At 38.4% G+C, this 288,358-nt stretch overlaps 4 protein-coding genes and 12 gene segments (V, D, J or C); 1 reads left to right on the forward strand and 15 right to left on the reverse strand.

The window, feature by feature from the left end:
- The first annotated feature begins 230 nt into the window (after positions 1 to 230).
- cacna1aa (calcium channel, voltage-dependent, P/Q type, alpha 1A subunit, a) lies at positions 231 to 56,288 on the forward strand. Of its 13 annotated transcripts, none has more exons than XM_072369420.1 (48): positions 231 to 405; positions 556 to 695; positions 7,208 to 7,299; positions 8,003 to 8,155; positions 8,548 to 8,735; positions 10,558 to 10,661; positions 10,970 to 11,085; positions 11,913 to 11,957; positions 12,094 to 12,177; positions 13,060 to 13,266; positions 13,745 to 13,857; positions 14,075 to 14,187; positions 14,283 to 14,414; positions 14,654 to 14,726; positions 14,972 to 15,089; positions 15,454 to 15,521; positions 15,701 to 15,807; positions 17,979 to 18,029; positions 18,852 to 19,020; positions 19,204 to 19,829; positions 19,992 to 20,341; positions 20,439 to 20,571; positions 20,992 to 21,121; positions 21,534 to 21,593; positions 21,716 to 21,822; positions 26,622 to 26,721; positions 26,903 to 27,063; positions 27,213 to 27,353; positions 27,447 to 27,648; positions 27,757 to 27,921; positions 28,273 to 28,383; positions 30,220 to 30,303; positions 33,449 to 33,565; positions 33,717 to 33,782; positions 34,032 to 34,129; positions 34,303 to 34,453; positions 34,689 to 34,816; positions 36,202 to 36,298; positions 41,588 to 41,702; positions 42,111 to 42,218; positions 43,439 to 43,542; positions 45,347 to 45,459; positions 45,562 to 45,694; positions 47,221 to 47,334; positions 48,601 to 48,639; positions 50,334 to 50,550; positions 50,728 to 51,137; positions 52,140 to 52,227. In XM_072369420.1, exons 1-48 carry the CDS (start codon positions 313 to 315, stop codon positions 52,140 to 52,142), a joined length of 6,549 nt encoding a protein of 2,182 aa, XP_072225521.1. In that variant the 5' UTR covers positions 231 to 312; the 3' UTR covers positions 52,143 to 52,227. The 13 variants fall into 13 exon arrangements, with proteins under 13 accessions (XP_072225521.1, XP_072225513.1, XP_072225510.1 ...); XM_072369412.1 differs by having other exon boundaries at positions 235 to 405; positions 43,439 to 43,557; positions 45,371 to 45,459; positions 52,135 to 56,288; XM_072369409.1 differs by lacking the exon at positions 36,202 to 36,298 and adding an exon at positions 38,230 to 38,326 and having other exon boundaries at positions 235 to 405; positions 52,135 to 56,288.
- A 3,436-nt stretch (positions 56,289 to 59,724) lies between these two features.
- Positions 59,725 to 60,793, reverse strand: ier2a (immediate early response 2a). The gene has a single exon (XM_072369245.1). It carries the CDS (start codon positions 60,705 to 60,707, stop codon positions 60,153 to 60,155), a length of 555 nt encoding a protein of 184 aa, XP_072225346.1. The 5' UTR covers positions 60,708 to 60,793; the 3' UTR covers positions 59,725 to 60,152.
- A 10,649-nt stretch (positions 60,794 to 71,442) lies between these two features.
- On the reverse strand, positions 71,443 to 86,175 carry nacc1a (nucleus accumbens associated 1, BEN and BTB (POZ) domain containing a). 3 transcript variants are annotated; one of them, XM_072369669.1, is made up of 8 exons: positions 85,988 to 86,175; positions 82,375 to 82,532; positions 79,661 to 79,933; positions 78,825 to 79,449; positions 78,473 to 78,643; positions 77,163 to 77,268; positions 76,893 to 76,990; positions 71,443 to 75,285 (listed from the first exon to the last, which is right to left on the reverse strand). In XM_072369669.1, the coding sequence occupies exons 2-8, from the start codon at positions 82,498 to 82,500 to the stop codon at positions 74,975 to 74,977; spliced, it is 1,710 nt and encodes a 569-aa protein (XP_072225770.1). In that variant the 5' UTR covers positions 82,501 to 82,532; positions 85,988 to 86,175; the 3' UTR covers positions 71,443 to 74,974. The 3 variants fall into 3 exon arrangements, with proteins under 3 accessions (XP_072225770.1, XP_072225769.1, XP_072225768.1); XM_072369668.1 differs by having other exon boundaries at positions 78,765 to 79,449; XM_072369667.1 differs by lacking the exon at positions 85,988 to 86,175 and adding an exon at positions 85,410 to 85,661 and having other exon boundaries at positions 78,765 to 79,449.
- Positions 86,176 to 91,176: 5,001 nt separating this feature from the next.
- On the reverse strand, positions 91,177 to 103,654 carry LOC140273892 (uncharacterized). The gene is made up of 24 exons (XM_072369563.1): positions 102,659 to 103,654; positions 102,226 to 102,519; positions 101,789 to 102,103; positions 101,375 to 101,659; positions 100,909 to 101,238; positions 99,943 to 100,263; positions 99,510 to 99,803; positions 99,073 to 99,387; positions 98,660 to 98,944; positions 98,194 to 98,523; positions 97,228 to 97,548; positions 96,795 to 97,088; positions 96,358 to 96,672; positions 95,945 to 96,229; positions 95,479 to 95,808; positions 94,513 to 94,833; positions 94,080 to 94,373; positions 93,643 to 93,957; positions 93,229 to 93,513; positions 92,764 to 93,093; positions 92,296 to 92,613; positions 91,912 to 92,199; positions 91,622 to 91,770; positions 91,177 to 91,488 (listed from the first exon to the last, which is right to left on the reverse strand). The coding sequence occupies exons 1-24, from the start codon at positions 103,017 to 103,019 to the stop codon at positions 91,480 to 91,482; spliced, it is 6,984 nt and encodes a 2,327-aa protein (XP_072225664.1). The 5' UTR covers positions 103,020 to 103,654; the 3' UTR covers positions 91,177 to 91,479.
- Positions 103,655 to 105,556: 1,902 nt separating this feature from the next.
- Positions 105,557 to 110,173, reverse strand: LOC140273883 (Ig mu chain C region membrane-bound form-like). The segment is given in 5 exon segments: positions 105,557 to 106,537; positions 106,705 to 107,013; positions 107,093 to 107,440; positions 108,362 to 108,658; positions 110,140 to 110,173. Coding segments are annotated over 5 exon segments (1,362 nt in total).
- A 639-nt stretch (positions 110,174 to 110,812) lies between these two features.
- On the reverse strand, positions 110,813 to 230,195 carry LOC140273886 (Ig heavy chain V region 6.96-like). The segment is given in 3 exon segments: positions 110,813 to 110,861; positions 229,690 to 230,006; positions 230,091 to 230,195. Coding segments are annotated over 2 exon segments (366 nt in total).
- On the reverse strand, positions 130,340 to 135,175 carry LOC140273098 (Ig mu chain C region membrane-bound form-like). The segment is given in 7 exon segments: positions 130,340 to 130,667; positions 131,133 to 131,287; positions 131,606 to 131,938; positions 132,126 to 132,407; positions 132,571 to 132,849; positions 132,971 to 133,258; positions 135,011 to 135,175. Coding segments are annotated over 7 exon segments (1,413 nt in total).
- Positions 138,713 to 141,089, reverse strand: LOC140273885 (immunoglobulin heavy constant gamma 2-like). The segment is given in 5 exon segments: positions 138,713 to 139,088; positions 139,579 to 139,733; positions 140,067 to 140,384; positions 140,573 to 140,854; positions 141,018 to 141,089. Coding segments are annotated over 4 exon segments (759 nt in total).
- Positions 230,196 to 247,845: 17,650 nt separating the features above from the next.
- Positions 247,846 to 248,286, reverse strand: LOC140273891 (Ig heavy chain V region XIG14-like). The segment is given in 2 exon segments: positions 247,846 to 248,150; positions 248,240 to 248,286. Coding segments are annotated over 2 exon segments (348 nt in total).
- Positions 248,287 to 249,925: 1,639 nt separating this feature from the next.
- LOC140273914 (immunoglobulin heavy variable 5-51-like) lies at positions 249,926 to 250,374 on the reverse strand. The segment is given in 2 exon segments: positions 249,926 to 250,230; positions 250,332 to 250,374. Coding segments are annotated over 2 exon segments (348 nt in total).
- Positions 250,375 to 251,628: 1,254 nt separating this feature from the next.
- On the reverse strand, positions 251,629 to 252,148 carry LOC140273890 (immunoglobulin heavy variable 3-30-3-like). The segment is given in 2 exon segments: positions 251,629 to 252,011; positions 252,106 to 252,148. Coding segments are annotated over 2 exon segments (351 nt in total).
- Positions 252,149 to 254,398: 2,250 nt separating this feature from the next.
- Positions 254,399 to 254,897, reverse strand: LOC140273915 (Ig heavy chain V region 5A-like). The segment is given in 2 exon segments: positions 254,399 to 254,703; positions 254,798 to 254,897. Coding segments are annotated over 2 exon segments (405 nt in total).
- A 7,976-nt stretch (positions 254,898 to 262,873) lies between these two features.
- Positions 262,874 to 263,367, reverse strand: LOC140273078 (immunoglobulin heavy variable 4-38-2-like). The segment is given in 2 exon segments: positions 262,874 to 263,199; positions 263,293 to 263,367. Coding segments are annotated over 2 exon segments (345 nt in total).
- Positions 263,368 to 282,818: 19,451 nt separating this feature from the next.
- On the reverse strand, positions 282,819 to 283,315 carry LOC140273113 (Ig heavy chain V region MC101-like). The segment is given in 2 exon segments: positions 282,819 to 283,126; positions 283,228 to 283,315. Coding segments are annotated over 2 exon segments (351 nt in total).
- Positions 283,316 to 284,310: 995 nt separating this feature from the next.
- LOC140273888 (Ig heavy chain V region 5A-like) lies at positions 284,311 to 284,859 on the reverse strand. The segment is given in 2 exon segments: positions 284,311 to 284,700; positions 284,796 to 284,859. Coding segments are annotated over 2 exon segments (351 nt in total).
- A 1,677-nt stretch (positions 284,860 to 286,536) lies between these two features.
- Positions 286,537 to 287,030, reverse strand: LOC140273889 (Ig heavy chain V region XIG14-like). The segment is given in 2 exon segments: positions 286,537 to 286,872; positions 286,968 to 287,030. Coding segments are annotated over 2 exon segments (351 nt in total).
- Between the last annotated feature and the right edge of the window lie 1,328 nt (positions 287,031 to 288,358).

Here is a 288,358-nt window from a genome sequence, read left to right on the forward strand (position 1 = left end):
ATTTCAACCACATACCTCCGACCTATGATCATTCAGGCATTAAAAAGGGCACCGAACTCAAGGAATGAACCAATGTTGTGTCTACAAATAACACTTGGCAAAAGTGTCGCATTTACCTGGCAATATAGGAAGAAAAGAGGGGTGGCTCAACACTTTTGATGTTCTTTTACTTATGTCATCCAAATGCAGAGGAAGGTCACTTAGTGAAGTGAGAGACAACCACCATGTTGAAATGTATTTTTAAGACTTTCATTTTGGGTGGAAAATGATCAGTATTTTCCTTAACTGATCCTCCCCACTCCGTTTGAGTGGATGATTCTAGCCACCATCATCGCCAACTGCATCGTCCTGGCACTGGAACAACATTTGCCTGATGGAGACAAGACACCGCTGTCTGAACGTCTGGTAAGTTAAACTGAGAATAAATATTAAATGTTAGCACGACTAAACCTAGATTACTTTTTCATTGATTTTATTGGAGACATGTGAAGAAAGTCTGTCAGAAGAGATTTCCTCTTTTTTTCCTCACTCCTTTTCCCCCTCTGTCTTCCCCAGGATGATACAGAGCCGTACTTCATAGGGATCTTCTGCTTTGAATCTGGAATAAAGATACTTGCCCTTGGCTTCGCCTTTCACAAGAACTCATACCTGAGAAATGGATGGAACGTCATGGACTTTGTGGTGGTCCTCACAGGGTAAGTGACAAGCAAGTAGACATACTACAAACACACACCAGCGCAGGCCACAAGAACACTTTACCTGCATGAATACACGTGCAAGGTCATCATGAAATATGGACTTTTTTCTTCAGCTTCAGTTTTGACTGTTTCGACACGTGTGTGTGTGTGTGTGTGTGTGTGATAGTGAGTGTCCTTTCCCTGCTCCTCTGCCCTAATGAATAGGCCCCATTCTGTGCAAGGCAGCAGTCAGATCACAGAGTAGAACTGCAGGCAGCCAGCAGCCTGGGTGGTGAACAAATGTCACCTCGGTATATACAGAGACACGAGGGGGGAGGGGGGCACAGATGGATCAGACATTGGAGAGGAAGCGAGATCAGGGGTTCTAAGAAAGATATACACGTTGTTAACCAAGTGGAGACAGATGGACAATAGGAATAAAACAGAACGTAAGAGTGAAGCAAAATGAGGGAAAATAAGTGTTGTAGGGAAAAATATACAAAACATCATAACAAAGAGCACTGTGACAGAAGTGGTGTCATTAAGAAATAGAATATATAATTATGTTACCTTTAACTTTGCTGAATATATGATAGATCGTTTAGAATGAACAGAGAAGGAAAATAGTAGATGAGCAGCTGGAGGATTGTGATTATTTCCATGCAGATGTGCTTATATCTGTGTGTGACAGGTTCTATTTTCCCTACATATCCATGTAATGATCCATCCATCAAACTGACTGTCAGATGTCATTCTCGCTCCTATGCTTTACATATTTCTTCAAAAGACACAGTAAGCTTCCTTGATGTGTTCATAACATGCTGGTGCTCTGAAGCAGATTGCAGATTGTTAAACGTGTTAGCAAATCTGTCTCATCACAATTTTCTCAGTAAACTGAAGCATAAATTGACTGGCCACAAAACATATAAAGATTGCCACAATGCTCCAGATCAAAATACAGGTATGCCTGTTAAAATCACTTGGTCTCTAAATCCTACAATTTAACTGTGGGATAGTGTGTCCAATGTAGGGGGCAATTTCACAGTATTTTATGTTGAGATTAGTGGATGTTTTTTTGCTTGCTTGTAGTGATTTGGAAAGCTTCCTACCTTGTCTTTCTTTGCTGACAAAGCATCGGTGGAACTGGTGACACACACACACGCACACACATACACACACACGACACAAATGCACTGAGTGACTACCCGTCTGACAGTGTGTCCTTATGCTTTAATAAGAGCAATCGTGACGCCAAGCTCCTCTCAGCGTGGCACAACAGAGTGACTGTAAGAGAGAAGAGAGGTGAGAAGACAAGTGTCAGAGAGACAGCAGGAAAAAGGGAGGCAGAGATGGAAGGGGAGGATGGAAAGGTACAGCAGTGGGGCAAAAGAATGTCCTTATTTCCAGTAAATGCCTTGTCTAGCACAGTGCACCCCTGTGATTTATTTGAAGGAAGTCAATTTAGAAATATATCATTAAACCTGCTCACCTTCTTTTAATTCCTCCCCACTCCCTACTGAGCCAGCAGATCTGTTGGTAGATTATTACAAAGTGGTTGAGTCTGATGTCCTCGGGGTAAATACTGCTCCACAAGCACTGTTTTCTTAAAGGAAAGCAAATTAAATTCTGTTGGCTGTGCTATGATTAAATGACGGACTGATCTATGATATGAAAAGAAGATTTGTCCAAAAAATGTCTCATGCTGGGAACAGCTTGATGGAACTGAGACATCATAAGGGATTATTTTTCTCGTTCGGGTGAAGAAAGGACAGTAGGTAAGACAGAAGTGAAATTGTATATCTGTTCACAGTATGAACTTTAAAAAGTACTGTAGATAAACTGCCCAGCATTACACAATGAGCATGCTTATATGATACTAGGAAAAAAAAGGAAACTTGCCTTAGTCAGCTAAATTCATACTTTTAAAAGGCATGTAAACATATTAGTCTGACAGAAATCCTACGAAATCAAAGCTCTGAAAGGGGACTAATCACTCCTGCATGCATGTGCTTACTAGACTCAAATCAGCCCAGGTGCGCCACACATGGTCCGAAGTTCCATCTTTTGTGTCTTTTTGTAAAAGCAGTGAAATGTAAGTGCATATTAAACAGCCAAATCCCAAATAAAGCGCTCCCATTCACATGTTCATGTTTGATATTTGTCAGATCGCCAAACGCGTCTGAAATTGTGGCAGCAAATCAGCCCCTTAAGACTACGTGTCAACTCGAGGTCGCTTGAAGCATTTCCAGACTGTTGCTTTGCACGAATGAAACGCTGATTTCATAACCCGCAGTGTTATCTGACAAAAACACCATTCAAGTAACGTACAGACCATGTCTGTGTTGTGAATTTGTACAGTTTGAACATGTGCAATGATCTCCCACAGAGAAAGTTAAAAGTGGCAGAATGTCTTACTTAGGTCAATGGCGTGATTCCCTCCCATGCTTGTATACATGGACTCGGACGGTGTCAAACTCTAACTGTAGCTGTACATCTAACCATGCTGAGTGAATACTCTGTAACACTTACAGTGCCCATACAGTAGTGGACAATCCTAATATACAGTATGGTCAGTACATTTTTTACTCACTCACACACTGTGCACGCATTCTTTGTTGCGCTTTCTGTGAATGGCAGTTGTATTTTTAGCAGTGCAGCTCTTTGAAGATGAAAGGTTACTTGGCCTTTCTACCCACCTTTGGTGGAAACCTTTGATAGCGCACTGACCAGTGTGCATATACACACACACACATTTCCACTTCAAACATTCTTCTCCATTTCCTACTCATCCTTAGTGCACTTTCAGACGTTCTCTTCAGACATAAAAAGACCAACAGACAAATGGCACTTAGTATGTCTGAATAGAACATGTAGATAAGCTATTCAATCTACAACCTTTTCGGATGCCATTTGATTTGGGTGCACCCATGTGTGCGTTGACCTACCCGTTGTAGTAAATTGCCAGAGTGGTTTGGCACTGGCAGTGAGCTAATTTTTTTTTTTATTCCCATATCGATTACTCGTCCAATTACCCTTACTTTATAGCCAGTCTTGCCTTGCATCTTCCCCTCTGTTTTGTCTTCCTGCACTCAAGTTCTTTTGATTAGATCCAACAGACACACTGAACAGGAGTAAAAAAAAAATAAAAAATCAAACTCTGAGGGTCCTTTTAATGACTGCAAAACCACCTAAAGTTGAATTTCAAAATGGCGTAATATGTATTTTACCTGAAATACTACGAAGTTTACAGAATCACAAAACACTGTATGAGGTGTGTAAATCCATCCATTAACTCAAACCTTTAGGGGAGAGAACAGGTTTCATTAGTCTGGACCCAGACAACCATTCACACCCATATTCATAGCTAAAGGAAATCTACAGTCACCAGTTTGCCTAACCCACATTTCTTTGGACTGTGGGAGGAAGCTAAACACCAGGAAAACATTTTCTGTTGTTAGGTGATCGTGTCACCCACTGCACCGGTGTTCCTCCCTTCAGGAGTATGTCTCTCAATTTAAAATGTGTCTTAAGGTTAGTGTGAAAAAGGATTGCAATTCCCTGCAGCTTTAGCATTCTGATAATTAAATACTGCATAGGCCAAGCTAGAGTTATTGCCTTCGTTCTACTACATACGGTTGTTATTGTCTAGATTTCGACTCTGACTTCCGATATGAATCTTTGAGTGATTCTTTTTATTTTTTTTTCAAACCAGTTTACTTTTTGTTTAAAGGGATGTCATTAAAAAGGGTTGACCTCAATAATCTTACTTCTTTTCTTTGCTAGGTGTAAAAATAATGTGAGAGAACTTTTAAAATGATGGCAACGCATGAAATGAAAAATATCAGAATCAAAGTAACGGGACATGGAAAGACATGTAGAGTCTAGAGAAGAAAAGAAGCGATCTAGTTAATTATGTGAAAAGAGATCATTTGCAGTATTTAGCTGAAGTCAGCAGGAGAGCAGACGAGGAGAGCAGGCAGAAATTTTGTTTGTGTAATGTGTTGGATTCCCATGATAAATGGAGAGTGGAGAGAGTGTGTAATAGCAATATTGCTTTGTGTGATTCTCCTATATCGTTTGTGTTCTTCTGGCTAAAGTGCAGGTCTACAGTGTGTGTTTACCTGGATGTATAGTAGACACCATCGCTGTGCCTAACTAGGGAAGAGTTGTTTTCCATTGGTTTCTCCAAATGACCCAATTTTCTGTGTGCATACGAGAAATTATTTTCACTCAATATGTTTCATCTCTGACCTATGCCCATTTGCCCGGCCAGTGAGTGTGTCTGTGTGTGTGTACTTGTCCGTGTGAGTTGCAAAGCATGTACATTAAAGAAAGAAGAGAGGAGGAAAAAAAAGCAATCAATCTGGCTCCTCCCTTGGCCTTGTTACCAAGGTGATACAGAGATTCTATCAATGAGCCAAGGTCCCTGTTGCCATGGAAACACTTATGAATGAGAAAGGGCTCAGTAACCGTGGAGACGGTGTGAATGAGGAACTGCCTCATCGGTCTGACACCATTTGTGATGGCGGAAGCTGTTTGGAAACTGAATTCTGTATTGCCTCATCACCATCATTGCCATCGTCATCAGTGTTGTCCCTATCGCAGCTATTATCACTGTTGGAATTGTCACACTTATCATTTTCATCAGCGTTACCATTTTGTTTACTGTTATGGTGGTCACGATACGTTGGAATTGCAGGATTTTATTTGATTTTATATTTTTCTTGTATTTTATCCCCAATAATTCAGTCCCAAACGTCTTTATTTATTACGTGAATGCATGTGCAGATTTGCAGTAATTTCCCACATCTCAAATAAGAAAATTAGGGCTATCTAATCATCTTCTTGTTTATCTCACAGTCTGTATTAGATTCTGGAGTATTCATTTTTTATTCCTAGTTTTCCTTTTCTTCAGATTACAAGTTTATTTGATTTCTTTCCCCTGTGCAGTGATTACTTTAGCGTCAGCATCCTTTCCTGTATCACGTTCATCTCTACCCTCGCTGCCTTTCTCCACTGCATCCTCTTTATTACCAAGCATCTTTCAAGCTAATGCATCCTTAAGAGAAATACAGATTCCTTACCTGCTTTGTCGGTCATGTTGTGCGGCAGTGCCTGCTCTGTAACCTCCCAGTGAGGCAGATATCGTGTTTCACTGAATTTATTGAAAAACAACAAGCTGCTAAAATAGCATACTTTGAGATCCATGTTTTGGTATTAAAAGAAAGTTAGTGTGCTAAGACTATGGAGAGTTACAATCAAAATATGATTAAAACTAAAAAATGTCAAAATGTCCTCATTGGCCAAGTTTGTTTAAGAGGGCACTGCCACATTGCCATACTGTAATTTCTGTTAATTCTGCCATTTATTGGTCTATCTCTACTTAGCTTCTTCCCTGTAGTGAGTCTTGGTGATTTTTGTGCTTTTTGCAAATGTCCCTTACAGTTTTCTGTGTGTTCGTGGATATTTTGTTAAATGTTTAAGCTATACATACGGCCGAAGTACAGGACATCAATGCCTTGTGACCAAACTAGGTACCTCTCAGTTACAAGTCAGCCCCTGATGAGGCATTTGATATCACACAATGTCATTACAAGGACCCTTGTCTACATCAGAGATGGAGCATCTACCACTGGGGTCCTTCCTGGTAATGCTATTCCATGTTCAAAACCACAACTACTCTAAGTATACATTTGCCTATAGATACTGAGCTGTTGTTCCTTTTCCCAATACCATTAAATTTGTAGAGTTCCAAGCAAGGCAGGAGGAGCTCAAACCTGTGATTAAGGCTCTGCTGTGTCACTGGGCCTTTTTGTGGAACAGAGGAAAGTAGAAATGTGTCAGCAAGATAAAATGAAAGAGAGAGAAGCGGGAAGAGGGATGATTCACAGAGTGCGTCAGACTAGAGGACTGACTGGAAGTCTGGCAGCAAAAGGGAACATCTTAACCTTCGCAAGCTGTTTACAACTTTTTTGGCCAAATGATGAGTACTGATAACGATGTCTTAGCACACACTGCAAGGTGTTTACTGTGTAGCCTGATAATAGGAGGAATATTTTGAATGTACCAAGATAGGAATAGAGAAAGTAAGCAAGTCAGCACCTCTTATTCACACTATCTGCCAGTGGCCCCTCTCTCTGTTTGTCTATCTTTCTGTCTGTTTTTTCTCCTTCTCCCTCCCTCTTCATCCTTTTGTCTCCCTTATCCTCTACATCTCTCCATCTTTCTCCTTTTTCATTTAGTAGTCCCTCTCTCATCCTGATACAGAACACCATCGCTTCAGCACACCTCTCTCTCATCCTGATACACTTCTCTGTCTTACTTCACTTGCCAGCTCTATTGATCAGCTCAGCTCTTACAGGATTTACATACAGTGCTCACCCAGCCCCTTGTAATGGCCTGCCGAGGGGTGTGTGTGTGTATGTGAGAGAATGCAAGAAACGGAGTGGTTGACTGACAGTGACAAGCTTGACTGGCTTAGATATTGATTTGCCATGCACACTTCTGTGCGTTTGTCTTTTTCCCCTCAGGATCCTGTCCACTGTGGGTTCAGATTTTGACTTGCGGACTCTTCGGGCTGTGAGAGTATTGAGGCCTCTCAAACTGGTTTCCGGTATTCCCAGTAAGTCGATATTCATCATTTTGATCTTAAACATAAAGTCCTTCTTAAAGCTTTTACTTGCCTCCTACTTTCTTTATAAACAGCTTCCCGGTCAGTCCTTAACAATTGAGAAATGTTCTTCCTGAAATGCTGTTTTGGGAAGAATTAGAATAGAAAGGGGGAGCATTTCATTTTAATGTTTGAGGCAGATTATTTTTTGTTTTGCATAATGCACACACAAAAAAGCACACTCTGCACATTTTCTAAACGTTATAGTGGCCCCACTGCAGTGTTAATAATAGCCTGTTATCTACTCCAGGCCTGAACTGGCAAGCCAGAGCTTACTCTTCAGAAGACTTCTGTGAACACCAAAATAGTGGCTCATATCACTAAGCGATATGCATTCGAACAGGGTGGGCCATTACCACAAAATATTTGGCTTTGAATCAAAATCTGATACACAATAATACCTATGAGATCCTTTATTTGTTAGACAACATGTTTTAGGCTGAATTTTTGTTTCTTTTTTTTTTTTACCTCTAGTCTTAGATTTGTTGCGGCATACCTTGTGTGTCTTGATTGGCACTGATAGACAAAGTCAGCCATTTTGGAGCCAGAACCGGTCCCAGTGGAATCCAGGGGCTGTTGTTGATAGATAAAAGCAAGGACATACAAAAGTAATTCTGAAATAAGATCCTAATTCCGTATACACTGTGTTCCTCAGGTTTACAGGTGGTGCTTAAATCCATCATGAAGGCCATGATTCCTCTGCTGCAAATTGGCCTGCTGCTTTTCTTTGCCATCCTCATGTTTGCCATCATTGGCTTGGAGTTCTACATGGGAAAATTCCACTCAACCTGCTTTGACAATCAAACAGGTAAAAAATAATGCATGTTCATGTATTTTCTAGTGGGGCTTTTTTCCCCTAAGAAGACGGAGGTATTTTGATTCCCAGCTTCTGTTTTATTGTGCAAGATACTCACCCAAAAGACACGCTCAGTGTATGAATGAGTGAATGTGGATTCTAATGTAAAAAGCTTTGAGTTTTCAGCACGACTACAAAAGAACTGTATAAATGCTGTCAGGTCACTGTGTTTATGTTACAGTAGAGGCATTTTCTGGAGATGCAGCCTCATTCAATGCTAATATCAGTGTCATTTGGGTATTTTTTTTCATATTGCATCTTTAGAGAATAATATATGCATATATTTATATTTGCTCGACCTGCCTCTTGTTCTGATACACCTCCACACTTCCATCCATATTCAGATGAGATCCGGGAAGAGTTTCCATGTGGGCTTGAAGCTCCATCGCGGCTGTGTCCCAATGGCACCACTTGTAAACAGTACTGGTTGGGACCAAACTATGGCATCACTCAATTTGACAACATCCTGTTTGCTATTCTGACCGTCTTCCAGTGTATCACCATGGAGGGCTGGACGGACCTGCTCTACTATGTATGTACTGCTGAACGGCACCTGAAACACATCTACACCGTCAGTGGCAAGCTCATCAGAAACAAGAGTGCAATTGCATCTAGTAAAGCAATTAGAAAGGACTTTTACATTTATATTAGCTATTACATTAGAAGTAGCAAGGACAATAGCGAGCAATTCAAAATGCAAAACATGCCAGTCCTAGTCATGGAGGGGCTGCACCAGAAAACACACACTTTATCCATTTTATTAGACTAACAGAATTTTTACAGTATCACAGTATTTACCATTTGTTTACCCCATGGACCCTGGTGTGAGGGCAGTGCTGAGCATTCTGTACGGATACAATTGCAAAAATATGTCTCAGAATTGTCTCTGGTGTGAACCAAATAAATCAGAAACAAATAAACAGTTCAACTAGATCAGTGTTGGTCAAACATACCTGTGTTTGTGAATAGACCTCACAGATAAAGCATTCCATTTCACATCTCATAAGATTTGACAAGATACTCGGGTTCAGTTTTCAAAACGGAACATTTTCACATTTGCACACTATGCATTCACCTATAAAATGTGAACCAGAACATTTCCAAACACAGTCATCACTCATGAGAAAGGGTGAACGATTCCCTGCTGTCAGTGGCAACAGTTGCTATGGAAACCAGAGGTAGATGAGGGTCTTTGAGTGCTACTGTAGTCTTTTCTTTGGCTGTTTTCTTTCCCTCTAAGAAACTCTTACTCTTTCCATTGCCCTATTTTTTTTTTGTTCTTCGGTTATTTGTTTCTTTCTTGTCTTTCTTTTCCTCATCCCTTTCTTCCTCTCTTCTGTCCCTATCACTCTCTCGCCCCTCATGTCCCCTCTTCCCGGTGCTGCTCTATATTTAAAAGAGCCTGTTCAGCCCAAGTTATTCTTGCAGCTGCTGGGGAGGGGAGCAATAAAAGTTTAATGGTAGAAAAAAAGAGTCTGCGGAACACTGAACACTGGGTACTCAGCAGCAATGCCAGCTTACATGCAGCAGGAAGGAAAAACAGACAAGATGAGGGTGGATAGACAGTGAGACTTTGAGAAAGACGTCAAAGCAGGAGAGAGAAGCATGTGGAAATGGTGAGATTAATAGTCAATGAAGAGGCTGATCGGTGACAGTACAGAGACGAGCATTAGGGCAGGAAGGGAGGATAGAAGGAGCGAAGGCAGGAATGAGGGAAAGAGTAAACTAACATTAAGATTGGTAGAAAAGAAAAAGGGAAATGATTTCCAAAGATGATGCAAAAAAAGACAGAACAACAAGGAGTGGATGAAGAAAATGGAAAGACAGTATAGACAAGAGGCTGGTAGAGAGGATGGAGCAAAACATTTGTTATACATTATTTACTCTGACAGAGCAGCTAAACAGAGTGTCAGAAATGCATTTACATATTGAGATGACTTCAAGCAAATTCATGTCACCCCCGCTGTTGTTTATTTTATATATGTATATATATATATTGATATATATATGAAGCGCTTCTTCGACTAATTTAGATAAATAACTTGTGCGGAGTATATGGATACAGGTAAAAACTGTATGACTTCATTTGTCAAGCAAAGTTAAAACAGATAACATTCTCCTTCATACAGAATTTAATATAGCTTACCTACAACTTCGAACAAACACAAACAGAAACATGACATTAACATTAACACTATTATTTGATTGGATGTAACTATATTAATGATTATCATTATTTTTAGATCGTCTCATTGATAAACTGTCAACTAAGTGAAATGTTAGCTTAGCTGCCATCATGCCAATTCCCTGGGTTCAGAAAAAAAAACTTTGTTACTCGTGATGTGTGTTTCCAGAGCAACGACGCCTCAGGGAGTGCATGGAATTGGATGTACTTCATCCCCCTTATCATCATCGGCTCGTTCTTCATGCTCAACCTGGTGCTCGGTGTGTTGTCAGGGTAAGTTTCTGAAGCACTTTTTTCCAGGTTTGTTTGATGTTAAGGGTGCTCTGATCATCTTGGAGCTGATCACTAATCTCTGGTTGCTGGGAACAGGATTGGGATCAACCGATCAGATGATGTATTTGAACCCTTGAATTTAAAATGTAACAATATTTTACAAATGTACTAAACATCTAATTGCTACTTGTGGTCCTGACATGAGCAGGTGAGAGCATGTGCATGATTGATCGGAGCACCCTTATCTCATGTATGCCACAATGAAAATACAAGATGGAGGCGTAAATTGTTTTTTCGTGTGCTTGTAGGGAGTTTGCCAAAGAGAGAGAGCGTGTGGAGAACAGGAGTGAGTTTCTGAAGCTCAGAAGACAGCAGCAGATTGAGAGGGAACTCAATGGTTATCTTGAGTGGATCTGCAAAGCTGGTGTGTATACTTCACTGCACATGTGTCAGCTTTTCCACGGACCTCCTAACTGTATTGTAATTTATTGCATCATCAGATATGTGGTCACATTCATTTTCACTTTATTAGTAGAAATGAATATATATGCGCATGTCTTATCAAAAACTGTCACAACAGTTTCGATACACTGAACTCAACTTTTGGGGACAGATATCCTTGCCTTAGCCTGATAGTAGTCAGAATTTTCAAATTGTCACACTGTGTTTCCAGTTTTAGTTAAACATCCATCCACTTCAACCAATACCCATCAATTAGATTTCCTGTAATCAGTCAATACAGATCTTGACAATACTTAACAACCGCTCAACAATGGCGTTAGTTCTGATTTGATGATCATTAGTCCCCGCAAGCTCGTAGGACCATCAACTGAGAAACCACTTTTCTTTATGTCAAGACGGCATACAAATCAGGCAGACAACTGTAGTTCGTTCTCGAGTCCTTTTATAAATCTGCTGAGAGCAGGAAAGGTGTGTGGACGATAAGAAGGATGTAAACTTGGACGGTGGATGTTGGAAAGGAGCAGACAAAAGCAAAGACAAAGGGGAAAGCCCTTTGATCTTCTCATAAATGCAATTTACATCGAAACAGGGAATCTAAAAACAAATGAGGGAGGATTAGTGACTCACACAGGTGCAGTCTTTGTCCCCAGTTTTAATTAAAAACTGAAATGACGGTGGATGATTTTTAAAAAAAAAAGAGCTTATTGCATTGTAGATACCTCAGAAGTTATCAGACATAAATGTAATGTGGCTATGTATTGTATTAACATTTTTCTTTGTGTTTTGTAGAAGAGGTCATCTTGGCAGACGATGAAAATGAAAACGATTATGATGGTATGAATTACAATTGTGACATTGTGATAGTTAATGTGTTTTTCCGACTATGCTATTAAGTGGAACACAGAACACAAGTCAGCATCCCTTTTATCGTGTAATAGAATATAGAATCTTTTGGGGTTTTTTGTTACAGGTTCTCGTAGGAGAGCCACAAAGAACCATAAGAGCAAGGCAGAGCTTCTAAACCCAGAGGAAGGGGAGGGCGACCTAGCAGTGGGTAAGATACATTTAGTCTCACACACACTCACTTCCACACACACAAACACAAACCGCAGGTACGTAGAGATCTTATCGTGCATTTCAGCATTACCTGACCCTCGTCTCCTTCGCTCTCCTGCCCTTTCCCCTCCTCTCCCCTCTTCATCCCTGTTGCTGTGCTTTTGTAATGTTACACTTTTCTTTCCTGAAGCCCCTCATCTGTCTTAAACCTGCGCTTGTTATCTCATTCCTGTTGCACTCTTCCATCCCGTCTTTCACCAATCCTCTCATCCTTAGAGGAAGGAAATTGCTATTATCTTTGTAATGATATAATGTGTAACATGTTATTGAAACAGCACAATCTGCCGAGAGGATAAGCTACATCATAGACTACCATGACTGAATTATACGTCAACATTACCTGAATACAAAAACATAAATTTGAATCTTTGTTACATGCACTGGAGAATTTCAACCAGCCAAAACCTTTTATTCTTGACAATATTTCTTTAATATACCTGGTAAGTCACTTACTGCACGTGTCAGCATTCACCAGATGTATCTATGTGTCAGTACATGTGCCTACAACTGCAAATGCTGAAATACAGATGAATACTTACATCACAGATGTGTTTTTTATGATGACATTACATCCCCATAATGGTTACTTCAGGTGGTCTGTGTTGAATATGCTTGTAATCTATGAACACTATTTAGGAAATAGGGAAATTCTGGTGGACATGTGTTTAAATGCAGTCACAAGTATGCCAGCTTGACCATAATTAGCGATGTCCATGACTTTATTATTACAATCCTTATTTCAAGATTGTTATGTGTGCGCAATCATGCCAATGAGCCACATCAAAGCTAATTTAATGCAATTTGTTTGGAAAACCTCCAGGTTCACCTTTTGCCCGTGCCAGCCTGAAAAGCTCTAAACTGGAGGGATCGACATTTAAGCGGCGGGAGCGGCGCTTCCGCTTCCTTATCCGACATATTGTCAAGTCGCAGGCCTTCTACTGGACCGTATTGTGTTTGGTGGGACTCAACACGATGTGTGTCGCTGTGGTGCACTACGACCAGCCTGAGCCACTTTCAGATTTTCTATGTGAGTAGGATGTGTACCCAGGCGCGCTTTGTGCAGATTATCTCCACAAATACACAAACGCTGTTATCACAGATTACTGGAAAGGAGTGGGTTAGCAGATTCTTCAGTAATGCTATTCTGTAATGCAGTAAAAGCTGACCCAAACATTCAAATGCACTGGCAGACGAGTACACACCCTTTGCGAACTTCTTAACTGGGTGCTTTTTTAACTATTTCCTGACCACTTTTTGACCATAAATCTGGAAGAAGACATGAATTGGTTTGTATTTCACTCTTTAGTCATGCTTTATGATTGACAAGACAGCGATTAAAACATTTTCAAGCTGCAAAAAGTTCATTGAGAGGCTGAGCTTGGAGTACTGGCGAAATAATGACTTTGCTCATTCAAAGGGAAAAAACTAAACAAACTAAATACTGCTCATGAACACCCGATTCGTCTCTCTTTTTCATTCCTTTCTTTTCCTCCCTTTTGGTATAGATTTTGCTGAATTCATCTTTTTGGGAATATTCCTGACAGAGATGTGTGTAAAGATGTACGGTCTGGGCAAGCAGGCCTACCTCAACTCCTCCTTCAACTGCTTCGACTGCATTGTGAGCCCCACTGAACATACCTGGACATAAAAGACACATTAAAAAAAATCAAAACAAAACACTCACTCTAACACCTACAGTTTGTGCACAAACTTTAAAAAAAAGGAACTAAATATGTGTATGCGCGCACAAACATGTCATGCAGCATGCCGGCGTGTATATATTGTTTACTTATGTTTGCGAAACTCTTGCTTATATTTGTTTGTATTTGTATCAGGTGATTAGTGGCAGTATATTTGAAGTCCTGTGGTCCATCATCCAGCCGGGTACTTCATTTGGCATCAGCGTGCTGCGAGCTCTCAGGTTATTGAGGATCTTCAAAGTCACCAAGTGAGTCACCGTGGCATTATTGGTTCCTACATATAGATCATGATACACTCAGGTCAAGCACGACTTAACACTCGCTTCCTGTCTCTGCTCGTCAGGTACTGGGCATCTTTGCGCAACCTTGTCGTCTCTCTGCTCAACTCCATGAAGTCCATCATCAGCTTGCTCTTCCTGCTCTTCCTCTTCATAGTTGTCTTTGCCCTGCTGGGCATGCAGCTCTTTGGGGGACAGTCAGTGCTGTTTTCTTGTCTTGCTCCCCTCTCTTCTACTTTACTAGTCCTCATTTAACTTTCTTACTAAGATATGGGTTTCTGTCAGTATCCAGATTCTGAGAGATTTTTTGAGTCAGTATTTAGGATAAACCTTTCTAGTGCTTGTAGATGCATCAGGTTCTCACTTCTTCATATCTTCCCTCTGTGTGTTTTGCCTCATACTTCTCTTTGTCGTCTCTCTTTTCTGTCTCTATTAGGTTTAATTTTGAAAATGGCACCCCTCCGACCAATTTCGATACCTTCCCTGCAGCAATAATGACCGTGTTTCAGGTGAGCAGAGAAGATGAGCTTCTGTAGAGGGGAAAGGGGGCAAGAGAGAAGCTGAATGGAAGACAAAATGTAGAATGCTAATTTCGGATTTTTATTTGCGTTTTAGTGACGAGAATAATTGTGGGAAAACTTGTGCTAAAAGAATCCACATTGCATGCATGCATAGGTCCTCATGAAATCTTGTAGCATTGGTGTAGCTTTGTCTGTTTAGTTATAAAGTGTATATGTGTGTGTGTGTGTGATAGATCCTTACTGGCGAGGACTGGAACATGGTAATGTACGATGGCATCAAGTCTCAGGGTGGAGTCAACAAGGGCATGGCCTTCTCTGTCTTTTTCATTGTTCTCACTCTTTTCGGCAACTGTATCCTTTGGCATGTCATAGCAAAGAAGCACACATAATGTTAGCTAAATACTTAAAGTGAGGACATTTTCAGTTTATTCTTTACAGTTTAATTTATGTTAGGCCTGTTTTTTTAGCACAGCTTAATCACCATTGTGTACACTCTATATGTGTTTTTATAATCTGCCCATGTAAACCAGACCAGTGACTTGGATTATTATTAGAGACGTTACTGTAATATAGCTGGGACCTTGTCGGTTCTTTTGCAGTCCAATATGTGAGCAAGTGTAATATAATGTAAGTGGTTTAGGCAGTTTTTTTAGGAGCATGCTGTATATCTTGTTCTGTCTCCTTGGTACTTGATTGCTTTTAACTCTGTGTTCAGACACTCTGCTAAATGTGTTCTTGGCTATCGCTGTGGACAATTTGGCCAACGCACAGGAACTGACCAAGGTGCAATACAGTGCTATTATGCTTAACATCAGTGCACCCTCAGGGCATTTTCTCTCTTTTAAAACCACCAAAAGAGACTCTGCTAAATGAGCATATTCTGTTTCTCCCATTTGCACTACCACTTATTCCCTCTTCATTCATCTTTTGCTTCTGATTTCCTTCCAAATCTCTCCCTGCAGGACGAACAGGAAGAAGAGCAGGCTGCCAATCAGAAGATCGCCCTGCAGAAAGCCAAGGAGGTGGCTGAAGTCAGCCCGCTGTCTGCAGCAAACCTCTCCATTGCAGCGTGAGTTTCTGCCTCTGTCATTGTGGCATTCTTGTTGTTTTTTTTTACACCAATGCCTTTTTGCCAAGCACTTATGCAAGATTCAGCACCTTGAATCATCCAGTATCATTTCATCCAGTATCAGTCTACATTCATTTAATTTTTAATTTAAGTTCAAATTTAATTAATAGATAACAGGCTAGGTGAAGGAACTGTATATGCAGAAAATCTGCATGTGGACATTTTTTTTCTACAATTTCCTCTTTTTTGTGGTTGGGACCATATTTATCTGGCTGGTTTAGAGACACATTAGAACATGCAAATACTTGCTTTCCCTATCTTTTTTTCTGTCTTTGCCACTTTCTTCTGCACACTGAAACACACTTACACATGCTCCTCTGGGCCAGCTCTCCTCTGGTCAGACGAGTCTTTGATCTCCTCCCTTCTGTATGCACAGGGGTCTTTCCTTCCACTACTGGTAAAGTTCACACACTCTCACTCGTACATGCATGCAGACATGCAGAAGCTCACCCCACAATACAACAGCGTGACCCTACACATTACAGACGCACACGGTCCCGACCTTACCACTTTGATACATCATCTCCTGTTCATTCAGTATTACAGAAACAAGCCATGAAAAAGCAGGTCCAAGACAAACCCTCATGTTCATCACTCCATGAATTACACTGTTTTAATCACTGTTTGTACTGTGTACTGTACCTCACTGTGCTGTGAGCCTTTATGTTTGTTTATCAGTGAACTTTTTTAATTGGAATTGCTATCAAGGGTAAATATTTTGTTTTCAATAACGTGTGCATGTCAGTGTGTGAGAAAGAGAAATGTTGAGTCTGTATCACGTTAGTGAAGAAAACGGCAGTTTTAAACTGTCACTAACTTCCTACGGTTGCTTTCCTACATCCCAGAAACTGGCCACTTGCACCAACTGCGAAAAGGAACTATGACAGATGTGTCTACCTGTTGCACTAACCTTTAGAGAGAAGGGTAGACTTTACAGTTGTGTATTAGTTTCAATTTCAGATACGCTTTTAAGCAATATAAAGCTGCAGCATGCATTTCATTCCACTGTATCAATGTAAATCCCTCATTTTGTGCGGTATAGAAAAAAAGAAAGCTATTGAAATTCCAGTGGAAATAGTTCTTGTTTTTCAAAAGGGGGATTTTAAAGTTGGGGCCATCGGTAGTGCATGAATAATCTCTTAAGAAGATATTCTGGGGGTACACTCAGGAAGAAAACTGCCACAAAAAGCTATGTTCAACTCATATTCTCAAAATTAAAACAGCTCCCTTAAGCTGCCACGCAGTCTCAGTAGAAAGCAGGAATTAATGATCAATGCATCACATTTGTACGGTATTTAGTCTCTTACTGTTTTGACTGTACGAGCACAATGCTGTGTTTAAGTTGTTAATGCATTACGACTTTAACTATTCACTGACGTAATGCTAAACAACCTCTCTAACAACCTCTCTTGCAGAACCCTAAACTGTGAACGTGCTCAATAGCCAAACGTTCTTCGGCTTTTGTGTCCCTTGGTAGGGTTTATCCTCATCAGCCCATGCTAACGTATGAGCCCAAAACAAATTTCAGTGGAACACATTTGCGGTGTGCAAACAAGTCACAGTGACAAATGAATGCTGTTGTGCATAATGAGCACACAGAACCATGACTTCAGAAGTATTTTTGTGAGGAAATAGTTTTCCACTTTAGTTTTTGTTGTGTAGTCCCACAAGAGACGTAATATGGTAAAGAAAGAACAATTCGATTAAACAAGTAAACAATATCAAATCAGCATTAGCATGCGACGTATTTGAAAAGTGAAGTTTGTGGAAAGGAGGACACGCCATAAATGGGACTGTTTTTTTTTATTCAGAGAAGGAGCAACCTGCAGATGCTTTGGTTTGCGTGAATTGCTGTTCGGATGCACATGTTGTACTGTGTCTGTGCGTGTGAAGGACTGCATTCCAAAATGTTGAATCTTTTTGGCCAAAAAGCTATTTCTGACAATTCAGTTATCAATTCAGAAAAAAATATGACTTCATTTTAGTAATTCAGTTTTTACAGCACATTTTATCCAGGACTTTTTTAATGGTTGATGGATTGCCCATTTTGGAATGAAATCCTCCTCCTGTTCTTTCGTGCCATCTCACTCACCAGCTGTTTCCCTCCTCAGCAACAAAGTACACAGTGAGTGTCACAACGCAACCGACCCCTTTCTGGACTGGTATTTATTTATTTGTTTATTCATTTCTGAATCCCTTCTGTTTGACTTTACAACCATTCCTTGCTTTCTTTTTGTGTTTTAGAACAGCCACTTTTCCTTGTACCTTTGTTCTTAACTTTCCTTTATAAGTTACATCCCTGGCATTCTTAAGCTGTTATTTGTGTTGGCTTATTTTTAAGAGTACTCATTTTGTTGCCTGCTCTTCGCAGTACGGCTGTTGCTTTACTGTGGTTGACTGCTGGCCCTGAGAGAAAACGGAGTTAAAGTTGGTAGAAGTTTTGGAGGGTGATAAAAGGAGGTGGTCACTAATAGTTCTTAGGTCTTTCTGTATCAAAGACTGCTCACTTATTTCAAACTGTTCAGTTTATTTCTTTAGCTCAGTGGGCATTTTGGGGTGCCATTTCTATTTATGTTGTGCTGCATAAAGCCTGTTGATTGAATTTTGTAAGTTTGGGTTGTTTGAGTTTGGGTCATTAAATCAAATTTTGACCTTGCCTCAGTTTTATCCTCCACTTTGTGTTCCCATATAGTTTACCAAAGTAAGGCTGTACTGGCTTGTGCTTTGGCAAGCTGTGTAGACACCCAAAGCCATGTCCTGTTGAGATCTGCTCTGTTCTATAGGCCCAGCCACGTGACCCTTAAATGTCTGTGGGCCCCAGTGTGTCTTTATGTCCTGGCTATTTTGTGTATTTATATTTTTGGTGTTGGTTTTCACGTCATCATTCTCATGTCTTTCAGTGTATATTTGCGCTTCACCATTTCATAAAGCCGGTTTTAATGCTGCAAATCATCTTCTTTCTGTCCTCCTTGCATCATCTGCAGTAAAGAGCAGCAGAAAAACCACACTAAAGGCATCAATAAGTCAGTGTGGGAACAACGCACCAAGGAGCTAAGGAAGCAGACTCTGGCATCCAGCCGCGAGGCCCTCTACAACGAGCTGGACCCTGATGAACACTGGAAGGCAAGGACAGGGAGGGAGGAAGAAAACAATGTAAAGGACAAGGCAAACAAGCCCTTAGACTTGTGCTATCAGTGTACACAAGTTGGCTCTCATTCATCAAATGTGACTATATACTGCAGCTGCAATTTGTAATTTTGCAACTTTAAACTAGCTGAAACTTTGAAACGTATTGTAGAATTCGACACTCAACTCCTTTTGACTGTCTTCATGCAGGTCAACTATTCACGTCACATTCGTCCAGACATGAAGACCCATCTGGATCGACCCCTAGTTGTTGACCCCCATGAGAACAGGAACAACAACACCAACAAGACTACTGCCAACAATTCAGACCTCTGTGTTAGTCAGCACCATGCTGCTGATGAGCTCCACAAGCAAACACGGCTCCACGAGCACCCTGGCCAAGTGGGAGGAGTTGGTGGAGGGGGTGCAGGCCCACCCAGGCCTCCCCTGGATCGAGGGGAATCCACAGAGAGCAGGCGGAGCCGCAAAGGCGAACACCACCACAAATCTCATGTCCGATTGGATGCTACGGTGATTCCTGGGCCAGGCTTGGATGAAAGGCCATCCAAACGCCATCGTCACACCCGGAGCGGTAGTCGAGGTGGAGGACAGTCAGAGCACAGGAAGCCAAGGTCCCATCGAAAAAATGCAGAAGATGGTAATGATGGTGGGGAAGGGGCTGGAAAATCAGGGAGACATAAAAGCAAAGGGGTGGAGGGCGGGGGAGAAGGAGAGCATGAAGGAGGTGGCGATGGCAGTGAGAGGAGGCCAAGAAGAAGTCGTCATGGAAATCAAGCAGAGGGTGAGGGGAAGAGGATGTGCCAACACAGAAGGAAGTAAGTTTTTCCTGTTTTTGTGTTATTCTAAAATTCAGGAAGTTTATCCTCTTGATGCTTTTCTCCCTTGTTTGACAATAGTCTAATTCCTCTCTTTGTCAATTAATCTTTCCTGTCTTTTCTGTCCTCAATAAACTTTCTTTTTCTCTTGCATCTTTCCAGGGATTGCAGTGTCCCCAACCTCTCTACCACACGACCCATCCAAAAGAACCTCTCCAGGCAGAATAGCCAGTACAGTGAGGATATGGACAACCTCATGAACACCAAACTGGTTTCTGGCTCTACGCCACCTACTGAGGGTCATCCTAATCCAGTTACCAATCGCACTGTAGCTCCTGGCTTTGGATCTGCCCTCCATCTTGCTCACAGGGGCACTCGTGGAAGTCTGGTCACATTAGATAGTTATGGGAATATCGGACATCACCGTGCCAACAGTGTGATCAGGCTACCCCACCCTGACTACACAGCTGTGGATATGCCAATTTTTCCATCCACCAATGCCATATTGCAAGGTTAGGCTGGAGTAAAGGTTATTTCACTTTTGACTAAATAACAAACATTTGTTTCAACTCACAATGCTCCCCCTTTTTCTCTCGCCCTGTGATCCAGTTAATAAAAATGCCAATACAGAGCCCCTTCCAGCAAAGGAGGATAAGGATGATGATGACGATAAGGGAGGCGAAGGAGGACCCAGGCCCATGCCTCCATATAGCTCCATGTTCATCTTGTCAACCACCAACCCGTAAGTGATACATGAACACATACTGAATGAAACTGTATCGGTGCAGAATAAAGCAAGCGATACATTCCAAAGCACACTAGAGACATTTTTAGCACTGGACTTACATTGTGTTAATCATTGGATTCACAGCTAAATATTTAACAGAATCTGGATGAAAGTGACTCAAGTATTAACTACAGCACATCTCTCAATTGGAGGGGTTTGGGGATTACAGCTTCGTGATAACCTGTCAACAGGGTACACTGGAGCTGAAATAGGAATACAATGCGCCCACTGAAAAATAAAACGAGCCTCTAGTTTTAGTAGATTAACTGGTGCAAAATCTTTATAAACTTGTTTAGGAGATAGTTAAGTTAGATTATACTTACAAAGTTGATTCTCTTATGGAATAGCAAAATAAATGTCCCTGTGTGCTCACAGGTTTCGGCGGGCGTGTCACTACGTCTGCACCCTGCGTTATTTTGAGATGTGCATCCTGCTGGTCATTGCCATGAGCAGTATTGCCTTGGCTGCTGAGGACCCTGTCTGGCCAGAATCTCCTCGAAACAATGTAAGAAAGTCAAAACGAATTAATTCATTGCTTTTGTGACCTAAAATATTGTGTGTGGAAATTTCTTGTGTAGGTTTTTTTATTGTCTTTTTTTTTTTCACAGAAATACACCAAGCCTTCTAAATGTGTGTGTTGGACTATTGATGAATTTACATAAATCATTGTATAAAACATATACATCAGTTAAATAAATCTACAATTATTTAGAGTTTCAGCAAGTAATTTAGTGAAATCTTTATGCTTTTTATGATTTGACCATTTCTCAGACATATTCAGAGTGAGACAGTCCCTAATAGTCCCTCTTTTCTGCATGCTTTTTTGCAGGTCTTATATCTATTTTGCCACACCTTTCCACTAGTCTAATACATATCAGCAGAATACAGCATATCATACTGTCTTTTTCTCTGTGCAGGTTCTCCGCTATTTCGACTATGTTTTCACAGGAGTGTTTACTTTTGAAATGCTGGTAAAGGTGAGTCAATGTGTCAGATCAATAAGTGACCTTTTTTTTTAATCTCATCAACACTCTTTAATGTGCGCCAAAGCCAAACTGTGTAGCTCATAACTGGGCCATGTTTTCTGTCTCTCTTCTAGATGGTAGATTTAGGGTTGGTCTTGCACCAGGGCTCTTATTTCCGGGACTTGTGGAACATCCTTGACTTTATAGTGGTTAGTGGTGCTCTGGTGGCCTTCGCCTTCACGTAAGTCTCCCTCCTACCTCTCCATTTCCTCTCCTGTCTTTGCTTCTCCACCTCTTGTAGCTTTCTGTCCTCACTGGTACCTTGGAGTACCACCTCCCCCATTCCTCTTTACCCACCCATGGCTCATTTTTTTGGCCTCTGTCTTCCTGTTTTTTTTTTCATCCTCTCTTACACATTTCTCTCATCATTCCATCATAATCATAATTATCTTCTCTTCTGTCTGTTGTTACTGTACAAATGGCCAGTCTACAGTGGGCCATTTCACATTGCCTTTTCTCTCACATCCCTCTTTTGGTCCTGCAGTCCTTTCATTTCAAAGCCCTTCCTCCTTCAAAGCCTCACTGCCAAATTGTTTTACACCCCCACATATTAGAAAATAGTGCCCCAGCATCATCTTCCTATCAACCTCTACTTTCCCGTGTGAGAGGTGAGGACCACCCTTTGCACCTGTAACCCTTTAGTGCCCAAGGGCGTTCTAGAGTTAAAGGGCCTAATGCAAGGCCTGGCCAGGTCTGGCTGAACTCTTCCAAAATCTCCAACCCCCTCTCCTCGACAAAGCAGGTACTTTAAACTCTACTTAATCTGCATGGCTGTGAGGATAAAATAGAAAAATCCGTAAGTGAGTTCATTTAGAGTTTAGGTTATGAGTATTATGCTTAATGCAAGTAATGAATTTTGCCTTTGCATGGTTGTGGAGGATATAAAAAAAATTGACTGTAGAAGTCACTAATTTTGTTCGGTGAAGTTAGAACTGTGTGCTTTCTCCCTTTGCCACTCATTTTGTATATCGCTAAGCCTTTTCTTCTGCTGCATAGTAATTAAAGGTGGTGGGGAAGATTGCTCCATTCATCTCAACCTTCAGCAGTAAATGAAAATGTTTTTGCTGTACGTTACCAGTGGGATCGGTTTTTATTATTACCATTTGTATGTATGAGTCCAAATGCATATAAATGAACATTTTTATCTATTTAAGATACTTAAGGACAAAGTACAGTTTTCGATAATCCCATTATATTTAAAAAGGTCAGTGGCAGTGAATTGAAAGCAGGCAAACCTTTACCATTAGGGCTTTTTTTCTCAGCAGGACATCAACTGACACTCTCCCTTCAGAGCTTCAGAGTTTTTCTATTGTTCTGAATTTCTGTAGCTATGATTCACTTATCTTCCAGACTACTTTTTCGACTTTGTAGTTAAACTCGCCATTGTTAGGTATAGCCAAAGCATGATTTTGCAACATACCCAGATTAACGTAGTTTCAGTTCTCTCCCCTTCTTCCCTTGCTTTTTGTCCATTCTTTCATCTTGTTCATCACTCATAGAAAATGCCCAGAATCTCACTAATCTCTTTTCCATCCTTTTGATATCAGCTACAGTCCATACAACTGTAATTTTATCAGAGCATCAGAAGGAAGCAATCCCACCTAGCTAAGAATCTGGGGAAATGCAGCTTTTTATCTTATTTCATCCTTGTTTGTTCCAGAGCTGCTGTGAATCTTAAAAAGACCAGTAGTATCCATCAGCTCAAAATACATTACATAGATTAGATTCCAGAAATGTTTGAGGAATTCTAGTATTATTCCATTGTCATTCTTTTGTATTAATTTTCTATATTGTAATGTATTAATTGCTGCATTAGATGTAGATAGAGTAGAACTACAATCAGGCTGATGCTTTTTTTGGCAGAGTTCTTTCATCATGACTCCATAATGGCAATGGAAAATGTTGCCTCACAAGAGGAGAGACCAAACATTTACAATAATTAAAACCTTTCTGGTATCGAACTTCATGTGGCTTTGCTGGACCGGTTTAAACAGAATTTTACATTGTCTACGTTTCAGAGCCACGCTTTGAATTAAGGAACTGCACTAAAACAAGGCCCTACTATGTTTTAGTACTCTGTCACTTTGTTGCTGATTCTAGGCCAGCTCAAGAAAGAAATCAGTAACAAGGCAGGTACACGGGGCTCCAGTGCTGATGATACATCAATAAGACTTGCTTTTACCCTCATTGTTCTCTCTGAACCATCTTTATATGTGTGCGTTTTACACTAATGTTCCTCCTGCTTGTCTCTTTTTGTTTTTATATGTGTATACCTAGTTACATCTATCTTTAACTGTGTCCTTCAACCTCTTTGTGCTACATCTGTTTGTATGTGTGTTTCATCTCTGTGACTAATTACTTACTATAGAAATGTTAAGTCTGAACTAAGACGCTACAGTCATGTTGTGTTTAAATCAGAGGTAGAAATACTGTAATGTTTCACCTGTAAATAGCACTTAAACTGATAACCCTGATTTAAGTGCAGTAGGGGTTAAGAACACTAATAGCTGATCGGGATATCAGAACCAATCACAACAGACTCATTCACTTCCAAATAGCACCTTAATTCAATTGCTTGAAATCATACAGCACTCGAGAAAGGATCTGTAGTCTCGTTGGAGATGTTTATCACTCCTTTAATCCAATCAGTCAGGTTTGAGGGCCGCAGTGTCTTTGGTCACTTTTGGTCTTTGGTCCTGCTAATTTCAGCACTCAGGCTTGGATTCAAGTCCAGAGAGGATTCTGAGACAGAGGTGATAACTAACTGAATTTGGTTAGCTTGAAGAAATAACTTGATTCTCTTTTCTCTCTGCAGTTTTTGGTAAACTGTATGGGCATGTTGAAGCATGTGTTTAGAATATAATATCCTGGCATGTTGATCATTCAGTTTAAGCATTTAAGTCATACACATGGCCTTTATCCTTATGATTCGTTTGGCATTTAAAGGGAGTGCTAATTTGAAGGCTTGAAAAGTTTACTTATTCAGTTGTAGTAAAATCACCAGTAGGGTGTTCATCTTTAAATGTACCTGTATGTTTCATTTGATAGCAGAAGCCTCTCAGTTGTAGGGCTGATGTAACAAAAAGCAGGCCTTGTGTTCCCTTTTTCTCCTCTCTCTGTCTATCTCACATGGATGTTTTTTGTCCTTTCTCTGTGTCTCATTCTGTGTCTTTCTCCCATCCTTTTGTCTTTTTTGCCTCTTCTCTCCTATTTTCTTGCTGTCTTTCACTCCTTCCTCATCTCTCCGTTTGGATCACCAACAGTGGCGGCGGGTAAAGTTCTCTGTCTTTTTCTTCCTCATTTTCTCCCTCTGCACTCTCAGTATCTGTTCTTGTGACCACACACCTGTTTCCTTTTCATCCATCCCTCATCACAGCTGAAATCTGTACTTGTCCATTGTTCAGTTTATTCAATTGTTCACCATGGAACAACTCCTCTTCCAACACACAACTAAACCTCTTGCCAACTTGCATCTTGTTCTCAGCTGAATAACACAGATGCAAATTGACCTTTTGCGCTAATTGAAGGTTTATTACAAAATATACAGTCAGAAACTAAGTCAAGAAGTGTCTGCAATTAATCTAATGGGATTTTTGTCAACAATGAGATGGGATTGGGAGGAACACTGTTGTGAAGAAATTCAAACAAACACACCACTACACACACCCTTTCAAACATGTGCATCAATGCACACAAAGTCACACCCTTGTACACAGCTACCAGAAGTCTACCATCTGTGTTGACAGCTGTAACCAGGCAGCTGTATGCACAGCTGCTTTCTCTTTTAAGGATCTATTTCAATGACCGTTGATCTTTATCTCTTTTTTTCTCTTTTTTAAAATCACGCATTTAGAACAACTGTAAACTTTTCCATTGTGCTGACAACTTAGTAATTTACATAGGTAAATGAGTCATTACTATTTTTGAGAAGCCATCTTTCAGCTTCAGTAAACACATGGATTGTTTTTCTAGACTAGGTGTAATGCTAAAAGTTAAATATAGCCAGTTAATTCAATGGTCTTGCTTATCTGAAGTTCTTGAATATGTGACTGTTTAGGTTTAGGTATGTTGAGGTTTGACACAGCATTTCATCAAGAAATGCTCATTAAAATATCTTCGTCTTGGCCAAAACCCCCTCAAGACGAGATTCCATGTTGTTTGAACAATGCTGCAAAACTAGCAGATCCCAGTTGTACTTTAGAGCTTCTAGAAATGTTGAGTCACAGAAAGAGAGAGTTTGGCTGTTCGTTCAGGTTTTCACCTCCTTTACAGGAAGTTCTACTACCAAATTGTTTCTGAAATTTAATCATCAATAATTTTTTTTGTTGTTATTGTCCCCCCCCCCCCCCCCCCCCCCCCCTTAGTGGGAATAGGGGTATAGCAAAAGATAACCTTCCTTAACTTCTAACTTTAGTTAGTTATCAGTGGGTTACTCATGTCTCGCTGAGATCACAACTAAACTCTCTCCGTAAATGTCTCTGGAAAGAACAAAGACTGCTGCTGAAAAGAAGAAATATTGCAGCATGAAAAGCAAGGTTTCAATGCAGCATGAAAATATTTCACCAGTAGCTGGGCATGTGCAAGCCAAGGCTTTACCCATCTGTGTAAAGCATTGAAATATGTTGCAACGTGTATAACAAATGCTACCAGATAGCATTCAGACAGGAATGATATCAGCATGTGTTGTAGTTATAAAATACCACGACTCTAGCATGTAGCTACAACACTAACCTCACACTTAGAAATAAGGCTGACGTGTAATATAATAGCAATACTGCATGTGTTGCTATATTAACCCAGACGCAGTTACTCACTTCGAGTTAACTCGGATACAAATACCATCGAGAAATGGCTGCCCGTTGCCATTTTGGAATCAAGAGGACTAAGGCTGTAATGTACTGTTAAACCTGTTAACACTTCATTAATGTGCGTGTGTGTGTCTGTGTCTGTCTGTGTGTGTGTGTATATGCACACATGTAGGGGGAACAGTAAAGGAAAAGACATTAGCACCATCAAGTCTTTGAGGGTCCTGAGAGTGTTACGTCCTCTGAAGACTATCAAACGTCTTCCAAAACTCAAGGTACGTTCACGCCGGAAATGTTTCACCTCAAAGCAGGACTGTCATTGTAACAAAAGTTAAGATTTAGCCATTCTCTTTTGCCACATCTCAAGAGCAAAAAAAATGAATGAACCGATTTCAGTCCACTGTGTTTTTTCAGAATGTAACCAAAATCCCCGTCGTTGTCCTTCTCTGTCCTCAGGCTGTGTTTGACTGTGTGGTGAACTCTCTGAAGAATGTGCTCAATATCCTGATCGTCTACCTACTCTTCATGTTCATCTTCGCTGTGGTGGCTGTGCAGCTCTTCAAGGGCCGTTTCTTTTACTGCACTGATGAATCCAAAGAGTTTGAGCGTGACTGCAGGTCAGGACGTAGAAACTGTATTCATCCTGATTTGTGTAAAATATATTTCAAGGGTCTCTAGTATTTGTACAAAAATTCCCAAAATCAAACATACATGAGCGCAAACTGTCCGCTTTACTGATACTGATTATTTGATTTGTGTATTTTAGAGGCGAGTATCTAGTGTACGAGCGTGATAACGAAGTGAAGGCGCAGAAGCGGGAGTGGAAGAAGTACGATTTCCACTATGACAATGTGGCTTGGGCCCTTCTCACCCTCTTCACTGTTTCCACTGGAGAGGGGTGGCCGCAGTGAGTATAACGTATAACGTACAGTCACCTTTAGTGTGTACATGCTCTCTGACAACTGATAACCACCTACCGTCCTTGTCTGTGCCGCTGCAGAGTGCTGAAACATTCAGTGGATGCGACTTATGAGAATCAGGGCCCGAGCCCCGGATACAGGATGGAAATGTCCATCTTTTACGTGGTGTACTTCGTGGTCTTCCCCTTCTTCTTCGTCAACATCTTCGTAGCTCTCATTATCATCACCTTCCAAGAACAGGGAGACAAGATGATGGAGGACTATAGTTTAGAAAAGAATGAGGTGAGGACGGTTGAAGAAAAGGAAGTGGTATTTAAGTACTGAATAGGGTCATAGAAAGGCAGTACAAAAAACAGAACCATTAAATACATCTTCTGTTTTTCTTGACAGAGAGCCTGTATAGACTTTGCCATCAACGCCAAGCCTCTAACACGCCATATGCCTCAGAACAAGCTGAGCTTTCAGTACCGAATGTGGGAATTTGTGGTGTCCCCACCGTTTGAATATACTATCATGGCTATGATCGCGCTCAACACAGTAGTGCTGATGATGAAGGTAAAGGTCATGTACACATCAACAAACATAACCATCTAACCTCTAAGCTTTGTCTGTTGCTGCTTTGCCTCTCATTTGAAAAAAAATAAAGCCAACGCTCATTCATTCATTTGCACCAGATGTTGATTCAGATGTTGCCGTTGACACTATTTCACATTTGATTGACTCTTAATGATGGTGAGCTGGGTCTCTTTGTGTCTTTATACATACACTCTTCTCTTACAGGCCCTAAACACACCTTTTTTTTGTTTATGGTAATCCTTTCTCTTGTGTCTATTTGCTGGTTTTCTAGCATAAATGTGTGCTCATGTTTTGTTTTTGTTTTTTTGAATTTTTAATTTTTTTATATAGTATGATGGAGCTTCTGACACCTACGAGGCCGTGTTAGCCAAGCTGAACATAGTGTTTACCTCCCTCTTCTCCATGGAGTGTGTACTCAAAATCATTGCCTTTGGAGTATTGGTGAGTGTATGTATGCGTGGGTTAGTGTTTTGTGAGAATGTGCTGCCTAGCTGTATCCTTGTGGAACTGCTGGACTAATAATCCCTCATTGCTATTAATCTGATGTTACTGTCTTTACTGATCAGCTAAGGGTCGCCTGGCCAAGTACAATAGTGACAAATGAAATGCCTCCTTTGACAGAAAAAAATGCAGAGCCAGTTGTTCAAAGACAAACAAATGTGACAAGAAAGCATTCCAGGTACAATTTGACAAAAACTAAATAAGAACATTCCTCAGTGACAAATTATGACTTTGAAATCTACTTCTCTCTGGCTGAAATCAGCCCTTGTCTTAAAGCCCAGGGCAACTGTTCCGGTTTGCTTTAACAGTCTTAAGAAAAGATACTGAAAGTGACACTATGCAATGCTTGATGAGAACAAGAAAACGTAATACTCACGTGTGCCTGATAACAAACTAATGTGCTTAAAAGGGACCACAATATAGAAAAAATAAAAATAAAAACATGCAGCCATTGTCCTATTTCATCTAATGGTAGACTTCACTGCAGCCCTGTCACATTGTCATATTGTTTTGCATTATGTTTTGCATATTTTAGGAGAAACTGGGGGTGGGGGATGGGGGGCAATGTGCTATTTTGGGGTAACTAGCAAAGACGCAAAGAAATAGGAAGCTGACAGAAATTAGCCAAAGAGAGCGCTGTCCATGGAGCCGCAGAGCAGACTGACAAGGAAAAAATGGATAGAAGAGATATTTTGGGGATGGATGCTGGAAGGAGATGAAGGGCAAAGGGGGAACAGTAAGAGAGTAATTAGAGGAATGAGAGTGAATGACATATGGGCGGCGAAAATAGAAGCAAAGATTTTGGAGAAGGTCGTGATTTAGCAGGAAGGGATTTGAATCTTAGAGAGGGTGATGAACAAACACGGCCTGCATATTATAAACACAAGTAATACCGTCCCTCACAGATATGTGTATGAAGGTGGTTCATCTTAATAGATGCCTCCTTTGCTCTCGTCTCATCCCTTCTCATGTCTAATGCATACATTGGCTACAGGCAATATGTCGGAAAGCAGGAGTGCTCATTTATCAGTATTTTGTCCTCACAATCCCTCTTTCTCTCTGAATCACTCAACTTTTAGATCTAATTCACATATTTTTCACCTATACTATTGAATATACTATTTATGCATGGAAAATGTTATGCTGATTGAAGCAATTAGACTGTGTAATGCTTCTTCTGAATGTTTTGAGACTGAAAGAATTTCACTGAATTTCTCTCGGTGTGGTTTGTGTTTTAGAATATGTAGTAGAATATCAGTATTTGATGTCTGAAGACTGCTGTAGTCGGCTGATGCAGCACAGTTTGTCCTGAGCCTGTCTGCGGGCATCCATCCAACATGCCGTCACTGATGGACCATTTGTCTCATCTAATTTCTTCCTGTTCCTGTCCGACTCTGACTTTTTTTTCCCTTTCTTGTTCTCCTTCTGTCTCTGATGCCTACTCACCCCTTTTTATTTTCTTTTTCTAATGTTTTACCTTTAAATCTTTTTTAAAATTTTTTTTAAACTTGTGCTTTTTTTTATTTTGATATCACTATGATCCCACTGTATCATTTTCCTTGTTTTTTCACTGTGTTCCATGTGCACTCCATCCCCTTGCACTGCCCTGTTTCTCTGTGAATATTAATCTGCTCTATTAATTTCCTCTTTCATCCATGTTATGCATTTTTCTGTCACCTGGCTTCATGTCACCTCATCCTTTTCGATTTTTTTTTTCCAATTTCTATTTCTCTATCTTCTGTCTATGTCTTTCTTCTCTCTTTGCCGTGATTACAGAATTATTTCAAAGATGCCTGGAATATTTTTGACTTTGTGACAGTCCTGGGCAGCGTTACTGACATCCTGGTTACGGAGCTTGGGGTAAGTGGAAGGATTTGAGTATTTTTTGCATTTGTGTGTATCTTTGAAAGTTCTGTACTGAGGACTCAAGGGTGTAAAATGACAGAAACTTCGCAAAGTTTTATAGCCAAATTTTAGTATGTCTGTGAACTTTCACATCTGTCAGTGTATCAAAAACTTACACAAGAAAAGACAGGCAGTCTGAGGAGAGCATGAGTTAGATGCCACTGTTGAGTTCAGTATTGCTCAGTCATGCATGCCCCCCCCACCCATCCCCATCTCTTGAAAGTCTTATGTAATTGTCCCAGTTGGTGGGATGGGGCTCCAGCTAGCTCGCTATGAGGCACTGACAGCAAGGCAGGAAGCATGCTGGTGCACTACAGAGAGCAAGTTCACAGTTTGTCCAAGAAGCCCAACAGGCTTTCATGTTATCAGGTTGTATCAGACTTCTATTAGTCACAACAGCTAAAGGCAGAAAGTTCCATTGAAAATTGTACCGTGTGCTTGCCACTGAGACAAATAAAATGGGAAAGAAATACCTGCACAAGAAAAGCTTTGAGTCCCTTTTCAAGCATCATAGCTAGAGGTGAAAGAACAAACTGGATTAGTTCAAATCTAGACAGATAAAAGCAAAATTTTTAGTCTATATCACCAGTAGGGTGTAGTCTATATATATGTATATATATATTTATATATATAAAATGTATATATAAGAAATATTTAAAAAGTATATGTATATATATCTATATATATATTATATATATATATAGATATATATAAACTGTATATACATGTGTACATGTATATAAAAAAATATATAGTATAATATATAGTATATATTTATATATATTTTTTCTTTTCTTTTTAAGTACTTATTTTATTTGAAATTGTGTTAAAGCAGTGTTTTGACTCGTAATATGTGAATGGGCTTGTAAAGATGAATTTGTCCAAGTGTGGGTGAAAATATTGCAACTGGAGCAAAAACAACAATAATAACAAACAAAAAACACTTAAAAAAAAAACTCTGTAAATTCCCAAAGAGGAATGGAAATATTAGAGACATACACTTCTTAGCTAGCTCGAGGCTAGCTTTGAACAAGTGGTACCTCAGCTGTTTGGAGGAAATACACTTGGTGAATGGTGCAGGGCAGATTTGAATCATTTTTCATTTTAATTAAGCTTTAGAGGAATACTTTAAACATATTGTGGAGGTGTGTAGATCTCTTGTATAGCTTTTATTCAAAGGAATTCAAAAGCTCATACCCAAGAATGACAAAGTCAAATTTGCATAGTATTAGCTGGATTAAGATTCAAGAGCTCAATAACTACAAAGAGCCGTGATCTTCCAGTTCTGTCTGAGGGAGGAAGCGATACAAATGATTGAAGGCATTATCTAAAGGCGGAAATGGCAGTTCTTTAACCATTAACATTCTTGAATATATTTCAGGATGTATGAAGTCATGAATACTTGGTTGAAATCCATACATTTTTCCAAAAAAAAAAGCTGCTTGGTATCAGTTCAGGATAGACATACAAAATCTATGCACTGTGCTGAATTATCTCTGCATTGACCGATGATTTCTCTTTTTTGTTTTTTATCTTTTCACATGCTTTCTTTAAATCGTCCACAAACTTAACGACGGCCTACTGTAATCTACTTTGCCCCGTCCCCCTCTCTCCCCCATCACCTTCTACTTGCTGTGAATCTGCCCAATCAAAATGCACTATGAATCCTCTGTGCCCACCCATGACAACTGGCTTGGTCAATCTGTCTGGTTGTTCTTCGAATCAACCAAAAATCCCAAAATATGCTGCTTTAAACCATATACCTGCAACATCCACATGTAGAGGGTTTGTAATTTTTTTTAGATCTTATTTTACTGCATGTGCTTTATCTGCATCCCAACCAGTGTTATGGCTGCGAAAAATAGCATGTTTTGCTGAACTCCAATCACCCACAACACTCACTGCATATCCTTTACTTAGAACTAATGCACAGTTTGTAAAGGATTGGACTCTGTAAACTGGAATAGATTGCTACATCTATCCATTGAAATTAGCCTTTTCATCATACAAGCATACGGTGTACACATACTCACCCACACATATGACAGTGACTGGTAGAGTGTTTCCACGGACAACTGAGCGAGTTCGAAGCTTTGCCCCTGGCAGAGAGGACAAGTGATGCATGATGACCCTTGCATGTCTTTGGCAGGAATCCTTTATTTTCACGACACATGCAGAGAACACTGTAGTATAAGCTGTACGGTAAAGGGAACCTGCATAGGCTGCTGCCAGTTCCTTTTGTGCACTTATTCTCAAACTGCAGCCCTTTTGTTCTTTACTGTGATAAACAGTCGAAGAGTGCATATCGTATACTGAGGAAGAGAAAGTCAACCACGAGTGACAAAATGAAAAATCCCCTTTTGATTACCAAAAAAAAAAAAAAGGATCTTCAGAAAGATCTGAAATGGTGGGAACCTAACAGACTTCACACGAGATATTGTGACTTTTGATTTTTTTTTTTCTTTGACTATGACATCACGACTGTACATCAAGCTACTTCCACAGTCAGTCCTATCGGATGGTGCATGAGCTGCTGTTGAATTTGCTGCTTTGCCTTGTGTTGGTTTGCATCTGCATGCTGTGGGCTTGGTACATTTTAAAAATGACATATTTGCCTTGAGAGAACTGGTGCATTTGGTTGTCTTTCCAAGAAAACGTCCTAACGTCCCTGCACTCAAACTACTCACCTTTCCTAACACGATTAGTAATAATGTGTCGATTTCAATTGGATGAAACTAGCTAGATTTGGATGGTTTCCTTTCCCCTGTGTTGCATTGTTTGGTTTTGTCTGACTTATTGGATATGAAAAGTTTGTTGGAGCCTTGCTGATTTGAGTTTGGTTTGCTTTGACTTGTTTGACCCCTGATTATTTCATTTGTATTGAGTTTGAATCTCCATCAGTTTTCAGTTTGACTGTTCCCCCCTCCCACTTATGTTTTTGGAACACTGTTTACACCCTTTACAGTGCATCTAACTATTCTCATTTTATTCCAACCCCACATCCTCATTCCCTATCTGTCACCTTCCTCTCGTATTTCCGTTCCTACCTTCAACTTCCCCATCTGTCTTTATCGCTGGTCGTGATGTGGCTGTGCTGCAGGATAATTTCATCAACCTAAGTTTCCTAAGGCTGTTCAGGGCAGCTCGTCTCATCAAACTGCTGAGGCAGGGAGAAACCATTCGGATCCTGCTCTGGACCTTTGTTCAATCCTTCAAGGTTTGGATAACATAAACAGGATTATACAGGATAACACATTAAAATCCTGTGCATTCACATGTGCAGACTTGACACATGTTCAAGTACAGTCTTTTAAATCTTAAAACTCTGCATCAATTTCATACAATATGATTCGTGTGTCTCTCCTCAGGCACTACCTTATGTCTGCCTCCTCATTGCCATGCTGTTTTTCATCTACGCCATCATTGGGATGCAGGTGGGTGAGAGCCTCGACCTAAAAATTATTACTGTGCTTGTGGGAAGCATTTGATATATTTTATAGTATAAGTACAAAGAGGACACTGCTGAGAAGGAGAGTGATTCCCCTCTACAGATGTTAATGGTCATAAGGATTTGGTGCATTAAGGTTTTGCAAATGGTGACAGTAGCATGTCTTTTTTAAAGGTTATTTAAGATTTTTTCAATAAATTTACAATAAAAGTGTGGTTTTCAATGTTTTTGACAGCTCTTTGGCAACATTGCAATTGAAGAAGATGGAGAGAGTGCTATCAATCAACACAACAACTTCAGGACTTTTGTGCAGGCTCTGATGCTTCTCTTTCGGTGCTTATTTGTGTTTTATCTCCTGCATGTGCATAATATATTTAATTCAACATCAATCTTTCTCTCTAAACAAATATCTAGTTTCTGATTGATCTTACAAATCAATTTCAGTCAAATTTTCAGTCTTACAGAAATTCTTGAGCGATAAAAGAGCCTTTTTTATGCATCTGTAGGAGTGCAACGGGAGAGGCGTGGCACGAAATCATGCTGGCGTGTCTGGGGGGTAACTACTGTGACCCCCTGTCAGGGAATCCAGAGCCGGAGTGTGGTAGCCAGGTTGCCTACCTCTACTTTGTCTCCTTCATCTTCTTCTGCTCGTTTTTGGTGAGCTCCTGCTTCATAATTTCACATCCTCGCCCACAGTCTGTCGCTATCTTGTTGATCCAAAAACACGCAAAAGGAAGAGCTTAAACATACAAAATATCACTGCATCTCCATATTTTTCTTGAAAAGAAAGCCCTATTTGTTAGCACAAGATTCCAAATGAATGAACTATTCAGCTGATTATTTCATAGCTGATCGTATTTTTGTATTTGCATTCATGTGCACATGTGTGTAGATGCTGAATCTGTTTGTAGCCGTCATCATGGACAACTTTGAGTACCTGACTAGAGATTCATCTATTCTGGGACCTCACCACCTGGATGAGTATGTCAGGATATGGGCCGAGTATGATCCTGCCGCCTGGTGAGTGCTAATACAAGCCACACATATGGATGCAAAGAGACGCACCTGCAAAAAAAAGGAAGAACTAACCATTCGCCTGCAATTTTTATTGATCATGAAATGAATACTTGGACATGTATTTGGAAACATGTCCCATGTTTGCACATGCACTCCACATATGGCTACAAAAACAGTCGCAGAACCTCCCTTTCAGGTTAATTGAATGTTTTATTGTATGTTTTTGAGGTTCTAACAAGCTTTGCTCACACAGGCCAAGGCCAAAGCAATGACAGCGGTCACTTCACTGTAATTCTGTGACAGTTTTCCTGTTTGGTAAACATGAGCTCGAGATTTTTTTCAGTGGCATAGTGAAAAACTGATCTGGTGCTCCAGCAAAACAGCTGCCAGGGGTCTGTAATGGATCTGAGTATAACCTCACTGAGCATCTGTTTATCCCTGTCACACTGTACAACCCCTCCCTACTCCTCTGCGTACCCCCTTTACTGTAAACTGTCCTGAGATATCCTTCACCCGTTCCTAAGCCTTCTCCTTCCTCTGGAATCGGTATACTGCCAAAAACTTAGTGCGGCAACGTCTCCACTCCAAACAAAACTTCCCTGTAATATCAATGTCTCGCATGAAGACATGCTAAGTTTCATGGTATCTGTATTCCAGTTCCTGTGTGTTGCCCTTAAGCTAGACTGCACATAGACTACTGAAAGAGAAAATTGAAGGGTCATCTTCGAATGTGCTGGAAAGATACTTTAGATAAGATTGATTGTTATTCATAATGAGAGGTTATTGAAATAGTTTTTTTTTTTAGATTTAGCTTTTTAGCTTTTTTTTACCCTTTAACGCAACATTTCACTGTTTCCTTTCTTCAACAAACACACACAGGGAACACAAAACAGGAAACGAAGGCACATGGCTAACACTGAGCATATATTTAAGAGGGAGGGAATCTGAACACCACAAGCAGCTATTAAGCAATTACCAAGAGCATGCTTTTGGAGTATGTGTGCTATTACTTAAATTACATTGTGCACACATCCTGTCAGGGGTTGGTTTAGGAAAGCAGACGGAAAGGGTTGTTGAACTACAGAAGAGGCAGAGCAACAGAATAGGTGATAATAAACAGATTTGGAAGCTGGAGTGTTGGCAGTGCTGATGGCCACATTGAATAGAATGTGCCATGCAGTGAAATGTGTGTTCAATATTTGTGTGAATTAAAGTGTAGATGTCTCAAGAGTCATTTTTCCAATATTGTGATGTATTTTCAGATACTGTGTTCTTCTTGTCAATCTTGTGCTCTTCCTCCCAATGTCCTCTTTTCTTTCTTGAATTGTTTGTGTGTTTTGTTTTTCCTGTTTGTGTGCGTGTTTAACTCCCCTGTATTCTTCTTGCAGCGGGCGCATACATTATAAGGACATGTACAGTTTATTACGAGTTATCGACCCGCCTCTCGGCTTAGGCAAGAAATGCCCCCATAGGGTGGCCTGCAAGGTTTGACTTCCATTCAAATGAAACCTCTCAACCACACTTGCTAGCCACAGCATCCAGGAATGGAGTGAATGCTGCTTTGTTCTCTTGTTTCAGTTCGTTTTGTTTGCGTTTTTCATTTCAACCTACAACTTCTTTTCCACCATTATCGACTTGCATTCTGAACTGCTGAGAGAATGTGCGGGACAATGCAGACACCAAGCGAAGCATGTGAAATTGCACAAAATGAAATTGAAAACACATTTTAAAAGTTTTGTCACATTGTCGAATGGATCTTTTTCTTTTTTCTTTTCTTTTTCTTTCTTTTTTTTTTTTTGAAGATCCGTTTTTCTTTTGCTTGCTGTGGAGCCATGGCTATAATGTAGCAAGCTGAGGTTGCCCATTGTAGTGTTGCATTGTTCTTGGTTTTTTGAGGGGTTGGGGGAAAGACAGAAACTGCATTGACACCACTTCCTCTTCCTCCCCTGTCTCATCCAAGCAGGTGCAGCTTGCTGCCTGCTGTCAAGCTTCGCCCTGCTCTTCTCTTCAAACACACACACTCTAAGACGTAGTAAATATAAAGTGGCGTGCAAAAGTCTGGGCACATCTGGTGAAAACTTTTGTGACTCTGGATTTTCAAGTGAACTGATGACTCAAAAAGGCATGGAGATTGTTCGAGATGAATTAAAGTAAACAAGAAATCATTCATTTCTGCATTTCAAGCAAGATTTGACTGTTATCTTTGTATTATCCAGACTTTTCAATTAATCCGTGTCCCTAAATTGGAAACTCTGTGTAACAGGCTGTAAATTCTGTTTGGTATAAGTTAAGAATTATCTTTCATTTGGAAGGTTTTGGAGTGGGCAAAAATGGAAAATGACACAAGTCAAAGAGCTTTAGGGTCTTAGATAGTTTTTGATAAAGCTTTATGTGTGACTCGTCAAACTTGATCCCAACAAACTGTTGCCATGGTTTTCTCTAAACCACAGCCCAGCAATCTCAAAGCTAAAGTAGTCCCTACAAAGGAAGGACAGAAGTTTGTCAATAGATAACTGAAAGTAACGGGATCAATTTGGGAATGAATCAGATCGCTGGGTGATGAAGCTGGAGTTTTGTTTTCTTTTGTTGTTGTTTCAGGGGGGGTTTTAAGATGAAAAGGTTGAAGAATTTCATAAAAAGAACACCTCTTCAACTGTTTAGACAGTGGAATGATAAGCATTTGACTGGAGTCGATTAGATACCTGGAACAAACATCATATGCCTGGAAAGCTGAAAATGAACAGTTCCTACAACAGTATAATGATCTAAACCCTTACAAAATGATTCATGTACTACCTCAAAAGGCTAAAGGTTATCTCATGGTCGCCGAAATGGTTAATAATCCTCACAAACAATAGTTCAAAGACTTTTGCTTTGGCTCTTCTTCCTTTATTTGTAATTTTGAAACTGTAAAAGATGGAAATAAAAAGTCATCTAGATTAACATTTTAAAACAATATGTTATATTTTACTTAATGCTCTTTTGGAAATCAGTACATCTTTTCACTTAACCATTTACAGGAACAGAATTTTTGACCAAGGTACCCAAACTTTTGCATTCTTCTGTACTTCTGCTTGACCATAACTATCTTCAGGTTCCAAAAGAGGATATTTACTTCTCAATTCCCAGCTTCATCTTGTTGCCCTCCCCAGTTTTGTCCCTCTGTTCTCTGTCATGACAAAGTGGAAGAAAATATTGCAATCCAGAGAAAAGCCACGTGGCCACAGTCTGTCCAAATGATCCCAATGACCTCGCCTTTCTGCTTTTTATTTGACTTTGTTTTAGTTATTTTTGCTCTCTTTCTCTCTAAATATTCTATTCATTCCTTTCAACTCTATGCTATAACTGCTACCACTGTCTGCCTTCTCTCTTTTTTGATTTTGTTAACGGGGTGGTGGCACTGGCTGCTGATGCAGTGGCAGGATCAGTTGCAGGGAAATGTATGACATGCTGAGGCACATGAGTCCTCCACTAGGCCTCGGGAAGAGGTGTCCAGCACGGGTGGCCTACAAGGTCAGAAAGGCCCCCATCTTTAACCGAGCCTTCTATGGGTGTTTTGTGGGGATTTGGGCGGGTTTGAAAGGGAGGGCCCAGGGATTTAAGCGCTCAGCGTGGTGTTAACTTTAGTGTCATTGTTTCTTTGGTTCTATTTCTGTTTCTTTTCGTGGAAAGTGGGGGTGGGCTGGTCAGTGTTGTGGCGTTGTGTGGTGCTGTGGAATTGGTGGGTGCAGGTAGCAGGACAGTTAGGTTGAAAAGATGAGGCGGGGTTGTGTGTCCACAGGAGGGAACGAAAAAGAGGGACCTTCTCAGCTCGTTTGCACCGTTGGACACATAAGTCTCACAAACATGTAAATGCTGTGCACATCACGATCAACAGTGTCTTTTTTGCATAGTCTAAAAACAGAGTGATGGTGGTAAGCATACAGATTATTACCATTATTCATACGTCTAATGTATGCATGAAAACATGGACTTGTCCTCACTTTGAGACACTGCTAAACAGACACACTTACATAACTGCATGCGTGTGCAGCAGGGCTTGGAAGGTCCACCAGACTTATGTCCTCTGACTCGTTCCATTCTGTGGATGAAGCCGATACACAAACACTCACAACACATACACAGAAACGCACACGGAATTAGGTCGTATCAACCTACACATAGATATTTTCTGTTATTTCTCATGGTAGAGAGAGCAGAAGGGCTTGTGTCAGTGATGTGTTTTCCTCAGAGAGCCTTTGGTTGCCATACAGAAGCAGTTCTTTTTCTGTCACCCTTCATGTAGCAGCTCCAAGCCCCTAAGCAGCCTTCTCTATCTGCAAGTCCAATCTTCTCTTTGTCCTTTGGTTCTGTCGTCAATGCAGTTCTATTCTGTTTCCAGCCCCCTTCATCTCTGCATATTGCTCCCCTCCCCACGCATAGACACTCCCTCACCTTCCTTCTGCATGGCCGATGAACACCACCACCTCCTCCCTCCTGCACACACCCCTGTCTGTCAAAGACAACACAGACACAAAGATCTTTGATTAACTAGTTTTTGAAAGTAGAAATGTACAGAATGGTGATTACATTTATGCTACCATATGTTCCAGCGTGATCAGCTTGACAGTCTCATGAGAAACGATCAGCCAGACAAACAGCCTGTAGGCAGTGGAGAGCATTTCACTCCCAAGCATCGCTTTATCCAGCCGTTGCTCCTTCTCCAGGAGACTTGGGGCAAACAGTACTGACAATTTGTACTATTTTCAGTCGCAAATTGGGTGGAGCGTAAACATGAGTTCAATTAATAGCATGTCAGTCCAATACCCACTTACCTTCCACAGGCTACATTGCTTTTACACTCTCAAATTATAGTCCTAGTGGGAAATTTTCATCTGCAATTCCCTGATTGCACATTAAAAATAATGATTACAACCTCAGCAACTATTTATCCCATGTTTTTATGCTCTCTTGGTTTCTTTCTTCATCTAGTCATTTTTTTGCTTTATCTTACTGCAACCCACGCCATCGTCCATCCTTACCTCAGACTCTCTTTCTCTCCATATCCCTCTAGTTTTACCCTATTTTGAAACCATAAGCCTCCTTCCTGAAATAGAGAAAATAAGTAAACCTTCAGTTCCCCCTGCTCATCAACCTAACATGCTCTTCATGCATGGTTTAACATGATAATATGTCCCTTGATCATTATTACTGGAACAATTTTCCAAAAGGGTGTTATCTATGTGTATGTTACCAACCCTGCCAAAGAGAGAAATCCAAACCTTTACCTTTACCCTTCCAACCAGTCCACAGAACAATGACCCATCAAGCTCTACTTCTTTTTCTATTCAATTTTCTCTGTCCTGAAGAGAGACAGTAGAGCCTTCAGGCAGGACTGCTTTATACAGACACAACCATCTAAGTTTGGTGACGCTTCTTTAATTTTTTGTTTATTTTTATTTAGTTTTTTTGGCATTGTTTTGTCTTTGTTTCTCCAATTTGGTCCCTTTATATGCTCCACCTGATGAACAACAGATTTTCCTTTCTTTATCATTTTCTCTCCTTATGTTCCTGCAGAATAAGTATTTCTTTTCACTTCAAATTTCCTAAATACATTTGGATTATTTTTTTTTTTGCTTCATTGTTTTCCTCCTCCTGCTCCCACGGAACACTGCTCTCTCTCACCTATTAACCCTCCGAGCCTGTCCCCATTTTTCACACATTTGACCTCAGAAAATTAGTGGTGGACCAAGTTGCTCCATCATTTCAGCATAGCCCTCCATCAAATTCCCTTATTCCTTCCAATAATAGCCACATTAAAACAACTCACAAACTCATTTCAGTGACGCCAACAGAGAATGCTTTCTGTGTACAGCTGCACAGCTGCTTGTCCTGTGAGGCATATTATGTGTGCACTGCATGCTGCATGGGGGCGGGATATGCAAGAAGGATTTGGGGGAAGATGGATTAAAGGAGAAGCATTTAATCGGAATGTGTGGGGTGTGGGGGGCTTTGATACACTGCATGTTAAGGTTGTCGCCGATTCCGCTTGTCGTCTTTTGTCACCAAACGCGCACGAATTATCACCCAGTGAGTTGGTGTGTGTCTTTGTGTTGTCTAAATCTACTACTAGTCGACAAGACCTACAAAGGATCAAACCAATAAATGAAAACCAAAGTGCTCTCCTTCCCTAGAACAGTCCCTCAGTTTGTTTTTGGTTTATTGGTTTGTTATCTGGTCTTTGTTGTTTTCACTGTGAACCTCCAACCCTCAAGGGGGAGCTCTGGATAATAGTAGCTCCTGCTCAGCCTGTTCTCCTGTTTTTCCATTGAAGGCTCAAGAATATAGTTAAACCAACCTGTGAGGTCTTTTAGATGCCAATAATCACATTGTAAAACGAACAGTCATGACACAGATGTGTGTATGAGCCAAATGGCAAATCTTATAAGCTCTTTGTTCATCACTTTGGTACTCACAGGTTCCTTCATATTATAAAACATCCTGAAATTTGAGAAATATTTTGAGTTTGTTCATACTGAAGCATTAAAAACCAAGTATGCCTTACCTGACACTGGACTCTTAACTGAGCCATTACAGGCGAACAGACAGAGTCAGCACCTGCTGTAGATGCTGTTCACAGCTCCTTCAATCTCAGACCCCTCCCCCTCTTCCCTCTCCTTGCTCCCCTTCCTGCCACAAACCTGGCGCTCCTCTTCCCTGTCACCTGGAGGTTCCACATACGCTCCACTTACTTCCCAGTTTTCTCACCGCTCACCCTGATTGGCTTTCTCACAGAGACTGCTCCGTATGGATCTGCCTGTGGCCGATGACAACACAGTCCACTTTAACTCCACTCTGATGGCTTTGATCCGCACAGCATTGGATATCAAGATCGCCAAGGGTACGGAAGGTTTGGAATCCCTATTATATCCTTGGGTTTGATCAGATCATTGTGCAGTCTGCTGTTTCTGTACTAAACTTAGAAATCTTCAGCTCTTTCTGATGATTCTCCCTCTGTAGCACATGTATAGAGGATCGTAAAGTATGTGTAGTGTGTTACTTGTGTGTGAGGCTGAGGAGTTGGATCTTTAGGAGTCAAGGGGCTTAACATACCAGAAATTGACCAGAATTATGATCATGATTTAAGTAAAAACACTTTTTTTCCCTGTTTGTTTCTGTTTGTATGTCCTCTCTTTTACCTCTTTATATCAATCTTAATGTGTATGAATGATGTGTGTGCACTTGGGCACCGATGTCCATGCACCTGTGTATGTGCCTGTATATGTGTGTGTGTCGGTTTTGTCATGAATATACCTAGGTGGTATTGACAAGCACCAGATGGACGCAGAGCTGAGGAAAGAGATGATGGCGATCTGGCCCAACCTGTCCCAGAAGACTCTGGATTTGCTGGTTACGCCACATAAGTGTAAGTCTCAGAGTGTGGGTGTAGGCACCGACTCGTGAATGGTTCAACCAACTTGTGCCACCCCGTGCTCCAACGATGATTCACTTCACACCACCTGAGGTCTGCTTCTCTCAGCCAGTGTCTGTCTCTGTGTATCACTGCTGCACCCTCTGAATCAGCTGGCACATCCCCTTACACATAAATCCATTTTCTATACCCACTGAAGCCAGTTTAGGGTCGCAGGGGGGCTGGAGCCTATCCCAGTTGTCATTGGACGAGAGGCGGGGTACACCCTGGACAGGTCGCCAGTCCATCACAGCGCCACATAGAGACAAACAACCGTGTGCACTCACAGTCATTCCTAGGGACAATTTAGAGTCACCAATTAACCTGACATGTATATTTTGGGGCGGTGGGAGGAAGCCAGAGAACGCGGTAAGAACCCACGTATACACGGGGAGAACATGCAACTCCACACAAAAAGGCCCCATCCGGGATTCGAACCTAGAAACCTCTTGCTGTGAGGCGATGGTCCCCTTACACATACACACCCAAATACCTCAATCCTATAAAACATTAACACAAAGACACAAACCAAGACGACAGGCTGCACGTTAGACACAAGACAAATGCACACACGAGACCGACACCAGTCCCTCTTTTTGTGCCTGAAATCAGAGGGTGCCTTACTATAGATCAATTCTCTATAGACGTCTTTTCACTCCAGGGCAGTCAGCGCTGTATACTGGATGCAGTTTCTTGTTTTTTCTTTTGTACAATATTTACACTGAGAACTTTTGAGCAGGAGCCAACAGCTTGTTGCATGTGATTTACTAATGTTAAATCGCTTGGAAACTGATACTATTGCATTTCATATTTGCAGCAAAGTCCAAGGATGTCACAAGAACCACATTTTGTGGGGTTGTTTGGTATTGCATACCAAGCATGATCTGTATCTAAATTAGATTTCACTTGTGCCTGATATAATGATGCTTTGAGTTAAGCATGATTATAATATAGTTGTTTAATCTGTCAGTGAAAAGACTATTGCTCTGTGTTTGTGTGTATGACAGATCTTTGTGTGTGTGTGTGTCTGTGTTTGTGTGTGTGCGTGTGTATATACGAGTGAGTGAGAGTGCAACTTTCTTTGTGTGCATGCCTCAACCTTCTCTGCCATTCCTCGTGCTCAGGGTCCATACCAAAAGGGTCTAATCTTGCAGGGTAACTTGTCATTCTCTCAGCAGCGACAGACTTGACGGTGGGGAAAATCTACGCTGCGATGATGATTATGGAGTACTACCGGCAGAGCAAGATCAAACGTTCACAGGCTCTTCGTGATGAGCAGGTACTGCAATCTCTGGTAAAGTAAAACCCTGCCTGCACTTGACCCCTAAAAGTAAAAGGCAGACTGACGTGCAGAAATAAAGACCACAGGTCTGTAGCTTCATTTCTACTTGCCCGGGCTGTGACAGCCTCTGTTAAAATCAAGGAAGAGTCCCCATTCAGTCAACTAAATGGGCATAATTAAATGCGGCCTCAATGTGCAGTGCTCCTTGCTGAAAAGCAGATGTAGTGCTGCCATCTAGTGGGGAGGTTTTGTAACAGTGATTTCAGCATTGTGGAGGAAAAACTGTAAGCAAAATTCATTAGGTGAATTACTGAACTATAAAAAAAAGAATAAAATGCAGAAATGAACGGATTGTGCATTTTTTGTAGGCATTGTCACAGCCCCCAATGTGCCCACCCCTGAGCATTATGGGAATCTTCTCGGTGGCTTCTTTGTTATATTGACTGCCTGCAAATATACTGCATCTGCTAACCTTCCATTACTTGTGCTTGTAACCTTGGACTGTTAGCACTGCATACTAGCACCCTTTGTTTCCCTTTACTTAGCATTCTGTCATTTATTAAAGGAGAGGGCCGCCCTCCACATCAACACTGCTGTATTTCATTATTTTTCACATGAAAGTGGCATCTTATTGAAATGAAAGTTTTATGGTCCTCAACACGTTTATGCTACTGGATCATAAATATCTGCCTGCCTCTCAGGACACTTATCGTGTTCATGGCATGTGTTGTAATGTTTGTCACAATGTCCCTAAACCATCAGTGTACCACTACCTTCCTTTCTTATTTTGTCAATGCTCCCTTTTTTTCCTCCCTCGTTTTACAGTCCTTTTTTTCTCCTCTGACCACTCACAATTCTCTGTGTTCACTCTTTTTTTTATTTATGTTCAGTTTCACTCTTCTTCTTTCCTCTTACACATGCTCCTCAGTCCACATGCTGCTTTTCAGGAAAACTCTGTAGCAGAACTGACTATGCTGTAGTAGAACATAGTGAGAATCCTCTGCAGTGTCTCATTATCCAAAAAAAGTGCAAATGACAGCAATCTTGGTTTTACATGTTGCACTTTAAATTGTATTTAGTGATTGAAAACATAATTGGGAGGATTTAACAAAGTTTATAGGGAACAAGACTTTCTAAGCTTTCTAAAACTCTGAAATCTGAGGTTTTAAAAGGGATGGATGACGCTCAACGTTTCCTTTACTTTGTTGAAATTGTAGCAAGTTAACAGCCACTTTGTGATGACCAAGTGCAGGTTTATGCAGCTGAATTATAAGGACACTTATTAAAGTTATCAAAACTTTTCTAGTGGATGACTAATAAATCAATCATCACAAAAGTATAAATTCCTATTTGACTTGTCTCATTATGCGATTTAACCTGTGATGTTCCCTTCTACATGATTGCTGTAGTGTAAATCTACTCCAAAAGTTCTGGAAGCATGTTTTCTTCTCTTTTTGTTTTTTCTTTTGCCTCTTCTGTCCACATTAATTTCATCACCAGATTACCTGATGATTACTGATCATTCTGTTTGATCCAGCTCTGGACTGACTGGGTGAATTCCACTTCCTGTTGCAATGGTCCCCGCATTGGTCCCTGCATCGGTCCTTCTATTTATTCTGCTAGCTGCAGGGTGTCACTTGCTCAGGAGTTCCTCCTCCATTTATTTCTTTTTCATGATGTTGTTTGTCTGGCCTTGCTTTAGGCGACAGCCCCCGTTCTGCTCCTGCTCTGCTCCTTTCCCCCCCTTTCCCTGTCAGTCTGCCTGATAGCTGGCGACGGCCATGTTGTATATCTCAAACAGAATCGAACGCCATTACTGTTTCAGCGCGTGGAGCCACCTACCCCCGCCTCGGATGGGGTTCCGGGACTTAACACTCTGCCACCTCCTGAGACAACAGAGAGCGCCAACAAACTGTGAGTTTCCTGTTATTGGCATGTTTTCCCTTAGACAAGGTGATTTGTTGATAGAAGACCAAAGCAGGAAGATGCTTCTATGTTGCTTTGCATGTGTCACAGGCCAGTGGAGGGCGGCATCCCGGAGAGCCAGTCATGGATCACGGCTCGTGCCCAGGAGGTATCCCGGAAGGCTGGCAGCTGGAGCCCTGAAGGGCACTCTGAGGATGGGCTGGGAAGCATGACCAACTCGCAGGTAGACAGTTCATACAGACACTTACATCCAGGACCACACGTGTAACAGCACATACTGTAAAGAAATAAAATGCATCCTTTTGTGTGTGAGTTTGTGTCAGCAAGTGTTCAACATTTGTTTTTACTTTCATGTCATTGTTACTGAGCAAACACCCAAAGAACAGTGGAGGACAACTAAGTGGTAAAACGCACAATGATCTTTACACTGTTAAAGATTGCTGTTTCATTTCCATGGGCAGCAGTGTCCTGCTTGTTCATAAACATTGTATGTTACACAAATTAGATAAAGTCTAGATACATCAAATTTGTGCCACCCTTTTTTTACAGTAAATGAGGTTGGTGTTGAAAAAAAGCAAGCTACTGTTGGTGATGGCTTTGACTTGCAATTTGTTTCATGTTCGTCGGCTACTTTCCAGCACAGTCAGTTTCTTAGATATCTACTTTATTATGTGAAGCCACCCTAGTAAAAAAAATAAGGACGTTCAGAGCTCATCCCGTACCATCCTTACGGCCTTGTTGACTCATGTAGATCATTCCCATTTTGCCCAGTCTCTTAGCTTAATTCTTCAGCAGTAACATGCTGTTAACCTCATCTCTTAAATCTGACTTCTCTCTTCACACGTTGTATCCTTCTTAATTTTTCCTTCAATTTCTATCTTTCCTCAGCCTTCAGAGTGATATTCCGTCTTCATACCGTTAAATCCTCCTCAAAGTACTGATCAGTCCCAGTAGCAGCCAGCCCCTTAACATGGCCTCCTCTGAATGTCAGGCAATAGACAGGATTGGGTGGGGGGGTTTAAACTGGATGACAACCTGAAATTAAAAACAACTGCTGCACCCATATTTCAAACAAATGTTTGGTTAACAAAAGGGAGTTCAGTCCTATTGTCCTTGCGGTCAACTTTAGGTATACTCCAAACAAAATGGAATCTTGCATGTTTAAAGGGGAGATTTGCATGGTCACAGAAACAACATGCTGGATTTGCATTAACTGCAGTGTGTGCAAGCTAACGAGCCAAAGCAGTTGTCATTTTTACGTAACCTCATGTGCTGCCTGTCAGAATATTGTCAACAGTTGTGTTTCTCACATGTCCTTTGGGCTGCACATGGTTTTCTCCTCAAACCCATTCCTGCTGTGACTGTCAAAGCTCCTCCATCTGACATGAATGTCATTCAACAAAGAAAAATCACCTTCTGCCGATATTTGCTTGCAGCTCAAATAACAGCAGTTACACAAAATTAGATTGTGTTTGGAGTATACTTTCAGTCTTCTCTGCATGCGATCCAACCACCCAAGAAATTCTTAGCTTTTATATGCTATGTGATTTCAAACTAAAACAACATCTAAAGAATTGAGGCAGTCACTCACCATACATATACTTACCAAATTATCCCACATTTGTCTGGCCGAGACCCTCGGTTCTCTGCTTTCTTTGGATAACGAACTTTTCCACCTGTCCCCCTACTCCCTGTTAGCTTTCATGGCAGCCAGTCACACCATCTCCTGCTCTCCTGCTCTGTTTGCAGACGGTAGAGCTGAGAGAGATGGGGCAAGATGGTTACTCGGATACTGATCACTTTCCACCAATGGAAGGCCACGGCAGGGCCGCTTCCATGCCCCGCCTCCCAGGCGACAACCAAGTGAGCAGCATTCTCACCCTCTCCACTGTCTTTGTATTTGCCCCATTATGTCTCGCTTCATTTTGTGATATCACATTTAGCAAGATCTGACTCACTGCTTAAAGATTTGTTGCTGCGGTTACTTGAATCCACACTGGAGAAAGTTAGGAGAAGTTAGAGTAATGGAGGGCATAATAGGCGCATTTCTTGCAATAGTTGGTTTGCATTTTACATTGAAGTACATGTTTACACTCAAAGAACATGACATGGACATTATTTTGCTTAAACATAGCCTCCAAGCTTGGATTCAAAAGAACCGAGCAAGGCAAAGTCAGACCTTCTGTTTTTTTCTCCTGATGTTTTCATCTCCCTTTATCTCCTCACCTGCTTGAAGGTCTTGTTTTTCATTTCACTCATTCATTTTATTTTGTCTCATATCTCCGTGAGTGCTCTGGTTGTCATTAACACACAAGACTTTTATAAACACACACATGCGCACATTCTCTGCCCTCGCATTATTTCTTCTTACTTTGCCAGGACTCAGATTTATTTATGATTTGAAGTTTGTGTGGTTTCACTAAACTGTCTGTTCCTTCCTGCCAAAGGTTTTCTCCTTGCTGAACGCATTTTGAATATTCGGGGCTTTTTGTGTTTTCTTCCAACCAGGACTGGAGCAAACGTGGTGTTGAGTGTTGCAGATGTGTGTGATTAGTGTGTGCGGGTGTTTGTGTGCTGTGGATTTGTCTTTCCTGCGCTCTCACTGTTCTTTGTGACCTCACAGTCACACTGGTACTGTCACTCTGCTCTCTGCTGCGGTGTGACTTTGCAGTTGTGTGCGCGTGTGTTTGTGAGAATGCAAATCCATTTGTGTGTGTATATGCTTATTGTCGTCACTGCTGTTGTAACTGATTTAGCACTTTGGTGTCTGTGTAGTGCGGCTGTGGTGCACACCACTCACAGTGTCTGTGGTGTTTCTCTTTCGCCTTCACTGCTGCTGTGGTGTCTAATCAGACCTTTTTCTGTCCTCTGTCCCTCCTTCTCTTTCTGTCCTTCTTTCTTCTCTTCATTGTTGCACCCCATCTGTGTTTGGGTTCAACATCCAACTTGGTTTTTACTTGCTCTCCTCTGTATTATTTCTCTGTCACACTGTGTATCACCCATCCTCGTCCTCTTCACCCCCCCCCCCTCTCTCTCTCCTCTCCTTCCTCCTCCCTTTGCTCCATGTGTGACCATACCTCTGTTGTATTTGTGGCTCTGTGTCTGTGTGTCCTCTCTGTGCTCATACAGCAGCGGAGGAAAGGGAAGCACCGTGGCAGTAACCTCAGTGTATGTACCCTGTCTTGTGCCTTCTTACGTTTCTTTTCTTTTTTTTTTCAGTCGTTCTCAATCTCAATCCCTCTTGAAAGTTTGTTTTTCCTCATTTGTTATGTCTTCAAATTGTGTTCATTGTTCATAGCGGAAAGATTTCTTAAAAAATGTATTATAACAGCCTTTTTTAGCATGACATCTTACACCAGCCTAGTTTTTCAAACAGATCTTCTGTACTTAATGCCGTTAGGTTGAAATTGGGCTTATCTCCGCTTGTGCCCTGTCTTCAGCAACAGTCATAACACCCTATGTTTCCCTGACTCTCTTTGCTCAGCTGCTGCTGTCATCTCTTGGTGTTGCTTTATGTTCTTATGCTCGTGTGCTTGACTATAAGGATGATCATCAATGGTCCCCAATCTATTTCCGAGTCTCCACTCACAATTCTTCTACTTGCATGCTAAAAATGTGTTGAAGTGTTTTTAAAGTGGGTGTGTTTATGCATGAGTGTGTGTGTGTGTGTGAGAGAAAAGAATAGAAAGAATGTGGGGAGATTCGGCCAAATGGGTGCTTGGATAGATGTGTTGTGTAATTCTCAGTGCTACTCCTGTGAGGCCGGATAATCTAGTATTTTATATGTGTCTGCAAACCCATCAGTTGTCATTTAATTTGCTGAATACGCACTAACTACAAAACTTGGTCAGCACAGTTGCCCAAGGATTTAGCACTGACTTGATAAAGTGACTTGATAAGGTTTTAATGCCCGAGTCTGCCACTTTTGGCCCCATAGGCTCTGTCCTGCTGTCCTCCCTTTGAGCATGAACCCTCTGGTCTGCAAAGGAAACCTCCCATGCTCTTAGAAGACTCTGGACAACCCCTATGCACATGCATGGCTGTAGGGAAGCACGCAGAAATTTAAAAAAAAATCTTTGTGCTGTCCAGAATGTGTCATGTTCAGGACATTTCTGGGTGTGGAAGATGGAAGTGTGGAAGCGTTGCAGGTTGTACTGACCATTAAATCCCTTTTTTTCTTTTACAATGCAAGTAACAGAAGCATGGAAGGCATGGCTGTTTGCCATCATCCCCGTTCTTGTACTTCTTTATTCTTTCTTTTGTCAGAGGTCGGCAGTTATAGTAACATGAGCCCTGCACCAGCTTTTCCCGGCCCTGTAGTAGCCATGTTTTGGTCTATGGAGGTGGAAGGATCAGACATCATCACTGGGATGAATTCATTAAGCTTCCCCTTTACTTGCACTATAGCAAGTGACTGAGGCATGTCTCTCTTGATGATATGCACACATAAAGTTTTGATTTAAAAGAAGAACGGTAACAAAAATGTTATTTTGACATAACATAACCCCCTTTTTTTTATTAAATAAACTGAAAATCATTCTATATTTTCTTGTAATTGTGTTTCAGACTAAACTTGGCCCATAGATTTCTTGCCAAATCTTTTTGCCTTTTATTCAGTGGAATATATATAAATGTAGATTGCTGTGATTGTAACATTCTTAATGTGTAAATGTATGGCTTTACATAAGTTGTTTGAGGAAGGCTGGTGTAGGACTTGCATAGGAACAGACCACATGTGCACACATGCACACACATACATATTGTCCCTTACCCCACACCGCTTTCAGAGAACACCAACTTGACAATCAGTGGAAACACCTCTCCCTCCATCGCGTGGTGGTTTCTGTCTCTTTCCGTCTTAGACCATCAACGACAGCAGTCCCATGAAACGCTCTGCCTCGTCGCTGGGCTACAGTAGGTCTGGGCGAGGCCACAGAGACAAAGGTGGGCCAGATGATTACAACATGGAGCGTGCAATACCTGAGGAGGGGAGAGTTTCCAGACACGGACACCGGCGAAAAGAGCGCAGTCATCGGGTATCTGAGAGGTCCCTCTGTCGCTACAATGAGGCTGACACAGGTGGGAAAATCGCGCTCAACAGTGATGTTTTCTCAGAAATGTTTTGTACATATTGGAAGCACATTTGAACAAAACCTCAGAATAGATATTTGTAAGTATAAATTATTTCGAAGTGTGTTTCAAAGCATGATGTGTTCAAAGCACCACCTTTTACCCAAACAATAACTCTGCCATCAGGCCTCGGCACAGACCTGAGTACAACCACGCAATCAGGCGACCTCACATCAAAAGAAAAGGATCGTGACCGAGATCGGGGCCGGTCCAAAGACCGTAAGCACCATCACCATCGTCACCATCACCACGGCTCCATTGACAAGGAGCGCTATGTAGCAGAGCGAGGGGGCGAGTATGGACACAGGCATTCCCGGGAGAGGGAGCTTGACCGGGAGAGGGAGCACGACCGGGAGAGGGAGCACGATCGGGAGAGGGAGCACGACCGGGAGAGGGAGCACGACCGGGATAGGGAGCACGACCGGGAGAGGGAGCACGACCGGGATAGGGAGCACGACCGGGAGAGGGACAGAGAGAGGGACCGGCGCTGGTCCCGATCGCCCAGCGAGGGCCGAGAGTGCATGACACACAGACAGGTGGGCTTCTGGGTAATTGCGGGCCTGTGGTGTCAAGCTTGAAGCAGCACTGTGATGCTTTCTTTTTAAAAAATAGTGTACATATAGCTGAACACATACTCATGATTTTAGTTACAATTCTAAGGCCTCGACACCAAGTCCTGAAGAGAAGGAATAAGTATATATTCTACTGAGGCCACCACTGTGTTCGAAATGCCAGAAATAATGTATATTCGTATTTGTATTATATTTGACTGAATTCACACAAACATATGCATTAATGTGAATGTTATACTGCTGTTTGTTTAATGAAGTCACTTTTGTCAAATCATCAGCAACCAAATATGCATGGAAATGTATATTTGCGTACTTTACCAGCTGCCCTGTCGAAATGTTTTCCAAACCTTTTTCTTTACAACATTTTAGACCCAAGCTACGTTATCGTTTCTCAAAGAAGTTTGTTTTTCGTACATCAATCATCAAACTTGAAAAGTGAAACTATAAAGAAGGAGTGATTCTTAACACGTAAAATTGGGGTTTTCCTGTTCTCATTTTTAATAATTACATACCACACAGGTTTTTCAAAGGAACTAAAAGCATTTCATATATGTTTTGTCACCATATTTACCCTGGAAATCAACCCTTTAACCTACTTTTCTCCTGTCGTCTTTTGTTTTCTTTCCTCTGCGTGACATGTTGCTTCTCTCTGTATGGTGCTGTTTGGAATCTCATTCTTCCACATTCTCTACTCTGCTCCTGTTTTGATGCCTTTAATTTTTTACATTTCTCTCCTCCACTTACCCTATAACTGGTGCTTTTATTCTTATTGTTGTCACTGTTCTTGTTCTTGTCTTCTCTGGCGTGTCTTTCTGGACTCTATCTGCTTTTTTTCTCTGGTGTTCTTTCTTTCCCTCTCTAATTGTTTCTCACTCCATCTTTACCATCCTCTACTTTACATGTCTTGTCGTTGAATTTGTGGTTCGTTCTTTTTATTTGCTTTATTTCACTTTTTGTGTAGGGCAGTAGTTCGGTCAGCGGAAGTCCTGTCCCCTCAACTTCGGGGACCAGTACACCACGCAGAGGCCGTCGACAGTTGCCTCAGACACCTGCAACACCTCGGCCCCATGTAACATACTCCCCTGTGGTTCGTAAGGCCATGCCCGCACCTCCTGGGGGACCACAGGGAAGATCCCCAGCCCCTCGACACTTTTCTCCAGAACCTCCCCAAGGCCAGGGTCCTCCCCCTGCTGGCCTCCCAATGACCCACCATGGCACATCTCGCCAGGGTCATCATCCCCCACCTCGCTGGGGAGACACAGGTGGAGGAGGTGGTTCCATGGAAGGGGATGGCTGCTTCTACAACCAGGAATACCAGGACTATGAGCCGCACCATGAACCACCTGCGTATGAGCCAAACCCCATGCAGGGCAGCAACCCCCACCCCCACCCCCACCCCCATGCCCTGGCAAACCACCCACTTCCACCTCCCACACAACCGCAGCCTCATAACCCCCATTCCATCCCTCCTCCACAGCCTCACCCTGTAAATAACCCCCACCCGCAGCCCACTCGCACCTCACCGAGAACTGTCCACCATGCGACACCTCCCACCACTGCCCTGACTGGGCCTGTGCAGAGCCAGGTACAGTCTGCTGCCCAGCGCCGTTTACCCAATGGTTACCGATCTTCATCGCCATCCACACATCTCCATGGACCCCCCCATACTGGGCCTCACAAGGTTCCCCCTCCAGCTGGGCATCCAAGGGGTCCACGCAAGGGCCTACATGAACCCTACAGTGAGACGGAGGAAGATGATTGGTGCTAGCCTCTGGGGATGGGGGAGGGACTTAAAGAGGAAAAAAAATAGATAACTGTACTGACAGAAAATAGAAAGCTCTGAGCCAGAGCAGTGACTGCCAAGGGAAACCACAACTTTTCTTTCTTGTGTGTTCATTGATTTTCCTCTCCTCCACTTCTTGGGGTGTCCCAGGGAAGTTGGGCTCGGTGAAAGAATAGGTGTCAGGATGAAGGGATGTAGCAAGACTGCTGAGGCAGATCTGGAGAAACGAGTAGCGTAAAAGAAGGTAACAAAAGCCTCCGTGTTCTACTCACATTGTTGTTGATCATCACTTGATGCCAAAAGAGCCCAAGCTCAAATTGCAGTTTTTATGGATGGCAGGAGGAGTGGTGGACACTACTCTCTGTGTCATAATTTTTGCCTCTGGTAATGAGCTATAGCCACTTACAAGATGTCAAGAGTTGCGACTCGATAAAAGACACTTTAAAGTCAGAGACAAAGGAGCGACCTCTTTTACTTTTCTTTTTTTTTCCCTTTCTTTTTTCTTGCTTCTCAAGGCTAACCTATGCCAAGTTAGCTGCAAAAATAATGAAATCCAACCCTCCCAACCACCAATTGAATATTGATGAGTTTTATCATCTGTGTTTTTAAATAAGAACAAAACTGACAAGGAGCCCTCTGCCTGTATGAGGTGAGATGGCTAAGTGGGTGGGAGAGTTGGGGAGTGTTGCAGGGTGGGTGGGTTGACCAGTCCCTCTGTGGAAATCTAGAGGTCCGGATGAGTGTGTTGTGGATATTTACACTCACTCATCCTGGGGACAAACAATTCAGCCAAACTCAACCTATGACCTGTGAAAGAAGACAAAGAAAAAAGTGGAGCGGGGTTTCAGAAACGACAAACAAACCAGTAACTGTTTTCTGCAGTATTTCTTCTTCTACTCCTGCAGCTGCTTCCTCCTCCTCCTCCTCCTCTTCTACTTCTTCAAAACATCGAAGCTTGAATCTTCTGTTGCACCCCACGCAGCTTCGTTTTTTTAGACTTGCGGAGTTGTACACTCTATGGAATCCTGCATGAATGATACAAATGATTACTAATAATAGAAACAATGAGAATCTACTATCTGTGGAGGGAATTTCTCCACTGCCCTTTCTGTTGTGGTCTGTAGGGTTTCTCTCTTTTATTCAAAATGCTTTCTGTTTCTCTCTGAGTGACATTCCTCTCTCTATTTTCATTTACACTAAAATCAAAAGACAGAGGGCTATGGGAAGATTAGAAAGTTAGTGTATGTTTATGAATGGGGGGTGGGGGGGGATGGACAAATCAATTACTTTTTGCTTGCTTGTCTACTGTCTGTTCTGTGCCAAATGCCTGCCACTGATACAGCTGGAATTGCACATATTTTTAGTGAGAGTAACTTTTTGTAAAACAAGATCATAAGGCGAAAACGATACAATGGGTAGCAGGGTATAAACATGGATTTTTAAAAAAAATAGATATGTGGTGACAGTACTGGTGAAGTCTGACAAATCAGTAATTTCCTAAAGTCTTCCAGGGTTTGGGGGTTCAAATAGAGGGATCAGAGAGGAAGAGACCAATAGAAAGGCACAGAAAGGAGAGAAACTCTTCATCTTTGTTTTCTTTGTCATTGAAGGTAATAATGGATAAAACAGCTAATACAATTACATGTAAGGACCATGATGATCATGAGAACGAGACAGATATTTTGTTCTGTATTTTTGTGTAATTTTAGGCTCAGCTAATTCTTTTTCCAACCCCAGAGTGGACCTCGGCCACATTGTGGGGGGATGAATTAACACGAGCTTGAATGAGAAGTTACATAAGGCGATAGGTGCGTCTCCCCTTTGAAGATTTATCAGTCGTAGCAGGGGTCTACCAGGCTCAGTGTGTAAATAGATATATCCACTGTCTGGCGGGTAAAAAGCAGAGTTATGCCCACTCTTGTGTCCTGCAGGTGGCGCCATAGCACATAGAAGCTGCTTTCTAACTTACTTTGGTTATGTAGTATTAGCAGCAGTCATGAGAATTCAGCTCATTCCCTCACTAATAGACCACCTCATCTGCATCACCATGTGTAAACACAACTGACTGAACTGGATTGTAGCGCAGTTCAAAGGGGTTGGAGGAAGAATGTCTGGGTCTTGGTATGGTCCTGGAAATCACCTGCATTCTGTGTTGTTTCACTCCTGTGTAACTTTTTTTATTTTTTTTTATCTGTGTGTTTTTTCTGTGTGCCTCAAACTAACACCGGTCACTAACGCTCACCACCATCAGCCCCAACATTGTTCTCAAATGTTGTTTTTTTTCCGTTGACCTACATTCAACCTGGAGGCCTATCACATGTTGACCAGAGAATGCATTGAAAAAAAATTTAAATGAAGAAGAAAAAAAAAAAAAAGAACAAACCTGCCTATCAGTGTCTTTCCAGCCTTAGTGGAATGTCACAGACAAGTATTCGCATCGCTACACTTAAAATCAGAAAGCACGCAAAGTATGTAGCTCCTGGTTGTGGTGTGTGTAAGTGGGTTTTTGTGTGTATGTATGTACATGAGTGAATGTTGTTTCTTATGGCTTTTATTTTTGTGCTTGCTGTTTTTTTTCTATACTTTGTCTCCAGAAATTCTTTTGAAATCTCAAGACGTTTCTGTCATATCATCCGAACAATCTGCACCTGTGTGCGCATGAGCACGAGTGTGCGTGTGTGTGTGTGTTTGCGTGAGTGCACAGTGTGTGATGTCAGTCAACCCCTGAATGAAACATTCGAAGGCCCAAACCTTTCCACTTTCCATCTTTGTGTATATGCTGCAGTAAAATCCACTAACACGCTGATTAACCACACAAAGTCTTCTAACAGCAATGTAAAGTCGCTATGGGGAGAAGAAAAAAAAAAGATTTTTTTTTTCTTTTTTTCAAGTACAAAAGATTTTAAAAAGGAAAAAAAATATATATATCTAGTTCCAGAAATGCATGTGCTATGTGCATGCCACACCGTGGGTTTGAAGTAATTTTCAGGACATAGAAGAAAAAGCACATTAATTAATTCAGAGGAATAAAAAAAAAGAAAAAAAGAAGATATATAAATAGATAGATGTTTGGGTTTTTTTGAGGTTTTTTTTAAAAAAAAAAGAAAAAAAAGCAATGTTTCCTTTTTCCTTCTATTTTTGAGAACAAAAAAGTTAAAAACGAAAAAAAAAAAAAAATGCCTAAAGGGTAAAAACACAGAAGAGACTTTGGTGAGGGTCAAAGTCTTGTTTCTTTTCTTCTGTTACATGGGGTTGAGACACCACACATCCATGTTCAGGACACCGCAAAAAAAGAACTGTTTGTAATGAAAAAAGAAAAAGAAAAAGAAAAATGACAGTTCAGACGACGGTGTATTCTCCCCTTGGGCTTTGTGAGAGAGTCAGAGGGTGCAGGAGCCAGCCAAATCTGTTGTGTACTTGTTCTAACTGGCTGTTGGACCTTTGATCTCTCACTCACTCCTTCTTTTTTCTCTCTAACTCTGTCTCTCTCACACTTACCTGTCGCACTCTCAGCCAGTCTCACCGCTATTTCTACCAGTGCATTTTGTAATTCCAAACAGAACTCTTCCTAAAGAATAAAATCCAGAGAGAATGCACTCTGCTCTGCCTCTTTTCTTGTTTACAATTCTACTCTTGTTGTTTTAAGAATTGTGTGTGCGTCTGTCTGCATGGCAAAGATATTTTATAGCTCTAAGATACCCTGGTACATTTCTAAGTGTTTGATGGCATTTGTCATTAAACATGTTGACTTGACACAAGAAAGAAAAAGTTTTAGTCCTTAAAGCCGTCTTCTTAAAGCCAGACTAATACACCCAGATAATGTGGTTAGAGTTTGAATAACTCAAAATAACTGCAAAATCCCACATAAAGCTGCTATGATTTGCGTGTTTTTCTGCTTACCGTGTCACAAATGACTGACTACTAAGACTACATGTCAATTCGTGTGATTGCTTAAAGCATTTCCAGACTCTGCTCTGATAAAATCCTTTTTTTTACACAGTCCTCAGCATTGTGACATCAAATAACTCTGTTCCATTCGTGCTCCTGTATACTGCTTCAAGGACAGTGGTTCAGTTAACAGGCCAAGTTGAGGTGTAAAAATAGCTCCACGAGTGGCAGCTGAGGCCGGGCTGTGTAGCCTGCAAGATGAGCAAAGCCAGGTTTATTCTGCCGCATTCCATGTTAACTTGGAAGTCTGAGCTTTTGAGCTCTCAGTTGGAAAAACAACAATCCATCCATTTTCTCTACCCCCTTAATCTAATTCAGGGTCGCAGGGAGCTTCTGCATTAGTGTTTGTATGCATAAAATACAGTGTAATGCTTTGTTATTGACTGGTATTGCAAACTTTAGCTACCTTGAATCCTCATTTATGAAAGAAGTGGATAGGATCCTACTAAAAGTTGGTGTACGCACAAAAACCGGAGAGAAAATAATGAAACACAGGCTTCTATATCACTCAATTTAAAGGAGCTGATGGAACTGTTATGGTTCACTGACACAAAAAGTACAGCTGGTTTTATTACTTGTAAAAAAGTGGAGCTGTTGCCAAATATAAGCAATTAAGAGGTCGTCACGTTTCATTTTGGGCTTCAGTTTACCACATCACCATTTGCTCTCCTAACTCCCGCTGTCTCCAAAACACTCATGTAACACTCATATATACACGAGTCGCAACCTCTGTACAGAGGTGTGTACATTCTCCTGTCAAGTTTGTTTTTATAGATACTAACTTTTGCATGGGAATGCCACTTTCAGGTCCTACTTTTGAGTGTATGCAACAGCTGAGGTCTCCGTTCAGTCAGCAAACTGCCCAATCCCAGCTCTGACGTGTGACTTCTGGGGAAAAGTGGAATTCACCATACTCACATAAAACTAGTCCACTAAAGCACCACTGAAGGTCAGACTCACCCCCTTTGAAATGGGTTGATGTTTCTTGGAGTCTTGAGGGCAGCAGAACAAGCCATTAATGGAGCATCGACTCTGTTCATACTTGATCTTATCGTGCGCCCTGGATGATCGGAGCAGACAGGGACCGCTCTGGATGCAACCTTCACTGCAAGCTGACACTTGAGCATAGTTCTGAACGGACCCACAATTCAATTTGACAACACAAGATGTCAATATATAAAGCATTAGTAAAGCATAAATGCATAAAACCACACATATGTTGGTTTTTGATAAGGCTAACCGCATTAAACCATGTTAAACCTATGTTGAATAATCAATGCAAAGGTTGCTACGTGTTTTTACAAAAGGTGGGCTTTTGTCGTTACTCCTTCTTGACACTGGTGTGGTGTAGAATGTGTTTCCACATGCATCTCTCCTGAGCACTTGTAAATGGATCTCACTCTTATTCACTCTGTATCTGAATAAATATGTACCCCACACCATGTCTGCTTGCACAGCCAGAATGCGGCCGGTTCGGTTTTGGTAAGGTCGCATGCACTCAAACCCTCTCAGCTCACACATTAACAGAACGGACATTGACAGGTAGATAATTGCAGCTGATATCAGTGACAGTCACTTGTCACGAATAAGTGGACACCTTAGGTAAAAATGCGGAAACTGTGTGTGATTCATTGCTCAAACCGAGAGGAACCTTGTGACTGTGTGACTGACTTCCTTGGGCTGCAGTTATGAGCCGTTATGAGCACTTTTCACACACACACAGCTTGACAATTGCCTATGTAAAACTATTCAGTCGCGCAGCTTTCATGATAATGGTTTGATGATCAATTTCAATCAAACTGTCGCTCAGCGCTCACGTGGATCTCATCCCAACCCAACCCTATGCAGAAGACGTGAACGCGTCAGCTTATGTCTTTCACAATGAGCCTGTGTGAGAAAGAAACAGTAGGAGAGGGAAAGTGTTTCGATTGGAATAGCCGAACACATGCTGTTACAAGACGTACGTGTGTTGTGTGTTTGACGCATGTATTTTCACAGGCATGACCAGACGATTCCGGCCACTCCCCCCAGGCCTGTGTGTACACCGACAGAGTGCTCTGGTTTCAACCGGAAGAATAGGCGCTCAGTTGGGGCCTCACGCAGGCACTTCCCCCCACATTCCTTCTTTTTTTTTTCTTGGATCACCCCCTTCCCCCAAAACAAACAAGCACACACACACACACACATACACACAGTCACTGGTGAATACCTCCATACAAGTTGAAGGGATGTTCACATGCAACTTTCATTCCTTTCATAATAAGACCATTTCTTTAACAAAGCTAATTTGGCTTGACCAGAACATGTAAGCAATTACTTTAAATGAGATGAGGACTGTATTAAAAGGATTCTAATCACTAGTGGTAGAAAAAAAAATCGATATTGATAATTGTGAAAGCTAAATTCAGGTTAGCTCATGTTTAAGTATAATATTACCTCTTAAACAAATTTTTGTGTACACAATAACTGAGATATAGACCTAACTGATTCTAGGGCTTCAGATCACAGCTACATAGCCTACTTGGAGAGCAACAAGACCCCCATTGTTTCCAGTGTTTGGCCAGTCAATGGCTTGTTGGCCTCCCCCCTCATTCTTTGGACCACAACCTCCTGAACTGTTCCCTCTTTTGTTCTGCAAATCGGTGTGTGGGGGGGTAGGGGTGGAAGCTAACTTCTTGACACCCAAGTTTCCTGTCCAAACACACCCACACTCCTCTTTCACACCCAGACCAAAGGCGCGCACACACATGTATGCCATCACTGATGTATGAGGGATTTATGAGTGTCTGTGGAAAAACAACACACCACTAGAGGTTCGCATCAGGTATAAAAATGTTTAATAAATACTGAGGTAGTTGCAGTCATTGAATGTTTTACACTTGAACACACATCCCATCTTCAGTGTCAGCGTGTAGTCATCATCAACATGCTCATGTACAGTAACATCAGCTGCGTGGAGCAACACGAGTTCATTCACTTGTGGAAATGTTCATGAATGGCAGCGAAGGCTCGATCCCGTGATCTCATGTAGTCCCGCCTTTGGCCAGCTGAAGTCATAACGAGGCCTGGGGTCACTGGGACTCACCAACAGCACTTCTTCCGTGGTAGCTGTTAACAAGCCAAGGCAGGTGAGAGTCTTGCCTGGGGCGTTTGGGCCGCACTTTCCCAGCCAAACTCAGGCGGCCCTCGTGGGGCGTTCAAAGGCTCCCATCGGGACGTGTCAAAAAATTAAATCCACACAGGGTTTTTCAACACGCTGCTATGGCAGTCTGTAGGGGGATGGGAGTTGGGGGTGGTCCTAGTTTACTACTACACGTCACAAAGTCCACCAAAACGGAATTAACAAGGAGCTGCTGGGGGGTATTACCATGTTCAAGTTTTGCCTTCTTGCAAGGCAGGAAATCCGGCTCGGCCGCCGCTTTACCCCGTCTTTTCCGTGTGTGCTGCGTCGGCACACCGGGGCACATATTCTCCTTGTTTTCCGCGCTGCTGCGAGTGTCTGCTCCGTCGGGCAGGTGAGGTGAAGTCTGAGGCTGTTCTGGGGGGAGGGAAGCGGGACTCTGGAGCCCTTGAACGCCCCTTGGCTCTGTGGTCATCTCACCCGCGTATTGTTGGTGTTCACCCGCTGCCAAAACACTCTCTGCCGTCGTCTGAGCCGCATGGTAGATGTCCCGGGCGGATTTCATCACCAGAGTCAAGAGGAGACTCCGATGGAGACGAAGACCTCCCCGCTGCGTGCGAGAGCTGTACAGTTTCCCCAATGCCACGACCATGATCCTCTTGGCCTCAGCGCTGACCTCCATGACGCAGCTTGTTTTGAAACCGGTCCAGGAAAAACAATAACAGGTTAACGCGTGAAGTAGTCCTTCTGTCCCCAATGACTTCACGCGCAGACACAATGCAGGCTGCGTGCCGGACTACTCTTTATAACCTCGTTGACGTCACTCACGCAGCGTCATACGAGCCCCGCCCACACCAGCCTCACACACGGATTTGTACTTCAAACAACCGTGAAGCAGCTGGCCAGATAACTGTGGGACTGTGGAAGTTTGCTGTCGATGCAAGCTCAAATCTTAAAATACAGAAGGTAAAATATGTGCTGAGAAAGAAGAATTCATAGAGCAGACACCAGCGAAGCAGATGGAAAACATTAAAACAAGCAAGACATACAGCAGTAGAAATCTGTATCATAAGATTCCTCATTTTTGAGCATAGTTTAGAATAATAGAAGACCGTTTATGATTGATCTTTTTTCCCTTTCACCCTACATCTTGGAACTTGGGACTCCCCACCCTTTCTGACAGACGCACACACTTCTCCGTGCATTGTACAGCCCGTAGCTAACATAACCAGTTAATACCGACTCTGGTTTTATGATGGCATATTTAGCTGCTGCCAGAGCTCAGGTTTCAGCATTGTGACTCCCTTTAAAAGCTTGTCAGAGTCATATTTTGGTCGCAAGGTCACGTGGCACAAATACCGAAGTTATTCAAGACAATTAAGCAGCTAAAACTGCTTAAAAAAGAAAGACAATTAAACCTTTTTGCAACTTGGTGAGGTAAAAGTAAAAGTCCAATCGCTCCGTGCAACTGCAATATAGAATTAATATATTGTTTTACTCTTTAGCACTGTTGTAATACATATTTTATGTAAAATGTGGCTTACATAACAGGCTATTTAACAGAAGTTCATAACCTGTCTTCCGGCATCGTCACTATAACATTCTTTATGCAGCCAAGCAAGTACCAGGTCATTTGATTTGATGTTATTCAAAACGAGATTGCTGTGCTGTTATCACCAAAGATTTAAAGAGTCCCTCTGCTCAGTCTGACGTTTAGTCAAGTTTAAATTCTAAGCATCTGACTTTCAGTTAATCTTAACAGTGAAAACACATCTAACGCGTCACATGTGTATTTATAAAACAGGAGGTGAAGCGGCCTGTTGTGTGGAAGGTATTTTGGTCTATTCTTATCCTTTCTCCCATCAGGAAGGGAAACTATTCCACTCCCCCAGCTATCTGGAATGGTCAATAGACTGTCTATAATCCAGCCTGAGCTCTCCTCACTCTCACCCATCCCCCAGCGCGCTGCTTCCTTCAGCAGGAAACAAGAAAGGCTGGTGGGGGAGGGGAGGGACTGAGGTTAACAGACAGATGCCCATATTAAGCACATCCTGCTCCTGTGGGGCCTTGCTGAGGAAAACCCATGACGTGCGTGGGAGCCCTGGTTTCCTGAGGCCATTTAAAGTAACAGTAGTGAGAATTGCGTCAGGGCTCGCTACTTCCTAGAGACCATATTTGGGCATCGAAAGCTATTCCCTCGCTTTGTATGGCTATCAGAAAATGGTCAGTTCTTCAGACTTTAATGACGGAGGGAAAGGGTTGTCTTGATTATAGTAATTATGAGGACATCTGATTAGATTAGATTGTATTTCACTCAGCTTAATGATCTGCTATCCGTGCAGATTTAAATTCTTAAAGACAGCGAGGAAGAAATTTCTTTTCACCCTCTTTTTGTCGGCCTCAGAAAGGAATTTGTGGTATGCAGGCGATTGTCCCTCCTGTGACTGCAGTTTAACAGAGCTTTGGTGGCAGAGAAAAGCAGGTCACTGTTTTCATCTTCACAACATGCTGCCAGTGCTGCCAGAAAATATGCTTATCTACATAGAAAGAATGTATCAAAATCGGTTGGTACGATATGAAAAGAAAGAGAAAGACACCAGCACTGTTAAAGTTAAATCTGAATAATTATGCCATTACTTTTGTTGATAGTTTTTTAAAGACACTCTTTCGATTTTGCAAGGTTCCGACCGTACTTCTGCTAAAGTCTTATTGCACTTTATTCTCAGTTTGAAATCTCTGCAGTGGATCCCGAAAGGAAGCTGGTTTTTGCTTCACTTTTGAGTGCTGCAAAATGATAGTGTGGGAACATGCTGCCCTCTTGTGGTCATTGTATGGAATTGAACCAGAAGGGTAACTTTGTGCAAAACATAGATAAAAACAGAATACAATTATTTGCGAATGAATGAAAGCAGTACAAGGACACGATATGTTCAAACTGAATATTTTTTTTATTTTTGCAAATATTCACTATTTTTTTTTTCATTTCATGCCTGCAACACGTTCAAAAAAAAAAAAAAAAACTGGGACAGGGGCCACAACAGACTTGGACAATTGAGGTTCCACAAGTGAACAGGTTAATTGGAAACGGTAATTTGTCATGGATGGGTATAAAAGGAACATCAACGAAAGTCTCAGTCGGTCACAAGCAAGGATGGGATGAGGGTCACCACAATAGTCCAACCCTTTAAGGGCAGCGTTTCTCAATATATTTCATTATCATCATCTACAGTTCATAATATCATCAAAAGATACAGAGCGGCAAGGTCGAAAACCAACACTGACATTCTGTAAAGGATATTACCACGTGGGCTCAACACTTCAGAAAAACATTGTCAGTTTACACAGTTCGTTTGCTACATCTACCAGTGCAAGTGAAAACTCTACCATGAAAAGGCAAAGCCATATTTCAATAACACCCAGAAACGCTGCCGGTTACTCTGGGCCTGAGCTCATTTAAGACGGACTGACGCAAAGTGGAAAAGTGTGCTGTGGTCTGACAAGTCCAAATTTCAAACTGTTTTTGGAAATCACGGACGTGATGTCCTCTGTGCTAAAGACGAAAAGGACCATCCAGATTGCTATCAGCGGGCCACGTATTCTCTGAAAAGCAGGTCACTGTTTTCATCTTCACAACATACTGCCAGTGTCAGAAAATATGCTTATCTACATAGAAGGAATGTATCAAAATCGGTTGGTATGATATGAAAAGAAAGAGAAAGACACCAGCACTGTTAAAGTTAAATCTGAATAATTATGTCATTACTTTTGTTGATAGTTTTTTAAAGACACTCTTTCGATTTTGCAAGGCTCCGACCGTACTTCTGCTAAAGTCTTATTGCACTTTATTCTCAGTTTGAAATCTCTGCAGTGGATCCCGAAAGGAAGCTGGTTTTTGCTTCACTTTTGAGTGCTGCAAAATGATAGTGTGGGAACATGCTGCCCTCTTGTGGTCATTGTATGGAATTGAACCAGAAGGGTAACTTTGTGCAAAACATAGATAAAAACAGAATACAATTATTTGCGAACCCTTTTTAACCTTTACTCAAATGAAAGCAGTACAAGGACACGATATGTTCAAACTGAATATTTTTTTATTTTTGCAAATATTCACTATTTTTTTTTATTTCATGCCTGCAACACGTTCAAAAAAAAAAAAAAACTGGGACAGGGGCCACAACAGACTTGGACAATTGAGGTTCCACAAGTGAACAGGTTAATTGGAAACGGTAATTTGTCATGGATGGGTATAAAAGGAGCATCAACGAAAGTCTCAGTTGTTCACAAGCAAGGATGGGATGAGGGTCACCACAATAGTCCAACCCTTTAAGGGCAGCGTTTCTCAATATATTTCATTATCATCATCTACAGTTCATAATATCATCAAAAGATACAGAGCGGCAAGGTCGAAAACCAACACTGACATTCTGTAAAGGATATTACCACGTGGGCTCAACACTTCAGAAAAACATTGTCAGTTTACACAGTTCGTTTGCTACACCTACCAGTGCAAGTGCAAACTCTACCATGAAAAGGCAAAGCCATATATCAATAACACCCAGAAACGCTGCCGGTTACTCTGGGCCTGAACTCATTCAAGACGGACTGACGCAAAGTGGAAAAGTGTGCTGTGGTCTGACAAGTCCAAATTTCAAACTGTTTTTGGAAATCACGGACGTGATGTCCTCTGTGCTAAAGACGAAAAGGACCATCCAGATTGCTATCAGCGGGCCACGTATTCTCTGAAAAGCAGGTCACTGTTTTCATCTTCACAACATACTGCCAGTGTCAGAAAATATGCTTATCTACATAGAAGGAATGTATCAAAATCGGTTGGTATGATATGAAAAGAACGAGAAAGACACCAGCACTGTTAAAGTTAAATCTGAATAATTATGTCATTACTTTTGTTGATAGTTTTTTAAAGACACTCTTTCGATTTTGCAAGGCTCCGACCGTACTTCTGCTAAAGTCTTATTGCACTTTATTCTCAGTTTGAAATCTCTGCAGTGGATCCCGAAAGGAAGCTGGTTTTTGCTTCACTTTTGAGTGCTGCAAAATGATAGTGTGGGAACATGCTGCCCTCTTGTGGTCATTGTATGGAATTGAACCAGAAGGGTAACATTGTGCAAAACATAGATAAAAACAGAATACAATTATTTGCGAACCCTTTTTAACCTTTACTCAAATGAAAGCAGTACAAGGACACGATATGTTCAAACTGAATATTTTTTTATTTTTGCAAATATTCACTATTTTTTTTTATTTCATGCCTGCAACACGTTCAAAAAAAAAAAAAAAACTGGGACAGGGGCCACAACAGACTTGGACAATTGAGGTTCCACAAGTGAACAGGTTAATTGGAAACGGTAATTTGTCATGGATGGGTATAAAAGGAGCATCAACGAAAGTCTCAGTTGTTCACAAGCAAGGATGGGATGAGGGTCACCACAATAGTCCAACCCTTTAAGGGCAGCGTTTCTCAATATATTTCATTATCATCATCTACAGTTCATAATATTATCAAAAGCTACAGGGCGGCAAGGTCGAAAACCAACACTGACATTCTGTAAAGGATATTACCACGTGGGCTCAACACTTCAGAAAAACATTGTCAGTTTACACAGTTCGTTTGCTACATGTACCAGTGCAAGTAAAAATTCTACCATGAAAAGGGAAAGCCATATATCAATAACACCCAGAAACGCTGCCGGTTACTCTGGGCCTGAGCTCATTTAAGACGGACTGAAGTGGAAAAGTGTGCTGTGGTCTGACAAGTCCACATTACAAACTGTTTTTGGAAATCACGGACGTGATGTCCTCTGTGCCAAAGAGGAAAAGGACCATCCAGATTGCTATCAGCGGGCCACGTATTCTCTGAAAAGCAGGTCACTGTTTTCATCTTCACAACATGCTGCCAGTGTCAGAAAATATGCTTATCTACATAGAAGGAATGTATCAAAATCGGTTGGTATGATATGAAAAGAACGAGAAAGACACCAGCACTGTTAAAGTTAAATCTGAATAATTATGTCATTACTTTTGTTGATCGTTTTTTAAAGACACACTTTCAATTTTGCAAGGCTCCGGCCGTACTTCTGTTAAAGTCTTATTGCACTTTATTCTCAGTTTTAAATCTCTGCAGTGGATCCCGAAAGGATGCTTCACTTTTGAGTTCTGCAAAATGATAGTGTGGGAACATGCTGCCCTCTTGTGGTCATTGTATGGAATTGAACCAGAAGGGTACAGCTGGTTTGGAGCCCGTTCAAAAGCTACAGCATGAGCCATCGTAGAGGTCAACTGGTACACATTAATTATCACTGCTCTTCACTCTTAATCCTTTCTCACTAAACTGAGACGACACATTGCCATGTTGACCTTTGATATTCCTTTGATCTTTTTTTTTTGGGGGGGGGGGGGATGTGTGCAATATATTGCCCCTTATATCTTTAAAAAGAAAAAGAAAAAACCCCTGTAGGACTGCTAACATGGTATAAAAAATAAGTCATATTAACTGGTTATTAACACTCCACTAGCAGTGTTAAAATTGATTAAGTTTTAAATATACAGCTTGATCCAAAAGTTTGAGCCTTCTGTTGAAAATGCTTACACTGTTGATTCAAGTTAAATTAAATAAAGAGAGCATTTTTGCCCATGTTGTATGCGTAGAATCTTGTCCATGTTGCTGCTCTCTTATGTAACTGACAGCAGGGCTTAAGCTACACTGACTTTGTGTTCAAGCAAAACCTGATAAGGAATTTTGACCACATGATCTGGATTATATTTCAAAGAGCTTCAAGTGATTGACAGTCAGGGATGCAAGGAGGCTTTCTCGGTTTTACAGGACACCAAAAAGGATGTAGTCTGTCTCTGAAGACTCACAGTGACACTGAGAGTACCCCTTCTTGGCCAGGAATCAGTTGATTTGGCTCCATGGCCACCTCCAGAATACCAAACACCCCCAGACTGGCATTTTCCCGCCACCATGTTTGCACTTTTTGGTCTGATGCATTTCTGCCGGTCACCTCCTCACATACAGACTTTTATTATTTGCAGAAATCTCAAGCTTGGAATCTTGCATTATTACACTTAGTCCACCTCATGGATTTGAATTTTGTATTTATTTATTAATTTTTTACAAAGCTTTTACTGGCTGGAGCCATGTGCTCTTTATTTAACTAGTTCTCTAAATTGTGATAAAGTTCTTTTTTTTCATCTCCCAGTGTGAAAAGCACAATTTATTGATCTTCTCATGTTGTGGTCAGTTTTGGTTTCACATTATTTTGCTTCGAGTTTACAATTGAAAGGAGTTAACAGGGTCATCGTACCAAACGTTTTTCTTCCCATCTTACTGGGATGTTTTGAGGGACTGACAAAATAGACATTGGCTCTGTTTGGGTCTCCCAAACTCACTGGAAAAATGACCAAAAGTGACAAGTCTAAATTTCAATCTGTTTTTGGAAATCACGAACGTGGTGTCCTCTGTGCTAAGGAGGAAAAGGACCATCCAGATTGCTATCAGCGCAACGTTCAAAAGCCAGCATCTGTGATCGTATGGTGTTGGGATAAGTGCCATTAATGCTGAAAGGTACATGCAGGAGCAACATATGCTGCCATCCAAGCAGCGTCATTTTCAGGGATGTCCCTGCTTATTTTAGCGAGACAATGCCAAGCCACATTCTGTAAGTGTTACAACAGAACGGCTTCATGGTAAAAGAGTGCGGATACTAGACTGGCCTGCCTGCAGTCCAGACCTGTCTCCCACTGAAACTGCACTGCATTATGAAGCGTAAAATATGACAACAGAGCGACTGAAGTCGTATATCAAGTAAGAACGGGAAAGAATTACACCTACAAAGCTGTAACAATTAGTGTCCTCAGTTCCTAAACGCTTACTGAGTGTTGTTAAAAGGAAAGGCAATGTAACACAGTGGTAAACATGCCCTCGTCCCAGCTTTTTTTTTTTTTTGAAACATGTCGCAGGCATCTAATTCAAATTGATTTTTTTTTTCTTTGCAAAAAAACAATGACATTTATCAGTCTGAACTTTAAATATTGTGTCCTTGTAGTGTATTCAACTGAATATAGGTTGAAAACACTGTGCAAATAATTGTATTCTGTTTTTATTTCTGTCTTACACAATTTGTCTTAATTGGAATTGGGGTTTGTGCATGGTGAAGGGAAATATTTATTTTCATTGTAGAAAAAAATCTGTGTGCTCCTCGGTTGCCAAATATATGCTCAATCATTCATTAACGTTTGACAAGTATGACCAAAACAAGATAAAAGCTTCTTGAATTATGACACCATTAGTGACCCTTTTAAAATCACATGTAGTCAAGCGAGTCAGTGTTTTTTTCTTCTTAGCTTGCTTTGTTTTTTGTTTCTGCAGCTCATCTATTTGACAAAAAAGCAAAATGTTGGTATTGTAGATTTCATCTTCTTTTTTTGTTGATCTGGGTTCAATTTTGATGCATTTATCGTCCCACCCTGCAGATGGAAAGATCCATAGCTGTGTTGCACTGTGTAGAGTAGAACTGGAAACATGCCATATTGATGCCATGTCGATGTTCGTTGTTTGTCTATCACTGTCAGTCAGGCGTTATCATAATAAGTTAAAAGTTTTCTGTGCACTCTAATGTGTTCGCTTTCCTACAGTCTGCTGTCTCGATCATCTTTCAACAGCAGGTGGTGCAATAACAAAGGAAATCATGCCTCCTTGATTCTGCTTTGCATACACAGTGGTTCGTGTCTGCTTTTGAGATGAAGGTGGGAGGTGGTCATACGTACACACACTGAAATGAAAGATGGTGATATAAGTTTACCTTATATAGGCACTGAAGAGTATATGTTGCATCACTGTATTGGTCAGCACTGTCGCCTCACAGCAAGAGTTCAGGGTGTCCAGGGTGTACTCCGCCTTTCAGCCAGCGGCAGCTGGAATAGGCTTCAGTCCGCACCTCCCACAGCCCTTTTCTATACCCTTAAGCAGGTATAGAAAATGGCAGATCTGATAGAATAATATGTCTTTTGTTTAGCTGAACCACCTTGAGTAAACTGACCAATTAGGTTTTTACTGCAATCTTTAAAAAGTACTCATTGCACATGGCTGTACATTTGTAAAGCAATGCAAAATTATTATTATTTTTAAATCTCTTATCATTTATTTATTCATTTTTGTTTTAGAACAGATGTACTTTCTGGACAGGTACAACCAGTAATGTAAATGTTATGTGTTGCCCTTGTGTGGTGCTGCTGTCTGTGGGGACCCGCTTGCAATAAAGAAAAATGATGCAATGAGTAATGTTCTCACTCTGAGACTTGTTGGCCTTGGCTCGGTTTCTGTGAACAAAGGCGCATTTTCACTGACTGCACACTGTGTGCTCTGTGACACATTCATATTCCATATGTGAGAATGAGATTGGTTTGGCTTGAGCCTCATGAAACTGCGAGAACTGTCGATGAAATCGAGTAAACGACTGGAAAGAAAGAGGTTTGCTGTGTGTCTCCTGTGTCCTCCTCTCACCAAGATCTGCCGTTCACACATTTGTGTGTGAAGATTAAACACAGGAATCTCTACAACTGCATTTGTTAAAAGCCCCAAGCACTCAGCATGTGTGTTGCGGTGGATGTAATAAAAAACTGTTTTTTCTCTTAAAAAATCAGACCCTACTCCCTTCTCAGCTTCTGTGTGAGCAACCCACTCATATGCAGACACTGTGCTGCCTTCCGTTTATCATGTCCAATACTCTGTAAACCCTCAGGGGCCTTGCCTCATTAAGACCGTGGTGTAGTTCCCTTGAACACTACTGGCTGTGACTAATGTCTGAAGCAAATAAATGAATACAAATCATAAACACAAACAGTTTCATCAAACAGTCTCTGTCTCTGTCTTACAGCACAGTGTGACACGAGCACAGTAAAACTTTGCCCTGCATGCATCGTGCCAGGACTGTATTCTCATTTCCACCCAATGTTAAACTTTGATCCTTTACAGTTTTCTCATATCAAAGCAAGTCAGTTTGTTGGTGGTGATGAACACCTTTCATTTTAAAAAGAGTTATGGTGAGTTATGGGCCACTCTTCTGAGCAACGTTGCTTTGCTCCATTGAGCTTTGCATTATTTCATGCACAGCTCTGTTAAGGTCCCACTAAATTTCAATAAGGTTGAGGTCTGGACTTGACTTGCCCACTGCAGCACCTTGATTGCTTTTTCAGTTTCAGCTGTTGTGTTTGGCATCATTGTCCTGTTGCGTTAGCCAGTTTGGGTCAAACATTAGCTATCGGACGGAGGGGCTCCATCACCCGTCCACCACAGGCGCTTGACAGTCAGTATGAAGTGTTGATATGCTGTGTTTGGGTTTTGCTAAACATGGCACTGTTTATTATGACTCAACATCTCCAATTTGGTCTTAGTGCAGCTGTGGAGTTTGTACAGATCCAACTGTGCAAACCGAAGCTGTGCTGCCATGTTCTTTTTAGAGAGAAGGGGGTTTCTCCTGCTTGTTCCTGTCTTTTTCTAATTGTACTGTCATGAGCTTTAACCTTTAACATGTTAACTTGGGCCTGTCGTGTTTGAGATGTAGCCCTTTGGTCTTTTGCACTTTCTCTGAACATTTCACAGTCCGATTTAACATGCAGCTGAGGCTATGGGAAGATTGGCAGCTGCACTAGTTGCTTTTCACTTGTGAATAATCATTCTCACTGTAGGATGAACTCCAAATTATCTAAAAATAATCTAAAACATACATGAATGCTGATTTTTTTTTGTTAAATAAGTAATCCACAGTGTAATAACTCACACATTGTTGTTCAGGTTGCATTTACCTAAATTTAAGATCTGAAATGGACCTTAATTTTACTGTCCTGATAGGATATCCTTAGAATTGAAAGAGGTTGTGCTTTCTTTTTCACGACTGTGATTTTGTTCAAGATTAACACAATTCAACCCACCCTTAAGTTATTTCTCTGTTTTTAATGCAACACGGAAAGAAAATTCTTCTACGCTTTTCGAATATGAAACATGCCAGTCATCTGCAACCTTGTGATGCAGATCTATATTCCAAGCATGCAAAGTGCTGTGCGTCAAGTGTGAAAGCAAAACTATAGTCAAATGAAGACCACAACAGCTGTGTTGAGCATGAAAAATTCATCATACTTGGTAGCCTCCAGGTGAGAGCACTGAAATGTGCGCGAAGAGGCCCGGGAACGAAATTCTTTTAACTCTAGGTTTCTGAAAAGCAATTGATTACATTAAACCGCAAATCAAAATCCACGTTTTAGGCTCTACATATCACACTGACTTCATTTATATTTCTAGAGATATTTTAATGCGATCGCATGCCAAGGGGACAGCAAACGACGGAACACTCAATGAGCAGATGGAAAGAAATCCCGCAGCCAAAGAGGAGTCTGGACAGAAATTGTTACAAATCTTTTATTAAGATATTCGTTATTCAATCCATGTTGACATTTTCTCTACGATTTGCATTTCTTTATTTTACAGTCGTTAATGTGCAATTACCTTTGATAATGTCGGGTCACAGTTACAGGGCTTTCACAAAGTTATTGGCACTTGGAACACAGAGAGAAGGAGAATGAGCAGTACAGGAGGTCCACTGGTGCTACAGGGTTACAGAGGGCAAAGAGCAGGGGCAAAGACATGGGCAGACCAGTTACGGCACAGCTTGTGAAGAAGCTCTGTTTCTGGGTAAATATATACCTCATGCTGCGAGTGCACAACAAACAATCTGATCTCTATGTGTGCATCTATATTTATATATATATATATATATATTTATATATATATATATATATATATATATATAAAATATACAGTTTATCTATACATGTATATAATCATATTTATATATGTACTGATTAGTGACAAAAGATTCCTCATGCCATGCCACACCTTATCCATTCAAGTGTGTAGGTCTACATGTTTCGTGAAGTGTAAACATGTCTGCTGAAAGGTAAAAAAAAAAAATAATAATTACAATTTGCTTTAAATGTGCTGAAATAAAAGAGCATGACAGTAACACAGAACAACACTTACACACTTAATGAAGATGCACTGTGTGAGTAGCTCGTGAGTGAGGGGCTTTCTAGAGCAGACTAAACCCTTTAACATGCACCAAAACTGTATTTATTCCCACCAGACCTATTAAACTGACGGTGACAGCGTTCCTAAACCATTTCATTAGTAGTACAAGCTTGGGATGTGCAAGAGGAGACACTGACATTGTGTGCAGTGTGGAGATTTCTGTATATGGGTTGGGCTGCTGTGTTGTGACTAACATGGTCTCCTTAGAGTCAATGGTGACTCACCGGTGATAATAGGACTCAGAATAGAGTACAAGTCATACGGTTGGGTCACTGTGTTGCAAATGTTACTGTGAAATCACTCTGTAATCTCAATGTTTCTCACTGCAAAAAACATATGTGTTCTTCATGAAACTCTTTTAGACTTAAAAAAAAAAAATACGATGCAACGCAAAAAAAAAAAAAAAAGACCTCATGAAAGTCCATAAACAAATTAAAGACGCTTATCATAATTAAGGCTGAGCAAACTAAACCACTGCTTTGCCTTTCTCTGAAACACATGACTAAACTTGTGGAAATGAAACATGACACCAGCTGCATGAAGGACAGGAAGCACAGAACAGTCTTCAAAGACACTGGTACACGGGGGAGGGGTGCCCATGTGGCATCTGCAGTCAAATGCAAAACTGAGGTTTTCTTTTGTTATTACCCTTACTGAATACTCACAAGATACTGCATTTTTTTGTTCTGTTCGCGCATCTCTGTCGATTTGAAACGGCAACAAAACTGCACTGCATTGAAAAGGAAGCATCGATTCCTTCCTGCGCTCATCTTCAGAGAAGTAGAACCTTTTTATAAATGCCTTTTAGCAGGGAGGACGTCACTCCCTTTGAGGTTGAAAACACATTCCGAGTCAAACCCTGACCGCTTCCGTTTTCATCCACCTGCAACAGGAATGATGAGTCCCCCTGTACAGACCTGCGTCCCACAGGTCAACAAGCATTCAGAATTTTTCAGTCAAACACAGACTTTCACAAGAAAAAAAAAAAAAAAAAGAACAGTTGTTAACATTTTTTTTTCTTTTTCTTTTTTTTTTTTTGAAATCAGACACATCAAGCGACTGAGAGGAAGAACACTTGGGATTTAACTCAACAGTCTTCTTGGTTATTTACAGTAGGAGTTTGTGCCACCTCTAAATAAGAAAACACAGACAGGCATGAGGGGAAGAAAATGACAAATTCCACCTAAATGGGTTTGATTGCTACACAACATTTCTCAAAAAAAGGTGCATGAACCACTGGTTCTTCTCATTAAGGTGCAGAAACCACCACTCTACTGTTCATGGAAGGTGCAAAATAATTTCAAACTCCAAAAGAAAGCCTTCTTGAATTCCACGATTGAAGAGGTGCAAAACACAGATGAATCTACTACGTACTGAAAGACACATCTGCACGGTACAGACTTGCCTTCTCTACCAAAGAACTATGTGGCACGCACACCAATAGTACCTTAAAATCGGTTTTCTTCAAGCAACATCGACTCCCTGTGACATCACTGCATCCTTTAGCTTCAGCTTACTGATCTAAGTTAAAAGGCACATTCTGATATCCAATAATCAGTAATGTCTGTACAAAGACGAAGCCAGCTGAGTTGTGAGATCAACATAACCTTTAAATGTCTACAAGTAGTTTCCAAAATTGTGAGCCGATGTTTTATCAAAGGAGGCAAACGGTTGCAGGTTCACAAACCTAACAAGAGATGGAACATCGTCACAGACACAGTCAAGCCCGCCGAAACGGGCTCCTCGTTTCCTTTTAAGCTAGCGAGCAGAAGATGAAATGCGTCAAATTTTTAGCAGTTCAACTGCTCATTCCATCGCTTTCACTTTAAAATGAAGATAAAAAAAAAATCAATGACAGAAGCTCCTATGATAAGACTGCTTTGTTATACCCCCTGCAAAAATAGCACTTCTCCTTGTTTAACAGGAGCTCTTTCATTAAAAGCTGAATGTCGAGATTTTAAAACAATCCCTCTCAATCTCTCGGCTCACGCCGTTCCAGGCATGGGGCACTTGTATAAATATAGTTTGTCATCTAAAAATATGACCACCTTTAATTACCTGTTGCCCTTCGATCTTTACAATCATCTTGGTAAAAAGCTTTAAATTCTTTCTCTTTTCAGTTCACAGACAAAAACAAAAAAAAAAAAAAAAAAAAAAAAAAGGAGAGAAAAAAAGAAAAAGAAAACTTGCGAAAACTTTAGAAAACGGAGGAAGATGAGAACAGTTGTATAAGACACGGCACAGTGAAACACTCAAGTGAGATTCTCTGGTCTCAGGAGAGGTGAGGTGGGCTGAAGAATACTTGCAGGGCGATGAGAGGAAGATGTAACGGGGAGGAAGAACAAAGTAGTGTTAATTTGTTTTAATAAGGTGTCTATTTTTCCAATTTAGCTCCTTTCCCGTGGCTGGAACACAAGTTGTCAGGCTTGCATAGAGAAAAATGCCAGCGACATGTACATTCGTTATTCCTGTCATCTCTACTCCTGACCTGTCCATCCAGCCATCCCTTCCTCCTCTGGTAGCCCCCCAACCACCTGCACCTCAGGGAATGTATTTATGATGCAACAGTGGATGCGCTTACACACCTTAAAAAGACAAGGGGAGGCAGAGGCCAGTCCCTCTTACACTCTCCCACTCCTCCACTAACTCCTCTTTACAGTCATAAAGCAAAACTTGTAAGATTTCACGTCCCGGTTATATCAGGGTAACAGCTGTTGCCCCTAGCAGTGTAGTACAGACAGTCAAAATGTGAGAGATCAGCGTGGGCCAAAGAGTGAGGAGGCAAGCACAACTGGGGAATACTGGTATGTGCATCACCCAACTCGAACCTTCCCTGGGCTCAGTGTTCAAAATAACTGTCCTCCGTCCCCGCCGACACTGGGCAGAGATTCACCCGAAGAGCCACCCGACTCCATCCCGGCGCCACCGGTGGCCTCCAGCGAGGCGGGGTCGAAGTTTGGATCCGCCCCCAGGGTGTCGTCCTCCGTCTTGACACCGTCTGGAAGGAAAGCAGAGTAGGCGTCGCTCTCGGCCATCAGCAGCTTCAGCTTGGGTATCCAGCTCTTCCGGACCACGCGCCGAGCGTTGGTGCACATGTCCGCTGCGATGGCGTTCATCTCGCTCTCCTTGAAGCTGGTGGCGAAGTTCTGGCAATAAACTGACACGGGGAGCAAAAAAAGAAAAACACAAAACACAGTTGCTCATGCAGGGGAATGACTATGGCTGGAGAAAAGGGTTTTGCTTTCCACTTTATCTGCATGAGGCGGCACTCTTAATATCTCAGGACCTTCCTGTTTCTACCACTGAAGCCTCTTTCAATTACAAGGTTGTACAGATCAGAATATTAGATAAATAATGATCTTTGGTCCTTACCAGGTTTTAGTATCAGTTAAATGGAACCTCAGATGAACAACAGCACATGAAATATTACTTTTATAACAAAAACTAAGCCACAGTACAGAAGCCAAGAACACGCTTACTGCTAATATGGAAACTGAGCAGGTAGGTAGCAGGCATGTGATTAATTAATCGCTTGACCACTTCTATAAAAGGTTTCAAGAGCATTCGGGTACATTTTAACACGACGCCATCGGCCGTGATCTCAGAGAGGCTATTCTTACTGCTTGTCAGTCTGGGAAGGGTTATAAAGGCTTATTTCCAAAATATTTGGACTCCATCATTCAACAGCGAGAAAGATTTTCACGAGTGGAAAACAGGTGCCAATATTCCCGAAAAGCGGCCATTCCAGCAAATTCACCCGAAGGTCAGTCTGTGTAATGTTCAGAGAAACTGCGTAAAAAAAACAAAGAGCTGCGTCTCAAATTCCAGGCAGCATGAGAAATGTTAAAGTTCTCAGAAGACTCCTGGAAAAATGTAATTTGGACAGACGGAGTAGAGACGTTTTTAAATTGTACCATGATTGGTGAAACCAAACGCAGCATATCAGCAAAGAACACCTCATGCCAACTGTGCAGAGAGTCTGTGTCAACTTGTGAAAAAGAATGAAGGCGTTAATCAAATATTTGATAACTAGCACTTTTTTTGTTTTTTTTTTTGTAAATGGAGAAGGCCTACATCTCAAATTGTAGGCCGTGGGTGAATTAATCCATTGCTACATCACGCTGATGCCATATCTTGTGGCACGGACGGGAGGTTTCGTTCGTAGGTTTAAGTTTCGGGGGTTTCGTTTATACTCAGCCGGCTTTCTGGGGTTGTCTACTAAGAAAAAGAACACATTTGTCAGGGAAAATTCTAAGTAAGTAAACTTCTCTCTTCACGGCACGTGTCAGTTTCTGTGTAGAAAGCAGGTATCGGCGGTTTAGAATGCAGTCTGTCTCGTGGCAATGCTGTCGGTACATTTAAGTCTATACTGACGGGCAAAAACCAAAGGAACAAAGTCAATGAGACGGGCGCTACAACCAAGATGTTTTTATTTGCTCCTTTTCCAATGAGACGAGTTAGGGAGTTAAGCGTGCTGCTCCATCTCTTGCTAGAAGCCAATCTAGCTCACTCAACAGTCAACAATCTGTCTCTCCATACCTCCTCTTTTCTCTCTCTAACCTAAAATAAGGTGCAAATAATTTCCCTTTCAAACACTCGTTCAAAAGTGTTTCACTCACAGATGAAACTCCACAGAAACGGCGCTTTACAGTATGGATGCGTGATATGTCGATGCCTCACACTGTAGCCAACATCGCAAGCAAATGCCCAAATTGCATGTTGTGTGTGTGTGTTTTGATAGACAGACAAAAGGTGCATGCTCACATTTGACCGCGTGCAGCACTCTGTTGTCCAGGGGCTTGCGGCTCGGGTCGTTGGTGGACGAGCGGATGCCTGTTCCACAGCTGTTGGCCAGAGTGTTCCTGACGCATCAAAACGGGAGTGAGTCGCACAGAACACAGGAAGGCAAAAATAGTTGTTTTCTCCCTCTCAGGCTACTAGATGAAAGGGACTTTAATTTCTATATTAAATCTCAGCTGCTTCTCACATTACATGAAACACTTGCAGAAATAGACCCAGACAGAGGGAACAAACCTGTCAAAGAAGGCAGCCAGCAGCCTCCTCAGCAGCACCTTGTGTCTGGTCCCCGCGCTCACATGACAGTTCATAAGCTGGGCTCGTGATATATACACAGAAGTACCTGCAAGGAAACGCATGTGCCAAGAACATCAACAATCCACAAACAAAAGGAACCACATATTATCCCAACTGATCAACTGTGAAGACCTATTTATCCTCTCACTTCATGGCATTTTCTCCTTGTTCAAGTTTTGTGTGTCACGGTGATAAGATCAGGAGGAGCTCGGCTGTCACTTACAGGAACGGAGAAATTGTTTATCTGGCAACTGCGATTCATCTCACATTGCTGTAGCTGTGGCTGTGCTCTGGTCGCACGGCACGGTTTTGAGATTTGCTCCCGTTGCTACTTTGAATTTCCTTTTCAATTTTCATCATCTTCTCTTCCCTTGCACATACAAAAGCTGACATGGATGGTGTTTATTCCTTGGCATATTGCTTGGTATGATAGAGCTCTTCATTTCTTTTGATCGTCTTAACGCAGATCAATACGTGCGTTTCATTTCTTTATTTTCCTTCTTCATTCATGTTTCCCCATTTCACCTTCCACACCTACAGTCACAGTACTATAAAGTGAAAGGTGTAACCCGTAGCCAACGCAGATATCAGTGCAGGATGTCCTTGACATAAACACTGAGCCACGTGTACAACACACTCCTGCAATTCAATGCCAAGCCCAGTCACCTGAGGGCAGCTTCCTTTAAACACGTGTATACATATCAGAGCCATTTGCTTAACCCACGGAATCAGGTTATGTCGGCATAGTGCAAATTTTTTTAAATCTATCTTTTTATCCCAAAGGGACCTAGAGTAAAACCTGTCAATACTAGGAAAAGTTAGATAAAGATTTAGACCATTCATCCCATCCATCCACCCTAGAGAGGTCCAGCACAGGGCCAACAGAGACACTCAAGACCTCTTTAGAATTTATAGGAATCACCAACCTCAACCCAACCTCTGGACTCTGGGAAGAACCCAGAGAAAATCCACCAAAGCACAGGAAAAACATGCAAACTACCCACACAAGAGCACCAGCTTGGGTTTGAACAGGGAACCTTTCTGCTGTGAGGCGACAGCGGTGACCACTGCAATATACTTACTATATATATAAGATAAACTAGATAAAACATTGAGCTGGTGGTAAGATGGTATACACTCAGCGCTGAATCTTTCATTTCATACAGTAAAACAAAACCTTTATCTTTATTTTGGAAACAGCCTCGTACCAGAATCCGACACACACACACACACACACACATTATCTATACCTGAGACTAACTCTAGCTTCTCAGCAGGGTCTCCCTCCTCGTACAGTTTGGGATGACAGCGGTTGCCTATCTGAGCGATGAGCTCTGCGGGTAGACACGTTAGATCCCGGCCTCGCATCCGACCCCGCGTCTCTGTGTGGTCTGGCAGAGCCTCGACGCGCTCGCCGGCGGCTGCAGAAACACAGCAAACTCGCGTCACGTTTACATGCCATCTATTTCATGTCTCAAAAATATCATATTGTCACAAATCAGAAATATCACAACAAAACTGAAAAGACACAAGATGTCTCACATTTAGGGAGAGGGGACAGATGGCTGAGTGGTAACCTTGAACCATCACTTAGTCCATTACCTGCAGCTCCCATGTTGAGCATACTGTACATGGTATACATGTTGCAGATTTGCCTATACTGCTCTTCAGCACTTTCATCTGTCCCCTCTTCTTCCTCTTCATCATCATGGTAGCTGATGGGTGAGTCACTAGCGTAGGTACTCAGAGTGCCAGGGCTGGCGCCCTCTGACATGCCGAGCCCCGTTGCTGAGCTCCCGTTGGTGCCTGCACTGCCACCGCCGCTTGCCACCATGCTTGCCAGGCCTGTTGTAGTGGCTCCCATTCCCATGGCCAGTCCAAGAGCTCCAGGACTCTGGATAGCACTGCCCCGCACTGCCTCCTGGGAATAACGGGCTGCCTTTCTGGCCCCTCCTCCTCCCCCCGAGCCTATACTGCCTCCATCTCGGCTACTGCCGCCCTCCCACAACCGCTTGGCTACGGGAGTGCAGACCACGGAATAAGGAGCGGCCGCCTCCGGGTGGCTGACTGGCTGCTCCGTCTTCACCCGTGATACCAGAGGGAGCGGCGTCAGGCTTGAGGCGGGTCGGGCTGCACTGTTGCTGGTCTGCGTTACAGGGCTCTGGGGCTCTGAAGGTGGGGCCTCCTCTGCATGAAGGCCTTGGGAGTCACAACTAGGGGAGGATACCTAGAAACGAAGGAAAACATCAATCTTACGTCAGCACGCATAGCTACTTTAATAAAACGACGAATATACAGTACTTTAACATGAACCTGCCTGACAAACAGCCAAAAGTCTGTCAGAAAGCACAGATCTCAATGGAAATAACAGTGTGATCTCTGGTTTAACTTGTGTACCTCACAGGTTTGATGATCAGTTTCAGTAGAAACGCTTGTACCTTGAGGAAGAATTCAGTGCCTTTTTCCATGATCTGCTGGATCTGCAGGAAGCCAGCAGTGTACATGAGCAGAAACTGGTCTCCCACTGTCATGCTTAGACGACCCGTGTAACAGAAAGTCAAAATTTGCTGGAAGCTCTGGGGCTGCACAGCCGGTGGGAGCTCCACTACGGTCGGGCTCATCTCGTTGCCGCTACCACCAGAGCCATTGCTGCCGCTGCTGAAAAGGTCCCGGAAATACGAGCTACTAGCAGCCAGGACAGCTCGATGGGCCTGAGGCAAAGGAGGACAGGTAAGGAGTTGTAATTAGAATCCTTCTGTCTTAAAACATTCAACGTGTGATTTCAGGTCTAACTAGATTCCTGAAAGAAAATACACTGATTACGTTGTGCCCAAAAACTGAGTCCAGACCATTTTTTTTGCTTGTTGTATGCTCTATTCATGAGATTTTTCTTTCAATTTATCCTTCATTTTACCAGGAAAATGAAACTCCTGGAATATAAATCTCTTGATATCTCAGGCAGCAACTTGAAAAACAACTCATTCAATGTCATGTTTGAGGGAACTTTGCCAAAATTAAAATGTGCTTAGAATCAAAATCATATTATGTTCTATAGACAATAATAAATTAAGCCAGTATTTCAGTATTGAGGCTCAATGCTCTGCTAATGATTTATTTAAGTTTTGATTTAATAGGTTTTGAAAGTAACGTCATTCCTAAAACATAGATTTCAAATTCTCTACGTTTTTCTTGTATTGTTCTCAAAGTGATCGATTGCTGTTGAGTTACACACTTTTTTACAACCGCTATGACTCATTGTTCAACACTTTTAACGCTTTTTCAAAACAGTTACCACAACATCAGCCTGTGTGGGCTACGCAATTAACACAATTCTTCTTCTTTCGACACAAAATACACACATTTTACACGTTTAAAATGAGTTTTAACTCCTTTTACACACAAGCTCAATCAAGACCAAAACAGTAGATGTTAACTGGTGAATTTTCAATTGCTTTCACACGCTTTGTCAAAACAGAAAACCTCAAAACTAATGGATTGAAGATTACATTGATCACAGCTGACAACTGTCAGGGCTGGATAAGGCATGCAAAAAGATACTTCCCAAGATGCCTGACCAGAGAAGACATCAGGTGTGATGTCGATGAAAATATGTGGGCCAATGGTGACGATTAGCTTTTTTTCTTCCTCTTTTACAGCGATTTCTTCTGCTCCTTTTTCTTTTTGTGTATTTGATAATACAGTAATGAATGACAGCTAGATGCTGATTTTTTTTCCCCCCTCTTTACTCTACTGTAAGTCATTTTCATTTGTGATACAGTAAAGTGTTTACTGCAAATCCTGTCATTTACCATCTTCTTCTTTCATAAACATTATGCAAAGCTGCTCTGACATGGTTGCGTTGTATTGATCATACATTACATCAATACAATAAGCTGTTGATTGTAAAAGAAAAAGGAAAAAAAACAGATTTGACACATGCAAAGTGATTCAGTTTGTGTTATTCCGTCAGTTGTCAGGGTTTTTTATGACACTGTGTGTCAATGCTTTGGTAGATTTAGTGAACTGTGTTAGTGTATTATTGTATTTTGGAAGTGTGTGTCTGCGTTTAGTTACACTGCGTGATTTTGAGCATGAAATAAACTGTTTTGGGGAATTGTGTGTTTCAGGTGGGATGTGCGTTAACAATAAACTGTAAAACTTTGGGAGCTGGAAACAAGGACACAGAGCAGAGGTTTAGAGCAAAACATGAAAAGCTGAATTTTGGTTGTTAGCTTTTAATAGCATTTTAGTTCAAATCAATTCTAATAATAGCATCGATTCAACAGGAAAGAAAGACACGTAAATCACAATAGTGTGCAAATCGCATGAATCATTGTCCACTGGATTAGGAAACACGCAAACAAGTGAAGGGAGATTACAAATAGATCTAATTCCTTTAGACTATGAATAAAACATTGTGTGCGTTTGCCAACTACAGAAACTTTCAGGGAGAGTGAAGAATTGCATCCAACAAGGGGCACTGCAAAGTTTTCAAAAACAAAAATAGAGACAATTCTGAATAAATCAAATTTACCCACAGGATACAGGGGAAATTGCATCAACAGAAACACCAAACATCAAAATCCCTAAGGCCCAGTGCTAATATTTCCCCCCTAGGCCCGACCCCTCTGCTCTGTGGGGATAAAGTGCCTCTTTTCTTCAGTGGATCAACAAGTTGTGGTGATCTAGTCATCCAAATAATGCCCTAATCCTTGGCTGAAGGGCTACATGACCAGTAAATCTTGATCCCCTAAAGATGCAAGACACCCTATCCCTACAAAATGGAGATGGAGGGCCTTGGGTGGGAATTGGACTCGGTCTCAGTGATGACAGCGTGGACACTGAATGTGTGTTAAATGATGTGTTGCCTACCACAGAAACAAAAAAAAATAAAAAGTTATAACTGCCCCCACAACTTTAATCTTACACTATTCGTTTCTTTTAATGAACGGGCTGAAATGCAGGATGAATTGCCCTTTAGCAACGTTTTCTGAATCAGAATCTTTTGAAGAACAGAGGCATCAGTCCCTCACATAACATGAAAAAAAAAAAAAATAAAAACTGTTTACACTCCAGTCCAAACCTCTTCGGTTTTAATTTTCTGTCCGATATCCGCTGTGAAAACAAGAGTAACTCGATGTGGTAGCAGTACCTTAAAGGCATGGCCCTTGACCACGACGGAGACATCACAGTACAGGCCCTGCAGTCGCTGCTCGTTCAGACACTCTAAAACGTTGTTGCCGAAGTTTGGGATCGCCATCTGGAGGGTCTGGGCCATGGTGCGCCTACGCACACCACCAAAGGGTTTTGCTGGGGGGGGGGAAGAGGGAAAAGACAGAGATGTAGTGAATAAATTATATCCTGGGCATGCCTGTCGCGAAACTTGAAGAAGTTCAACTGAGAAGAACTTGTTCGTATCACTGGGTCAGGACTTTCATTTGGGACAGGGCTGTCTGCAGACATCAGTGACTCCGTTGGCTATACCATTAGTCACATGATAACTGCAGAGCAGCGCCGCTTTGATTCATGGGTTCCGCTGCTTTATCCACGGCTATGAGCGGGACCCAGGGGGGGCATTCACATCAGTGACAGGGAACTGTTTTTATCCTGTGCCGTTTCTTTGGAGTGAGGAGAGCTTCAGCGGGCAGCGTGTGGAGGAGGAGGTGCAATGTAACAAGGCTGTGTTAAAAGACAAAAGGCTCAAAGAGAGCAGACCTAAAGGAAAACAGGAGGCAAATGGCAGACTCTCACATTAATAGACACGATAAAATGGCAGATAATGTTTCACTGCTGCAAACTAACTCCAAACGTTCACTTAATCTAATGGAGGGCTGTGGTGTCGCTGCTAAGCCAATTGTATTTACAATGAAATGCCTTTGTTTAAGAGAAAAGCAGTCCTGAATAAGAATTCTGTACCTTGGCACTCCTAACTCACACGGGCCGGTAATATTTCTTTCACACAGTCGTCCCGAGGGCATTTGGAGACGGTTCGGCAGTTTTGTTCAAACTTCCACGGATACTCTACATCCAGCTAATCTTAAACATGACTTCAGCCTTGCCGTGGCTGTTATGGCCGGCGGAAGGCTCGGTAAAAGCCTTTTTTCAAAAAACAAAACCATCCTGTCCTCCGTAAGCTATAAAGTTGCAGGTCCTCAGATAACTGGGTCATGTTCTTTTTCTCTATGAGTGAAAGTGTGTCTGTGAGTCCCACACACAAAAAAAAAAACACATTGCATGTTTCAAATCAGCTCAGTCAACAGTTGGAAGCAAATATACCCCCTTGCCCTGTACCCTCTCTCATGGACTGCTGCATTATGCCAGTTAAATTAAAATGAATCAGTGATCCCTCTAAGATAGATGTGCGGCTCTCGGTGCACAGCTGCTAGATAATGTGAGGCTATGGGAGGAAATTGGAAAAAAAATGCACTATTTTCTTGTATGTATGCCTTACTTTGTTTCACGTACAGTAGCAGCATTGACACGTGTGTACTGTAAGCCTTCTGTTGAAGCTAGATATACATCGGATCTACTGATCAGTCAAAGTGTTTCATTCCCCAAAACCGCTTGGATTAAGCAGAGGATCCAGTTAGGAGCATTTTCAGGAACTCGCAGAGGAGAATAACAGGCCTGCGCCATACGAAAGTGTGTATGCCAAGCCAAAGGGACTTTACCATGTGCACACACACACACACACACACAGACTCATATGAGCATAAGATACTCTAATACTGTGAGAACAAACCGACTTAAGCCCACCCCGCGAGAGGCATGCCACCAACTTTGGTGTGACTGACTGATGAGAGCTGGAGTGAGCCACCCCATCATATCCAAAGCCTTTCATTTGGGACCTCGCCAAGCTCCAGGGTAAAGAGAAATGCTCTCTTTGTCTCTGTCTCACTCAAGCTCCCTCTCCCTCATACTAAAACACAGATGCGCACACACAAACTCAAACAAACCCACAAAAGGCACACTGAGTCACACACAGACATTAGACAATACTGCTTGTTTACAGTTTGGCGAGCCGCAGTGAGCACACATGCGTGCGCATAAAGACACACAAACACTGGGCTGAGTGCAGGGTGTGTTTGCACAGTTTGCCCTGACAGTGAGAGAGAATGTGACTCTCTGTGTGTGTGTGTGTGTGTACACATGTGTATTTATGCACTAAGGAGGGGCAGTGGGGCCTGCAGAGATGAGAGGGATCATCTCAGGTCTTTATGATATTAAATATATAGAGTGCAGCAAAGCGAACAAATGAAACTTACCCTGTGGCTTAGATCTCCAACCAACCAGCCCGGAGAGGAAAGTAGGTCAAACACGCTCGCAACGTACTTGAGACTTTAGACTTCTCATTGTAAGCTTTAGGAATATTTTGCCCACATTCAAAGGGCTTATGTCGTGTTGTGATGGGACAGCGTTCAACATATTTGGGGAACTTATACTGTCTGACTGCTTTCCTGATCACCCAGTTCTGTGGCTGAAAGCAGCACAGCTATGTGGATGATTACTGTGGAGTCACTGGTGCAGCTGGCACACAATTCAGTCCCTCTATAGGCATTTCCTGGTTTTTCACGTGCCCTTGGACGCATACCTGTGCTGCTCTCATCAAGTCAAGACATATGCAGCCACAGGACTGATTCGTGATTAGTCATATCAAAGCAGGAGACATTCTCGAAGGTTTATCAACTTCTTTCCTCCGTGCATGCCCGCGCGCAAACGTGTTTAAGGGGGCAGAGGAGGTTAGATACTGTGGGAAGAGAGAGTGAGTCCTTTAACCCACTCAGATGACCGTTTTGTGATCCGGTCTACGAGGAGGAGAAAGGGGAGGGGGCATCACAGATTTATGGGAAACTCAGGATGGCAGCGAAACCTGGGTATACTCGGCTGAGGGGTGGTTCTATGAAGTCATATGGAATTCAGGTGGGCCTACGTCCAGCCGTTTTCAGTAGACTAAGCAGTTGTAATTTGCCCCTCTTTTCCCTCGAGGCTGACAGCGCTCAAATATTTCTTGCCCTCTCCCATCCGCAGCGGGCCTATAGGAGGTGGCTAACGGCTAAGCTAACCCTACTGTTAAGCATTTTTGGGTTCGCCCCGGCGCACCATCCACCTCACGCGCACTCATCACAGCTGCACAATGTCAAGCATTTCCGCGATAGCTCGCGCTCAAAAGATAAACGAGACACTTACTGCCTGAGCGGACGAGGTAGTCGTGCTGCGGCGCCGGTTGTCAAGCCCAAATGTTGCTTATTTAAATATTTGGGTGATGGGGGGAAATCGCTCCCCCTGCCATTCTCCACTCTACCGACATCAACAGGTCATCCCAGGACACGCAGCAGCTGAGGGCGAGCCAGACGGAACCAGTGCGGCACGGAGCGGGGGGTGGGAGCACAACAAGGCACAATTCTTTGCAACCGGCGGTCGGAAGGGCTGCCGTGCCAAAAAAAAAAAACCTGACTGCCCTAGCATTTTTGCATGTTTTGTGAGCCGCATGAAGTAAACTGTGTAAACACACAACACTCTCGGGGGGCGTGGGGGGGGATTTATTTATTAAATGTTTTGATAAAGGCTGGAGGGGCGTAAGAAAGTTTGGGATGTCTCAGCCTGGACCGATCCCAATGGTCGCATGCTTTGACCAAAAGTTTAATTGTCCCGTATCTGCTGGACCGATCATCGTCGGCTTCAAGCCCCCTCATCAGCCGCCGCCGGTGGATCGTCAGACGACCCCGGGACAGGACGCCCCACACAACAGCAAACAAGACACTCACCCCCTCGCTGGGAAGCTGATGCAGTGCGTTGGTTCAAAGGAGGAGACGCAGCGCTCTCTCCCCCCGTTTTTCCTTGCTCCAGGCAGCCATTCAGTGTGAGCGAGACGGCGATAACAGAGCCATCGAGGGCGGTACAGTATCCCAGGGGATTGCGGAACACAGAGCCACTGATCGCACAGAGCAGAGGAGGAGGAAGACAAGCATGACGCGCTCGTCATTCAATCGCATGATCGTTTCGAGCGCTGCCTCAGCTTGGGGAGACCTATCCCACGGCGGAGATTGTTTGCGCATTGGCACAGCAGAAGAGAGACCGTCTCTTTCTCTCCCTTTCACTCTACGCGACGCGTGCGAGCGGCGGAACTGTGGAAAAGTAGGCCGCGCGCGAGAGTCTGTTGTTATTTAACTTGAATGAACTCGGCGCGCGCATATAAAGTAGGGATAAAGCCGCGCCTTTGCTGACTGTAAACATTTGGAGCCCCTATATAGGTGCAAAATGCGTGGTGTCACACCTATCTACCTGCACGCGCATATGTGCTTAGCTGGCATGTTGTGTGCCATGCAGCCACCCCCAGCTGAGGGTCAGATAGGTTCACTGCAGTCTGGAGATTCAGAACCTGGAAGCTCAATATACATTTATTTTGGCCTCGTCTTTTATATGTCACATGGTATCAGTATACAGAGACATAGACATTCCATCTGTGGTGTTATGGTAGTTAAATGTCACCAAAAGATGCCTTAATTTGTTAAATTCATTACCCCTGACTTTAATGGAACAAAAGGAAACAGAAGCCTGTTTATATGTGACGTGGGGAAAAAAAAACATGTATAACAAGGAAAGTTCTGAAAAGCAGCTTGTTTTGAGCCCTGTTTTGGTTCATAGGTAAGGTGGAGAACGCTTGTGTCACTATTTCTGGCAGCAGACCATCACATATAAGGGAAACTCTTTCTGTGGCAAAGTTAGCATCAAGATGCTCAGCTCAGCAAAAGCAAGACGAGGCACATTTAGATAAGGACGATTTAGGGAATCATAGATATAAGTCGCTGCACTGCACATAAACTGTTGGACAGGAACTGATGACAATTATGTCTCCGCACTGTCTCAACGTGAGCTGCTGCTCTATTAAAGTGTCCTGCTTAGAGTCTTGTGCTGTCCTCTCTTTCTTTTGGAAAAAATCATCCATATAAATCCCCAGGAACGTGACAAAACTCCCAATTTTTACCCAAAATGATCCACTGGGCGTTATTTGTATAACTAGCCAGTGCAGCCTAATTAATGGATCCAGACAAATAGCTATAATGTGATGAGAACATATAAATAGAGCTAAGCTGGACCATAAAAGGTCCAGTTTACACGTGTACTGAGGAAATAAATCACTCCAACTCTAATTTCAGTGCTTAAGATGCTGCAGAGATGATCTTGTATCCTTTCTTTTTAATTAATTAATCCAGTGGATTCCTCCAGTCTAGTTCCTTAAGCTTCCTAAGGATCACTGACAGATGTAGGATGCACCGGAACTCCAAGCAAAGGGTTTGAACACTCACGTGAAAGGGATGTAATAAATCAATAAAACACCCTGGAAAACCTGCTTTTCCGTGGCCCTTGAACAGAGCCTTAAGGAGAGCAACGAAAAGGAAAATGAACTTGTCATACTTTGAAGGTGATGAGAGCTGTGGAATACTTAAAAGGATCTGAAAACATTTTGCTTGCACCGAACACCTAGGTCCTGGAGGGCATTCTTGACTTGTTGTGTTGTCTTTAAGGGGACTTTTTTTTTTATCAACATGATTATCTTCTCCTTTGTCAGCATGTTTAACCTCTTTGCTAATTATAAAAACAGTCAACTCAACTCCCACCTCCGCCTTTAAGTATTGATTCGCAAGCAACTCAAAGTGTGAGCTCTTGTCTGAATGAGCAATAAAATCAAGTCACTCTGTATCTAATTATTATAATTTTTCAGTGGAGCTGGATTGGATTTTTGACTACAAAGGCTGTGTGTGACAACATTCAAATAAGTCATATAAGCCTATAAGGTGAATTATATATATAAAAAAAAAACATTGAAACACTTAAGAGTAAATAGACAGAAGCAGGCTACCTGACTTTGTTGGATGTAATTTACTAATGATTGTTTCTGCTTAAGGAGCCAAACTAACCACACAAGGCACAAGCATAGTGGGAGGCCACTAGCTCAGTGTGGCATAAAACAGATCAATACAAAAATTCCAAGTTCAAAATGTTGCGTTTTTGCGATAACTCTCCTGAGACTCGTAAACTTATTTTATAAGGTGTCAGAAAACCTGTTTAGACAAGTTCAGATTGTCAAACCAAGAAATCACGTTCATAGCTCCTAAGTCCGCGACAGCCACCATAAGCCAAAGGCAACTAAAGTGTGCGACTCTATCGTTCCGAGTTGGCCGTATTGTTATGCTTGTCAAGAACTACCAGAAACAACTCAGCTCACAGACACGGTGAAGTAAAACCAGTAAGTATGCACGCAAAGGGCAACCGATACAGTGGAAACCATTCATAAGGTGGAACAATAGAACAGGTTGGATGACATTTGAACATGTAGAGAGAGACAGTAAGTTTGTGAGACGTGTTATTTTTGAATGTGTCCAAACACAGCTTACATTCATGGATCTGGAGGTGTGTAGAAAGCCAGGGAAAGAGTTCCACCTAAGCTTTGCTTATTAAGCAACAGACCACCTATTTGGTTTTCATGCCATACTCTTTAATATTGATATTCATCTGTGATATAAAGATATATGTATCAGGGTTTTCAATGAATGAAAGGAGCTGGATCAGGCCGCTAAAATGACTCCTTCTGATGGTAAAAAAAGTCACGGGTCAGTCACTACAGCAATGTGTGTGTGTTTGGCTTCCTGTCAGTGGCTATATTTGAAATAAAGTAATTAAAGCAAATATCTTAACTCTCACTGTGAGGCCAATGACAAACTATGGCCCACAGGCCTCTGTTTAACTACCACTGGTTTATGTTTGAGACACATTGATAAATAAGTCAATATTTGAAGTTAGTTGTGTTTTGAAGCACATATTCTCAATTCTCCTGACTGCAGTTATCATATTGAAAGGAAATAACAGACATTGCTGAGCAGTCTTACAGATATTCAGTTGCATAATGGTTCACACCTGTATCTTCTATGGGAGGTATATCTCTCCATTTATTTCTGTTAATCTTTATTTACCCAGGAGATGTCTCATTGAGATGAAAGAGGTCTTTTGCAGGGATGCTCTGGCCAAGGCGGCGGCGGCGGCGACCGCACGTTTACAACACTACACATCTGGAAAAAGAATCACACAAAGTCTGCAGAAAAATAAAAGTGAATTGAGAACGGCACAAGAAAAACACAAGAAAAACATCACAGGTAAAAAATAAATTAAAAAAATGCCAAAATGAAATGATCAGTACATTTTAAACATTTTAAAGTTACAATCCTAAGTCACATAGGATTGTTCTAAAGTAATTTAGTGAGACCTTCTTTAACGTTAAGATTTTGAAGATATAAAGGAGATAATTAAAGCGCCTTTTTTCCAATACAGTATAGGCTCTGGGAATAAATCCTGAGCATGATTGACGACTTTTTGAGCTTTTTTGAAAAAATTGTAGGTCTGTAAACAAGGAAGAAGTCTGAAGTCGTGTGATGGGTTCTGTGTAAGTGCTTCTTTTTTTTTTTGTAAATAAAAAAAAGATCAAGTTGACTTATCTATAGACTTATAGACAACATTGGTACACTTTTTATATTCTTGTTAATTAACGTGTTGTTGGTTTAGGAACAAAACAACTTTTTAGCAACTTTCTGTTGTACTTGTTATAGCCACTAGATGGCACTGACACATGAAATGTATCAATGAAATGAAATAATGAAATGGGCTTCAACAAGCTGTTTGTCTTTTTTATTATTTTGTTTTTATATTATTTATTCTTTTTTCACAAAGAATAGAGACTTTAGTAATAATTAAGAACACATGCTACACAGTTTTTGTACATATTCCTATGAATTTGGTTTATTAGAAAAAAATTTAGAATACTTAAAACCTGTCATTTACCTCCTTGTGTGGGAAATGTGAAGTGAATAGAGACTTGATTCTGGTCAGGGGTGATTTCCTTTGCTTTTACAGGCAGCCACACACACAGTGTCAGTGAAAGCTTTGAGGATCACATTAAGAAAATCATGCAGGAAAGACAGAATAATAAGATACTGATTTATTGATGATGAAAGTGTCTGACTCTGTTCATCGGAAGAAGAAGAATGGCATTCCGGTCTTTATAGATTGAGTTTTTAAGATGACATAAATCTTTATCTCCCTGTTAGAGCTGAGAGAGCATGAATGCTCCTTTCAGCACCGTGGTGCTTCCCTTTCCGTTAAAACATTCGATGCTTGGACAGTACAGCCACCCTGCAATAGTTTTTTTTTCAGGTACCGGGATGTTTTAATTGCACTTTGTCCCTGATCTGTATGTGCACACAGATGGGTCAAGCTAGGACCTAAAGGGAGGGTGCTTGGCATAAGAGGACACGAGGGTATGGGGGTGTCAGACAGAGGGGCACTCTCAGGCAGCCTGCTGGGCATGGTGCCCCGCTTCCCTTTGCCGGCCCCTTGGCACTTGGACTGGCAGCAGCATGCTGTGACTCCATCCCAGCAACAGCATCACAGATTTGGGCCGGCTTCCACGGGGTCCCCAGCCAATTGGGGCACACACTCTGCCAGATCACTCCAGAGGCAGCCAATAGTAAGCCTTGATGTGCTAAGTGTCATCCCTCCCAGATGTGAATTCCAATGAACCCACAAGGTACACAAAGGCAGACCCATACATACAGCTCTCACTCAAAGAGAAAGTGCACACAGACGAACTGTACAGTGACTATGTGTGCATGTGTACGGAAATGAGAAGAGTTACAAAAACATCCTTTGTGCTTTTGTGTGAATGCACCTCTGTCCAACACCTCTGCCATAGCTTGCAAACTCCAGCTCAGATCTGTCAGCATCTTTTAACTACTACATGGCTCCAGTGGTGGCACTACTGCTGCATGTGAAGCTTTGTCTCCCTCTTGTGGATAATCTGTGCAACACACCTGTGTTGGTATTGTTACAGTGCATTGAAATGCAGTTCTGAACATTGCTTCGTGTAAATGTGTGTCATGTTATGGGGAACTTTTCTCTCGATATTCTTCCAAATGTAAGAATGAGTAAAGCTGATATTAATTAATTAATTAATTCATTAGGACATTTTAGTCTTATCTATTCATATGCTTTTTATTTATTTATTTATTTTTTGCAAGCCACATCAAATACATTGGTGGAAAATAATTGAACTGAAAAGATTTGCATATAGCATTAACCAATTTACACAAAATTCAAGAATAGAAGAGCAAATACACACAAAAAAAGACCAATATCAATGTCAATATTAATTACACTTCAAAATAAGTCATCAAAAATCCTAAAAAGTCGTAAATTAGGAACGTCATCATTGGGTCTGAAAGGGAAAAGATAAGGACGTGTGTTAGAATCTGGTGATTGTTGAGTGAAAAGTATTTCACTTCAAATACCCTGAATGATCTATTATATTTTAGAATAAATTCATTTTCTAGACAAATTCTGAATCTTACCTTGATAACTATGACGAGGACAGAAAAGGTGGAAGAGATTAAGAAAAGAATGAGGAACACCAAAGCCAAAAACCAAGTTTGCACAACCGTGTCTTGGCTCACATCATCGTGCATGATGCCATCGCAGAAATCATAGTGCTCCAGCGTGTCTGTGACAGAAGTAAAAATACATTAGTTCTTGTGTTGACACACTGGGAGAGGCAATGAATTAAAAAAATAAACGTTATCAAAGTGAACCTGAGTGAAACATTCAGTCTTTAAAGTGCAAGAAAAATTTTGATCGGCAGCACCTAGTTTAGATGTATTCAGGGTCAGGATGGTGCTTTCATGTGTCACTTTGCAGGTGAGAACCACCCCGGGAATTGTGTCATCTTGGGACAGACGGAGGTTGCTAAAAATGCTGAACTTTCCATCGGGACCTCTGTGGGGATCGCTAGTGTTGTAGTTCCACAGTTTCACTGTTTTATCACGAAACCAAGTGATGCTAATGGATACAGGACTGAAGCCAGAGACGAGGCACACAAGTTCATTCGAGCCCTGGAGCAAGGTGGCTGAAGGTTTACTATATGTCACAGAGGCTGGGGAGACAGTCAGAGAAGCAGTTAGTTAGTTTAGGGGGAGGCTATTGAACAAAAGTTGTGAATATGAAAACTGAAAACTAATTGTGATCTCACCAAACACGTCAGTTATACTGGCTTCAAATCGCATGTCGGATGATTCGTGTTTGGCAACACAAGTATAAGTCGATGTTTTGTCCTCGGTTTTGGAAACATTTAGTCTGCTTCTCATTGAATAAGAGCTTTTCCCTGGGTACTCCAATGTAGGACTATTGATGTAACGTGAAGGTTGGAATTTCTGACCATTTTCTTCCCAATGCACAATGATGCCAGATGGGAAAAACCCAGAAACTAAACAAGTGAGCATGAGGTTGTCAGACACAGACAGCTCCTCAGCAGTTGGTTGCACTATCCTCACGGTTGGTGGATTCAGGTCTTAAAAAGACACAGACAAACAAAAAACAGTAAATAGGACTTCCCATATCAGCCTTTTTTAATTTTTTAAAAACCATTGTGGGTTTAACTGTTGTACTTTCTAGAGATCTGTGAGGGACTGTAAACAAATGATTATATTTCTAACAATACCTTTGCTTTTGCTGATTTGGTCCTTGTAACCCTTTTTGGCACATCGATGCTTTACCTCACAAGCAACTTTTTTATATGTGTGCCAATCCTCGGCTGACACATTAATGAAGCTGTGCAAAGTCTCTGTCCCATTGGGGTGACCCACAGGTTGCTCTGTACGTACATTATGGGATGGATACTCATAATCATCTACTTTCCAAGTGATGGAGAAATCACTAAGACGAGGGGCAACCAGAAGACAGGTGACTGTCACCTGTCCCTCATTCTGAAGCTCCTCCGGTGGTGGTCCCTGAACGTAGACACCTGCTATGTGAGATGAAGCTGGGGTAACTGAAAAACAAGAGCATGAAGTTAAACAAAAAGAAAACTTACATTTACTTACATTTCTGATGAATGGAGGAATGGTGTTACTGTGTGTATCATACATTACATTTAATGTGATAGATGGTTGTGTTTTAATTTTACCTGAGCACAGACTGATGTTCTTACTGAAATGTTTCTTCAGAGAGCTGTCGGACACTTCACAAGAATAGATCTTGCCTGCTTTCCACTCTGAGCTATGAACATCCAGTTGACTGGTTACTGCCACATGTCCATTTGTATCCATGCTGGTATGTTTAGTTGATGAAGATATTTCCATTGAATTAGTCAGCCATTTGATTTGAGGGTTGAAGCCCAATCCAGTGCACAAGAGTTTCTGTTGTCCTGACTCCTCACTTGGGGCCAAAAGAAGTTCCACTGAGGGGTCAACTAGATATAATGTTGAGGAAAATGTGTTAATGACAATCCGTGTAATTATTAGTCAACTTATCAATGAATCTATCTAACATGAAACACAAAAAAAAGTCAGTTTTTAAGGTACAGGAGGACCATTCTCACCAAAAATATTGCTAATGGTATTAGACTGAAACGGCGTGCTGGAGAAGCCTTGGTACACTTTGCAGGTGAAACTCGTGTCACTGGTAAAGTAATTTTCAGGCACAGAGAAGCTTCTACTGACTGAATGAGGGCCCGAGTCTTCAGGAAGGTCAACAAACTGTTTGTCAGAAATATCAACTCCTTTAGCCTGAAATGTGACATAAAGGTCCTGTGAGGAGAGCTGTGAGATGAGGCACTGGAGCACATAGATGTTTCCCTTCAGCAGTTCTGGAAGAGATCTCCTGATCTCCACCCGTGGAGCTGTAGGTGGAGGTCCTGGACGATAAAAGTAGAAAACAAAAAATAGCTGCACATAAAGATGACCAGCAGTAGTCAAAAGTTCATGCATAAGTTTTCCTTCATTTTGGCTATTTTCTACACACAATATATCCTCTTACCTGAAACATCAATTGTCTTTTCATTAGAGAAGCAGTGATGTTCAGCTCTACATGTCAGAAGCTTCAGCTTTTTCCAGGAACTTGATGAAACCAGCAGATTACTGACTATATTAGATTTGTCTGTGACTTGGCTCACATTTCTACTTGATGGAGATTTGTCATCCATCAGCCAGGACAGCTCGGCATCAAGCACACTGCGAATGGAGCATGTTGCCCTCACATTGGACGTCGCCATTGTTACTGTCTTGAAACTGGGAATCTCCACATGAATGGAAGGAGGGTCGTTTCCATACACTGCAGGACAAATGTGTTACTTCGCACATTTTAATCTCATCCAAATCATTCAATTCATTATAAAATATTTTTCATTTCAACATGTGGTCGATATTGCGGATGAATTAATTCATGTGAGACGGGGTTTGTAAATACTTACTTTGACAAATACTTATTGTTTTATTAAATTCACTCTTTTGGTGAATGGACTTGCATGTAAAATTTGAGCCTTTTGTCCACTCTCTCATATCTGGCACTATCTCAGTGGTAAGACTGTAGGTTTTCTTTTCTCCCTCCACACTCTGCAAAAACCTTTGGATTGGCTTAATGTGTGTCAGACGCTGGCTGTTCTGTTGCCACTCCACAGTCAAATCTTTTGGAAAGTAGCCGCTTAGAGTGCAGATGAGTCTGACTTGCGAGACTCCAAATTCATCTTCCCAGATAGGGTACAAGGTGATATTTGGAGGGACAACCTTTAGCTCTGTGACAGAAAAGATACAAAACATCTTTACAAGCTTCATTCTAAGTAATAGAATAGATCATTTGAAAAACACAAGATTTGACTTAATTCATACATATCTTCTGATTTAGCTTTGTGAACAGCTGCCAAGGCTCAATTCTAAGTGAAGTATATTTGTATTTTGGCTAGATGGCAGATTTGTACTTTTACATCATTTAGTGTTCTAGAGTCATGCAAAAAGGGGGTTGAAAGTCTGTTTGCACAGATGTATACAGAAGTGAAACAACCTAAAGAGCAAAAGAGTATCACAGAAAACAGGTGTGAGGTGCGGTTATGACAGTAGGAGAAACAGAGAACACATTTAAATATCAAATGTTCGTTGACATAAGTTAACACAGACTTCTTCTCATGACTTTGCTAAAGGTTTGAGTTTACAAGTTCAACAATAACAGAAAATAGACTGAAAGAGTAACCAACTGTGAAATCTCACAATTTACATACTGAGTTGAACATGGGCTGTTGATTCCAGGTGATCATTTTTAAAACCATTGTGGAGAATATTATTTTTGTGTTACTGAGTGTCTCACAAACTTTATGTTTAAAATTACTGTACGTTCTAGAGATCTGTGAGGGACTGTAAACAAATGATTATATTTCTAACAATACCTTTGCTTTTGCTGATTTGGTCCTTGTAACCCTTTTTGGCACATCGATGCTTTATCTCACAAGCAACTTTTTTATATGTGTGCCAATCCTCGGCTGACACATTAATGAAGCTGTGCAAAGTCTCTGTCCCATTGGGGTGACCCACAGGTTGCTCTGTACGTACATTATGGGATGGATACTCATAATCATCTACTTTCCAAGCGATGGAGAAATCACTAAGACGAGGGGCAACCAGAAGACAGGTGACTGTCACCTGTCCCTCATTCTGAAGCTCCTTCAGTGGTGGTCCCTGAACGTAGACACCTGCTATGTGAGATGAAGCTGGGGTAACTGAAAAACAAGAGCATGAAGTTAAACAAAAAGAAAAGGCAAAGAATACTTACATTTCTGATGAATGGAGGAATGGTGTTACTGTGTGTATCATACATTACATTTAATGTGATAGATAGTTGTGTTTTAATTTTACCTGAGCACAGACTGATGTTCTTACTGAAATGTTTCTTCAGAGAGCTGTCGGACACTTCACAAGAATAGATCTTGCCTGCTTTCCACTCTGAGCTATGAACATCCAGTTGACTGGTTACTGCCACATGTCCATTTGTATCCATGCTGGTATGTTTAGTTGATGAAGATATTTCCATTGAATTAGTCAGCCATTTAATTTGAGGGTTGAAGCCCAATCCAGTGCACAAGAGTTTCTGTTGTCCTGACTCCTCACTTGGCGCCAAAAGAAGTTCCACTGAGGGGTCAACTAGATATAATGTTGAGGAAAATGTGTTAATGACAATCCGTGTAATTATTAGTCAACTTATCAATGAATCCATCTAACATGAAAAACAAAAAAAGTCAGTTTTTAAGGTACAGGAGGACCATTCTCACCAAAAATATTGCTAATGGTATTAGACTGAAACGGCGTGCTGGAGAAGCCTTGGTACACTTTGCAGGTGAAACTCGTGTCACTGGTAAAGTAATTTTCAGGCACAGAGAAGCTTCTACTGACTGAATGAGGGCCCGAGTCTTCAGGAAGGTCAACAAACTGTTTGTCAGAAATATCAACTCCTTTAGCCTGAAATGTGACATAAAGGTCCTGTGAGGAGAGCTGTGAGATGAGGCACTGGAGCACATAGATGTTTCCCTTCAGCAGTTCTGGAAGAGATCTCCTGATCTCCACCCGTGGAGCTGTAGGTGGAGGTCCTGGACGATAAAAGTAGAAAACAAAAAATAGCTGCACATAAAGATGACCAGCAGTAGTCAAAAGTTCATGCATAAGTTTTCCTTCATTTTGGCTATTTTCTACACACAATATATCCTCTTACCTGAAACATCAATTGTCTTTTCATTAGAGAAGCAGTGATGTTCAGCTCTACATGTAAGAAGCTTCAGCTTTTTCCAGGAACTTGATGAAACCAGCAGATTACTGACTATATTAGATTTGTCTGTGACTTGGCTCACATTTCTACTTGATGGAGATTTGTCATCCATCAGCCAGGACAGCTCGGCATCAAGCACACTGCGAATGGAGCATGTTGCCCTCACATTGGACGTCGCCATTGTTACTGTCTTGAAACTGGGAATCTCCACATGAATGGAAGGAGGGTCGTTTCCATACACTGCAGGACAAATGTGTTACTTCGCACATTTTAATCTCATCCAAATTATTCAATTCATTATAAAATATTTTTCATTTCAACATGTGGTCGATATTGCTGATGAATTATGTCATGTGAGACGGAGTTTGTAAATACTTACTTTGACAAATACTTATTGTTTTATTAAATTCCCTCTCTTGGTGAATGGATTTGCATGTGAAATTTGAGCCTTTTGTCCACTCTCTCATATCTGGCACTATCTCAGTGGTAAGACTGTAGGTTTTCTTTTCTCCCTCCACACTCTGCAAAAACCTTTGGATTGGCTTAATGTGTGTCAGACGCTGGCTGTTCTGTTGCCACTCCACAGTCAAATCTTTTGGAAAGTAGCCGCTTAGAGTGCAGATGAGTCTGACTTGCGAGACTCCAAATTCATCTTCCCAGATAGGGTACAAGGTGATGTTTGGAGGGACAACCTTTAGATCTGTGACAGAAAAGATACAAAACATCTTTACAAGCTTCATTCTAAGTAATAGAATAGATCATTTGAAAAACACAAGATTTGACTTAATTCATACATATCTTCTGATTTAGCTTTGTGAACAGCTGCCAAGGCTCAATTCTAAGTGAAGTATATTTGTATTTTGGCTAGATGGCAGATTTGTACTTTTACATCATTTAGTGTTCTAGAGTCGTGCAAAAAGGGGGTTGAAAGTCTGTTTGCACAGATGTATACAGAAGTGAAACAACCTAAAGAGCAAAAGAGTATCACAGAAAACAGGTGTGAGGTGCGGTTATGACAGTAAGAGAAACAGAGAACACATTTAAATATCAAATGTTCGTTAACATAAGTTAACACAGACTTCTTCTCATGACTTTGCTAAAGGTTTGAGTTTACAAGTTCAACAATAACAGAAAATAGACTGAAAGAGTAACCAACTGTGAAATCTCACAATTTACATACTGAGTTGAACATGGGCTGTAGATTCCAGGTGATCATTTTTAAAACCATTGTGGAGAATATTATTTTTGTGTTACTGAGTGTCTCACAAACTTTATGTTTAAAATTACTGTACGTTCTAGAGATCTGTGAGGGACTGTAAACAAATGATTATATTTCTAACAATACCTTTGCTTTTGCTGATTTGGTCCTTGTAACCCTTTTTGGCACATCGATGCTTTATCTCACAAGCAACTTTTTTATATGTGTGCCAATCCTCGGCTGACACATTAATGAAGCTGTGCAAAGTCTCTGTCCCATTGGGGTGACCCACAGGTTGCTCTGTACGTACATTATGGGATGGATACTCATAATCATCTACTTTCCAAGCGATGGAGAAATCACTAAGACGAGGGGCAACCAGAAGACAGGTGACTGTCACCTGTCCCTCATTCTGAAGCTCCTCCGGTGGTGGTCCCTGAACGTAGACACCTGCTATGTGAGATGAAGCTGGGGTAACTGAAAAACAAGAGCATGAAGTTAAACAAAAAGAAAAGGCAAAGAATACTTACATTTCTGATGAATGGAGGAATGGTGTTACTGTGTGTATCGTACATTACATTTAATGTGATAGATGGTTGTGTTTTAATTTTACCTGAGCACAGACTGATGTTCTTACTGAAATGTTTCTTCAGAGAGCTGTCGGACACTTCACAAGTATAGATCTTTCCTGCTTTCCACTCTGAGCTATGAACATCCAGTTGACTGGTTACTGCCACATGTCCATTTGTATCCATGCTGGTATGTTTAGTTGATGAAGATATTTCCATTGAATTAGTCAGCCATTTGATTTGAGGGTTGAAGCCCAATCCAGTGCACAAGAGTTTCTGTTGTCCTGACTCCTCACTTGGGGCCAAAAGAAGTTCCACTGAGGGGTCAACTAGATATAATGTTGAGGAAAATGTGTTAATGACAATCAGTGTAATTATTAGTCAACTTATCAATGAATCCATCTAACATGAAACACAAAAAAAGTCAGTTTTTAAGGTACAGGAGGACCATTCTCACCAAAAATATTGCTAATGGTATTAGACTGAAACGGCGTGCTGGAGAAGCCTTGGTACACTTTGCAGGTGAAACTCGTGTCACTGGTAAAGTAATTTTCAGGCACAGAGAAGCTTCTACTGACTGAATGAGGGCCTGAGTCTTCAGGAAGGTCAACAAACTGTTTGTCAGAAATATCAACTCCTTTAGCCTGAAATGTGACATAAAGGTCCTGTGAGGAGAGCTGTGAGATGAGGCACTGGAGCACATAGATGTTTCCCTTCAGCAGTTCTGGAAGAGATCTCCTGATCTCCACCCGTGGAGCTGTAGGTGGAGGTCCTGGACGATAAAAGTAGAAAACAAAAAATAGCTGCACATAAAGATGACCAGCAGTAGTCAAAAGTTCATGCATAAATTTTCCTTCATTTTGGCTATTTTCTACACACAATATATCCTCTTACCTGAAACATCAATTGTCTTTTCATTAGAGAAGCAGTGATGTTCAGCTCTACATGTCAGAAGCTTCAGCTTTTTCCAGGAACTTGATGAAACCAGCAGATTACTGACTATATTAGATTTGTCTGTGACTTGGCTCACATTTCTACTTGATGGAGATTTGTTATCCATCAGCCAGGACAGCTCGGCATCAAGCACACTGCGAATGGAGCATGTTGCCCTCACATTGGACGTCGCCATTGTTACTGTCTTGAAACTGGGAATCTCCACATGAATGGAAGGAGGGTCGTTTCCATACACTGCAGGACAAATGTGTTACTTCGCACATTTTAATCTCATCCAAATCATTCAATTCATTATAAAATATTTTTCATTTCAACATGTGGTCGATATTGCTGATGAATTATGTCATGTGAGACAGGGTTTATAAATACTTACTTTGACAAATACTTATTGTTTTATTAAATTCACTCTTTTGGTGAATGGACTTGCATGTAAAATTTGAGCCTTTTGTCCACTCTCTCATATCTGGCACTATCTCAGTGGTAAGACTGTAGGTTTTCTTTTCTCCCTCCACACTCTGCAAAAACCTTTGGATTGGCTTAATGTGTGTCAGACGCTGGCTGTTCTGTTGCCACTCCACAGTCAAATCTTTTGGAAAGTAGCCGCTTAGAGTGCAGATGAGTCTGACTTGCGAGACTCCAAATTCATCTTCCCAGATAGGGTACAAGGTGATATTTGGAGGGACAACCTTTAGATCTGTGACAGAAAAGATACAAAACATCTTTACAAGCTTCATTCTAAGTAATAGAATAGATCATTTGAAAAACACAAGATTTGACTTAATTCATACATATCTTCTGATTTAGCTTTGTGAACAGCTGCCAAGGCTCAATTCTAAGTGAAGTATATTTGTATTTTGGCTAGATGGCAGATTTGTACTTTTACATCATTTAGTGTTCTAGAGTCGTGCAAAAAGGGGGTTGAAAGTCTGTTTGCACAGATGTATACAGAAGTGAAACAACCTAAAGAGCAAAAGAGTATCACAGAAAACAGGTGTGAGGTGCGGTTATGACAGTAGGAGAAACAGAGAACACATTTAAATATCAAATGTTCGTTAACATAAGTTAACACAGACTTCTTCTCATGACTTTGCTAAAGGTTTGAGTTTACAAGTTCAACAATAACAGAAAATAGACTGAAACAGTAACCAACTGTGAAATCTCACAATTTACATATTGAGTTGAACATGGGCTGTTGATTCCAGGTGATCATTTTTAAAACCATTGTGGAGAATATTATTTTTGTGTTACTGAGTGTCTCACAAACTTTATGTTTAAAATTACTGTACGTTCTAGAGATCTGTGAGGGACTGTAAACAAATGATTATATTTCTAACAATACCTTTGCTTTTGCTGATTTGGTCCTTGTAACCCTTTTTGGCACATCGATGCTTTATCTCACAAGCAACTTTTTTATATGTGTGCCAATCCTCGGCTGACACATTAATGAAGCTGTGCAAAGTCTCTGTCCCATTGGGGTGACCCACAGGTTGCTCTGTACGTACATTATGGGATGGATACTCATAATCATCTACTTTCCAAGCGATGGAGAAATCACTAAGACGAGGGGCAACCAGAAGACAGGTGACTGTCACCTGTCCCTCATTCTGAAGCTCCTCCAGTGGTGGTCCCTGAACGTAGACACCTGCTATGTGAGATGAAGCTGGGGTAACTGAAAAACAAGAGCATGAAGTTAAACAAAAAGAAAAGGCAAAGAATACTTACATTTCTGATGAATGGAGGAATGGTGTTACTGTGTGTATCATACATTACATTTAGTGTGATAGATGGTTGTGTTTTAATTTTACCTGAGCACAGACTGATGTTCTTACTGAAATGTTTCTTCAGAGAGCTGTCGGACACTTCACAAGTATAGATCTTGCCTGCTTTCCACTCTGAGCTATGAACATCCAGTTGACTGGTTACTGCCACATGTCCATTTGTATCCATGCTGGTATGTTTAGTTGATGAAGATATTTCCATTGAATTAGTCAGCCATTTGATTTGAGGGTTGAAGCCCAATCCAGTGCACAAGAGTTTCTGTGTTCCTGACTCCTCACTTGGGGCCAAAAGAAGTTCCACTGAGGGGTCAACTAGATATAATGTTGAGGAAAATGTGTTAATGACAATCCGTGTAATTATTAGTCAACTTATCAATGAATCTATCTAACATGAAACACAAAAAAAAGTCAGTTTTTAAGGTACAGGAGGACCATTCTCACCAAAAATATTGCTAATGGTATTAGACTGAAACGGCGTGCTGGAGAAGCCTTGGTACACTTTGCAGGTGAAACTCGTGTCACTGGTAAAGTAATTTTCAGGCACAGAGAAGCTTCTACTGACTGAATGAGGGCCTGAGTCTTCAGGAAGGTCAACAAACTGTTTGTCAGAAATATCAACTCCTTTAGCCTGAAATGTGACATAAAGGTCCTGTGAGGAGAGCTGTGAGATGAGGCACTGGAGCACATAGATGTTTCCCTTCAGCAGTTCTGGAAGAGATCTCCTGATCTCCACCCGTGGAGCTGTAGGTGGAGGTCCTGGACGATAAAAGTAGAAAACAAAAAATAGCTGCACATAAAGATGACCAGCAGTAGTCAAAAGTTCATGCATAAATTTTCCTTCATTTTGGCTATTTTCTACACACAATATATCCTCTTACCTGAAACATTAATTGTCTTTTCATTAGAGAAGCAGTGATGTTCAGCTCTACATGTCAGAAGCTTCAGCTTTTTCCAGGAACTTGATGAAACCAGCAGATTACTGACTATATTAGATTTGTCTGTGACTTGGCTCGCATTTCTACTTGATGGAGATTTGTCATCCATCAGCCAGGACAGCTCGGCATCAAGCACACTGCGAATGGAGCATGTTGCCCTCACATTGGACGTCGCCATTGTTACTGTCTTGAAACTGGGAATCTCCACATGAATGGAAGGAGGGTCGTTTCCATACACTGCAGGACAAATGTGTTACTTCGCACATTTTAATCTCATCCAAATCATTCAATTCATTATAAAATATTTTTCATTTCAACATGTGGTCGATATTGCTGATGAATTATGTCATGTGAGACGGGGTTTGTAAATACTTACTTTGACAAATACTTATTGTTTTATCCAATTCACTCTTTTGGTGAATGGACTTGCATGTAAAATTTGAGCCTTTTGTCCACTCTCTCATATCTGGCACTATCTCAGTGGTAAGACTGTAGGTTTTCTGTTCTCCCTCCACACTCTGCAAAAACCTTTGGATTGGCTTAATGTGTGTCAGACGCTGGCTGTTCTGTTGCCACTCCACAGTCAAATCTTTTGGAAAGTAGCCGCTTAGAGTGCAGATGAGTCTGACTTGCGAGACTCCAAATTCATCTTCCCAGATAGGGTACAAGGTGATGTTTGGAGGGACAACCTTTAGCTCTGTGACAGAAAAGATACAACACATCTTTACAAGCTTCATTCTAAGTAATAGAATAGATCATTTGAAAAACACAAGATTTGACTTGATTCATACATACCCTCTGATTTAGCTTTGTGAACAGCTGCCAAGGCTCAATAGGCTAAGTAAAATATATTTGTATTTGTGCAAATGCCAGATTTGTACTTTTACATCATTTAGTGTTCTAGAGTCGTGCAAAAAGGGGGTTGAAAGTCTGTTTGCACAGATGTTGAGCTTGACAGAGCAGCGCGATCAGGGCAAGCAGTGAGCGGAAGCTTTACATAACACCCAAAGTCCCCAAAAACTACCAAAATACAGAAGTGAAACAACCCAAAGAGCAACAGAGCGTCACAGACAACAGGTGTGAGGTGCGGTTATGACAGTAAGAGAAACAGAGAACACATTTAAATATCAAATGTTCGTTAACATAAGTTAACACAGACTTCTTCTCATGACTTTGCCAAAGGTTTGAGTTTACAAGTTCAACAATAACAGAAAATAGACTGAAAGAGTAACCAACTGTGAAATCTCACAATTTACATACTGAGTTGAACATGGGCTGTTGATTCCAGGTGCTGTTTTAATGAGGAGCATATCATCATGAAACATAAGATGAAAAGTGTTAAATTAAACGAACAATACTTTTATTATGTCACAAGTTAAACTACCAGCAACATGAATGGTTTATAAATAAAATGCAAGACAGAAAGAAGTTGGAGGGAGCACACCAATGATTATCTTCATTCAAGCATTTATTTCAGAAAAAGGCATAAAAGTTTTGGAATGAAAGAGAAATAGACTTTGCGATTACTTACATGACACAATTATTGCATAAGAAAATTTGTGAAAACATTTTTGAATGTTTTTCCTTTTTTTATTTACAGAATGTTTTCCATATTCTTCTTGTTTCATTTGATCTGAAAAGAGAGATATATATACATATTTTTATTAAAGGACCAGTTAATTTGAAATGATCAAACTCTGCAGCTGCGTTGTTGTTGTGAATTTTTTATCAGAGTACGCATTTCATTATTTCACGCATTTCACGCAAATCATTATTCCATCTCAAATTAGAATTATTTTGCTGAACATTAACTTCAATACATTCATCAACAGAGGCTGCAATGAAAATATTACAGCTGATTTGCATTGTAGTTCAACACATTCATATATCTTAAAGGGTTATCTAGTTTTATGGGCTTTCAGAAACACATGGACACACAGCAAAATTAAGTTTCAATCTACCTACAATGATGCACAAATAAAATTGACTTCATGTCAGGCCAGAGTTGATTCATCATAGATCTAATAAAACTTGTGGACACTTTAATTTAGGAACTATTCCCTGTTCAAGTATCACTGATGGCTGATATTGTGCACAAATAATAATTGCACAAAGACATGCAAGTCTTTGTGCAATTATTAACATGTAACAAGAAAAATATTGAGTTATTGTTGGTATAGAGATAATTATTAGAGTGACAAAAGTAGTCTTAACAGGATATCAACAGTCACGCTACTGTATGACTTTTATTGAGGCAGTTTGGTGTGATAACCTTATGATGACGATTATTGTGCGTTACTTTTGTTGTAACAGAGCTATGTTAGGTCTGCACACTCATGAGATATTCATTATAAACTCGATTACTTTAATTTCATTAATACATTTGAGATGGAAACGTACTCTTTACTCAGCTATGATTATTTACCAACTCTAGCTACCATTTCAGAAGCAAAATTTAACAAAGTGAAAAATAGATACAAAATGTCTATAAGAAAATACAAAATATCTAAAAAGCTAGTTGCTAGCAACATTGTTTGCTTCTGATACTATAAAGTTGTCAGGGTCAAATCTCAGAAGTCTAGAGACTATCAACAGCTCAAACAACTACTGATTCTTCCCTTTAAACTTCTTGCATAGTTTCATTTCAGTGATATATGTGGCCGACAGTGATGTTTTAAAGCGCTATATAAATAAAGTTGGATTGGATTGGAATGATCCAATCATTTCAACAAAATTCTGATTAGTGAAAAGGTATAAAACTCTCTTTATATGACACAATATATATCAGAGTCATAGAGAATGCTATAATTATATATATGTATGCTAATGTTTTTCCAGCTGGCTTTTTCATGCAAGATGTTAAGTTTTGAGTACATTGCTACTGAGGTATAGCTGAATATTTTCTCCACAATTGGTTTTGTATGAATATACTATCATTGCAGTCATGTTTAACCAAATCTGTAAAAATCTGTGCACAACGCTTTCATTTAGGCGTATCATTACCTTGAAAGTGGTGCTTCCGATAGTGAACAGCAGAGTGATGATGAATAGAAGGATGAAGGTGATAGCTGTCTTTGCCATGTTATCTTCCTCTGCCTCCATGCCCTCGCTCCAGCGGAAGCTATGGTCAACCAGGATGTCTGGATGTGGTGCAGGGTGATAAATCAGTAAATTCTTTGGACAGTCCACATTCCGCTTTGAGCAACTCTTTGAGACACATTGACCAACAATTGTGCGAAGTTCAAGTAAGTTAATATATTCTAAAACAACACCGGTCAGAGTGGGTTTCATCTGTATCGACTGTGAGTGTCCGATACGGTTTAACAGTTTTGTATGTTTTTTTATAATTACATTCTGATTACAGTCATCAGTCTTGTAATGATCCTGACTTGCTTTTTAGAGACCCCATTATATGTCTAGCGTGACTCAGTATTTCAACTGCTTTTGAGACCATACACCAATAGTTCAACAGTTATTTGTCTTATTGGGATTGCAAGACCCAGTAGAGCAAAGGCGCACATGCAGAGACAGGTTACAGAAGCCTTGTTAGCACTGTTTTCTGTGTATCAATATTCTACAATTTTGTAAAACTTAATTATGCTGCTTTCTGCACCCACTAGATATCTAATACATGTAACGAAAGGGAAGCACTGACTCAACACTCCACACAAGATAAACATACAGTGAAACAGATGGATTAAATAAAGACATAAAGTGCAAGCGACACACATCAACACAGTTGTCAAGTGTTTTTTTTTTTTTTTTTTTTATTTTGAATCTGCATTAATAACACACAAACACAATATCATATCACAAGCAGCAAACGTCAAACAACAGAAGACACAGCAAACACATAGTGACATCTACTAGGCCTTGCACTTTTCAGGGACGTTCATGTTAAGGTTGACCAGGTTGGTACTTTCAGATGTTCTTTGTCCAATGGATCTGACAATGGCTTTGTTTGAGTTTGCAATAGATTCGTGGTAAACAGCACAGTTATACACCACGTCACGCTTTTCCCACTGATCAAGAGTGAGAGTTAACTGGCTGTAAACTGAGTAGAATCCATGATTTTCTATGGGGTTTGTGGTATTGATCAGGAATTCTGAGTTTGGTTCCACATCATCAACAGACCAAGACACGAAAACTTCCTTAGGGAAGAAGTCTTTCACATAGCAAGTCAGGATCACCACGTCTTTCCTAATATGTTCTAGTGGAGGCAACATAAACACTGAAGGACGCTCAGAGGGTGTTCCTGCAGGCATGAAAGAACAATTAGAGTCCAGAATTAAATCTATACTGCAAAAGCAGTATCACAGTATTTTTGTCAGTATTCTGACAAAAACCTATTACAATGAGTTTGTTGTCGTAACACAAGGGATTAAACAAATGCTATTGGCCAATGGGCAGTAGTGTACTTACCAGGTTTTCGTTCATAAAGTTTCTTCAGTGGCTCTATCCAAGTATTTTTATGAACAATGCAGATGCGCTTAATTCCACTGCGCCATTCATCATAGCTGATTTCAAGTTCAGCTTTGGATACTTTTAATATGGTCTTATTGACGGAAACAAGTTCTTGTCCTTTCTCATCCTCCCATACAATCTTCTCCAATGGAGGGTCATTTACTGTGACTTGACATGTTAAGACTCCTTTTCCTTTCAAAAACATGTCCTCGGTTTTTGGGTCTATGATCTGTACATCCACTTCTGCTGTGGCACACCCTTGCCCACCTGAAAGAAGAATTGAACATAACTTGTTGCAAATCAATATGAAGTGAAAGCAAACAAAGAAAGTGATCATTTTACTCACCAGATGAACATTCTTTTATGGTCACATCTTCAGTTACTTTAACTTCTGTGTTGCCATTCCCTTTCCCCTTGAACTCGCATGTCAATTTTTCAAGAGAACCTATGTCAGCGGTGTTCACTGTGATCAAACTTGCTGCACTGTAAAATGTTGTTCCATTGGAGGATTTTCTGTCTCCAGACGGTGTAATGATCTCATCTATTGTGTTGTTGATTTCTTTGCCATCTGTCAGCCATCTGAACTCAAATTTATTTGGTGAAAAATCTTTGGCAAAGCAGGAGAAGGATGTCTCCTCTTTTCCATCAACATAGGACGAACACACTGTAAGCTCGGGCGACTTATAAAACACGTCTGAAAAACAAACACATACACAAATATATGTTTGCAGAAGCAAGAAATATACACACATATATATATATATGCAGAAGCCCAGGTAAACAATGTGCCACTGTTATCATTTCATAAATATTTTCTTTTCCAGACAATAACTGGTTAATACAGTATAACAACGTTTGTGTATGTACTGTAACTCGAACACATAGGTGTGCACATAATTTTGCAACTAATCTTGTGTCTAAAGTGTGCACAAGAAATCAAAGAAAAATATAAAATTTATAGTTTCACTTAAATGAACAGCAGAGCTCTGAGGCTCACTTCTGCATATACATTGACTGGCAAGCAAACACAGACTTAATCTGAATGTTAATTATGTTAATTATCAACAGATAGTGGAAACAGAGACAGGCAGGGGTCAGGGAGTACTGGGGTTATGCAGATAGAGGGAAAGATGCACAACACATTTCTATAATCTCTGACAGCTGCAGGGGACGTACAGTATACTAGTGAGGATGGAAATAGACAGTGAGATGCTTAATATTCCAGATACATTTTCTCATTAACATTTATCCTGCCAGTTCTAAATGTAGAAAGTAAGCACATGCAATTGATTTCTGTTTACATTTTTGTATTAGAATTTACAAGTACTGTATTTAGCCCAGTATCACTTTTATTTGCTGTAGACTATTGATTTATCAAACTAAAAAACAAGTCTAACAAAAACAAATCTAAAAAGAAATCTGTTGACAAAGCCGACTGATTCTCACAATGTATTATGCCCAAATTTACTGTCAATAATCAGTTACAAAACTGATCCAAATGTTCTTTTATAATTGATAATTGTTTTTCATTCTGAATTTTGAGAAACATGCAAACCACTTACAACCAAAATAAGATGCTAAAAAGTAATGATTTGAGACATAGCATAAGTCTTACCTGGCTTTATGATGGGAGCCTGTCCTGTCCCTGCAGCATGAGTCGCGACACATTGGAAAGATTGTCTTGCATCCCAGTCCTGTCTCTTGACACGGATTTGACTGATTCCCATATATTCGCTGCCTTTTTGTATCGGAGGGTACTGAATGAAGTCAGTCAAAGCGGTGTTGCCTTGTTTCCATGAGAAAGTCAGCGAGGAGGGAGTAAAACCGGTGGCAAGGCACCCAAGGGTGACTGTGTTTCCACTGCCAGAACCACACTGCATCAGAGGAAATACACTAGGCTTTGTAGCAGCCGCTGGGGAAGGAAAAAAAAGAAATGTTTGAGCAAAAGACCAAATAGAAATGAAATAACTACCAAAAATTCTTTGTGAATATTAAAATAGTCTCTTAATATTCACTTCTTTAATGTTCTAGCTTGAGAGCAATCAGTTGATTCAATGATATGAAAATAAAAATGAAAAAAAAAGACATTTTAAAGCATTAAGTGTTGACTTTTTTCCATTTTCCCATCTTTAGTCATTGTATTGTATTAAGATTAATATTAACCAGCAATAAAATTTGTTTGCTTTTTTTCAATAATAAAGAAAATTGTTAATTTACTTTCAACACTCAATTTTGACTAAGATTGAAGTTATTTTCACGACTGAAGAAAGGTATTAAGTAAAGGTAATAGCTGTCAAACAGAGTTAATGGCACATTTTTACAAAAACTTTTTATCTTTCTCTTAAATTTAGTGGTTTTCTCATTAGTAGATTGTTCTTACCTGATGAAATGGTGACCATTGTACCTTTACCCCAGTAGTCAAAAGCAGCATAGTAACACAATACTCAATCTACTTCATTCTCAGTATAAAAACAGCTAATCCACGATTGTTGAAAAGAAAGTTCTTTTAAATATTTTATGCATTTAACTGATCTCAAAGTTTTATGAAAACCACTCAAACCGACCAACAGCCATGCTCACCATTAATATTAATTTTTAGAATATGGCATTTGAGAACAGTTTTGCTTCGAATCTTTACATAATGATACTTGATAGTTCAAATCCTACCTGAAGACACTGTTACTACGGTCTTTTTCCCCCAGAAGCCGAAAAAAACCCAGTTATCACAGTTAAAATTATATATCTATATATTCAACAAAAACAAATTAACATCATATTCTGTCATATCATTTCACAAAGTTTGGTTTTAAAAGTTTTTAGACTGAATATAAAATTAAAACCTGGTCACAGAGTTATGTTACAACTAGATTTCACAGCAACAAGGTTTAATTTTTGACAGATTCTTGTCACTTAACAAAATAGTTAGCCATCTAATTACTGGCAAATGTTTGGGACAGCATTCAAGAATTACATATATATTTAATTCATATGAAAACAAATTTTTTACTGTTATTAGAAACAATAAAATGTCATACCTGAGGTGACTGTTACCATTGTGCCTTTTCCCCAGTAGTCAAAAGCTTCGTAGTAGCACAGTGCCACATCTACTTAACTCTTAGTATAAAAAACTAATCGACAAACGATCAGCACAAGACCATTTCATATTTAGCAATTCTCAAAAGTTTTTTGATACCCATTCAAAACTTACAAATCACACTGACATTTAACATCACTTTTCACAATATCGTGTTTTAGGAATTTAGATTTTTTGCCTTTTTAAAAACTGTAAATCAGTTTACATTTAAGCTTTAAATATTAATAATTATACCACGACAAATACTTGATATTTAAAAATGTAAAACACACCATACAGTAGGTTTAAAATAGTCTTACCTGATGACACCGTTACCATCGTGCCTTTTCCCCAGTAGTCAAAAGCCCAGTAGTCACAGTAAAAAGAGTCAACTGACACTTCCAACAATAACCCATAACCGTTATATCCTGTTATTTAATACTATATAGTTTGGTCTGGAGAATATTAGCAAAAATTTATCCAAATTTAATACATCTTTGTAGAATTATTTTCCAACTGAGTTTAACAGCAACAAAGTCACATTTTTAAAAAAATGATTGTGTCAGCTGTCTTATGTGTTTTGTTCAAATAATCACAAATATATTTCTCAAATTAAAAACGAGGATATTACATACCGGAGGTGACGGTGACCATTGTGCCTTTTCCCCAGTAGTCAAAAGCACCGTAGTAGCACAGTGCCGAATCTACTTAACTCTTAGTATAAAAAACTAATCGACAAACGATCAGCACAAGACCATTTCATATTTAGTAATTCTCAAAAGTTTTTTGATACCCATTCAAAACTTACAAATCACACTGACATTTAACATCACTTTTAGCAATATCGCATTTTAGGAATTTAGATTTTTTGCCTTTTTTAAAACTGTAAATCAGTTTACATTTAAGCTTTACATATTAATAATTATACCACGACAAATACTTGATATTTAAAAATGTAAAACACACCATACAGTAGATTTAAAATAGTCTTACCTGATGACACCGTTACCATTGTGCCTTTTCCCCAGTAGTCAAAAGCCCAGTAGTCACAGTAAAAAGAGTCAACTGACACTTCCAACAATAACCCATAACCGTTATATCCTGTTATTTGATACTACAGAGTTTGGTCTGGAGAATATTAGCAAATCTATCCAAATTTAATACATCTTTGTAGAATTATTTTCCAACTGTGTTTTAACAGCAACAAAGTCAAATTTTTTTTTAAAATGATTGTGTCAGCAGTTTTGTGTTTTGTTCAAATAATCACAAATATATTTCTCAAATTAAAAACGAGGATATTACATACCAGAGGTGACGGTGACCATTGTGCCTTTTCCCCAGTAGTCAAAAGCGTAGTCACAGTACCACAAATGATCAACTACCTCATACTAAAACCCGCTTACTGATTAATATAATTTCTGTAACAGGCTGTTTTATCATTATTTGACTTTGGCATATTTTCCTTGAACTGTACAACATTCAAACTGAGTCGGCAGATTTAGAAATTAATGGACAACACTGTGTCGGAACTGGATTTCTTAGAAAATGTAAAAAAAATACTGTTTTCAAAACAAAATCTAAACATTCAACGGAAAAATTGAGATCGGCTTACCTGATGTCACTGTGACTGTGGTTCCTTTCCCCCAGTAGTCAAAAGCATCGTCACAGTGTAATATTTCAACATATCCAACGTACAAAAACAAGCACCTCAAAGACACTGGTGATGCCACTTAGGTCGGAATATTGTATACCAATCAGTGTAATAAGTACTTCTCTAAAATTAATCATACAAGAAAAATAATTTTACCTGTTGTGACAGTGACCGTTGTTCCTTTTCCCCAGTAATCAAAAGCATTGTCACAGTGTATTGTATGAGTACATTTAACATACAAAAATGGGCATTTTTGAGTCCGAGGTCTAAAAATGCCGAATTAAACAGTCAAATTATTACAATTACAGTGCGATGACAAAAAGCTTTGTTTTTTACCTGATGTGACAGTGACTGTTGTTCCTTTTCCCCAGTAGTCAAAGTAGTTGTCACAGTGACAAATTTCAATGGAACTCGAGTGCAAAAATAGCTCACATACGTTGTATCAGCTAATAAATTATTATATTAGCTCATACACTAGCACTGACCCAGAGCTTTAATTTTTATACCCAGTGATTATAGAAACAGTGATAATCAGAAAAAATATTGGATTTTGTTGACCTAATATACTTTGGATCATTCTTACCTGATGTTACAGTGACTTGGGTTCCTTTCCCCCAGTAGTCAAAGTAGTGGTAGTAGTCACAGTGAGATACTACATTCTATTGCTAATACAAATACATATTTAGTTTGAATCAAGAATAGGATACAGGTTTGCTAAAAAAGCAATTCGCACTGTACTATTTATGAGCATCCTCCCCTGAGATTTTCATTTCCTCTTTGAGTTACATAAAGTTACATCTGCTTGCAGCAGTAACAGTTGTTGCACACTTCCTCTCATGTCCATTTCCAACAGCATGGACCTCACACAGCCACAGACACTGAACACAGTCTATGGCTTATTAATTAGATGGTTTTGTTCCTTTTAACAATATGAAAATAAGTATTCTATGTTCACGTTGACCTGACCTGTCATAGTCATGTCACTCAACCATACAGCACTGCAAGTGTTTAGTCTAAGTTTCCATTTCAAATGTTTAATATTTTATTAAAAAGCAGAGGTTGTTTTTTTTTTGTTTGTTTGTTTACTGCAAATCAGTATTTCCTCAAAATATTCTATGAGCGAACAGTTGTTTCCTATTCTTTTTTTCTGTTAAACAATTGTTGAACATCGTTAAGTATTAACGTCACAATGCTCATGGTTTTATTCAGTTATTTACTTGTATTTTTTTGCACTGGATCCTCAACATTTTTCATTTTCAACAACATTTTTGTGACTGGAAGCTTTGCGGTTGGCAGTTTGGAGGTTTTTACTGTCAATTTGAAGTCAAAATAGTGATGGCCTTGAACGTTTAACCCAGTCTCACAGCAAAATGTGAAATAACCACATACATTGAATCTATTGATTTTTGTCCACAGACAAGTCACTGCACAGGAAAATAACTTCACAGAGTAACATGACATCGCAGTGTTTCAATAACTAGTCACGAGCTACACACCTCACTGCCAAAGTCGGAAGAGACTTGGTCCAGATATCCATTATCTAAATTTCAACTGTCTGTGCTTGAAGCCAAGAAACACCATTGCTCTCAGAAGCCAGCAAATAATAGCTGATGGGTTCCCAGAATAGTAAAATACTATACAGAAACACCAAGGCTTCACCAAGGCTATGATAATGAATTGCATAGAATTTCTCAGCACAGCTCTTTACGGAGCAAAGCCATGACGGAGCCAAATCAAAGAAGTATGCCACTGATCTTTGTACATTTTATCATGCTTTGCTTTGTGTAAATATGGTCTGAATAAGTTTGAAATAGAAGCAAAATTCTACTGGAGAAGCACAAAGAAGAAAGTCAGAGGGGTGCTTTCTTAAGAAAAACTAATGCAAAAAAAAGAAAAAGATATTACTTAAACTTTTTGCTCCTACAGGTGCTTCTACAAGCTAATGAAACATGGCGTGTACTTACTTTTTCAAATACAGTTTTTTGCATTCCGGCTTATTTTAGTTGAGAAAGTAATGGTACATTGCAATATGTTATATGTTAATCATCTGAGGTCGTAATGATGGGTGTACTTTGAAGCAAGATTAATGGCACAGTGAACATGTCCATCCTAAGGTCAGAGTTCTTGTTGTCACGAGAGTGTCTCTCCTACAGCCAGGCTAGATCACCACCGTACCTTAGGTTGAACAAATAAACTGATTAATCTGATTGAATCATCTGCGAAAAGCTCCATCCTTTTGCTCATAATTTTCCTGCTGATATCATAGACAACAAAAATCTGAGTGAAACAGCCTGAACAACCAGCCAGTGAATTAAGACAACCAAATGTTGTCAATTAAATGCATTTCACTCTAATTTTTATCAGAGATTTACATAATTTCCATATTATTATGGAACACTATGAGAGCTAAATGTGCTTTTTGAGTAGCCTGGTTGATAAAAGGTTAAAGAGCTTTGTGCAGCTTATATTTCTTAACATAGCAAGCCTAGTGTCACTCCCACCTCATCACATACTCAACTCTTGAGCTGAGGACTCCTGGCCTCTCACTGCAACTCACTGCGTAGCCTTTTGAGTGTTTTTGTCAGTGTGCCAGATTTTGAAAAGCTACATTTCAAAACAGATCGAGATCTATTCGAAATCTTCACTGAGTCCAATTGGTTTCTAAACCTTACCAAACAGCTTTGTTAAGTAACCACATTGTCTGTAACAAAGGTCAGCAGCACATTTTGCTGTCATATATTGTCACATATTTTCCGCCTAGTGTACCTCAGCAGTGGGAAACTGTAACTCAAAATCATGAAATTTTCTACCATGAGATCAATCTAGCATAACAACAGCTCTGATTTAGTTCCCATAAGTAAGCTGCCTTCTTGGGGAAAGCTTATACTGGTTATCAGCCAGGAAATAAGATTTCTCATAGGTTTTTGTTTCCCTTGTTGGAGATAAAATCTCCATTGTGTCAGTTGTGACAGCATTATACTGATTCTAAGACAACATTTATGTTCCAAAGGAAAAACTAACATCCACACCTCCAGAGTGCTCTCCAAATCTTATGTCTTTATACCTGCCTTGATGGGGATTAACTGGTGTCTGCACACCCTCTGCCCAGACGTTGCCTCCAAAAACATTGCCAACACAGCCAAATAAGTGAATCAGTCAAACAAGGGAATTAATGGCAGAGCTTTGTCTCTGGAGAAAAATAGTCAGCTTCTAACTTCTATTGGGCCACGAAGAATGAATGAAATTGACAAGTTTTTTGTTTTTTAGTTCTTATGCCTATAATTGCTCCCAATTAATGTTAACAAGCTGTACCCAGTATTCAGCTCCAAGTCATAATAATAATAATAATAATCACACAAAACTGCTGTCTTGACCATTGTCTCTTGCTCAATCTCTTGTAACAGTCGTACATGTTTCTGTTGACAGAAAATAACTTCAAGGACATTTTCATCATTCAGATAAACTTAACACACCAAGATCTATCTAATACCTATTTCCTGTTCTCCAGGTAGCTTTGTAGTTGGAGGATTCACATCATATGCACACTTTGTGGAACATAATCAAAATTGCTCCTCACAAAAAGCTTCAAAACAGTTTTTTTGGATTGCATCATGGCACAAATAAAGAGAGTTTCTGATAACATCAGAGAAAGAACTGATCCACCTAAAATTGGAGACGATTAAAAACCCTTTGCTAAATAGTTTTGACACTATCAGTGTATATTCAGACAAACAAATGCAAAAAAAAATCAAGACCGGAGTGGCTTGCCATTACAGTATAGAGACAAAGATAACATCATGCAGTTGCAAAGAGCCACATGACTAATGCATTCCCAGTCTAAAACAGCAACAGAGACTTACAAACAATTCAGTCAGACAACTCACATTTGAATGGTTATAAGTCTCTGTTAAAGAATATAACTGAAGTTTAGCGCCCTGGTGCATATGAGTTTGATATCAAAGGGATCACTGAGACCACGGGTAGATGTTAGGTGGTGGATGGGCTGAAAAACTGGCAGCAGTGACAGCAAGTAGAGGCAGAGAGCAAGACAGGAACTGTGCAGCTTAAATAGACTGTCCAGATTGGAGGGGTACATTTGACAAGTGGCATGTACAGTGTGAGACAGATGACATGGGCAGCAGCAGAGCAGCTCAAATTGCCTGTTTGAGCAAACTTGCAGGTGTTGCTACATTATGTAATGACAGAACATAAAGTCAGAGGTCATGATGAGGGTTGTCTTACCTTAGTTTACTCCGTGGAACACACGGAAGTCTTTATTTTCTCATCCAAAGTCTCTCTCACTGTATGTCTTCCTCACAGAAGTAACATTCCAAGCATGATCATCTCTGGGTACTTTTTGAATAATAAAAGAAAAAAATTCCTAGGACATGTTAGTATGTAGTGAAATCCAATTAATGCTGGTCCAGATTCTAAGTTTTCAAATGTGATGGCAGTATCTGACTTATTAACTAGAAGGGTTTCCCAATTATTTTCTGAAAAAATAGATAAATTAATACAGCTGTTTCATACAGGACAGTAGCAATGCTAAATCAAAGGCAGCTAATGAAGTCTGCTTTCAAGAAAAGGCAATCAAGGAATAATACAGAGCGTTCACAGAGAAGAAAACCATTCAGAGGAGACAAGGTGATCCTGCGTGGTAATTGTTACACTATTGTATGTTATTTTTCATTTTGGTTATGTTTAGGGAAGAAAACAACTTGATTAGGTTGAGGCACCAAAACTCCTTGGTGGGATTCAGGTAAATGCTAATGTCCTTTGACATTAATCACACGTCAGACAACACATTTCTGCCTTCTTCAAATAGCTTCCCCTCCATTTTATATATTATCACCATGACAAGCCCTATGATAGAGATGTTGCTAACGGAGATGATTTGGCTACATCTCATAGCGTATTACAGACATTTCTGGACTTTTATTGATGACTGTGACACTACCCTGGATGTTGAAAAATCCTGTCAAGCTGTCTGTCCTAGTATAATTGATAAGTTGAGGAATCATTATAGTAGGTATAATATTTTTTTGGGTTCAAATGCTTCCCTTAACCTGACTGATGATTAACAAACTCTACTCAAATGAGCTGTGGTACAAAAGCAAATTAAAATGAGACATTGATATAAATATGTTCAATTCGAGTTAACATATTCAAGAAGTCAATATGAAAACATGGACTGCTTTGAGAGATGTATTGCCAGTGCTGGTTGAGCTTTTGGCTTGCAGTCCAAAGTTTCAGTTTGTCAAATGGATGCGGAAACACCTGTTGTGGTGAAGATTGTTTCCTGTGTGTTACATAAATGTTAACCAGTAAGCATGCTGATAACCGCAGGTCCAAGATGTACAGAGGCTGCACATACATTTGCCTTTTTAAAGTGGAATCATACTGTGTGAAGACGTATTAACATTTAATATGCAATTTAATGACATTAAATCAACAATGTAGTGATAGAAAAATGTGTTTCTCTGCTGCAGCCCAAAACAGGACAAAGTTCACTCTACTGAGAAGTTAGTGGACGGTAAGACCTAAGTTAGATCTAAGCTGAGGAGACCGGCACACAAGTGTTCTCTGCTATGTAGTTATATCCCACCGTTGGCCTCTCAGTTACTCGTGTCAGCTTAAAAAGTGTCTGGGTCAGTTGCTAGCTTAGACCAGTTTCTCAGCAGTGTAATGTCAGTCTATTTTTGTATCATAAAAAGATAAACTGCATAAATGAACACAACGGTATCACTTTGAAGCTCATGGCGTCCAAAGGCTGTGCCCGGACTTATTCTCATTCGCTACAGATCTCTTCTTTTGTCAAAGGCAGTTTAATTAGACACAAGAAGGACGGCAAAACTTATTCAGTTTTCTGTATCATCATCACACAAACAACATTTATTTCTACCAGTTTTTATATCTGTATTTATCTACGTAACTATAGTTATTCATATATTCATGAACACACGTGAAGATTTGATTCCCCCATCCAGTATTTAGCTGATAATTAAAATTTTGAGTCAAGCCAGGTTTTTGCATTGCCATTTATCACTGTGGCTCCCACCCCACACAGTGACTCATAGCCATACAAAAACCTTTGCATCATAGAACTGAATATTCAGTCACTCTTGTTCTTTATGTGATTGTTCTCACTAAACAGACTCAATCACAAGGCTTTCTTAATGTAATGCACATACACACACAACTGAAAGAAAATACATAAATAGAAATAAAATAATTTAATCTGCAATCATGCCACCGTGCAATAACATAGAACCGGTTTCCTACACAAAGTCTATACATTATATAATCCAATCATATCTATTATATCTCAGCTACTTGATTTCTGAAACAGAAACACCATCCGAGTGGATAGTTGTTTTTGTCAAAGGATGTATCACTGTGGCCATTATATTGCACTGTGGTAAAACTGTACACAAAAACTCCACCCTGCAAACTGAGATGTATTCCAGTCCAGTTTGCTCAATTCCTTATTCATTTTTAAAAAAATAAAATAAAATAAATATACGGTGCCATGAGATTACTTTTGCTGTGAATTAGCACAGGATTATTATTTGGCATTGAACTAAACTAATTGGGAGATCTAAATTGTTCAAAGTAAGATTTTTGAAAACTCAAGAGAAAGTCATTGTGCATATTTCTGATATCCTTGATCAAATTAGAGACCGAGTAGGAGCTTCATAACATCAACTATTTCAACATGTTCTAAAATTTGCAACTCAGTTTTGGTCAACATACTTGAAGCAGCCTTACTATCACTCTGTCACTTCTCCACAAAATGTGACATATTCTACAAATAGGCGACATGTTGTGTTTTAATAACAGATAGAAACGGGCCCCAGTACAAACTGTGGAAATGGTCAAGAAAGTGTTAAAAAATCTTAGTAATTTTTTAAATAATTTTTTTTATTTATTAGACATAAAATATGTATACAATAAAACAGACAAATGACATGATAATAACATCTAACTGTGTTTCTAACTGTAAGCACAACACACAGTACCTTTTGTTTTTGTTTTGTTTTTGTAATTATGTGAATCACTGTGCCCCCCCACCCAGATATACACGGTGACACATTACAGTGCAAAAACTCAGTCTAACCACTCCCTTCTTTGCAAGAAACAACACAACAATAATTTGTTTGGAATAAGTCAGAACTAAATTACAAATTTTGTAGGATTGCAAAGACCAGCATGAATATCTATTTTTGAATTTATGAATTCAATAGTGAAGTGGGAGGATCCGGTAATTAGATCAGGGATACCACAGTTGTGCGTCTCCTTTCACAGTATTACGCTCTGTGTGTCTGTATCTGTTGTCACATATTTTGATATTTTGTGCTTCTTTTCTTTTTCTAACAAATTCTTTTTCTAACGATTTGTTCATTCAGTTCAGTTTTTGTATTGCCATTTCACACTGTGGTTGCCAGTCCATACACAGTCATGCATACTAGTACAAAAACCCAGACCTGAAGTGATGGATCATCGGTATTTCTACTGTTTGTATTGAGTAGTTATGCATTTGTAATTTTATTTCTCTACATGTTTAGAGTACAACTACAAAAACATGCTGCTGTTCATTTTAGGTAATACCTTTGGAAACCTAAACCTTTGTTAAACTTAATTACTGTTTAACTTCCTATATGAATATGCACAATTACAAACTCTAAATAATTACCAAAGGAACTGCATCACTTCCTTCCCGAGTAACTTTCAAATATCTTTGATTTTCTGTTTAATTTTTCTATGTCATCACCATGCATGGCATTTCTTTCTCAGCAGAAGGAAGTTTTTGTCATAGGATGCATTGCTGTGGTAGCCATTGTTTACACTGTGGCTCAGCCCCTTACAAAAACTTCACCTTATAAATTGCTTATCATTCCACTTGATTTGCTTGCTGCTGCTGTATAAATAAAGAAAACTAAAAAACTAAATACCTTCCAATGTTTTGTTGACTGCGACTTTTCTGAATTTCTGAATTATCTTTTCTTTTTCTTAATGCATAGTGAATTTGTGTTGGACTTTAGTTCAGTACAGGTTTTTGTATTACCATTTTACACTGTGGTAGTTACCCCATACACAGTGATACATACTTGTACAATAACCCTGGTCTAATGCGATGAATTATCGGTCCTGTTTGAATTGAACAGACGTATATTTATATTTCTGTTTCTGTTCCTTTTCAGAGTGCAGATGTGAAATTATGCTGCTGTTTATTCTAAACCTTACCTTTCGAAACCTTTTCTTTTGTTTAACTTTGGTGAATGTTTCAATGTGCACATTTATTACGTCTCTCAGTACTTGCCAAGGAAACTGTATCACTTCCTCCTGTCTTATGTCTTATGGTTTATTTTTCTTTATCCCCACCATACAGTTTATCTTTCTTCATCGAAGAAGGTTTTTGTCACAAGATGTATCACTGTGACCGTGACTCATTCAATGATCTTCTTTTCTTAATGTACAGTGAATTTGGGTTTCCCTTTAGTTCAGGACAGGTTTTGGTGTTGCTGATATATAGTGTGGTTGCTACTCCATACACAGTTATACATTCTTGTACAAAAAACCCGGCCTGATGTGATGGATCATCAGTATTTATGCAGTTTATATTGGACAAACATACATGTATTTATATTAGTATTTCAGTACATTTTTGGAGTACAACTAGGGAATCCTGCTGCTGTTCTTTTAAAATATTTCCTTTGGAAACCTATGCTTTTGTCCAACTTTGGTTGATTTTTCTATCCAAATATGTACAATTGTTAATTCTTTAAAAACTTGCTAAAGGTACTGTAGCACTTGCTTCGTCAGTGAGCTTTAGATATATTTGCTTTCCTCTCTCACTTACTGATTTAATTTAGTGTATCATCATCATACAGCATTTTTCTTCCTTTGTAGAAGGTTTTTGTCACAGGATGTATCACTGTGGCCGCTATAGTATACACTGTGGCACAGCCCCTTACAATAACTTCACTTTGCTAAGTGTTTCTCATTACCCTTCACTCGCTTGCTGTTGCAAAAAAAAAGGAAAGAAAAATTTAAAACACTGAAATATTCGGTTGATTTAACTTTTCTTGATGTGAATTCAGTAAACGAGCTTCTCTTTTTCTTCATAATTATTATTTCTTCAAATAAATGCGAAGGTAATTGTATCAGATGCCTCATCAGTAATCTTTAGACATCTTTACTCTTCTGTCTCACTTACAGACTTAATTTTTCGTATCATCATAATACACAGTTTATATTTCTTATTGGACAGAGGTTTTTGTCACAGGATATTTCACTGTGGCTGTAGTATGAACCACTGTACACTGTGGCTCAGCCCCTGACAATAACTTCACCTTAGAAGCTGTTAATTGTGACATATGACTTGCTTGCTGTTGTCATAATATCAATAACAATAACAACAACAATAATGATTGTAATAATAATACATTAAATACACCCCAATGCTCTGCTGACTGCAGCGTTTCTTGATGTGAGCTCATTCAGTGATCTTTTTTTCTTTATGTACAGTGAATTTGGGTTTCACTTTAATTCAGGACAGGTTTTGGTGTTGCTGATATACAGTGTGGTTGCTACTCCATACACAGTTATACATTCTTGTTAAAAAAAACCTGACCTGATGTGATGGATCACCAGTATTTGGTACATTTTATTGAGCAGACATACATTTATTTTTGTATTTCTGTAAATTTTTGGAGCACAACTACAAAATCATGCTGCTGTTCATTTTAGGTAATACCTTTGGAAACCTAAACCTTTGTTAAACTTAATTACTTTTTAACTTTCTATATGAATATGCACAATTACTAACTCTAACTAATTACCAAAGGAACTGTATCACTTCCTTCCACAGTAACCATTAAATATCTTTGATTTTTTGTTCAATTTTTCTATGTCATCACCATGCACAGCATTTCTTTCTCAGCAGAAGGAAGTTTTTGTCATAGGATGCATTGCTGTGGTTGCCATTGTTTACACTGTGGCTCAGCCCCTTACAATAACTTCCCTTTGTTAAGTGTTTCTCATTACACTTCACTCGCTTGCTGTTGCAAAAAAAGGAAAGAAAAATTTAAAACACTGAAATATTCGGTTAATTTAACTTTTCTTGATGTGAATTCAGTAAATTATCTTCTCTTTTTCTTTATAATTATTAATTCTTCAAATAATTGCTAAGGTAATTGTATCAGATGCCTCATCAGTAATCTTTAGACATCTTTACTCTCCTGTCTCACTGACAGACTTATTGTTTTGTATCATCATAATACACAGTTTATCTTTCTTATTGAACAGAGGTTTTTGTCATTGGATGTATCAATGTGGCCGCTACCCCATATCACTGTGGCTCAGCCCCTGACAATAACTTCACCTTTGAAGCTGTTAATTGTGACATATGGCATGCTTGCTGATGTCATAATATTATTAACAACAACAATAATGATTATAATAATAATACATTAAATACACCCCGATATTCTGCTGACTGCAGCGTTTCTTGATGTCACCTCATTCAATGATCTTCTTTTCTTAATGTACAGTGAATTTGGGTTTCCCTTTAGTTTAGGAAAGGTTTTGGTATTGCTGATATACAGTGTGGATGTTTCTCCATACACAGTTATACAATCTTGTACAAAAAACTCGGTCTGATGTGATGGATCATCGGTATTTTTACTGATTTTGTTTATATTGAGCAGACATACATTTATTTTTGGAGTACAACTATAAAATCATGATGCTGTTTATTTTGAATATTTCCTTTGTAAACCTATGCTTTTGTTGAACTTTGGTTCATTTCTTTCTTCATGGAAGGAAACCTATGTATCACTGTGGCCGTAGCTGTCATAATACACTGTGGCACAGCCCCTTACAATAACTTTACCTTGTAAAGTGTTTCTCGTTACACATGACATGCCTGCTGTTGCCTTAAATATATATATAAAAACATTAAATGCACTCTAATATTCTGTTAAATGAAGCGTTACTTGATGTCAATTTATTAAACTAATTTTCTTAATGCATCGTGAATTTAGGTTTCCCTTTAGTTCAGGACAGGTTTTGGTACTGATGATATACAGTGTGGTTGCTACTCCATACACAGTTGTGTGTATGGAGTAGCATCCTGCTGCTGTTCATTTAAAATATTTCCTTTGGAAACCTATGCTTTTGTCCAACTTTGGTTGATTTTTCTATCCAAACATGTACAATTGTTAATTCTTTAAAAACTTGCTAAAGGTACTGTAGCCCTTGCTTCGTCAGTGAGCTTTAGATATATTTGCTTTCCTCTCTCACTTACTGATTTATTTTAGTGTGTCATCATCATAGAGCATTTTCCTTTCTTTGTAGAAGGTTTTTGTCACAGGATGTATCACTGTGGCCGCTGCTATAGTATACACTGTGGCACAGCCCCTTACAATAACTTCACTTTGTTAAGTGTTTCTCATTACCCTTCACTCGCTTGCTGTTGCAAAAAAAAAAAAAGAAAATCAATTAAAACACTGCAATATCCTGTTAAATGTAAATTTTCCTGAAGTGAATTTAGTAAATTATCTTTTCTCTTTCTTTACTACCTCCCATTGGGGTTCTTTAGGCAAGGTCCCCCTTACCCTACCTGCCGACCAGTGTGAGTCGCTTTGGATAAAAGCATCTGCCAAATGGATAGACAAACATAAATATTCTTTATAATCATTAATTCTTCAACTAAATGCTAAGGTAATCGTATCAGATGCCTCATCAGTAAACTTTAGACATCTTTACATTTCTGTCCGACTTACTGACTTCATTTTTCGTATCATCATAATACACAGTTTATCTTTCTTATTGGAAAGAGGTTTTTATCACAGGATATTTTACTGTGGCTGTTGTATGCACTGCCACCGTAGATATACAATGTGGCACAGCCCCTGACAATAGCTCCATCCACAGTTATACAATCTTGTACAAAAAACCCGGCCTGATGTGATGGATCATCGGTATTTTTACTGATTTTGTTTATATTGAGCAGACATACATTTATTTTTGGAGTACAACTACAAAATCATGATGCTGTTTATTTTGAATATTTCCTTTGTAAACCTATGCTTTTGTTGAACTTTAGTTCATTTCTTTCTTCATGGAAGGTTTTTGTCACAGGATGTATCACTGTGGCCGTAGTTATTATACACTGTGGCACAGCCCCTTACAATAACTTTACCTTGTAAAGTGTTTCTCATTACACATGACATGCCTGCTCTTGCCTTAAATATATACATATATTTAAAAAAATTAAATGCACTCCAATATTCTGTTAAATGCAGCGTTACTTGATGTCAATTTATTAAATTTCTTTTTTTTTCTTAATGCATCGTGAATTTGGGTTTCCCTTTAGTTCAGGACAGGTTTTGGTGTTGCTGATATACAGTACAATTGTTAATTCTTTAAATACTTGCTATAGGTACTGTAGCACTTGCTTCGTCAGTGAGCTTTAGATATATTTGCTTTCTTCTCTCACTTACTGATTTATTTTAGTGTGTCATCATCATAGAGCATTTTTCTTCCTCTGTAGAAGGTTTTTGTCACAGGATGTATCACTGTGGCCGTTATAGTATACACTGTGGCACAGTCCCTTACAATAACTTCACTTTGCTAAGTGATTTGCTTGCTGTTGCAAAAAAAAAAAAAAAACTTAAAACACTGAAATATTCAGTTAATGTAACTTTTCTTGAAGTGAATTCAGTAAATTATCTTCTCTTTTTCTTTACAATTATTAATTATTCAAATAATTGCTAAGGTAATTGCATCAGATGCCTCATCAGTATTCTTTAGACATCTTTACTCTTCTGTCTCCGTTATTTTTGTATCATAATACACAGTTTATCTTTCTTGTGGGACAGAGGTTTTTGTCTCAGTATATTTCACTGTGGCTGCCATAGTATACACTGTGGCACAGCCCTGTACAAAAACCTCCCCCTGCACACACTGCTGAAAATAGTCTCACATTTATTGACAAGATAAAATAAAACAAATTCATCTTATATATATATATATATATAAGTAAATGGGGTGGAAAAGGATTTCCACCCAATCTAGATGGGAAACAAGGAATATATAAACTTAAACAATGACAACAGATTGGAACTCAGTGTAACATCCACATTACATTGTATACTATAATGATCCTTAATTTTTCCCATTTTCTAAACTGTTAGATTATTTGAATGAACTTATCTTCATAAGTGTGATGCATATTCATAAAATGTGAGCTTCGCTTACATGAGAGAAAATATCTAATGTTTTTTATGCTTTTCCAGGTTATTCAGGTTAGATACTTACAACGTTAAAATTCCACTAAATGTGGACTTTCTTCACAGGGTAGAAAACTGCCGAACAACCCAATCTTGTCTTTTTCTTGAGGTGCAGCGATAATATGATTAGATTCATTGCAGGACAGGTTTTTGTATGGCTATATATCACTGTGGTTCCAGTTATACACTACAGCAAACAGTCCTACAAAAACCTGCAGTGCAATGGAAAGTTTGTATTGGCCATTTTATGTACTTGGAAGGCACTGTCGTGGAACTAATCCTTTTATATTGTCCTCTAGATTCTTTTTTTTAATTATCTTAGATTATTATTAAAAAGAAAAATGATTGTTTGTTTGGTTTGAAAAGGAAAACAGTCCAAGTGTAAATGGAGACGAATAAGATAGTCGCCCCCTCTGTGCAAAGACACCTTTAGAAGTGTTTTTCCCCATGCATAACAAAAGATTTGTGCTTGCTTTGTTTCTTTAATAAAGGAGCTTTGACTTATGTTCTGGATATAAAGTGAAGAGTAAAGCCTGTCATTGCAATAGAAATGTAAATGTAGTGGATTTCTCTCTCCATTTGTCACCATCCACCACTATTCGCCATGTTTGCATTTGCTTTTAATGAACCATTTCCAAAGTTATAGCTTATGGATATTTTGCACATACATTTTCTGTGGCATGAGGTTTTTGTCAAAGGATGTCTCACTGTGGTTGTTATAGTTTCACTGTGATGCAACCCAACACAAAAACTCCACCCTGCAATGCTGGCTACTATAATACAGCGAATAGGACTTTGCTGTATGTTTAAAAATTGTGATGTGCCAATATTAGATAAAAATATGAATATACATTTGGAAATATATATATATTTATATACATCCATTAGTATACAACCAGGAATGGCTAATTGATTTGATTGATTTTGCTACAGGTAGTTGCAGTCATGAAATCACTCATTCATTTATGTTCATCCAGGAAATCTTTACCAATTGGGACAGGTGTTTCCAGGTGTAGTCTATAGTGTTTAGATACATCTGCATTTACAACAAAAAGACATTTTCCACCCTGGAAGATTTTTACTGAACACCTTGAACACCACTGCCATTTCTACCATACTGAGTGAAAAACCGCAGCAGTCATATTGTTCTCTGTTGTTCTCACACAAAAGTTGAGAATAGTTCCCTCTGTTTTTATATTTATCACGCTTTGATCCAAATGACAGAAATGAACAGAATGTCTGCATATCACACAAAACCTCGCCACAAAGTGTGTGCTAGATGTTTTGTTATCAGGTCTGACACATAATTAGTCATTACTGCATAAAGTTTATCAAAGTGGAGTGAAATGGGAGTAAAATGTGCTATTTCCTTTTACTTATGTAGTCTTCAATATAAGAGAAAAAAGAGGAAGAAATAAGATGAAAGCCTTTTCCCAAATTTTAGGATGTGCATTATGAATCTAAATAGTCAGAATTATTCTATGACAAGGAGTTCTAAAAATATAGCTTCTTGTGAAAAAAATGTTCCCATTGCTCAATTTGCCTCATTTGTTCATCCATCTTGGTGTGATTTAGTTCAATAGACCATCTAATCAGATGGTAATGCCATTCATCTTGCTGAATCTAAATATTAAAGATAACTTGCCTCTTTTAAAAACTAATTTGACAGTCTATTATTGTTTCACAAATAATATATATTTTTGTGAAAGATGAAACGTGACAAAAACATTATCACGTTGTAATCTTCCCCAAACCTGGATGAACAGTGGAGTAGTGTGACTAGATAAATCAAAAACTGCTACCCAAATGAACATGAATGACATAGCCTGTGTCGTATACAAAAATGGTATTTTTCTTGGTCTTTTCACTTTTGCAAACAAACAACAACCACATCTGGAAGACCAGTTTAAATGACACTCCACCCTTCGACATTGCAATGAAAAGAAAATTGTTGCTTCTTCTTTGCAGATTTTTCTTTTTCCTCTTCTCTTTTCTTTTCTCTTTTAGTAATATCCTTCGATTTGGAATGTGCTTTTGTATTTCAGCACCAATATTCCTCTGGGATTGGTTATATTAGACATAACCCAGCATTATAACTCCTGACTGTTTTAACATACGGGCTGAAAATAATTTCTCTTGCACTTGGGCCCAAACATTGACGTGAGTCAGACCACATGGCCTCACAACACTGTGTTGTGAGGTACAGGTAGTGACCTATAGATGGCAGCACAAGCAACATTTTTAGCTTGTGCTCCTTGTCATTGCTTAAAAAAAAAGAAAAAAGACAACAAGTCATTGTTTAGCTCTTGGTGCAGGCCTAATCACCTGTTATCAGCTGCCTCATTTATCTGACATTTAGCAGACTAAAAAAGCAAATCGAGTTTGCGATAACAACTTATTGTATTGGATAGATAAGTCTCTCAGAAAACTCAAAAACTGTTTTTGTCTCCATATCAGCCACTCACAGAGCCTCTTTTGCTTATAAAGCCTTTCCCACTAGATGGTAGCATTTACTCACATATCTTTTTAACTTCTATTATATGGCTCTATTATATGTTTTTCAATTCAATTGAATTCAGTTTTATTTATATAGCGTCAAATTACAACAAATGTCATCTATAGGCACTTGAATAATATAGTCCAATTCAAGCCAATTGGAATTCAATTAATTGTAATCATAATCCAATGAAATCCAATGAATTTATTTAAAAAGATTTCCTAGCTAAGGAAACTAACAGATTGCACTAAAACTTCTCTTCAGTCCGACTGTGGAAAGGAACGACTACCTTTTAACAGGAAGAAACCTCTGGCACTGTAACACCTTTCAAAGGATACCTGTTGGGACACACAAGTTAATGACCACAATAATGTGACCTGTACGTAATATCATTTGAGATATTAAATGGGGGAAAAAGAGAGCAAAATGAGGAAAGGTGTGACAGATGAGGCCCCCCAGCAGTCTAAGCCTATAGCACCTTAACTATGGGATGTTTCAGGATCACCTGAGCCATCCCTAACTATAAGCTTTATCAAAAAGGAAGGTTTTAAGCCTAGTCTTAAAGGTGGGAAAGGTGTCTGCTTCCTGGACATTTACTGGCAGCTTATTCCACAAGAGAGGAATAACTGAAGGCTCTGCCTCCCATTCTACTTTTAGAAACTCTGGGAACCACAAGGAAACCTGCAGTCTGGGGGCAAAGTGCTCTGTTAGGAAAATATGTAACAATCAGATCTTTAAGATATGATGGCGCTTGGTCATTAAGATTTTGATATGTGAGGAGGAGAATCTTAAATATTATTCTGAATTTAACAGTGAGACAATGAAGAGAAGCTAAAACTGGAGAAACATGATCTCCCCTCTTAGATTTCATGAGAATTCTGGCTGCAGCATTTTGGATCAGGCTTTTCATAGAATATGTGGGACTGCCCAAAAATAAAGAATTACAGTAGTCTAGTCTTGAAGTAGAGTGTGGGCATGTGTGTGGTTGTTTGTCTCGTTTGTCTCTGTGTAGCCCTGTGATGGATTGGCGACCCGTCCAGGGTGCACCCCGCCTCTCGCCCGATGACTGCTGGGATAAGCTCCAGCCCCCCGTGACCCGACCGATGGATTAAGCGGGTATAGAAAATGGATCTGAGAGTAAAGAAAATCTCTGAGACAGGATGTTCCTGATTTGAACAATATTATGAAATTTTATAACAGATGTACAAACAAATAAAATCTATAAAGTAGAAAGGCGTAGCACACCAAAGATTGTAATGAGGTGCTGATCACTGGGAACTAATAATTAAAAAGAAAGGGTTGCAAATGCTGGCTCCATATGACTCAAATATATTGCCTGATGTTTCAGCCTTTGGGGCTTCCTCAAGATCAGTACCTGTAAGATAAAGACAAGTGTTTGATTTAAGCTCCATTTGTCTTTCCCAAATAGGCTTTACCACAAGGACAAGTGATGAGATAAAACATGATGAGATAAAACATAAAAACAAAACATATGACTACAACAACAAATTAACATATATATTATTAAATTATAAGAAAAGAAACAGGTTATCTGTTGGACCCTTCTACTACAGACTGCAACGTTTATCTCATAAGTAAACTTGTTTCCTAAAGCCACAAATGAATGCTTAAAAATTCATATTTGAACTTCAGATTTGCTATGGTTAAATGTATTTGATGAGTTATTTTAGATGGTGACAGGATATTTTTCATATCAATGCATGTAAGTCATTATATGCTTGATTTCATTCAGATATGCAAATATGCATCATCCTGACAGATGTGTTTCTTGCTTCAAGGAAACGTATTTGCAGATCTGATGCTTTCTACAGTTTCACTGCTGCAAGTGTGGTCTCAGAGGTGCACCCAGAGTGGGAAGCAGCTCTCTAAAGATATGGTTAGAAACAACTAGAAACTGAAACCTTGCAGACCTTTAACTGATAAAAGAATTTAACTGTTGACTCCATGTGGTCTTAATTTAGATGTTCTTAAATCAACGTATTGTGGGCAAAAACACTGGGAGGAAAATGTCGAAATCACAAATATTCATCACTTATATTCATAGGTCCTTTCATTTTAAGTCTGATTATTGCAAAAAAAATTATCAGTGGACAGAAAATTAAAAACACAAATCCCATCTATCCCTGTCCAGCCCCACTTTATCCAACCCAGGATTGCAGGGGCACATGGAGCCTGTCCCACTGCCATAGAAGCAGGGTACAGCCTTCATCACAGGGCCAGACAGATACAAACAAGACAAACAACCATGCACACTCACTTTTGTATATTCAATGTAGAATAAACAATACACCTAACATGCATGTATTGGGGCTGTGGGAGGAATTTAGAGGATTCCAGAGAGAATCCACACATAGACAGGGAGAAAATAGAAACTCCACATAGAAATGCCCCAGCCGGGATTTGAACCAGGAACCTTCTTAAGAACTTCTGTAATCCATCCATTTTATATACACACACATTTACTATATTAAAGTCTATTACAAGTCCAAACCAAAAATCGGTTGAAATGTAAAATCTCAAGGGGCTGTCTTCATACAGGAAACTGCCGACCTGATCTGCTGACATACAGCGACAGATGTGCCTGCTGTTTCGAGGAAGTTTAGGTCTGACAGTTTCAACTTTCAGTCTCGGTCCCTGAGGTACAGAAATAGACGGTAATGAAAGAAAAATGCTTCGAAGCACTTTAAAGCACATGAACAAAAAGCATTTTGAATGAATCTAGTCCATGATCACTCATAGCCATGCTCTGTTTGATTTTGCATGATAAAAGTATTTGTGAAATTATATCAGATTTACTTTATAATAACCTCTTTAAAAAAAACAATCCAAATTAGTGTATTAGACAAAAACAATCAAACTTCAATCAACAGAAAACATTTATTCTCAAAAACACAAAATATCACATTCAATAGTAAAGAGTAAGAACAAAATATTAAATAAATCTAAATTTATATATAAATTTATATATAAATTTGACAATATTGATTTAGAAAAAGAAAAAAGCTATCAGCTTTTTTGTATAAAAGTAACACAACTACGATTAGTCACCATCCTTTTAATTTGAAAGCCAAACTATAATTGATAAATTTTATCACGTTTATTGTCTTATACTATATCTGACAAAAGTTTGAAATTAAAAAAATGTTGTCAAAAATGATTAAAGGTGAATTGACAGAAAAAGGTTTCATCTCAGACCATAGAAAATACTTCACAGTACAGATAAATGACTTCAGAAATGTACTTTCTAAATATACAGTAGATTATTTATTGTATTCAAAGCATTTAAAATATCTGAAAACTACAGAAAAGACACCAACACTAATGTGTGATCTGCAGCCACTCATGTCTAATGTGCATCCATCTGATTCTTTATTGCTTCTTCATCTGAAAAACAATTTTGAAAATGTATTAATTGGTTATTATTAACAACAGCACAAACAAACAACAACAATTTTATGAATATCATTATTCATTCACAAACTGAATATTCTGAGACCTATATTAAAAGCTGATGCTATAGATGCTCATCCCATCAAATATTTGTATTTGTGAACTATTTGGTTTAATTCAGCCCTGTAATGAACACCAGAGTCTGAAGTTGCTGTAAAAAATAATAGGACCCACAATCAGTTTACTGCAATATCTTGGAGTGGATTGCATTTTCAGAAATGCTTCTTTTTTTTTTCTTTTTTTGTTAAAATATTTCTGCCATTATCAAATGTCTTTATTGGATTAATTGAGCCTTCCATTTAGAGATTACATGGCCCTGTAGTCACATTAATCAAACAAGCATACTTTGAATAATCTGTCTTTGGTATAACTGAATGCATAAAAAGCCTGCATGTTTACCTGGACCAAGCTGAATATCATGTTATATAACAGAGAGAAAATGAAGAGCAATATGAAGGTGGAGGCTGTGGACCACAAACTGCTGAAGTCATCCTCTTCAACGGCATCATATGTGCAATTCAACTCAAACATACATATTAATTCTGAAGGGAAACCTGAGAAGAGGAAGGTACAGTATGGGTGATTAGATCAGTTGTGTGTGTTTCTAACAAATTTTCATTTAGATAATGGAATAAAAGGAGTGATTGAACAATACAGCAAGTGTCTCCATGCAACATTTATTTTGAAAAATTCCATACACTTAACAAGGTTTTAGTATATAGAGGACAGAAGGCAACACAACACGATGACAAATACACAGTAACATTGACTGATGACAACACAGAGTGTACACAATTTCACAACATAAAATCTACACACAAACAAAATAACACAGGAGCACAAAGGATCGAGCCAACTCTGTTATCAATCACATTCAAGAGAGTTACCAGAGGCCTTTGACACTCCTTTAGCTTCCATAGCTGCGTCACTACCAGCAGGCCAGACGTTGCAGTTGAACACTTTTTCTTTGTCCCACTCATTCTTGGTGGTGGTGTAAACGCTTGTGACCAAGTAGCCATTTCTGGTCTTCTGGCGGGTGAAGGTAGAATCCTCATAGTTTCCACTGTTTTGTTTCTCATCTACTGACCAGGCGATGTAGTAATCCTGCTCCACATCACTGAAGACCAGACACGCCAGCCTGACTTCAGCTGAGTCTTTTTCCTCCGCTGTGGGAATGAGAACTGTCACTCTTGGATTTGCCCCCTCTGAAAGAGACACTTAGTTAGCCTCCTTCATAATGAAGTGTTGAGTTTAAATTAGAATTCTCAATAAATAAAGATGACCAGGCTGGGAGTGATTAATTTGTTAATAAAAATCTCCTTTTCATATGTGAATTGGCTACAAAATAATATAGTTTCATAATATTTTGATGATTTCAGTTTGGTAACTTACTTCTGTTGACAGGCAGTTCTTGAGTAACCAGGATCACATCATTTCTAACAGCAGAACATCTCACGTTCTTGACTGATTTCCAGTCGTTGAGACTACGAGTCAGAATGCTGGTTATGTGATTCGTACTTGTTTCCAGCCTAACGTTCTCTGTGACATCCTTTCCATCAATCTGCCAGATGATGTTGGTCTCTGATAGTTTGGTAATACTACACTTCAACTCTGCCCGACGGTTGTTGAATATTTCTTTGTTAGTTGGAGGGTTTAAATCCATCGTGAGAGGAGCTACATGGAAAAGCCATAAGAAAAATAAATGATTAATGTAATTTTATTCTGTGGAGAAAAAAGAAATTGTTAAAAAAACACTTTCATGTTTACGTTCCATTTAAACATCCTCCTTCACCTTACTTTTAGTTTCAACCTCATGAAAATCAGAATTATACTGTACCTATTGAGGACTTGTGTGTTTCTCCTTGGTGGGTCACCTTACAGGTATAAACATTTTTACTGTTCCAATCTGCTTCAGGGATTCTTAGGACACTCACAGCTGAATATAAATTCCCAACTTTAGTGGGACTGAATATAGTGTCGCCATTTTCAACGTTGCCGTTCTTTTCCCAAGTGACTGACACTTGTTTAGGGGCAAACTGCTCAATATAACACGTTAAGGTCTGTTTGTCTCCACTTGGCCCTGATATCAAAGTTACCTTTGGAGTAGAAATTTCCTCTGAAAATGTCAAGGCAGAAGACAGACACATCAATCAGTTTGAGAACATTTTTCTGTTGCCTAAAAAGTGAATGTCAGATAGAAATGAAAGACAGATATTCTGAAATAAAACATAACATACTTTTTACTTGCAGTTGTTTGGTGCCTCCAGGGTGAGTGACAGAACAATTATAAGACAAAGATTTAGATTTTGTTACACTGATCACGCTGACTCCCGTGAATTTATTGTTGCTGTTACTCAGAGCTGAAATATATTGTTCAGAAGGCACACTAGTCCCACTGGCATCGCTCCATTGGAATGTAGCACTCTTTGGAAAAAAGTCATGTGCCAGACAACCAAGAGTGATTTTATCTCCAGAGCCGGAGTCACATGAAAACAGCGGGAACAGAGTTGGTGATGAAGTTGCTTCTGTGGAATAATATGAAGTTTGAATGTTAAAGGGTTCAAGTCAAAGGAAAAGTTGAACATATTTACACTAGATACTCAAATACACAGTGGTGGAATTTAGAGTAGCATATTTATTAAAGTATCATAGCTGGATACACATTTGAAGTATTGCCTGTGACTTGAGACTTTTTTGTTGATGCCACATTTGCAACGCTTACATCACAGTTGGGAGGCAAAAATACTTTTTACTTCTCTACATTTCTTACTCACTGCTTACTTTACAAGTCTTTTTTTTAACTCAAAATGTATGAGAACTGATAAAAATATGAACTTTTACTATAAAATCAAACTGCCTAACTATTTATGGAAGTACAGCTGAGACTGTTCATCACTCATTCTTTTCATTCAATTGGCAGAAATTTGTCTATGATTTTGATCGCCTATTAGAGACGGATTTTTTTCAGCATTTCTTCATTTCTAATTTAAATTTACAAACCAAATAATACATAAAAAAGTGAATAAATAATTATCATATTAAATCATACTGAACAACGATTAGTTGCAATGGAATGTTAAACGTATGAAAACACATCATCCAACTTTTTTTTTAGGTAGAGTGTTGACTATGGTACACAGATTACAATTTGTCTGCAATACGTAGCACCACAGTAATGTGATAGAAATGTGCTTTCTGTTGCACTGCTTTATTAACTTAAGCTGCTCCTTAATATTAATGATGTAATGATAAGAGCAAACTATTACACGTATAACAAGTATTTTTTATATTTAATTTGTATGGAGAATAAAAGTTATTAATACAAAATTTCAGAAACTTTTCTTGATAACACTAAGTAACATTTTCAATGCTGGACTTCTACCGATACAAAGAGTAGTTTTACAATATAGTATTAGAGCTTTAATTAAGTGACTAATACTTCAACAGTTGCTCCACCACTGCAGAGATTCTCTAAATGCTCAAATAATTAAAATAAAAAAGAATCAAAGCAGTTCCACTTCTCAACATCAAAAATTATAAATCGAAAAAGCTATTTTCAATCAAATATTTACCGATTGATTATTTCTAATAAGAAAGCTGGTTTGCTTCGTATGAGTTAAACATAACATTTCAAATAGCAGTATTTAGTCAGTATCATCTTATGTCTTAAAACATAGGGATTGCTTTTGTTTGACAGTACACCTATACTTAGAATAAAGAATAAAACAACCTAAAAGGCTTGTTGGTAAGAACTATTATTATTAGATAATATACAAAAGAAAATGAGGTGACCCTCACAGCAACTCACTTTAAAGATACTCATCTCTGTTACATTTTTTGAAAATTATAGATGAAAGATGCTGTGTCAAGCTTCAGTTAGAGAGGGCATGCGCTATGTCATTAATAAAATTTATAACCACTTTAAACTTTAAACTGTTGACTTACAGAAAGGAGTTATTTATAACTAATCAATAGAGTAACAACAGGTGAAATAACCAGTCATTTAGAGCGACCAAAAACGTAGATGCTCATTTGTTGCTCAGTGGCGTTACAATTAAGATCAAATCATCAAAACATCCTACATGAAGAGATATTATTATCATTAAGGACATTTGAAATGTTTTTGAAACAGCAGCATCATTGGCTACATTTAACGGTTATGTCTATAAACATTTTAAGAAGATATATTTCTCAGAACCTTTCTACCATCGAAAAACATAATTGAAGATAAATATATTAAGCAGTCGCTGTGAATATTTTGAGTAAATGTGACTTACCTGAAGAAACTGTGACTTCGGTCCCACGACCCCAGTAGTCAAAGTAATCACAGTGCTGCATCTCCGCTCACTGGTTGAACAAAAACCTGGGATGACAGGAAAAACCCTGTGTAACCACAGGAAATGCACGATGAAAGTAGAAATAGCAGTAAGACATCCTTGTGTCATGTCTGTTGTATGTTCATTCTCAGTCAGAACACAAAACATTTAGATTTATGGGAACATGTCACATCTCTATAGTTATTATGACTGTAAGCAACTAATTTACTTAGATTGAAATTAATATCTGTTAAGTTATGGGCTGAGGGTGTTTTCATTATTAATCCATAAGAAATGTTTTATCATTTATTTCCATTTGTCAATAAAAACAACACAAAAACCACTTGCGTACAGGAAGAAGAATAAGTATTTAAGTACTTATTTATATACAATATATATTTTTTCTTTTTGTAAATATGTTTAATATACATGACATTCAGTATGCACTGTATACACTACTGTCTATATACAGTTGTTCAAAGGAAAAAAGAAGTGATTTCGGTTGCTATAGGGAAGGAATAGCTTCATCGTCTAACCCTAACCCTCGTTCATGTCACGGTTCGTGGTACGAAAAGGGAGGACCCAGATGCAGACTTAAAAAAAAAACAGATTTATTTTTAAAAAAAAGCACAAGGCAAGAACCAAGGATGCGGCAGAGCCGGTTATCAAACATACTAAACTGTGAAAAAACAATAAGACCTGACTTGAACTATGAAACAAAACTTGACTATGGCTATGAATAAATAACGTGGGGCAAAAGACTGAACAAACGTGGCGTGAACATAAAAGTTAGGCAAGGCTAGACAAGGCAATTTTATTTGTATAGCGCATTTCATACATAAGTGCAACTCAATGTGCTTTACATAGCAGGAAAATAAATAACAGAATAAAAGGATGAAAAGATAAAAAGATAAAAATGTGCAAAGACACATAAAACAAAACAAGACAATAAAACCTTCTGTAACAGCCAGAACCAGAAGTACTGCAAGATAGAATTAGATAGGCTCCAGCCCATCTGCAACCCTGAATTGGATTAAGCAGGTACAGAAAATGGATGAAAATGATGAAATAAAATAATTTAAAAAAGAAAACATCTATGAGGTTGGATTAATGGATGAAAGGGATAAGGGATATGATGGATAATGGAGGACAAACTTAACATAGCTATCTTTGGGATCCTAAATCTTTATGATTACAATTGTTGATCATCTACTGAGAAAGAACTGAAAAAGAGCAAATTTAGAGAAAATTAAAACATTTTAAGACATTACTAAAGAATCAGCATCACTTCCTTCATAAATGACCCTTAACCATCTTCTCTTTTCTGTGTTTTTTACTGGCTTTTGTTTCTGTATTGTTATCATACAGAATTTTTGGAGGTTTTTGTCATAGGACGTATCACTGTGGCCACCATAGTATGCACTGTGACTCAGCCTCTCACAAAAACTTCCCCATATAAGCTATTTATCATTACACATGATTCACTTTTTTTTAAATAAAGATAGAAAAAAGAATAAAAAAAAACTTTCCTTGATCCAAATTCATTAAATATTCTCAGTTCTTTTCTCAGTGTATGATAAATTTGTATTTAGTCCAGGTTAAGTATTTGTTATGGTTAGGCATTTTTTGCCAGGGCAGCATGTCCCACCATGGGTACATTACTGGGTTGGGAAACACTGCACATCCTAAAAATGTTATCCTATTTAATCAGTGAAATAGTATTTACACATTCAAGCAATTTTTTTTAAGCACAAAGTCCTCTTAAGTAGGAAGGAGAGGAGGCAAAGGATGCATTTATGCACAGGTTTTTGAACCAGGGCACACTTTCAGTCATGAGTCCACTGTTTTTTCACTGCATCGTGAATTTGGGTTTCCCTTTTATTCAGGACAGGTTTTGGTATTAATATACAGTGTGGTCGCTACTCCATACACGGTTATACATTCTTGTTCAAAAAACCTGGCCTGATGTGATGGATCATCATTTATATTAGTTTTTCTGTAAATTTTTGGAGTACAACTAGGAAATCCTGCTTCTGTTCATTTAAAATGTTTGGAAACCTATACTTTTGTCCAGTAAGTTAAAAAAAAATAAAAATGTTCGTACAACAACTACCATCTCACCTATAACACCTACTTTACAATTCACATGTAGCCATTCTGACGATAACTAGAGGTCACGTATTCATTAAGTGTAATTTAAATGCAATTAAGGCCAACGTGAAAAATTTATTCATGGGATGTTATTTTTTGGAATAAATTGGAGGATGACAGCGCCAACATAGTGTATTTCTTTTTAAAGAAATTTCTCATCTGATGGGTTCTACAAAGTTTCACTGCTGCAGGTGTGGTCTCAGAGGTGCAGACAGAGTGGGAAACAGCTCTCTAAAAACGATATGTTTAGATACAACTAGAAACTGAAACCCTGCAGACCTTTAACTGATAAAAGAATTTAACTGTTGACTCCATGTGGTCTTAATTTAGATATTTCTTCTCTTCTCTTCATTGTCTCACGTTCTTAAATCAACGTATTGTGGGCAAAAACACTGGGAGGAAATCATCAAAATCACAAATATTCATCACTTATATTCATAGGTCCTTTCATTTTAAGTCTGATTATTGCAAAAAAAAACAACTTATCAGTTGAATGAATGATTAAAGAGAAGAAGCAAAATAAAAAAAAATGAAAAACACTAATTCCATCTATCCATTGTCTAGCCCCACTTTATCCAACTCAGGATTGCAGGGGCACATGGAGCCTGTCCCACTGCCATAGAAGCAGGGTACAGCCTTCATCACAGGGCCAGACAGATACAAACAAGACAAACAACCATGTACACTCACTTTCACTTTTGTATATTCAATGTATAATAAACAATAAACCTAACATGCATGTATTGGGACTGTGGGAGGAATTTGGAGGATTCCAGAGAGAATCCACACATAGACAGGGAGAATATAGAAACTCCACATAGAAAGGCACCAGCCGGGATTTGAACCAGGAACCTTCTTAAGAACTTCTGTAATCCATCCATTTTATATATACACACATTTACTATATTAAAGTCTATTACAAGTCCAGACCAAAAATCGGTTGAAATGTAAAATCTCAAGGGGCTGTCTTCATACAGGAAACTGCAGACCTGATCTGCTGACATACAGCGACAGATGTGCCTGCTGTTTCGAGGAAGTTTAGGTCTGACAGTTTCAACTTTCAGTCTCGGTCCCTGAGGTACAGAAATAGACGGTAATGAAAGAAAAATGCTTCGAAGCACTTTAAAGCACATGAACAAAAAGCATTTTGAATGAATCTAGTCCATGATCACTCATAGCCATGCTCTGTTTGATTTTGCATGATAAAATGTATATGTGAAATTATATCAGATTTACTTTATAATAACCTCTTTAAAAACAATTAAAATGAGTGTATTTGACAAAAACAATCAAACTCCAATCAACAGAAAACATTTATTCTCAAAAACTTTATTAATTTGTAAGTCGCTTTGGATAAAAGCGTCTGCTAAATACATAAACATAAACATAAAAACACAAAATATAACATTCAATAGTAAAGAGTAAGAACAAAATATTGAATAAATCTAAATTTATATATACATTTATATATAAATTTGACAATTTTGATTTTAGAAAAAGAAAAAAGCTATCAGCTTTTTTGTATAAAAGTAACACAACTACGATTAGTCATGATCCTTTTAATTTGAATGCCAAACTATAATTGATAAATTGTATCACGTTTATTGTCTTATACTATATCTGACAAAAGTTTGAAATTAAAAAAATGTTGTCAAAAATGATTAAAGGTGAATTGACAGAAAAAGGTTTCATCTCAGACCATAGAAAATACTTCACAGTACAGATAAATGACTTCAGAAATGTACTTTCTAAATATACAGTAGATTATTTATTGTATTCAAAGCATTGAAAATATCTGAAAACTACAAAAAAGACACCAACACTAATGTGTGATCTGCAGCCACTCATGTCTAATGTGCATCCATCTGATTCTTTATTGCTTCTTCATCTGAAAAACAATTTTGAAAATGTATTAATTTGTTATTATTAACAACAGCACAAACAAACAACAACAATTTTATGAATATCATTATTCATTCATAAATTGAATATTCTGAGAACTATATTAAACTGATGCTATAGATGCTCATCCCATCAAATATTTGTATTTGTGAACTATTTGGTTTAATTCAGCTCTGTAATGAACACCAGAGTCTGAAGTTGCTGTGAAAAATAATAGGACCCACATTCAGTTTAATGCAATATCTTGGAGTGGTTTCCATTTTCAGAAATGCTTCTTTTTTTTTTCTTTTTTTGTTAAAATATTTCTGCCTTAATCAAATGTCTTTATTGGATTAATTGAGCCTTCCATTTAGAGATTACATGGCCCTGTAGTCACATTAATCAAACAAGCATTAAAAAAAAATCACATCTGAATATCTTACTTTGAATAATCTGTCTTTGGTATAACTGAATGCATAAAAAGCCTGCATGTTTACCTGGACCAAGCTGAATATCATGTTATATAACAGAGAGAAAATGAAGAGCAATATGAAGGTGGAGGCTGTGGACCACAAACTGCTGAAGTCATCCTCTTCAACGGCATCATATGTGCAATTCGACTCAAACATACATATTAATTCTGAAGGGAAACCTGAGAAGAGGAAGGTACAGTATGGGTGATTAGATTAGTTGTGTGTGTTTCTAACAAATTTTCATTTAGATAATGGAATAAAAGGAGTGATTGAACAATACAGCAAGTGTCTCCATGCAACATTTATTTTGAAAAATTCCATACACTTAACAAGGTTTTAGTATATAGAGGACAGAAGGCAACACAACACGATGACAAATACACAATAACATTGACTGATGACAACACAGAGTGTACACCATTTCACAACATAAAATCTACACACAAACAAAATAACACAGGAGCACAAAGGATCGAGCCAACTCTGTTATCAATCACATTCAAGAGAGTTACCAGAGGCCTTTGACACTCCTTTAGCTTCCATAGCTGCGTCACTACCAGCAGGCCAGACGTTGCAGTTGAACACTTTTTCTTTGTCCCACTCATTCTTGGTGGTGGTGTAAACGCTTGTGACCAAGTAGCCATTTCTGGTCTTCTGGCGGGTGAAGGTAGAATCCTCATAGTTTCCACTGTTTTGTTTCTCATCTACTGACCAGGCGATGTAGTAATCCTGCTCCACATCACTGAAGACCAGACACGCCAGCCTGACTTCAGCTGAGTCTTTTTCCTCCGCTGTGGGAGTGAGAACTGTCACTCTTGGATTTGCCCCCTCTGAAAGAGACACTTAGTTAGCCTCCTTCATAATGAAGTGTTGAGTTTAAATTAGAATTCTCAATAAATAAAGATGAAAAGGGCTGGGAGTGATTAATTTGTTAATAAAAATGTCCTTTTCACATGTGAATTGGCTACAAAATAATATAGTTTCATAATATTTTGATGATTTCAGTTTGGTAACTTACTTCTGTTGACAGGCAGTTCTTGAGTAACCAGGATCACATCATATCTGACAGCAGAACATCTCACGTTCTTGACTGATTGCCAATCGTTGAGATTACGAGTCAGAATGCTGGTTATGTGATTCGTACTTGTTTCCAGCCTAACGTTCTCTGTGACATCCTTTCCATCAATCTGCCAGATGATGTTGGTCTCTGATAGTTTGGTAATACTACACTTCAACTCTGCCCGACGGTTGGTGAATATTTCTTTGTTAGTTGGAGGGTTTAAATCCATCGTGAGAGGAGCTACATGGAAAAGCCATAAGAAAAATAAATGATTAATGTAATTTTATTGTGTGGAGAAAAAAGAAATTGCTTAAAAAACACTTTCATGTTTGCGTTCCATTTAAACATCCTCCTTCACCTTACTTTTAGTTTCAACTACATAAAAATCAGAATTATACAGTACCTTTTGAGGTCTTCTTTGTGTAAATTTCTCCTTCATGAGTCACCTTACAGGTATAAACATTTTCACTGTTCCAATCTGCTTCAGGGATTCTTAGGACACTCACAGCTGAATATAAATTCCCAATTTTAGTGGGACCGATTTTAGTGTAGCCACTTTCAGTGATGCCGTTCTTTTCCCAAGCGACTGAAACTTTATCAGGGCCAAACTGCTCAATATAACACGTTAAGGTCTGTTTGTCTCCACTTGGCACTGATTGCAAAGTTACTTTTGGAGATCCCCCTGAAAATGTCAAGGCAGAAGACAGACACATAAATCATTTTGAGAACATTTACCACAAAATATTTTCTGTTGCCTAAAAAGTGAATGTCAGACAGAAATGAAAGACAGATGTTCTGAAATAAAACATAACATACTTTTTACTTGCAGTTGTTTGGTGCCTCCAGGGTGAGTAACAGAACAATTATAAGAGAAATAATCAGATTTTGTTACACTGATCACGCTGACTCCCGTGAATTTATTGTTGCTGTTACTCAGAGCTGAAATATATTGTTCAGAAGGCACACTAGTCCCACTGGCATCGCTCCATTGGAATGTAGCACGGTTTGGATAAAAGTCATGTGCCAGACAACCAAGAGTGATTTTATCTCCAGAGCCGGAGTCACATGAAACCAGCGGGAACAGAGTTGGTGATGAAGTTGCTCCTGTGGAATAATATGAAGTTTGTATGTTAAAGGGATCAAGTCAAAGGAAAAGTTGAACATATTTACACTAGATACTCAAATACACAGTGGTAGAATTTAGAGTAGCATATTTATTAAAGTACCATAGCTGGATACAAATTTGAAGTATTGCCTGTGACTTGAGACTTTTTTGTTGATGCCACATTTGCAACGCTTACATCACAGTTGGGAGGCAAAAATACTTTTTACTTCTCTACATTTCTTATTCACTGCTTACTTTACAAGTTTTTTTTTAACTCAAAATGTATGAGAACTGATAAAAATATGAACTTTTACGATAAAATCAAACTGCCTAACTATTTATATAAGTACAGCTGAGACTGTTCATCACTCATTCTTTTCATTCAATTGGCAGAAATTTGTCAATGATTTTGATCGCCTATTAGAGACGGATTTTTTTCAGCATTTCTTCATTTCTAATTTAAATTTACAAACCAAATAATACATAAAAAAGTGAATAAATAATTATCATATTAAATCATAATGAACGATTAGTTGCAATGCAATGTTAAACGTATGAAAACACATCATCCAACTTTTTTTTTAGGTAGAGTGTTGACTATGGTACACAGATTACAATTTGTCTGCAATACGTAGCACCACAGTAATGTGATAGAAATGTACTTTCTGTTGCACTGCTTTATTAACTTAAGCTGATCCTTAATATTAATGATGCAATGATAAGAGCAAACTATTACATGTATTACAAGTATTTTTTTTAAATTGTATGGAGAATAAAAGTTATCAATACGAAATTTCAGAAACTTTTCTTGATAACACTAAGTAACATTTTCAATGCTGGACTTCTACCAATACAAAGAGTAGTTTTACAATATGGTATTAGAGCTTTATTTAAGTGACTAATACTTCAACAGTTGCTCCACCACTGCAGAGATTCTCTAAATGCTCAAATAATTAAAATAAAGAAGAATCAAAGCAGTTCCACTTCTTAACCTCAAAATTATAAATCGAAAAAGCTATTTTCAATCAAATATTTACCGATTGATTATTTCTAATAAGAAAGCTGGTTTGCTTCGTATGAGTTAAACATAACATTTCAAATAGCAGTATTTAGTCAGTATCATCTTATGTCTTAAAACATAGGGATTGCTTTTGTTTGACAGTACACCTATACTTAGAATAAAGAATAAAACAACCTAAAAGGCTTGTTGGTAAGAACTATTATTATTAGATAATATACAAAAGAAAATGAGGTGACCCTCACAGCAACTCACTTTAAAGATACTCATCTCTGTTACATTTTTTGAAAATTATAGATGAAAGATGCTGTGTCAAGCTTCAGTTAGAGAGGGCATGCGCTATGTCATTAATAAAATTTATAACCACTTTAAACTTTAAACTGTTGACTTACAGAAAGGAGTTATTTATAACTAATCAATAGAGTAACAACAGGTGAAATAACCAGTCATTTAGAGCGACCAAAAACGTAGATGCTCATTTGTTGCTCAGTGGCGTTACAATTAAGATCAAATCATCAAAACAGCCTACATGAAGAGATATTATCATCATTAAGGACATTTGAAATGTTTTTGAAACAGCAGCATCATTGGCTACATTTAACAGTTATGTCTATAAACATTTTAAGAAGATATATTTCTCAGAACCTTTCTACCATCGAAAAACATAATTGAAGATAAATATATTAAGCAGTCGCTGTGAATATTTTGAGTAAATGTGACTTACCTGAAGAAACTGTGACTTCGGTCCCACGACCCCAGTAGTCAAAGTAATCACAGTGCTGCATCTCCGCTCACTGGTTGAACAAAAACCTGGGGTGACAGGAAAAACCCTGTGTAACCACAGGAAATGCACGATGAAAGCCGAAATAGCAGTAAGACATCCTTGTGTCATGTCTGTTGTATGTTCATTCTCAGTCAGAACACAAAACATTTAGATTTATGGGAACATGTCACATCTCTATAGTTATTATGACTGTAAGCAACTAATTTACTTAGATTGAAATTATCTGTTAAGTTATGGGCTGAGGGTGTTTTCATTATTAATCCATAAGAAATGTTTTATCATTTATTTCCATTTGTCAAGAAAAACAACACAAAAACCAATCACTTGCGTAGAGGAAGAAGAATAAGTATTTAAGTACTTATTTATATACAATATATATTTTTTCTTTTTGTAAATATGTTTAATATACATGACATTCAGTATGCACTGTATACACTACTGTCTATATACAGTTGTTCAAAGGAAAAAAGAAGTGATTTCGGTTGCTATAGGGAAGGAATAGCTTCATCATCTAACCCTAACCATCGTTCATGTCACGGTTCGTGGTACGAAAAGGGAGGACCCAGATGCAGACTTAAAAAAAAAAAAACAGATTTATTTTTTTAAAAAAGCCAAAGTATCAAGAGTATCAAAAATACTAAACTGTGAAAAAACAACAAGACCTGACATGAACTATGAAACAAAACTTGACTATGGCTATGAATAAATAACGTGGGGCAAAAGACTGAACAAACGTGGCGTGAACATGAAGGTTAGGCAAGGCAAGGCAATTTTATATGTATAGCGCATTTCATACATAAGTGCAACTCAATGTGCTTTTCATAGCAGGAAAATAAATAACAGAATAAAAGGATGAAAAGATAAAAAGATAAACATGTGCAAAGACACGTAAAACAAAGACAATAAAACCTTCTGTAACAGCCGGAACCAGAAGTAGTGCAAGATAGAATTAATAAAATGCTTTGGTAAGAAAAAAAAAGGATAAGACAAGTAAAAAGGAGGTAATAGACACTCAAGAGTATCTGTAACTCTAACCATTGGCACCCATCATCTCATTTCAAAGGCCTACCAAAACAAGAAAGTTTTGAGCCTTGATTTAAAAGTAGCAACATTTGGAGCACATCTAAGTGTTTCAGGGAGTTTGTTCCAGATATAAGCAGCACAATGTCTGAATGATGCTTTACCATTTTTTGTCTTAGGACTATAAACCGTTAGCAGTCCCTTTCCAGATGACCTAAGGGTGGTTGATAGGGAATAAAAAGATTTAGCAGGTATTTTGGGCCCAAACCATTTAGGGATTTGTAGACCAGCAAATTAATTTTAAATTCAATTCTCTCACACAGAGGGAGCCAGTGCAAAGCTCTGAGAACTGGTGTGATGTGGTCGTATTTTTTGGTTTTTGTGATCACCCGTGCAGCTGCATTTTGAACACGCTGCAGTTTTTGGATGGTTTTCTTTGGAAGGCTGTTATAAAGCACATTGCAATAGTCTAGTCTACTTGAGATAAAAGCATGGACAAGTTTTTCCAGGTCTGGTTTAGATAGAAGGCTTCTAATCCTTGCTATATTTTTTAGGTGGTAAAATGCCGACTTGGTGAGTGAATTAATCTGGTTTTCAAAGTGTAAGTCAGCATCTGATATAACACCTAGGTTTCTGGCATGGCTTGTAGTCTGTAGTGATAGGGTTTTCAGATAAGCACTGACCTCAATTCTCTCATTGTTGTTAGGACCAAAAACAATAACTTCTGTTTTGTTCTTGTTTAGCTGCAGAATATTGTGGAACATCGAGTCATTTATCAGTGCGATACAATGCTAAAGGGACTCAATCAAGGTAAGGTGAGGATTTCACGATGACTGTGAGTGAACCTGGAAACGAAATACTGGGGAAGGTGATTGGCGACAACGAGCAGCTGTGAAAAAGAAAACAGGTGACTTGAGTGAAGCTAAGTGACAGGGGAAAAAACATGACAAGAAATGAACCTGGAAACATGGCAAAAACCTGAAAACATGACAAAAGAAAACTTAAAATGTGACAGTTCATTCTGTTCCATTATAACCGTGATGATAACTGAAATCTTTTCATCTTTTACTGACAAAGTGTCATAGTTACACAACAATTTGATAACAGCTTGATGGAAAAAAATAAATACATGCCAAAAAAATACATTTCATTTAGCTGTCTTTCTGTAAATTTCTTCACATTTGGAGGCGCACATGTAATCTTTCTAATGCATGTAAAAGATTTCACGAGGGAATTTGTCTGGCAGTTTCTACAAACTTTCGCAGCTGCAGGTGTCATCCCAGCTGTACAGAACAGGGAAGCGGCTTTCTAAAAACAACATGCTTGGAGACACCAGGAAACTGATGTGCTGTGTTGAATTCTGTGTTACGTTAGATGTTCTTAAATCCCTGTGTTGTTTTGTGAAAAAAGAAAACTAATTATTAATTCAAAAGGAGAATTAAAAAAAATATATATATTTTGTTCAATTGTACTCTGTGTTGCAGGGGAGCTGGAGACGCCTTTGTCTGAACAGTATGTTCTGTAGAGGGTGGGCACTATTGTCATTGTGTTTAACAACTTGTACATAATTCTTCAATTCACAATCAGCTCCGGTACCTCCAAAGCATTCCCCAGAGCAAAGCCAAATTTCTTTATCAGAAACTCTTTTTTTAACTCTTTGAATCACTGGCTCCGGTGCTGCTGCCCCAAGAGATAGTTGCAAAACAGATTGCACTCTTCACTGCCAACTTATAGAAGATATGCATCATCTTGGTGCAGCTATTGAAGGACTAAGCCTCCTTACCAAGAAATTGGCAAATAAAAGAAAAGGCTTTATGATTCTATTTAGTAATTGGGCTGCACAGCAAGAAGGTTCCTGGTTTGAAGGCCATCTGGGGCCTTTCTGTGTTCCGTTTGCATGTTCTTTCTATGTTTTTGTGGGTTCTCTCCGGCTACTCTGGTTCTCTCAAATCATCCAAAAATTTCAGGTTAATTGGTGACTTTAAATTGTTTGTAGGAGTGAATGCGAGTGTGTATCATTGTTGGTCTTGTTTGTCTCTGCGTGGCCCTGTGATAGGCTCCAGCCCATCTGCAACCCTGAATTGGATTAAGCAGGTACAGAAAATGGATAATGATGAAATAAAATAATTAAAAAAAGAAAACATCTATGAGGTTGGATTAATGGATGAAAGGGATAAGGGATATGATGGATAATGGAGGACAAACTTAACATAGCTATCTTTGGGATCCTAAATCTTTATGATTACAATTGTTGATCATCTACTGAGAAAGAACTGAAAAAGAGCAAATTTAGAGAAAATTAAAACATTTTAAGACATTACTAAAGAAGCAGCATCACTTCCTTCATAAATTACCCTTAACCATCTTCTCTTTTCTGTGTTTTTTACTGGCTTTTGTTTCTGTATTGTTATCATACAGAATTTTTGGAGGTTTTTGTCATAGGACGTATCACTGTGGCCACCAAAGTATACACTGTGACTCAGCCTCTCACAAAAACTTCCCCATATAAGCTATTTATCATTACACATGATTCACTTTTTTTTTAAATAAAGATAGAAAAAAGAATAAAAAAAAACTTTCCTTGATCCAAATTCATTAAATATTCTCAGTTCTTTTCTCAGTGTATGATAAATTTATATTTAGTCCAGGTTAAGTATTTGTTATGGTTAGGCATTTTTGCCAGGGCAGCATGTCCCACCATGGGTACGTTACTGGGTTGGGAAACACTGCACATCCTAAAAATGTTATACTATTTAATCAATGAAATATTATTTACATATTCAAGCTTTTTTTTTTTAAGCACAAAGTCCTCTTAAGTAGGAAGGAGAGGAGGCAAAGGATGCATTTTTGCACAGGTTTTTGAACCAGGGCACACTTTCAGTCATGAGTCCACTGTTTTTTCACTGCATCGTGAATTTGGGTTTCCCTTTTATTTAGGACAGGTTTTGGTATTGATATACAGTGTGGTCGCTACTCCATACACGGTTATACATTCGTGTTCAAAAAACCTGGCCTGATGTGATGGATCATCATTTATATTAGTTTTTCTGTAAATTTTTGGAGTACAACTAGGAAATCCTGCTTCTGTTCATTTAAAATGTTTGGAAACCTATACTTTTGTCCAGTAAGTTAAAAAAAAATAAAAATGTTCGTACAACTACAACTACTATGTCACCTATAACACCTACTTTACAATTGACATGTAGCCATTCTGACGATAACTAGAGGTCACATATTCATTAAATGTAATGTAAATGCAATTAAGGCCAACGTGAAAAATGTATTCATGGGATGTTATTTTTTGGAATAAATTGGATGATGACAGTGTCAATATAGTGTATTTGTTTTTAAAGAAATTTCTCATCTGATGGGTTCTACAAAGTTTCACTGCTGCAGGTGTGGTCTTAGAGGTGCAGACAGAGTGGGAAGTGGTTCTTTATAGATGGCATTTTTAGAAACATCAGGGTATAACTTGTCCGGTTGCAGCAAAACCCAAGTCATAATGGTGCATTTCAGTTGAACCCGAAAGTAAGAAATTCCATGCAACTGGGTGCATGGAATTTCTTACTGGAGGTGTAAAGTTTCAAGACAATTTTTGCTGTTGGACACTGATATGACAGGACACCAGCAATGTTTTTTCCTTTTTAAAAAAATAAAATAAAATGCATGCATGTAATAATTTTACCAACTCAATTCCTAAAAAAGTTTGTAAAATGTAGATAAAGGTAGAATACAATGATTTGAAAGTCTACTAAAAATGATATTTGATTGAATTATTCATTCAGTACAACAGATGACTCTCAGGTGTTTGTTCTTAGGTTTTTGTATGGGTGTATATCATTGTGCCACCCCATAGAACACAATGATAAATGCTATAACAAAAACCAAGCACTGCTGCATTGGAGGGAAAGTGAAACTATAACACCATCAGTGGGGAGGAATGGAACTAAACTTGAATACTGATCAACAGAAATCTAGAGGTGAATTTCTAATGTTTATTTGATTTGATCAACTCATTCAACATTTCAGATTACTGTTTAGTGTATGATTTTCCAATGTCAAGTTAGCGCAATTTAAAATCTATTATTCTGATCTAAGAAAAGCAAAGAACTGCAATGAGATCATGAAAAAAAACTTTTCGCATATGTTGATGCAATCTATGAATCTATGAATTTTCATTACACTTGTTCAAATAAATCCATATGAAAATCAAACGTCATTGAGAGCAAGCGTGTAAACTGGCAGTTTGAGATAATTAAATTAAACTAATAACAGTAATGATTGCATGGAATCAAATAGTGTAAATTAATTATATTAATGAACTGTAGACTCCAGTGGTTGAAACAGTCACAGTTGTGTAGCAGAACTTGTTGAATAAAAGCATGTACAAGAATTTTATTAGTATTAGAAAATACTTTAGTACCTGTGTGCATTTGTTCAGTGCTCAAAGTTTATCACAGATCTTGGTATCATCATGTGGTTATGAGTGATTTGGTTGACATGAAAATGAAATTTACATTTGCACAGTAACTGATACTATGTTGCTAACTGTTTACCTTTTAGGTATCAGTCTGTTTGTTAAACTGATATTAAGAGTAGTTTCCTCATTATGTAATGAGAATTATGGCACTAAATGTCGTCTTTTTTCCCCACAACATTATAATGGATGAGTGTCAGATTTGTGGTTCTTAGGTTTTTGTATGGGTGTATATCATTGTGCTCCCCAGCCCATCACTGTGACAAACACTGACACAAAAACCCAACACTGGTGGAAATATACCATCTACAGAAGGTAAGAATAAAACTATAGTAGGATTCTATTTAAATCTATTTATTTAATATGTGATTTTCAGTAACTTATTAAAAGGACTCTATATTTCTCAAGTTAAGAAGATATTTGGTTGACATGAAGATAAAATTTATATTTGCAACTGACACTCTACTGCTAATTATTTACCTTTTTGATATCAGTCTGTTCATTTAAACTGATTTTCTCATTACGTAATGAAAAATGTTTTTCTTAATCTTTTTTCCCACAACGTTATAATAGAGTGTCAGATTTGTGGTTCTTAGGTTTTTGTATGGGTGTATATCATTGTGCCCCCCAGCCACCACTGTGACAAACACTGACACAAAAACCTGTGGTGCAAACACTGTTTGCTGCACCAGAGAGTGAGTGGACCTATACCACCAGCAGAAGGTAAGAGTAAAACAAAACTTAAACTCTTATCACCAAAACTACAATTAATAATTACTCACCAATGAATTGGCTTTTTTTTATTCATTTATCAGGATTCTGTCTAAATCTATTTATCGACATGTGATTTTCAGTTACTTCTTAAAAGGGCTCAATATTTCTCAAGAAGATAAGTAAATCTCTTAATTTTGAATGTTTCATTTAAATAAAAAACGGATTATTAAAAGTGCAAACTGAAGTGCAAATTAAATCAACTAACTTTCAAAAGTCTGTATTCAGTATCTGGTATTTCAGATTAAAGTACAGCATACTGGAAGCTAAAATGTATATACATTTCAATCATGCACAGAGTTATGCATTTTTTCAGAATTGATCCATCTAACTAAACCACATCTAATTCTGTGTTAACACAAATTAATTGAGTTTTACAGTAACGTCTGATAAATATTCTGGCACACAAAAGTCCACAGCAATTAAATAATCCTAACTGAATAAGAATCAATGAAATAATTCACAAGAAGATTCAATTATTCATCGGCTACACAGTACAGGTCAAATTTCAGTATAAATAACTTTTTTTGATAATACGCAAAAAATTAATAATTAATAAATTTAATAAATTTGATAGAAACTGCGCTTTAAGGAAAATAGGTAACTAAATAAATAAAACCACGAAGGCAAATCTATTAATTACAAAAAGTGAGTAGAACAAAAGATGGTTGAGAGTGAAATCTGCATTGACATTTGAAATTTGTTGAAGTAAATTCTGAGAAAAAAAATGAAAATAGTTTTGATCAATTGAAGGGATTTTGCCGTCTTATGATGAGAGAAAAATGTTCACCACGAGAAAATCGTCATTAAATAGATGACTAATATTTTGTTATTGAGATCTGTGTTTTATATTAGAGGAAAATATGCCAAACACAAAATAATAATTATGAACTCTTCAAATTCAGTATTTGGTGTCAGGTTCCAAATCAATGTAGGAAACAATATTACTCACTGATCACATGAATTGTATTGTTGAAATTGTTAGTGGCTACAGGCTGCAGCCGTTTAGTGCTTTCTGTCAGCACTGAAACACGCATACAGAAAATACATTTAAATGTTAGAATGAATGAAAATAATGGGTGCCAGTAAATTCCTCCAAACTGTTTCCTGATGTCCTGTGTAAGGCCATTTCTGTGGGAAGAATTAAAAACACAGCACATCCTTGTCTGCCCTCTAGAGTTTTAAAGCAGGGACTGCAACTTTTTCAATATCAACAAGCTGTTTAGAGATGGTTACATGTGAACATCTGCAATGTATTAATTTCCCTGCTTTTCAGAAGCAGCTTCTGTTTGATATCACTGCTTAGACCACTATTCATTAGTTAGCAGACATTAGAGCTGAGGCCGCTTCTGGAAAAGGTGAATCTCTACACTGACTTGTTATAGAAAAGTAACCATCTGCCTCTCTGAATACAATAAATAATAATATTAATTCCTGTTTTTATTATTATTATTAAAATGATAAAAAAAGATAAATTCACATATACTCTGATTCAACCTGAGGCACAGCTGCAGTCAGTCTGTGAGAAAAAACACAGAAACCTTAAAGCTTAAAGATGCAAAGTGGCACCACTGAGTCTGATCAGATGATATCAAAACTGTATGTTTCAAACTGAAATAACTGTTCACATCATCAGTCTTGTGACTATTCACTGTTTCTAATGTGTTAATTTGTGCAAATCTTCTAAGAGCTCTTCAAAGGAATCAGGCACTAGCAGCAAGATCAGAGAAACAGGGAATAAAGTTGATCCTTAAGCTGAGTCAAGTTCCTCTAATTTTGCTGTTGAACTCCTAAGATTTTTTGCATGCAAGTAAAATTAACTGGATAAAACTTGATCAATTTTCTCTGACAAATAAGAAAAATTAAAAGAATGTGTTTAATATAAAACTGAAGTCAGAAAAAATGCAAGAAAAGTACATTGATAATGATTTTTTTTTTTTATTCAGTATTAAAAATCAGAAGCTCTGCAGCTCAGTGATGAAACACACTGATGAAATATAAAATTAGATTCACTCTTCAGTCATCCTCATACTGTTAAACTGCTATACACATAATTTCTGGTAAAAAGCTTTACACTTCAAAATCATCTTTTACAAATTTATAGAATAATCAAAGTCATAGTTTAATCTGTAGTTAGTTTTTTAGCTCTCAGGATTCCATGATCATTCATTGAATATGAGTCAACTGATCTGCTGTTACTGTCTGATTAAACAGAGGAGAGGCGGAGGCTATAAGTCAGAAAGTGAACCCAGGATACATTTCTTAATAAAGTGTTAAACCAGCTTCTAGTGACCTACAATAACATGCAGTGTTAACATTAGCTAAATAAGCAAAGATGATTATTATACTTTTTTTAATTTGCTCTACCATCCACAAATACATTTGAATAATTTGCATGATGTGATTCAGAAACTCTTCTATAACTGAGCACAAATACTGTTACTCAGGTCTGTAGATGTTTTGTATCACTGTGGCTCTATCACACACAGTAATGAACAGCTGTGTCCTCAGGCTGCAGAATGTGTCCAGTTATTCTCACTGTTATGAACTTGTTATTGAGAGCATCATTTTGGGTTTAGCCTCTTTGTCCCCACTGATTAAAAATCCACTCCACTTTTTCTTCATTATGTTGTCTGATCCACCATCTGATAACAGCTGTGCAACAAGCTGTTATCAGTCACAGAATAAATTAGAAAAATATTACTGATAACATTGTTACTTTTACATTATTGACCATAAACTTGCTTTTACCTTCCTTTTTGTAGTAATACAATGGTAAAAGTGTAAAGACTAATTTGAAGGTTATTACCACAGAGCAGGAAGTGTGGGGATTGTTGACATAAATATGAATTTTCATTTTAAGAAAATGAGTGCATCTCTGTGAGAGAGTGAACTGAAACCAGCTTAGAAATTATAGATAATCAGGAAATGGATATTTTTTTACATGTATCAACATGCTTTTGCAGCTGCCACTGAGAACACGTTGCCATTTGTTGCTTTTGAAGGTTTTTGTTCAGCTCCTCCTCTGTCTTCAGTCACTGTGCTTTGTCGAGCACAGAAGTAAACAGCAGAATCTTCTGCTGTGAGGCTCCTGATCTCCAGGTACTGAGTGCTGCTGGGCACATCTTGAGTAAAACTGACTCGATTTTGAAAGGAGCTGGCATACTCTGAGGAGCTTCTGTATGGGCTTATCCTCCCCATCCATTCGAGAGGTTTCCTCTGCCTCTGCCTCACCCAGTGAATATAATGATTTACCATGCTGTAACCAGAAATTACACACGACATCTTCACTGTGTCTCCAGGTCTCTTCACCTCAGATGGAGACTGATCCAGTTTAATCTGACTCCAGACTCCTATAATAAAACAAAACCATAACATCATTCACCAATAATCACTTGATGAACATTTAAAAAAGATTAAAAAGTGACAGATTTTCTCACCATGTATAGAAAGCAGAAACAACAAACTCCACATAATTCTATTATCCATTCTGTTAAACTGTTGTGAAATTCTATCAAACTGACGTTAAAAGCATGAAGAAAACTTTTCTCAGTGTTCTGCCATAAATTGTGTTGACTGTGGTTGTTTATAAAGAGGGAGATTTGCATAGACCTCCCTCTACAAAGTCTAAGAGACGATGTAACGCGATAATCAGCAGCATCAAACAGTAGAGGAAACACTGAAATATTTCACAAAAGACACAAAAGGAAAGTAAAAAAATTTGATGTTCAACAATATCCTCAAGACAGTTTTCCAGTGATTTTTCATTAATTTATTTGTGTGTTTTTTATTTGTTTATGTAAGCCTATATCTCTCCTTAAATTCCACTTTTGGGTTGAAATTCCTGACTCTTTAGTCACTTCAGTTATTTTTGCAGGTCTTTCAGTTGGTTCTGTTGCTTTGGAAGAATGAGAATAACCAGAGACCGGACTGATGTTGGTACACTGTCCAGAACATGTTCTGCTAGTTTTTTTCTCTTCTTTATTTTATATGAAAACTCACATTAAAACAATTTAATTGTATCCACAAAGCAAACGATACTATCTGAAGCTGTAGTTTTATAAGCTCATTAATTATATTTTATTTTGAAATGAAGGCTGAAATAGGTTATAAATATCAAGTCTGTTTAAAATATTTAAAGATAAAAAGGTTTCAGATTCAGGTTTTTCAAAAACACTGAATGCATCAAATGAAAAAAACCTAAAATTTGTTTTAATTCTCACATTTAATTTTGAATTGTTCATTCATTCTCTTTTGGGAGAAGTTTTATTCTTTATTTAAATTTCATAAAGAGTAAGGTTTGATTTTGATTATGTGTTTAGATTGTTCTGTTTGATCATGGGGCCAAAGAAATGGATATTTATCCATTATTCTTCTTTAGTGTCACTAAAAGAGACAATAAACTCTGGAGGAAATGGCACACAATGATTTCATTTAAAAAAGATTAAAAACTGACAGATTTTCTCACCATGTATAGAAAGCAGAAACAACAAACTCCACATAATTCTATTGTCCATTCTGTTAAACTGTTGTGAAGTTCTATCAAACTGTCCATTGTCCACACAATGATTTCACACAGATTGTTGAAGTATTTGAAAACAACTTGTATGAAGTGGTTTGTCAGAATATTTGACTGTATATAGGTGAGTGTCACAGTGGCAGCTGCAGGGCTTTGTGTACAGCTCTGTAGCTTCCTGTATCAGTGTGGCCTTCGAGCACAATAATAAACTGCAGAGTCTTCAGTCGTCAAGCTGTTCATCTGCAGATACACTTGATCCTTGTTGTTGTCTCTTGAAATGGTGAAACGATTCTTGACAGAAGTGGAATAATACTTATCGCTTCCACTGGGAGCAGAAATGAAGGCAACCCACTCCAGTCCTTTTCCTTCAGCTTGTCTGATCCAGCTGATATAAGCGTTATCATCTGATATTCCTGCATATGTACAGGTCAGTTTGTGGGAGTCTCCTTGCCTCTTTACCACTGGTTCAGACTCAGTCAAAGTCTGACTGCAAACACCTGAGAGCAAAGCAGTGAGATCAGTGCAGAACCAAACAGAAAACTAGTAAACAGAGCAGTGCAGAAGTGTGATATTCACCAGAAACTGCTGAGAGCAGGAGAAACGTTACACATCCAGTTAAAGCCATCGTGGAAAAGTGTTGCACGTCTGTCTGGTAGATTAGCTCAAGTGAAGTGAGTTAAATAAAGATGGATGAGGCAAACATTTGCATTGACTCCTCCTCTCCCTATTTGGAAAGATTATGACCCAAAAATATTTAGTTTTTTATGAACTCAACCCTCGATGAACCGGTGGCGCCCTCGATGGCTGCGACCGTTCTATGAGATCATGAGATAACAATTATTGAAGGGAGGCCGTGCTTAGTATTCTCTTTTTTAAATATCCCAATTATTTTAAATTTAAGGTCAATTTTAAGTAACACCTATGAACTCTTTGGATCAAGCATTTGGTGTCTGATTCCAAATTTATTTAGAAATACGAATTTTATTAATCTTACAAAATTGGAAAGTGATTTTAATCCAGTTGAACAGCACTCGTCCAAATTGTTAGTGGCTGTTAGTTGTTGAAAATAAAGTGCAGCAGTGCATTTTTCTTTCCAAATGTTTTCTAATTCTTCCTGTGTCAGGACCTTTTTGCATGAAGAATTAAGAAACCCCATCCATCCTTGTCTGCAGTTCTGAAGGAGGGACGGCAGCTTTGTACAGTTTGAACAAACTGTGGCTTCAAATGAGGAGAGATGGGTGCATGTGAAGCTATGAAATATCATCAGGGATCAGGGGTTTATGGGCGATTTGGAGCATGCCATCATGGTTTTGAGACACGTTTAGGTGTAATGTGACATTTTTTATTTGTTATCAGTTATTTATCAGTTATTTTTATTTTTATTTATGTGGTTGTGCTGTTGTATTTTTCTTTTATTTTCTTGCTGTTTATTGACCATGATTTACACAAAAATCTTCCCATACATATTCTTCTGAGGCTCTAATACTAATATAATCTTAAAGATGACAATTTAACAATTTATTACTTGATTACCTTTATGTAATTTGTCTCACTAATGTCCATGTCTGGTATCCTCTCTCAAAATGAAACATCATGATAATGTAAATTCTTCACATCATCACAGTGAAAATGGATCATGATCATCCTTTTAACAGAGGAGATATCAATAAATGTGCCATATGGATAAGATGTTTACATGCAATTGGGCCTCTTTAAACACTCCTGGCATGATCTGCTGATGATGTCACACTACTACTACCAATAATGATGACAGTAAGATGAAAAAGAAATTCAGTGTCGTTCAATTAGATAAACAATGAACAGTGTTTCATTGATGTTCATATTCATTGTGTGGCTCAGTTAGATTCTTTTGTAAGTGGTTGTTACACAATTGCTGTCTTAATTTATTTTCACTTTTATACGTGGCTGTATCTTGCTGGCTCATCAGTTTTTGTGCAGGTCCGTAATGTTTTTTATGACTGTGGCTCGATAACGTGCACAGTAATAAGCAGCTGTGTCCTCAAGCTGCAGATTCTGTCCTGTTATTGTCATTGTTCTTGCAGAAGTGTCTCTGCTGTAGCTGAACTTATTCTTCAGAGCATCGATTTGCTCAATAGTGCCACCTCCGAACCACTGAAAAATCCACTCCAGTGCTTTTCCTTCACGCTGTCTGATCCAACCTGTTGCATAGTCGTCATCAGACAAAGAATAACCAGAGACCTGACAGATGATGGTCAAAGACTCTCCAGGCTGCACAACCTTTGATTCTGGCTGGATGAGATCAATACTTTGGACACCTGTGGAAACACAAATCAACATTATCTTCATCATTCATCTGAATATTCTGTGTTTCTGATGTGATTATTAGTGTGAATCCACTGAAAGCTCCTCACAGGATCCAGCTGCCAGCAGCAGTATCAGAGTTAAAGAGAACATGGTTGATGCTAAAGCTGAACTGATGTGAACTCTGCTGTCCTCTCACTGACACACAGAGACACGCTTCCTTTTGAAGATACTGTATTTGCATGACATTTTTCCAGAACCAACCAGATCAAAACCAGATTGTGACCCTTGCAGTTAACTTTTCTCTCAACGTTTTTAATTTTTGGAGAGACTCACCAAGTTTAAAATGTATGCATGTTTGAGAAAGATGATTTAGGAAGCTGAAAAACACTGACAAAAAGTTTCCATAGCCTGAACTTTATTCACAATCTGAGTACGCTGTTTGAAAAATAGAACTAGAACTAGAATAGATCTAATCTTTCTCCATTTAGATGACATAATAAACAATAAACAGAAGTTTCTTTTGGATTCTGGTAATTGTCTTGAAAATAAGATTGTGAACAAAGAAATTTACATATGTTGTTGCAGTGTTTGCAAATGTAGCTGTGAAACAGTTGTTACCTTTGAGTGTTTCACTAATGGTAGCTGTAACATTAGTTTACACATACTTGTTTTCTCTAATGTGCAATGAATTCAGAAACCATTAGAAATGTTGAACACGCTGACAAAGAAGCAGACAAAGTGCTTTGTATAGCACAACTAAAATCAGAGAGTTCTTCTTTTATCCTTTGCAGTGTCTTTGGTTGTTGCTTCAAAAAGTAGTTGTTTCACTGAATGTGTGTCATAAAAACTGACTTCAGCACAGATAAAATGATGAAGTGTTTTCTCTTCACGATTTATCAAGAGCACAGAAAGAAGTTCTGCAGGATTTTGTACAGCTGTTGAGATGAGTTCAGTCACAGGAATAAACAGCAGAACCTTCAGTCTGCAGACTGCTCATCTGCAGATACAGCTGCTGTTTGCTGTTGTCTCTGATGGTGAACCAGCCTTGAACTGACTAAGAGTAGTATTTGTTGCGATCACTATAATCAATAGCAGCAACCCATTTCAGTCCTTTTACAGGAACTTGTCTGATTCAGTGCAGGTAGTGGTTACTGATTGTGAATCCAGAGGTTATAAAGGTCAGTGTGAGAAACTCTGCAGGACTTTTATGCACTCATATAACTTTCCTGTGTTTGTCTGTTCGTCGGATGTATTCCTGTGGACATAAAAGTATGACCCAGATGTGTTCTTCTTCAAAGTTTTACAAATACCTTTAAAAAGTTAACGATTGTTTTACTTGAGCAAAGTCACCATAGGTCATCTAACTTACCCCTCCTCTGTTCATGTTCACACTCATGTGTGTTACTGTGTACTTCTGAGTATTTGTGCAGGCCTGTGAGTGGTTTGTATCACTGTGGCTCGAACATACACAGTAGTAAACAGCTGTGTCTTCAGGCTGCATATTCAGCCCTGTTAATTTCACTGAGCTGTCAGCTGTCAGGGTGTTGTAAAGGAACTTGCCCTTTAGAGCATTGCTTTGATAAAAGGCACCACTACCCCACCGATGCCAAATCCACTCCATTGGTTTTCCTTCACGCTGTCTGATCCAACCTGTTGCATAGCTGCCATCAGTCAAAGAATAACCAGAGACCCGACAGGTGATGGTGAAAGACTGTCCAGGCTGCACAACCTTTGATTCTGGCTGGATGAGATCAATACTGTGGACACCTGTGGAAACACAAATCAACATTATCTCCATCATTCATCTGAATACTCAGTGTTTCTGATGTGATTATTAGTGTGAATCCACTGAAAGCTCCTCACAGGATCCAGCTGCCAGCAGCAGTATCAGAGTTAAAGAGAACATGGTTGATGCTGAAGCTGAACTGGTGTGAACTCTGCTGTCCTCTCACTGACTCACAGAGATATGCTTCCTTTTAAGCAATCTTCATTTGCATATTGTTGAATATGTTTTTATATGATTTGCATTAATTTCATCGTCGTTATCCTTAAAAAAACATAGATTTTTCCTTGAAAAGTTCAGATATAAAGAGAAAATCTTGATTGTTATTTGAATAAACCGATAACATGGCTACAATTAGATTTACTTTGGAAGCTTTCATGGAAACTCAAAAGAACTGTTGACAGCGAATCGGTACACCTGAAAAGCTCTATTTCTATTTCTCTGTCAGCACTGGATGCATGTCTCTTATATGAGAGCCTGAGGAGGAGGAGAGTTTATCCTGACAGTGTCACTGTAAAGACTGATGTAAAGGATATAACCTGGCCATGATTAGTGGGAATTCTGCACAGGAATGTGAATTTCCATTTGAGGAATAGGAGGGCAGGACTGTGTGAGAATGAATGATTTAACACCACACAGGCTCTACCCATAAAAATGTAAGTATTTGATAATTTGAAAATTCACCACAAAGATCCAAAGACATGAGAATATAAAGCAGCTTCTTCATATTTGCTATTATGAATTGTCAGGTAAATTCTGACATGATGCTTTTGCAGTCATTTCTAGTTATCTAATGAGCATAAACCATTGACACTGATTGTCCTCCAGTGTTCTTTTCAGCAACTTTAGTCATCACTTACAAATCCTTACTCATATGTATTAGTTTAATAACTTGGATGAAGTCTTTAACTTTCATTCCAGTGGAAAAAACTGATGCCTGTAAGAATTGATCTATTGAATGAGTTTCTTCTTATATATTTATTTATTTTGTATAATGATGTATCACAGGGACACATGGATACAATGAATTCTCATATATCATCCTCAGCCTTCAAAGCACTGTGGGTTTTATACAGCTGTTCAAATGACTTCAGTTACTATGAGCACAATAATAAACAGCAGAATCTTCACTGTTCACCTGCAGATGCAGCTGCTGTTTGCTGTTGTCTCTCCAAACTGGGCCTTTGACTGACTGAGGGTAGAAGTTAAATTTCAAAAATAATTTTACTATCAAAACTTTCAGCTTGTTTATTATGATATTGAGCCATTATTTCTTGTTCACATTTAACCTTTACACATTTCTGTGTGAATTAAATTATTTCACTATCGTTCTCATTTATTGTTATTTTGAAATGTAATGTTAACTTGAAATGAAGGCTGAAATAGGCTATAAATATCAAGTCTGTTTAAGATATTTAAAGATAAAAAGGTTTCAGATTCAGGTTTTTCAAAAACACTGAAAGCATCAAATGAAAAAAACAAACACATGGAAAACGCTAAATTAATTCTGCAAATTGAAGTTTTATATAGTTTTATTTTTAGCTGAAATTTTTATTAGTTCTCATATTTAATTGTGAATTGTTCATTCATTCTCTTTTGGGAGAAGTTTTATTTTTTATTTAGATTTCAGTGTTGTTCAGCTCCCCCTCTGTCTGTGTTGTACGTCTGTCTGGTAGTTTGGCTGAAGTGAGTTGAATAAAAGATGGTTGAAAGTGAAATTTGCATTGACTCCTCCTCTCACTGTTTTAGTAAATTCTGAGAAAAAAAATCTAATAAGTTTTTATCAATTGAAGGGATTTTGCCGTCTTACTCATGATGAGAGAAAAATGTTCAACACGAGCAAATCATCATTAAATGGATGCTGTGCCTAATATTTTCTTATTGAAATCCATGTTTTAAATTAGAGGAAAATATGCCAAACACAAAATAATACTTATGAACTCTTCAGATTCAGTATTTGGTGTCAGCTTCCAAATCAATGTAGGAAACAATATTACTCACTGATCACATGAATTGTATTGTTCAAATTGTTAGTGGCTACAGGCTGCAGCCGTTTAGTGCTTTCTGTCAGCACTGAAACACGCATACAGAAAATACATTTAAATGTTAGAATGAATGAAAATAATGGGTGCCAGTAAATTCCTCCAAACTGTTTCCTGATGTCCTGTGTAAGGCCATTTCTGTGGGAATAATTAAAAACACAGCACATCCTTGTCTGCCCTCTAGAGTTTTAAAGCAGGGACTGCAACTTTTTCAATTTCAACTAACTGTTTAGAGATGGTTACATGTGAACATCTGCAATGTATTGATTTCCCTGCTTTTCAGAAGCAGCTTCTGTTTGATATCACTGCTTAGTTCATTAGTTCTACTATTCATTAGTTAGCAGACATTAGAGCTGAGGCTGCTTCTGGAGAAGGTGAATCTCTACACTGACTTGTTATAGAAAAGTAACCATCTGCCTCTCTGAATACAATAAATAATAATATTAATTCCTGTTTTTATTATTATTATTAAAATGATAAGAATAAGATTAATTCACATATACTCTGATTCAACCTGAGGCACAGCTGCAGTCAGTCTGTGAGAAAAAACACAGAAACCTCACATGTAAAGCTTAAAGATGCAAAGTGGCATCACTGAGTCTGATCAGATGATATCAAAACTGTATGTTTCAAACTGAAATAACTGTTTACATCATCATTCTTGTTACCATTCACTGTTTCTAATGTGTTAATTTGTGCAAATCTTCTGAGAGCTCTTCAAAGGAATCAGGCACTAGCAGCAAGATCAGAGGAACAGGGAATAAAGTTGATCCTTTAGCTGAGTCAAGTTCCTCTAATTTTGCTGTTGAACTCCTAAGATTTTTTGCATGCAAGTAAAATTAACTGGATAAAACTTGATCAATTTTCTCTGACAAATAAGAAAAATGAAAAGAATGTGTTTAATATAAAACTGAAGTCAGAAAAAATGTAAGAAAAGTACATTGATAATGATTTTTTTCTTTGATTCAGTATTAAAAATCAGAAGCTCTGCAGCTCAGTGATGAAACACACTGATGAAATGTAAAATTAGATTCACTCTTCAGTCATCCTCATACTGTTAAACTGCTATACACATCATTTCTGGTGAAAAGCTTAACACTTTGTAGTTAGTTTTTTCAGCTCTCAGGATTTCATGATCATTCATTGAATATGAATCAACTGATCTGCTGTTACTGTCTGATTAAACAGAGGAGAGGCGGAGGCTATAAGTCAGAAAGTGAACCTATGATATATTTCTTAATACAGTGTTAAACCAGCTTCTAGTGACCTAAAATAAGATGCAGTGTTAACATTAGCTTTCTGTGTCGTTTGCGTTGTGTGATAATATTTTGCAAGTCATACTTTTGTATGATTCATAAACATCTGCAGTTTTAAAACAAATTCAGCAAGACCTTTTCTTTCTTTTTTCAACTTTCATGTATCTGTTTTCATGATTATCGTTGTGAAAAGTAACCGTATTTCTCATGTGCTTCTTTTCATATTCTGCATTAGCATTAATGTAACAGGATTTTGTACAGCTGTTGATTCAGCTTCAGTCACTGTGGCTGTCGAGCACAATAATAAACAGCAGAATCTTCAGTCTTCAGACTGCTCATCTGCAGATACAGCTGCTCTCTGCCATTGTCTCTGGAGATGGTAAACCGGCCTTGAACTGACTGAGAGTAGAAGATGTTATCACTGTCATATTCAATAGTTGCGATCCACTCCAGTCCTTTTCCAGGAGCCTGTCTGATCCAGGCCATCCAGGAGCTGCTGAATGATAATCCAGAGGCTGTACAGGTCAGTCTGTGTGAGCTTCCAGGGTTTTTAACCACTGGTTCAGATTGTGTCAGAGTCTGACCTCAACACCAGGACAAAGAAAAAGAGAAACTTTATATGCAGAATGCTGCCAACTTTACCAAAAAAAGAGCTTGTTTGAAAAACAGTTTTTCCACAATTGTTAAACTAAATTAAATAAAATATTCTCTTGCTTTAAACCGATGAACCTTTTCAGTGAAACTCTTTACCTGCCCAGCAGATGGTTATGACCAGAATCACTGTTCCATATTCCATCTTGTTAAACTACAGTATGTGTCCACTGTTCTCTGTCCTTCTGCTTCCAGACGGTTAAATAAAGATGGTGATTTTGCATAAACTCCTCCTCTCAGGGAGGAGAAACTTGAAATCCAGACAGCTGGTAAAACTGAGGGTTTAGTGTAGTCAGTCCTCTGAGTTATGTGAGATGGAAATTTATTTATAGCTTCTTTTTGGCAAACCAAAAGCTACATGAAAGCACTTACAGCACAACTTTACCCTTATCTCCTTCTGTGTTGTAGTCTCTGCATTTTTTCACTTTTATCACTGTTTGCTTTACTCCCATTATATTGTAATATGAAGAAATCTTTTTTTCTGGATGATATTTGATTTTCATAATTTATTTAATTGAGAATAAAATGTGCTAAGACTTTGACCCATGTTCGTTTTTTTCTTATGGAATCATATCTATCATATCAATATTTCAAAGTAGTTTTGGGTTGAGAAAATCCAGATGATGCTGAGATCACATTTATATTTGTTACTGGAACTTTGTGTGCAGCTCCTTCGCTGTCTTTAGTCACTGTGATGTATTTGGATGTCAGGTCATGAGAGGTTATGAAAACCCTCAAGACTTCTTCAATATAAATAGTTTTTATTACCATATTTATTAATTTTTTTTTGCAATTTCCTTAACATCAGCATTGACATGGATGTTATAAATTCTAATATTGTCCACAAGCTTCAAAGCACTGTTGGATTTTGCACAGCTGTTCAATTGACTCCAGTCACTGTGGGTATCGTGCACAGTAATAAACAGCTGTGTCCTCAGTCTGCAGATTCTGTCCTGTTATTGTCACTGTTGCTGCAGAAGTGTCTCTGCTGCCACTGAACTTGTTCTTAAGAGCATTATTTTGAGCTAAGCTTCCATCATACCACATAGTAAAAATCCACTCCATTGCTTTTCCTTCACGCTGTCTGATCCAAGCTGTTGCATAGTCAGTCAAAGAATAACCAGAGACCTGACAGGTGATGGTCAAAGACTGTCCAGGCTGCACAACCTCTTTTTCTGGCTGGATGAGATCAATACTGTGGACACCTGTGGAAACACAAATCAACATTATCTCCATCATTCATCTGAATATTCAGTGTTTCTGATGTGATTATTAGTGTGAATCCACTGAAAGCTCCTCACAGGATCCAGCTGCCAGCAGCAGTATCAGAGTTAAAGAGAACATGGTTGATGCTGAAGCTGAACTGATGTGAACTCTGCTGTCCTCTCCCTGACACACAGAGATACGCTTCCTTTTAAGCATCTTTATTTGCATATTGTTGAATATGTTTTTTATAATTTGCATTTATTTCATTGTTGTTTTCTTGAAAATAAGTTTGATTTTTTTATTGAAAAGCTCAGACATAAAGTGAAAAACTTGATTGTTTTTTGAATAAACCGGTAACTCGACTATAAATAGATTTACTTTGGAAATTTTCAGGAATCTTAAAAACTTAGCTGCTGCTGATGTATGACAAAGAAATACTGTATGATATAGAGTATTTAAGAATAACAGTAAGTATTTGTAAATATTGCCAGCATCACAATAAGCCACGATAAAATTTTAATAAAGCAGACAAATAATTTCAATTCATGTATTTAATTGTACATTGTTGTCGCTGCCTTTGTTTTAGCTCAATTTCAATTGTTACTGCCAAGATCAAGGAACATAAGAATAAAGAGCATCTCCATCTGACTATTATGAATCATCAACTAATTTCTGACATGATGCTGTTGCAGTCATTTCTAATATCAGAATAAAATATTGACACTAGCTGCTCTCTAGTATTCAAAACAGCACTTTAGTTGTCTATCAATATTTCTAATTATATGTGTATTAATTCCATAGCATGAATGTAGTAATTGGATTTCAAGTGAAAAAGTGATGCCTATAAGACTTTTTCAATTAAATTTGCTTCTCTTTTTACATTTATTCATTTTATGTAATGATCTGCCTCAGGGCCACTTTCTGCAATTTCCTGAACACCAGCATTGACACAGATGTGATAAATTCTAATATTGTCATTAAACACAAAGGGAAAAGGCAAGTTACCTGCAACAAGAGGAGGAACTCTTCTTCTTGGAAGAGGAGGACAGGATGTGATTGTTGTGAAATTGCACAGGCTCTACTCATACAATGTGTGTATTTGTGACAAAGAAAGCATCCAGAGAGTACCCAGCCTCCCTCCTGAAACAGTTAGGATAAACTCCAGCCCCCCTGTGACCCTTAATAGAATAAAGCAGGATTGGAAAATCAGTTTATGATCTTAAACCACAGTCTCTGCAGTTCTCTGTAAGCAATTAGAAGGTAAAATGACTAGATTTAATTGTAGAGCAATCAGCCTATTGTAGTATTAACTTACTCCAACATACTGAGAATGTCAAAAGCTTGTAAAATTAAAAAATAAAAATACAAACAAAAATTGGCATTTACAGATTATATCTAAAATAATTCCATATTCATTATAACACAATACAATACCGTAATATCTTTGTAAATCTAGTATGGATATAAAATACACCAGAAAGTGGTTACAGTGAGCCAACAATGCTTTTTGTTATCCATGAAGGTTTTTGTTCAGCTTCTCCTCTGTCTTCAGTCACTGTGTGTCTGCGAGCACAGAAGTAAACAGCAGAATCTTCTGCTGTCAGGCTCCTGATCTCCAGGTACTGAGTGCTGCTGGGCACATTTTCTGTCATGTGGAAACGGCTTTGAAAAGAGCTGGCATAGCTAGCAGAATTTTGACCGCAATTCATCTCGCCGATCCACTCCAGAGCTCTCCCTGGTCTCTGTTGTATCCAGTGGATGAAGAATTCTGTCATGTCAAACCCAGATATGACACATGACATCTTCACTGTCTCTGCAGGTCTCTTCACCTCAGATGGAGACTGGTCCAGTTTGATCTGACTCCAGACTCCTGTAAGAAAACAGAACATTATCATCATCTGCTAAAAGAAATAAAGCAAAGATATTAGTAAAGTCGAGTTTATTTTCTTACCATGAATGACTACAAATAAAATACTCCAGATGACTGTAGTTTTCATTCTGTGCTGAAATACTGGTGGTCAGTACTCTCAGACTGGTCTCTCAAAGATGCTGAAAACTGTCTCAGTGTTCTGCTGTGAACTGTATGAAGTTGCTGGTGTGTTTATAGGAGAGAAACAGTTTGCATAGACCTCCCCCTGCAGGTTTAAAAACAGAACATGCAGCACAGATTCAGAACAAATGCATGAAAGAAATGTTTCTGTCTTTATAGTGACTGAGGAGAAAGAAACTTTGTCCTTTTAAAAGAAAGTTCAGTTTAGTTTTTTTTCATCTGCAGATACAGCTGCTGTTTGCTGTTGTCTCTGATGGTGAACCAGCCTTGAACTGACTAAGAGTAGTATTTGTTGCTATCACTATAATCAATAGCAGCAACCCATTTCAGTCCTTTTACAGGAACTTGTCTGATTCAGTGCAGGTAGTGGTTACTGATTGTGAATTCAGAGGTTATAAAGGTCAGTATGAGAAACTCTGCAGGACTTTTATGCACTCATATAACTTTCCTGTGTTTGTCTGTTTGTCGGATGTATTCCTGTGGACATAAAAGTATGACCCAGATGTGTTAACGATTGTTTTACTAGAGCAAAGTCACCATATGTCATCTAACTTACCCCTCCTCTGTTCATGTTCACAATTGCATGTGTGTTACTGTGTACTTCTGAGTATTTGTGCAGTCCTGTGAGTCGTTTGTATCACTGTGGGTCGATAACGTACACAGTAGTAAACAGCTGTGTCCTCAGGCTGCATATTCAGCCCTGTTAATTTCACTGAGCTATCAGCTATCAGGGTGTTGTAAAGGAACTTGCCCTTTAGAGCATTGCTTTGAAAAAAGTCACCACCACCCTGCCGATGAAAAATCCACTCCATTGGTTTTCCTTCACGCTGTCTGATCCAACCTGTTGCATAGTTTCTATCAGACAAAGAATAACCAGAGACCCGACAGATGATGGGCAAAGACTGTCCAGGCTGCACAACCTTTGATTCTGGCTGGATGAGATCAATACTGTGGACACCTGTGGAAACACAAATCAACATTATCTCCATCATTCATCTGAATATTCAATGTTTCTGATGTGATTATTAGTGTGAATCCACTGAAAGCTCCTCACAGGATCCAGCTGCCAGCAGCAGTATCAGAGTTAAAGAGAACATGGTTGATGCTGAAGCTGAACTGGTGTGAACTCTGCTGTCCTCTCACTGACACACAGAGATATGCTTCCTTTTAAGCAATCTTCATTTGCATATTGTTGAATATGTTTTTATATAATTTGCATTAATTTCATCGTCGTTATCCTTAAAAAAACATAGATTTTTCCTTGAAAAGTTCAGATATAAAGAGAAAATCTTGATTGTTATTTGAATAAACCGATAACATGGCTACAATTAGATTTACTTTGGAAGCTTTCATGGAAACTCAAAAGAACTGTTGACAGCGAATCGGTACACCTGAAAAGCTCTATTTCTATTTCTCTGTCAGCACTGGATTCATGTCTCTTATATGAGAGCCTGAGGAGGAGGAGAGTTTATCCTGACAGTGTCACTGTAAAGACTGATGTAAAGGATATAACCTGGCCATGATTAGTGGGAATTCTGCACAGGAATGTGAATTTCCATTTGAGGAATAGGAGGGCAGGACTGTGTGAGAATGAATGATTTAACACCACACAGGCTCTACCCATAAAAATGTAAGTATTTGATAATTTGAAAATTCACCACAAAGATCCAAAGACATGAGAATATAAAGCAGCTTCTTCATATTTGCTATTATGAATTGTCAGGTAAATTCTGACATGATGCTTTTGCAGTCATTTCTAGTTATCTAATGAGCATAAACCATTGACACTGATTGTCCTCCAGTGTTCTTTTCAGCAACTTTAGTCATCACTTACAAATCCTTACTCATATGTATTAGTTTAATAACTTGGATGAAGTCTTTAGCTTTCATTCCAGTGGAAAAAACTGATGCCTGTAAGAATTGATCTATTGAATGAGTTTCTTCTTATATATTTATTTATTTTGTATAATGATGTATCACAGGGACACATGGATACAATGAATTCTCATATATCATCCTCAGCCTTCAAAGCACTGTGGGTTTTATACAGCTGTTCAAATGACTTCAGTTACTATGAGCACAATAATAAACAGCAGAATCTTCACTGTTCACCTGCAGATGCAGCTGCTGTTTGCTGTTGTCTCTCCAAACTGGGCCTTTGACTGACTGAGGGTCGAAGTTAAATTTCAAAAATAATTTTACTATCAAAACTTTCAGCTTGTTTATTATGATATTGAGCCATTATTTCTTGTTCACATTTAACCTTTACACATTTCTGTGTGAATTAAATTATTTCACTATCGTTCTCATTTATTGTTATTTTGAAATGTAATGTTAACTTGAAATATAATCTGTGGGAATCTTTGTTAACATTCACTATTGGTGAGAAAACCCAGATAAGACCATGTTGTTTGTTGCTATCCTTTGAGGTTTTTGTTCAGCTCCTCCTCTGTCTTCAGTCACTGTGCTTTCTCGAGCACAGAAGTAAACAGCAGAATCTTCTGCTGTCAGGCTCCTGATCTCCAGGTACTGAGTGCTGCTGGGCTCATCTTCAGTCATCAGGAAACGGCTTTGAAAAGAACTGGCATAGATAGCAGAATTTGTACCAGTGAACATCAGCCCAATCCACTCCAGAGCTCTCCCTGGTCTCTGTCGTATCCAGTGGATTACGTAGTCTGTCATGTCATACCCAGATATGACACATGACATCTTCACTGTGTCTCCAGGTCTCTTCACCTCAGATGGAGACTGGTCCAGTTTGATCTGACTCCAGACTCCTGTAAAAAAACAAAACCATGACATCATTCATCAAAAATCATGTGATGAACCTTTCAAAAAGAATTAAAAATGACAGATTTTCTCACCATGTATAGAAAGCAGAAACAATAAACTCCACATAATTCTATTGTCCATTCTGTTAAACTGTTGTGAAGTTCTATCAAACTGACGTTAAAAGCATGAAGAAAACTTTTCTCAGTGTTCTGCCACAATTTGTGTTGACTGTGGTTGTTTATAAAGAGGGAGATTTGCATAGACCTCCCTCTACAAAGTCTAAGAGACGATGTAACGCGATAATCAGCAGCATCAAACTGTGGAGGAAACACTGAAATGTTTTTAAGCCAATTTTACAAAAGACTCAGAAGGAAAGTAAAAAAGTTTGATGTTCAACAATATCCTCAAGATAGTTTTCCAGTGAGTTTTCATTCATTTCTTTTTGTATTTTTTACTTGTTTATTTAAGCCTATATCTCTCCTTAATTTCCACTTTCGGGTTGAAATTCCTGACTCTTTAGTCACTTCAGTTATTTTTGCAGGTCTTTCAGTTGGTTCTGTTGCTTTGGAAGAATGAGAATAACCAGAGACCGGACTGATGTTGGTACACTGTCCAGAACATGTTCTGCTAGTTTTTTTTCTCTTCTTTATTTCACATGAAAACTCAAATTAAAACAATTTAATTGTATCCACAAAGCAAACAATACTATCTGAAGCTGTAGTTTTATAAGCTCATTAATTAGATTTTATTTTGAAATGAAGGCTGAAATAGGTTATAAATATCAAGTCTGTTTAAAATATTTAAAGATAAAAAGGTTTCAGATTCAGGTTTTTCAAAAACACTGAATGCATCAAATGAAAAAAACAAAAACATGGAAAACGCTGAATTAATTCTGCAAATTGAAGTTTTATATAGTTTTATTTTTAGCTGAAATTTTTTTTAATTCTCATATTTAATTGTGAATTGTTCATTCTCTTTTGGGAGAAGTTTTATTCTTTATTTAAATTTCATAAAGAGTAAGGTTTGATTTTGATTATGTGTTTAGATTGTTCTGTTTGATCATGGGGCCAAAGAAATGGATATTTATCCATTATTATTCTTTAGTCTCACTAAAAGAGACAATAAACTCTGGAGGAAATGGCACACAAGGATTTCACACAGATTGTTGAAGTATTTGAAAACAACTTGTATGAAGTGGTTTGTCAGAATATTTGACTGTATATAGGTGAGTGTCACAGTGGCAGCTGCAGGGCTTTGTGTACAGCTCTGTAGCTTCCTGTATCAGTGTGGCCTTCGAGCACAATAATAAACTGCAGAGTCTTCAGTCGTCAAGCTGTTCATCTGCAGATACACTTGATCCTTGTTGTTGTCTCTTGAAATGGTGAAACGATTCTTGACAGAAGTGGAATAATACTTATCGCTTCCACTGGGAGCAGAAATGAAGGCAACCCACTCCAGTCCTTTTCCTTCAGCTTGTCTGATCCAGCTGATATAAGCGTTATCATCTGATATTCCTGCATATGTACAGGTCAGTTTGTGGGAGTCTCCTTGCCTCTTTACCACTGGTTCAGACTCAGTCAAAGTCTGACTGCAAACACCTGAGAGCAAAGCAGTGAGATCAGTGCAGAACCAAACAGAAAACTAGTAAACAGAGCAGTGCAGAAGTGTGATATTCACCAGAAACTGCTGAGAGCAGGAGAAACGTTACACATCCAGTTAAAGCCATCGTGGAAAAGTGTTGCACGTCTGTCTGGTAGATTAGCTCAAGTGAAGTGAGTTAAATAAAGATGGATGAGGCAAACATTTGCATTGACTCCTCCTCTCCCTATTTGGAAAGATTATGACCCAAAAATATTTAGTTTTTTATGAACTCAACCCTCGATGAACCGGTGGCGCCCTCGATGGCTGCGACCGTTCTATGAGATCATGAGATAACAATTATTGAAGGGAGGCCGTGCTTAGTATTCTCTTTTTTAAATATCTCAATTATTTTAAATTTAAGGTCAATTTTAAGTAACACCTATGAACTCTTTGGATCAAGCATTTGGTGTCTGATTCCAAATTTATTTAGAAATACGAATTTTATTAATCTTACAAAATTGGAAAGTGATTTTAATCCAGTTGAACAGCACTCGTCCAAATTGTTAGTGGTTGTTAGTTGTTGAAAATAAAGTGCAGCAGTGCATTTTTCTTTCCAAATTTTTTCTAATTCTTCCTGTGTCAGGATCTTTTTGCATGAAGAATTAAGAAACCCCATCTATCCTTGTCTGCCCTCTGCAGTTTTGAAGGAGGGGCGGCAACTTTGTACAATTCGAATGAACTGTGGCTTCAAATGAGGAGAAATGGGTGCATGTGAAGCTCTGAAATATCATCAGGGATCAGGGGTTCCATTTATTTATTCATTCTATATCATGATCTTTCTCAGGGCCACTTTCTGCAATTTCCTTAAAAGCAGCAATGACATGGATACACTGAATTCTCATATGTCGTCCTCAGCCTTCAAAGCACTGTGGGTTTTATACAGCTGTTCAAATGACTTCAGTTACTATGAGCACAATAATAAACAGCAGAATCTTCACTGTTCACCTGCAGATGCAGCTGCTGTTTGCTGTTGTCTCTCCAGATGTTAAACTGGGCCTTTGACTGACTGAGGGTCGAAGTTAAATTTCAAAAATAATTTTACTGTCAAAACGTTCAGCTTGTTTATTATGATATTGAGCCATTATTTCTTGTTCACATTTAACCTTTGCACATTTCTGTGTGAATTAAATTATTTCACTATCGTTCTCATTTATTGTTATTTTGAAATGTAATGTTAACTTGAAATATAATATGTGGGAATCTTTGTTAACATTCACTATTGGTGAGAAAACCCAGATAAGATCATGTTGTTTGTTGCTATCCTTTGAGGTTTTTGTTCAGCTCCTCCTCTGTCTTCAGTCACTGTGCTTTCTCGAGCACAGAAGTAAACAGCAGAATCTTCTGCTGTCAGGCTCCTGATCTCCAGGTACTGAGTGCTGCTGGGCTCATCTTCAGTCATCAGGAAACGGCTTTGAAAAGAACTGGCATAGCTGGCAGAATTTGTACCAGTGACCATCAGCCCAATCCACTCCAGAGCTCTCCCTGGTCTCTGTCGTATCCAGTGGATTACGTAGTCTGTCATGTCATACCCAGATATGACACATGACATCTTCACTGTGTCTCTAGGTCTCTTCACCTCAGATGGAGACTGGTCCAGTTTGATCTGACTCCAGACTCCTGTAAAAAAACAAAACCATGACATCATTTATCAAAAATCATGTGATGAACCTTTCAAAAAGAATTAAAAATGACAGATTTTCTCACCATGTATAGAAAGCAGAAACAATAAACTCCACATAATTCTATTATCCATTCTGTTAAACTGTTGTGAAGTTCTATCAAACTGACGTTAAAAGCATGAAGAAAACTTTTCTCAGTGTTCTGCCACAATTTGTGTTGACTGTGGTTGTTTATAAAGAGGGAGATTTGCATAGACCTCCCTCTACAAAGTCTAAGAGACGATGTAACGCGATAATCAGCAGTGTCAAACTGTGGAGGAAACACTTAAATGTTTTTAAGCCAATTTTACAAAAGACTCAGAAGGAAAGTAAAAAAGTTTGATGTTCAACAATATCCTGAAGACAGTTTTCCAGTGAGTTTTCATTCATTTCTTTGTGTGTTTTTATTTGTTTATGTAAGCCTATATCTCTCCTTAAATTCCACTTTTGGGTTGAAATTCCTGACTCTTTAGTCACTTCAGTTATTTTTGCAGGTCTTTCAGTTGGTTCTGTTGCTTTGGAAGAATGAGAATAACCAGAGACCGGACTGATGTTGGTACACTGTCCACAACATGTTCATGTTTTTTTTCTCTTCTTTATTTCATATGAAAACTCACATTAAAACAATTTAATTGTATCCATAAAGCAAACAATACTATCTGAAGCTGTAGTTTTATAAGCTCATTAATTAGATTTCATGTTGAAGGCTGAAATAGGTTATAAATATCAAGTCTGTTTAAGTTGTTTAAAGATAAAAAGGTTTCAGATTCAGGTTTTTCAAAAACACTAAATGCCTCGAATTAAAAAAAAACAAACACATGGAAAACGCTGAATTAATTCTACAAATTGAAGTTTTATATAGTTTCATATTTAGCTGAAATTTTTATTAATTCTCATATTTAATTGTGAATTGTTCATTCATTCTCTTTTGGGAGAAGTTTTATTTTTTATTTAGATTTCAGTGTTGTTCAGCTCCTCCTCTGTCTGTGTTGTACGTCTGTCTGGTAGTTTGGCTGAAGTGAGTTGAATAAAAGATGGTTGAGAGTGAAATTTGCATTGACTCCTCCTCTCACTGTTTTAGTAAATTCTGAGAAAAAAAATCAAATTAGTTTTTATCAATTGAAGGGATTTTGCCGTCTTACTCATGATGAGAGAAAAATGTTCAACACGAGCAAATCATCATTAAATGGATGCTGTGCCTAATATTTTCTTATTGAAATCCATGTTTTAAATTAGAGGAAAATATGCCAAACACAAAATAATACTTATGAACTCTTCAGATTCAGTATTTGGTGTCAGGTTCCGAATCAATGTAGGAAACAATATTACTCACTGAGCACATGAATTGTATTGTTCAAATTGTTAGTGGCTACAGGCTGCAGCCGTTTAGTGCTTTCTGTCAGCACTGAAACACGCATACAGAAAATACATTTAAATGTTAGAATGAATGAAAATAATGGGTGCCAGTAAATTCCTCAAAACTGTTTCCTGATGTCCTGTGTAAGGCCATTTCTGTGGGAAGAATTAAAAACACAGCACATCCTTGTCTGCCCTCTAGAGTTTTAAAGCAGGGACTACAACTTTTTCAATTTCAACTAACTGTTTAGAGATGGTTACATGTGAACATCTGCAATGTATTAACTTCCCCACTTTTCAGAAGCAGCTTCTGTTTGATATCACTGCTTAGACCACTATTCATTAGTTAGCAGACATTAGAGCTGAGGCCGCTTCTGGAGAAGGTGAATCTCTACACTGACTTGTTATGGAAAAGCAACCATCTGCCTCTCTGAATACAATAAATAATAATATTAATTCCTGTTTTTATTATGATAATGATAAAAAAAAGATAAATTCACATATACTCTGATTCAACCTGAGGCACAGCTGCAGTCAGTCTGTGAGAAAAAAACACAGAAACCTTACATGTGAAGCTTAAAAATGCAAAGTGGCACCACTGAGTCTGATCAGTGTCAAACTGAAATAAGTGTTTACATCATCAGTCTTGTGACTATTCACTGTTTCTAATGTGTTTATTTGTGCAAATCTTCTGAGAGCTCTTCAAAGGAATCAGCCACTAGCAGCAAGATCAGAGGAACAGGGAATAAAGTTGAACCTTAAGCTGAGTCAAGTTCCTCTAATTTTGCCAGATTTTTTGCATGCAAGTAAAATTAACTGGATACAACTTGATTAATTTTCTCTGACAAATAAGAAAAATTAAAAGAATGTGTTTAATATAAAACTGAAGTCAGAAAAAATGTAAGAAAAGTACATTGATAATGATTTTTTTCTTTGATTCAGTATTAAAAATCAGAAGCTCTGCAGCTCAGTGATGAAACACACTGATGAAATGTAAAATTAGATTCACTCTTCAGTCATCCTCATACTGTTAAACTGCTATACACATCATTTCTGGTAAAAAGCTTTATACTTCAACATCACCTTTTACAAATTTATAGATCAATCATAGTCATAGTTTAATCTGTAGTTAGTTTTCAGCTCTCAGGATTTCATGATCATTCACTGAATATGAATCAACTGATCTGCTGTTACTGTCTGATTAAACAGAGGAGAGGCGGAGGCTATAAGTCAGAAAGTGAACCCAGGACACATTTCTTAATAAAGTGTTAAACCAGCTTCTAGTGACCTACAATAAGATGCGGTCTTAACATTAGCTTTCTGTGTCGTTTGCATTGTGTGATACTAATTAACATGTCATACTTTTGTATGATTCATAAACATCTGCAGTTTTAAAACAAATTCAGTAAGACTTTTTCTTTCTTTTTTCAACTTTCATGTTTCTGTTTTAATGATTATTGTTGTGAAAAGTAACCCTATTTCTCATGTGCTTCTTTTCATATTCTGCATTATCATTAATGTAACAGGATTTTGTACAGCTGTTCATTCAGCTTCAGTCACTGTGGCTGTCGAGCACAATAATAAACAGCAGAATCTTCAGTCTTCAGACTGCTCATCTGCAGATACAGCTGCTCTCTGCCATTGTCTCTGGAGATGGTAAACCGGCCTTGAACTGACTTAGAGTAGAAGATTCTATCACTGTCATATTCAATAGTTGCAACCCACTCCAGTCCTTTTCCAGGAGCCTGTCTGATCCAGGCCATCCAGGAGCTGCTGAATGAGAATCCAGAGGCTGTACAGGTCAGTCTGTGTGAGCTTCCAGGGTTTTTAACCACTGGTTCAGACTCAATCAGAGTCTGACCATCAACACCTGTCAGGACAAAGAAAAAGAGAAACTTTATATGCAGAATGCTGCCAACTTTACAAAAAAAGAGCTTGTTTGAAAAACAGTTTTTCCACAATTGTTAAACTAAATTAAATAAAATATTCTCTTGCTTTAAGCCGATGAACCTTTTCAGTGAAACTCTTTACCTGCCCAGCAGATGGTTATGACCAGAATCACTGTTCCATATTCCATCTTGTTAAACTACAGTATGTGTCCACTGTTCTCTGTTCTTCTGCTTCCAGATGGTTAAATAAAGATGGTGATTTTGCATGAACTCCTCCTCTCAGGGAGGAGAAACTTGAAATCCAGACAGCTGGTAAACCTGAGGGTTTAGTGTAGTTAGTCCTCTGAGATATATGAGATGGAAATTTATTTAAAGCTTCTTTTTGGAAAACCAAAAGCAATATGAAAGCACTTACAGCACAACTTTACTCATATCTCATATATTTTGTAGTGGTCACTACATTTTTCATTTTTATTACTGTCTGCTTTACTCTCATTATTTGTAATATAAAGAAATGTATCTTTTTTTCTGGATGATATTTCATTTTCACCAATTATTTAATTAAGAATAAAATGTGCTTCGATTTTGACCCGTGTTCAGTTTATATTTTTTTCTTATGTAATCCATATCGATTCAATATATCAAGGTAGTTTTGAGTTGAGAAAACCCAGATGACACTGAGATCACATTGATATTTGTTGCTGGAATTTTGTGTGCAGCTCCTTCACTGTCTTCAGTCACTGTGATGCATGTGGATGTCAGGTCATGAGAGGTTATGAAAACCCTCAAATATAGTGGCCAAATTGTTTTTTTATTGATGTTCTTTTCTTTTCATCAGAAAACAGGCTTTTATAGCCATTTTTCATGTCAGGTTCCTGATTTCTTGTATTAAATTCATGAGACTGCCGAAAAGAGAAAATTCTTGCACTTCACAGAACGAGTGGGTGATTTTCTTGTCCTGGTGATCATTAGATTAATGGAGATGAGGAGTTAAAGCTAAGCAGCTGAAAGAGACAGATGTCAGTAATTAAGAAAAGCTTCAAAGCTCCATTTATATTTCTCAGCTGACACTGACTTCAGTTCTCTGATATAAGAGCCAAGAGAAGGAAAATTTCTCATAAAACTCCAACCGTAAAGACTGATGTGAAGGAAATAACCAGGGTGGAGATGTTGCCTGTGAATTTCAATTTTCATTCCAAGAAGAGGAGTGCAGGGGGGTTATTGAGCATTCCTATAATCTTATAAAAACTAACAATGATAGATAGAGAAAAAATAAATACATTTTGTTCCTGAAACCTCATACGGACAATAAAGATAAGAACTGTAGGATTTTGTACAGCTTTTCAATTGACTTCAACATGAGGGGGAAGGTAAGAACTCTACAAGGACCTCATTGAAACTAACTTTATTTTAAGTTATCTTTGTTAATCACAATTTTCTATCTGGTCACCTGGAAACATGAAAAATATGTCATCGCTCAGTAAAAATATCTCAAACTTCTTGATGTTGAACTGATGGTAATATGGTATTAATAATAATTTAAGTAATAACATCAGTAAAAATAATGATATTAATAATTGTAATGACAACAACAATAATTTAGTGTATTTCAGCTAAATACACATGAGACACTGTCTTTGTTCACATTAATAAAAGATGTGCTTCAGTTACATTATATGTGCATGTGTGTTCGTGGTTGTTTTATAATAATACACAAACTGTTTTTATTCATATTCACATGTTTACATTTGACTATCTTGCTGGCTCATCGGTTTTTGTGCAGGTCTGTAATGTTTTGTATGACTGTGGCTCAATAACGTGCACAGTAATAGACAGCTGTGTCCTCAGGCTGCAGATTCTGTCCTGTTATTGTCAATGTTGCTGCAGAAGTGTCTCTGCTGCCACTGAACTTGTTCTTCAGAGCATTATTTTGAGACAAGCTTCCTGATGACCACATAGTAAAAATCCACTCCAGTGCTTTTCCTTCACGCTGTCTGATCCAACCTGTTCCGTAGCTGCCATCAGTCAAAGAATAACCAGAGACCCGACAGGTGATGGTCAAAGACTCTCCAGGCTGCACAACCTTTGATTCTGGCTGGATGAGATCAATACTTTGGACACCTGTGGAAACACAAATCAACATTATCTCCATCATTCATCTGAATATTCAGTGTTTCTGATGTGATTATTAGTGTGAATCCACTGAAAGCTCCTCACAGGATCCAGCTGCCAGCAGCAGTATCAGAGTTAAAGAGAACATGGTTGATGCTGAAGCTGAACTGATGTGAACTCTGCTGTCCTCTCACTGACTCACAGAGACACGCTTCCTTTTAAGCAATCTTTATTTGCATATTGTGAAATAGGAAATTAGGTTTCTCTTTGGATATTTTCATGGAAATTCAAACAGTTAGCTGCTGCTGATGATGAATAAGAAATAAATACTGTATGAGATAGAATATTTTGGAATAAAAATGAATATTTATAAATATTTCCAGCATCATAATAAGCTACGATAAAATTTTATAGAAAGCAGACAAAACATTTCAATTCATGCATTTAATTGTACATTGTTGTCGCTGCCTTTTTTTAACTTCAGATTAAATTATTAGTGCCAAGAGGAGGAAAGTTCATCACAACAATCAAGGAATATAAGAATAAAGAGCATCTCCTTCTGACTATTTCAATTATCAACTAATTTCTGACATGATGCTGTTGCAGTCATTTCTAATAGAAGAATAAAATATTGACACTAACTGCCCTCTAGTGTTCAAAACAGCACTTTAGTTGTCACTCAACATTGGTAATTATTTGTGTATTCATTCCATACCATAAATGTAGTAACTGCCTTTTATGTGAAAATGTGGTGCATGTAAGAATATTTCAGTTAAATTATTAGCTTCTCTTTTATATTGACTCATTTTTTGTAATGATCTGCAATTTCCTGAACATCAGCATTGAAATAGATGTGATGAATTCTAATATTGTTGTCAGGGCAAAGTGAGATTTAATACAGCTGTTCAAATGACTGCAGTCCCTGTGGGTCTTGAGCACAATAATAAACAGCAGAATCTTCAGTCTTCAGACTGCTCATCTGCAGATACAGCTGCTGTTTGCTGTTGTCTCTGGAGATGGTAAACCGGCCTTGAACTGACTGAGAGTAGTATTTGCCACCGCCACCATTGCTAATAGCAGCAACCCACTCCAGTCCTTTTCCAGGAGCCTGTCTCACCCAATGCATCCAGTAGTTGCTGAATGTGAACCCAGAGGCTGTACAGGTCAGTCTGTGTGAGCTTCCAGGGTTTTTAACCACTGGTTCAGACTCAGTCAGAGTCTGACCATCAACACCTGTCAGGACAAAGAAAAAGATAAACTTTGTATGCTGCTGTTGTTCTAAAATTGTTAAACTAAAATAAATAAAATATTCTCTTGCTTTAAGCTGGTGGACATTTTCAGTGAAACTCTTTACCTGCCCAGCAGATTATGACCAGTATTACTATTCCAAAGCCCATCTTGTTAAACTACAGTATGTGTCCACTGTTCTCTGTTCTTCTGTTTTAAGTCGGTTAAATATAAGTGGAAGTTTTGCATGAACTCCACCTCTCAGGGAGGAGAAACTTGAAATCCAGACAGCTGGTAAACCTGAGGATTTATTGTAGTCAGTTGTCTGAGTTATGTAAGTTTATAATACATTTCTGCTTCTGTTCAGCACAGTGTTATTATGAAGATTATTCTAAATTGAAATACTTAATGTGTTAAAAAGCAAAATGAGAATATATTGGTGTGAAGATGTTATGACTTATGAAACCGAAAGATAAATACTTATATTGATTGTTATGCATGATATTTTTGTTTTATGTATTAATATGTCACAATTAAATCACATCTTGGACAACAAAAAGAAATGCAACTTTTTACTGTGTGACAAAACAGAACAAACACACACACACACACACACACACACACACATCTATATACATTGCAACCTGTTTGTGTTTGTAAGTGAAGGCTTGATGGTTAATTATGTGCATTTGTAGGGCTGCTATGTTTAATTTTACATGTCTCCAAAGCAGTTCTGGTAATTGTAGGAAAAAAATGTTTAACACGGAGGCTTCAATGTGGTTCATTGTATTTTCTAACCACGTACATTTGTCTTCTTAAAAAAAATATGGTTGTGACACAAGCTAAATAAATGTTTACTTCCCTCTTTGTTGTCTGTTAATGATTCAAATGAATGTTTATTTCCAAGCCTGACATGCTTCCTTTACTCGTGAATGATCTTCTTCTGAAGCCCACTTACAACAAAATGTCAGCAAAAGATACTCCTCAAAAACATTCACATGGAACTGTTGCAGGTACAGCTGTGCAACTACGTTCAGTCACTGCGAACCTCGACTACAATAATAAACAGCAGAATCTTCAGTCTTCCAGACTCAGTCTCTCTACAAGTTCAAACCACCTTATTAATAAATATCTTCTACTTTTTATTCATTTTCCAGTCTGCTTGCTGGGTCCATTGTGACAGTGTCAACGTTTCTGGTCTAATCTGGTGGTAAAATGGTAATAATATTAATAATTTAAATAATGTTAATGTTAAATAAGAACAATTTAATATCTTTCCATTGAATACACATGAGGCACCGTATTTGTTCATATTCATGATAAATATGTCTCTGGTTAAGTCTCATCATATGTGCAGGTATGTTTGTGGTTGCTGTACAAGGATGGACATCCTGTGTTCATTCATATTCAAATGTTTACATTTGACTATCTTGCTGGCTCATCAGTTTTTGTGCAGGTCTGTAATGTTTTGTATGACTGTGGCTCAATAACGTGCACAGTAATAAACAGCTGTGTCCTCAGGCTGCAGATTCTGTCCTGTTATTGTCACTGTTGCTGCTGAAGTGTCTCTGCTGCCCCTGAACTTGTTCTTCAGAGCATTATTTTGAGACAAGCTTCCTGATGACCACATAGCAAAAATCCACTCCAGTGGTTTTCCTTCACGCTGTCTGATCCAAGCTGTTCCGTAGCTGCCATCAGTCAAAGAATAACCAGAGACCCGACAGATGATGGTCAAAGACTGTCCAGGCTGCACAACCTTTGATTCTGGTTGGATGAGATCAATACTGTGGACACCTGTGGAAACACAAATCAACATTATCTCCATCATTCATCTGAATATTCTATGTTTCTGATGTAATTATGAGTGTGAATCCACTGAAAGCTCCTCACAGGATCCAGCTGCCAGCAGCAGTATCAGAGTTAAAGAGAACATGGTTGATGCTGAAGCTGAACTGATGTGAACTCTGCTGTCCTCTCACTGACTCACAGAGACACGCTTCCTTTTAAGCAATCTTTATTTGCATATTGTTGAATATGTTTTTTTCCAAATTTGCATTTATTTCATTGTTGTTTTCTTTAAAATAAGTTTCATTTTTCATTGACAAGCTTACACATAAAGTGAAAATTTTTATTGTTATTTGAATAAACCGGTAACTCGACTATAATTAGATTTATTTTGGACATTTTCATGAATCTCAAAAAGTTAGTTGCTGCTAATGTATCACAAAAAAATACTGTATGATGAGTATTTAAGAATAACAGTAAGTATTTGTAAATATTTCCAGCGTCATAATAAGCGACCACATAATTTTAAGAAAGCAGACAAATAATTTCCATTCATGTATTTAATTGTACATTGTTGTCGCTGCCTTTGTTTTACCTCAAATTGAAATATTACTGCCAAGAACAAGGAACATAAGAATAAAGAGCATCTCCATCAGACTATTATGAATCATCAACTAATTTCTGACATGATGCTGTTGCAGTCATTTCTAATATCAGAATAAAATATTGCCACTAACTGCCCTCTAGTGTTCAAAACAAAATTTTAGTTGTCACTCAAATTTTCTAATTATATGTGTATTCATTCCATAGCATGACTGTAACTGGCTTTTATGTGAATAAGTGATACATGCAAGAATATTTCAGTTAAATTAACTTCTCTTTTTATATTTATTCATTTTATGTAATGATCTGCCTCAGGGCCACTTTCTGCTATTTCCATAACATCAGCATAGACATAGATGTGATAAATACTAATATTGTCATCAGGGTACAGTCAGTTTTTGTACAGCTGTTCAATTGACTTCAGTCATTGTGGGTGTCGAGCACAATAATAAACAGCAGAATCTTCAGTCTTCAGACTGCTCATCTGCAGATACAGCTGCTGTTTGCTGTTGTCTCTGGAGATGGTAAAACGGCCTTGAACTGACTGAGAGTAGTACATTTCACCACTGTTATATTTGATAATTGCAATCCACTCCAGTCCTTTTCCAGGAGCCTGTCTGACCCAATGCATCCAGAAGTTGCTGAATGTGAATCCGGAGGCTGTACAGGTCAGTCTGTGTGAGCTTCCAGGGTTTTTAACCACTGGTTCAGATTCAATCAGAGTCTGACCATCAACACCTGTCAGGACAAAGAAAAAGAGAAACTTTATATACAGAATGCTGTCAACTTTACAAAAAAAAGCCTGTTTGAAAAACAGTTTTTCCACAATTGTTTAACTAAAATAAATAAAAAGTTGTCTTGCTTTAAGCTGGTGGACATTTTCAGTGAAACTCTTTACCTGCCCAGCAGATGGTTATGACCAGAATCACTGTTCCATATTCCATCTTGTTAAACTACAGTATGTGTCTACTGTTCTCTGTCCTTCTGCTTCCAGACGGTTAAATAAAGATGGTGATTTTGCATAAACTCCTCCTCACAGGGAGGAGGAATTTGAAATCCAGACAGCTGCTAAAACTGAGGGTTTAGTGTAGTCAGTCCTCTGAGTTATCTGAGATTGAAATTTATTCATAGGTTCTTTTTTAACAAATACATCATGTGAATATCATTTTGAACTGAAATATTGAATGCATCAACAAACAAGTTCCATTTGAATCAGTGAAATGTAAATGTATTGGTGTGAAGATGCTGCTTCTTATGAACCATTAAAGATAAATTGTTATGAAAGAATTTACAGCAAAACTTTACCCATATCTCCTTCTATGTTGTAGTCGTCTCTGCATTTTTCACTTTTATCACTGTCTGCTTTACTCTCATTATATTGTAATATAAAGAAATTTCTCTATTCTTCTGGATGATATTTCATTTTCATTCTTTTAATTGAGGGCTGCATGGTGGTTTGCACCGTCGCCCCACAGCGAGAGGGTTCCAGGTTCAACTCCCACCATCCAAAAACATGCATGTTAGGTTAATTGCTGTCTCTAAAATTGTCCTTAGGAGTGAGTGTGAGCGTGTGTGTGGTTGTTTGTCGTAGTTGTTTCATTTAATGTGTGTCATAAAAATATAATAATTATCTGCACAGATAAAATGATGAAGTGTTTTTCTCTGTTCAAGCTGTAGTTGAGGAAGTAGTTTTTGTATGACTCCTCTTACACTTCATCTCACTGTGTCTCTCCTGGCACAGTAATATACTGCTGTGTCCTCTGTCTTCAGACGGGTCATCTGTAGATAGACTTTACTGCTGGAGTCATCTCTGGAGATGGTGAATCTACCCTCGACTGACTGAGAGTAATAGATAGGAGTACTAGCTGTGTGCACCAAAGCAATCCACTCCAGTCTTTCACCAGGAGCCTGCCTGATCCAGACCCACACTGAGTTACTAAAGTCAAATCCAGATGTTGTGCAGGTGAGTCTGTGGGACTCTCCGGGTCTTTTAACAACTGGGTCAGATTCTGTAATGCTCCAACCTTCAGCACCACTCAAAACAAACAGGGTAGCTACAAAGAGAGTCAGCTCCATATCAGCCATGTTGACGGTGTGCGTTTAAAATCCATGAGCTTCCCTTTTATATGATGTAGCTGATTCTCCCTCTGAATCTGTTTGCATAAGCTCCTCCTGCATCACATTCCACTTTTAAAGTCAAATTTGAGTAAGCTGAGCAAAAAGTAAAAGAGTTGATTAAACAATCTGAGAGCTGTTAGATTTCAGTTTGCAACATGACTACAAAGATCTGCTGAATAAATGTAAAATATTTTTCATCAACTTTAGAATTGATTATATGTAATTATATATTATATATGAGTAATTATGGAGGTAATCCAACTTTATATGATTTACCTTTGGCATTAAGAAAGTACTTTTCATTTCATTTAATTTTATTCATTAAAAAAATGAGAAGGAACATTCATTTTGATAAAGTTTTCTTAGTAAAATCCTTTTTACATTTTTTTTTTTTACAGTATTGATTACACTTCAGTTATTAGAGCAATAAATGTTTACCAGGTGAGGTTTTTTGATGACACAGATATACATGAATAGAAGAACCTGGAGCCTCAACACAAAATGAACTGTACAGGCACTGAAACAGTTGTCACTATATGCAAAACACTCATTATAAATCATGACGCTGAAAATCGATCAATATGAAAATGTTCGGTATCAGATTTAGAGCAATCAAACAAAACAACTGAATTATTCAGACTATGACCCCGGTTCTAAAACTCAACTCATTTCATCTCAATTCAACCACAGTCTTTGCAGTACTCAGTGACTTTTGTATTTACACATAACTCTCTGTGAATTCAAAGAGCTTCTTTGTCTTTTCAAATTAGTTTCATATGGTCTGTGCTTATGGATTTAACAACTCAGTTATAAATTATGAAATAACTACTGTGCATCTGTATGATATATGGAGAAGTGTGATTAAAATCAATTTAGGAGTTAAAAGTAACACATATAGAAATCTAATACAAACTTGAATACATTAAAGGTGGTAAAAAACACTCAGATGTCACTGAGCTCACAGTGATATTTGTTGATGTAGGAGTTTTTGTTCAGCTCCTCCTCTGTCTTCAGTCACTGTGCTTTGTCGAGCACAGAAGTAAACAGCAGAATCTTCTGCTGTCAGGCTCCTGATCTCCAGGTACTGAGTGCTGCTGGGCACATCTTCAGTCATGTGGAAACGACTTTGAAAAGAACTGGCATAGCTAGCAGAATTTTGACCTGCATTCATTCTCCCAATCCACTCCAGAGCTCTCCCTGGTCTCTGTTGTATCCAATGGATATAGTAGCTGGTCATGTCAAACCCAGACATGACACATGACATCTTCACTGTCTCTGCAGGTCTTTTGACCTCAGATGGAGACTGCTCCAGTTTGATCTGACTCCAGACTCCTGTAAGAAAACAGAACATTATCATCATCTGCTAAAAGAAATAAAGCAAAGATATTAGTAAAGTCGAGTTTATTTTCTTACCATGAATGACTACAAATAAAATACTCCAGATGACTGTAGTTTTCATTCTGTGCTGAAATACTGGTGGTCAGTACTCTCAGACTGGTCTCTCAAAGATGCTGAAAACTGTCTCAGTGTTCTGCTGTGAACTGTATGAAGTTGCTGGTGTGTTTATAGGAGAGAAACAGTTTGCATAGACCTCCCCCTGCAGGTTTAAAAGCAGAACATGCAGCTCAGATTCAGGACAAATCCATGAAATAAATGTTTCTGTCTTTATAGTGACTGAGGAGAAAGAAACTTTGTCATTTTAAAAGAAAGTTCAGTTTAGTTTGTTCCGTTATGTTTTATCTTGAGATGCTTCCTCAACCTTTTGTGGGTATATGTTATATTTGGGTCATTGGTATCTTCTGATACTTCATATTTTGTAACTAAGCAGCTGGTCACAGCTGGTATGTTGTCACAGACTATATTCTAATGAGTTTAGTATTTAATTAATTTAGGTGTTTAGCCCTACTAATAATTTACGAAAGGTGTTCATCAGCATCCATTAACTTGACAGAAAAAAATTATTAACAGGTAACCAAAATTATTGTAGAATTTTGTAATGCTTCTTTAACAGCCTTTGGCTCTGAAAAGCTTTATTAGTTGCTATCTGCTGTCCTCCCTGTGTATAGTAAGCCAGCCTTGAAAAGACTGAGAATAGTATTTGCTGCTGCTCTCCAGTCCTATATTAACCAGGTTGTACCCCAGCCCCTCAGTCTGGTGCTCAACATCCTTAGAGTAAAATAATGCTGTTGAGGAAACTCTTAAACTTAAATGATCATGTCATCTGACTATAAACACTGATTAAAATTCAAGATGTTAATGGGGGCAAAAAAGAAAACGTGTTATGTGTTATTGTTATCTTTTCTTCAGCCACACTTACAGCTTTATCACATAAAAACTAAAAATATGCAAAAATTGTTCCTGCAGCTACTACTTAACTTAAGAAATACAAGTACTGTTGGGGGTTTTTGTACAGATGTTCAACTGTGGTTAGTCACTGTGGGTGTCGAGCACAATAATAAACAGCAGAATCTTCAGTCTTCAGACTGCTCATCTGCAGATACAGCTGCTGTTTGCTGTTGTCTCTGGAGATGGTAAACCGGCCTTCAACTGACTGAGAGTAGTATTTGCCACTGCCACCATTGCTAATAGCAGCAACCCACTCCAGTCCTTTTCCAGGAGCCTGTCTGACCCAGCCCATCCAGTAGCTGCTGAGTGTGAATCCAGAGGCTGTACAGGTCAGTCTGTGTGAGCTTCCAGGGTTTTTAACCACTGGTTCAGACTCAATCAGAGTCTGACCATCAACACCTGTCAGGACAAAGAAAAAGATTTGTATTATGCTGTTGTTCCAAAATTGTTAAACTAATTAAATACGATATTCTCTTGCTTTAAGCTGGTGGACATTTTCAGTGAAACTCTTTACCTGCCCAGCAGATTATGACCAGTATTACTATTCCAAAGCCCATCTTGTTAAACTACAGTATGTGCCCACTGTTCTCTGTTCTTCTGTTTTCATTCGGTTAAATATAAGTGGAAGTTTTGCATGAACTCCACCTCTCAGGAAGGAGGAACTTGAAATCCAGACAGCTGGTAAACCTGAGGATTTAATGTTGTCAGTTCTCTGAGTTATGTGAGTTTATAATACATTTCTGCTTCTGTTCAGCACAGTGTTTGTATAATAATTTTTGTTTTGATTATCAATATGTTACAATTAAGTCATACATCTTGGACAATAGAAAAAGAAGAAAACTTATGTAATCCACAGTTTGTCTGAGTCAAGATGCCTTTAAAAGTGTGGACGAAACCCAGTTTTCACAGAGATCACATTAATATTCGTCTCTGGATGTTTTAGTTCAGCTCTGTCACTGTTTTCAGTCACAGTGTCCTGACAAGCACAGAAGTAAACAGCAGAATCTTCTGCTGTCAGGCTCCTGATCTCCAGGTACTTAGTGCTGCTGGGCATTCAGTCATGTGGAAACGGCTTTGAAAGGATCTTTCATTGAGTTTTTGCCTGCATCCATTCTCCCAATCCACTCCAGAGTTCTCCCTGGTCTCTGTCGTATCCAGTGGATGTTGCAGCTTGTCATTTTGTAACCAGAAATTTCACATGACATCTTCACTGTCTCTGCAGATCTTTTCAACTCAGATTGAGACTGGTCCAGTTTCAGCTGCTCTAATCTAAGAGTCAAGTGGAAGAGACTTTGTCATAAAACTGTAACTGAAAGACTGATATGAAGGACATAACCTGGCAAAATTGGTTTGGATTCTGCATATTAATTTGAATTTCAGAAAGAGGAGTGCAGAACTGTGTGGCAAAGAGTAATCAAAAATCTCACAGTCTCCACACATAAAATGTGTGTATTTCTGAGGGAAACGCTAGAAGAATCCTTTGTAAGTCCAATAGTGAGTTATTACTCCTAAGAGAAGGAAATTGAACACAAAGATCAAGAAACATAAAAATAAAGAGCATCTCCATCAGACTGTTATGAATCATCAACTAATTTCTGAGATGATGCTGTTGAAGTAACACGGCTATAATTAGATTTACTTTGGATATTTCCATGAATCTTAAAAAGTTAGTTGCTGCTGATGTATCACAAAGAAATACTGTAAAAGTAAAAAAAAAGTATAAAGTATTAAAAATAAGTAATAGTAGATATTGCCAGCTTCATAATAAGTCACATGAAAATTTTAAGAAAGCAGACAAATCATTTCAATTCATGTATTTAATTGTACATTGTTGTCACTGCCTTTGTTTTACTTCAGTTTAAATTATTAGTGCCAAGAGGAGGGAAATTCACAGTAACATAAGAATAAAGAGCATTTCCATCAGACTATTATTAATCATGAACTAATTTCTGACATGATGCTTTTGCAGTCATTTCTAATATCAGAATAAAATATTGACACTAGCTGCCCTCTAGTGTTCAAAACAGCACTTTAGTTGTCTCTCAAAATTTTTAACTATGTGTGTATTCATTCCATAGCATGAATGTAGTAATTGGCTTTCATGTGAAAATGTGGTACATGTAAGAATATTTCAACAAAATTAGCTTCTCTTTTTATATTTATTCATTTTGTCGAATGATCTGCCTCAGGGCCACTTTCTGCATTGTCCATAACACCAGCATTGACATAGATGTGATAGATTCTAATATTGTCGTCAGGGCAAAGTGAGATTTTGTACAGCTGTTTAATTGACTTCAGTCACTGTGGGTCTCGAGCACAATAATAAACAGCAGAATCTTCAGTCTTCAGACTGCTCATCTGCAGATACAGCTGCTGTTTGCTGTCGTCTCTGGAGATGGTAAACCGGCCTTGAACTGACTGAGAGTAGTATTTGCCACTGCCACCACCATTGCTAATAGCAGCAACCCACTCCAGTCCTTTTCCAGGAGCCTGTCTGACCCAGTCCATGTAGTAGCTGCTGAATGTGAATCCAGAGGCTGTACAGGTCAGTGTGTGGGATTCTCCAGGCTTTTTAACAACTGGTTCAGACTCAGTCAGAGTCTGACCATCAACACCTGTCAAGACAAAGAAAGAAATGCCTGTCATGCATTGTGTTGGTAGCACAAATGAAATTTGTCAAATTAAAATATGTTTAGATATTCACCTATCCAAACGATAGTTATAAGCAGCAGCCCTGTTCTATAATCCATCATGTTAAACTGTGAGCCCACTGTTCTCTATCATCATGACTGCAGTCACATAAGTAGAGCTGAGCTATTTGGGTTTTGCATGGACTCCTCCTCACGGAAATGACAGTATTAAATTGGCCACTCATGTCCACAGGAGATCAAATGAATGAATGAATGAATGAATGAATGAACAAAAGTAATTTCTCTAAATGTCACGTTTATCTGAACCCACTTTGTATAACACATATACAGACATATAATTGAATGGCTTGTGCTATATTTAGAACATGGAGACAGCAATCACATGTTTTGGATTTAAAGCACCTCTGACAGGAGGAATTTTGATTATGTCTTCATAAAGAAACTGTAAGTAAAACACTGCAGTGCTGTCAACATTGCAAATGATTGTGCTGTTAATTGTATATTTGGGTTAAGTTCTGTCACTTTCCTGACAGCTGGGAGAGAAAATCTCAGTGGGACCATAAGTGATCAAAATTCTTTGGAGTATTATTTGTCATAAAGTTTTTCTTCAATAATTATATTTCATATGTTGTTGTTCAGAGTGGTTTTTAGGGTCTGTAAAATTAATTATTTTGAAATAAAAACTCTAACAACATGTTTTAATCTGAACGGTTTGTAATCTTCTGTTGTCTTTGACTCAATATGTGAGAGCAAGTCTATGTGATTTAATGTGACTGAATAATATGCATTTCAGTGCTGACTGTGGAAAGACTAATAGACAAATCAAAAAAACTATTAAAAAATACTATGCCTCTGCTGGCTTAAGGTGCAACATAACTTAAAATGATCACAATTATTATGTGTATAGCATGTATACGTGTGTTTAAACTATTTCAAAGCAGTCTAACACTAGAATGTGTGATTGGTCTGCAGTACAGAATTTAGAAGTTTCACCACAGAGGTTAAATAATTATAATATCTCTATGCTTCTGGGCACCAAAAAGTTAAATACCTGTGATATTCATAGTTGATCAGTGTTAGGTATTAAAAATAGATGGTCGAGGTCACATATAGATACAACCATGACTATCCCAGCTGCCACCCAGCTCTTGGTACAGGCCACCAGATGCAGAGGCACTGATGTGTTTGATCAGCCAAAAAGGACAAATGTCAATTAACAATTAACTGGCTAACCATGTCTGCCCGAATCTATGTCAAGTCAATAATGCTCACTTACATAGCAACTATATGAACTTAGTCATACAGGCTTTTGCTCTTTCTTGACCCCTCTGTTAATCTCAGGAATGTCGTCTGATTCTGCCATCCATACGCAGCTGAGACTGTTCTGCTGTGGTTCCATGATGGTGAAGCAAGCTACCAACTGTGCACCTCTGTGAATCTGCTGAAGACTCAGTTCTTCAGAGAACTCGTCTTTCATAACACTTCTGACACCTTAACACACCTAACCCGCTCCTGCACTCTAACTCTAACTAAATGAAAATGTAAATAAAAAGATTGGCTCAAATACCAACAATTAAATGGTTGCAGGTTAGCATCTAATCACTTAAACACTGCTTTGTACAAAACAAAAACTATGTAAAATAATATCATCGTATCATTTCTGACATGTAGACATCTGTGTAATGTACATTTTCTCATAAGACTTGGCCGACTATTTTCAACCACTTGTATTTGCATAGAATGAAAATAAGTAAGTCTAACTGGAGTCATAGATGAGTCAAACAATTTTCAAACCATCCATCTGTTAAACAGCTGCTCTCGACTGTTGTCCCTTGAGATAATAAACCTGCCTCAGGCTCACCAGGTTGTTCCTGATAGTAACTGCTGCTGCCACAGTTAGAATCAGTATCAATCCAACCAAATCCTTTTCTAGGAGCCTAACAGAGTGACCGGATTAAGGTTAATATTGTTTTGTTTGTCTGTGATGACGATCTGTTGGACTTTTAATCCAGCTGGTTATCGCCCAGCACTGCTGGATCTTAATTATTGATCAAATTTATGATATATAGTTTGTTTAATGTCTTAAGTAAAGCTGCCCTCTTGCAAAGTGCAGTAAACCATTAAAACGTATGTACTTGTTTCATTGTTAACCAATGAACAGACTCTTTGATTAAAAAAACTAAACAACAAAGACTTGCTTTGAGTGCCTGACATGCTTCACTGCCTCTCACGCAGGCAGCAGTGTTGTTCAGTTTTTGTACAGCGTTGCTGCCTTTTGTGTCACTGTGACTCTCGTGCACAGTAATAAACTGCAGAATCGTCTTGTTTGAGACTATTCACCATCAAATACACAACATTTTGGGAAGTGTCTTTGGTGATGGTAAACTGGCCTTGGAGACTTTGGGCAAATATTGTGCCAGTTCCACCATCAATGCGTCCAATCCATTCCAGTCCTTTCCCTGGTTTCTGACGAATCCAGTGCAGCCAAGCAAGAGAAAGTCCTTGTACTTTACAGGAGAGAGTGACTGATTCTCCTGGTCTGCGGTCCACTGACTCAGAGGAGGTGAGGGACTGACCCCGAGCAGCTGAAAGAAACACAGAGTTTAGACAGCAGAAAATAGAAACTTATTTTCTTTTCCATTGTCTGATACAGACTGCACTCACCTGAAATAAGAGCCAAGAAGAAGATGCTTTGTAGAACTCTCATGGTGCCAACTGAGACTGTAACTGAAAATGCAGATTGGAAGAACTGATATTATACAGGCGGAGTGGGTGGAGATTCCGGATTTACATATTTTTTTTTTTACCCAACTAAGTTTATGTATAATGGGCTGAAGAGGCATAAAGACCTGAGCTCTTTCAGGTAAATAAGTGGTGGACTATGTGAGAGACGTTTTGTTACTTGTGGCGGTAAACCGGGCTTAAACTGACTGACAGTAGAATTTGCTACAGCCAGCTTCAGTAGCAACCAACTCCAGTACTTTTCCAGGAGCCCATCTGACCCAGCCCATCCACCAGCTGCTGAGTGTGAATCCAGAGGCTCAATAGTTCAGTGTGTTGGATTATCCGGGCCTTCAGACTCTGTCAGGGTCTGACCTTTGTAGTGGAGGGTCTCCCTGCATCCCCTGTCTCTCTGTCACCTCATCAAAACTGGCCTGCAGGTTTAAAATTCTGGCGTTGGAAGTTCTCAAAAATAGTATTCTAATATATCAATGACAAAGATATAGTGAAGAGACAAGAGGAGTCAAAAATAATCTTCTGCAGACATCAAAGTTCAAGCAGGGTGCATTTTATTGAGCCAACATCGAAATACAGGCTAAACAAAAGCAAAGAGTCAGCTCCGACGTTGTCTGTTCTTATCTCTTTTCCATTTGTCACCGTCCCTGCCTGGTTAAGTTCTAATGTGTCAATCTGCTGTATGTTACACCATCCTACTTGCACCTCCATAATCTTTAAAAAGCACAAGTTTGGGTTTTCCCTGTGCCCATTATCCTGTCTTCATACTTATCGCTCTCTTGTTTAAAAAAACTTGTCATTTTTTTATTTTAATTTCATAGGTTGCTGATTACTTGGCTCACTTACTTTGAAAGTTACATGGGACATACATATATACATGGCCCACAGTTGGTACTACGGGCATACACACTTACACCTAACATACAGCTGGTATAACTTAGCAGAGGCATACACCCAGCTGTCTCTACAGCCCCTTTTTGTGATACTTTTTGTCTCTTTCTGTATGTTGCTCATTTTTGAGGACACACTCATTATTAATGAAACTCTTTACCTGCACAGAAAATGTAAATAAGCAGCAGTCCATCATGTTAAACTTTGTGTCCTCTGTTCTCTGCCATCCTCAGTGCAGTCGGATGAGTTAAGTTGAAGGACATTTGTCTTTTGCATTGACTCCTCCTCACATAAGACCAGGAGCGGCATTGGCTGGTATTTCTGGATTCTATTTGTTTTTCTTGGAAAGTTCCTCAGAGAGTTAATGTGCTACACCAGTTCAACTGTAATCAGATTGAGAATCCTGCCTGAAGATGAACTAAACTACTGCAAAGAAAGTTTTAGTAATGCAATATTTGTACAGTTATACATTTTTACTCTTCAGGTTTTGTACTGTTGAAACTTCATTGTAATGAACCTCTTTCTTGGGCTTCTGTGTTTATGTACATTTTTCTGTGTTACAGGCTCCTTGATGATTTGTGTTGATGGTAATTGGAGGTTGATTGCCAGTGTCTCTAAGCATAAATATTAAAAAATTCACCTTTTCCCTGGAGCGCGACTCCTTGTGCTACCTAGGCCATTTTTACTGTTTACCTTCCTTTGTTTTATTTTTAGTTTCATTTAAGATAATTTGACAGGATGCATCCCCAACAAAGTCTAAAGAAACCCACATTACGTCAGAAAAAGTGTTTTCTTGCAGCACAACTCATTATTGGGGCTCTGAAACCCCTTCAGATTTTCACAGCAGGATTTTGTACAGCTTCTCAACCAGATTCAGTCACTGTGTGTCGAGCACAGTAATAAACAGCAGAATCTTCAGTTTTCAGACTGTTCATCTGCAGATACAGCTGCTGTCCGCTGTTGTCTCTGGAGACGGTAAACCTGCCTTGAACTAATTGACTGTACCACGTGCTTACAGCAAGATTGCTGATGCCAGCAATCCACTCCAGTCCTTTTCCAGGAGCCTGTCTGACCCAGTGCATGTTATAGTCACTGAATGTGAATCCAGAGCCTGTACAGGTTAGCTTGTGGGATTCTCCAGGCCTTTTAACCACCGGTTCAGACTCTGTCAGAGTTTGACCATCAACACCTGTTAAAACAGCATTTTCTGTAAATACCTTTTTTAAGACAAAGCAGCTCAATATTAAAGATAAAAATAACAGTAACAAAGTAACAGTAATAAAGGCAAAGCTAATGGACTCTTTACCTGCACAGTGAATTATTATGAGCATCAGTCCTATGCTTAACTCCATCATGTTAACCTGTGTGTTCGCTCCTATCTATCATCCATCTGGAGTCAGATATTTATTGGTGACGGACAGGCTTGTTTTGGATTGACTCCTCCTCACAGGAAAGATCGAGCTTGAACACACATTTATTCTGACTCCTGCTGTGTGTAAATGAAATCACACAGCAACAAACATCTTATCTTTTTTTTCAATGGTAAATCTAAACTCCAAGCATCCACAAAAAGTACGACAACAATCACAAACACACCAATAAAGTTAGTAGAATGAATAGTTTTTACACCACCTCTGAGTTTATGGTTTATGGATTTTAAGTAGAAATTGTTTTTCCTTATATCTACATCACATACAAGCCTGTCAAATATTTCATTCCTGTTTGCTGTTAACTGTTTTTGTACTGAAAGATCTCAAGAAATGTGTAAAGTCAGCATCTCATTTTCAAAATAACTGTGAACTATCAATAGTGGGAATACAGATGCAAAACTGTTTTACTCAGTGAAATGTTGATAACATTTATGGTCTAAGGGCTCCACCTGTGGTGTCCTCCAGCAACAAGAACCAAAGCATAGAAACATTTCTGTACGGATCAGTTGTTGTGGCTTTCTGGCACATCAGTGTCTACAGGCTGATCATTCTGTCAGTTTAGAGCCACTTTTGTTTGAGAGCAAATGGACCATATCTGAAATCTATATCGATTTAAAGTTTTTCTTCATCAGTTATCATTACAAATAATGTCCTATTCATTTTAGAAGTCTGTTAGTTCAGACTGTGATCACATGGAGAAGGATACAGAATGGAAAGACAAAATGAAGGAATTATAGTTCCTGGATGTTAAGCAAATCCTTTGATGTAATACACCATAGTAAACAGTGCAGTCATTTTTAGTCTGTCTACACATACAACTGACTTTTAAGTTAATGTAATGCCTAGGAATCTGTGTTCTTCAGTCAAAAGAATAAACCTTTCCCAAACTGAACTTTACTTGATGTTGGCATGTTTTCAACCCCACTTATTTTTTTGGTTTATGGGAATTAATTGAATTTTAAATGAACCATTGTCAATTTCATAACATATGACTTTATTTAACTTTTTTTTGTATGTTATATAGAGGACACAACAAGGCTGGTTGACATAAAAAATATTATGCGTGAAAGTAAGAAATAAGATCAGTGGTCTGACATATCTAAAATGTTTAATGTTAATATCTTCCACAGGGATTGATCAGACACTCTGCTTCAATGATAGAAACGAGTTTTAATGTGCTGAGACATGTAGTATAATTTAAATGATGGATCAAAAAAAGCGTGCAAAAAGGACCGTAGAGGTGTTAAAAAGTTTAAACTTCTGCTGTTCAGACAGAAGTTTGACAATGCAACAGATGTGTCAGCTTTGGATGTTTTTGCACAGCTGCTTCTCTTTCCTCAGTCACTGTGTAATCGTGCACAGAAGTAAACAGCCGAATCCTCTTCTGTGAGGCTCTTGATTTCCAGGTACTGGGTGCTGCTGGGCACATCTTGACTGATTGTAAAACGACTTTGAAAGGAGCTGGCATAAGTAGCAACAGTTGTTTCTGTGTTTATCCACCCAATCCACATCAGAGCTTCCCCAGGTTTCTGTTTTATCCAGGACATGCTGTAACTTGTCATAGTGTAACCGGAGGTGACACATGAAATCTTTACAGTCTCTCCAGGCCTTTTCACCATTGAGGGAGGCTGTTCGAGTTTGATCTCACTCCAAACACCTGTAAGTACAGTGAAGAAAAAGACACACTGACCTGCTACCCTGTTTAACATTGAAAAGGTTCATTTCTCTTTTAAAAGCATAATTTAGTTTCTCACCATGAATAGAAACTGCAAAAAATAAACTCCAGGCAATCATGGTTTCTTTGGCATTCATAGTGAGCGCTGCTGTTCAAAGATTTGGGATAAAAAATCTTCAGAGGCTGTGCCAACTTGTTCTCCCTCAGATGACATGACGGTTATAAAGAAGAAAGAGTTTGCATAGACCTCCCTCTATATGTTTAAAAGGGTAGCATGAAAAAAAAAAGATGTCTTCTGCTAGTGGTTAAAGCAGGCATAACATGGTTATCACTATTATCAGTTGTTATGATCCTAAGTTAAGCTAAAATGCCATTAATGTTTAGTATTCCACAAATTTTTGGAGACTCTTCATCATCATTTTGTCTTTGGTGATGGCCTTGGAGACTTGTTCCTGGGCAAATCTTGTTACAGTTCCATCATCAATGCGTCCAATTCATTCCTGTCCTTTCCTTCATTTCGGATTAATCCAGTGCAGATAAGCAAGAGGAAGTCCTCTCTTATGTTTACTATTGGAACTGCAACAGTGAGATACAGTGCTAAAACATAAGAGGCCTAAAGAGAAAAGTTTAGTTAGGAGACTGCATCATGTAAAAAAGAGTTAGCGGTTAACAATTTTTCATTCATTTGGTTTCTTAACAGTTTTATCTGTGAGTGCGCTGAGCGCAACACATCATTGATTGAGGAGTTAAATGAAGCATCTTTATGTCAGTATGTGCTTTCAGTTAAATCCAGTGTTCCACGCCATTCAGTAAAGATCAGTGAGGCCTGTAGCCTACAGTAGATTTAGATGGCTCTTAATGGAGAAAGACAGCTTGACACTTGTGACCTTTAGAGCCCTCATAAAAGAAACGCAGGTCAGATTTCCTAAAAATGTTCCTGCAACTGTTGGGGTATGTATGTTGTGTTTGTGTCATTTGTATCTTTCATTACCTCAGGTCTGTGATTTCAGGTTGCTGTGCTGTTGTTGTGTTGTTGTATTAAAGTCAAATATTTGATTTACTTCTGATTTTTGAGGGTTATTAACTGGCGTTTTCTGAGCCTTACAATTTCTATCAGACATTTTCTTTCTTGAATTCTAAGAGGAAACCATCGATACAAAACTGCTGCAGGATTTTGTACCGCTGTTCAGTCTCTGTGACGCTCGAGATTCACTTTTTGCATGATTACATGTTCATAAAGACACATGCCAGGCTCACAGTTGGTAAGGATAAGACATTAGAAAAACATAGTTTGCTTTAAATGTCGATTTGCATGGTTACAGGTTCATATCGCCGGAAAAAAGCAGAGAATGTAAAACAGTACCATCATCAACATTACATTTGAAGATGTGAACAAATGTGGCTATTACATGTTTTCTGGGGAGACGAAGTCTACTTTCTTCAAGCACTTTAATTTGCATGTGTTCAAACATTTCAGCTACAGAGTTGGCCTAACTGGAGTCACGGATGAGTCAGCCACAGTTTTCAGATCGTTCATCTGTGGAAACAGCTGCTCTCTGCTGTTGTCTCCTGGGACGATAAAGCTGCCTCACAATGACTGAGAATTATTCTGACTGCTGCCGCTGAAAGCTTTGATAGACGATAAAATCCAGAAATTCTGATCCCGCCTATCTGCCAGCTGCTAAATGGCAGTCCAGAAGTGTACAGTGAAGTCTTTGTGTAATTAGATTGACGACTCATAGAGCTTTACATTACAAGGCGCATTCACCTACATACACATACACACACATTTTTAAATCACACTATATATTCAGCGCATCCCTATCACACAAGCTAACACGACGATGGGCCCATGTGGGGTTCAGTATCTTGCTCAAAGACACACAAACTGAAGAGACTGGGAATCAAACCAGCAACCGTCTGATTGTCAGACAGTGCTTTGTTGTGGTGGATTCCGTCTCCTGAATCAAAGCTGCAGCTGCTGATGGAACCATTGATACTTGCTAAGACATTTCCAAGTCTGACCATCAGTACTGGAAGGCAAAAATAAAGTATCGAGCAGGAATTCTACTTGACTTGACTTGACTTGACCTGAATGAAGTTCGGGCCAATGCTAATCTTACTACAGTTGCACAAATGATGTGGAGTCGAACAAAGGGAAGACCGGAGCTTAAATGCAGGAGCAAACAGGATGACCACAGGGGGAGTCAGGGCAATCAGGCCTGTCAGTGAAAGGTGGAGATGGGATATAGTTCTCAAAGGTGCTATTAAAAGACCATTAATCATCACTATGATTATAGCTGTGAGGGTGAGATCAACTTTGTCTGGAGTGATAACTAGTTGTAGCCACAGAGTTTGAAAGAATATACAATATACAGTATAAAGATTTTGAGGACAAAAAGAAACATTTTGAAAAAAGTTTTTTCTTTTCATTCTCTCTTTATCTTTAATTCTGACTTAAACTATTCTAAAACTTATTTAGAGCTAAATTAATATATTTCAAATTTTCCGAGATTAGCTATGTGAAGTAGCATGCAGGGATTTTGTACAGCTTCTCAACAAGATTCAGTCACTGTGGGTCTCGAGCACAATAATAAACAGCAGAATCTTCAGTCTTCAGACTGCTCATCTGCAGATACACCTGCTGTTTGCTGTTGTCTCTGGAGATGGTAAACCGGCCTTGAACTGACTGAGAGTAGCTGATATCACTGCTGCCACCGCTGATATAAGCAACCCATTCCAGTCGTTTTCCAGGAGCCTGTCTGACCCAGTGCATGTAGTAGCTGCTGAATGAGAATCCAGAGGCTGTACAGGTCAGTGTGTGGGACTCTCCAGGTTTTTTAACTGCTGGTTCAGACTGTGTCAGAGTCTGACCATCAACACCTGTTGAGAAGAAAATTAAAAAAACATCCAAAGAAACAGAACAAGTTCAAAATGAAGTGTTACATTTCCTTCCTTTAAGTGTTAAAGAAACAGGAATTGTGATCACATTCACGTTTAAGACTTACATTTAACTTGAAGTGGCAGAATAAAAACATAATCTTACCATAAATAGTAACTACAAATAATAAACTGTAGCTAATCACAGTTTTGATTCCAGTCATGATGAACACTGCAGCTGAGAGTTTTATTCAGAAAACCTATGAAGCTGTGTCTGTTGCTCTTCCTCAGACAGTAAGTGATGTGTTTATAAAGAAGAATGAGTTTGCATAGACCTCCCTCTGCAGGTTTAAATGGGGAACTGAAAAACAGCACAGTTGAGGTTTTTTTGGGCTGTGGTTCGAGCATTACAGAGTAATACAAAAGCAAAATATACATATATGTGCAAATGTTGTAAAACATCAAGTCTATTAAAGAAAAGGGATCTTATCATAATCAGAAAACACCTTATTTAATAAATATTAATTTCAGGAACAAGCTTCTTTAGGTATATGCATGTAAAACTGTGAATTATTTACAATTAAGTTTTCTTATTTGTATGAAAATGATATATCTTAGAAATTGTTACTCAACTTTAGCACGTCAATAGCTTGTTCCATATTCAGCCTCTGGTCATCACAGGATCCTTGTTTAGCTCTCTGCTGCTTTTGGAAGTAAGAGAGTCATAAACGACATAAACACGACGATGCTAAAGAAAAGTTCCAACTTGGACTTGCAGCAGTTTGTATTGATGGTTTCTAGTACCTTCTTACTGTCAACAACAGTCCAGTGTTTGTGCTCCCTGGCAAATCTGAGGCATTTCTGGATGTTTGCAGGCCATAATAACAGCATTATAGCAGCTGTTCTTCCCTTTAACCCTTGTTCAGTCAGTCATCTGCTTATGGTCACTCTGGAGACTTTCTCATACTCTGATCCAGAAGCATTCTTCTCTGCCTGAAGATCACCAATAGTCTTCCCTCAGTCTCTAGTACTTAAAATCTTGAGGTGTTTGACATCTGCTTCAGTTAACTTTCGTTTCCTGCCTCTTCCTTGGAGCACCAGTCTTGGCAATCGACTCCAAAGCATCCTTGACCACACTCTGAGACGCATTATGTCTTTTCCTGTTTGTCTCAGAGACCATCCAGCAAAATGAAACGCTTCAATGTGGACTCTTTCATTTTCAGTGAGCTCTCAAGATTTTACCATTTTGAACAAGAATGAAGAAATTCCAACTGATTTTACCTTTTTCTACCTGAATTTGAGCCGGCTCACTGCAAAACAATTTTTTCTGTTCAGAAAAGCAAGTAAAAAAATAGAATTTGATGTTGTATTCAAGAAATAATAGAGTGCTTTGCTAATTGTTCTGCTTTTGGTTAAACAGCTTCTACACACTGGTGTATTAAACATTACAGAAACATAAAAAACTAGAAAGAGCTGTTCCTGCGAAACAGCAGTGAGAATGCATTTTAAGTTGAATGGATTAGTTGAACATGCTCAAATAGCTGAATCTATTTGAAATTTATCAGAAATCAAGTGATTAATAGTTAAAATGGCTTCAGTGTAATATACAGCAAGGAGTGGAAGAGTGATGTCATCAGTGACAGCAATGTTTGTCAACAGCTGCAGCTCTCTCCCTGTATAACCTGCAGAAATTGCATTTTGGATACTATGACCTCCTGTGAGAAAACCGGAAGAGCGAGGAAAATAATTTGAAGACCGTAAGAAGCAGAAGGCTTGGAGGAACGCAGCAATGTAGTTTTTATTTCAATGGAGTGAAAAAAACTTAAACGGCAGCAGGTTGAACACAGTTGAACCTGTCTCTGGCGTTCCACCAAATTTACATTGGAGTTAGTGAGAGAAATTGAAAGGTTTCTCTCACTTCAAGGCTCATAGCTGAAATTCTGTAAATGTGAGCTATTTAGTAGTTACATCAGCTGAAAGAGGACAAGTGTACCTACATTTTAAGGTATAATTTGTTTGTCTGAGTTAAACAGCATGAAAGTTAGAGTAATTTGTTTGAATATCAGAAAAAGTTAAAATGATCAGTCTGCCACTCTAATCTTCTCATTCATAAAAATCAAGAAGGAGCAAAAATGTTCATGTTTTTTAAACTGTCATATTTCAGAATTGGCTTAGTCAAAATTTTTAAAAATTGAACTTTTCTGTAACAGAAAGCTCTGCTGAAGACACTGATGTGATTTATATCAAGGTCCTGTTTAAAATATAGGTTTTATAGCAGTTTGAATACAGCCTTCACTGTCAGCTTAAAGAAGCCAAGGAGGGCCTGTTTCACATGGAAATGTGTGATTTTGCTCTGAATCTGAGGTGATTTGAGAGAAAAAGCATAAGTTAAAGCACAAATATGGAAAGAAGACATAAATAGCTTCATGTTAAGCTAGAATTTATCCACTTTTAAGAGAAATTGTGGAGGTTAAGGAGGTTTTAGGCTGTGATTAGTGTGGAGGATGAGTGGTTTCTGTGGATTTCCCTGTATTTCTAATGGAGAGGGACAGTGCTGATTCTAAGGTCATTTTCTCAAAAACCATTTTAGTAATGAGAGAGAAAAATACAAGCACACTTCTGCAGACCCAGACGCACGTTTTGAGGTATCATATGTGTGCTTTAGACAGCATGAGTGAGGGAAAGTACACAGAATGGCCTGAGCCACAGAGAGACAGAGGAGGACAGGTTGTGCCTGTTCAGAACAATCAGCTGCTTCAATAGATTTATAAGTCATAGTAAAAGACTATTTTAACCTGTTAATAGCAGAAAGGTATGCTGCAGACAGTTATGTCATTTCTATCAAGGTCCTGTGTAGAATACAGGTTTTATAGCAGTTTGAATACAGCCTTCACTGTCAGCTTAAAGGAGCGAAGGAGGGCCTGTTTATAATGGAAATGTGTGATTTTGCTCTGAATCTGAGGTGATTTGAGAGAAAAAGCACAAGTTAAAGCACAAATATGGAAAGAAGACATAAATAGCTTCATGTTAAGCTAGAATTGATCCAGTTTTAAGAGAAATTGTGGATGTTAAGGAGGTTTTAGGCTGTGATTAGTGTGGAGGATGAGTGGTTTCTGTGGATTTCCCTGTATTTCTAATGGAGAGAGAGGGACAGTGCTGATTCTAAGGTCATTTTCTCAAAAACCATTTTAGTAATGAGAGAGAAAAATACAAGCACACTTCTGCAGACCCAGACGCACGTTTTGAGGTATCATATGTGTGCTTTAGACAGCATGAGTGAGGGAAAGTACATAGAATGGCCTGAGCCACAGAGAGACAGAGGAGGACAGGTTGTGCCTGTTCAGAACAATCAGCTGCTTCAATAGATTTATAAGTCATAGTAAAAGACTATTTTAACCTGTTAATAGCAGAAAGGTACGCTGCAGACAGTTATGTCATTTCTATCAAGGTCCTGTGTAAAATATAGGTTTTATAGCAGTTTGAATACAGCCCTCACTGTCAGTTTAAAGGAGAGAAGTGCAGCTTCTTTATCATGGAAGTTTGTGCTGTGATGGCTGAGAGACAGATAACGCCATGTTACATTGTATTAGGAGCACACATAACACAGGCTGGCATAAAGCTTTTACAATAGGGCCGCTATGTTGGCTGGAGTAACTGTCAGCAAAGAAAAGCTGAAGGGTTAAAAACAACAAAAGGATTTCAAGCAGGTAATAAGTTAAAAGTCTTGACATTTCTAAAGTGTGACATTTCTAAAACTAAAAATAGTGAAAGTTTAGCAGAAAGCAAGTTGCTGAAATCCTGGTTGAAGCAGTGAAGATGAAAATAAAATAGTGGAATCATTTAAACCTTTTGGAAAAAACTGCAGAAGTCTTAGTTGAAGAAGTTGAAAGGTTAAAAATTTTTGAGGAAAAATGTGCAGTTGAAATATTAGTAAAAAGTAATTTGCTGCAGTTTCAAAAGGCCTGAAATGTATTTTTGAAAGGAGCTGGAGCTTTAAGAAGGCAGAAAAGTAGCTGAATGGATTAGTTGAACATGCTCAAAAAGCTGAATCTAGTGGAAATTTATCAGAAATCAAGTGAGTAATAGTTAAAATGGCTTCAGTGTAATATACAGCAGGGAGTGGAAGAGTGATGTCATCAGTGATAGCAATGTTTGTCAACAGCTGCAGCTCTCTCCCTGTATAACCTGCAGAAATTGCATTTTGGATACTATGACCTCCTGTGAGAAAACTGGAAGAGCGAGGAAAATAATTTGAAGACCGTAAGAAGCAGAAGGCTTGGAGGAACGCGGCAATGTAGTTTTTATTTCAATGGAGTGAAAAAAATTTAAACGGCAGCGGGTTGAAGACAGTTGAACCTGTCTCTGGCGTTCCACCAAATTTACATTGGAGTTAGTGAGAGAAATTGAAAGGTTTCTCTCGCTTCAAGGCTCATAGCTGAAATTCTGTAAATGTGAGCTATTTAGTAGTTACATCAGCTGAAAGAGGACAAGTGTACCTACATTTTAAGGTATAATTTGTTTGTCTGAGTTAAACAGCATGAAAGTTTGAGTAATTTGTTTGAATATCAGAAAAAGTTAAAATGATCAGTCTGCCACTCTAATCTTCTCATTCATAAAAATCAAGAAGGAGCAAAAATTTTCATGTTTTTTAAACTGTCATATTTCGGAATTGGCTTAATATTTGAAAAAGCCAGCTGAATGTCTTGTGAACATTTTAAAGTTTGAATGATGTCTCTGTGATACCGTATGGCTGAGTTACTGCCCTCTAAAATAGGACAGTTTGGGGCTCGTTGAGTCTGGCCTCCTCATTAGTTGCTGTGGGCAACAGCTGCACGTGCCCACTGACAAATCTGCACCTCACTTTGTCCCCTTAAAATCTGGGGGTTTAATAATGAACGACAAGTCTGGAACAAACGGTCGCTGTTCGAAAAGTAGAAGTCGTATCCGAATAATTCTTTCACCGTGAGCGCCAGAAGGGATGTGGGAAGCCAGAGGTGTAATTTTTATTCTGATCTTGTGTAAGGTTTGTTTTTTATGGCAGTTTTAAAACGAGTCTTTCTCACTGATTTCATTGCTCAGCCTGTTTATAATGGAAAAGTATGTGAGCTGGAGTGCTGCTCTCTGCGCTTAGAGTTGATTTGTGAGAAATCTGTGAGGCCAAGCTCAATGAGAGTGACTTTGTGTGAAAGAGGACTAAAATACCTACGTTTTGATGTATAATTTGTCTAGATCAGGCAGACATTTTGGACGTGAGAGGCATTTGTTTGAGGAAGTTCTTTTTAAATTATTTTAGAGTGGGAATTAGAGTGTGCGCTCCATCAGACGAAGTCCTCTGGCTCCATAAAACGTAAACTGCCGTTGTGTCAAAGCTGTATAAGCTATTGGCAAGCCCTTTACCACAGTTAAAGTTGAGTCTTTCCTGTCACATACAAACTTTGAATGATGTCTCTGTGATACCGTATGGCTGAGTTACAGCCCTCTAAAATAGGGCAGTTTGGGGCTCGTTGAGCCCCAAACTGTCCTATTTTCATGCATGAAAATCATGAAGGAGCAAAAATGTTCATGATTTTGAAACTGTCATATTTCAAAATTGGCTGAATATTTGAAAAAGCTGAAACATTTGGTAATAGCTGAATGTCTTGTGAACATTTTAAAATTTGAATGGTGTCTCTAGCTGAACGTATGCTCAACTAGTTAGGTTGGAAAGAGGAGGAAGCTTTTGAAGAGTTGAAAGAAATTCCCATTCATTTGAATGAGGAAAAAAGTTGAATAGAAGTTGAATAGTTTAAAAAGTGTAAAAGATATCAACACCAAAAGTCATAGCACAAATCTCCTGAACAAGCTGAACGTTTTGATACCAAAATTGTTGAAATCGGTTAAAGATTGCAGGAGTAGTTAAGCTACAAAAAACGGCGGAATAATAATAATAATAATAATAATAATAATAAAGGGAAACAGGAAAACAATAGTGAGAATGCCTTAAAGCATTCTCACAATTATATTGGTAATTACCTATGCTGCAACTTTAGGGCAGCTGTAGCACAAGCCTTACGCTGGGTGGTGGTGTAATAAATGTGTTAATCACTATATATATATGCATAAATGCATAAACCCAACCCATATGTATATATATATACATGTGCTGTACGTATATTAGTTATTTTCATCTTCACGTGTATAGAAAAAGAGAAAGAAATTTTCGAAAACACAAATCCATAATTCAAGTTTATGACACAAATTCTCATATGACTGTATGGAAATTTGTAGTTTTATTATGTTGTATTAAACATAGTCAGTGAAAACTTAAATTTACTCACTGAATAGAGCTCTGCCTCATGTTGGAGTGTGTTCAACCCAACACAACACAGTAACGTCCAAGACAATCAGCTATCTAAACTGGGAGAGGCCCTGCTGACTCTGAGAGTATTTGAAAATGTTAGTCTACATCCAAATAAGATGATGGTTAAATCATTAATAGATATCAATATCTTTCTTTTTTTTTTTTTTGTATCTATTTGCAGGAATGCTGTCTATGGCTATCTATTTCTTCATTCAACAATGCCGGACAAGTGATACTTGGATAGCTGAATCTTTCCAGAAGTGCTGGTAAATAGAGGAAGTAGTTTTTGTATGAATCTCCTGTTCATGTCTCTCACTGTGACTCTCTGGCACAGTAATACACTGCTGTGTCCTCAGTCTTCAAACTGTTCATCTGTAGATAGATTTTACTGTTGGAGTCATCTCTGGAGATGGTGAATCGGCCCTGGACTGACTGGGAGTAATAGATATAAGAACTGCCTGTGCTTATGAAAGCGATCCACTCCAGTCCTTTTCCAGGAGCCTGTCTGACCCAGTGCATGTAGTAGCTGCTTAATGTGAATCCAGAGGCTGTACAGGTCAGTTTGTGGGATTCTCCGGGCCTTTTAACAGCTGGTTCAGACTCTCTCAGAGTCTGTCCATCAACAGCTGAGAAAAAATTTGAAAAGACATATTAGTTAATTTGGGTCACAAATAAAAACTATGTCAAGCTGACATTAGAGAAATCTTCACCTGCCCAACAGAGAACTAAAAGCAGCAGTCCTGTCCTGTACTCCATCGTGTTAAGCTGTATGTTCTCTGGGATCCTCTCTGAAGAGTTGGAGGGTAGTCGGGCTTTGTATTAACTCCTCCTGACAGGAAATATCAGGAAATTTGCATTTCTATTTCTTTTCATTTGCACATTCAGGCTCACTAATTACATTAGTTATGAAAAGATGACATTTAAGAAAAATGAGAATGTTGGACCTGTTTTACTGATTGTGAACTTTTTTATAACTTATTGTGTATTCATAGATCTAAAATGTGTTTTCCCTCTCTGTATATTAATGATAATGCAACATTTAAAATGTTTCTTCATATTTGTGTCTATTGTTTACTGTAAAACAAAATATCATACCAGACAAATTTTGTTATTTCATATAATTAATGGTAAATTCTTATGTTAGCCCTAAAAGAAAATGCCCATGCTTCATTATTTGGATCTTAGATCAATAAGAATTTTTACTGCAGGATTATGTTCAGCTTTTCAACCAGCTTCAGCCGCTGTAACTCTCAACCACAGTAAAAAACAGTAGAAACTTCATTCTTCAGGCCGTTCATCTGCAGAAACAGCAGCTGTTTGCTGTTGAGTAACCAGATTAAGAAAAATCTTTTTTTTCTATGTCCATCGTGGAGTTTTGATGGATCCGACTGGTTAACCTCAGATATGCTCCACCTCTCCCACAGTGAACAATGTAATAAACTGCTGAGTCATCTTATTTGTAACATTCATCCTCACCATATTTTATTATTTGTACATGTTATTGTAAATTACTTGCAAGTATGTTCATGTAATTTAGTCTTTTGAGCTTTTTGACGATGCTGATTATTATGGATGTTTTATTTATATCTGTGTTTGATAGTTTTACTGTTGATAAATTCTAATCTTTCTTTCTTTTTCTTGCTTGCTTGGTTTCTAATTTCATTAAAATAACAAGGACAGACAGAAGATCATTCAAAGAACTACTGTGGGATTTTGTGCAGGCATTGAACAATGTTCAGTCATTGTGGGTGTCGAGCACAATAATAAACAGCAGAATCTTCAGTCTTCAGACTGCTCATCTGCAGATACAGCTGCTGTTTGCTGTCGTCTCTGGAGATGGTAAACCGGCCTTGAACTGACTGAGAGTAGTATTTGCTACTGCCACCACCATTGCTAATAGCAGCAACCCACTCCAGTCCTTTTCCAGGAGCCTGTCTGACCCAGTTCATCCAGTAGCCGCTGAATGAGAATCCAGAGGCTGTACAGGTCAGTGTGTGGGATTCTCCAGGCCTTTTAACAGCTGGTTCAGACTCTGTCAGAGTCTGGCCATCAACACCTGTAAAACCAAAAACAAACACAGTAACTGGCAGCTAAATCGTTAACTTTTTGATTCACAAATGCAACACAAAGGCAGCGAAACTCTACCTGCACAGAAAAAGGTCATGAGCAGCATTACTCTCCTGACGTCCATCTTGTTCAACTGTGTATCCACTGTCCTTTCACGATGTCCACAGTCACATTAATAGAAGTTGAGGACATCTATGTTTTGCATTAACTCCTCCTCAAAGGAAAGCCAGTGAAACTACACTTGATCATAATTTCAAACTTTTATGTTGTCAACTGCCTAATTTTTAACATATGAAGTAGAACCTTGTTTCAGAATGTGATTTACTGAAGTTCATATTTTGATTAACGTTTATTAACTTCCTCCCATGATTAAACTGTTTTTACGTCACAAAAAATACAGGATACATTCATTAACGCAGCACAAAACAGCAAATACCAGCCAAATGCTGTGCAGCTCCGAATTCATGCATCCAGAAATCTTTGATATATGAAAAGTCACATTTGATTCTGTTTTATATACTATTCCTGTTTTCAGGATACAAGTAAATTATTGTCTTTGTCTTGTTGGTTTGTTTTGCATGGTTAGTATAAAGCTTCTCACATGTTTAGCGTATGTAAACTACATTAAACATGGCTCATGTTGAAGCTTCCTTTATGTTCCAGGTGTTCAGGCTCTGTTTCATTTTTGTTGAGGTTTGCTGGTGTTACAGTAAATATGCAGCAGTGTTTAAACAACGTGTTTAATTGAGTCTTTATTGGATTTCTGAATGTGTCAGTACTATGTTTGCTGTCACAGACCTACAGGGAAACTTGGAACATCAAGTTGAAACTAATCGGGAACTGAAAAATATTTGAGTCGATTCAATCTGATGAACCAATGGAACACAGAAAGTGAGAGATCAGTGAGAGCAATCTGAAAAGCTGCAACTGAACACAAATAATCAGAGGACACGTTGCTGTGACACAAAACTAGAATTTACTCATTTAGATGAATATTCTGCAGCCCTGATCTCATTTTAATATCGATTGGACAAAAAAGAGAAACATTTAATCCCATTTTTATATCTCTTTGATTTTATTAATCAATGAGTAAATGTGCTATGGTAATTTGGTAATAATTATGTCCATGTGTGAGAGACACTGTATGTAATGTCTAACATGTAAAGTTTGAAAACATACAAGATGATTTTTTTTGTGGCCATATGAAAACAAAGACTGTTGGATTTTGTACAGCTTCTTAAGCAGCTTCTGTCACTGTGGCTTTCGAGCACAATAATAAACAGCAGAATCTTCAGTCTTCAGACTGCTCATCTGCAGATACAGCTGCTGTTTGCTGTTGTCTCTGGAGATGGTAAACCGGCCTTGAACTGACTGAGAGTAGTATTTGGTGCTACCACTAGGGTTGCTGAGATAAGCAACCCACTCCAGTCCTTTTCCAGGAGCCTGTCGGTTCCAGACCATCTCGTAGTCACTGAATGAGAATCCAGAGGCTGTACAGGTCAGTGTGTGAGATTCTCCAGGCCTTTTAACCACTGGTTCAGATTCTGTCAGAGTCTGACCATTAACACCTGTCAAACAAAGAAAGAAATATATGCAGTTTGCTGGTAAATTGACAGTCTTTCAATATAATTGATTGAACATATCTACCTGCCCAGCAGATAGTTAACAGCAGCAGTCCTGTCCTACAATCCATCATGTTAACCTGTGTCCACTGCTCTCTGTCATCATCGCTGCAGTAAGCTATGTATCGGTGAAAGATATTGGAGATTTGCATTGACTCCTCCTCACAGGAACGTTTCTAGAGGACTGCAACTGATCGGGTTGTCGGTTACTACAATTTGAGAACTACAGAGTGAATGTTTCCTGAACTTGATCCATTCCCAAGAGTAATTTCTCTTTAAGACTTCTGTTGATGAATAAAATATGTTAATTGTATTTCCTTTATTATTGGGCACAGTGTGAATCATCGATGCATTTTCTATAACCACTTCATCCTGTTCAGGGTCACAGGTGGCCTGGAGCCTATTCCAGCTATCATTGGGCTAAAGACAAGGTCATTAGTCAGTGTGAATCATTTTAAAAAAAAAGTTATTATAATTCATAGATAGATCAGTAAAAAAACATTTGATTCAAGATTAGATGCATTTATAATTCATGGATAAATGTAATGTCTTATTCAAAAAACACATAAAGCAGTTTAAATATTTTCCTAATTCATATGGCTTCATGATAATGTGAATGAGAACTATTCTTGGGAAAAACTCATCCATCCACTTATATTTGTTTGATTTGATTCAGGGTTGTATAGGACTGAAGCCAATCCCAGCTGCAGTCAGGTGAAAGACAAGGAACACCCTGGACAGGTCGCCAATATTTTATGGCAAATGCTTGATATGATTATCATTTTATATTATATGTTTGTGTGAATGATATTTTTAAATACTATATCATACCATTTTCTTAATTGAAAAATGAAAAATGAAAATTGAAGTTGATGAATCAAAACATGAAATAACTTTAGATAATAATGTCTGCAATGAAATAGAAATAGAAGTAAATGTAAAAGCCGCTTTGTTTTATTTCTATTGTGTTTATCAATTAATTAATTGATATATTTTTAGATATTTTTTTCATACAGCCCTTACCCTTCCTTTCTTGGGATTTGAGCCCATCTTCGAAGACAATTTTTCTGTGGTTTTGTTAGAAAAAAAACACACGCAGTATGTGTGCTTCTTTGAAAACGGCTCAAACTAAAGCTGGTCCCATTCTCCTTTAATTAACACTGACTTCTTTTCCTCCCTTTTGGTTAAAGACTAGAAGACATTTTCAGATTAAATGACTATTTGATTAACTTATCATGACTTACGGCTGTTATCAAAACTCTTAGTGGAAAATAATCAAATTGATTGTTAGAAAAGATTTTGTCTGATGGAGAGTCTTTGAATGATGACATTTCTTCCTGAATGTGTTCTAAAGAATTCTTCAAAATGTAGTGAGCAGTTCATAATGAGAATCAAAAGTTTTTGTCTTGTGGGCATTTATGGTGTGAGGGCTCCTCCTCTGGTTTCATTTTGTTAGAGTTCAGGCTCTGAGAGGTTTTTGTTCAGGTCTTCTGATGCTTTGTGTTACTGTGGCTGTCTCGCACAGTAATAAACAGCAGTGTCTTCAGGCTGCATATTCTGTCCATTTAGAGTCACTCTGTTGCTGGAGGAGTCTGTGGAAATGCTGAACTTAGTTTTGAGGGAATCTTTGTAGTATGTTGTAGATCCAGCTGCCATTCCAATCCATTCCAGTCCTTTCCCTGCAGGCTGTCTGATCCAAGCTGTGTAGTAGCCGCTTACAGAATAAGAGACCTGACAGGTGATGGTTAGACGTTGGCCTGGCTGCACAGTCACAGAGGCTGGCTGTGTCAGCTGTTCACACTGTACACCTTAGAAAGATTAACACATTTTATCACAATTTAACAACACTGGAAAAGAACTGTTGACTGATTTCTGAAAATTCTAAAAGAGTCTTACAGGATCCAGCTGCCAACAGCAGCAGCAGAGCAGCAGAAAACATGATGTGTGTTGAAGCTCAAACGATGAGATTCTGACACTCCGTCATGTCGACTCCAAGTGCAGTCTTTAAATCTGTATGACAAGGAAGACCTCTGAATTTGCATGTGATTGTTATTCAAGTTGAGTGCAAAGGAGAAAAAAGCCAACCATCTTAAAAAGTGTTTTGCAATAAATATATTAAACCATACCCAAACATATTGAAACTAAGTTGAAATGTTTTAAATATGTGTTGTAAAAAGATACACAGATGGCTCTGATTGATTTAAATGTCATCTAAATTCATATTATGCAGAAATGTTTAGTGTAACTTTGCTATAACATAAGAATATAACAAATTTTACTTTAAGTAAATACTTTTTCATTAAAGGTTTATCTCAGCTGGAACTAAAACCTCAGTGACTAAACTGAGTTATAAAAAGAGAAAAAAAAAACAAAGACTACATATAATTATAGGTTTATTTATCACAGAGACAAATGAGACAAAAAAAACCATACACACTGACACTCATTCCTGGGGTCAATTAAGTATCATCAGTGATTCTAACATGCATGTTTTTGGACTGTGGGAGGAAGCCGAAGTACCCAGAGAGAACCCCAGAACGCACAAGGAGAACATGCAAACTCCCCACAGAAAGGCCCCCTGCCATGTCTCTCTCTCTCTCTCACTCTCAGACTGATAAGCAGGTGGCGGCTACATCAAGAACGAACACTAAAAGCTAGTGGTAATCGGAGTACTTGTGGCCACATCCCCAAACTGGGAGCGTGGCTCCAACAGATCCCTGGAACAACATCTCTGTCCTGCAGAGTGCAGTTCTACAGCAGCTCAATTAGTTTAAGCTGTGTGGGTGCTGATGCCAAAAAAATGTTTGTCCTCATAACTACGTTATCACGATATAAGCATCTTAGCCTTCTGCTGACAAGTGTTACTGTTTGAACTTGCAATTATTGTTCAAAACTTAAAGTGTTTGAAGTGTTGCATGATGTTGTGATGTCATGATATCTGCGGTGAAGTACTTTAAATCATGTAATTGCAACAGTAAAGCGAATTCTGTCAGCAAAGAGCCACTTTGGACAAGAAACTTGCTCTTTAGCTCATTGAGACCAATACGACCATAACCCATAAAGAAATAAACTTGACACAATTGTTGATTTTCACTAAAGCTTTGTTATTTCTCAGTCTCTGACACAGAAAAAAATAAAGCATAAAGCATTTTCTTTAGCGAAAACCTTTGACCTGACTATTTTTACAGGAAAAATTTACTTAAAAATTTTTTCATGTGAGGGATTTGTTGTACAGCAGGATCTTGTACAGCTACTCAGCCAGCTGCAGTCACTGTGGGTCTCGAGCACAATAATAAACAGCAGAATCTTCAGTCTTCAGACTGCTCATCTGCAGAAACAGCTGCTCTCTGCCATTGTCTCTGGAGGCAGTAAACCTGCCTTGGACTGACTGAGAGTAGTAGTTAGTGCCACCATTAGCCTCAGTAGCGATCCATTCCAGGCGTTTTCCAGGAGCCTGTCTGACCCAGACCATCCAGTAGCTGCTGAATGACAGTCCAGAGGTTGTACAGGTCAACTTGTGGGATTCTCCTGGTTTTTTAACCACTGGTTCAGATTGTGTCAGAGTCTGACCATTAACACCTGTAAATATAAGGGGAAAAAAGTGTTTTCTTTAAGTTGGTAACTTGAATGAGAATGAATCAGATCAGTGACAATCTTCACCTTCCCAGCAGAGAGTTAAAAGCAGCAGCCATGTCTTATAACCCGCCATGTTGAACTGTGAGTCTGTCACTGTTCTGTCCTCCTCTCTGCAGTCACATAAGTAGAGGTGGAAGACATTGAAGTTTTGCATTGACCCCACCTCACATTGACTGAAAGAAGGGGAATGGATTTTTACCTATGGTAAACTTGTTTTGCCTTGTTTTTTTTTTATATCAGCCAAGACATACAGCATTCGTCTTTATCTTAAATTATTTCTTTAAAGTTGGAATGCTTTGATTTTTCTGCTTCTGCTGTGTGATGTTACTGCTGTTAGATACAGTTAAAGAAAAGAGGATGACATTTTACATTTGTTTGCTCAACACAAGACAGTCCCTGAAATCAGAGTTCAAGAGTTTGCCAGTTAGTGATGCTGTAGGAAGTATCATACTGCAGAAGGATCAGGTCAAGTACATTTTTATTGTTTAGCTTTTGTGGCATTTTCCCCTGAGTTCCTGATTGCTAGTCATTCTGCATGTGTGTGCAGCAAGCTGCAAAGGTGGAGTGAGGGAGTGGTGATCATGAAAGAGAAGAATGAGAGCAACAAAACATTAATCTATGATTGTTACACAGTGGTTACCTTCAGAGGAACTTGTGACTGAAACAATTGTTTTGCTCTTTCAAAAAAACCTGTTTAGGTGACTACATTTGGTGATCTTCGTCATAACGTTCTGATTAGATTTGAAATCCTTTTCACAAGTGGGAGTGGGAGTATTTAATTTAAAGAACTGAAGGTTATTGAAAGAACCTTCAGTCCTTTTGTGAGCCAAATGTTTCCACAAGCAGAAAAAAACAAAACATTTTGAACAAAAAAGAAGACAAGGGACTGCGATTCACATTGAAATTTTAATTTATGCATTATCTCGTTCAAATTTATATCAAATGCTTTTCTATTGACTTAAATCTTTGTGATTATCACTCTTTATTCAAACTTTTCTTTTCAGCACAGCAACGAAAACCCTTTTTATAGCTTGATCCATTCCCAAGAGTCATTTCTCTCAAAGACTTGATGAATACATATGTTAATTGTATTTCCTTTGTTATTGGGCACAGTGTGAATCATCGATGCATTTTCTATACCCACTTCACCCTGTTCAGGGTCACAGGTGGCCCGGAGCATATTCCAGCTATCATTGGGCTAAAGACAAGGTCATCAGTCAGTGTGAATAGTTTAAAAAAAAAAAAGTTATTATAATTCATAGATAGATCAGATCAAAAAATATTTGATGCAAGATTAGATGCATTTATAATTCATGTATAAATGCAATGTCTTATTAAAAAAACACATAAAACTGTTGAAATATTTTCCTAATACATATGGCTTTACAATAATACAGGTAGCTAATATTTTAGGGAAAATTCTTAATATAATTATCATTTTATATCATATGTTTATTGTGAATGATATAAGGTTTTTATTGTTATTTTTGTGTGTGTTAGAAACCAACTTTGAACTGCAACAATGGATGGATATGAAAAAATGAAATTTTAAGTTGATGGAACAAAACATGTAATAACTTTAGATAATAATGTCTGCAATGAAATAGAAGCATAAGTAAATGTAAAAGTTGCTTTTTTATTTCTATTGTGTTTATCAGTTAATGAATTAATATTTTTTTCATACAGCCCTTATCCTTCCTGTCTTGGGATTTTAGCCTGTCTTTGAATATAAATATCATGTGGTTTTGCTAGAAAAAAGCTTTTTTAACATCGATATGAATTTGTTGGTGTGTAAACTTCTCACAGGCTGGATCCACTTCCAGCAGCTCAAACTAAAGCTGGTCCCATGTCCTTTAATAAACACTGACTTCTTTTCCTCCCTTTTAGGTTAAAGACTAGAAGATATTTTAGAACAGCTGTAACTCATCATGAGTTACGGCTGTTATCAAAACTCTTGGAAATTAATCAAATTTGTTAGAAAAGATTTTGTCTGATGGAGAGTCTTTGAATGATGACATTTCTTCCTGAATGTGTTCTAAAGAATTCTTCAAAATGTAGTGAGCAGTTCACAGTGAGAATCAAAAGTTTTTGTCTTGTGGGCATTTATGGTGTGAGGGCTCCTCCTCTGGTTTCATGTTGTTAGAGTTCAGGCTCTGAGAGGTTTTTGTTCAGGTCTTCTGATGCTTTGTGTTACAGTGGCTGTCTCGCACAGTAATACACAGCAGTGTCTTCAGGCTGCATATTCTGTCCATTTAGAGTCACTCTGTTGCTGGGAGAGTCTAAGGTGACACTAAACTTATTCTTTAGTGAATCTTTGACAGTTGTGTCACTGCTAAACCACTCCAGTCCTTTCCCTGCAGGCTGTCTGATCCAAGCTGTGTAGTAGCTGCTTAGAGAATAAGAGACCTGACAGGTGATGGTCAGACGTTGGCCTGGCTGCACAGTCACAGAGGCTGGCTGTGTCAGCTGTTCACACTTTACACCTGTGGAAGATTACCATTTCATCACAGTTTATCAAGTATACAATAAACAAAGAACTGCTGACTGTGACAAATGTGAAAATACTTACAGGATCCAGCTGCCAACAGCAGCAGCATCAAAGTGACAGAAAACATGATGTGTGTTGAAGCTGCAGTGGTGGGATTCTGATTCTCTTTAACCAAACTGCCGAGTGAGGTCTTATCATCTGTGTGACAAGGAAACCACACAGTTTGCATAGAGACCTGAAAGGGGGAAGTAATTTGATTAGACAAGTCTTTTTCTCATGAAAAAATGCAAATATAATTCATGCATATGCACTTAAAGGCACGAATGTTTACTAAAAGTTCTTCTGGGATGAACAGCTGCTGTATAGAGGGGTTAGATATTGTCTAAAAAAGACCGATGTGAGAACTGGCCTCCAGTCAGCTTAATCTGCCTCATTATATCTTTTAAAGACAAATTCTAGGGACGCAGCATCACAACAAATATTTCAGTTTGTTTAAGTTGATGACTGAATTAGTTTAAATGTGTTAGTTTTCAGTTGTGTTTGAAGCCACAGACATACAGAGGAACTGGAATGGGAAAATGAAATTGAAACTAATCAGAAACAGAAAATATTCAAACAAACAAAAAATCTGCCTCATAAAAGGATAATAATAACAATGATCATAAGAATTATAATATGATGAGGTCTCATCATATATTGTTGCCAAAACTCATATTGTTGAACACTGAAAATAGAAAATGTGACTCAGCAGAATCATTTAGATGAGAAAATGTTCAATATTAATTCTTTATTATTGCATCTTATGATGTATTATGTTATTCATTTAGACTGCAGTTTGAAATCATTTATGGGGTGAGGGCTCCTCCTCTGGTGTCTTTGTGTCACAATAGTTCACACACTAATGGGTTTTTGTTCAGGTCTGCTGATGCTTTGTGTAACTGTGGCTCTCTGGCACAGTAATACACAGCAGTGTCTTCAGGCTGCATATTCTGTCCATTTAGAGTCACTCTGGAGGAGTCTGTGGAAATGCTGAACTTAGTTTTGAGGGAATCTTTGTAGTGTGTTGTAGATCCAGCTGCTGCCATTCCAATCCACTCCAGTCCTTTCCCTGCAGGCTGTCTGATCCAAGCTGTGTAGTAGCTACTCACAGAATAAGAGACCTGACAGGTGATGGTCAGACGTTGGCCTGGCTGCACAGTCACAGAGGCTGGCTGTGTCAGCTGTTCACACTGTACACCTTAGAAAGATTAACACATTTTATCACAATTTAACAACACTGGAACAGAACTGTTGACTGATTTCTGAAAATTCTAAAAGACTCTTACAGGATCCAGCTGCCAACAGCAACAGCAGAGCAGCAGAAAACATGATGTGTGTTGAAGCTCAAACGATGAGATTCTGACACTCCGTCATGTCGACTCCAAGTGCAGTCTTTAAATCTGTATGACAAGGAAGACCTCTGAATTTGCATGTGATTGTTATTCAAGTTGAGTGCAAAGGAGAAAAAAAGCCAACCATCTTAAAAAGTGTTTTGCCATAAATATATTAAACAATACCCAAACATATTGAAACTAAGTTGAAATGTTTTAAATATGTGTTGTAAAAAGATACACAGATGGCTCTGATTGATTTAAATGTAATCTAAATTTATATTATGCAGAAATGTTTTAGTTTAACTTTGTTATAACATAAGAATATAATAAACTTTACTTCAAGAAAATACTTTTTTAGTGAAAGTTTATCTCAGCTGGAACTAAAACCTCAGTGACTAAACTGAGTTATAAAAAGAGACAAAAAAACAAAGACTACATATAATTATAGATTTATTTATCACAGAGACAAATGAGACAAAAAACCATACACACTGACACTCATTCCTGGGGTCAATTAAGTATCATCAGTGAACCTAACATGCATGTTTTTGGACTGTGGGAGGAAGCCGAAGTACCCAGAGAGAACCCCAGAACGCACAAGGAGAACATGCAAACTCCCCACAGAAAGGCCCCCTGCCATGTCTCTCTCTCTCTCTCACTCTCAGACTGATAAGCAGGTGGCGGCTAACCAGCCGGACATTGTGATGGAAGCAGTGACAGATGTGGTGATTCCAAGTGACAGCAACATCAAGAACGAACACTAAAAGCTAGTGGTAATCGGAGTACTTGTGGCCATGGCCCCAAACTGGGAGCGTGGCTCCAACAGATCCCTAGAACAACATCTCTGTCCTGCAGAGTGCAGTTCTACAGCAGGCAATTACTTTAAGCTGTGTGGGTGCTGATGCCAAAAAATTTTTGTCCTCATAACTACGTTATCATGATACAAGCATCTTAGCCTTACACTGACAAGTGTTACTGTTTGAACTTGCAATTATTGTTAAAAACTTAAAGTGTTTGAAGTGTTGCATGATGTTGTGATGTCATGATATCTGCGGTGAAGTACTTTAAATCATGTAATTGCAACAGTAAAGCGAATTCTGTCAGCTAAGAGCCACTTTGGACAAGAAACTTGCTCTTTAGCTCATTGAGACCAATACGACCATAACCCATAAAGAAATAAACTTGACACAATTGTTGATTTTCACTAAAGCTTTGTTATTTCTCAGCCTGTGACACAGAAAGAATTAAATAATAAAGCATTTTCTTTAGCTTAAACCTTTGACCTGACTATTTTTGCAAGAAAAATTTACTTTAAAATTACATTAAAGTTTTTCACATGAGGGATTTTGTTGCACAGCAGGATTTTGTACAGCTACTCAGCCAGCTGCAGTCACTGTGGGTCTCGAGCACAATAATAAACAGCAGAATCTTCATTCTTCAGACTGTTCATCTGCAGAAACAGCTGCTCTCTGCCATTGTCTCTGGAGGCAGTAAACCTGCCTTGGACTGACTGAGAGTAGAAGTTAGTGCCACCAGTCTCAGCAGCGATCCATTCCAGGCCTTTTCCAGGAGCCTGTCTGACCCAGACCATCCAGTAGCTGCTGAATGACAGTCCAGAGGTTGTACAGGTCAACTTGTGGGATTCTCCTGGTTTTTTAACCACTGGTTCAGATTGTGTCAGAGTCTGACCATTAACACCTGTAAATATAAGGGGAAAAAAGTGTTTTCTTTAAGTTGGTAACTTGAATGAGAATGAATCAGATCAGTGACAATCTTCACCTTCCCAGCAGAGAGTTAAAAGCAGCAGCCATGTCCTGTAACCCGCCATGTTGAACTGTGAGTCTGTCACTGTTCTGTCCTCCTCTCTGCAGTCACATAAGTAGAGGTGGAAGACATTGAAGTTTTGCATTGACCCCACCTCACATTGACTGAAAGAAGGGGATTGGATTTTTACCTTTGGTAAACTTGTTTTGCCTTGTTTTTTTTATATCAGCCAAAACATACAGTATTTGTCTTTATCTTAAATTATTTCTTTAAAGTTGGAATGCTTTGATTTTTCTGCTTCTGCTGTGTGATGTTACTACTGTTAGATACAGTTAAAAAAAAGAGGATGACATTTTACATTTGTTTGCTCAACACAAGACAGTCCCTGAAATCAGAGTTCAAGAGTTTGCCACTTAGTGATGCTGTAGGAAGTATCATACTGCAGAAGGATCAGGTCAAGTACATTTTTATTTTTTAGCTTTTGTGGCATTTTCCCATGAGTTCCTGATTGCTAGTCATTCTGCATGTGTGTGCAGCAAGCTGCAAAGGTGGAGTGAGGGAGTGGTGGTCATGAAAGAGAAGAATGAGAGCAACAAAACATTAATCTATGATTGTTACACAGTGGTTACCTTCAGAGGAACTTGTGACTGAAACAATTGTTTTGCTCTTTCAAAAAAACCTGTTTAGGTGACTACATTTGGTGATCTTCGTCATAACATTCTGATTAGATTTGAAATCCTTTTCACAAGTGGGAGTATTTAATTTAAAGAACTGAAGGTTCTTGAAAGATAAGAATAAGAATGTATAAGAATTTATACATTTATACATTCTCTCGTTCAAATTTATATCAAATGCTTTTCTATTGACTTAAATCTTTGTGATTATCACTCTTCATTCAAACTTTTCTTTTCAGCAAAGCAACGAAAACCCTTTTTACGAGAGCACATTTTATAGCATCTGATAGATAGACAACATATATAAAGCTAAGATACTTTAAAAAAAATTCCACTTTATCCTTTAAACATCATAGTTGTCATCACCACTGCAAAACAATAACCAAAAGCTCTTTTTTAAACCAATTTAGAGTATAGAATGTCTTTTAATCACTCCTTTCTGGCATTTTTTTGTCAGGAAGTAACTGGCTATACACGCTGCTCATGTGGCTGAATTTAGCTTGTTGCTGGGTATTTGTTCAGGTCTGTTGGTGGTTTGTAACACTGTGGGGCCACGCACGCAGTAATAAACAGCTGTGTCCTCAGGCTGCAGATTCTGTCCTGTTATCGTCACTGTTCCTGCAGACATGTCTCTGCTGTAGCTGAACTTATTCTTCAGAGCGTCATTTTGATAAAAGCTGCTACCGCTTCCTCCCCATTGTTCAAAAATCCAGTCCATTGGTTTTCCCTCACGCTGTCTGATCCAACCTGTTGCGTAGCTGCTAGAAGTCAAAGAATAACCAGAGACCTGACAGATGATGGTCAAAGACTCTCCAGGCTGCACAACCTTTGATTCTGGCTGGATGAGATCAATACTGTGGACACCTGTGGAAACACAAAGCAACATTATCTCCATCATTCATCTGAATATTCAGAGTTTCTGATGTGATTATTAGTGTGAATCCACTGAAAGTTCCTCACAGGATCCAGCTGCCAGCAGCAGTATCAGAGTTAAAGAGAACATGGTTGATGCTGAAGCTGAACTGACTGAAGCTCCTCTGACAGAGAGACATGACTCACGCCCTTATGAATAATATTTATTTGCATATTTTCTGAATAAACAACTATATTTACATCATATAATGGTACTTTAACAACATGTTATTGATAACACAGTAATAATATAAACCAAACAGGGCTTAATAAGATTGTTCATACATATGCAAACGTAGAGTTTTTTTGGATGAGGTTGATTCTGTTTGCATTAACCTTCCTCTAGAGATTTAAAGGCCTAACAGTGAAAAACCACGTTTAAATTTCCGCTTATGGATTAAACTTATATTGTGAAACAGAGTGGACAAAAACAGGATGTTTTACATTTACAGATGTCTGTCGGTGCCAGGGAATGAAACTGTTCTTTCATAAGAAGAACTTTTTCTCTTGTTTAAGAGGCATTTTATGATTCCAATTATGTGCTTTTATTTTCAGTTCTTTTCAGATTCACTAATAAAAAAGAATAAAAAAAATCTATAGATCAAGTTTCCTGACATTTTCACCAAAAGCTATAAGAAGAATATATCCTGAAGTTGTAATATTCTGTTATCTGTGTAATTATTTTCTTAAGTGAACACATTGATGACTTCCCGGAACAGAAGGTTGGAGCTTGTCAAACCCTTACTTTAGTGAAAAGAATCATTTTCTGGACAACAAATGATTTGTTGTTATTAATTGTAATTGCATTGAACTTAGTACTTTACTGATCTCAAAGGGAAATTAAATTAAGAAGACATACAAAATGATTGTGTTGAATCTTTGTCAGGATTTGAACATTTAAGAGTCAATTTAAACAGGGAAATCGTGTAAATTGATGTTAATTGTTACATATTAATGTTTTATATATATATTTATATGTATGTTATATATCAACCCTAAATAAGGAAGTAGTTTTTGTATGAGTCTTATGTTTCTGTCTCTCACTGTGACTCTCTGGCACAGTAATACACTGCTGTGTCCTCAGTCTTCAAAGTGTTCATCTGTAGATTGACTTTGCTGCTGGAGTCATCTCTGGAGATGGTGAATCGGCCCTGAACTGACTGGAAATAATGTGTAGGCCAACTATCTGTGCCTATATAAGCGATCCACTCCACTCCTTTTCCAGGAGTCTGTCTGATCCAGGCCATGGGATAGCTGCTGAATGTGAATCCAGAGGCTGTACAGGTCAGTCTGTGGGATCCTCCAGGCCTTTTCACCACAGGTTCAGATTCAGTCAGAGTCTGACCATGAACGCCTGAGAAGACATTTTGAAGTCATAAGAGTTTAGTCGGGTCAGATTTAAGAATTATGTAAAAGAAAATGTCAGAGAAATCTTCACCTGCCCAGTGGAGAGCTAAAGGCAGCAGCAGACCTGTCCTGTACTCCATCATGTTAAACTGCATCTGTCTCTATGATCCTCTCAGCAGTCAGTTAAGAAGAGTCCAAGTTTTGCATTGACTCCTCCTTGAGGGAATATCATAGTTTGACTTTAATTTGATCTCAGCCCATGTTAGGTAACATAAACAAAAATTCAAATCACCCACGACAAGAATAACCTTTGCTCCAAAGCTCACAGGCATTACTGTGATAACCCTTCACATGAGAACAAATGTAGGCTGATGCTAACAACAAAAACCTCAATCACAATGGCTTCAATCTGAGTTTTAATCTGAGTTTTTTAGCAGCAGGAATAAAACACATGAAGGAAATCAGAGCCTTGTTTCATGTTGTAACTTGTATGCTGCTGCCATATTAACATTAATTTTCTATTTTTATTCTCTATTCTTTATTTACCAGCTCGTATCTCAGAGTTTCTACTACATGCCGATCACTGACCTGTGAGACACTGTGTTAACTCTGTCTTATCTTTCTGATAACCTCCTCCACTTCACCTTTCCAGATCATTTGGTGTCTCAACTTGTCGTCCTCTTAATCTTTTCTGCTCATAAGTATGTAACCAAAATCTAGACAAATTTCTCTTTATTTATCTGATGATTAAGATGGATCCTAAAAATAAATGTTATTTATAATTGTTTTTCACATATGCTTAAAATTAAACACAACATCACAACGTAATTTGAGCACAACAAATGCAATAAGTTAGTATAAGTTTTCTTTATGATGATTTAAACTCTGAAAGCTCAACTGCTGCTATGATCTCAGCTTTGCAAGCTGTTTTTCAAACTACGTATTCTCTTTTAGTTTATCTCTTTATTAAGGGATTTTTTTTTACTTACTGCTTGTTTTCAATATACTTTTTTCTCTTTGCTATAGCATTCAAATGCCCATGATTGAATATTTACAATAATTGGATAATTCATGATAAGCTATGCATTGACAGTATGATTTCCTGTTTTTTTCTTCTAAATGTCTCATTACAAAAACATTTCAAAAACACTGAGCTAGATTGGCTGGATAAAGAACCATCCTCTTCATGAATCTGAACGTGTGGATGAAGCATGCTCTCTGCTGCTGCAGCAACAGGACATTATTTCCTCCACAAGTCTTCCATTCTCATCTATACCTCAGTGCCCCAGAAAAAGCCTTCGAATCTCTGCAATATAAAACTTTCATGTCATCAATTCCCAGCCCCCTTTCTGCCTCCCTCTGTTGTCGTCCACAAAGTACATGTGTGTCAACCATACAGACAAAAAGTGGTGCAAAGCAGTGGAAATTAGTCGCTGCTTTGAAGAAATACCAACTTGCACTTATCACCAGCTTGGTGAAACCTTTTCACACACTGTGGCTGTCGAACACAATAATAAACAGCAGAGTCTTCAGTCTTCAGACTGCTCATCTGCAGATACAGCTGCTGTTTGCTGTTGTCTCTGGAGATGGTAAATCTACTTTGAACATATTGAGAGTAGTGTTTGCTGCCACCATCATAGCTGATATAAGCAACCCACTCCAGTCCTTATCCAGGAGCCTGTCTGACCCAGTTCATGTTATAGTTGCTGAATGTGACTCCAGAGGCTGTACAGGTCAGTGTGTGAGATTCTCCAGGCCTTTTAATTGCTGGTTCAGACTGTGTCAGAGTCTGACCATCAACACCTGTCAAATTAATTGTTTCTTTTCATATGCATTAATTTGAAATATTACCTTTTTTAAATTAATTTATGTAATGCAAGGAGAATTGTGTTCATAAAAGCAAACATAGACTTCCCTATTGGGGTCTATTGTTGTAGGATTTTGTACAGCTACTCAGACAGCTCCAGTCACTGTGGGTCTCGAGCACAGTAATAAACAGCAGAATCTTCAGTTCTCAGACTGCTCATCTGCAGATACACCTGCTGTTTGCTGTTGTCTTTGGAGATGGTAAACCGGCCCTGGACCGACTGAGAGTAGTATTTGCTGCTGCCACCACCATCAGCAGAAACCCACTCCAGTCCTTTTCCAGGCCCTTGTCTGACCCAATGCATCCAATAGCTGCTGACTGAGAATCCAGAGGCTGTACAGGTCAATGTGTGGGATTCTCCAGACCTTTTAACCACTGCTGGAGACTCTGTCAGGGTCTGACCTTCAACACCTGTCAAACCAAACAAGAAAACAATTAATTTCTGTATCATGATAGTTTTTAAGGACACACTCAAAGTTAGTGAAACACTTTACCTGCACAGAAAAATGAAAGCAGCAGCAGTCCTGTACTGTAACCCATCATGTTAAAATGTGTGTCCACTGTTCTTTAGCATCATTACTACTGTCAGATAAGTAGAGGTGGAGGACATTAATGTTTTGCATTGACTCCTCCTCACAGGAAACATGGAAAGTAACCTTGAAAGTTATATTTTTCTAAGTTGAGCTCTATGCTGTATAAATTCATATGTAAACTAAGGTTATATTACCAATAATATCCAAATGTATTCATCTATTTTCTTTAATTAAACTTCTGTCCAGTTGCCAACTGAAACGGGTTCCACACAAAGCGCAGAATACAATGATCAACACAGTATGAAATAATGCACCTTAAAGAAAACTGTACATTCAACTGCTAGTTAATGAAAGACTTACAAAGCAAAAATGCTTCATGTTAACACTATCAAGTCAAAAGCATCTTTTAATCTCACAATGATTGACATCTTATATAAATATCACAAGTGAATCTTGCTGATAACACAACTGTAATAAGATTTGGAATTTTGAGTTCATGGTGGGAAAACTGATTTTCAGTAACATTATTGGTCTGAGGACTCCACCTGTGGTGTCTTCATGCAACAAGAACTAAAGCACTGAGGGGATTCTGGACATATCTGTTGTTGTGGCCTTTTGGCACAGCAGAGCCACTTTGCTGCCTGGTGTCTAAGACAAAAAACTTGCTCTTCAGCTCACTGAGAGCAATACGACCATAACCCATAAAGAAATAAACTTGACACAATTCTAAGTTTTCACTAAAGCTTCTTTTATTTCTCAGCCTCTGACACAAAAATAAATAAAGTATAAAGCACTTTCTATAGCTAAAAAATTTGGCCTTACTATTTATTTTCAGGAAAAGTTAAGTTTTTAATGTGAGGGATTTATTGTACTGCGGGATTTTGTACTGCTACTCAAATGACTTCAGTCACTGTGGGTGTCGAGCACAATAATAAACAGCAGAATCTTCCGTTTTCAGACTGTTCATCTGCAGATACACCTGCTGTTTGCTGTTGTCTCTGGAGATGGTAAACCGGCCTTGAACTGACTGAGAGTAGTATTTGCTGCCGCCACCACTACTGATATAAGCAACCCACTCCAGTCCTTTTCCAGGAACCTGTCTGACCCAGTCTATGCTGTAGTCACTGAATGTGTATCCAGAGGCTGTACAGGTCAGTGTGTGAGATTCTCCAGGCCTTTTAACCGCTGGTTCAGATTCTATCAGAGTCTGACCATCAACACCTGTGAAATAAAAATGAAATTTTCTACATTACATCGATAACACAAATGAAAATTTGTCACAACCAGACAAATGAAACACTTCACCTGCCCAGCAGATAATTAAAAGCAGCAGCCCTGTTCTAGAATCCATCTCGTTAAACTGAGTGTCCGCTGTTCTCTGCCATCCTCGCTGCAGTAAGATATGTAGAGGGAGAAGATGTTCAAATTTGCATGGACTCCTCCTGACAGGAAGAAAAGTTCCAAACAGCAAATAACTTGACTTTCAGGTACTGAGAATGAATGAGTGAATGCTAACTGTATCTCTTATGACTAAGTTTTGAAAAGTTATTGACAACTTTCATTTCATTTTATTTAATCCTCTAAAGTCGCCCCGAAACATTCACACTTATGACCCTTAGGACCCAATTGAGTCTCTTTGGAAAAAGTGCTGAAAGAAAATCATAAAAATTCTCATTTGTTCATTGTTTCCACTTTCAAAGATTAAATATTTTAATCATTTTCGACTCTGATCAGAACTATTAAGTTTTTATAAATTTTCTAAAGATCTTTTACACTTTTTATGCCCTCTTTGTCATAACCCCCCCAATCAAAATGTATAATTTCTGTTGCCATGAGGAAGTGGTGACTTTGGACACAAACACTCAGACATACTCACAAAATTATTTCTCAAGCACATTCACAGCACACCTTCCCCCCACTACCAACAAATCCAGACTATTAAGTTCCAATATCACATTTCATTTCTATGCCATAATACAATATTATCCACAACAACACAACATCTACATAGCTCTGCTGCCATCTAGTGGCTAAATATGTAATTTAAAGAGAAATGTCAAAAACAAAAAACTAATTTCAACTCAAAGGCTCAGATTGAAAATGTAGTCACAGGTATCACCTGATATGACAAGTAACACAGGCAAATGATTTAGAATATCATTCTGATTAGTAACATACACTATGTATTTAACTTTCATTAACTCTTACCTCACAGTATCATTAGCATATCTTTCGAAAATATTTTGCGTTGTGAACATTTAGTTCCCCTGCTTCTTTATTAACAAATCAGCAGCTTTGTCCTTTCAAATTAATTCCCACAGTCTGTACTTATGAACATGACTTTTACCATATAATTCTAAACTATGAAAGAACCACTGAGATAGAACGTCTTAGAAATTAGTTCATGACTTTACAGTGAAATGTATAGAAAAATCTAATCTAGATACACTGGCAACTCCAGAGAAAGCCCAGTTTTCGCAGAGATCAGATACTGATATTTTGTTGTCTGTGGGGGCTTTGTTCAGCTCCTTCACTGTCGTTATTAACTATGTATCCTCAAACAGAAGTAAACAGCAGATTCTTCTGCTCGCAGGCTCCTGATCTTGAGCTTGAGTGCTGCTGGACTCATCTTTAGTCATGAGGTAACAGCTTTGAAAAGAGCTTCAGGTTAAAAGTCCCGAATTAACCTGAATTCATCTTCCCAATCTAATCTAGAGCTCTTCCAGACCTCTGGTGTATCCTGGAGCTGGTCATGCTAAAATATGCCATGACACATGACATCTTCATGGTCTCTTTTGGTCTTATGACCTCAAAAGAAGATTGACCTCAAAAGAAAAAAGAGAGAGAGAGATGTGCAGAACAGATCTCACTAACCTGAGTATTTACATATAAATAGCTCCAGATGATTCAAAATATGACCAATTTTCTTCATGACACCACGTATCTACAAGCCTGAAATTATCTTTGACTTTTAAACCTTAGAGCATTCTGGTTAATTCATCTGTAGACATTACAATAAAGTTACATGTGTTGATGTTATGTGGTGATGCTCCTGTTATGGAAGAATCTGTGATGAGTGACAAAAATAGGTCACTGTTGTGTTTAGTATCCTTTGTTTAATGTGACTTTCTTCTGGGATAAATACAGTTTAATGTAAATTAAGGAGAAGTTAATCAAAATGCATGCGTCTATCAGTCCAATGGAATTATCTCGGCAGGATTTGCTTTGTACAGCTGTTCAAATGACTTCAGTCACTGTGGGTGTCGAGCACAGTAATAAACAGCAGAATCTTCAGTCTTCAGACTGCTCATCTGCAGATACAGCTGCTGTTTGCTGTTGTCTCTGGAGATGGTAAACCGGCCTTGAACTGACTGAGAGTAGTATTTGCTGCCGCTATCAGTACTGATAAAAGCAACCCACTCCAGTCCTTTTCCAGGAGCCTGTCTGACCCAGTCCATGTAGTAGCTGCTGAATGTGAATCCAGAGGCTGTACAGGTCAGTGTGTGAGATTCTCCAGGCCTTTTAACTGCTGGTTCAGACTCTGTCAGAGTCTGACCATCAACACCTGTCAAAGCAAAAAAAGAAATATTTTGCATGCATTATGCTGATAATGAAACTTTTGCAGAACATAATTAATACCATTCTTCACCTGCCCAGTAGATAGTTAACATCAGCAGCCCTGTCACACGATCCATCATGTTAACCTGAGTGTCCACTGTTCTGTTATCATCATCATCCTTGCAGTGAGATATGTAGAGACTGAAGATGCTGTATTTGCATCAACTCCTCCTCCAAAAATGGATAGTAGCAAACTATAAGTGACTTGGCTCTTAATAACTGTCACTGGAGGCTGTGTTAATGCTAAAATCAGACATTCCTCCAAAAGGGTTCAGGCACTGATGAGTTTAAGTTCAGATCTACTGATGATTTATGTTACTGTGTGTATCACATTCACTTTTCAAAAACTATAGACAGCGAGGAAAAGGTGGATCAGGAGTGCTGTTGTAGTCTCACACACTAGGTTTTAGAATAGAAATCTATTTTATTAACTGACATTGTATTAAGAACATGGTGATGTTGCATTTAGCCTGTTTTCAGCTAATTTGAAATTGTGCTTGTGTGATTTTACTGTTTATGGACTCACTTTACTCTGATCTGTTACAGTCCATCTGTTTTGTAATAATCATCCACTTTTTAAAATAAAGTATAAATTATCATATGGGCTTCCCCAGCAAACACAGAACCCTTACAGAAACTTTGTTAAAGCCTTATTTAACAAATGTATACATCGCTGGATCATCACCTTATACATTATAACAACTTACAAAGTGAAATTCCAGAGTATTATCGCCAGTAAGTCATGTTCAACGTTGCTAAAACTGAGTCACAAATAACCACAACTATATGGAGAGCTTGTGAATATTGTTTTAGAATACAATGTGCAGCATTCTTTAACAAAGAAGTCAAAGCTGAAACACCACAACTCTGACAAACAACTATGATACATAGATACATGTCACAGGCTGATCTTTTATTTTTGCCATTTATATTATGGAGTCGTGTTTGAACTTGCTCAAAACTACCAGAACAAATATTTAGGTATGATGATTTAAAACCATTTTTCTTTTTTTTTGTGCATGTGCATTTTTCCCATGAAGATAGGGTAGGCTATCAAAAGCTATACACACTACACATATGGCTGAATTTAGCTTGTTGCTGGGTATTTGTACAGATCTGTTGGTGGTTTGTAACACTGTGGGGCGACGCACACAGTAATAAATAGCTGTGTCCTCAGGCTGCAGATTCTGTCCTGTTATTGTCACTGTTCCTGCAGACATGTCTCTGCTGTAGCTGAACTTATTTTTCAGAGCATTATTTTGATAAAAGCTGCCACTGCTTCCTCCCCACCGATGAAAAATCCACTCCAGTGCTTTTCCTTCACGCTGTCTGATCCAAGCTGTTCCGTAGCTGCCATCAGTCAAAGAATAACCAGAGACCCGACAGGTGATGGTCAAAGACTGTCCAGGCTGCACAACCTTTGATTCTGGCTGGATGAGATCAATACTGTGGACACCTGTGGAAACACAAAGCAACATTATCTCCATCATTCATCTGAATATTCAGAGTTTCTGATGTGATTATTAGTGTGAATCCACTGAAAGCTCCTCACAGGATCCAGCTGCCAGCAGCAGTATCAGAGTTAAAGAGAACATGGTTGATGCTGAAGCTGAACTGACTGGAGCTCCTCTGACACAGAGACACACACTTAACTTCCTATCAATGGCATTCATTTGCATATTGCTGAATACATAACTAGATTCAAATAATATTATGAATGTAAATTTCTATTCTTGCAAGTTACCACAGAGAAGCCTTTTATGTTCCTGTAAAGAATGTCTATAATTAAAAATTACAATTATAATTGTATGAACAGTTTAAAAGTTAACTGTAATTATTATTGTTAAAGGTTATGATTTACTGTTGTTTAGTCTGTTCATGTTTGATATATAGTTCTTATAAATGTGGGAATGAAGAAGGAATTAAATATCTGTCATTAATATTTAACAAAATATTATCTATTCCAAAAATGTATACATCTATCTGTCTATTAATTGCTCTGTCTTTAAGCGTGAACCAGTTTCCATTTCATTTGTGATGTAAGGGCTCCTCCTCTGGTGGCTTAAAGTTAGAAGAGTTCAGACACGGTGGGGATTTTGTTCAGGTCAACTGATGGTTTGTGTTATTATGGGTCTCTCACACAGTAATTTGCAGCCGTTTCTTCAGGCTGCGTATTCTTTCCATTTTCTTTTTCTGTGAAGCACTCGGGCACAATTGTCTGTGAAAGGTGCTATAAGAATAAACTTTCATTGACTAATTTACTTATTTAGAGTCACTGTGTAGCTGGAATAGGCTTACATCAATACTGAACCTGTTCTTAAGTGAGACTTTGAATGAAGTTCCACCGATTCTACTTCCTATTCACTCCAGTCCTTTCCCTGCAGGCTGTCGGATCCAACCAGTATCTGGTAAGATGATAAAAGGCCTGACAGGTGATGGTCAGGCTTTTACCTTACTGGATAGTCACAGTGACTGCTTGTGTCAGTTCTTCACACGTCATGCCTGTTTTTTTTAGGTTGTTTTTTTTAAATAAAACATTTCTAATGGACTAATGGACTAATTAATGGACTAATTATGTGGTGATGCTGGTGCAGTGAAAAGGCAAATTCTAACAAATCCAGATAGACTCACAGGCTCCAGCTGCCCAGAGCAGCAGCAGAACTACCGAAATTATGGTTTTAAATAATTAAATCAATTTCTCCTGACTCCAGTTAACTCTTTAATGTCATCACCAAGAAGTGTTTCATTTTTTCAATTTTTTATCAAATTTCTCAGGGTCAATAGTAGAATACATATTTTGTTAGGATGTATTATTGAGAGTTCTCTTTATGGTAAAATTGTGAAAAGTTGGAAAAAACAATGACATAACTCAGAAAACGCAAGGTCAGATCTTTTGACTTCCATATAAAACATTTTACTTAGATACAGTCTATTATCTGAAAAAAGTAGAATATAATCATCTAATTAAATTAAAAAGAATCAGGGTTGTGTGGCCCTGTGATGGACTGGCAACCTGTCCAGGGTGTACCCCACCTTCCACCTGATGACTGCTGGGATAGGCTCCAGTCCACCCGCTACCCGACCGACGGATTGACGGTATAGAAAATGGATGGATGGAAGAATCAGGGTTGGTCCAACTAGAGCCAATGAAAAAATTGTTTACAGCATTTCTGTCACTGTAGTTCGACAGTGAAATCTAACTTTGATTCTCTTCCTTATCCATTTTTTATATATATATATTCTGGATAATGGCATTTTGACTGTCTCTTCACTGCATTGTGTGTTTTTCCATAATTCATTTTTAGATGATTGCTTTCATGGAAACTATTCATCATTTCATGAAGCAAAGCCAGTCTTTCTTTTCCCATGACTTTATTTAAAGTACATCAATTAACACAAATTAACTTTGTATAATATTTTGTTGTTTCTATCAATATGTGACAGTGATTATAGACTCTAAAAATCAATTTTCACACAGATCAGCTCACATTTCTTCAATGGAAAATATTGTTACTATATTGTTATATGTGCTTGTGTTAATATGGAGGGGAATTAAGTATTGGGTGGACATATGAAACACATTTTTATTCTGAGCCCATTTTACAGTGTTATTCAGTTCACATTAATGATCTGTAATCATTTAAAAAAAAAATCTAATATTCTTTTTACTCTGTTATTGTGATTTACTTGAGATAACAAATGGATTATAGATTATTAATACATAGAAATATGTAAAAATGTCTGGTAATTATAGGAATAGTTTTGTGTCAGCAATTAAAATGTATGGTATGTTTTTTTTCTTTTTATGTCCGATGAATCAAGAGATTTAATGCGTAGATAAAAATAGATCACTTTAAGCTTTGCAAAGAACGTATACGCTTGGCCAGTTTTTTTTTTTTTGGTAAATTTGTAAAACAAGCCACAGACCAATTTAAGGTATGACAGCAAAAATGGCAGAATATGATATATAACAAATTAATTATTTTAACAAGGTGGAGAATATAGGGATAAAATAGAAGCAGTCCTCATTAATAAGTTATATCAATCCAAGGAAGGACTGCTGTAGGATTTTGTACAGCTGCTGACACAACTTCAGTCACTGTGGCTGTCGAGCACAGTAATAAACAGCAGAATCTTCTGTTTTCAGACTGTTCATCTGCAGAACCAGCTGTTGTTTCCCATCGTCTCTGGAGATGGTAAACCGGCCCTGAACTGACTGCGAGTAGAATCTCCTGCTACCACTGTCGCTATCATGCCACGCAATCCACTCCAGTCCTTTTCCAGGAGCCTGTCTGATCCAGGCCATGTAGTAGCTCCTGAGAGTGAATCCAGAGGCTGTACAGGTCAGCCTGTGGGACTCCCCAGGTCTTTTAACAGCTGGTTCAGATTCAGTCAGAGTCTGGCCATCAGTGCCTGAAAAGACATTCAAAAGTCATATGAATTTAGCTGGGTCCGATTAAAAAACCAAGTCAAAAAGATAGTCAGTGAAATCTTCACCTGCCCAGTAGAGAGCTAAAAGCAGCAGCAGTCCTGTTCTGCAGCCCATCGTGTTAAACTGTGTGTCTGTTCTGTGTCATCTTCTCTGCAGGGAACTAAAAAGAGTTGGAGGGTTCAAAGTTTTGCATCAACTCCCTGGGGAGTTAGGGTTGGGCAGCTTTAAATTAATGCTTTTTGGTTTAAATGCAAATGTCAAAATCATATCAACTACCAAAACTGATATTCTTATCCATTTTACCCCGCATCAGTTGACATAATTATAGCACAAAGACAAATGTCATTATTTGAGCAATAAAAAAATCTGCTGATCACTTTCAGGTTTTAGGTTTCAACTAGTCTGTCACAAGTCAGTCAAGGCTTATTACTGCTCAAATGTCCCAGGAAATACATCATCCATGTTGACAATGAGAGTTTTTAATGCAAGTTAAATCAACCTTCGAAAACAAGAATAAACAGCTGCTGCTCAGGCTTCCTACTGCTTCATTCATTTTGTGATTTCCATGCCCAACACTAACTTAAATCACTCTCAAATTACCATTTTCATTGACATGACTTTGGTTAAGATGGCTGTCAGAAATATGGGCCTGCTGTACTGTTTGTGAAGCATCGGAAGTAACTGTACATATCACATGTGTGTTTCAGTCTTGGTTGCTACAGGTCAGCTGGTGGTTTTCATCACTGTGGATCTAACAAACACACAGTAATAAACAGCTGTGTCCTCGGGCTGCAGATTCTGTCCAGTGACAATCACTGTTCCTGCAGACATGTCTCTGCTGTAGCTGAGCCTGTTCTTCAGAGCATTATTTTGATGAAAGCTGCCACTGCTTCCTCCCCACCGATGAAAAATCCACTCCATTGGTTTTCCTACACGCTGTCTGATCCAACCTGTTGCATAGCTGCCATCAGTCAAAGAATAACCAGAGACCCGACAGGTGATGGTCAAAGACTGTCCAGGCTGCACAACCTTTGATTCTGTCTGGATGAGATCAATACTGTGGACACCTGTGGAAACACAAATCAACATTATCTCCATCATTCATCTGAATATTCTGTGTTTCTGATGTGATTATTAGTGTGAATCCACTTAAAGCTCCTCACAGGATCCAGCTGCCAGCAGCAGTATCAGAGTTAAAGAGAACATGGTTGATGCTGAAGCTGAACTGACTGGAGCTCCTCTGACACAGACACACACTTTACTTCCTTATGAATGACATTTATTTGCATACTGTTGAATAAAAAGGACATTTTAAATCAGATTATAATGGCAGTGTCCTGTCCTGCCATGTTACCACACTGAGGCATCTGATGTAAAAAGCTTTTATCATATAAGATAGTAGTAATATGTCTTTGTGTGAATATGGCCTCAAAAGTATGTGTATATGATACCTATGCATGATGCAACCCATAATTAAAGAATTTACAATGGCTGAAGTCTGGTTGTATCAAATATGGAAACATTGTGTCTTCTTCCTTGAGCAGTTCGGAGTTAAAACAGAGAGTTAAACATGAGCCTCTGAAAATATTTTCAAATGCAAAATATCTACGGATGAAAAATAACGACATAAATGATTCAGTGAATTTCATTCATTCCACTATTTTCTTCAACAGAAAATTAACAAACAGGAATATATGTATTTGGATGTATGTGGACATTAGTTTGAAGACATTTTAGTGGAGGCTGATGTTTAAATATGTTTGAGGGCCTTTTAAGACTCTTTTTTTTAATCACTGGTTCAGACTTCTGCTGGTGGTGTGTTCCTTTGCATTAATTTCACTTTATCAAAGACAGATGTAGGGTATTGTTGAAGTTGATCAACAACTCTCCATTTTTTTAATTTGCTAACAGCTGTGATCGGTTGGGGTTAAACATAAATAAAGAATGACAGAAAAACCATAAATAGGTGGTGCTAACCTCGTGCTGCACCATGAATAGTAACTGCATTTACACACCTAATCCTTTGTTAGGACTAAAATGGCTGCAGGAAAATATGATGAAAAATATATTTTCTACTAAACCTTGTTTGGAGTAGTTTTGTCCATAAGTATTTCATTTATAAAATTAACAATGCAGGAAATGGTACAAGAATGTTTAGGCCTAAAATCAATTTGGCAAATGTTTTGATAGTAAAAACATTCAGGTGGTGGTGAAATGAGGAAGTAGTTTTTGTATGAGTCTCCTGTTCATGTCTCTCACTGTGACTCTCCTGGCACAGTAATACACTGCTGTGTCCTCGGTCTTCAGACTGTTCATCTGTAGATAGATTTTACTGCTGGAGTCATCTCTGGAGATGGTGAATCGGCCCTGGGCTGACTGGGAGTAATAAATTGGAGAACTGTAAGTGCCAATATAAGCAACCCACTCCAGTCCTTTTCCAGGAGCCTGTCTCATCCAGGCCATGTAGTAGCTGCTGAGAGTGAATCCAGAGGCTGTACAGGTCAGTCTGTGGGATTCTCCGGGCTTTTTCACCACAGGTTCAGATTCAGTCAGAGTCTGGCCATCAGTGCCTGAGAAGACATTTTAAAGTCATATGAATTTAGCTGGGTCAGATTTAAAAACTATGTTAAAGGGATGTCAGTGAAATCTTCACCTGAACAGTAGAGAGCTAAAAGCAGCAGCAGTCCTGTTCTGCAGCCCATCGTGTTAAACTATGTGTCTGTTCTGTGTCATCTTCTCTGCAGGGAACTAAAAAGAGTTGGAGGGTTCAAAGTTTTGCATCAACTCTCTGGGGAGTTAGGGTGGGCAGCTTTAAATGAATGCTGTTTTTTTAAAATGCAAATATCAAATTCATATCAACCACCAAAACTGATATTCTTATCTCTTTTATCCAGCATCATTAGATATAATTATAGCACAAAAACAAATGCCATTATTTAAACATTAAAACAACCTGCTGATCACTTTCAGGTTTCAACTTTCATGTTTTATAGTCATATACAGCTAATAATGGGACATTATTACCGGGAATGAAATTCTTAGATTCTGAGCTCAGTTAGTCAGTCAAGGCTTATTACTGCTCAAATGTCCCAGGAAATACATCATCCATGTTGACAATGAGAGTTTTTAATGCAAGTTAAATCAAACTGTGGCGTTTGTGTGGGACTATTTGTTAACTTGAAGTTCATTTAAAAGATCTTTAAAGCCTTAAAGAGGTGAATGTTTCTGAGTTTTCAAATATAAGATCACCATCTAACAAACAATCTTTAACTAAAATAAGATGATGCAAAATAAGTTCATCAGAGTATGAGGTGTTGTTTTGTTTTACGTTCACTTGTCTTGCCATACCAAAAACCAAAAGATTCCCAGTAGACGGGGCAACCAACATCTGAAAGCATCATTTCAGAATACGTCACAACTGATCTAAAGCATGCAGAGATCTAAAAGATGGATCAGAATCAGTAAAAATAATAGTACAGAAATGAGGAGTAACGCTGAAACGCACACCCTCTCCAGATAAAGAAGAAAACTGGATTATCACTGGATCCATCTTCCAAAGCTCCAGAATTGTTGTCTAATTCGCACAAAGAGAAGGAAACACACATACAAATACACACATTAACACAGAGAAAACACACAACTCCCCTCCTTATAAGGCAAATTTATGGTTAATTTCATATTAGATGATACTATATGAAATTACCAAGAACAGCTGATCTTAGAGTGCCCGACAGAATTCAAGAAAAGCCAGCAGCGGCAGCAGAGCTACAGAGAACATGTCAGTGCTGAAGGTGATCTGATGGGAGCTTCTCTTGTTTAACTGCAAATGAATATAAGATATCAGGTCTTTATATCAGATTCTCAAGAAGTTAGAGTTGTACAAGACATGGACAAAAGGATTAAAAAATGGAATGAATTGTTTAGTAAAAGAAATCAAGCAAAAATCGTTTCTTTTCACAGACTGCTGCAACTACATATGAATGAACACAAATACCTCTTTTTTTGACAGGTTACTTAGATCATGTTAATCTGAATGTGCTGAGAGTGTTCAGTATTTTGTAAATATTAAAAAGCTTAACAACAAATGTTGACGTGATTTGAGACGTTAGGTTTTTGTACAGTGTTTCCTCTTTTCTGTGTCACTGTGGCTGTCGAGCACAATAATAAACAGCAGAATCCTCAGTGCTCAGACTGCTCATTTGCAGATACACCTGCTTTCTGCTGTTGTCTCTGGAGATGGTAAACCGGCCTTGAACTGACTGAGAGTAGTAGATGCCGCTACTGCCACTGCTAATATAAGCAATCCATTCCAGTCCTTTTCCAGCTGCCTGTCTAACCCAAGCACCATAAATATCACTGCTAAACCCTGCATATGTGCAGGTCAGTTTGTGGGATTCTCCAGGTCTTTTAACCGCTGGTTCAGACTCAGTCAGTGTTTGACCATCAGTACCTGCAGATATTTAAACAGTCTCATTAGTACAGTCACATTGATTCAATAACAATTTGCTTCTCCACAAAATCTCTTACCAGTCAAGGTGTAAATTAGAAACAGGAAAACGACTAAATAACCAGGTCTGATCATTGTAAAAGCCTTTAATCTTCAAAGCTTCAATGTCAGTTTGAGTCTTCAGCCTCTGCTCTATAACAGATGAGAAGATATTAAAGAGGTCAGTTTTGCATTGACTCCTCCTCCTCAAAGAAAAACTCAGCACAATCCAAACATCTCTGGAAGCTTTAACATGCTTTAACATCACTGATTTGTGAAGTCGGTAAATGTATATTGAATCTATACATTGACAGAGAATAAAATGATGACATGATTATTAAATGGGGTGCATAGAATGATGATTTCATGGATTGTTTTATAATGCATTTACAGTTTTTGTTTGTTAACTTCACACTACTCAGTTTTTTTTATAGTTGCAGGAGAAAACTGTTTCAGTTAAACTCTGTAAAACATCACTGATAATAAACAGCTGGGCACAGTTAGCTGTTGTTCTGTTACAATAATACACAGCAGTGGCTCAGGCTTCATATTCTGTATTTCTGTTAAAGCCAAATAACTGCACAACACAACCAACTCTATACTAAGTGTTGAAAACAGTTCATTTGGTGTTTATGGGAAGTGTTTGTTTCTTTTTACTTTCAGCATAACAGTCCAGAAAAATCCTTGTCCAGTTTTTTAGGAAATTTGAGGGACGACAAAACTAACTAAGGACACTCAGTGTACAAATTATAGGGAGCTTATCAGTGACATCCTGAAACTAGAGCAATAACCACAGCCTGGCAAATAGTCCTTATGCAATATTTAAGAACAAGAGATACCTATATTAAAACTATCTCCTAAAAAATAATAATAAAAAACATCAGAGTGTAGAGTTAAATAGTGGTGTAGTTTCACTAGTTGTATTTGAAGTTACATGTATTTTGAACTCATTCACATGTATTTAACTGCATTTTCCTTTTTTAAACAAATGCAGTCGTTAAGGGTTAAGCAAATGAAGTGGTCACCCACATGTGTTTCATACAGTTGGGGTTATTGTTACACACAATTTCAAATCTGGGAAAAAAAAGGAGCTACCGTTGTGGACCAAATGTTTCTTGGGCATTTGTGCAGATCTGGTGGATCTTTTTATCACTGCTGAACCATCTGTACCATCACACACCACACATGTCAGTGGGATATTTTTCTCACATCTGCTGCACAGAACACTTATGTGAAGATGATAGACAGATAGATATACATAATGCAGAGACACCCTGAGAGAATCACACATGATAAAGTAAGCTGCCGCTGTCATGGTGGGCTCATCATACACTGCTGAGCGTGCATCATCCAGTTCTTAGTCTACACTGCCACCATGAGGTCAATGTAAAAACATTTTCTGTGGGGTTTTTGTGAAGCCTCTCCACCTGCTTGGAACACTGTGTGCTTTGCACAGTAATACATGGCAGTGTCCTCTGGTCTTAAGTTGGGCAGCCTCAGATGCACCATGCTGTTGCTGTTATCTCTGGTGATTTGTATTCGACTCTGCATACTGCTGGAATAGTCTGTTCCACTTGCATCGCTATATACACGCCCCATCCATTCCAGGGCTTTTCCTGCAGGTTGTCTGACCCAGTGCATACTACAGCAGCCAAATGAGAACCCAGATCCCCTGCAGGAAAGACTGAGAGTCTCCCCGGGTTTTTTCACCACAGGACTGGAAGGAATGGACTCCATACTCTGACCTGTACAGTCTGGTGAGATGAAAAAGAGAAGATTGAAGGAGAAAGTCACACATTTATCTGACATTTTTGGAGTGAGCAGGAGAAGAAAAAATGCATCAAATAGAAAGAGAACTTACAGGGCAAAGAGAGAACAAGCAGCAGGACACTGATTGTGTTCATCATCCTGAAGCTGAAGATGAAACTTCTGATGCTCCACACAAAGTGAAAGACCAGTCAGCAGGACAGAAGTACACTGCACAGACTGCAGATTTGCATCAGAATATCAAGTGGGGGGAGTGTCAAATGGCCTGTCTGTCTGTTATTCTTTAATTTAATCAAATGTGTTTGTTTTTTCTGTCATGTTATTAATCAATTATTAATTATTGTAGAATACAAAATCTATACATCGACACACTTAAAAATATGAAACAAATAATCTCATTGGTTGAAGGTTGTTGCTGGTTTTTAGTTGACCAAATACACAGCAACATGGTTCATCAGTTTGAATAATTTTACTTCAACAGAAATATTGCATTGCTTTTTAAATTACACAAACTTAAGAAGTTGAGCCTCTTTGCTTCATTATTTTCACTCAAAAACATTTTAAATCAAAGTACCGAGATACAATCATGTCGTTGAAAACACTCTAGTCAAATCTATTTACTCTTTTATGACTAAAGTTTTTACTTCTAAAAAGCAACTGAATTCTAAAGTATCACAGATTAAATTATTGTAACATTCTAAACTTAATGTCATCAAAATGAAGAACATTTTGGTATTTTCTAAGATAAGACAACATTTACATTCACACAACTTTCTTATAAACTGATGATAAAAACTTAAGATTCCCTTGATGTCTAACTTTAAAAACTGATCTGTTTTACATGCCACACTGATAATATATGTATATATTATCATACTGTGGTGTGGTGGCATATATATATACCACCACACCACAGTATGATTTCCAAGTCATGAATTGGAAATTGTACTCTTCATGCTTGTCTTCACTTGTTCAGGCATTGAGGAGTTTTTGTTCAGGTCTGCTGATGCTTTGTGTTACTGTGTTACTGTGGCTCTCTGGCACAGTAATACACAGCAGTGTCCTCAGGCTGCATAGTCTGCCCACTGAGAGTCACTGTTTTACTAGATGGCTCTAAGTGAATGCTGAACTTGTTCTTCAGTGAATCCTTGTAATATGTGCCATGTCCGATATGTGCACTACAAATCCACTCCAGTCCTTTCCCTGCAGGCTGTCTGATCCAGTGTGTTCTGCAGGTGCTGAGAGCATAAGAAACCTGACAGGTGATGGTCAGACGTTGGCCTGGCTGCACAGTCACAGAGGCTGGCTGTATCAGCTGTTCACACTTTACACCTGTGGAAGAAAACATGCTGGATATCAGTCTAAGAACATTAACAGTCAGTGTGGTGTGATCATACTGTCAGTGTCTCTGCCTCAGTGAGACTCACAGCATCCAGCAGCCAGCAGCAGCAGCAGAGCTACAGAGAACATGTTGGTGCTGAAGGTGATCTGATGGGAGCTTCTCTTCTTCTGCTGTAACTGGAAGCCTGACATCATATCTTTATAGCAGTATGTCAGGAAGTTCACTTTGCATATCCGATACAGACAGGCTATAAAAACAATTATGGACTGTTGTGTCACAATGACTTGATGTCAGTTTGTTTGTCAAGCAAACTCTCTCACCAGCCCAGGTGTAAAACAGAATGAGGAAAATGACAAAACAAACAATCTGATCATTGTAAAAGTCTTTGTTCTGTCACGGCTTGAAGCTTAGATTGAGTCACTGACCCCTGCTCTATAACAAATAAGAAGAAATTACAGATATCAGTACTGCACTGACTCCTCCTCCTCAAACATAAGCACACAAATACAATTCCAACATTTCTGGAAATTTTCATTTGTTTATCACTTTTCTGTGATTTGAATCTATAGATGCATAATAAGCATATGATGCAATAAAAGTGTGTAGGTTCAAACGGGATATTCAGAGTGATAAGTCATAATTTATTTTGACTTTATGCTTTCTGTTCACTCACAAAACTTGGATTTGAAATGCAGGAGACACTTGTTTCAGTTCAGCTTTATAAAACTAAAGAGAACACCAACAGCTCAGCCATGTTTGCACTGAAAAAAGGGACATTGCCAAATCGTCAAATGGTGCCTAAAATAGTGACAAATAGTGTAAACTAAATGATAAAAGGTGATCTTGCAAATAGATAGTGTGAGGCTATAAACACTCCTCCATAAAGATAAGGATTACAATTGTGTAACGCTCTCTTATTGCTATCTTGCTATGTTTTATAGTCACAGATATCCCATGCAGATACTGCTATGATTGTTAGTTTTAAACCATTAAAGCACAGAGTTGGCGTATAAATTTATAGTTTTAAATAGCTGAGGTTATGCAGTCAAACTCAAACTTATTCTAAAGGCAGAATTATATCTGAGGGACACAATTCTCTGCTGGCATTTTCATGATTCTACACTAAAAATTGTTAATCACACTCCAGATACAAATGAAGGACTTAAAACACAGCACAAAAGGAGTTATACATGGAAACCAACTGAAAAAGAAATTAAACGATAATCACTATTGTGGTGTATAACTGCAACAGTGAAAATGTACAACAGAAAATGTCAAACTTGGTAAACTTTCAGTTTTGCTGCTTATATGCAACTTTCATAAATATTTTTGTTATATTGATCTCTTTTCAAATGAATGGTGTGATTTATTATTTTCTGCTCAATGTCATTATTCTATGTAATTTGTTGCTTTCTATCACAAATTATCACATTTTCACAGTTGCATTAAACTGTTAATGGTCTGTTTCCCTGTTGAATACGGCTCTGTAATAAGCATTCATTCTCTGTGACATCATTGTTCAGGTCCACCAATGGTTTGTGTTACTGAGGGATTCTGGCACAGTAATACACAGGCTGCTTATTCTGTCCAGAGTCAGCGTTCCTGGAGGAGTCCAAGTTTAAGTCAAACTTGATTGTCAGTGAGTCTTTGAGGTATGAAGATCCAATCTAACTCACGGCAACAGCAACACGACTGTCTGATCCAAGCTGTGTGGTAGCTGGTGACCGAATAAGAGACCTGTCAAGTGATGGTCAGATGCTGTTCACAACTTTATATCAATGTATCACAGATAGAATTACTGTAAACTATTCTAATATGTCAGTATTTTCAACTTAATATCATCAAAAAACTTTTTTTTTTATATTATTTGCAAAGATCTACTTGAAGACACTTTCTCATAAACAGATGATGTCATGAATTCACTAACAATCAGAAATACTGGTCCCCATGATGTCTAACTTTAAAAAAGATAATCGGTTTCATGCTAGAAACATCTAATGAACGTGTTCAGCCTGTGGGGAGTTTTTGTTCAGGTCTCCTGATGGTTTTTGTCACTGTGACTCTCTGGCACAGTAATACACAGCAGTGTCTTCAGGCTGCAGATTCTGTCCGGTTAGAGTCACCGTGTTGCTGGAAGAGTCTAAGCTGAAACTGAACTTGCTCTTCAGTGAATCTTTGTAGACTGTATCATATCCAACTCGTGCACCTCCAATCCATTCCAGTCCTTTTCCAGCAGGCTGCCTGGAAAAATGTGTGTGATGGTTGCCAACAGAATAAAATACCTGACAGGTGATGGTCAAACGTTGACCTGGCTGCAGAGTAACAGAGGCTGACTGTGTCATCTGTTGACAAGTCACACCTGTTGAAAGAAGAAAAACAGAAGTTTTAGGAAAAACAGTCAATTTTCACTGCAAAATAACAAGTGCCGACTGACAAAATCCAGACAGACTCACATCCAGCTGCCAGCAGCAGCAGAGCAACAGGAAACATGGTCACTGATGCAGCACTCATGACACAGACGACCTGATGGTCACGATGATGTTTTTATGGCCGAGTGATGAGGAAGCTCAGTGGATTTGCATAGAACTAAACAGTAATCCATTTAAATTGGAATAACTTCAATTGATCTCTCAGTGTTATTCAGTTTGCTGACTCAGATGTTTTTATGTCACTTTCTTCCTGGACTCTTCTTGAACTAATGGTTTGCATCTGAAATTGTTAGTAAGTCAGTAAGTCATTTTACATTAATTAAAAACAACATATTTACCTTTATCTACAAGGTGAACTGTATGTTATTATTAATTTTAGCAGCAACACGGGAGCGAGAATTCAACTCAATAAAATGTTTAATTTATTTAATTAAGAATGTGTTTTTTTGAAAATGCTGTTTGAGTATCACATAGACATTAGGGACATGAGGAATTTTAAAAGAAATTTGAAGCATATGTATCTTAAAATATTGAATTAATTTATATGTTGCCTTTAGTATTGATCAGTGTATTCACCTTTATTTGTCTGTATGGTTGTCTTAGAAATAAAATTGAATTATCAATGATAAAAATCTAATCCAAATTACTACAATATGGCTTTATTTTTTTCTTCGTTTAGTTTGTTGCCACAGTTTATGCTGGAAGCATTTCAGGAACATGTAGAGAAAATATAAACAAGAAATAATGAAAGGAACTAAGAAAAACAGGATTGCAGCTATTAAACATGGCATAGCCAGGTACTGTGACGTGAAATACGAAATAATTTGAAGTTACAAAAAACATATAAATAAATAAATATTTCTTCCTGGTGTTTGCTGTTCTGTCAGTCCCCATGAAAACATCTTTGTTTTGCACTGACTCTTACTCATAGCAGATTTATGCTTTATATTTTTACAATGCTTATGTTGCAGCATGCATGTCCTTAGTATGTTTGTCTTCAGCTTAATCACAACTTTTTTTTTTGGAAAACAAAAAAATAATCACATTGAAACATAGCAACAGGTGTAAATTTGCACTCTTATCACCAATTAAAAAAAAGTACTTTTCAGCTTTGAAATTTTTACTAATGTACCTCACTTATAATTTCATGTTTTGCTATATTGATAAAAAATGTTGATTAAGTATTCATGTTTTCATCTGTGCAACAATGAACTAAATGAACAGTGCACAACATCATTGGTGTCAGAGGGCTCCTCCTCAGGTGGTTTCATGTCACAAGTTTCCAGCTTCACAAGGGTTTTTGTTCAGGTCTGCTGATAGTTTGAGTCACTGTGACTCTCTGGCACAGTAATACACAGCATTGTCCTCAGGCTGCAGATTCTGTCCGGTTAGAGTCACCGTGTTGCTGGAAGAGTCTAAGTCAACACTGAATTTGTTCTTCAGTGAAACTGACATATATGAGACTGAATCGCCAGTATATTTTCCACCGATCCACTCCAGTCCTTTCCCTGCAGGCTGTCTGATCCAGTGTGTTCGGTAGGTGCCCACAGAATAAGAGACCTGACAGGTGATGGTCAGACGTTGGCCTGGCTGCACAGTCACAGAGGCTGGCTGTGTCAGCTGTTCACACTTTACACCTGTGGAGGGAAGCATTGAATCCATATTAACAGTGACCAGTCAGTGTGGTGTGATCATACTGTCAGTGTCTCTGCTTCAGTGAGACTCACAGCATCCAGCAGCCAGCAGCAGCAGCAGAGCTACAGAGAACATGTTGGTGTTGAAGGTGATCTGATGGGAGCCTCTCTTCTTCTGCTGTAACTGAGCATGGCATTGAGTCTTTATAGGAGTCTGTTAGGAACTTCACTTTGCATATCAGATACAGACAGGCTATAAAAACAGTGGACTTTTCTGGCTGAAGCAAAATAATCAGAATTTACACTAAAGTAGCTTCACAGTCTGTTAAAATACACCAGGCAGAAAAATTGATATTTATAAGATATTATTTGAGACTGTTTCTCTATATGGGTTGATATCATAGACTAAGTTCCATGAATGTGAAAAGTAACATTAATTAAGACGTTAACTTGACATGTTAGGTTTTATATATTATTTCTTCTCTTCTGTATCACTGTAAACCGGCCTGTCACTGACAGAGGGTAGAACATGCTGCCACTGCCACTGCTGACATAAGCAATCCACTCCAGTCCTTTTCCAGCAGCTTGTCTGATCCAAACCTTAGCATAATGACCACCAAACCCTGAATATGTGCAGGTCAGTTTTTGGGACTTTTTTGTTGACTTCATGCTTTTTGGTCACTGTCAGTAGTATCATAACTTGATTTAGAGGACTGGAGGACCCGAAATCTCAGCACAGTTAGTGACTTGACTGGAAAATCACCAAATAGCAAAATGTTGCCCCCCCCCCAAAAAAACTAATCCTTCCAAAGTAATTTCAGATTAACATAGTCTGGACAAAAACATTGCTCCAAAAAAATAAGATTGTTCCTTCATGAGTGGATGTCTGAGTTAACAGTTTCTTCAGGTCTATATAAAATGTGATGATGTCTCTTCAGAGCTTTTTGTTACCTCACATACAAGAACTTTTTGGATATGTTCCTGACACGTTGTGCAAAAATGTCCTCTGACAGTCTGCTGTCTTAAACATCTTCTATATTAAGTAATAACTGGGTAATATTTACCATGTTATTGGCATGCATCTGCCAATAAGCAGGAAGTCACAAACCACAACAACAGCTGTTCTCTCAGTGGTTTGCATCTGTCTCCATATTTACATCATCCTGTCTTTATATCATCTTACGATATTTTACTGCCACCTGGAGGTCATTTTTAAAAATTTTATTTCATAATCTTCAAGACACAATCATACACAGCAAAGTTCCCTGGCATTGATTGTCTCAGATATCCCGTGGAGATGCTCCTGTATTTATTAGTTAGTTTGCATTCATCATAATGTCAATCCAGTTAAAACCAGTCAAATGAGTGGCAATGAGTGATACATGGAAATTGGATGCAAAAATACAAATATTTAACGATATAATTACAGTGGTGTTGTATAACCATTATAATTAACAAAAAGATAAATAAATAGAATCTAAAAAAGTCTCCACTTACATTCAACTTTTATTGGTCTTATTTGTGTTTTACCTTTCTTCTGTATCCTGTATTATTTCACCATGTAACTGATTTAATTTCACAAATTCAAGCTTTAATGGTTCTATGGTGAATGTAGAATGTTCATGGTCTGTTTGATGGTCTGTTTGATTTTCTTAACAAGCATTCGGCCTCTGAGAGGTTTTCGTCAAAGTGTGCTGATGCTTTGCATTGTTGTGTGACTCTGGCACAGTAGTACACAGCAGTGTCTTCAGGCTGCATATTCTGTCCATTTAGAGTCACTGTGCTGCTGGAAGAGTCTAAGTCGATGCTAAACTTGTTCTTCAGTGAATCTTTATAGTATGAAGATCCAGTATATTTCATCCCAATCCACTCCAGTCCTTTCCCTGCAGGCTGTCTGATCCAACCTGTCCAGTAGCTGAGAGAATAAGAGACCTGACAGGTGATGGTCAGACGTTGGCCTGGTTGCACAGTCACAGAGGCTGGCTGTGTCAGCTGTTCACACTTCACATCTAGTAAAAATGAAAAAAAAAAAAAAGAGTAAAGGTGTATGTCACAAATTATAAAGTTAACAAAGAAATAATCAATGAAAATGACAAAGAATAACTCACAGGATCCAGCTGAGAAAAGCAGCAGTAGAGTTAAAGCAAACATGATTTAGTTGGTTAAAAATGGCCTGACATGAGCTCCACTGACAGTCTGCTATGAAGCTTTTATATCTGAGTTACAAAAAAAGTCTGAATTTGCATAGAAGTGATTAGGCATGTGACATGTCAGTGTTGCTCCAACTGGAGCTGAGGAAAGTCTGTTCAGTTAGTTTATCTACAGAGTGAATACACACGTCTGTATTCATCAAAACATATCCCTTTCATTATATTTTGTGGCCACATTTTATTCCTATTTATTTTTAAGGAAACTGTTCAATCGAAAGAAATTTGAATGTGATTATTGTATTCATGTAAATATTGATTTTTCTGCCCTTCCAAGAAGCATATGTGGATATTTACCTACTGTATATGTGTCCAACTTTAGCTTTGTGCAGTTTTAGCAAACAACAAAACCCACGTTTGTAAAGCCAGAGATGTTGATAGTTACAAATATTTACAAATATTTTGGATTAATAAGAAAAAAACTTAAAATCAAGATGATTAAAAGAAATGAATAGGTTTCAGATTTAGTTTTTTTTTCAAGGTGCAAGAGTTTTTATTTTGACATTCATTCTGCAGACAAACTATAGAGAGTTGATCAGTGACATCCTGTAAATAACTTCCAAAACGTCCTAATATATATATATTTAAATAAAGATATATCAAGATTTTCTCTGACTATCTGCTAAAAAACACAAATACTAGGCAATAAGCTAAATTTGAGTTGTGGCGTAGAGCACAATAGCAGCACTGGCTTTCCTCTGACATTTAGAAGATGGAATTTGATCTGGTGCCACATCCATTTTAACTTGATGAGAGCTGTTTGGCTACAGTAGTCATTTGTCATAAATACAATTTTATTTTCTGACAAATGTAATGCAACTAAAGTGGTCACCCATCTGTGTACCATACACTTTTAGTTACTGCTGTAAAAACTCTCAAATCTAATAAGCAGATAACATGTTACAGATCCATTTGTGGACCAAACACATATTTTTGAGCCTCCTCTTGTTCATTGTGTATTTGTGCAGGTCTGTTGGTGGTTTGTGTCACTGTGTGCGTACACAGTAGTAAACAGCTGTGTCCTCAGGCTGCATATTCTGCCCTGTTAATCTCACTGATCTATCAGCAGTCAGGGTGTGGTAAAGGAACTTGTTCTTCAGAGCATTATTTTGCTCAAAGCCGCCACTTCCCCACCGATGAAAAATCCACTCCAGTGCTTTTCCTTCACGCTGTCTGATCCAAGCTGTTCCGTAGCTGCCATCAGTCAAAGAATAACCAGAGACCCGACAGATGATGGTCAAAGTCTGTCCAGGCTGCACAACCTTTGATTCCGGCTGGATGAGATCAATACTTTGGACACCTGAGGAAACACAAATCAACATTATCTCCATCATTCATCTGAATATTCTGTGTTTCTGATGTGATTATTAGTGTGAATCCACTGAAAGCTCCTCACAGGATCCAGCTGCCAGCAGCAGTATCAGAGTTAAAGAGAACATGGTTGATGCGGACGCTGAACTGGTGTGAACCTTGTTGGCACAGAGATACGCTTTTCACTTCCTTAAGAAGAAACACGGAAGAGGCATAATTTACATATTTATTATAGTAAGCAAAGTAAAGCACATTTAAATTAATCGAAGGAAAAAAATACATCTTTGAACACACAAAAGAAAATTAAAGATTCATTTTTCATGGGAGAAATGACAACAGCTGTCACCTGCAATAATTCAATTAACTCTAAATTACAGTGTTTAACAACATTTGATTTACTTTTCACTTGGTTCTTAGTAAAACTGCATATAAATATCATATTCTGTCCACTTAGAGGCACTGTTTTGCTGGCGTCTACGTTGAGACTGAACTTGTCTTCGAAACAAAAATTACATTACAATCCAAATTACTACAGCATTACTTTAAAAACATTTCAATCTTTTTTCCCAATGTTCACACATATTAACTTCACTGCCTCTTTTATTGCATCAAAATAGTATATTCATTCAAATATTCAAACGATTGTTGCCTTTTTCTCTACTGTTATAAAAAGCTTTTTTTACTCATTTATTCTATTTTATTTTAAGAATAAATAAGGGTAAGTTATTTTAAGGGACAGGAACTGAATAAATGAATTAGCTGAGAACGGCTCTGCAGTTCAAGTATCACAGTGGGTATAACAGATGCTAATTTGTGACACTGAGAAGGGCTTTTACAGAACAAAAATATTAAAACTACAGTAAATAAAAAGGAGAACATGCGGAAAACTGTAAATAATAATAATATAATGGTTAAGAATTTGATTTAGGAAACAGTGATTAAAAGTTAGACATGATTATAATTCTGTTGCTAAATCCACCAAAGTTTCACAGCTGTCCAAACAAAATTTCAACTTTCCAGTAAATTTCATTATGAACAGGTAGCATGCTCCATATTTTTGCTCCTTTCACAGAAAAAAGTTGTCCGAGTAAAAGATGTACTACAAACTGGGACTTAACAATTGCCACATGAAGCACCTCCAGTAGATTTGGTGCAATATTGTAATTTCTTTGTAGATTTGTGGTTGTGTCATTCTGCACAATTAATCTTTACCCTGTATATAGTTTGAAATTAAATACTGTGAATAATGTTCATATATTTTACTTCATGCAGAAACCATGATTTATTTATAATTTCAAAACCCACACAGACAAATAATGAACAATAGTTTATTAGCTACTTCTCACTTGTCACTTGAGTTCTAGCAAAAATAACTAGTGGGTTTTTGTGCAGCTGTTTTATCCACCTTAGTGTGGGTGTCGAGCACAATAATAAACAGCCGAATCTTCTGTCCTGAGACTGCTCATCTGCAGATACACCTGCTGTTTGCTGTTGTCTCTGGAGATGGTAAATCTGCCTTGAACTGGCTGAGCGTAGTATTTGCTTGTATCTATAGTAGCGACCCACTCCAATCCTTTACCAGGAGCCTGTCTGACCCAGCCCATCATGTGGCTGCTGAATGTGAATCCAGAGCCCGTGCATGTCAGCGTGTGAGATTCTCCAGGCCTTTTAACCACTGGTTCTGATTCTGTCAGAGTCTGACCATCAACAACTGTTGAAGGAAAAACAAGAGAATGTCAACACGCTTATATGTGAAATGGTCAAATCAAATCAAGATACAGGAAAATTTGTAACTGAGAAAAGTGTTAAAAAGCTATTAAGTGTAAAGTTTGATTAAATATTTCACCTGCACCGCAGATGATCAAAAGGAACAACCCTGTCCTGCAGTACATATTGTTAAACTGTGAGTCTGCTGTTCTCTGTCAGGCCCAGTGAAGGCAAACATATAGATGAAAAGCACAGCTTTGTTTTGCATTGACTCCTCCTCACAGTAAATTTTGCATATGGAAATAACAAGCTCTCAAACAAATGTTTAATGAGATTTATATCATTCAGATCATACGGTATACTTGATATATATTGAATAATTTGGATCAATTTTCCCGCTGGTTGAAAACAAAAAAAAACAAACAAGTTGAACTTTTTCAGGCCTACACATGATTACATTTTGTGTACATTGAGAGCATTACAAATACTAATCTAAAAAAGCTAAAATATTATTCATTTGGACTTGTGTGTTTCTGGATATTTGCAGTAGATGTGTCCTTTTTCATAAAAAGAAATTTGAAAATGATGATGTTTAAAGAAAACAGCAAATGTAAAGTTACTTCTGTGACTCAAATAGCCAAATGATTCTTTGTAAACAGTGACCACATGGAAGTGAAGCTGGCTCTCCAAAGTTCTACTGCTCCATGTTTGATCGTTAGCTTGCATAATTGAGTTTCTGCTTTAATATTTTTATGGATGTGACTAATTTATCATCATATGTTCTAATTATATTGATATATAAACTGCTTATTAAATATGTTTGCAACAATGAAGAACAATAAAATATTAGTGGTTTGAGAGCTCCTCCTCTGGTTGCTTCATGGCACGCATGTTCAGCCTCTGAAGGGTTTTTGTTCAGGTCTCCTGATGCTTTGTGTTACTGTGACTCTCTGGCACAGTAATACACAGCAGTGTCCTCAGGCTGCAGATTCTGTCCATTTAGAGTCACTCTCTTGCTGGAAGTGTCTAAGTCGATACTGAATTTATTCTTCAGGGAATCTTTGTAGAATGAATCTCCAGTATATTTTCCACCAATCCACTCCAGTCCTTTCCCTGCAGGCTGTCTGATCCAGTGTGTTCGGTAGCTGCCCAGAGAATAAGAGACCTGACAGGTGATGGTCAGACGTTGGCCTGGCTGCACAGTCACAGAGGCTGGCTGTGTCAGCTGTTCACACTTTACACCTGTGGCAGAAAACATGTTGAATCAGTACAACAACAGTGAACAGTCAGTGTGATCATACTGTCAGTGTCTCTGCCTCAGTGAGACTCACAGCATCCAGCAGCCAGCAGCAGCAGCAGAGCTACAGAGAACATGTTGGGAGCTTGTCTTGTTTTACTGCAAACGTGAACAAGACGCCAAGTCTTTATGTCAGGCTCTCAGGAAGTTCAATTTGCATAAGCCTTATATTGAAAGGCTACAGCAGAAAGTTTCTTGCCTCACAGGTTGCTGTTTGAAGTTGTGGTGTGATGTATAGGTTTGAAAATATATTCTATATGCAGCACATTGTTATCTATTTTTGTCATTGCAAAACTTTTAAAACTATTCAGATAAGTCAGTGTAGAAGAAATACAATCAAAACACATAAATAAACAGAATATGTGATACTTATAGTCTCAATATGTTTTTACATATTTATCAGTTTCTGTCTCCTGTGTCATAGTGTCTCTCGAGCACAATAACTCACAGCAGAATCTTTTGAATATGTGCAGGTCAGTCTGTGGGATCCTGCAGGTCTTTTTACCACTGGTTCAGACTCAGTCCATGTATGTGTCGACCATCAGTACCTAAACAAAGACAACTCATTATTTATTGCAAAGCAGTCGTTCTTCCATCAAAACAGTTATCATATATTCGTACAGATACATTTGTAAGAAGATGTGTTGTTCTTATCTGTCCATTTAACCCAGAGATTAACAAAAACAACCTATTTCATTGTTTTGTTGATGAAATACATATTTACATACCCATAAAACTCAGCAGCAACAATCAGCTGCAGCCTTTTCTGAGATGTGTGTGTGTGTTGTTGGTTTTTGTAAAGTCTCTTTATTAAAATGAACCTCTGTGTTTCTGATACATTAATACAGAGGGCAGAGTCCTCTGGTCTTAGGTTGGACTGTCTCAGATGTTCCATGCTGTTATCAGCAGGTGTTATATCTTTATTTTTTTGTCAAGTGTTGAACTTTTTTTAACAAGTAGTAATGAATTTATAGTAAGAAATATTAAATAGTAATGCAAGCGATTGTTCAGGTCTCCTGATGGTTTGAGTTGCAGAGAATTATCTTTGAAAACACACCTGCTAAAGTTTCCCTTTTTTACAAATTTCATAAAATTAGTAATAATATTCAGAGGCAATCTGTCAAAATACTTAACTTATTGAAGCTATCATGGCCAATATTTTAAATTCTTCAAATTAAATCTGTGTTTGTGCGTGTCTAAATTAAGCAGTTTGATTGATGTGTTGACTGAAGATATTGAATTGTTGAACACACAGACAACTCATTAGCCACTGTGATGCAGCCATTCTGTCTTATTTATGAATTTATGATAAAATATGTTGTCCTTACCAGCCCAGTTAACTGAGAGGAAGAGACAACCAATCACAACCTCAGGTCTGATCACTGTAAAAGCCACTTGTCAGAGTCTAGTCTACAATGTATATGTCAGTGATTGAGTACAATCTTAAACTTTGTAACATATATGTAAAGATGGCAGAGATCAGACTTCACATCAACTCATCCCCCTTTTAGAGTAACACGCACCAAATTATTTCTTTTTTTTTTTTTAAATGTTTGATTTGTAATATAAAATTGTCAATGTAATTTACAATAAATGCATATTTTCTTTCAATGAGTTAAGCTCAAATTATTTGTGGTGTGAGGGCTCCTCCTCTGGTGGTTTCATGCAACAAGTGTTCAGGCTCTGAGAGGTTTTTGTTCAGGTCTCCTGATGCTGTGTATTACTGTGAGTCTTTGGCACAGTAATACACAGCAGTGTCTTCAGGCTGCATATTCTGTCCATTTAGAGTCACTGTCTTGATGGAAGTGTCTATGTCGATACTAAACTTGTTCTTCAGTGAATCTTTGTAGGCACTGTTTCCAGTATATTTGCTCCCAATCCACTCCAGTCCTTTCCCTGCAGGCTGTCTGATCCAAGCTGTCCAGTAGCTGCTGAGAGAATAAGAGACCTGACAGGTGATGGTCAGACGTTGGCCTGACTGCACAGTCATAGAGGCTGGCTGTATCAGCTGTTCACACTTTACACCTGTGTAGGAAAAAAGAGTGAATGTAGAATCAGTAAAACAACAGTGAACAGTCAGTGTGGTGTGATCATACTGTCAGTGTCTCTGCCTCAGTGAGACTCACAGCATCCAGCAGCCAGCAGCAGCAGCAGAGCTACAGAGAACATGTTGGTGTTGAAGGTGATCTGATGAGAGCTTCTCTTCTTCTGATACAGCTGACAGTGTGAGGTCGAGTGTTTATATTAGACTGGCAGGATGCTCACTTTGCATAGGGGGAGCTCGACAGTTTGTACAGTAGATGCAGAAAGATTGAGGTCCTGTCACAGACAATACAAAATGTTGTTGTGAGCATTTACATTGGCACATATTTAAAGGACAGTCATTTAATAGACACCTACTAGATTTTGCATTTTTTACATATTTCGTACAAATTTGAAAAACAATTTAGCATCTGACAAAATACATAATTAGTTTGACATGTCATCATTACCTGTATGTGCCTTTAAATTATTGGAAGAACAAAACTGCTCAGGATCATCCATCCATTTCCCAAACCCAGAGGAGCCTTTTGTACAGGATCGTGTCTCAATAAAACTGCTTTATGTGTTGATTGAGGATGTTGAATTATTGTTTTTTTCTGGTTCAGACTGACAGACAGCCCACGACTGTAATCTCATTATGTTTTTGTTTTTTTGAGAAAAAATGCTTCGTTCTCACCAGCTCACTTAACAGACAGAATTATCCAGTTTACAGCGTGTATGTCAGCAAATTGTTGTCTATCTTTAACTGTTTTACACATATATAGAGATAGAATTGGTTTCCATCAGCTCTTATCTTATCCAAATTTCTGAAAACTTTTATTTTTTCTCAATCCTTTTAGATTATAATAAAAATGCATCTGTGTTTCTGTGCTAAATAGGATTTTTCACCAAAGTTATTTGTTTATATTTTCAGGAATGCATGTGAAAAAGACAAGTAACGAGAAACATAGCAGGAAGGAAAAGATGAGGATGCTAGATGTGATACTTGTGAGAACTTAGAATGAGATCTGGGAGTGACGACAGATAGTTGAGGATTTGGGCTTTTATTGTTGTTGTTTTCTTTTTTTAATATGAAATATAATGAAATTTAAATTCACAAAAAAAGATGAAAAATAAAAAATCTGATCTATTGTTGATACATTTATTTATAAGGTGTATCTGCACTTAATGTTGATGACAATGTATGATCATTTTAATTCCCAACTAAATACTGGCAACGTCAGATTCTTAATTTTCCTTAATTATTTTTTATTTTACTAATTATTTTATTTTATTTATTTTTAGTTTTTTTAGGCATTTTACATGAGGAGAATTTAATAAATTATTATATCACAGACTTTTTTCATTGAGCTTGACACAAATTATTAGTGTGCAAAGAGCTCCTCCTCTGGTGGCTTCATGCAACAAGTGTTCTGGCTCTGAGAGGTTTTTGTTCAGGTCTGCTGATGCTTTGTGTTACTGTGGGTATCTGGCACAGTAATACACAGCACTGTCCTCAGGCTGCATATTCTGTCCATTTAGAGTCACTGTCTTGCTGGAAGAGTCAGTGTTGATACTGAACTTGTTCTTTAGTGAATCTTTGTAGCCTGGGTTGTTTCCATCCATTGCATATCCAATCCACTCCATTACTTTCCCGGCAGGATGTCTGATCCAGTATGTCCAGTAGCTGCTGAGAGAATAAGAGACCTGACAGGTGATGGTCAGACGTTGGCCTGGCTGCACAGTCACAGAGGCTGGCTGTGTCAGCTGTTCACACTGTACACCTGTGGAGGAAAACACGTTGAATCAGTACAACAACAGTGAACAGTCAGTGTGGTGTGATCATACTGTCAGTGTCTCTGCCTCAGTGAGACTCACAGCATCCAGCAGCCAGCAGCAGCAGCAGAGCTACAGAGAACATGTTGGGAGCTTGTCTTGTTTTACTGCAAACGTGAACAAGACACCAAGTCTTTATGTCAGGCTCTCAGGAAGTTCAATTTGCATAAGCCTTATATTGAAAGGCTTCAACAGAATGTTTCTCGCCTCACAGGTGGCTTTTTGGAGTTATGTTGTGATGTATATGTTTGAAAATATATTCTATATGAAGCACATTGTTATTTTTTTTTCATTGCAAAACTTTTAAAATACAATACAATCAAAATGCATAAATAAACCGTATATGTGATACTTATAGTCTCATAGTCTTATAGTAAATTCATGTAAAAATGTAAAACAACGCTGCACAGGATCATGTCTAAATTAAGCGGTTTGATTGATGTGTTGACTGAAGATGTTGAATTGTAGTTTATTTCTGAGTGAGAAATACAAAAGGTAAACTGTGACTTCATTCTGCTGATGAGTTCTTGTACAGTGTTTATGCCTCCTGTGTCGCTGTGACTCTCGAGCACAGTAATAAACAGCAGAATCCTCAGTGGTCAAACTGTTCATCTGCAGATACACCTGCTGTCTGCTGTTGTCTCTGGAGATGATGAACCGACCTTTCACTGACTGAAAGTTGTAGATGCTACCACTGCTATCACTGATAGTAGCAATCCACTCCAGTCCTTTTACAGCTGTCTGTTTGACCAAAGCAGTATCTATCACCACCAAACCCTACATATGTGCAGGTCAGTTTGTGAGATTCTCCAGGCCTTTAACCACTGGTTCAGACTCAGTCAGTGTTTGACCATCAGTACCTGCACACATACAACTCATTAGCTACTGTGATGCAGCCATTCTGTCTTATTTATTAATTTATGATAGGATATGTTGTCCTTACCAGCCTAGTTAACTGAAAGGAAGAGAAAACCTATCACAACCTCAGGTCTGATCATTGTAAAAGCCACTTGTCAGAGTCCAGTCTACAATGTAAATGTCAGTTAATGAGTACATGTCTTAGACTTTCTCACATATATAAAAAAATAGAGAGATCAGACTTTGCATCAACTCCTCCTCTTAGAGGAACACACCCCATCTCAAACACTTTACTTCAAACTTGATCTATTTAATCATCATTTTATGTAATCAATCTAAATATATAGATATATGGTAATAAATTGATGTATAAATATATTTATTACTGTCTACAGAATTTCATTGTTTAGTCATGCTTCATATGTGATGTTGAAGAGTGACTTTATGTTTTATTACAGTTAAAGCACATGTTGATGGAAACCATTAAAATCAGGATTTTATAACCACAACAACTGCTGCTTTAATGCTGTTTATACTTCAGCTTGTAGTCGTGTTGTCTGCACAACAAATGGTGAAATGGAAACATGGATGATTCAATTCAATAAAATAAAGTTTTATTTATGTAGCACCAAATTACAACAAAGGTCATCTCAAGGCACTTAAATAATGTAGTCCAATTCAAGCCAATTGGAATTCAATTCATTGTAATCATAATCCAATGAAATCCAATTAATTCATTTCAAAATAATCCAATTCATTTATATAGAGTCAACCAAAAACAATATCCTAGCTGAGGAAACCAACAGATTGCACCGAAACTTGCCTTCTGTCCAATCTCCTGTCCTGAGCGACTGTGGAAAGGAACAACTCCCTTTTAACAGGAAGAAACCTCTGGCATCATGGGATGATGAATTGATGAAGACACATTCAGTTTTAAACACTTAATGCAAATGTATTAATGATGCTTGCACTTATACTCTGACCCTAAACGCTGTGCGTCTATGCTGTTGTTTCTTATGTTGTCATGATTTTGCTTAAAATTCTTACAAGGATGGCAGAAATTTTACGTTTTCACATTAAATGTTTGATAGCCTTTAGCTGAACAAATGCTGTGAACCATCTTGTAAGTCTTTTTTTTTTTATTATAGTTTGAGTGCTGAGTCTCTCTTTCATAGGAATAGAATCTTCAGTATATCAATGATCAAATTTGCAAAATTGTGTGACATTTATGAGGAAACCTAAATTTGAAAAAAAAGCTTTGAGCTGATTAAAACATATATTACAATATCTTCTATATCCATCTAAGTTAACATAATTTTTATATGAAAACATAAGTGTTATTTACATTAAATACAACTCTTCTTTCATTGAGGTCATCTTAAATCATTAGTGGTTTTAGGGCGCCTCCTCTGGTGGTTTCATGCAACATGTGTTCAGGCTCTGATGGGTTTTTGTTCAGGTCTCCTGATGCTTTGTGTCACTGTGACTCTCTCGCACAGTAATACACAGCAGTGTCTTCAGGCTGCATATTCTGTCCATTTAGAGTCACTGTATTGCTGGAAGTATCGAGGTCAATACTGAACTTGTTTTTCAGTGAATCTTTGTAGTGAGTGCCTCCAGTATATCTCATCCCAATCCATTCCAGTCCTTTCCCTGCAGGCTGTCTGATCCAAGCTGTGTACCAGCTGCTGAGAGAATAAGATACCTGACAGGTGATGGTCAGACGTTGGCCTGGCTGCACAGTCATAGAGGCTGGCTGTGTCAGCTGTTCACACTTTACACCTGTGGAAGAAAATATGTTGAATCAGTACAACAACAGTGAACAGTCAGTGTGGTGTGATCATACTGTCAGTGTCTCTGCCTCAGTGAGACTCACAGCATCCAGCAGCCAGCAGCAGCAGCAGAGCTACAGAGAACATGTTGGTGTTGAAGGTGATCTGATATTTTGTCTTCTGCTGAAGCTGGAAGCCCGACATCCTGTCTTTATAGGATGAAACCCGTGACCATGTTTAATTTGCATTAAAAAAAAAGAATTTGGTCTGGCAGATAATAAAAGTGGGATGTCACAAAGAAAGTGAAACTATACATTCATATTCCCACGTAAACCAGAGGGAAAATTTGTCTTCACACTAGGATGCAACTACTATAATAAAATCCGATTTAATTTTATTATACAATGGCCGTTATCTAGTGTTGTTTGTTGATGCTTAGAAATACTTTTTTTTTTTAATTGAAAATGATATTCCAATAAAGCACCTCTTGAATTTACATGTGGAAAAACAAGGTCCATGCTGCCACCTGTTGCTCTTTGTGAAACATTTTGATGAAGTTTTTGTTAAGCCTCTACTGTATGTCTGCTGCACAGTGATACACAGCAGAGTCCTCTGGTTTAAACTGGACAGTCAGATACACCATGTTGTTGATGTTATCTCTGCTGATTTCTGTTATTCCCATCAGACTGCTGGCATATCCATACTCAGCTGCTTCACTGTGTACATATCCCATTCAAGCCATTGGTTTTCCTACAGATTTTCTGAGCCATTCCTTACTGCAGCAGGTCAACGTAAAGCCATATCCCTTCCAGAGAGACTTAAGGTCTCCTTTTTTTTTTTTTTTTTGGAGCGTTTTTCTGGCATGTTTTTTATTGATTTATTTATTACCGGCCAACTATAAGGAAATGCTGTCTGATAAAAGCTTAACTGCAAGAAAGCAAGAGAGCTTACAGGGCAGAGGGAAAGCAAGCAGCAGAAGAGTGAGTGTGTTCATCATCCTGAGGAGATATGATCTCTACAAGACCAGGCTTCAGGTCAGATATATGGTGTTCAGATTGAATATTTCTATCAAGATATCAGGTGGAGGCAGTGGCTCCTGTAACTGTTATAGTTTGATTGATATATATGCAATTTAATTTGCATTCATGTTCAAACACATATTTTAGACTTTGAAATAAAAAGAAAATAAATACTCCTCTGAAGTTTATCCTAAAGTTTTATTATATTCAATAACAAGGTGTGCCTCACAGACAGTGAATAGGATAATGTCACTAGTTATTTAAGTATTCATATTAGTAATTGATATTGGTTTGTAGTCTTTGTCTACATCTTTATCGGTGCAGGTTTGTACATCATATACAGTAAGCACATAGTAGCTGCTATCTGAGGCACAGTCATATGTTAAGTTACAAGTTGTTCAACTCATTTAGACAGAATTTAAATTTTAAAATTTAAAGTTAAAATAAACACTCAGACCGGAAAATGCAACTGAAATTAATATCAAATCAGTTATTTCTCAAATGTTTTAGTGGAAATTGATGAGAATCAAAACAAAATATTCAGGAAATGTAATGTTCTATATGGTGAAGGTAAAAAGAGGAAGTAGTTTTTGTATGAGCCTCCTGTTCATGTCTCTCATGGTGTGTCTCTGGCACAGTAATACACTGCTGTGTCCTCGGTCTTCAGACTGTTCATCTGTAGATAGACTTTACTGCTGGAGTCATCTCTGGAGATGGTGAATCGGCCCTGGACTGACTGGGAGTAAAAGAAATGAGAACTGCCTGTGTGTACAAAAGCAATCCACTCCAGTCCTTTTCCAGGAGCCTGTCGAACCCAGTTCATGGGATAGCTGCTGAATGTGAATCCAGAGCCTGTACAGGTCAGTCTGTGGGATTCTCCAGGCCTTTTGATTACTGGTTCAGACTCTGTCAGGGTCTGTCCAGCAACACCTGTCAAGAGAATTTAAACAAAATCTAGTGAAATACGCTGATGGAACAAACAGAACCTATGAAGTATTAGGGTCAATAAACATTTCACCTGCGCAGCAGATATATAAAAGCAGCAGTCCTGTCCAAACAGTCATTGTGTTAAGGTGAGTGTTCGCTGTTATCTGCCATCCTGTGTGCAGTCAGATAAGTAGAGATGTTAGACATGTAGGTTTTGCATTGACTCCTCCTCACAGGAAGAATACAGCTCCATCAGATTTGAATCCGTTATGAAACCAAATTAATTTTAACGTGTTGATAACACACAATTTTTTTTAATCAGGAGGCTAAAATAACATGTAAAACATAAAGGTTATGATCATTGAAATGCACATCATTTATCATAAGATCACCAAGTCTTAATGCAAGAACGATGATTAAACTCAGTCCTAGTACTAGACTGCCCTCTAGTGTTTTGAAATGGGGGGGTGATTATTCCATATGTTAACATGGAAAAAGACATGACTTTGGGTTTTGTTTTGCCCAAAAGTTGTAATCATGTGAACACTCTCAGCCTGGGATTATTCTCTTTGCCAGATACATATGTCCACATCCACTCAACAACAGATGTTCTGTTGTTTTCTTTAACATAATATTCACTGTTTAGAGGCAGTGTGGCAACGCTGAGTGAAATGTTTAGAAATGTGTTCCTGTTTATATTGAATGAATGTTGACTTACTGTGTTGCAGTCTGGTCTACAGTTTAGAGACGTGAAATGCAGACCATATCAAAGTATATCAAAAAGAGAGTCTGACTGCTTATGAAAATATGAATTCTTCTCCATAAATGTTCAAACCAGGAATAGTGTGCCTGTCTTTGGAGATTAGTCAAGAGTCTCATGCTTGTCTTCCTGGTGGTGATGACAGATAGAGGAAGTAGTTTTTGTATGAGTCTCCTGTTTCTGTCTCTCACTGTGTGTGTCTTGCACAGTAATACACTGCTGTGTCCTCAGTCTTCAGACTGTTCATCTGTAGATAGACTTTGCTGCTGGAGTCATCTCTGGAGATGGTGAATCGGCCCTGGACTGACTGGGAGTAATATTTAGAAGTACTGCCTGTGTGTACAAAAGCAATCCACTCCAGTCCTTTTCCAGGAGCCTGTCGAACCCAGTCCATGGGATAGCTGCTGAATGTGAATCCAGAGCCTGTACAAGTCAGTCTGTGGGATTCTCCAGGCCTTTTGATCACTGGTTCAGACTCTGTCAGGGTCTGTCCAGCAACACCTGTCAAGAGAATTTAAACAAAATCTAGTGAAATACGCTGATGGCACAAACAGGATCTATGAAGTATTAGGGTCAATAAACATTTCACCTGCGCAGCAGATATATAAAAGCAGCAGTCCTGTCCAAACAGTCATTGTGTTAAGGTGAGTGTTCGCTGTTATCTGCCATCCTGTGTGCAGTCAGATAAGTAGAGATGTTAGACATGTAGGTTTTGCATTGACTCCTCCTCACAGCAAGAATACAGCTCCATCAGATTTGAATCCGTTATGAAACCAAATGAATTTTAACGTGTTGATAACACACATTAACATGAACACCTGCCAGTAACACATTGATAACACACAATTTCTTTTAATCAGGAGGCTAAAATAATATGTAAAACATAAAGGTTTTGATCATTAAAATGCACATTATTTATCATAAGATCACCAAGTCTTAATGCAAGAACGATGATTAAACTCAGTCCTAGTACTAGACTGCCCTCTAGTGTTTTGAAATGGGGGGGTGATTATTCCATATCTTAACATGGAAAAAGACATGACTTTGGGTTTTGTTTTGCCCAAAAGTTGTAATCATGTGAACACTCTCAGCCTGGGATTTTTCTCTTTGTCAGATACATATGTCCACTTCCACTCAACAACAGATGTTCTGTTGTTTTCTTTAACATAATATTCACTGTTTAGAGGCAGTGTGGCAACGCTGAGTGAAATGTTTAGAAATGTGTTCCTGTTTATATTGAATGAATGTTGACTTACTGTGTTGCAGTCTGGTCTACAGTTTAGAGACGTGAAATGCAGAACATATGAAAGTATTTCAAAAAGAGAGTGTGACTGCTTATGAAAATATGAATTATTCTCCATAAATGTTCAAACCAGGAATAGTGTGCCTGTCTTTGGAGATTAGTCAAGAGTCTCATGCTTGTCTTCCTGGTGGTGATGACAGATAGAGGAAGTAGTTTTTGTATGAGTCTCCTGTTTTTGTCTCTCACTGTGTGTGTCTTGCACAGTAATACACTGCTGTGTCCTCAGTCTTCAGACTGTTCATCTGTAGATAGACTTTGCTGCTGGAGTCATCTCTGGAGATGGTGAATCGGCCCTGGACTGACTGGGAGTAATAGATATGAGAACTGCCTGTGTGTACAAAAGCAATCCACTCCAGTCCTTTTCCAGGAGCCTGTCGAACCCAGTCCATGGGATAGCTGCTGAATCTGAATCCAGAGCCTGTACAAGTCAGTCTATGGGATTCTCCAGGCCTTTTGATAACTGGTTCAGACTCTGTCAGGGTCTGTCCAGCAACACCTGTCAAGAGAATTTAAACAAAATCTAGTGAAATACGCTGATGGCACAAACAGGATCTATGCAGTATTAGGGTCAATAAACATTTCACCTGCGCAGCAGATATATAAAAGCAGCAGTCCTGTCCAAACAGTCATCGTGTTAAGGTGACTGTTCGCTGTTATCTGCCATCCTGTGTGCAGTCAGATAAGTAGAGATGTTAGACATGTAGGTTTTGCATTGACTCCTCCTCACAGGAAGAATACAGCTCCATCAGATTTGAATCAGTTATGAAACCGAATTGATTTTAATGTGTTGATAACACACATTAACATGAACACCTGCCAGTAACACATTGATAACACACAATTTTTTTTAATCAGGAGGCTAAAATAACATGTAAAACATAAAGGTTTTGATAATTGAAATGCACATCATTTATCATAAGATCATCAAGTCTTAATGCAAGAACGATGATTAAACTCAGTCTTAGTACTAGACTGCCCTCTAGTGTTTTGAAATGGGGGGGTGATTATTCCATATGTTAACATGGAAAAAGACATGACTTTGGGTTTTGTTTTGCCCAAAAGTTGTTATCATGTGAACACTCTCAGTCTGGGATTTTTCTCTTTGCCAGATACATATGTCCACTTCCACTCAACAACAGATGTTCTGTTGTTTTCTTTAACATAATATTCACTGTTTAGAGGCAGTGTGGCAACGCTGAGTGAAATGTTTAGAAATGTGTTCCTGTTTATATTGAATGAATGTTGACTTACTGTGTTGCAGTCTGGTCTACAGTTTAGAGACGTGAAATGCAGAACATATGAAAGTATATCAAAAAGAGAGTGTGACTGCTTATGAAAATATGAATTCTTCTCCATAAATGTTCAAACCAGGAATAGTGTGCCTGTCTTTGGAGATTAGTCAAGAGTCTCATGCTTGTCTTCCTGGTGGTGATGACATATAGAGGAAGTAGTTTTTGTATGAGTCTCCTGTTTTTGTCTCTCATGATGTGTCTCTGGCACAGTAATACACTGCTGTGTCCTCGGTCTTCAGACTGTTCATCTGTAGATAGACTTTGCTGCTGGAGTCATCTCTGGAGATGGTGAATCGGCCCTGGACTGACTGGGAATAATATTTAGAAGCACTGCCTGTGTGTACAAAAGCAATCCACTCCAGTCCTTTTCCAGGAGCCTGTCGAACCCAGTCCATGGGATAGCTGCTGAATCTGAATCCAGAGCCTGTACAAGTCAGTCTATGGGATTCTCCAGGCCTTTTGATAACTGGTTCAGACTCTGTCAGGGTCTGTCCAGCAACACCTGTCAAGAGAATTTAAACAAAATCTAGTGAAATACGCTGATGGCACAAACAGGATCTATGAAGTATTAGGGTCAATAAACATTTCACCTGCGCAGCAGATATATAAAAGCAGCAGTCCTGTCCAAACAGTCATTGTGTTAAGGTGAGTGTTCGCTGTTATCTGCCATCCTGTGTGCAGTCAGATAAGTAGAGATGTTAGACATGTAGGTTTTGCATTGACTCCTCCTCACAGGAAGAATACAGCTCCATCAGATTTGAATCCGTTATGAAACCAAATGAATTTTAACGTGTTGATAACACACATTAACATGAACACCTGCCAGTAACACATTGATAACACACAATTTTTTTTAATCAGGAGGCTAAAATAACATGTAAAACATAAAGGTTTTGATCATTAAAATGCACATCATTTATCATAAGATCACCAAGTCTTAATGCAAGAACGATGATTAAACTCAGTCCTAGTACTAGACTGCCCTCTAGTGTTTTGAAATAGGGGGGGTGATTATTCCATATGTTAACATGGAAAAAGACATGACTTTGGGTTTTGTTTTGCCCAAAAGTTGTTATCATGTGAACACTCTCAGCCTGGGATTTTTCTCTTTGCCAGATACATATGTCCACTTCCACTCAACAACAGATGTTCTGTTGTTTTCTTTAACATAATATTCACTGTTTAGAGGCAGTGTGGCAACGCTGAATGAAATGTTTAGAAATGTGTTCCTGTTTATATTGAATGAATGTTGACTTACTGTGTTGCAGTCTGGTCTACAGTTTAGAGACGTGAAATGCAGACCATATCAAAGTATATCAAAAAGAGAGTGTGACTGCTTATGAAAATATGAATTATTCTCCATAAATGTTCAAACCAGGAATAGTGTGCCTGTCTTTGGAGATTAGTCAAGAGTCTCATGCTTGTCTTCCAGGTGGTGATGACAGATAGAGGAAGTAGTTTTTGTATGAGTCTCCTGTTTTTGTCTCTCACTGTGTGTGTCTTGCACAGTAATACACTGCTGTGTCCTCGGTCTTCAGACTGTTCATCTGTAGATAGACTTTGCTGCTGGAGTCATCTCTGGAGATGGTGAATCGGCCCTGGACTGACTGGGAATAATATTTAGAAGCACTGCCTGTGTGTACAAAAGCAATCCACTCCAGTCCTTTTCCAGGAGCCTGTCGAACCCAGTCCATATGATAGCTGCTGAATGTGAATCCAGAGCCTGTACAGGTTAAAGTGTGGGACTCTCCGGGCCTTTTAACAACTGATTCAGACTCTGTCAGAATCTGACTCTCAACACCTGTCAAGAACATTATGAAATATCAAGTTAAATAGGCTGGTGACACAAACAAAAGCTATGAAATATTATGATCCATGACCATTTTCACCTGCCCAGCAGATGGTCAACAGCAGCAGTCCTGTCCTACACTCCATCCTGTTGAATTCTGTGCCAACTGTTCTTTGTTACCGTCTCTGCAGTCAGATAAAGGTGGAGGACGTAAGATTTGCATTCACTCCTCCTCACAGGAATGTCGTAAGCTGAGCAGAAGTATATTCATTATGATTTCTTTGTGATGAATATTGACTGTTATTAGTTAATAAAAGTCATAACATGTAGCTAAATTGTATCATTTGTTACATGAACATAATTTTTATATGGAAACATGATTTCTATCAGGTGAAATCAATTGTTTATGTAGGTTAAATTAGTGGACATGAGTTTTCTGTCTTCCACTCTGATGAGTTCTGCACTGACTCCTCATAGGGATTCTGCTAAAACTGGACTTTCAGTGATGTGATGTTAATAATGAGTGTTTATGTGGTTTAATAGGATCAGTTTTAAAGACTAAATAAAATGTCAAATATGTAAAGTAAAGAAATAAAGCAGATATGATGAGCAAAGATTCTTCTTTTAGATCGAGGGACAAGAGGGGAGTGAATGAAAATATCAAGCTGTAGGCAGGTTTACATGAACACAGATTAAGGCAGGAGCTGCAAATTCTTCATCAGTAAACCACAGATAACAGCAGGTAAACAGCAGCATGTTGTTGAAATGACCATGACCCATTTTCAAAACCCTTGATGTAAGACAATTTTATTACCACACTTCAAATGAATGACTTATTGATTATTATTGGTTATCATTCAGTCGATGTGCAGGTCAGTTGTGAATGATAGAATATATAAAATCATCTTTCAAAGATTATTATTTCAAAGTATTTGTAACTGTTTAACCAGCTGCAGTTTAGTCTATGCAGAATATTCTGTAAAATCTATAGACTGTTTATATTCTGACTGTTACAGCAAAATATTTGTGGTGTGAGAGCGCCTCCTCTGGTGGTTTCATGCAACAAGTGTTCCACATCTTTGGGGTTTTTGTTCAGGTCTCCTGATGCTTTGTGTTACTGTGTGACTCTGGCACAGTAATACACAGCAGTGTCTTCAGGCTGCATATTCTGTCCATTTAGAGTCACTGTGTTGCTGGAAGTATCGAGGTCAATACTGAACTTGTTCTTCAGAGAATCTTTGTAGTATGAAGATCCAGTACCTTTCACCCCAATCCACTCCAGTCCTTTCCCTGCAGGCTGTCTGATCCAACCTGTCCAGTAGCCCAGAGAATAAGAGACCTGACAGGTGATGGTCAGACGTTGGCCTGGCTGCACAGTCACAGAGGCTGGCTGTGTCAGCTGTTCACACTTTACACCTGTGGAAGATGAATGTAGAATCAGTACAACAACAGTGAACAGTCAGTGTGGTGTGATCATACTGTCAGTGTCTCTGCCTCAGTGAGACTCACAGCATCCAGCAGCCAGCAGCAGCAGCAGAGCTACAGAGAACATGTTGGTGTTGAAGGTGATCTGATGGGAACTTCTCTTCTTCTGACACAAAAAGCCGCACCAGACTTTTGTAGGAACCTGGCAGGAAGTTGATTTTGCATATAGAGGGATAAGAACAGATTGGAACTTCAATCACGGTTTAAAAAGATCAGGTGAAAGTATGTATATGTACACCTCCATCAACAGAATTTAAATGTTAAACAACTGTTTAAGCTCCTGTTTGATGTGTGTGTGTGTCTGTTAATCACATGTTGATGGAAGGGAGCAGAATTCAACAAATGACAACATCTGACAAAATACATCATTTGTTTGAGATGCTATCTTTATCTGTATTTACATAAAAAATAATTGAGTTCATATGTGTCAGATGTTTGGCAGAACATCGCTGCACAGGATATTTTGTCTTAATAATACTGGTTTGTGTTGATTCTGAACTAACCATGTTGAAATAGGCTGAAATACGGAAAAGACAAAAACATCTTTTAAATTAAATGAAACAGAAAACATCTTGAAACACGGCAGACTGCAACTATTGCTGCTAGCTTACCTAGAGGTGTCCTGTTTTCAGTCTTATTACCACACAGAAGGTAGAGAAAGGATTTTTTCAGAAATCCAGACCTGGGAAGTTACTCAGAAACTAAAAAAAGTGACGAGGACAAGATTTGATGGGGGGTTTTTTTACGTATGTTGGGACAGACTGAGGACTGGGAGTGACAAGACATAGTTTAATAATTTGTTCTTTAAATATTATTTCCCAAAATTTCAGGATTTTATTTATTTATGTTGTTTTTTTACACATAAACCACCATGTGTGGAAAAAAAAGGAATAAGAATAGGAAAAAAAATATACATCTTATCTTTTATTGACACAAATGTTCCAGCACAGTAAACACTGTAAAAGATTTGTATGACAGAAAATTCTAATTCTGAAGGTAAAATGATCTTTTATGTGATCCTCCATTTGTTTAGTAGTTTTTTTTAAAGCAATGTGTTTGAGGCACAGTGTTTGCTCTCTGAGTGTGATTTGTTGTGCAAGATAAGATTAAAAAAAATGTAAAAATCTCCCTTTTCAGGGATGCATGTTGTTTATTGGTTTGAGGGAGTTCTGGAGGTGAGACATATTGTTTTGTTATAACGCCTGTTCATGAAGACTTTTGAAAACGTCAGGTCAGCATCAACCGATGCTGCAACAGAAAAGAAGTTGCAAAAATAATTATAATTCATACAAGACGGTTTTATCTGTTTCTTTCATCAGTATTTGCTCACATAGTCAAAGTTGATATAAGTTGTAGAAGCAAGAAAACATTGTTTTTCAAAGCACATGTTGATGGAAACGCTGAAAAACAGGAATTTAAAAACCACAACATCAGCTGATATTTTAACCGTGTGCTTTGTGTGCTTTACATGTGTTTGTGTGTGTGTGTGTGCTTGTGTGTGTGTGTGTATATGTGTTTTTTTGGTCCATCCAAATTCAGGTCATCTACTGCCACCTTCAGGTCTTCATGAAAATGTATTTGGTGGAGTTTTTGTACAGCCTCTGTTCTTACATCAAGCACTGTGGCTGCTGCGCAGTAATACACAGCAGAGTCCTCTGGTTTTAAGTTGGACAGTGTCAGATACACCACACTGTTACTGTTGTCTCTGGTGATTTCTATACGTCCTTGCACACTGCTGGCATAAACAGTTTTACTTGCATCGTACCAAATTGCTCCCATCCATTCTAGTGCTTTCCCTGCAGGTTGTCTGATCCAGTTCATTCCATAGCTGCTGAAAGTGAATCCAGTTCCTCTGCAGGACAGACTGAGGGCTTCCTGAGGCTTTTTCACCACTGAGGTGGAGGGAATGGACTCCAGAGCCTGGCCATTCAAACCTATAAAAAAACAGAAGTAAAAATGGATTGATAGATATGAAATGACAGCCAAGAAATGAAAAATTGTTGGAGGACAACTTAAAGAAACTTACAAGGCAGACAGAGTGCTGTCAGCAGGACGCACAGTTTGATCACCATGTTGAATCTGAAGGTGTGAACAAAGTGTTTCGCTCTAATGAAGGAAACAACCAGTAAGCAGGAGGACAGAAGAAAGACATCTGCATTTGCGTTTAATATTACACACGACAGGCAAATGTATCAGGTGCAAATTTCATTCAAATCAGCATTTAATGTAGAATTATGTGCTGCTTCTTCTTTCTGTGCTTTTACTTAAAAACAGGAACTTGCAACATAACTTTGAAAATTATTAAAACATTTTCATTTTCAAACAATTTTTTTACATATCATTCCTTCTTATGAATCTTTTAACTGTATTATCATATTCTTCAATGGCATCCTCGTCACATATATTTGATATTTTTTACATGAGTTGAACAAGCACATCCACAGTTACTGTCACCTGGACAGAATTGTACAGTTGTTGTCTCAAAAAGAACTCGCTAAAATCTTATCACAGCAAAATTAAGCCCAACAAAGCACAACAGAAGGGCACATTGACATGGATGTTATAGTCTTTCATATGTGTAACATCCACACAGGAAAATAATCTTAAACATTGTGGATGTGTCAAAGAGTGCTACAGAGTTGTTCAGGTGTCTCTGTTGCACACTGCAGAGCATGGTCTGCCTCTGATTGACAGTCTGATTACTCCAGGGATAACACTATTCATTTTGATAGTAACAGCAGATAACTTCGATTCCATTTTAGATGGCATCACAGTCAAAAAATTATTTTTAATGGAAACAAATGTGATTTTCACAGGGTATTCTGGGTATTTTTCTGTTTATATCACATTTTATTCTGTGTTTATTCGTCAGTTAAGACGAAGGTGTACCTGCACTGAATGGTGATGACAACGTTTGATTATTTTCATTCCTAACTAAATACTGACAACGTGAGATTCTCAATTTTTCCTTCATTATTTTTATTCATTTATGTTTAGCTTTTTTAGTCATTACATGAGGAGAATTATTTCCATGATTACTTATAGACTTTTCTCAATGAGCTTGACACACATTATTAGTGGTGTGAGGGCTCCCCCTCTGGTGGCTTCATGCAACAAGTGTTCAGGCTCGGAGAGGTTTTTGTTCAGGTCTCCTGATGCTTTGTGTTACTGTGACTCTCTGGCACAGTAATACACAGCAGTGTCTTCAGGCTGCATATTCTGTCCATTTAGAGTCACTGTGTTGCTGGAAGTATCAAGATCAATACTGAACTTGTTTTTCAGTGAATCTGTGTAGCGAGTTTCTCCAGTATATTTCATCCCAATCCACTCCATTACTTTCCCTGCAGGATGTCTGATCCAAGCTGTCCAGTAGCTTCTCACAGAATAAGAGACCTGACAGGTGATGGTCAGACGTTGGCCTGGCTGCACAGTCTCAGAGGCTGGCTGTGTCAGCTGTTCACACTTTACACCTGTGGAGGAAAACATTGAATCCATATTAACAGTGAACAGTCAGTGTGGTGTGATCATACTGTCAGTGTCTCTGCTTCAGTGAGACTCACAGCATCCAGCAGCCAGCAGCAGCAGCAGAGCTACAGAGAACATGTTGGTGTTGAAGGTGATCTGATGGGAGCTTCTCTTGTTTACTGCAAATGAGAGTGATGTATCAGGTCTTTATATCAGAGTCTCAGGGAGTTGAATTTGCATAGAGACGAGTAATGACAACCATCACAGCATAATTTCTTCAGTCACAAGTAGTATTCGTAGGATTCAAAATTTGAAAGGTGATTCTTAGTTATGCATTCAAATTCATTGTAAAACTTTTAACAGAATTCAGATAAGTCTGATAACAATAGGAAACACTTCCATAAAGAGAATATTTAAATGTTACAGTCTTAAATGCATATTAGTATAATCAGAGCTGTACAGGGTATGTTCTCAGTAAAGCTTCTTTTTTCTTTTCTGACTTCGTCTTTTGAGCACAATAATTACAGTCATTAACTGTTCATCTGCAGATCCACCTGCTGTCAGCTGCTGTCTCTGGAGATGGTAAACTGATGGTAACCCGTGCTCCTGCTGTCAGAGCTCCCAGTGTGCCACTCCAATCCTTTTCCTGCTGCTTGTCTGACCCATACTGTGTAAAAGAGCAAAGTGGGAGGATGTGGAACTGTGTAGTCCATCTTTTTTAAAGTCTGTGGTCGGATCCAAGCATTAGCGGAGACACTACCAAACACTAAATATGTGCAGATTCATTTGTGGGATTCTCCAGGCCTTTTATCCACAGGTTCAGACTCAGTCACTCTTTAACTCATAAGACTGAGATTCAGACATTCATTTACCCAAACATTTCTCAGATTTATTTACCTTACCTGCCCGGTTACCTAGGAGAAGCTAAAACACAACCATAGCATCAGGTCTGATCACTGTAATAGTCACGTGTCGCTGTTCAGTCTACAGTGTGTCTGTCAGTGAGTTACTCCCTGACCTAAACTCTTTAACACACAGGCAAAGATGTCAGAGATCAGGCTTTCAACAAGTCCAGACTCTTGCAGAAAAAAAACACATCTCAACCAAATATATTCACATTTCTTTTATTTATTTATTTTTGTTCTTCTTGACCCAATTGTGTAATTTCTGAATATTCCACCTTCCACCTTCCACCACATCAATATCCAAAGTAGATTTGCTCCTCTCAGCTTCATATGGTCATTTGGTCTTACATTCATGGTGAAATCTGACATGACAATTTGTTTCAGTTCTAGCAGAAGTCCTGCTTCTGTTTGTGTGTGTGTAACACAGTCCAGTAATGTCATCATGATTCACATCTTCTACTGCCACCTTCAGGTTTTCATGAAAATACTTTCTGTGGAGTTTTTGTACAGCCTCCATGCTTATATCAACCACTGTGTCTGCTGCGCAGTAATACACGGCAGAGTCCTCTGTTCTTAGATTGGAGAGTCTCATGTAGACCACACTGTTACTACTGTCTTTAGTGATTTCAAGACGTCCTCTCAAACTGCTGACATAAGTGTTACTGCTGGCATCATTGTAGCCGCTTCCTATCCATTCTAGTGCTTTCCCTGCAGGTTGTCTGATCCAGTGCATAGCATAGCTGCTAAAAGTGAAGCCGGATCCCCTGCAGGAGAGACTGAGGCTCTCCCCAGGCTTTTTCACCACTGGACTGGATGGAATGGACTCCATACTCTGACCTGTGCAACCTGAGGAGAAGAAACAAGGGAGTAACAACAACAGAAAATGATACAATGATCTGGGAATTTTCCCTGTATTACATGGTGTTTTACTTTTTTGTTTAATGAAAAATAATACAAGGAAGAAAGAGCACTTACAGGGCAGAGAGAAAACAAGCAGCAGAAGAGTGAGTGTGTTCATCATCTTGAGAATGGAGATGTGATCTTGGATACTCCACACAAAGTACAAGACCAGTTGGCAGGACAGATGTACACGACACAGACTAGAAATTTGCATCAGAATATCACGGAAAGGGAGGGATTAAGGTACCGTCAGTTTGTTCTGCTTTAATTTGATGTAATCTAATATGTTTTGTATTCAGTTAAACTCTGATGCAGCTGATTGTCCATCCATCCTGTCAGATAGTCAAATAGTTATAACTGCAAAGTAGTAAACCTTTCCTTCATAGTATTTTCACACTCGACCAAAATAAAAATGAAAATAAATAATAGAGATTTAATTTCATGTATTGAGTGAGGATGTATTGAAATTGGGACAATTGTTAGAATATTTATACCTTGAAAATTTTTGTCCTATATGAAAATATGGTATGTTCTTAGCAAATTTGTGCAGTTTTTATAATTGGTTAACATTACTGAATAATAGATTAAAAAAAGGGACATTTGGCCTTCAAAAGTGTAACTGAACTATGAAAATGTCACATTTGATATATATTTCATTGAAGTGTCACATTTATAGAACTTTTCAACAATGTCATGAATCAGATGTGTCATTTGTGTCTTTATTAATATTTGATAGATATTTTTTTTAAAGTGATGTTACTACTTTGGAAAAAACTACCTAGCATTTCTAGAAATTCATGAAAATCGTGAAGCTAAGGTTATTCACTGTTATTTGTCATAGGTAAAAGTAAAGAAAAAAGCATTTTCTTATCTATGAGGATTTTATCAAATTCCATTGCTATGTTATGTTATCTTTTGTCTTATAATAAATACATTTAGAGAATTTCTCTATTCAGCATGGATTCTTTATCAATTCCTTCTTTCTCAACTCTTCTTTCATTCAGGACCTTCTCTTCTTCTGACACAAATAGCTGCACCAACCCTTTATATGAACCTGACAGGAAGTTCACTTTGCATATAGGAAGATACCAACAAATTAAAACTTCTATCATGATCTAAATAAATTAGATAAAGAATACATGTGTTCACTTGCATCAACAGAATTTGAATGTAAATTCTAAAATGGATCTTAGAGATCAACAAAGCTGCACATAATTCCTCTGCAATAAAGCTGATTTATTATGCCTCTGAGCATTATGATTAGATGGAAGCTTGGTTGTTTGTGCAGGAGATCGACTTAATTCATGTGCTGAGGTTTTCTGGTGTATTTCTCCTCTCGAGTCAGGGTGTCTCTTAAGGACAAAAATTAACAGCAGAATCCTTAGTCCTTGAAGTGTTCATCTACAAATGCACGGTCTGGTTGGAGACGATTGTAGGAGATTAGCCTCAATTTAAACCCCTGCCTCTCAGAGAGAAACACACCTGATCTAAACTGAATATTTGCACTCTAAATGTTTTGTCATTATTTGAACTCTACCACTCATACTTCCTGCATCATGTTGAAATGTAAACATTGTGTTTTCCTACGTTTCAAGCACATGTTGATGGAGTCTCTGAAAAACAGGAATTAACAAACCACAACAACTGTTATGGCTCCTGTTTGAATGTGTGTGTGTGTGTGTGTGTGTGTGTGTGTGTGTGTGTGTGTGTGTGTGTGTGTGTGTGTGTGTGTTAATGTATGTGTATGTTTTATTGAAACTCACATCTCACACTGCCACCTTCAGGTTTTAATGACCCTTTTTTTCCCCCCTTTCTTCTTTAGATTTAGATTTGGAGTTTTTGTACAGCCTCTGTTCTTACATCAACCACTGTGTGTCTTGCACAGTAATACACAGCAGAGTCCTCTGGTTGTAGATTGGAGAGTCTCAGATGAACCATACTGTTGCTGTCCTCTCTACTTATTTCAACACGGCCGCTCACACTGCTGGCATAAGTGTTTCTACTAGAATCAGAAAAACTCCTTCCTATCAATTCCAGTGCTTTCCCAGCAGGTTGTCTGATCCAGCTCATAACACAGCAGTCAAATGTGAAGCCGGATCCCCTGCAGGAGAGACTGAGAGTCTCTCCAGGCCTTTTCACCACTGGACTGGAAGGAATAGACTCCATACTCTGACCTGTGCAACCTAAAAACATGAAAGAGGAGGTAGCACTGAAAAAAATTAGACTGTAATCTTTGAATTCTTTGAGATTCAAAGAGGTTGATGTTTTGTGAAAAGATATAAAACGTTAGGAAGCAGGAGAACTCACACTGCAGAGAGAGAGCAAGCAGCAGGAGAGTGAGTGTGTTCATCATCTCGATGCTGGAAATGTGACCCGTGATGCTCCACACAAAGTACAAGACAGCAGAACAGAAGTACACTGCACAGAGTGGAGATTTGCATCAGCTTTTCATGTGGGCTGGGGGGGTGCTCGATCAAACACAGTGAACTTGTAAATGATGGAGTGACTTACATTCTGAACCTCAACACTATTTATTTTTTTCATTTTGTTCATTTTATTGTTGGCTCTTTTTTCAATTCAGAAAAGAATGATGAGAGAATATAATTATTCCAACTAAAAGTTTTGTAGCTACTGGCCCGTTTATCCAGCTGAATTCATGCAGTGAGCTACCTTTTTATTCATATCATATTCTAAAATTATGTACTATTGTTCCATATCATTGTAAAAAGATTGAAAGTAAATTACTGGATCATCCCACCAATCTAAACTTCATCAAAATTCATGCAGAGTCGTGTGACCTTTCAATCTTTCTAAGACTAAATTGACAACTGAACCTTTTCTCACAACAAATCAAAAAAGCACATTGAATATGGCCATTCAAACTTTATAATTCATGTCTAGTTTTATATTCATATTTCACTGCTACAAATATTACATCAAAGATCCCTTTAATTTAACTGGTTTCAAATCATTTGAAGTGCAAAGGTGCTTTCTCTGGTGGCTCGAACGTAATCTGATGGGAGTTTCTCTTGGAAACCATATACCAACACTTTATGTCAGAGTCGGGAAGCTCAGCTGGCATAGAGACTAATGACGAAAGACTAAAACAGAACTGTTTCTCCTGTCTCCTCAACTAGTTGTTGTAAACCAATGCTATTGTCAGGTCTGATCATTGTAAAAGCCATTTTTCAGTGTCCAATCTGTCACAACAGGTTACCTGTGGTGTGGCTCGGTGAGAAGGGAGGACCCGGAGGCGGATATTTATAAAGAAAAACTTGATTTATTAAGGCACAAACAACAGGCGCGGCTGAGCCGGATTACAAAAAACTTAACTTTGAACATGAAAAACTTACAAAACAAAACATGGCTTGAACTATGGAAACATGACTAGGACTCTGGACAATGACTATGAGCAAGAACAATTAACGACCAACCTGACAACATGAATGGTGGTGAGGATCTGGCAATGACGTGAGGGAACCTGGAAACTAAACACTGTGGGGAGGTGATTGGTGATGGAGTGCAGCTGAGGGAAAAACAATGGTAAAAAACTATGGACTAAATATAAACCTAAAACATGAGAACAAAACTATAATCATAACAGAAAAGAAATCAAGAAACAAAAACGCAACAAAACCAAGACGTGACACAATCCACTGTGTGTATGTTAGTGACTGAGTGCATGTCTTAAACTTTGTAACATATATGTAAAAACAGAAGAGATCAGACGTTGCATTAATGTCTCCCTTTTAAAGAGAAATATCTCATCTCATTCAGATTTTAGTTTAATTATTTAAATTACTTTATTTTCAGAATAATGTCCAAAGTATATAAAGTCATTTATACCAGTTAGCAGCATTTTGTCACACAGTCATACTTCTTACATCATTTTGAAAATCAACATTAATATTTCATTTCTGTTTTTAATGTAGTGCTGCCTGAGAGCACGAAGACCACAAGCATCTATTTTTTCAGCCAAATCCTGTGTTCACAGAGATGTCTGCAGATTCTTTAAATATTTTCATGATAATATGTGCTGTAGAGCACAGAATATTTAAGGTCTTGAGAAATATTATTCTGATTTTAACCCACAATTTGGAAGATATACCATTTCATATATGCCATTTTATGATGTCTCAATTTCAAACACTTTCTAGGTTTTCTGTGTCCTTTTGTAAATTAAATATTAGTTCATGAAATATCCAAATCCCTACATTGTTCTTTTATGTATACCTTTTTTTGGAACTAGGATTATGCAGGACTTCTCCAATTCAACTGGAGAAAATTATGAGAGGTCTAAGAGTTCTTCCTCTTTTTGACAGCTAACAACACATGTGTTCAGGGACTGAAGGGTTTTTGTTCAGGTCTCTTGATAGTTTCTGTTACTGTGGGTCTCTGGCACAGTAATACACAGCAGAGTCTCCAGGCTGCAGATTCTCTCCATTTAGAGTCACAGTTTTACTTGAAGAGTCCAAGCTGATGCTGAACTTGTGCTTCAAAGAATCTTTGTAGGTTGTGGTACACCCACTGCATGCATAACCAATCCACTCCAGTCCTTTCCCTGCAGGCTGTCTGATCCAGTGTGTAGCGTAGCTTCTCACAGAATAAGAGACCTGACAGGTGATGGTCAGACGTTGGCCTGGCTGCACAGTCACAGAGGCTGGCTGTGTCAGCTGTTCACACTTTACACCTGTGGATGAAAACATATTGAATGTAGAATCAGTTCAACAACAGTGATCAGTCAGTGTGATCATACTGTCAGTGTCTCTGCCTCAGTGAGACTCACAGCATCCAGCAGCCAGCAGCAGCAGCAGAGCTACAGAGAACATGTTGGTGTTGAAGGTGATCTGATGGGAACTTCTCTTCTTCTGACACAAAAAGCCACACCAGACTTTTGTAGGAACCTGGCAGGAAGTTGATTTTGCATATAGAGGGATAAGAACAGATTGGAACTTCAATCACGGTTTAAAAAGATCAGGTGAAAGTATGTATATGTACACCTCCATCAACAGAATTTAAATGTTAAACAACTGTTTAAGCTCCTGTTTGATGTGTGTGTGTGTCTGTTAATCACATGTTGATGGAAGGGAGCAGAATTCAACAAATGACAACATCTGACAAAATACATCATTTGTTTGAGATGCTATCTTTATCTGTATTTACATAAAAAATAATTGAGTTCATATGTGTCAGATGTTTGGCAGAACATCGCTGCACAGGATCTTTTGTCTTAATAATACTGGTTTGTGTTGATTCTGAACTAACCATGTTGAAATAGGCTGAAATACGGAAAAGACAAAAACATCTTTTAAATTAAATGAAACAGAAAACATCTTGAAACACGGCAGACTGCAACTATTGCTGCTAGCTTACCTAGAGGTGTCCTGTTTTCAGTCTTATTACCACACAGAAGGTAGAGAAAGGATTTTTTCAGAAATCCAGACCTGGGAAGTTACTCAGAAACTAAAAAAAGTGACGAGGACAAGATTTGATGGGGTTTTTTTTTTACGTATGTTGGGACAGACTGAGGACTGGGAGTGACAAGACATAGTTTAAGAATTTGTTCTTTAAATATTATTTCCCAAAATTTCAGGATTTTATTTATTTATGTTGTTTTTTTACACATAAACCACCATGTGTGGAAAAAAAAGGGATAAGAATAGGAAAAAAAATACATCTTATCTTTTATTGACACAAATGTTCCAGCACAGTAAACACTGTAAAAGATTTGTATGACAGAAAATTCTAATTCTGAAGGTAAAATGATCTTTTATGTGATCCTCCATTTGTTTAGTAGTTATTTTTAAGGCAATGTGTTTGAGGCACAGTGTTTGCTCTCTGAGTGTGATTTGTTGTGCAAGATAAGATTTAAAAAAATGTAAAAATCTCCCTTTTCAGGGATGCATGTTGTTTATTGGTTTGAGGGAGTTCTGGAGGTGAGACATATTGTTTTGTTATAACGCCTGTTCATGAAGACTTTTGAAAACGTCATGTCAGTATCAACCGATGCTGCAACAGAAAAGAAGTTGCAAAAATAATTATAATTCATACGAGACGGTTTTATCTGTTTCTTTCATCAGCATTTGCTCACATAGTCAAAGTTGATATAAGTTGTAGAAGCAAGAAAATATTGTTTTTTAAAGCACATGTTGATGCAAACCCTGAAAAACAGGAATTTAAAAACCACAACATCAGCTGATATTTTAACCGTGTGCTTTGTGTGCTTTACATGTGTTTGTGTGTGTGTGTGTGCTTGTGTGTATGTGTGTATATGTGTTTTTTTGGTCCATCCAAATTCAGGTCATCTACTGCCACCTTCAGGTCTTCATGAAAATGTATTTGGTGGAGTTTTTGTACAGCCTCTGTTCTTACATCAAGCACTGTGGCTGCTGCGCAGTAATACACAGCAGAGTCCTCTGGTTTTAAGTTGGACAGTGTCAGATACACCATACTGTTACTGTTGTCTCTGGTGATTTCTATACGTCCTTGCACACTGCTGGCATAAACAGTTTTACTTGCATCGTACCAAATTGCTCCCATCCATTCTAGTGCTTTCCCTGCAGGTTGTCTGATCCAGTTCATTCCATAGCTGCTGAAAGTGAATCCAGTTCCTCTGCAGGACAGACTGAGGGCTTCCTGAGGCTTTTTCACCACTGAGGTGGAGGGAATGGACTCCAGAGCCTGGCCATTCAAACCTATAAAAAAACAGAAGTAAAAATGGATTGATAGATATGAAATGACAGCCAAGAAATGAAAAATTGTTGGAGGACAACTTAAAGAAACTTACAAGGCAGACAGAGTGCTGTCAGCAGGACGCACAGTTTGATCACCATGTTGAATCTGAAGGTGTGAACAAAGTGTTTCGCTCTAATGAAGGAAACAACCAGTAAGCAGGAGGACAGGAGAAAGACATCTGCATTTGCGTTTAATATTACACACGACAGGCAAATATATCAGGTGCAAATTTCATTCAAATCAGCATTTAATGTAGAATTATGTGCTGCTTCTTCTTTCTGTGCTTTTACTTAAAAACAGGAACTTGCAACATAACTTTGAAAATTATTAAAACATTTTCATTTTCAAACAATTTTTTTACATATCATTCCTTCTTATGAATCTTTTAACTGTATTATCATATTCTTCAATGGCATCCTCGTCACATATATTTGATATTTTTTACATGAGTTGAACAAGCACATCCACAGTTACTGTCACCTGGACAGAATTGTAGTTGTTTTCTCAAAAAGAACCCGCTAAAATCTTATCACAGCAAAATGAAGCCCAACAAAGCACAACAGAAGGGCACATTGACATGGATGTTATAGTCTTTCATATGTGTAACATCCACACAGGAAAATAATCTTAAACATTGTGGATGTGTCAAAGAGTGCTACAGAGTTGTTCAGGTGTCTCTGTTGCACACTGCAGAGCATGGTCTGCCTCTGATTGACAGTCTGATTACTCCAGGGATAACACTATTCATTTTGATAGTAACAGCAGATAACTTCGATTCCATTTTAGATGGCATCACAGTCAAAAAATTATTTTTAATGGAAACAAATGTGATTTTCACAGGGTATTCTGGGTATTTTTCTGTTTATATCACATTTTATTCTGTGTTTATTCGTCAGTTAAGACGAAGGTGTACCTGCACTGAATGGTGATGACAACGTTTGATTATTTTCATTCCTAACTAAATACTGACAACGTGAGATTCTCAATTTTTCCTTCATTATTTTTATTCATTTATGTTTAGCTTTTTTAGTCATTACATGAGGAGAATTATTTCCATGATTACTTATAGACTTTTCTCAATGAGCTTGACACACATTATTTGTGGTGTGAGGGCTCCTCCTCTGGTGGCTTCATGCAACAAGTGTTCAGGCTCGGAGAGGTTTTTGTTCAGGTCTCCTGATGCTTTGTGTTACTGTGACTCTCTGGCACAGTAATACACAGCAGTGTCTTCAGGCTGCATATTCTGTCCATTTAGAGTCACTGTGTTGCTGGAAGTATCAAGATCAATACTGAACTTGTTTTTCAGTGAATCTGTGTAGCGAGTTTCTCCAGTATATTTCATCCCAATCCACTCCATTACTTTCCCTGCAGGATGTCTGATCCAAGCTGTCCAGTAGCTTCTCACAGAATAAGAGACCTGACAGGTGATGGTCAGACGTTGGCCTGGCTGCACAGTCTCAGAGGCTGGCTGTGTCAGCTGTTCACACTTTACACCTGTGGAGGAAAACATTGAATCCATATTAACAGTGAACAGTCAGTGTGGTGTGATCATACCGTCAGTGTCTCTGCCTCAGTGAGACTCACAGCATCCAGCAGCCAGCAGCAGCAGCAGAGCTACAGAGAACATGTTGGTGTTGAAGGTGATCTGATGGGAGCTTCTCTTGTTTACTGCAAATGAAAGTGATGTATCAGGTCTTTATATCAGAGTCTCAGGGAGTTGAATTTGCATAGAGACGAGTAATGACAACCATCACAGCATCATTTCTTCAGTCACAAGTAGTATTCGTAGGATTCAAAATTTGAAAGGTGATTCTTAGTTATGCATTCAAATTCATTGTAAAACTTTTAACAGAATTCAGATAAGTCTGATAACAATAGGAAACACTTCCATAAAGAGAATATTTAAATGTTACAGTCTTAAATGCATATTAGTATAATCAGAGCTGTACAGAGTATGTTCTCAGTAAAGCTTCTTTTTTCTTTTCTGACTTCGTCTTTTGAGCACAATAATTACAGTCATTAACTGTTCATCTGCAGATCCACCTGCTGTCAGCTGCTGTCTCTGGAGATGGTAAACTGATGGTAACCCGTGCTCCTGCTGTCAGAGCTCCCAGTGTGCCACTCCAATCCTTTTCCTGCTGCTTGTCTGACCCATACTGTGTAAAAGAGCAAAGTGGGAGGATGTGGAACTGTGTAGTCCATCTTTTTTAAAGTCTGTGGTCGGATCCAAGCATTAGCGGAGACACTACCAAACACTAGATATGTGCCCGGTTACCTAGGAGAAGCTAAAACACAACCATAGCATCAGGTCTGATCACTGTAATAGTCACGTGTCGCTGTTCAGTCTACAGTGTGTCTGTCAGTGAGTTACTCCCTGACCTAAACTCTTTAACACACAGGCAAAGATGTCAGAGATCAGGCTTTCAACAAGTCCAGACTCTTGCAGAAAAAAAACACATCTCAACCAAATATATTCACATTTCTTTTATTTATTTCTTTTTGTTCTTCTTGACCCAATTGTGTAATTTCTGAATATTCCACCTTTCCACATCAATATCCAAAGTAGATTTGCTCCTCTCAGCTTCATATGGTCATTTGGTCTTACATTCATGGTGAAATCTGACATGACAATTTGTTTCAGTTCTAGCAGAAGTCCTGCTTCTGTTTGTGTGTGTGTAACACAGTCCAGTAATGTCATCATGATTCACATCTTCTACTGCCACCTTCAGGTTTTCATGAACATACTTTCTGTGGAGTTTTTGTACAGCCTCCATGCTTATATCAAGCACTGTGTCTGCTGCGCAGTAATACACGGCAGAGTCCTCTGTTCTTAGATTGGAGAGTCTCATGTAGACCACACTGTTACTACTGTCTTTAGTGATTTCAAGACGTCCTCTCAAACTGCTGACATAAGTGTTACTGCTGGCATCATTGTAGCCGCTTCCTATCCATTCCAGTGCTTTCCCTGCAGGTTGTCTGATCCAGTGCATAGCATAGCTGCTAAAAGTGAAGCCGGATCCCCTGCAGGAGAGACTGAGGCTCTCCCCAGGCTTTTTCACCACTGGACTGGATGGAATGGACTCCATACTCTGACCTGTGCAACCTGAGGAGAAGAAACAAGGGAGTAACAACAACAGAAAATGATACAATGATCTGGGAATTTTCCCTGTGTTACATGGTGTTTTACTTTTTTGTTTAATGAAAAATAATACAAGGAAGCAAGAGCACTTACAGGGCAGAGAGAAAACAAGCAGCAGAAGAGTGAGTGTGTTCATCATCTTGAGGATGGAGATGTGACCTTGGATACTCCACACAAAGTACAAGACCAGTTGACAGGAGAGATGTACACGACACAGATTAGAAATTTGCATCAGAATATCACGGAGAGGGAGGGATTAAGGTACCGTCAGTTTGTTCTGCTTTAATTTGATGTAATCTAATATGTTTTATATTCAGTTAAACTCTGATGCAGCTGATTGTCTATCCATCCTGTCAGATAGTCAAATAGTTATAACTGCAAAGTAGTAAACCTTTCCTTCATAGTATTTTCACACTCGACCAAAATAAAAATGAAAATAAATAATAGAGATTTAATTTCATGTATTGAGTGATGATGTATTGAAATTGGGACAATTGTTAGAATATTTATACCTTGAAAAATTAAGATTTTTGTCCTATATGAAAATATGGTATGTTCTTAGCAAATGTGTGCAGTTTTTATAATTGGTTAACATTACTGAATAATAGATTAAAAAAGGGACATTTGGCCTTCAAAAGTGTAACTGAACTATGAAAATGTCACATTTGATATATATTTCATTGAAGTGTCACATTTATAGAACTTTTCAACTATGTCATGAATCAGATGTGTCATTTGTGTCTTTATTAATATTTGATAGATATTTTTTTTAAAGTGATGTTACTACTTTGGAAAAAAAACTACCTAGCATTTCGAGAAATTCATGAAAATCGTGAAGCTAAGGTTATTCACTGTTATTTGTCATAGGTAAAAGTAAAGAAAAAAGCATTTTCTTATCTATGAGGATTTTATCAAATTCCATTGCTATGTTATGTTATGTTATCTTTTGTCTTATAATAAATACATTTAGAGAACTTCTCTATTCAGCATGGATTCTTTATCAATTCCTTCTTTCTCAACTCTTCTTTCATTCAGGACCTTCTTTTCTTCTGACACAAATAGCTGCACCAACCCTTTATATGAACCTGACAGGAAGTTCACTTTGCATATAGGAAGATACCAACAAATTAAAACTTCTATCATGATCTAAATAATTAGATAAAGAATACATGTGTTCACTTGCATCAACAGAATTTGAATGTAAATTCTAAAATGGATCTTAGAGATCAACAAAGCTGCACATAATTCCTCTGCAATAAAGCTGATTTATTATGCCTCTGAGCATTATGATTAGATGGAAGCTTGGTTGTTTGTGCAGGAGATCGACTTAATTCATGTGCTGAGGTTTTCTGGTGTATTTCTCCTCTCGAGTCAGGGTGTCTCTTAAGGACAAAAATTAACAGCAGAATCCTTAGTCCTTGAAGTGTTCATCTACAAATGCACGGTCTGGTTGGAGACGATTGTAGGAGATTAGCCTCAATTTAAACCCCTGCCTCTCAGAGAGAAACACACCTGATCTAAACTGAATATTTGCACTCTAAATGTTTTGTCATTATTTGAACTCTACCACTCATACTTCCTGCATCATGTTGAAATGTAAACATTGTGTTTTCCTACGTTTCAAGCACATGTTGATGGAGTCTCTGAAAAACAGGAATTAACAAACCACAACAACTGTTATGGCTCCTGTTTGAATGTGTGTGTGTGTGTGTGTGTGTGTGTTAATGTATGTGTATGTTTTATTGAAACTCACATCTCACACTGCCACCTTCAGGTTTTAATGACCCTTTTTTTTCCCCCTTTCTTCTTTAGATTTAGATTTGGAGTTTTTGTACAGCCTCTGTTCTTACATCAACCACTGTGTGTCTTGCACAGTAATACACAGCAGAGTCCTCTGGTTGTAGATTGGAGAGTCTCAGATGAACCATACTGTTGCTGTCCTCTCTACTTATTTCAACACGGCCTCTCACACTGCTGGCATAAGTGTTACTACTGGCGGAAGAGTAGCCGTTTCCTATCCATTCCAGTGCTTTCCCAGCAGGTTGTCTGATCCAGCTCATAACACAGCAGTCAAATGTGAAGCCGGATCCCCTGCAGGAGAGACTGAGAGTCTCTCCAGGCCTTTTCACCACTGGACTGGAAGGAATAGACTCCATACTCTGACCTGTGCAACCTGAAAACAGGAAAGAGGAGGTAGTGCTGAAAAAAATTAGACTGTAATCTTTGAATTCTTTGAGATTCAAAGAGGTTGATGTTTTGTGAAAAGATATAAAACGTTAATAAGCAGGAGAACTCACACTGCAGAGAGAGAGCAAGCAGCAGGAGAGTGAGTGTGTTCATCATCTCGATGCTGGAAATGTGACCCGTGATGCTCCACACAAAGTACAAGACAGCAGAACAGAAGTACACTGCACAGAGTGGAGATTTGCATCAGCTTTTCATGTGGGCTGGGGGGGTGCTCGATCAAACACAGTGAACTTGTAAATGATGGAGTGACTTACATTCTGAACCTCAACACTATTTATTTTTTTCATTTTGTTCATTTTATTGTTGGCTCTTTTTTCAATTCAGAAAAGAATGATGAGAGAATATAATTATTCCAACTAAAAGTTTTGTAGCTACTGGCCTGTTTATCCAGCTGAATTCATGCAGTGAGCTACCTTTTTATTCATGTCATATTCTAAAATGATGTACTATTGTTCCATATCATTGTAAAAAGATTGAAAGTAAATTACTGGATCATCCCACCGATCTAAACTTCATCAAAATTCATGCAGAGTTGTGTGACCTTTCAATCTTTCTAAGACTAAATTGACAACTGAACCATTTCTCACAACAAATCAAAAAAGCACATTGAATATGACCATTCAAACTTTATAATTCATGTCTAGTTTTATATTCATATTTCACTGCTACAAATATTACATCAAAGATCCCTTTAATTTAACTGGTTTCAAATCATTTGAAGTGCAAAGGTGCTTTCTCTGGTGGCTCGAACGTAATCTGATGGGAGTTTCTCTTGGAAACCATATACCAACACTTTATGTCAGAGTCGGGAAGCTCAGCTGGCATAGAGACTAATGATGAAAGGCTAAAACAGAACTGTTTCTCCTGTCTCCTCAACTAGTTGTTGTAAACCAATGCTATTGTCAGGTCTGATCATTGTAAAAGCCATTTTTCAGTGTCCAATCTGTCACAACAGGTTACCTGTGGTGTGGCTCGGTGAGAAGGGAGGACCCGGAGGCGGATATTTATAAAGAAAAACTTGATTTATTAAGGCACAAACAACAGGCGCGGCTGAGCCGGATTACAAAAAACTTAACTTTGAACATGAAAAACTTACAAAACAAAACATGGCTTGAACTATGGAAACATGACTAGGACTCTGGACAATGACTATGAGCAAGAACAATTAATGACCAACATGACAACATGAATGGTGGTGAGGATCTGGCAATGACGTGAGGGAACCTGGAAACTAAACACTGTGGGGAGGTGATTGGTGATGGAGTGCAGCTGAGGGAAAAACAATGGTAAAAAACTATGGACTAAATATAAACCTAAAACATGAGAACAAAACTATAATCATAACAGAAAAGAAATCAAGAAACAAAAACACAACAAAACCAAGACGTGACACAATCCACTGTGTGTATGTTAGTGACTGAGTGCATGTCTTAAACTTTGTAACATATATGTAAAAACAGAAGAGATCAGACGTTGCATTAATGTCTCCCTTTTAAAGAGAAATATGTCTCATCTCATTCAGATTTTAGTTTAATTATTTAAATTACTTTATTTTCAGAATATTCCATCTTTCTGAATCAATGTTCAAAGTATATAAAGTAATTTATACCAGTTAGCAGCATTTTGTCACACAGTCATGCTTCTTACGTCATGTTGAAATGCAACATTAATATTTCATTTCTGTTTTTAATGTAGGGCTGCCTGAAGCACGAAGAACACAAGCATCTATTTTTTCAGCCACATCCTGTGTTCACAGAGATGTCTGCAGATTCTTTAAATATTTTCATGATAATATGTGCTGTAGAGCACAGAATATTTAAGGTCTTAGCTATTTTACGTTGAGAAATGTTATTCTGATTTTAACCCACAATTTGGAAGATATACCATTTCATATATGCCATTTTATGATGTCTCAATTTCAAACACTTTCTAGGTTTTCTGTGTCCTTTTGTAAATGAAATATTAGTTCATGAAATATCCAAATCCCTACATTGTTCTTTTATGTATACCTTTTTTTTGGAACTAGGATTATGCAGGACTTCTCCAATTCAACTGGAGAAAATGATTAGAGGTCTAAGAGCGCTTCCTCTGTTTGACAGCTAACAACACATAAGATCAGGGACTGAGAGGTTTTTGTTCAGGTCTCTTGATAGTTTCTGTTACTGTGGGTCTCTGGCACAGTAATACACAGCAGAGTCTCCAGGCTGCAGATTCTCTCCATTTAGAGTCACAGTTTTACTTGAAGAGTCCAAGCTGATGCTGAACTTGTGCTTCAAAGAATCTTTGTAGGTTGTGGTACATCCACTGCATGCATAACCAATCCACTCCATTACTTTCCCTGCAGGCTGTCTGATCCAGTGTGTCCAGTAGCTGCCCAGAGAATAAGAGACCTGACAGGTGATGGTCAGACGTTGGCCTGGCTGCACAGTCACAGAGGCTGGCTGTGTCAGCTGTTCACACTTTACACCTGTGGCAGAAAACATGTTGAATGTAGAATCAGTACAACAACAGTGAACAGTCAGTGTGGTGTGATCATACTGTCAGTGTCTCTGCCTCAGTGAGACTCACAGCATCCAGCAGCCAGCAGCAGCAGCAGAGCTACAGAGAACATGTTGGTGTTGAAGGTGATCTGATGGGAGCTTCTCTTCTTCTGCTGTAACTGACAGCGTGACATCGAGTTATTATATTAGACTTCTAGGAAGTTGACTTTGCATCTGGAGAGCCACAAAAAAGATGGACATCCTGTCACAGATAATACAAATTTTGTTGCAAGCATTTACTTCGGTACATATTAAAAGAACAATAATTTGAAACACCTGCTTGAGTTTCCATTTTCACTTATTTCTTTTAGTTTCAAACCCAACTTAGTATTTGATAAAATACATGAGTTGTTTGCTGGTTCATCATTACCCATATGTACATTTTAAATGTAAGTTCCTTTGTGTAGGCTCGGCAGATCATTGCTGAATGTGATCTTGTCTCAATAATATATTTTTGTTTTATGTGTTTATTCAGAACTCAGAGTCTGACCATGACCCACGACTGTGACTAAAAAATCTTTCTTTGTTCATCATTTTATTGTAAAATTTTTTTTGTTTTTGTCAACTCACTTATTTGACAGGACGATAAAAGCAACCACAAATTCAAGTCCGATCATCGTCGAAGCCATTTGTGTCTGTGTCCATACACAGTGTGTACGTTAGTTATATGGTTTGTCTTAGACTCTCTCAAACGTAAATGTAAACGTATGAAAAGATGAAAGCAATCAGTTGGTCAGGTTCCAAAGAAAAACCTATCTCATCCAAATTCCTGCAATCTTTCATAGGTTTAGTTTTAGATTATCATTTCACAGTATACACAGTATTCTGTCTCAATATACAGAGACAAAGATAAACTATTCAAGTATCTTTATTTCACTCTCATGAAAATTCACATTAGTCTGACAGGATGTTTTGTTTGTCTGCAGAATTTTATAAAACTATATCACACATAAATGAAGTTGTGGATTAATCAGCAATGACTGACTGAATGTCTTTTATTACACTGAGAACAAAAAAAGGTGAATTTATTAATTGATTATTTATAAGTTATTGTCACATGTTCAGTATTATATAATGCATGCTTGACTTGCATTCAAAATAATTAGTCTAAGAGCGCCTCCTCTGGTCAATAAGTAATGATACAAGTGTTCAAGCTTTGAGGAATTTTTGTTCAGGTCTGCTGATGCTTTGTGTTACTGTGGGTGTCTCCCACAGTAATACACAGCAGTGTCTTCCGGCTGCATATTCTGTCCATTTAGAGTCACTGTGTTGCTGGAAGACTCCAAGTTCACACTGAACTTGTTCTTAAGGGAATCCTTGTAGAAGGTGGTTTGTCCAACACGTGCACTGATGATGAATTCCAGTCCTTTCCCTGCAGGCTGTCTGATCCAAGCTGTGTGCCAGCTACTCACAGAATAAGAGACCTGACAGGTGATGGTCAGACGTTGGCCTGGCTGGACAGTCAAAGCAGCTGGCTGTGTCAGCTGTTCACACTTTACACCTGTAGAAGAAAACATGCTGGATATCAGTCTAAGAACATTAACAGTCAGTGTGGTGTGATCATACTGTCAGTGTCTCTGCCTCAGTGAGACTCACAGCATCCAGCAGCCAGCAGCAGCAGCAGAGCTACAGAGAACATGTTGGTGTTGAAGGTGATCTGATGTCATTGATTGGATCAGACTCAGGTCTTTATGGCATCATTGAGGAAGTTCACTTTGCATAGAAAAGGACAGAGACAGCTTATGATGCAGCTATGTGCTGGTGAGGAGTCTGATTTGTAACGTAGCCTTTGTTAACACATGGGGCATGTATTAAAGTCACTATCATATTGTTCCTGTAGAGTACAACAGATTTGGTTATTGTCTTATATCGGTTTGTACTTAATAACACAAATAGATATTGAGCTTTCCAGTCTGAAAGAATATTTTTCTGAATGTCCCAAAACTCCCTTTAAATGTGTTAGAATGTTACAGCAAACAAATCACTTTCTTACATGTTACAATGTCTGTGAGAAAGATATGTTAACAAATATAATTTTTAAAAAGTCTTGCGGCTGTTATTATGTGTAATCTTTGTCTATAAGCTGTAGGCGAGGGATGTACTGTAGAACTGGCATCTCATCATATTATAGATCTGTTATATCCTGTGGATTTTGTACAAAAATAATCAAGGTATTTGTAAAGCCTCTCTAATCACGTATGTTTTCTTTCATTGCTGACTGACTGTTTGTCAGTAATGTCTGATTAAATCTATAAAAGCAAGAAGCAAAATTCTTGATCCTTCAATGCTGTGTAGATGAAAAGAGACAAATCAGGAGGACAGAAGTGCAGTACACTGTTCCCACTGTTTATGGAGCACATTTCTCATGTTTTCTTCTTTGAATTTCTTCATATTCCTTATCTGTTTAAATGCTGCATGAACAATGTTTTATGACTATTATTCAACCCAGCATTGTATATTATTAATTTACAATTTCTTTATGGTAACTTTTAATCATTCATATGAAACACTGATAACTCTAAATTAGTATATGTAAAATCCCTCCTTCTGAATCCACAGAGGAAAATGTCAATTTGAATAGAAGAAAAACTGATACTTTTCGGTAGCATTAACACAGCAATTGAAGCTGATTCTTCAAAATCGAAAAGTTGTCAAATATCTCATTTTCTTTTTAGGAATTCTAAAACTTTATGATATATTTTTCTAGCTATGAAATAAACAAAGTAGACAAAGTAATAGCCAGAGTGACATTATGCATCCATCCATTCATTTTCTATACCTGCTTGATCCAATTTAGGGTGACAGGGGATGGAGCCTATCCCAGCTGTCATTGGGGCGAGAGGCAGGGTACACCCTGGACAGGTCGCCAGGCCACCACAGGGCCTAGCATGACATTATATCATTTAGAAAAAAGACACATACCTAACTATTTAATTGGGAAATAATGTTCTGGACAGAACATGGAGGGAGTTGTAAGAGCAAAATACGTTTTAATGAGGTTTGTCATGTGTTCATATAATATCTGCTTGTATTAGGTTTGTTTTTTGTAGAAAAAATGATAAGAATAAGAATGAAAAATAAGCCTCAGTATTGTTTGCCCCTCTCCAAGTTGAAGTACCCTCTGGAAGAAGTTGTGTAATCCTTTCCTTTGTTTTCATAGATTACTGAGGAATTTGTAATGGAAGTTTTGTGTTATCTTTGATGTCATAATTTTGTAAAGTGTTCTTGCACGTTGTGCAAGTTGGAAGATTTTCTCTTTGGTCTGAAATCATTGATGGTCTAAGAGCTCCTCCTCTGGTAGAGAAGTAATAATACAAGTGTTCAGAATCTGAGAGGTTTTTGTTCAGGTCTCCTGATGCTTTGTGTTACTGTGGCTCTCTCGCACAGTAATACACAGCAGTGTCTTCAGGCTGCATATTCTGTCCATTTAGAGTCACAGTTTTCCTGGAAGAGTCAAAGGTGATGCTGAACTTGTTCTTCAGGGAATCCTTGTAATAGGTGCTATATCCATCACCTGCTCTACCAATCCACTCCAGTCCTTTTCCTGCAGGTTGTCTGATCCAAGCTGTTGGCCTGCTGCCCAGAGAATAAGAGACCTGACAGGTGATGGTCAGACGTTGGGCTGGCTGGACAGTCAAAGCAGCTGGCTGTGTCAGCTGTTCACACTTTACACCTGTAGAAGAAAACATGCTGGATATCAGTCTAAGAACATTAACAGTCAGTGTGGTGTGATCAAACTGTCAGTGTCTCTGCCTCAGTGAGACTCACAGCATCCAGCAGCCAGCAGCAGCAGCAGAGCTACAGAGAACATGTTGGTGTTGAAGGTGATCTGATGTCATTGATTGGATCAGACTCAGGTCTTTATGGCATCATTGAGGAAGTTCACTTTGCATAGGAAAGGACAGAGACAGCTTATGATGCAGCTATGTGCTGGTGAGGAGTCTGATTTGTAACGTAGCCTTTGTTAACACATGGGGCATGTATTAAAGTCACTATCATATTGTTCCTGTAGAGTACAACAGATTTGTTATTGTCTTATATCGGTTTGTACTTAATAACACAAATAGATATTGAGCTTTCCAGTCTGAAAGAATATTCTTCTGAATGTCCCAAAACTCATTTTAAAGGTGCTAGAATGTTGCAGCAAACAAATCACTTTCTTACATGTTACAATGTCTGTGAGAAAGATGTGTTAACAAATATCATTTTTAAAAAGTCTTGCGGCTGTTATTATGTGTAATCTTTGTCTGTAAGCTGTAGGCGAGGGATGTACTGTAGAACTGGCATCTCATCATATTATAGATCTGTTATATCCTGTGGATTTTGTACAAATAAAAATCAAGGTATTCGTAAAGCCTCTCTAATCACGTACGTTTTCTTTCATTGCTGACTGACTGTTTGTCAGTAATGTCTGATTAAATCTATAAAAGCAAGAAGCAAAACGCTTGATCCTTCAATGCTGTGTAGATGAAAAGAGACAAATTAGGAGGACAGAAGTGCAGTACACTGTTCCCACTTTTTATGGAGCACATTTCTCATGTTTTCTTCTTTGAATTTCTTCATATTCCTTATCTGTTTAAATGCTGCATGATCAATGTTTTATGACTATTATTTAACCCAGCATTGCATATTATTAATTTACTATTTCATATGAAATATGAAACACTGATAACTCTACATTAGTATATTCAAAATCCCTCCTTCTGAATCCACAGAGGAAAATGTCAATTTGAATAGAAGAAAAACTGATACTGAGTTTCATTTTAGAAATCACATTTAAATCACCAGCTGGATGTCCTTGGCCATGTCTGTTGCAAATTCAGTATCACAGTCTGTTCATGTTTAACTATCTCACAGTAAAATGTAAAACAGTCTTCGTCAAGCATCATCAGTGAAGCGAAAAGAATGGCTAGGTCTGCCCATGGAGAATAGTAAGCAATAAGGCCTCCAAAACGGATAACAGACCAAACAAGCTGCTCTAATGTGACAGCCTCAATATCAAGAAGAATTATTAAATAATAAAACTCATAACTCCATCACAGTTGGTCTCTAATGCTTCCATGTTTAACTCTCATCAGGGTTCAGTTGCTACCAGGAACTGAGCTGCAAGTTTAGAACACCATTTTTTTTTTTGTATTGTGTTTTTGTATTTTCCTTTT

The sequence above is a fragment of the Leuresthes tenuis genome, unplaced genomic scaffold, assembly GCF_036924035.1.
Source record: "Leuresthes tenuis unplaced genomic scaffold, fLeuTen1.0.hap1 SCAF_17, whole genome shotgun sequence".
Taxonomy (NCBI): Eukaryota; Metazoa; Chordata; class Actinopteri; order Atheriniformes; family Atherinopsidae; genus Leuresthes; species Leuresthes tenuis.

What these genes read in the sequence shown, in the direction of transcription:
- cacna1aa (XM_072369409.1), top strand. Translation starts at nt 313, where the DNA reads ATGATTCTAGCCACCATCATCGCCAACTGCATCGTCCTGGCACTGGAA. An exon ending in AGGATCTTCAAAGTCACCAA is followed by an intron (nt 14,188 to 14,282) that starts GTGAGTCACCGT and finishes TCTGCTCGTCAG; the next exon opens with GTACTGGGCATCTTTGCGCA. An exon ending in TCCTGGTTACGGAGCTTGGG is followed by an intron (nt 30,304 to 33,448) that starts GTAAGTGGAAGG and finishes GCTGTGCTGCAG; the next exon opens with GATAATTTCATCAACCTAAG.
- ier2a (XM_072369245.1), bottom strand. Translation starts at nt 60,707, where the DNA reads ATGGAGGTCAGCGCTGAGGCCAAGAGGATCATGGTCGTGGCATTGGGG.
- nacc1a (XM_072369668.1), bottom strand. Translation starts at nt 82,500, where the DNA reads ATGGCCCAGACCCTCCAGATGGCGATCCCAAACTTCGGCAACAACGTT. An exon ending in GCACTGAATTCTTCCTCAAG is followed by an intron (nt 79,450 to 79,660) that starts GTACAAGCGTTT and finishes CTTCGTTTCTAG; the next exon opens with GTATCCTCCCCTAGTTGTGA. An exon ending in TCTGTCCCCTCTCCCTAAAT is followed by an intron (nt 78,644 to 78,764) that starts GTGAGACATCTT and finishes GTGTTTCTGCAG; the next exon opens with CCGCCGGCGAGCGCGTCGAG.
- LOC140273892 (XM_072369563.1), bottom strand. Translation starts at nt 103,019, where the DNA reads ATGAAGCTTGTAAAGATGTGTTGTATCTTTTCTGTCACAGAGCTAAAG. An exon ending in GAACATCAGTCTGTGCTCAG is followed by an intron (nt 98,524 to 98,659) that starts GTAAAATTAAAA and finishes CTTGTTTTTCAG; the next exon opens with TTACCCCAGCTTCATCTCAC. An exon ending in CCAAATCAGCAAAAGCAAAG is followed by an intron (nt 92,614 to 92,763) that starts GTATTGTTAGAA and finishes TGTCTTTTTAAG; the next exon opens with ACCTGAATCCACCAACCGTG.